Source organism: Bos mutus, chromosome 22 (genome assembly GCF_027580195.1).
Source record: "Bos mutus isolate GX-2022 chromosome 22, NWIPB_WYAK_1.1, whole genome shotgun sequence".
In the NCBI taxonomy this organism is placed as follows: domain Eukaryota; kingdom Metazoa; phylum Chordata; class Mammalia; order Artiodactyla; family Bovidae; genus Bos; species Bos mutus.
The window spans coordinates 56,805,692-57,053,743 of NC_091638.1; the positions used below are offsets into that span (position 1 = coordinate 56,805,692).

General features: G+C 43.3%; 1 protein-coding gene, 1 long non-coding RNA gene and 1 other non-coding gene across 7 annotated transcripts; 2 read left to right on the forward strand and 1 right to left on the reverse strand.

Annotated features, from left to right (window-relative positions):
• Window positions 1-44,594: 44,594 nt before the first annotated feature.
• PPARG (peroxisome proliferator activated receptor gamma) lies at window positions 44,595-168,343 on the reverse strand. Of its 5 annotated transcripts, none has more exons than XM_070359416.1 (8): window positions 168,151-168,343; window positions 145,891-145,981; window positions 90,618-90,845; window positions 88,677-88,846; window positions 80,190-80,328; window positions 74,509-74,708; window positions 62,610-63,060; window positions 44,595-45,066 (listed from the first exon to the last, which is right to left on the reverse strand). In XM_070359416.1, exons 3-8 carry the CDS (start codon window positions 90,835-90,837, stop codon window positions 44,819-44,821), a joined length of 1,428 nt encoding a protein of 475 aa, XP_070215517.1. In that variant the 5' UTR covers window positions 90,838-90,845; window positions 145,891-145,981; window positions 168,151-168,343; the 3' UTR covers window positions 44,595-44,818. The 5 variants fall into 5 exon arrangements, with proteins under 5 accessions (XP_070215517.1, XP_070215516.1, XP_005902908.1 ...); XM_070359415.1 differs by having other exon boundaries at window positions 145,887-145,981; window positions 168,151-168,341; XM_005902846.2 differs by lacking the exon at window positions 168,151-168,343 and adding an exon at window positions 167,160-167,283.
• TRNAC-ACA (transfer RNA cysteine (anticodon ACA)) lies at window positions 46,730-46,802 on the forward strand. The gene has a single exon. It is a non-coding gene; the product is annotated as a tRNA-Cys (tRNA).
• A 795-nt stretch (window positions 168,344-169,138) lies between the features above and the next one.
• LOC138984667 (uncharacterized) lies at window positions 169,139-179,501 on the forward strand. The gene is made up of 3 exons (XR_011461917.1): window positions 169,139-169,489; window positions 177,678-177,845; window positions 178,226-179,501. It is a non-coding gene; the product is annotated as an uncharacterized lncRNA (long non-coding RNA).
• Window positions 179,502-248,052: the final 68,551 nt, after the last annotated feature.

Genomic DNA, 248,052 nt, shown 5'->3' on the forward strand with positions numbered 1-248,052 from the left:
GCCACTTAGCATCTGACCTTGACTCTCATCACAGTCCTGTGAGATAGGTGTTCTCACTGGTATTTCACAGGTGAGGCTCCCTCCCTGCCCAGGTTTTCAGAGCTAGGAATTAGGGGAGGCCAGGCGACGCTCCATCGGTCTTGCATTCATTTTTGTCCATCATGTTTGATACGGGAGGGCAGTGCTTTGACAGAAGCACAGCTTGAAACACGTGTATGTGTGTTTGTGCGCACGCTCAGGGAAGTCTTGACTCTTTTTCAAGTCCGTGGACTGAAGCCCGCCAGGCTCCTCTGTCCATGGGATTTTCAAGGCAAGAATCCTAGAGTGGGTTGCCATTTTCTTCTCCAAGCATCTTCCCAACACAGGGATCAAACTCATGTCACTTATGACTCCTGCACTGGCAGGCGGGTTCTGTACCACTGTGCCACCTGGGACATGGAAATACAGAAATGCCCCAGAGGGAGTGTTGCGGGGTCGGGGCGGTAGCGGGGGAGGTCAGGGAAGACTCAGATGGGCTGAATAATCCGGGAGGCTTCCAGGAAGAGGTGGCCTTTGAGCTGATCCTGGAGAAGGGTGAGCCTGGAGGAGGAGGAGGGAGACAGCAGACAGTCAGGGGCACAGGGCAGGCCCACGTGCCAGGAGGTGTGGGCCTGGACTTTCTGGAGCAGGAAAGGAGCTGGGCCTGGCAGGGCAGGAGGTCGAAGCCGCCGATAAGGGCTGATAGGCAGGGCGGGACCCGATCTCGCAGGCGCTTGAATTCCAGGCTGGGCGTTTGGACTTTACCCCGCAGACAATGGGGAGCCACCGGCGTTTCTGAGCGGGGCAGGGCGGCCCCAGCTGTCGCCCCATTGTTTTTCTCAGACGGGTTGAAAGCCCTGCAGTATTTCCGCGCAGGCCACTAGATGGCGGTATTTTAGCAAATTTCAACTACCCAGCCTCCAGTTTTCGGCGAGGAAAACCAACACAAGCAGCCACCCAGCAAAAGGTTCTACGCGTCTACCCGCAGCATCGGCAACAAAAAACACCGGGCTGGAAAGGAAAATCAATCCGGGGACCGCAGTCTGGCTTCCCCCGGCCGGCGGGAAGAAACCTCAGATCATTTCTCTGCCATGAAGGAGAAAGGGTTCAAGATGTGCAGGAACGGGCGTTCCATTTTAACAAGCGCCCTGCAGACATTCTCCAACAATTTAGCCTCAGGGCAGCCCTTGGGAGGAGGTGCTGCCATCCCATTTTACAGCTGAGGCCACTGAGACGCTGAAAAAAACATTTGTTCAGTTATTTACGGAGCTGACACCAGGCTAGGCAGGGAGATAGAGCTGACAGCGGGTTTAAGGGGTGTGGGCCGGGAGAGGCCCCAAGGCTACGCTTTGCTGGGTCCAGGGCCCCCAGGGCAAGGTGCCAGTGTTACCTTTAGATCCTACTTTGGCTGCTAGAAAAACCCACAGCGTAGATGGTGGGAGCTGCTGGACTCCTACCATTTGCCTGATTCCAGCTGCTTTTGAGAGACCATCTCATATGATTCTCACAGCCACTCTGAATTAGCGGTTATCACACAATGGTTTTACAGGTAAGAAAACAGACTCAGAGAGGTGAAATGACTTGCCCAAGGTCACACTGGGGTTCATCACAGGAAGAGGAAGTTGATCCCACATAAGCTTACTCCTCCCTGTGATTAATGAAACAGATTTCGACATCTGGGTAAATTTCCTAGAAAAACCTGGGCAGAGATGGGACACATACAAAGATTTTTTCTTTTTTTAATCGAAGCATGATGGCTTGTGATTAAACAAGGAAACGACCTAAATGTCCATCCCTAGAAGAAGGGACGTACAGAACATGGGACAGAGGATTTATAAAGTGGAAAAGTAGTCTCAGCCATAATTCTTCTGTGCTCATTAGCATGGATAGATTTCACAAACATGTTTGCTGACAAAGGCAAGATGCAGAATGATATGAATCCTATGATACCTTTCCATTAAGTTAAAACACAGTCCCAACAGTATCAAGGCCTCAGTGTATGCACAGATATGTCAAACTATTTTAAAACAACAGGAAGGTTATGCACCAAATTCATTAGTTATCTGTAGGCCTCAGGTAGTACATAAGGGGTTTTTAGCTTTAGATTTTATTTCTTAAAGAAAAATTAAACTACAGAAGCAAACACAGGGGTAGAAATATATGCGATTGTTAATTTGGTACATTGACTTCTCTATTTTAATTTTTGCACAGAAAAGATGCTTCAGGTAACTGGATAAATACAAAGACAGGGAATGACAAAACCTAAATAATTTTCCTGCTTAGGATCAGCGGTTTGAAGATGACGGTTGCCCGTACTCTGGGAGGGCGGGAGAGGACCCTGGGGCAAGGTGATCAGAGGAAGGGGTGGGCAAATTCGGCCAGAAATGCACCGGCCTGGCTCTGGTGTTACGGGGGTCCAGGTCACCAGCAATCGCAGAGTAACAGCTCATCCTGGCAACGCCCAAGTGGTCCCAGCATCCTGTGCCTGCCACACCTGCCAGGGAGCAGCGGGCAGCCAGTGAGGCTGTGGGGACTCCAGGAGGGGGGCAGAGGGGACCAGGAGAGGGTGCAGAGGCCCCTGGAAGACGCGGCTCCTGTGTGGCTGGACATGGCTCCACCCTCTGGCTTCACTCCCTCCGTCCCTTTCCTTTGGTCATTTTCTCTGGACTCCTGATCACATGGACCACTTAATGTGTGGCCTGGAGGGGTCACACCCCCTCCCAACAGCAGGTGCTGCAAGCAGAAACTGAAGGCAGTTTTCGCTCTGCCTGCCTCCCAGGGCTGCAGTGCCCAATGTGGCAGGTCTTTAGTGCTCTGCAAACTATCGATCACTACACAAAGTCTTCTCACTTTTCCTCGTTCTCTACATTTGTCCTATTGCACAAAATGAAAAAAGATCCGTGTCAGTTCAGTTCAGTTGCTCAATCGTATCCGACTCTTTGCGACCCCATGGACTGCAGGGCGCCAGGCTTCCCTGTCCATCCCCAACTCCTGGAGCTTGCTCCAACTCATGTCCATCAAGTCGGTGATGCCATCCAACCATCTCATCTTCTGTGGTCCCCTTCTCCTCCCGCCTTCAGTCTTTCCCAGCATCAGGTCTTTTACAATGGGTCACTTTTTCCCATCAGGTGGCCAAAGTAGTGGAGCTTCAGCTTCAGCATCAGTCCTTCCAATGAATATTCAGGACTGATTTTCTTCAGGATGGACTGGTTTGATTTCCGTTTCATTTTCCCTGCATTGGCTCATTTTCCCACTCACTCATTCCTCCCAACAGCTCCGTTAGTGCACACCTTTATTCTTCCCATTTTGAAGATAAGGAGACTGAGTGGGAGAAGTTATGTAACTGACCCAAGGTAATCCAGCTAAGAAGTGGCAGAGGTAGGAATCAGACCCAGCTCTGCCTGACTTTGGGCTTCCCAGATGGCACTGGTGGTAAAGAACCCCCCCTGCCAGTGCAGGAGAGGTAAGACGCTGCTTTGATCCCTGGGTCAGAAAGATCCCCTGGAGGAGGGCATGGCAACGCACCCCAGTATTCCTGCCTGGAGAATCCCATGGACAGAGGAGTCTGGGGGGCTGTGGTCCATAGGGCCACAGAGAGTTGGACACGACTGAAGTGACTTAGCAAGCATCAGATCAGATCAGATCAGATCAGTCGCTCAGTCATGTCTGACTCTTTGCGACCCCATGAATCACAGCACGCCAGGCCTCCCTGTCCATCACCAACTCCCGGAGTTCACTCAGACTCATGTCCATCGAGTCAGCGATGCCATCCAGCCATCTCATCCTCTGTCGTGCATACACACTGCCTAACTGCAGGGCCGCTATGCTGTATTGATAAGATATGCTTGATGGTCTCATATCCTAAAAAGGAGAATCTGGGGTTTTGTTCTGCTTTTTTTCTCTTCCTTATAGAAATTTTCTTTGTTCCAAGTTGCTCTTGTGTGTGACCGCCTCCCCCTCCCCCCAACCTGGCCCCCTCTCTGAGCTCAGGGTGTCATTTCCTGGGTGGTTGACGAATTCATTGGTCTGCTCATAGGAGAGGCAGGAGGAGAAGCCCAAGGTGGCCCAAACCTGGCTTTCCTCTTTTCTGGGCACGTCCGCCTCCGATGTCAAAAGGCCTGGATTCCAGGCAAACCAGAAATAATGCCCCAGTCATCAGATTTGAAACCAAAATTCAGCAAAGACATGTATTTGCTGCCAGAAAGCAAATAGCTTTTTCTTTTCTTTCTCGTTTTTTTTCACCCAAACAAAACATCCTCTTATGAAATATGTCCAATTTGCAATATTTACTTTCCCTTTATTTAATAACAGGAAAGGGTTTGCTGGACTTCTGTTGATTTTTGCATTTCTTATTAAAATTCTTAAGGGGGTTTTGGGGGAACTTAATCAGCAGAAAAAGGAGAAGGAAAAAAAAATCGCATCTGCATTCCACAGGCCTTATTAATGGAGGAAACTTGCTGTTTGTTTAAGAGCATTTTCTGATGGGAGAAGGCAAATGGTCACGTGTTCCAGAGCCTCTGACTCCTATTCTTGACCATGCCTCCTCCTCAGCTGCCTCTACAGCTCTGAACGCCTTGTCTGAAGCTCTCTGCCCGAGAAGATGGGGCTGCTCCGAAGCTTTCAGCCTGAGAAGATGACCCCTGCCAGGCCGGGAGGGAAGCTAATGTTCACTGAAGATCCGAGTGCAGTTCTCTGAGCCCACAATCTCACTTCACCTCAAGTCAGCCCGCCTGGCAACCCTGGCTAGGCAGACAAGAAAACAGAGGCTTAGAAGAGTGAGGCCCCGTGTCCAAGCTCCCTTTCCTGGCGGCTTACATTCCTTGGGATGAAACGGAAGGGAGTCCCAGGAGTCATGGAGTCTTGCCTCCAAGGGCACATCTCTGGGCTAGCTAGACAGTGTCTCATCTTGAAGGATCAGAGAGGTTACGGGCCTTACTCAAGGCCCCAGGGCACGAGGCTTGTGGAGCTGGGGTTTGAGCTGTGCTCTGCCTGACTCTCACATCCACCTTTATTTCGCTTCACCACACCTACTCTCTGGGGCCAAGAGCAGTGTCGTGTTTCTTGTAACGAAATACCTCACTCTCCTGAGGTTCAAATTCTGCCCCCCGCAAGAGGTCTTGGTCCTGCCTCTTCCTCGGTTCTAGAATCTGACTGCAAGTAACTATAAGGGCTTTGTTTTGATATGTTCATTCTACCAGACATATTTATGCAACATGATTTTTATTATATACATTATATAATCATTGTAACATGTTTATTTCTAGAATAGTGCCTCATGTGGGGTCTTTTTTCTTTTTTCAATAATTTTTTTTTATTTTCGGCTGTGCTGGGTCTTTGTTGCTGTTTGGGTCCCTTTTCCAGCTGCGGTGAGTGGGGGCCACCCTCTAGCTGCGGTAGGCGGGCTTCTCTTGTGAAGCATGGGCTCCAGGGCGAGGGCGGGCTTCAGTAGTTGCGGCACGCGGGCTCGTGAGTTGCAGTTCCTGGTCTGGAGAGCACACTCTCGACAGTGGTAGCCCATGGGCCTAGTGGCTCCATGGCGTGTGGGATCTTCCCAGATCAGGGATCAAACCCTTGTCTCCTGCATGGACAGGCGGACTCTCTACCACTGAGCCACCAGGGAAGCCCACCAGGCTGTCTTAATAAAAGGCCTTGCGGACAGCTGGGTCTCCACGCTCCCCTTCTCTAGAGAAGCGAACTGAGGAGGAATTTGCCCCAGGTCCTGGAGGCCAGAGCCAGGTTCCAGTCTCCTTGGCCTCTCAGCTTGGTGCAAGCAACAGCTACCTTCCCGTTCATCTAGCCCCCACTCCGTGTGGCCCCGAGGGGGAGGTTAGGGCATTCAGATAAGCCACACATCGTATGTAATGTCAAAGTTCTCAGGGTTCCAGCTGTGGAGCAGGTGCTTGGAAAAGTTACTCTTGTAAACGTGGCAAATGCTACAATGAAGGGTTTCGGGGAGGGGGGCAGGGCTCAGCAAAGACTTCACGGAGGAGTGGATGCTTGAGCTGGGACTCAAAAGAATGAGGACGGACTGGCCAAGTCGGGAAGGCACTGCAGGCTGCAGGCCCCACCTAAGCAAAGGCCCAGAGGTCTGAACACACAGGGGATATTTAGGAGCGATCCAGTGGTCTGCTGGGGAAGAGAGGCAGGCCTAGAAGGGAGACTGGGGACCAGGCTGTGAAAGGCCTGGAGCGCTATCCAGGGGATGCAGGAAATGCTGAAGGAGGGGAATGACTCAGTCAGATTTGGGTTCTGAAGATCCCCCTAGATGCCAGAGGGCAGAAGAGGATACAGAGGGTCTGAGAGGCCCCGGGAAGGAGGCAGCTCCATGTTCCAGGCCAGAGATCCCTAGGCCTCCCCACCTAAGTCCTCCTCCTCCTCCCACCCTTGAATGAAATCCTCCTGTCCCTGCTGTTCCAGGAGCCCCCTCCACCCCCGAACCACAGGCCTGCCTGGAGCCCCTCTCACTGGTTCCTGGAGTTCTGACTTCTCAGGCGGCTGTTCTGCACTGTCAAGGTCCTCTCTGCCCATGGACCTTAACCTGGTCAGAGCCCTCCAGGAGAGTCCGAGGAAAGCCTTGAAAAAATTGCACAAGGATGGAACTGTTCTAAACACGGAACCTGTGTGTGGAGTCTCACACACAGCTCAGCTTCAGAGCCCCTGAAGCTGCTTTCACTTACGGGAGGGGGCAACTCCAAGACAACACCCTAAAAATGATCAGCTCCACTCTGCGAATCCCCAAGGCATGCAGAGGCAGTCCAAGGAGGCAGAGGAATTAGGAGTGAAGACCGACCGCCTTGAGAGTTCAAGCATGGACCCAGGAGGGCTGTCAGGCCAGCGGGAGCTGGAGATGAATGTAGCAATGTTTCTAAAGAGAGACCGTGTCCATCTGAAGGGCTGGGCAGCTGGAGAAGTAGAGGACAGAAAAAGGAGGATGCTGTCCTGGCCAAGGATCATTCGGGGGCATCCCGGCGGTAGGTCCAGCTTGCTCTGACACCCTGAAGCCCTGGAATCGCATAACCGGCCCCTCCCTTCCCTCATTCTGTGCTCACCAAGCCTTGTTCTGATTAGAATTTGGCCTCCCCGTGCAGGGTGCCCACAGGGAGCTGGGGTGTTGGCTGGGGGACACGTGTATCCGGTCCCTTTGGCAGTTGTGTTTCTCGTTGCAAATTAGTAAATTGGGAACAGACAATTCACAGAAGAAGCAATACAAATGACTAAGAAGCACATGAAAAAAAAAAATTTCATCCTCACCAGCATTCAAAGAAATGCAAATTCAAACCAAAACCAAGATTGTTTTCTAGCTATTAAAGTAGAAAGGATTTCTTTAAGTTAATACATACTGCTGGGAAAGGGGTGATATAGGAGGCACCCGACGTGCTGCTGATGGGTGCGCCATGCTACCTACTGGGCTGGCCGAGTCATGCCTTTACATCCTGCAGCAGAGAACCGTGCAATCCTGGTGTGGAAGGAGTGGCTGGGGGGCCCTCTGTGTGAATCTGTTCACCAAATGTTTAGGGAGCACCTAGTATGTGGTGGGCTTCCCTGGGGGCTCAGACGGGAAAGAATCCGCCTGCAATGCGGGAGACCCAGGTTCGATCCCCGGGTCGGGAAGATCCCCTGGAGGAGGAAATGGCCACCCACTCCAGTATTGTTGCCTGGAGAATCCAGACAGAGGAGCCTGGTGGGCCACAGTCCATGGGGTTGCAAAGGGTCGGACATGACTGAGCGACTGACGCTGGTCTGCGCCAGGCTGGTGAGACACCAGAGAGGGAGGGGCCACACAGAGATCTCACCCCCAATGCCAGAGGGCCCCAGACCAAGAGGGAGGCTGGAGACCAGTTCCTGGTGGGCTGGAGGGGAAGGAGACGGAGGGGAAGGCATGGGAAGATGGAGCAGCTAGCCTCCAGCTCGCCCCGCCCCACAATTTCAGTTCTCCCCTGGTTCCAGGCCCGCCTCAGGCTCCTCTAGGTGGATCCCTGGGCGTTTCCTAGAGTCGAAGTCTGCCCACTTGTCCACTCCCCAAAGCTGATCCAACTGCGTCGGGCTGGGCTCAGGCGGGACCCCAGGCATTTCAGATGTGTGGCCAGGGGCTGCGAACCACTGAGAAAATGGAAAGAAACTCATGCAAGTCACAGTGAAGCCCTCCGGCGTTGGGGCCCCCGGACCTGGGTCTCGGGCGGGTCACGCGCTGCCTGGGTCACCTGAGGCAGGACGTGTGCCCTCCCGGGGCTGTGGTTCGCTTCTCTGTCAGATAGAGAGCAGGTATTTGGGTTGGGGTCCCACGAGAGTGCCCGCCAGGTCGGGTGATCTTCATGGTCACGGTGCCAGGTCGGCCAGATACCATGACTCGCTGCCCTCTGGGGGGGACCAGGGACACGGGGCTCCCAAGGCTTCTGAAAACCACCCCGGAGAAAGACGTGAGACTGAAACAGCTCTGACCAGCCACGTGGACTTTCTCTGTGAACTTGGAGACCACCTGCCCGGTTTCCCTCGTGCTGTGTTGTTGTGTTAGTCGCTCAGTCATGTCCGACTCTGTGACCCCGTGGATGGCAGCCCGCCAGGCTCCCCTGTCCATGGGATTCTCCAGGCAAGAATACTGGAGTCGGTAGCCATTCCCTTCTCCAGGGGATCTTCCCAACTCAGGGATCGCACCTGGGTCTCCTGCAGGCAGACTGAAGGTGGATTCTTTACTGTCTGAGCCACCAGGGAAGCCCATGGTTTCATTTAAGGGGCTGGAATCCTCGTTCCAGCTGACTGTGCAGTTTGGGAGATAACCGCATGGCTCCAGCCCCAGAGTCCTGATTCGGGAAGGGACGGAGCTGGTTTTCCACGCCGGGATCACGGGCCCCACTTCCATGAGGACAACCAAGGGTACCAGCTCTCAGCGCCCGCCTCTCGCGAGCTGTGTGACCTGGGGTGAGCAGAGCCACCTCTCTGAGCCTCAGGGTCTCCTCTCTACTGTGGAGATAACGGGTCCCTGCCCCAGCTGGCTTTGAGGGAGAATGAGTGGCGTTGAGGGCTTCCCGGGGGTGCTGGGGAAAAGAACCCGCCTGCCAATGCAGGAGACATTAGAGACACATGCGTTCGACCCCTGGGTTGGGAAGATCCCTTGGAGAAGGGAACGGCAACCCACTCCAGTATTCTTGCCTGGGAAAGCCCATGAACAGAGGAGCCTGGCCGGCTACAATCCATGGGGTCGCAAAGAGCTGGACACGACTCTGAAGTGACCGAGCACACACACACATGAATGGGGTTGATGCTAGTGCAGCTCTGAGCCTGGGATCCGGGCCTCCTGACGGCCCGTGTAGATGCTGGCCACAGGGGAGTGACGCCAGGGCACTGGAGGCCACGTGCTGCCTGCTTGGCTCACTGGGTGGGGACGGTGTTTCCAAGGGGGTGGGTCTCACCTGGGCAGCGGCTGGGGCCTTCCACTGACTGCCTTCCTGGGGGGTGAACTTTGACAGAGGGGGTGAGGGAGTGCGAGGTGACTACGGACACCCCAGGGGACAGCAGCCAGCAGTGGTGAGCCTTGGCCAGAGGCCCAGGGCCAGGGCCAGGGCGGCGGGGGGAGGGGGCGGAGCCGGGCAAGTGAACTTCAGGCCGTTACGGGCAGGGTGACTCATCTGTGCCAACCGGCTGGTGAGACATAGAGAAACTCGGGGACAGGAAGATCAGTGGGATAACACTTTCAAAAAGTTCTTTGAAAAGGGTGAGTCGACCTAAGAGCAAGAGCTCTGGGCTTCAGACAGAGTGGGATGCCCAGCCTGCTTCTGGAACCCTCCTGTGATCTTGGGCTTAGCCTCGTGGGGCCTCCGTTTGCTCATCTGAAAGGAGGGGGCAGTGGGCAGGATAACGGGCCGGGTACACAGGGGTCTGGCCCAGGACCACCCCCGGCAGCCGTGGGGCCCTCAGCCAGGAGGGATGTCGGCCTTTGCCGAGTCTCTCTATACAGTTCGTCCCCATCCTTCGGCCTTGCCCGATTCCCCCGCGTGTACAGGCCCTCCCCTCTGCTCCATACTCTCACGACCTTTCATCTCAGCCTTTCCCACAGCCCTTATCAGCCTAGGCCTGGCGTGCACGGCTGTTTAGTGAGCGTGCCTTATCGCCCCCGGGGGGCATGGGTCTTACTCATGTCTGTACCCACCGGGCCCAGCACACAGCCTCCAGCCTCTCCAGAGAGGCTTCGCCGGACGCTTGAGGACTGGTCAGGAGGCAGAAATGGCAGCTGAGTGGTAGCCGTCTGTGTTCTGACACCCGAAAAGAGTATGCCCTTTGCAGTAATGAAAACGGGAGGAAGGAATTTGTAAATGTGTTTTCAAAAATTCTACAGACTTCTTTTGACGGGTACGCTTGAATGCATCTTCACAGTGAATATGGTTTCCTGCGTCTGGTTTTTAGGCTGTGATATGCAGAAAATGAATGAGAACTTGCTGCAGGATCCACGGGATGAAAGGTCCCCCTGGAAGGTCTGAAAGCTGGCCTGCATGGAGAAAGCGCCCGCCATCAGCAGAGGCCAAAACAGACAGAAAGAAAAAGCACCCCACTCTTGAAGTCTGGAGAATTCTGGGGCCTGTACCTGCGTGACCTTGTGTGATGTGACCCCCCCTAAGCTGGCAGGGGGTGGGTGGCCCTTGAGGTCCGCAGAGCTGCCCTTGTGAGGACAGCAATGTGCAGAGCCTCGGGCAGGTAGTGGGCATTTTGAGATGCCCACTACGCTTCCCTTCACTGCTTCGCAAGGATACACCAACTTATCTTTTGCACTCGTTCCAAGAGGTTCAAAGTGACTTGTATGTAGTAAAATGACCTGAATCTAACTCTAAGAGCAAGCCCAGCCCAACCCCTCTTAAATGGATAGACCTCGATTTTGAGTCTCCACTAAATAAGAAGCGGGGTGGGAGACGCTGCTGGGGTGAGGGGCATGGGGATCAGCCAAGAACTGAGCTGGGCAGGATCTTGGGGAGCTAAACACCTGGTCGCTGGGGTTTTCTTCAATGAGAAGGTTCCAGAACTACTTTGAACAGAGCTGGACCATTACTGCGTGCTCAGTCACTCAGTCGAGCCCGACTCTTTGCGACTCCATGGACTGTAGCCCGCCAGGCTCCTCTGTCCGTGGGATTTCCCAGGCAAGAATGCTGGAGTGGGTTGCCATTTGATGTCTCCAAAAACAACCAGCTAGGAAATAAAATCACTCATCTGCCAAATATTCATTGAGCTGAGAAGACTCTCTTCCTTCTTTCCTTCCCTCCTCTCCTGCCTCCCTCCCTCCCTCCCTGCCTCCCTCTCTGCCTGTCCTCCTCTCCTCCCTCCCATCTTCTCTATCAGTGGGTAATTTTCTGCCTAGTAATTTTCTAAACCTAACTCTCCAGGTCAGAAACGCCTGTGGTGTTTCTGTTCTTTCTTCTCGCCTGTCACAGGGTAGGAACCCCGCTGCTCTGAGCTCCTGATTTGCAGCCAGTATAACCGGCCTGAGGGTCACGGGGCGAACAGCCCGGCTCGGTCTGGCTGGCCCTTGGGCAGGCCCTGTGTCCTCCACACCCTCTGCTTTCTCCTGGTTGCAGGTGCACTAGGAGCAGGTGATACCCTGGCCCTTCCGGCTCAGCCACTGCGACCCCCGTGAGGCCACCTGTTGGGTCTGAGAGTCCAGCCGACTGGGGTCCCCTCCCCATTCTACACTTATGGCTGACGGCCTTGGGCAAGGTACACAACAGCCAGTGGGTACCCAGGGATCCTCGTGGGATGTCCTCTTTATAGAGTCATGGTGGGAGTGAAGTGTCAAGCCTACAGATTAAAGTTTACGCCAGTGCTGGCATGGTGAGGCTCACTCTCGTGCCAAAGAGGGTGCACATCAGAGCCGTCTCACATTGACCTTGGGGCTTGGCCGGAGGTCTGCGCTCTGCCGATTCTTAAACTTGGCGACCATAACTTGCTAGCCTGGGGGCATCATACGATCAGACACCCATGGAAGGATGGGGTGCAGCAGGCTTCAGAGGCGCTCAGGCTGGGTCAGGGCTATGTCCCTGAAACCCTAAGCACCCCACCCAGGGGTTCCGCAGGCTGGGTGCAAGGGGTAGACACATCAAGCTGCACAGGTTGAGTTAAAGTCAACCCTGAATGCCTGGAGAGCACTCAGTGCTCACGCCCAGCCTACAGGCGGAGAGATCACACACGGGCTGGAAACACTGCCAGTCCCACCAGATTCCGCGGCCCAGCCAGGTCTGCAGCCCGAGGCTCCGCACTGGGCACCTGCATGAGTGGGGCCGGAGTCACGGTCCTCAGCAGTGTGCGCCCGTGTTACTGAGACGGACTTCACATCCCCCGCAAGCCACTCTTTCAAAGTGCATGACTGGGGGACTTCTCTGGCTCTCCAGTGGCTAAGATTCTGCCCTCCAATACAGAAGGCATGGGTTCAGTCCCTGGTCGAGGAACTACAGTTCCATGTGCCACAGGGGCAGGGCGGGGTGGGATGTGCGGCCAAAATTTTCTTTGCTATACAATAGGTCTTTGTTGGTTATCCATTTTAAATATAGCAGCGTGCTCGTGACCTTCCCCAAGTCCCTAACTATCCCTTCCCCCTGGCAGCTATTAACTGTTTTTTTAAAAAATCAAAGACTACAGTTGTTTGTTGAACACATTCCCAGAGTGGTGCAACCAATGATGATCACAATGAATTGTAGAACGATTTCAGCATCCTCCAAAGAAACTTCTTACCCCATTAGTTGAATCATTCCTCGTTCTCTCCTCCCTCCTGGCAACCACGAATTTACTTCCTGTCTTTATTGATTCCCCCATTTTGGACTTTTCATCTGAATGGAATCCCACAAAATATGTGGTCTTTGTCACTCCCTTCTTTGACTTGGCACAACGTGTTCAAAGTTCACCCACGAACAGAACATCTATCAGGACTTCATATATTTTTTTCTGGCCAAATAATACTCCCTTGTATGGACAGCCCACATTTTGTCGATCCGTTCATCTGCTGATGACCCTTTGGGTCGTTTTCACCTCTTGGCGAACTGTGAATAACACTGCTCTGAACATTCATGTACCAGCCTTTGTGTACAGATATGTTTTCCTATCACTTTTGAAAGTACCCAGGGGTGGATGGCTGGGTCATATGTGCTGTGCTTAGTCGCTCAGTCACGTCCAACTCTTTGTGACCCCATGGACTGTAGCCCACCAGGTACCTCTGTCCGTGGAGATTATCCAGGCCAAGAATACTGGAGTAGGGTTGCCATGCCCTCCTCCAGGGGATCTTCCCAAACTAGGGATTGAACTCAGGTCTCCTGCGTTGCAGGTGGATTCTTCATCGTCTGAGCCACCAGGGAAGCCCAATAATACTGGAGCTGGTAGCCCATCCCTTCTCCAGGGAATCTTTCTGACCCAGGAATGGAACTGGGGTCTCCGGGATTCCAGGTGGATTCTTTACCAGCTGAGCTACCAGGGAAGCCTGAGTAGCTCTACTGTCTGAGCTACCAGGGTCATATGGTAAACTGTATATTTAACTTTGGCTCAGACGGTAAAGAATCAGCCTGCAATACTGGAGACCCGGGTTTGATCCCTGGGTTGGGAAGATCCCCTGGAGAAGGGAATGGCTACCCACTCCAGTATTCTTGCCTGGAGAATTGCATGGACAGAGGAGCCTGGTGGGCTACAGTCCACGGAGAGGCAGAGTCGGACACAGCTGAGTGACTGACACATACTGTACACACACACAAACAAAGCATTTCCTACCCCGTGTTCCCACTGGAAGCACAGGGATGATCCAACTACCTGCTCCACATTCCCACCCACCCTCGCCACGGCTGGGCTTCTGCTTCAGTCATTCTGACAGAGGACAAGGGGCAGCGGTCGTTTTACCTTGCATTTCCCCCTCCTCCCTCTGAATCACATGGTCAGCTGCCCGGCCCCGGGTGAGACTCGGGATGAGGAAGAAGCAGAGCAGCCCGGAGGGGTCTGGACTCGGTGTCGGGGCCTGGGTGACAGCCTCAGCTTCAGCTTCAAAGGCTGTCTCCACTGATCCCTCGGGGGGGAAGCAGGGCCGAGTAGGTGCTGGGGGTGGGAAATCAGGCAAAGGGAAGAGTGTTTGGGTGGCGGGGTGGGTGGGGGAGCCGGACAGAACCAAGCGGACAGCTGACTCAGCTCTCGGTTTCCAGGTTGGCTGTCTTTGTTTTTTCAGCACGTTGGAATCTCCTGGCCACTAGTCTTTTATTTCCTTTTAATTAGCCTTCCCCACTGACAGCGACGGGTCAAGATTTCTAGGAAGTGCTCTAGACGACGCTGCCTGACAGACATCCATCTCAAGGAGTTCACTCTTTAGGGCTGAAATACATCCTCTATCTCATCCTCGGAGCTGACCTGGGGACCGGCAAAACAGCTGGGCTTTGGGGCTCTGATTTCTCATTGACACTTGACCTCCAACACACAAGAAACGGAATATTTACAAAACATCCCCGTGACCTACAAAACGTCTCCCTGGGAAGAATTAAATAGTTACACATTAAAACCTCTTAAAAATGCAGGTACACATTAGCCGCCTTTAGTGCAGACCCGCCTGGCGTCTGTTTGGTAGAAAAACAAGCTTCTAAAGCTTGAAGGCAAAGTTGTCTCCCTTGAAGGGACACTTGGTTTGTACATGCGGACATCTTCAGACATGTCTTACAGAGCAATGATCCACACTGTCACCATTTTGGAGAAGGAAATTTCCTTCTGCAGATCCAATCAGATTGAGGAAATTTTAAAAGTCTGGAGCAAAAAACCCTCAGAAATCAATTCCTAACAAATTCCTAAGTTTGTTATTTCCACACACGAGACATCTATAAAGAAGTAAATGATAAGACAGCATGATAGCTGTTATGACAGAGAGAAGGACAGGAAGCACAGAAGAGAAAGCAACTGTTCGCAGCAGGTTCAGCGCTGTCGGACAGAAAAGGGGACACTGAGGCTGGGCTTTGAAGGATGAATAGGAGTTTGTTGGAAGCTAAAAAAAGGAAAAATCTACGAGTTAGAAAAGCATACACAAGGCACCGAGACGTGACACCATGCCCAGGGCTCAGCCGAGACTGCAACAACCCAAACACTCCAGGTGCCGCTTCCTTGGTATTTGAACCCCTCATGACCCAGTGTCCCAGTTGACAACTCTTGCTCCCCCGACAGCTGTGTCACACCCTGGGAGGCAGGCAGGTCAGGGCCGCTTAGACCCTTGCTTTTCCAGAGGAGGAAAACAAGATACAGAGAGGGGGCAGGGGCCTGCCCACGCTCCCAGGATTAAGAAAGGGCGGAGGCAGGACTCGGATGAAGGTCTTCAGATTCCCCAGTCACTTTTCCAAGGTGCTTCTCACAAAGGGTCAGGAAAACAAATGCTGTGCCATGTATGAAACCCACCTTTTCTTACTTGAGGTCTCAAGGCAGACCCACTTTGCAGATGAGGAGACTGAGGCTCCAAACAAGTAGACGACATACAGCCAGAGGCCTTGGTCCGCCTGGGGCCTTGTACATGCACCAAACTGCCTTCCCAAATGTGAGAACATGCTGGACCAACACCTCTTTCTACCCTGGCAACAGTCAAGCCTGCTGTGCTGGGCAAAGGCTGATGAAGACACAGGCCTCTGGAGACGGTAATATTTTCTGCATTGACATGGAAAATCACTTGCAAAATCCCATGCTATTGAGAAGGGTTTTTGCAATACAGCTCCTTGTGACAAGGCAGAGAGGCTGTGATGCTTTGGGACTTGCGCTTCTTTAGAAAAATCATTTTTTTTTTCTCTCTTTCTCTTTTTGACAAATAACTCAGATCCCGGGCCAGAGTCGGAGCGGCCAGGGGAAGCTGCTCTTCCCCCTGGCGGCACCCACTTCCTCCTGGGGCCCAGGAGAGAGCGGCCTGCCTGCTATCTCCCCGGCGGCCGTTCTCTGAGCCAGCCCCAGGTACCCGGGGTTTGTTTTATAGATGGATCTGTCGTGAGTCAATATGATACTGTTTCCTGTGAGAACTTTATTTCCCTGCATTGTTTGCAGAGTCTGCGTGTGTGTGTCTGAGCACGTACTCCCGATGGCCGCAGAAGTCTGCGCGGCTGTGCCCCTTGTGTGGCGGGATACCTCTGGGGGAGGGGGCCAGGGGCCCAGACACGGTTGTCCCTGCTGCCTCTGGTGCCAGGGAGACATGGGCTGACTGGCAGGCTCGGGTCTTGCCTCCTGCCTGTGCCCAGCTGGCTGGCCCCTTGCTGAAAGCCACTTCAATTGGGCATCTCCAGCTGGGGGTCGGGGGCGGCCTCACTGTGGGCCTAGCCTGGACTGGCTGCACCTGCCCTGGGCTCTCTGGGACTGTCTGTGATGCTCCTGAGCAGTTTCACTAGGGCTGGAGATGACCCTCCTCAAGCTTTCAACTCCCTGATCTGCAGATGGGGAAACCCAGAGAAGTCACAGGACCTGTCTGAGCTGCAGCGACCACTGGGGAGGCACATGGGACCGCAGGGAGCTCTCTGGTCCTGGGTTCAAATCCTGCCTCTGGGACTTGTCCCTCCCAGCAGCTCAGACTGCCAGATGGGATTAATACTCGCCCTGCAGACCGGTGGCGACCATTAAATCAGAAAACAGACACACAGCAGGCGCCACAGAAGGCGTCTGGAAGGTGTTCGTCCTTCCCCCGTTTTATCTGAAATACAAGCCGGAACTGGAACTGCAGCAAGTGCGACCCAGCAAACGGCTCAGGTGGAGGCCTGAGGACCACAGAGGCGTCTGCATACCTGGCCCGGAACCGTCCTCCTTGGACCATTTCATCAAACCCCGTGGACTCCCTGGGTTTCCAGAACAGAGAGGAAATGGCCTGAGTGCTGAGAGATGGCTATCAAGATCAGTCAGAAGCTGGGCCAAGAGTTTTAAAGAACGACCTATAAGTTACCTTGGTTCTCCTTAACTCCCTAGCCCACCGACCACTCCCTTCTCTGCCCATTGCCCCCCTACCCGGTGCTCAAAGACGGCCCGGCATTCACGGCACTGAGCACCCCTTGCCCTGGCGATCTCCCTGTTAATTCTTTCAACTTGCATCTCCATCTTTTGCAATCAGAGAAGCTTTCCAGGGGACGTCGGTTGTTTGGATCTGCCCATCACGCATCCCGCTCTCTTCTAGAAGCAGAGCCCAGCCTGGGGACTTCCTTGCTGGTCCAGTGGCTAAGACTCTACTCCCAATGCAGGAGACCTGGGTTTGATCCCTGGTCAGGGAACTGGATCCCACATGCCCTAACCAAAGATTCTACATGCGGCCCCAACAAAAAAACAACCCTGTGTACCCAGTGCAGCCAAAAAAAAAAAACCCAGTTTGGGTTTTCAGCCCCTCCTCCCCTCCCTAAAGGCAGTCTGTCAACAGAAGTGCCCAAGCAACACGTCTGACCCCATCTAGCCAATCACACGCCCTTCTCCTGGGGTCTGAATCTTGACGTGGAGGAGTATGAGGACCAAGAATGGTCAGCAGCCTTGTCCCATTTGGGCTGCCTAAAGACGCAAGCCGGGTCAGCTGTGTAGACCCAGGAGTTGCTTCTGACCCATCCTTCCCATGGCACGAGCTCTGGGTCTTCCTCGTGCTTCCTCAGTAAATTTCCTATGCCCTAATGTTACAATTCTAGGGACTTCCCGGCTGTCCAGCGGCTAAGACCCCATGATCCTGATGCAGGGGACCTGGGTTCGATCACTGGTCAGGAAACTAGGTCCCAAGTGGCACAACTAAGAGTTTGCAGGCTGCAATGAAAGATCCTGCAGGCTGCAACGAAGACTCGGTGCAGCCAAAAGTAATTTTTTTTTTAATAAAAATACATTAAAAAATAAAGTTACATCCTAAGTAATACACAGTGCGTGCATATACGTGGATGTCTTACCTCCTCAGCTTGTCCCACGAGCAGGAACTGAGCCATTGATTCATTCACTTTTTAAATGTATTCAACCATTACCAGGTATCTACTCCGTGCGTCAATGTTGGGATTGGTTCAGACATGAAAACACAGTGCCCACCTCCAGCACCCCAAGTCGGGTGAACACTGTGAGAACGTGCCCGGCGTCCCTCCCATCACGGGCGCCCACTCCTCTCTGGAGGCCCGGGAGAGCCTGCTGTGGTCCACGTGCTGTGCGGGGCTGGACTGGATCACATCCTTGTCCTCCCAGAGAACCCAGAGCCCGCTGCACAGAGTGAACTAAGATGACCTCAGAATCCCCCAAGGTCAGAATCTGAAGGCCATCCAAAGTCCAAACGGCCCAAGGGTTTTCAAACAATCCGGTGGGGTCCTGGGGGTTGAATGTCACTGTTTCATGAAACAATATAATTCTTTACAGCTTGATTGAGGGATAATTTACCTGCCATAAAATTCACCCATTGCAAGTGTCCAAGTTAAGGCTTTTCAGAAAATACACCACCACAATCCACTTGGAGAATGTTTCCCTCATCCTACCAAGTGTCCTGCCTGCAGACCACACCTGCTTGAAGCATTCTATTTTTTTTTTTTAAAGCTAAAGTAACATTTGAGAACCAGTGATCTGTTGGCGCAGTAGTAAAGAAACCGCTAGCCAATGTGGAAGATTCAGGTTCAATCCCTGGGTCAGGAAGATCCCCTGGAGGAGGGTTTGGTAAGCCACCCCAGTATTCTTGCTGGGAGAATCCCATGGACAGAGGAGCCTAGCGGGCTACAGTCCACAGGGTCTAAAGAGTCGGACACGGCTGAGCGCACTTACACGCACACGTGTGATCTGTTCTAACCCACAGATTCTCCAGGCAGGGAAAGTGAGGCTGAGAGAGGAGGCAGGGCCTGCTGGGGACCCAGGCACTGCTGAGATTCAACCCGGAACAGCCCGATCTCAGAACCCAGGTTCTTGGCCCTTGTGGGGAGCAGGACGCAGCAGCAGGGAAGAGGGCCGGAACCACGCAGGGCGAGCTTGCATCCTGGCCCCATCGTTTACCAACTGTGTGAGCGCGGCCAGGACACTTCGCCCAGGGGAAGCCAGTGTGTTCCTCCGTGGGTGAAGGGGGAGAATGGTACCCACCGCGAGGGTCGGGGTGCGCACCTAGTGCTTAAGGCCTCCTCCCTGGCACCGCAGGCAGGGTGCGGGGTGAATGCTCAGGGGAAGTTGGCTAATCACCATCGTTTCACCATATCTCGTCGCCCGATTTGCCCTCAGAAATTTGGAAGTGAAAAAGACACTGCTTAAACAAAACCAGGACCAGATGGAAATGCGGTACAGAGGCCGCTTTCTAAGAACGTGGTGCAACTCGGCACCCTGGGGCATCGTCGCCCCGTTTGCAGATGGAGCAACTGCCGGGGTGGGGGTGGGGGTTGCTCAAGCTGCCTGGACCCGGTGGCAGTGGCGGGGCATTGGTGGTAGCCGGGAGCAGCTGCCCCTACCTCGCCTTCCTCTCCAGGCTCGGCATTGCCCAACAGACCCGGGACAGACGCATTTCGTCAGTGACCAGGGAGCCTGGCTCCTGGCCCCACCCCTGCCCAGATGAACTAGATGTGTGATACCGAGGGACCTCAAGGAGGACAGGGCCCTGCCCCCCGCCCTGCCCCCTGCCCTGCCCGAGTCAGCACTGCTCAGCTGTCACCCAGGAAGGAAAAGGCTTACCAGCAGCCCCCATGCTCTGTGTGTATTATCTTCATCAGCCCAAGAAGGAAGCTGTTAATACCAAGCCCGGTAACAGTGGAGGAAATTTGAAATTTCAGAAAAGGAGGGGGGTGTCTGTTCAGGTACTGAGCTCCAAAAAACAAAACAAAACGAAATACGAGGTCCTGTGAGAGGTGGGTGGGATTAGGTCCAGGTAATGCTGCTCTGGTGAAGCAGAGTCATCGGGTTTTTTTTTTTTTTTTTTTGTAGTATGCACACACTGTAAAGAGGTCTGCCTTTGAAGCTAAGCAGATGCGACGTTGGGGCAAGTTGCTTAGCCTGAGACTTCATTTTGGGAAAAGCACTGTCCGGGTTGCGAGGTTACCATGGTGATTACATCTTCCCAGGTGGCACAGTGGTAAAGAACCCTCCTGCCAATGCGGGAGATACAAAAGGATGTGGGTTGGATCCCTAGGTCACAAAGATCCCCTGGAGAAGGGCATGGCAACCCACCCCAGTATTCTTGCTGGGAGAATCCCATGGACAGAGGAGCCTAGCGGGCTACAGTCCATGGAGTCGCAGAGTCAGACATGACTGAGCGACTGTGTGCACAGACACACACAGAGATTAGAGTTCCTGTTTGTAAAACGTAGTGCAGGGTACGGAGGATTCTCAGCTAAGACACACCTCCAACCCCAGGAAGGTGCAGTCTCTGTGATGGGTGGATAAAATCCTGTGGGAATCTAAGTTCCAACTGGATGAGGATTAGAATAAAAGTACTGGGGGAGAACTAAGGAGAGGCCCAGGGAGGGTTTGGGTTGCTGAACGGACCAGGAACAGCTGGAGAAGGCTTTGTGGCCCTGTGTGGTTGGGGTGGGAGGTGAGGCTGGAGAAGCCAGCTGAAGTCAGACTGTGAGGACCTTCTATGGTGGCTAAGACTTGTAATCTTATTCTGTACGTCACAGGGAGACGCTGAAGGTGTGTGAGCAAGGGAGAAACGCTACTAGAGGGTCCTTGATCTGCTGGCAGCTACGCTGGAGTCGCCTGGGAAACGGGTTTCCTCCAGGCTTCTTCCCTGATCTCCATGACTGAGCCAACTGAGAACCTGAGATGTGCTGGGTACCTGTTGGATTTAGAAATGACGCAATCAAGCATAGGGCTTTAACAAGGTGATGCCTCAGTTATCAGACCGCAGATGATACTTTGGGGAGCCCGGATTATGGCTGAAACCCGACACTCATGAGAGGTACAGCCCCCAGCAAAGAAAGAAGCAGGACAGTCAGGGAACAGCAAAGTCCGCCTGTTGCCCAATTAGTGACGGAACAACAAAAAGTTCTACAGTAGCTGCTCTGTTGTGTTCATCGTGATGACGCCAAAAGTGAGGTGAAAGTGAAAGTCGCTCAGTCATGTCTGACTCTTTGTGATCCCATGGACTGTACAGTCCATGGAATGCTCCAGGCCAGAATACTGGAGTGGGGAGACTTTCCCTTCTCCAGGGGATCTTCCCAACCCAGGGATCGAACCCAGGTCTCCCGCATTGCAGGTGGATTCTTTACCAGCTGAGCCACCAGGGAAGCCTAAGAATACTAGAGTGGGTAGCCTATCCCTTCTCTAGTGGATCTTTCTGACCCAGGACTTGAACCAGGGTCTCCTGCATTACAGGCGATTCTTTACCAGCTGAGCTTTCAGGGAAACCCTGATGGCACTGGCAGTGAGAGTCACCAGCAGTCTGGTGCTATGTTTGCGAGGGCAGGGACCGCTCATTTTAACATTACCGTGAGTCAATACGGGGGCTTCCCAGGTATCACTAGTGGTGAAGAACCTGCCAGTCAATGCAGAAGACACAAGAGACGCAGGTTTGAACCCTGGGTCGGGAAGATCCCCTGGAGAAGAAAGTAGCAACCCACTCCAGTATTCTTGTCTGGGAAATCTCATGAACAGAGGAGTCTGGTGGGCTACAGTCCATGGGGTCGCAGAGTTGGACATGACTGAGCAGCTAACAAACCAGGTCAACTGGGTGAAGCCCCAGGAGGGCTAGGGCACTCAGAAGGCCACGCTGTGGCCACTGGGGCTGGCCACTGTCCACCCGGCGTCCATCTCTATCTCCCCCAGATGCTCCACGACCTTCCCTCTCTGTACTGCCTGCTCTTGGGCCACCCTGCCCAGCTGTCGTCACCACTAACTGGGACGCTGGCTGCCAGCTGGCCACCATGGGCTTGCCCGCACTCTGGGGGCTGTTCAAGCTTCTCTGGGTCTCCCCCACCTCTCCACAGCAGCCCGCAGACACCAGGAGTGCCCGTCAGCTCAGGCTGACACTTGGTCAGGCCCATGGACGCACCCTAGAAGGGGCCTCTATGCTGCACCAAAGGAGATTAGGTCTGCGGACAGATGTCATCCGTCCAACTTCGTACCTCTTGGTCAAGAGTGGCTCCTGCTTAGCCCGTTGGCGTTTCCTCCTGGGTTCCACCAAGGGCCCGTGGTGCTTGAAGGCCAGCCAAACCCAGCGTGCACAGCAGCGGCCTGAATCACCCTGTCCAGGGGCCCTAAGATCTGGGATCCTGCAGCCTTAGGAGCTCAAGAGAGGGTGAGGCCACCCAGGGCTGGAGTGGCCGGGAAATGGGAGGAGAAGGAGAAGAGCTTGAATAGGAGAGAAAACATGAAGAAGGAAGGGAATGGAAAGAGGTTACAAAAGAGCGGTTATGTGTCTGTTTACTGTGGGTATGCGGGACGTGTCGGCCTATTAACTCCTGACTTGTTCTTGCTCCTGTAAGAGACACAGGAAGAAAGAGAGGTCTCATCTCTGTCCCTCCCACGTCAGCTTCTCCCAGAGAAGAATTTACTGGCCTTTTCTCTCCTAAAGCCTGAGGTCCCAGAGGTGATGCTGCTGCACGGCTCCAGATGAAGGGAGGGGGGATGGAAGTGGGAAGGAAGGGGCCGTAGCCACGGAGACTGGGGACCTGGGTGGTGGCCTGGAGGTGGCTGAGCCGCTGATGCGCCTACGGTATGGAGGCCGTGAAGGAGGGGTAGGTGCTGGAGCTGTGACCGTGACCGGGGACGCTTTGCACCCTGTCTTTGCTTTGGGGATGGAGCTGCCTGCCTCTGGCAGACCAGTGAGTCCTGCAGACGATCAGAGGCCCTGCTTCAGCTTCCCCCGACCTCCTACCCTGAAAACATCCTCATCTGATTTAGAAAGAAAACAAGCTTGGCTCTTCTGCTCAAGTGCTGTGCCGCAGCCGTGCCTGTATCACCTACAGCAGAGAGACGTCATCCGAGAGGAAACCCCCACCAGATGTCGGCAGTGCTGGCTGTTTGTCCCTGTCCTGTGTCATCTGCAGTGTGCACCTCATCTCTCACCAACAGGGATTATTTTTCTCCCAACGTTTTTTTTAAGATGATGCAGCAGTTTCCGAACAGCATTTTGGTTAAAAAAAAAAAGTCAAGGTACAGGCGTCATTTGGGCTTCTCGGGTGGCTCAGTGGTAAAGAATCCGCCGGCCAACGCAGGAGACTTGTAGGAGACACAGGTTCGATCTCTGGGTGGGGAAGATCCCCTAGAATAGGAAATGGCAACCCGCTCCAATATTCTTGGCTGGAAAATCCCATACACAGAGGAGCCTGGAGGGCTGCAGTCCGTGGGGTCACAAAGGGTGGGACACGACTCAGCAACTAAACAGCAACACACTCGTCCCTTAGACTGGGAGTCCGGGAGTTGTGAATGGCTCTCCGTGTCCTGTTATCATTGATTCTTAACTTCTCAGTCTTCATTGTGAAATGAATATTTGAAATAAATAGAAAATTTCATTCTCTGCTAAGTACATTTTCTTTTTCTAAAATAAAATGAATTGCATGGTACAGACAAATAAATGAAAGATATTCCCCCCAAAGCCCAGAAGCAGGACACAGGGGTGGGGATACTCTGAGCCCAGGTCTGGGGCTGAGGTGGACGGTCCCCATGGGAAGCTGTGTGAAGCAAGGAGGCTGGGCTGGGCAGGGAGGGACGGGATTCCAGAGGCTGTGTGTCCAGCTGCCTTCATCCGTCCCGGCAGGAGCGTTTGCATCAAACTAGAGGGAGGCCCTTATCTGCCCCTGCAAAGTCCACAGCCCTGAGGCCTAAGCAGACCCCCTCCTGAACGGCATGCCTCATGGCCTGAGCCTGGGTGCTGATCATTCATCAGCAGGCATTTCTCGGGTCCCCGGGATGCAGAGATTAATGTGATAGGTTTGCTGGGAAGAGCTGGACTGGTTCCACCTCTTGCATGGTGTGCGGCCTTTGGCAAGTTAGTTCACCTCTCTGGGCTCCGATGCGTTTCTCTGTAAGAATGACAAGAATGCCACAGGCCAGCAGGGTGGAATGGGATCACAGCCTACGGAAGCCCGGCTGGAGACTGGTGCATAACAGATGATCAGCAGGGGCCAGGCTCCTAGGTCCTCCTGGGCTACCTGCAGCTTCAGAGCCGGAGGGGAGAGACACTTGGACGAAAGGATCTCTGCACAACAGCAGCAATAATGACGACACTGATAGCACTGATTTGCTGTTGAGCCATTCAGTCGTGTCCAACTCTTTGCGACCCCAGAGACTGCAGCACGCCAGGCTTCCATGTCCTTCACCGTCTCCTGGAGTTTGCTCAAACTCACGTCCATTGAGTCGGGGATGCCATCCAACCATCTCATCCTCTGTCGCCCCCTTCTCCTTCTGCCCACAATCTTTCCCAGCATCGGAGTCTTTTCCAAAGAGTCAGCTCTTTGCATCAGGTGGCCAGAGTACTGGTGCTTCAGCTTCAGCATCAGTCCTTCCAATGACAGAATTTATTACCCATTTAGTGTGTGTCAATCCCTGTGCTAAGAGCATGAACAGCATTTCATTCTCATAAGTACCCTGAGAAGACAGGGTTGCCATTCTTGTTTTCAGAAAAGGATGCTGACGATCAAAGACGTGGAGTCGCTTGTCCAGGGCTGCACAGCTCAAGAGGTGGACCGGACTCCAGGTCTGCCTGGCTCTTTGCCAAGGAACTGTATTTGTCTCCAACCTGATAAATGCCAACACAGAGGTCTGTCCAGGGCCTCAGAGATGAGAGTGAGATGCAGAGCTGAGAATGTGGTGCAGAGGGCCGGTGGAATCAAGGGGGGGCTTCTCAGAGGCGGTGACATTTACAGGGGGCCTCACGCTATGGGTTGGAGTGCGCCAGACTCCGTGCTCCGCAGAAGCGAAAGTTAGTTAGATGGTGACTGTCCCGCTAAGCGGTTTCCAGGCTCTTGTGGAACTCAAGATGCGGGGCATGGAGTTCCCAATCTCTCATCGGCCTTTGAGAACAGCCCTCAGGACAGATTCTTAGCTGGTTCTGGGCTGGAAGAAACTGAGACTCACCCAAGCCAAGAGGCTTGCCTGGAGCCACAAAACTTACAAGTGGCAGGACTTGAATGCCTGTCAGACACCTAACGCCCCATGTTTAACCCTGGGCAAAACTGCAGATCTGGAAACTGCTGCATGAAGGGTCCTGTTGTAAGCACAAAGAGAGGGTCTCCCCTCTGACCACCCATCCTCAACTCAGAGAGCCTGTCCTTAGAAATGAGGGGGCAGCCTGGGGTGGGCGCCTGAGAGTCATGTAGCCCTGAGCTCCAATTCTGACTCAGGCCCTAAAGAATTGTGACTGTGTCATTTCCCTCCTCAGCCTCACTTTCCTCATCTGTAAGAGAGATAAAGATGCCTCCCCCAACCCAGGAATGCTGTGAAAATGTGCAATAATGTGTATTCGGTGCCTCGGCCGGTAGCTGCCACCCCACTGGATCCCCAGCAACAGCTTGTTGTGTTCGTATCTAAGGAACCCAGCCCTGTTTATCGGCAAACCCTTGACCCAATCCCTTGCACAACTTTGGTGCTGATCATCTGAGCCTTTGCACCAGAGCTCAGGTCCCCTGAGTCCTCAATGGCCTTATTCGGAGATGCTGAGCCCCGCGCGTGTGGCAATAACCGTCTCACGTGGCGGCCGCCCTTCTTGCACCGGGGACCGTGGAGGCAGCCAAGAGCCCCGCGGTGTCACCACCTCGTGCTCCATCCCAGAGTGGCCGGCTCCACCGGGGATTGCTAAACACGGCCGCGTGTCCTGGCACCGTCCAGGGAGCTCGCGCCAGGGCTGGAGGGGCTGGAGATAACCCTGGTCCGCAGAGCCCACTGTTGGTGGGGGCACGGATGCCCGACTGTTCCGTCTGTCTACCTTTTACCCTGCAAGGCCTTCAGGGCCAGAGAAACCACAGGTCAAGCTTAGGCCCCACCGCTACTCAGCTCTGACTCCAGACCGTTCATTTCTCTTCTGTGAAACGGGGTTTATCATTCCTGCAGTTCAGGGTTTCTGTAAAGACTAAACGGCACAATGGGGGTGAAGGTTCCAGCACAAGGCCTGGCTCAAAGTGGGTGCCTAGTGTGTTAGTTTCCCAAGGGCCTTAGATCACCCCCTTTCCTCTCTGGACATGATCACATAGTAGATGTGAGACCTGACGGTCTCTCAGGGCCTGTCCAGCTCTCAGCCTCAAGGCTTGTCCCAAACTGGAGCAACTATCCTGGGTGGTGTCAGCCTTTGGTCAGCAAACGGGACAGGACCCGCTCAATGTCACCCAGCCATCTGGCTAGAGGCCCAGGGCCTCCTGTGCCCAGGTTCCAAGGAACGTGTCCTTGAGGTGAGAACAGGGGCTCAGCCAGTTCTCTGCCTGCCACGAAGGTGTCTGGACGACCTCTGGGGCCATGGTGAGCTCTGTGAGTCTATTCATCTATGGTTCTCTTGAGCACTAGCTTGTACTGGCCTCTCCTGATTCAGTCTCTAGCTTCCATTTCCAAGAATAATACAAGCCCTTGGGGGTAGGGGCTGTGTCAAGCCCCGCCAGAGGCTGGGACACAGTTGGCACTTGTCAGACACAAATTGACCAGCTGTACCTGCCAGGCTCCATGCAAACACTGGGGTGGTAGCCAGCCTCCAAGGTGACCCCCCAGTGATTCAAGGTTCCTTGTATCCATACACCGTGCAGTCCTCTCCCACTGAGAAGAGGACTGGCCTGTGTGACCAGCAGGATCTCGTGGAAATGACAGAACATGACTTCCAAGGCTAGGTGATAAAAGGCACTGTGGGTTCTGGCTTGCTCTTTGGGATCCCGCACCCTGAGGGAAGCGAGCTGCCATGTTGCAAAGGGGACCCAGGCAGGGAGGTCTACACGGTGAGGAGCCCAGGCCTCCTCCCAGTTGCCATGTGAGCATCATGGAAGCAGACCCCACAGCCACAATCAGACCTCCCGAGGATGCAGCCCCAGCCGACACCTGGATGCAACCTCTGAGAAACTCCCAGGTCAAAACCTCCCAGCTGAGCCGCCCCGAAATCTGACCCATGATACTGCGTAAGGTGATAAAACGATTATCACTGTTTCAGGCCACCAGATGTTTGAGGGTAACCTGTTATGCAGCAGTAAATAACTGATACACCCAAGGTCCAAAACGATACCTCAGCACCATCAGCCACTCACTTCCTCTTCTGATGGCCTCCTGGCTCACTCACAGCCCCTGGTGCCTGAAACGTAAGTGCTCTGCTCTCCTCGGAAGCCTTCCCAGTTGTGGTTTCCCGACCGTCTCCTTCAGGAGCGCCTGGGATGTGCACCCACCGTGCGGGTTTGGGGCCTCCACAGGACTCGTCGGGCAGAGGCACAGGCTCCTGGTGCCCATGTCGCATCCCAGGCCCACTTGTGAGCAGCCGCAGCCGTGAGGGCGGTCTCGTGCAGGCTCACGCTCGCCTTCAGCTGTCGGGGTCCCACGCCCGCTATGTGCAGCACCCCTTTTCCCATTCTGCCCCAGGATCTCCCCCCCGGTTGTGGGAGCCTTTGAGGCTCACACGCAGACGTGCTCAGGACAACTCCCAGCATTGGTGCTCTCAACCGGGGGGTGGTGGGGACTGTCCTTCCAGGGAACTTACCTACTGAGAGGCCAGCAACGTTGCCCCCACCTGTATACTGACTTCTCCTGCTCTCCCCTCGGGTTCTCCCCATGCTGTCACCGCGGCTTCCTGCAACCACCTCCCCCAAATATCACCTGCACCCTTGGGTGAACCCCATGCTAAGACACGCTGAATCAGAGTCTGGAAATGTCCTGGGAAACTTCACTTATGCACACTCCCTGGGTGGTTTTCAAGCACTTTTAACATGGAGAACGCTGCCTGCAGTGGAGTTTCCCAGTGTGAGGACCAAGGGCCGTGCTTCCAAGAGCTGCTGGGCTGTCAGTGTACTGGATAGATGCCTCCCACCCACCTCCCAGATCCACGCCCTGTCTTTCTCCCTGCCGCCGGAGGCTGACCAGCATGGTTTGCATGAATAGACATCCTCGCCGAGTGGTTTCTGGCCAGCCCCAGTCAACGGGATACACACCTGAGACAGAGGGAGAGAGAGAGTGGGGCTGGGGCTTACTCCCCTGGCTCCTAGGCTGCCAGGGCCCCGTGCGCGGGCCACCTCCCTGGACCACTCTCCTCCCAGGCTCTCTTCTCCCCACAGCTGACTCTCCCTCCAGGTTCTGGTGACTGCTGTCTGACCCTGGGTCTCACCCTGGATCTCTACACTGCCCATTGGGAGTCTCTCTGCTCACCCCTTTGGAAATAAGCCCTTTATTAAGCTGTCTTCTAACCACCCAACCTGAGCATGCCTGCTGTTCCCTGGTGGGATGCTAACACAATTCTGTGTGCTCCGTGTCTTGTGGTGGACGGAAGATACCACGTTTTCCTCACATGACTGCAGCTATTGTTCCTCCAGAACCCACTTCCTTTTCCTTTAGCAACATCCTCCGGTGTTTGATTGGAGCTGTTCTCATCTTCCCCAAGTGCTGGAGGGGGCCCCAGCGCCTGCTTCGGGGCTGGGCAGGAGACACACTGGCTTTCTGCATCCTCGCGGATGCAGGGATTCGGCAGGTGGGTCATCATACGACTGTGGTGGACCAATCAGGTTGAGGTTCTAGCGGTTGGCAGGTGCTACCTGAAAAGATGGACTGTTTCTGGTCTGGGGGCTGCCTGACTGCACTAGGCTTCTTTGTGGTCAGAGCTTCAGCTGGGGCTGAGGTGAAGTGTGGGAAATCAGCTCCCTCTTTTCTCTGTCAAATTAAAAATGTGCCCTTGGGCAAATCACTTAACAATTCTACGTTTCGCTTGTGAAGTGTGAAAGTGTTAGTCATTCAGTCGTGTCCGACTCTTTGTGACCCCATGGAGCCCACCAGGCTCTATGGAATTGTCCAGGCAAAATACTGGAGTGGGTTGCCATTCCCTTGTCCAGGGGACCTTCCCCACCCAGGGACAGAACCCATGTCCCCTGCATTGCAGGCAGATTCTTTACCTTCTGAGCCATCAGGGAAGCCCACCTGTTCTTTAAAGGGGCACAGGAGGCCTTCCCTAGGTCCAGTGATTAAGACTTGGTGCTTTCATCACAAAGGGTGGGGTTTTATCCCTGGTCAAGGAACTAAGATCCCCAAGCCGCATGAAGTGGCCAAAACAAACAACAAAAAAAACCCAGTAGGCATAGGGATTTTACAAGAGCCTCATTAAATTCTTGCAAGACTAAACCAGAGAACCCATGAAAAGAACTGGGAACAGAGGATTTATCAAAGAAGCTCTTTAACCTCTACCTAGAGGCCTCTTCTTTCCTAATCCAGATGTAGGTCTGTGGAGCTGAGCCAGGGAGAGGGTTCAGTGACCATCCCCTGCTGGGCTCAGAACCACACCTCCCCCGACTGCAGTCTGTTACTCAATCAGGCTCCTGACTCCGCTTCACAGTCTTCTCTGCGGCTCAGGGAACTGACTCTCGGCGGCTCCAATCCACGGGCTCACCTGACCGGCCCAGGAATGTCTGAATCACCCCTCCCCTACACCCACACGAATTATCACCCAAATCTGACTTTCCCATATTTCCAGTAGACGGGGATCTCTGAAAAGAGTGGGAGCCAGTCTGCAATGGGGGGTGGGGGAGGCGCTTTCTGGGCTGGCTTGGGCTGGTTGCAGACGGGAGCCTGATGCCACCCCACTTGGTTCCTCCTGTTCTCTGCTGTCCTCCAAAGCCTCGTGTCCCTCTGCACACGGCCATCTGGTCACAGCGAGCTGTGGACCAGCAATGAGGCAGGACAGGGAGGAGGGAGGGGTCTGAAATCCACCCCCATGGGAACCTCACTTCCTGAGGCTTCAACACTGCCCTGTTCAGGGTCTCTTTCAAAAATGCAAACGTTGGCAAAACTAGAGGCCTTTTAGGGCTTTCCTGGTGGCTCAGACAGTACAGGATCTGCCTGCAATGCTGGAGATCCGGGATTCAGTCCCTGGGTCAGGAAGATCCCCTAGAGAAGGGAATGGCAACCCACTTTGGTATTCTTGCCTGGGAAATCCCATGGCCCACAGTCCATGGGATTGCAAAGGGTTGGACATGACTCAGCGACTAACACACTCACATGCACTGGGATCTGAATTCGGTTTCATTTCCCCCTGCTCTATCTCATGAGCTGAGTCCCAGCCCCAGTGGACTCCTTAGTGTTTCTGGAGCCAGCCCATGCTGGAGCCTTCACCCATACCATTCCTGACCTGGAGCTCCCTTTCATGCTTTCTTCTCCTGGACTCTTAAGACCCAGCTTAATGTCTGCCTCTCCCACACCCAGACTGAGTTAGGGGCTCTCCTCCGTGTTCCCACAGCAGCCTGGACCACACCCCATCACTTCCCGCATCACTCTGCCTGGTAACCATCGCCTTACTAGTCTGCGTCCCTCACTAGACAGTGTGTTTCTTGGAGGCCGGGTCCAAGACTGGATCTCCTCAGTGTCCCTAGCACCCAGAGTCTGGTATTCAGTAGGCGCTCAGCGTGTTCTCACTGACTGTCTGGAAAGATGCATGAGTGTCCCCACTCTGGCCACTGTTACTGCTACCTGGGTGTCTTAGTCTGGGCTCCTCCAAAAACAGGGAGACCCTGGGCAGGGCTCAGAGTGGACAGGGGTTATCAGGAGGTGAAGAGAACACCTCAGGTAGGGAGGAGGTAGGATATAAATAGAAGGCAGCCCCCCAAATCTGTGTTTTCAAGCTGTTTGCCATGGTGGGGGATGGGATCTTAATCCCACTGGGACACTCTGGGAGCCAGTATAGACTGTCCTACTGGAGGGGTGAGGGAGCTGGGTGTTTGCCCCTGACTCCCATCACCCAGTCAATCCTAAAGGAAATCAACCTTGAATATTCATTGCAAGGACGCATGCTGAAGCTGAAGCTCCAGTACTTTGGCCACTTGATGCGAATAACTGACTCATTGGAAAAGGCCCTGATGCTGGGAAAGACTGAGAGCAAGAGAAGGGGACGATGGAGGAGGAGATGGTTGGATGGCATCACCAACTCAACGGACATGAGTCTGAGCAAGCTCTGGGAGATGGTGAAGAACAGCGAAGGCCTGGAGTACTATAGCTCATGGGACTGCAAAGAGTTGGACAGGACTGAGACGCTGAACAACAACCCATCGCCCTTGGCTTCGGGCTGCTCCCAGGGGTGTGAAGAGCCCAGCAAATCGCATTAGGTGAAGCTGGTGGCTGGGTGCGGGCAAGAGGTGAGGATGCGGGAGGAGAGGATGAAGGACGGACGCGATGGGGCTCCGGGGCTTCTCTGCTGCAACAGCCCTCCAGATGGTACCCTGGGCCCCCTTCCCATCCCGACTACGAACTCCCCAAGGGCAGCGACTGGTCATTCATCTCTGCCACCAGCATACAGGGCGGAGCTCAGAGCAGATGCTCTCTGAGCCCTGAGTGAACGAATGAGTGGGTGAGTGAATGATGGACGGATGGCTGGAGTGGTCATCAGGTTAGTGACTTCCTCCCTCTCCATCAGGAGAAATTTGGGGTCTGGAGATCCCCAGAGCCGAGAGAGAAGGTAGATGTGTGTGTGTGTGTGTGTGTGTGTGTGTGTGTGTGTGTCAGGGGGGTGCCGGGCAGAACGGCTGGCCGGCCAGCTGGCTGTGAAGAAAGGCCTGGTTCATGTACTTCTTGGGCTGGGGAGGTTCCAGGGCCTGGCCGCTGTGGGGGTGGCTTCCGCCCCGGCCCGTGGGGTTGCGTGACTCCCGGAATGCTGGGCCCAGGGCGTGGAGGCGAGCAAACGCCGTCAGGCGTATCAGTGATCTCCTGGTGCAGATATGGAAGTTTGAGGAGGCCCAGCCGGCTCTGCCCGACTATAAAGAGACGTGATTGAGGCGGGTCACAGGGAGGTGGCGGTGATTAAGGGGGGCTGAGTCCCGTGGACTTCCTGCCCAGCAGGTAGGGGTGACCCGGGGAGCGAGATGGGACATTAGTCACAATGCAAACCTCCTCTGCGCTCATAAACCTGGGCAGAGGCGGGGCTCCCATGGCTCCAGGCACCAAAGCCGATTCCCTGGGGTGGAGCCCTAGCTCCTGGGCTTTATCTTCCTCACCTGAGACCCAAGCGTCTGGCTGGAGTCTCGAGAGCCTGGGGCCCAACTCAGGGAGGCACTTGGGGACACGGCTCTAAAAAGAGTAGCAGTAACTCGGTGGCCCCCACGATTTCTAGTTTATAGGGTTTGTAAAGCACTTCCTCCTCCCATTACCTCGTTTGATCCTCCAAACAGCTTTGTGCCATCTTATAATGGAGGGCAATCACCTCCATTTTATTGATGTGAAAACTAAGGCCCCTCAAGGTTTCAGGCCTGGAAAAACTGGGTTGGGAAGAATACCCAGGAAGTCAAATCAGGGGCTGAATTTCAATCACGGAAAGTCTAGTTTGGGGCTCCAGCTGAGGTCCGGGGACATAGGCTAGAGGGCGCATCCCCTGGGCTGGGAACGCCAGGCAGAGAAATCTTAGAGCAAAAGGACTCTGGGCCTGGGCCCCGCCATCTGTGTGGGCCACTGCTTCCTGATGATGAAACTCTCTCCAGAAGGAGACCCAGGCGCTCAGGGGAGGTTTCTGTTGAGTCGTGGAAAGAACTGAGCCCCACAAAGGAGTCAGAGACGAGCACCTATTAGCTGGTGTGTCTGTGCAGACGCCCCGTGGGACGCCCGTAGGGTCCATGTGTGCTTGCAGCCTCTACCCCTGCTCCTGGAGGGGAGAAGGAAATGCAAAGAATACTGTTCATCCTCGACTGTCACTGTTAGGAGAAATGGGATGGCCTGTGGCTTTGTCCGCTAGAAACTCTGAAGAACCGGCCTTTGGATGAAACCCTATCTCTCCAACAGCCCACAGCACATAGAAAATGAAAGTGTGAGTCACTCAGTTGTGTCCGACTCTTTGCAATCCCATGGATTGTAGCCCGCCAGGCTCCTCTGTCCATGGGATTCTCCAGGCAAGGATACTGGAGTAGGTTGCCGCTTCCGTCTCCAGGGGATCCTTCCCAACCCAGGGATTGAACCCAGTCTCCCTCAGATTCTTTACCGACTAAGCCACCAGGAAAGCCCACATAGAAGGTACTCAATATTACCGAACCAACAGATAAGAGAAAACAGAAAAAGTCAAACTTCCTATTGACCTTGAAGGGAAAACAGGGCTTAGGGAGTCAGACAGACTTGGACTATTGGTTGGCCTCCTTTCCTGCCGCTGTCCTGAGACTGCCGTCACTCTCCTCCATCGCACCTATGTGGCTCTCCCAGCCCGCCTCCCCATACTCAGCAGACGCCCACCCGTCCATCTGACGGCTAATGAGCCCTCCCTGTCCGATGATGGCCAAGTTCCCACCTGCAGTGTTTCAAGAACAGGACTTGTGTTCCTTACCTAAAACAAGCCCTCATCTCAACAAAGAACATCCCTTCCCTGAACTGTGTGCCCCAAGTCAAACCTTGCAAACCACCCCCTATTGTCGCTCTAGGAAGTTGAGCCTGGACTGCTTCCCAGATTTGAAATCCTGTCCTCCTGGCTGATCCCCGCCTCCGTTTCAGGCCACCATCCCCTCTTGTCACATGAGTGTCACAGCCTCTGGAGGTCTCCTCACCTTCCCATCATGTCCCCTCTCCTCGCTGGCTGACAGAGGGGTCGCTGGCGTGACTATATCATCAGCCAGCTCTCTGCTTGAGATCTCCATGGCTCTGTGCTGCCCCCGGGGTGGAGTCTGAACCCCTTCATCTGTAAGTAGAGGCCCCGCTGTAACTAGATTCCAGCCATTTCTCCTTCCCTACTTCTGTTCCAGCCACACCAAAACACTCACCCTTCCCAACATGCCATGTGTCTTTGCCCTGGACAACCCTCCCCTGCTTGCCAGGACGACCCTCATAAATCCTCTCAAGTCTATCTCAAAAGGCACCTCCTCCGTGAAGCCTTCCGTACGCCCACCCTGTGCAGAGTTTGACCTCTCTCACAATTCCATGGCAGCAGAAACCACAGAGCTCAGATCACCCAGGAGTTTTAAGACAACCTCTTCTGACGTCGGGTCAGAAGTGCAACTTTTGGTCGAGAGAGTGGCTGTCCCAACCAGCCATGGCGGCAGGGCCCCCCAGCCTAGGGTTTGTTATCGGAAGAGACGGCAAGTCCACGTGCTGTCAATGCAAATGCTGCTGCGTGTCATCACACGCTTTCCCCAGTAGCCTTATGAGGTAGGTGAGAGTTTGCCCAGTTATAAAAGAGGAACCCAAGACCTGGGAAGGTTATACGACTTGCCCAAGGTCACAGAGCCAAGAGCAGGCAGGGCTGGGGCACCGACACCCAGCTGCCTGCCTCCCAGCCCTTCTGTTTCTGGCCGTGTGCCGGGTGGGACCCACACAGCTCGATTCTATGCCCGTCTCCTCCTTGAGGACACGAGCCTCCTCTGGCTTTTCTGAGTGTCCCCAGAGCTGGGGACAGAGAACCCAGGGGACATGTGCCAACGCTGAGCTCAAATCTCTTCCCTCTCTGCCCTCTCGGGCGGACTACTGGTGACTTGCCCCCCTTTTGAGACTCTCTCCTGGGCTTCATTTGGCCAGATTTCCCTTGTGTCAGCCATGCAGGGAGCAAGGCCGTGGGACTCTGAGTATGATTATTAGCTGTGTGACATTGGGCAAAGAACCTCTTTCCCTAAAGGCCTTCTCTGTGGTACACAGCCTCATTTTAAGGGCACCTGAAGCCAGAGAAAAAGTGTACCACCAGTCCCTCGAGGGTACTTTTTTCCCTTGAACTTCTGGGGTAGGTAGAAATAAATTAAGTAACTTTTAAGTTATTTTAAACTATTTACTGAGGTGGATGAACCCAGAGCCTTTTATACAGAGTGACATAAGTTAGAAAAACAAATATTGTGTAAGTGAAAGTCGCTCAGTCGTGTCCGACTCTTTGCGACCCCATGGACTATACAGTCCATGGAATTCTCCAGGCCAGAATACTGGAGTGGGTAGCCTTTCCCTTCTCCAGGGGATCTTCCCGACCCAGGAATCGAACCCAAGTCGATCACTGCAGGTGGATTCTTTACCAACTGAGCTATCAGGGAAGCCCCATAAATACTGCATATTAACATATATATATATGGAATCTAGAAAAATGGAACCGGTGAGCTCATTTGCAGGGCAGGAATCGAGATGCAGATGTAGAGAACGACTTTTGGACAAAGCAGCGGAAGGAGAGGGTGGGATTGAGGGAGAAGCACTGAAACATACACATTACCATATGTAAAACAGACAGCTAATGGGAGTCGCTGTATAATACACAGAGGTCAGCTGGGTGCTCTGTGACAACCTAGAGGCATGAGGTGGGGTGGGGGTGGGAGGGAAGTTCAAGAGGGAGAGGACACATGTGTACTTACAGCTGATTCACCTTGTTGTATGGGAGAAACCAACACAACATTGTAAAGCAATAATCCTCCAGTTAAAAACAAATTACATATATATTTTATGGCGGCTCAGTCGGTAAAGAATCCACTTGCAATGCAGGTTCGATCCCTGGGTTGGGAAGATCCCCTGGAGGAGGGCATGGCAGCCCACTCCATTATTCTTGCCCGGAGAATCCCCATGGACAGAGGAACCTGGCAGGCTGCAGTCCACCAGGTCGCAAAGAGTCGGTCACGACTGAGCAACTAAGCACAGCTCATGACATAAATATATGTGGTGGAGCAAACTATAAAGCTTACATTAAGGATAAAACACGCACGGGCTGCTTGAGGCTACCCTCCTCAGCCACCAGGGGATGTGATGGAAACCGGTGAGAAGCATCCCATGAGATGAGACTGGTCCCCCTGGCGAGGAGACGCTGAATGCCTCCGCCCTCCGGTCTTCTTGCCCTGGTCCCCTCGGTCTGCTCCCACAGCTGGCTGAATACAGTGGAAAGAACCAGCGCGGAGCTGAACACACCAGAATCTGAGTCCTCAAGTGGACAGTTAAGTGTTCTGTGACTTCAGATCTAAGAGTCTCTGCTTCCTTTTCAAGTATCGTGGGTTTATCAACATCTCCTACCCGTGCTGGATTCCGCCTGCCCTGCAGAGTCACCCCCACCCTTCTCCACCCTGCCTGTGGTGCAGAGGCTGAATCGAGGGATCCCCAGTCCTACCTACTGGCTCTTTTGTTCTCTGACTTCCGGCAGGATGTGGCCCATGGGAGACTGAGGTGAGAGGACGGGAGGAGAATGGGATGGAGGGGGTTATCCGCCCACAGCTGCTCTCGCCAGCTGGGGGACACAGGGATGGGATCACTCAGTTCCCTGGATCTCCCCTCCTGCAGGGAGCCCCCCTCCTGCAGGGAGCCCCCCTCCTGCAGGGAGCCCCCCTCCTACGGCTGCCTCTCCTGGGCTCTAGTAACGACCCCTGTCCCCCCACCTCGGGGTGTCTGCCCTGGCTAGCCCTGGGGTGTCTCACCAGCCTTCACTGGTTTCCCTCACTCCCCCAACTTTGTAAACAGTCCCAAACTATAATAAATTGTCCCCAACCGTGCCTTTAGGGACTTCCCTATAGCTCAAATGGTAAAGAATCTGCCTGCGATGCAAGAGACCGGGGTTCGATCCCCGGGTCAGGAAGATCCTCTGGCGAAGGGAAGGGCACCCCACTCCGGCATGCTTGCCTGGAGAATCCCATGGGCAGAGGAGGCTGGCGGGCTATATAGCCCATGGGGTCCCAAAGAGTCGGACAGGACTGAGCGACTAACACGCACACACACAATGGTGCCTTTTGAGTGAAGCCTGTTTCTCTGCTGTGGGGCCCCGACTCAACAACTACCGCGCTGGGTTTCTGGAAGGGGTGAATGTCTGCAGAGCGGTTTATAAGGAAAGGCTGTATGCGCGTTGGAGAGCAGTAATGAGCATCATTAGGGGACTCGGAGGGGAGGGCAGAGGCAGGCCTGGCGGCTGCTCCCTCACCAACTGCGGATGTGCCCGGAGCCCTGGGAGGCCTGGCCGGGAAGCCAGGGCTTTCTCGGGGCCCGGTTCCCGCAGCAGCGGCGGCGATCGCAGCGGGGCTCCCGGGGGCTCCTGGCCGAAGCTCAGCTGGCACGCGAGGCGGCCAGGGAGCCCCAGCGTGCGCGGGGCCGCCAGCCGCTGACTCAGCACAACGGCCCCCTCCCCGCAGCGCCGGGTGGGAACCGGCGCCTCCGCGGCCCCAGCCCTCGGCCCTCTTCGGCGCCCCCTCCGCTGGAGCGGCCCCCGCCCAAAGGAGCGCTGGCTGCCGCCCGGGCCGCAGGGAACGCAGGCTCTGATGGTCGGCCGGCCGGGCCGCCGCCCCGCCCTCCGCTCTCAGGTCCTGCGGCTGCAGAGGCCGAAACGGGGACAGAAGGAGCCTCTGACTGTGCAGATGGGGAAACTGAGGTTCAGCGTAAGTGCAGACGGAACCTCTGACTGTGGAGACGGGGAAACTGAAGCTCAGGGAAAGCGCCTTCCCAAGGGCCTGGGCGGATCACTGTCAGCACCCTAACAGGCTGCAGGCAGGATTCCCGCTCTGGTTGAGAAGAAACCATCTGGTCACCAGCGGGCCCCAGTGGGGATGAGGATGCAGTAAGCTGTGTGAGGCTGGAGGTACTTGTCTTTAGAAGATTCTAATTGCTTAGGAGTTAATACTTCTAACTTCAAGAGCCCACACTTGCATCAGTTCAGTTCAATTCAGTCACTCAGTCGTGTCCGACTCTTTGTGACCCCATGGACTGCAGGGCTCACAAAGGCCCTCCCTGGCCTCCAGTCCAGCACCAACTCCCAGAGCTCACTCAAACTCACGTCCCTTGAGTCGGTGATGCCACCCAACCATCTCATCCTCTGTCGTCCCCTTCTCCTCTGGCCTTCAATTTTTCCCAGCATCAGGATGGTACCTTTCAAAATAAATCTTAACTTTCAAAACTAAAAAAAAAAAAAAAGCGGGAGGGGATTTCTCTGGTGGTCCAGTGATTAAGACTCCACACTCCCAATGCCTGGGGCACGGGTTTGATACCGGATCAGAGAACTAAGTTCCCCATGCTGTGGGTAAGGTCAAAATTTAAGACAAGGTGGGGAGGAACTTCCCTGGTGGCCCTGTGGTTAAGAATGTGCTGGCCAATGCAGGGGACAAGGGTTCAATCCCTGGTCCAGGAAGATCCCACATGCCTTGAAGCAGCTAAGCCCGTGTGCCTCAGCTACTGAAGCCTGTGCGCCGTAGAGCACATGCCCCACAGCAAGAGAAGCCGCTGCAATGAGAGGCCAGGGCGCCACAACCGAGAGCAGCCTGCACTCACCACTGGAGAAAGCCCGAGCACAGCAATAAAGACCCATCGCGGCCAAAAATAAATAAAAATTAAAAAAAAAAGAAGATTCAAATCGCTTAGGAACTCTAGGTGTGCCCCCCATATATGACCACCTCTAATCCTCACAACAACCCACAGGGATTGGGATCTCCACAAGTTAGATGTTGATGCTGAGGCCCAGAGACAAGAAGCAACCTATCTGAGGTTGCACAGCTTGTAAATGGCAGAGCCAACATTCAAACGTTAGTCTTTGATGCTGTTAAGCTTGTGCTCTGTCAACCAGGTGATACTCCCTTCGGTTTTTCCAAAGCCAGCTTTGTTATTCAGTTGCTAGGTCGTGTCTGACTGTTTGTGACCCCATGGACTGCAGCACTCCAGGCTTCCCTGTCCTTCACTAGCCCCTGGAGTTTGCTCAAATTCATGTCTGTTGAGTTGGTGATGCTATCTAACCATTTCATCATCTGTCTCTCCCTTCTCCTTTTGCCTTCAATCTTTCCCAGCATCAGGGTCTTTCCCAATGAGTCGGCTCTCTGCATCAGGTGGCCAAAGTATTGAAGCTTCAGCATCAGTTCTTCCAATAAATATTTAGAGTTGATTTCTTTTAGGAACAATTGGTTTGATCTCCCTGCTGTCCAAGGGACTCTTTAAGAGTCTTCTCCAACACCACAATTCAGAAGTATCAATTCTTTAGCACTCAGTCTTCTTTACAGTCCAACTCTCACATCTGTACATGACAACTGGAAAAACCACAGTTTTGACTATCTGGACCTCTGTCAGCAGAATGATATTTCAGTTTTTTAATATGCTGTCTAGGTTTGTCACAGCTTTTCTTCCAAGGAGCAAGTGACTTTTAATTTTGTGACTGTAGTCACCGTATGCAGTGATTTTGGAGCGCAAGAAAGTGCTGTCCTATAAATGAAGCCTAGATGGGGTGGGCCTCAGAAGGCTGAAGGGCTAGCCTCAGCTCTGCGGCTCCCTATCTTTTCTGTAGCCTTGGGCTAATTCCTTCACCTCGCTTTCTTATCTGTGAATAATGGTGACCAGGCCTGCCCCGCTTCCTTCCTGTGATACTCTGTAAGGCATGTACCTAGGTACTATCATTCCCATTTTACAGATGGGGCAACTGAGACCCACTCATTCCTTTATATTCATGATGAATGAATTAGATGTAATTTTCTGAGGGGCTTCTAGAGGCCAGGTACTATATCCCCAGAGGGGAAAGTGACTTGCCCAAGGCTACACACCTAGAATGTGGCAGATCTGAGCCTCAAACTGACAGTGGAGACTCTAGATGGTCTTCCTGGCCTCCAGGGTTGTGGACAAGTAGCCAGAGGATCACCGACTCAACGGACATGAGTCTGAGCTCCGGGAGCTGGTGATGGACAGTGAAGCCTGGCGTGCTGCAGTCCTTGGGGTTGCAGAGAGTCGGACACGACTGAGCGACTGAACTGAACTCAGCCAGAGGATCACAGTTTTCCAGCTCCAGCAGAAAGTCACTCAGCTCCTCCTTAAGCCCAGTCCATGGCACTACACAGATCCCAGGAAGGACCCTCTTCCTGGGAACTTTTGGCCTGGAACATATTTACAAAACCCCAGAGGGGATGGAAATATCCTGGCCCACTCCCTACAGACCTAAATTAGCAATTTTCTTATAGTTTATAACCCCTCTGGAAATGCAAACTATGTAATATTAGTCTAAAATTAGGAGCATAAGTCACAAGAGAAAAGTCCCACTACTTCTGGAGAAAATGTTTTCCTAAGCCTCATCCTGGCATTTGTTCTAAATCCAAACACGGTGGTTGTGTTTCAGATAATTATTTTCCCCTAGTACTTACGGATTGGAGGCGGGATGCTTCAGAGAGAACCCATTCTTACGGTACTGTCAAATGCAGAAATCCAATCTCTTCACCTGGCTTTAGGACATCCAGGTAGGGCCTGGATACTTGAACAGGAAGAGCCTGTCCTGTGGACCCAGGATGCCTTCTGTGAATAATGAAGGGCACTTTAATAATAACAAGGGCAATAGTGTTACTGGTAGCTGACGCAGATTAACTGGTTAAGATGTGCCAAGAAACCAAGTGAAGTGTCTTACGACCACGTTTAAGCCTCATGATAACCCTGTAAGATGGGTATTATGATCCCATTTTACATATGAGGTAATTAAGGCCTAAACAGGTTAAGAGATTGACCAAAAGCCATGTGGTTATAGAGCCAGTAAGCAGTGGAGTTAGAGTTTTAATCCCAGTCAGCCTAACACTAGAGTCCACACAAGGGGGTGTTCCCTGGTAGCCTGGTGGTTAGGGTTTGGTACCTTTGCTGCAGAGGCCTGGATTCAATCTCTGCTCAAGAACCACCCTGCATGCTGCGAGGCGCTGCCAAAACACAAAACATCAAGAAAAAAAAAAATGAGAATATCGTCTCCCCTAAAAGCTGCGCTTTCCATGTGCCAGACACAGTCCTAAGTGACCTACACGATACTTACACGGTACTTAAACGATAATCTCTCGATCGGCACAACAAGCCCTCACAGGACTCGGTTGCTTCCCTGTCCTTTGCTCACCAGTGCAGATACTCACACTAGCTTCTAGTCCGTCTGAGCTTCTCTGGTTAAACTATGGAGTTCAAATTCTTTGAGTAAATTAATCCTAGCCTCCTAAGACCCTGGTCATGTTTCTTAATTTCTTTGACCCTCAGGGTTTTCATCTGTCAACTGAGTTGGTTGATCCCTTCATCTCTAATTTTCCAGAATTCCAGGACAAACGCAGAGCCCATGTGGATATGGGCATAGGACGTGTAGGTGGGGTAGAAACGACCCTCATCAAGGTGCAGGAACTTTGTGGTGAGGCGGGTGTGAGGCTGGGCTCCTGGGAACAGTGATGGGGAGGGTGGCAAGGTCCTTCAGCCGAATGGTTGTAACCGGACCCCAGGGAATTCGGTGAGTCAGGACCTCCAGGTATGTGTAACCCCAGGGGCAGAGCTGGGTCTATGAGGTGGAAAATCCCTGGGGGGGTCTGGAAGGGAGACAGCTTCCTGCCCCTTTAGGTGGCTGTTCAGGGCTGGACCGCCACTGGAGGCGTGGAGACTGACTTCCAGAGAGATTTTTTTTTCCCCATATGCAAATTTGGTCACGTCCCTCTACTGCCCGACCACATTCCCTGGATCCCTACTGCCGACAGATGCAGTCCTCAGCACGGTACATGAGGCTGTCCCAGCCTGACACCGACTCGGCCACTCTCATCTCATGCCCGACGCTAGCGCGGGGGTCCCTGACGTCTCGTTTTCTGAACACATTCTGTACGATCGCACTTCCGTGCTCCTCGGAGGGTCCCTGTGGACCCCCTCTCCCACCTCTAGACAGTTCATCGCTTGGGCTGAGTTGCAGTAATGCATCTGACCTCATTGCCATACTGTGGTCCCCTCCAGGGTGGGGCCCCATCACAGGCATCTCCACGAGGACGGGGGCGGGTGGTACCCATCATGTACAAGCACGGAGTGAAGGCCAGGGATGTATAGAGACTAAGAGTGAGAATCATGAGAATGGAGGCAACCAGGGGCTGGGGGCCAAGGACCAGGATGGGGTGGGGGAAGAGGGGGGCTGGCCCACCTAGTGAAGACAGGCATCTCGGGCCCTTTGTCTTGTAAGCCCCACTGTTCCAGCAAGTCTGTAGGAAGAGGAAGGAGAAAGCAACGGCATGATCCTCCTGAAAAGGAACTCTGGTTCCTTCTCTCAGGACTCAGAGCTGAAGTTTGCTTTCTTGAGGCGGCTCCACCCCCACCCCAGGTCCCCAAGTGGTGGATAAGATACTGTCTGTGGTTCTACAGGGCTGAGCCCAGAAGCGGTCTCTCCTCAAGGCTCAGGGATCCTACATTTCTAGGGGCTCACTTCTGTAACCTGACTCTTTCTGAAGGAATAGGTACCCGGGGGTGGGGAGGAGGGGGAGCGATTCCCAACCCCTGTCACCCTGCCCTGCTTGCATATCCAGCAAGCTTGGGCCTGCCCACAAGAAGGATTCGCCTGGTAGCCTTGAGGGAGCCACGGAAAACACACTGGAATTCAGGAGCAACTCAGTAAACCTCCGCAGCAGTCTGCTCCCCCAGCCCTGGTGTGCTCAGCGGAGCTGATGCAGCTGACCATCCCATTTCTGCACCGCACTCCCCCACCCCGGTCCCATGCTTCCCAAGACCCCAGTCCTCTTGCTCCTCACCCACTCCTTAAAAAAAAGAAGCCCTTGGATCACTCCCGTTTCTGGTCGTGTCTAGAGAAGCAGGGTGTGTGCAGCCACGGTTTCTGCCCTGGGTGCCCTATTGCTCCTGCGCTCCATGGCACAGATGGCGGGGGCTGGGGAGAGGGGGGAGACGAGAGGATTGGAGAGGAGCCAGGTGCTGGGGCAGGGCCCTCGTGGGAGCCTCGAACGCTTTTTCTTTCTTGTTCTTTTGGCTTTTGACCACAGTTAACTTTTCTTCCTATTTTTGTTAACACAAATCCCTAAGTGTGTTTGTGTCCGGAGAAAGTGCTATGAATAACTGCTGATACATTTGTTGATGATGAACTTGTGAATCATCCTGGGGGGAAAAAGGAGTCCAGAGAGCGGAGCGGGAGCTCTGGAGCCTGCCTATGACGTGTCGTAAAATATTTAGCGAATGATGGTCCAAACCACAGGGAAAAAGTCAGAGAGATGGGAATTTGAAAGCTGCCAGGATTTAAAAGCTGTTTAATGCTAACCATCAGTGCCAGAGAGCTGAGAGCGGCTCCCTTCCTCCCTGCACTGGCCCGAGGGCGCGGAGAGGGCTTCGGACCAGCACGGGCGGCTGAAAGGCTCTTTGTTCGAGCCCTCCTGTAAACAAGGGGTCTCCCCACAGGTGGAACCTCACCTTGTCTACTGCCCACACGCTCGCTTTTTCTCCACAAGGAACAGTAGGGGAGCCACTGGCTGCTTGGCATCAAAGAAGGAAAAAGAACCCCTCATGATGGATCGAATTTGTCACTTTGCCATGTTCTGATGTCATTTACATAATGAGCTTGGTCCAGGGTCCCTGGATGACCTGGTCATGTCTTTGGTTCTAAAGGTCTGAGCTCTGAAGCTGTCTCTCCTAAAGGGTTAGGGACCTTGCATGTTTAGGACTGGGGTCAGGACTCACCTCCCTAACCTGACTCTTGGGAGATCTGTTTATTTGGGGGTAAAGGATGAAAAGATTTGAACTGAAAGCTTCAAGTGTAAAGTCATGTTCTCTTTAGTATCAACACCAGGAGGAAGCCTAAACTAAGGGAGAAGCGTTAGGGGAATAATTCAGGTCGGCAGAAACAATTATCTTGCAGAAGAGAGACCTCAGCATAGACTGCTGATGAAGCGTGCTTCAAAGTCATCATGTTGTTCATGGCCAAGCAACGCTAATGAACTTGGTGGCTGCAATCAACTAATCTGTTCCCTGTGCCAAGAAGGTCTCTGCTTTTAGGGAACATGCCATCTGTTTTGCTGGGGAGGCATGTTTTACCTAAACAAGATAATTAGCCTGTGAGGTCACAAAAGTCAGAGCTCCCTGGGCAAGGTGATCCCAAGGAAGCCAGCAGGAAAATGCAGCAAAATTGCTCTACATACATCGGGAGCAGAACGTGGCCCTTTTTCCCTCATTCGTGTTTTTGTTTGGCTTGGTTTCCTCTTGTTGCTGTTATTCCTATAATTTGCTTTCCTAGAACGTCTCTTCTTCCACTCTCTACCTATCACCGAGTCGGACACATCTTTGAGGCCCGCTTGAATGAGTTTATAGTCACTCGTGACTTTTCCAATCTTCGTTACTTTGAACTCCTATAGTCCTTGGCATCCAAACCATTCATTTGGCGCACACTGTGTAGTTTAATCTGCTTTTAAGAAGGATTCATCTCTTCTCAATTCAGTGGTAAGTTCTTTTGGCAGGTACCACGTCTTATAACACTTCTGTGTTACCACAGCGTCTAGCTGTTAATACTTGCCACTGGGGTATTTGCATATGCCTTGGTATCCTGTTAGAGGGCTGCTGCTGGTGAGTGAGAATCTTGGTTGAGATTAAGGAAGAAGACTGAATTCCTGGTAGGCCTAAGGATATGCCTCACATGAGTATATCCAGGTTAAGAAACACATCCTCTGAACGGTTTTTGGTCCTGGAGTTCCTTTCTTAGTTGTAATTTTTAAAGCAGACAGAAGGTTCAGAAAAGTTGTAAATTGAGTAAAAAATGATTTGACTTAGAATGAAAATTAATCAGCAATTCCATCCACATTGTTTCACGTATTTAAGAAAGAAAGGAAAATGAAAAATAAAGATGGAAAAGGACGGAAGGAAGGGAAGGGAAATGAAAGGGAAAAAAATCCTGGAGAATGGGGTGGGGAACACAACAGACTCAGTCTTCAAATATGACCAGTAATTTCACGATGTGGTAATTTTTAATATTAAAAGTAAATTGTAAATGTATCTTTATAAACAATACGCATAAAATAGATCTATTATTCTAAAACCTTTTCTTTTTTCAAATGCTTTTTCACAGTAATTTTTTTAGGTGTCAGATTTTTCCCTCAAAATAATAGTGCAATTGGGAGAAGGAAGATGCTGTCAGTGAACTCGGACTTCTCTGCTAATACAAGTCCTTGTAGATTTCCTGTAGGAGTGGGTGGAGACTCATGTCCGTCTCTGTTTTCTTTATTACTTGCAACAGCTGCACGTGTTCTGTCACAATCTGTCTGAGGTCTGTCATTTTCTGGAGCAGCTTGGCAAAGAGCTGGGAGGACTCGGGGTGGTTCAGCTTGAGCTGCAGCTCCAAGGCTTGCAGCAGGTTGTCTTGTATGTCCTCAATGGGCTTCACATTCAGCAAACCTGGGCGGTCTGGGAGAGCAGAAATGGAAGACAGAACAGGAGGTTGAGTTACAAAATTCTCTGGTCCCACATCTGAGGCATATTCAGCCAATGACTCACATTTTATTGGTTTTCCTTTGGTTCTAAAATAGCGTGTTGGAGAGAAGGTAAGCAGATAGCAGGCAAGAATTGCATACAAGGAGAATGGAATGCAAGCCAAGACTATCAGAGCTCTTTTCCAGGGCCATTCTCTGCCTGGCCAAGACTAAAGCTGTGTGACCAGTTGACAGAACGCAGTGGCAAAGCAATCATCTCCCCAGACTGGGGACTTTTCTGCTGGCATGTTTCTACTCATTCAGAAATCTCATTTTCAATTTCTGTTTCTTCCTGATGCGTCTATGTTTTATCGCCTCTACTTACTTTCTTATCACAAGTTTAAACACACTTTGAAAACAAACTTTTGTCTTCTTTTTGCTTAATATAGCACATGCATTTTCAAAGAGACAGTATTTTCAAATACTGTTACACTTTGGAAGGACAGACCAAATTTTAACATAGGCTTCTTCTGACTAGAGAGGTTGCAGGTAATTTTCACTTTCTTCTTTATATTTTCCTTACTTGAACTTTTAAATGGTGAGTTTAAATTACTTTTAAGTTCTTAATGTTTTTGCTTCATGTAGATCTTTTTAGATTTATCCTTGAATACGTTCTAGTATTCTTTGCTTTCTTGAATTCTATACTTCTTTTTCATCACATTTTCTAATGTATCCCTGCTGATGTTTAGAAAAAAATGATTGATTTTGTTATACTGAATCTATTCCAATTTCACTCTTGTGGATTCAAATAGTTTTTATCATGGATTTTTAGAAAACTTTGGACAATTACATCTGCAAATAATCGTAGTTTAAATTTATCTCTTCTTTTCCAGTGTTTGCTCTCATTTCTTTTTCTTGTCATACTGCACTGGATAATACCTCTAAAATGGTATTAAATAATACTAGTGTCGGGAGGCATTCTTATTTTATTCCTAACATTGAGGGAAATGCTTCTAATGGCTTATCACAAGCATGATGTTTACTAGATTATGGCAGGTAGGTTTTTCTCCTGGCTCCCCCAGAGTTTTAAAGTGTTTTAATCAGGAATTTTGTTGCGTTTCATCAAATGTTTGTAAGTTTTTCTATCTACAGTGATGAGCACATGGTTTTCTGTTAACCTAGTGTAGTGAATTACATTCATAGATTTTTTTATACTCTTACATTCATTTGCTAATATTTTACTTTAGGGCTTTGAAATTTGAGAGGTTGGTCCAGAGCCTTCTTTTCTGTGAGCCATCCCTTGTCTATTGGTAATAAATATTAACTAGCCTTACAGACGGAGTTGAGACATTTTCCTTCTATTTCTATGTGTGATTATCTATTCCTTGATGGTTTCTTGGAATTCATTTGCAGAACCATCTGAGGCTGGTGGTAAATCTGTGACTATCTTTAACTTTCCTCCTATAGCTTTTACTTTATCCAGGCTTTCTACTACTTATAAAGGAAAATTTTAGTAATTTACATCAGAATAAAGTTGTACATAATGTTCTCTTAGAATCTGAATCTCTATTATTTATATCTCCTCTAATTGAATGCTTTTTGTGTATCCTCTCATTTAAAATTTTTATTTGCCAAAGGCTTATCTATTTTATGGGGCTTCCCTGGTGGCTCAGAGGGTAAAGCGTCTGCCTACAATGCAGGAGACCCAGGTTCAATCCCTGGGTCAGGAAGATCCTCTGGAGAAGGGAATGGCAACCTATTCCGGTACTCTTGCCTGGAAAATCCCATGGACTGAGAAGCCTGGTAGGCTACAGTCCGTAGGGTCACAAAGAGTTGGACACGACTGAAAAGCTCCACATGTTCCACATCTATTTTATGCTTTTTAAAAAAGCACAACTTTTGGTTTTACTGATCAACTCTGTTTTTGAAAACTGTGTTTTGTTTTCAATTTAGCTAGTTCATTCTTTTAACTTTCTTTAGGTTTATTTTTTTCCTTCTTTTTCTCATTTCTTGGGTTGAATGGTTAATTCATTTAGTTTCAGTATTTCTTGTTTTCTGATAGATGAGTTTAAAGCTCTAAAATTTCCTCTCAGTGAAAACCTATGGGGTAAAACAGTTTCACCCTGCAGGCTTTGGTAAATCATCCTCTCACAGTTCTTTTCTAAATAGTCTGCTTTACTATTTTGATTTCACTTTTAATCTAAGAGTTATTTAGAGACGGGCTTCCCTGGTGGTTCAGCTGGTGAAGAATATGCCTGCAATGTGGAAGACCTGGCTTCAATCCCTGGGTTGGGAAGATCCCCTGAAAGAGGGAATGGCTACCCACTCCAGGATTCTGGCCTGGAGAATTCCACCGACTGTATAGTCCATGGGCTTGCAAAGAGCTGGACATGACTGAGCGACCTTCACTTGACTTAGAGACATGTTTTTAGATTTACAAGTGGAAAGGCTGAGTGTTTCTGTTTCTTCTAATTTCTGAGTTTGTTGCACTGTGGTGAGAATATAAGATTCTTTCACTGAGACTCAGCAGACGGGTGCGGAGACTACGTATGGCATTTAAGATACTTACTTGATATTTTATATTGATTCAAATTTTAGCTCTTGAAGGCCACCACCTTCTTTTTTCTTTTTAACTCTTCTCCCCTTCCCTGTAAACTAAAGCACTGTATGAGAGTTTTTACCTCCCTTTTAATGTCCCTCATCATCTTGCCTCCATTTATCATTGTTCCTTTGCTTCAGCCACAGTAAGCTCTTTCTAAACCGAGTCCTTCAAGTATCCTATGTTCTGTCATAACTCTGTGCTTAGGCAGTTCTGTTCCTCCTGCTGGGAGCAGTCTCACATTCCCTCTAATCATCCGACTGACTTAAGCTTACTCTTCAAAACCCTGCCTGTGTCCTTATGTCCTGAAGCCTTTCTGGAGATCATCCCTTCCTCTCCCTTGTTCTTCCAATCCCCTTTCTCTGGACTGTGTAGTGCGTACAAAAACCTCAACTGCTACTATACTAGGAGATTACACTTACTGAGTGGCTATCATTTCCCAAAAATTGTACAAAGGGCTTTGTATACAACACATCGTTTAATCTCCACGTAACTCCATGAGGTCAATGCTTTAAGGAGGGGAAAATGAAGATTTAATTAGAGAAAGGAGAGAAATCCTGCCCAAGAACTGCCACTTGATAGTAAACAGCAGAGCTGAAATTTGAATCTGATTCCAAACACTATACTCTTAACTTTTAGTATGTCCAGCTCCAAGTAAATATAATATGCCTAGCCGCTGTTAACGGAGAAGGCAATGGCACCCCACTCCAGTACTCTTGCCTGGAAAATTCCATGGACGGAGGACCTGGTGGGCTGTAGTCCATGGGGTCGCTGAGAGTCGGACACGACTGAGCGACTTCACTTTCACTTCACTATGCTGTATTATAGGTACAGATTTTTTTGTTTATCTCCCCTACTTGGCCATGAGTGATCAGAGGGCGGAGACTATGTCTTGATCATCTCTGAGGCTCCAGTGGAAACACAGGAAGCACTCAGTTGACTGAGTTAATGAGTGAGAAGGCTGTTCTGGCTAAGAGTCCTGGATTGAAAACTACAATTCTTCTGGTTGGTGAACAAGCCTAAAGGAAGGATCAATACACAATGAAGAAGTCTCTCGGACACAGGGTTTTCCTGTATCAAATAAACTCGAGTAACCTTTATCCATTGAGGTGAGACAAAATGGTCTCGGGTGGGATTTTCAGAACTTTAAACATGCTTTTAAGTTTTTTTTTTTTTTTCCTTTTCTTTTTAAAATTACAGACAGAAAGTTACCTGTAGTTTTTTTTTTTTTTTCCCCTTAACTTCTCTAACATATCCCATTGACTGGAGTAAATTTTTTTTTTTTTTTAATTTTAGCACTTAATTTTGGAGTCATCAGCAAGAATCTCTGATTCTGAGAATGAAACAGATGATTCAGTCCTGGCCTAGAGACTCACGCCCCTGGAGGAGTCATCCTTTCTCACAGTTGCTATGCAATAACGAAACCCCCTGACACTTCAAGGAAGAGCAGATCCTGGATGGGTGCCTTTGGTTCAATGGCTGCCAATCCTCCCCCCGGAACAGATGTGCCAGATTTTGAAGGCCTGGACAGCACACGCTTGTGCATCGCAAGCAGCAGCACTCTGTGTGGAAGTGTCAGGGTGGCTCCTCTGTGGGCTGGGACCCCATACTCTTAATGCAGAACCCTCTGCTCATGGGCACCTTGACTGCTTAGCCCCTCTCCCCTTCCTCCAGAGCAGCATCCGTGGGGTCAAAACTTCTGCAGAGGAGATGATGTTAATCTACCAGGTTTCATTTATCACGACAGTTCAAACAAGCTAAAGCCACGAATGCAGCTGACGGGGCTTGCTGGAAACACTTGGCCGCCGTGCAGCGCAGTGGAACTGTGGCCTCTATGAGGGGAGAAGGATCTGGTTTGGATTTTCAAGCCTCTCCCTGGCAAGTTTTTTTTTTTTTTTTTTATGATGTGACAGATGAAGTTTGGCTGAAATTTTGTGGCCACTGATTTATGTTTTCTCTAGTGGCGAGTTAGATCATTTACTGATGTGTCCCACTGTCGCCCTCACTGGGCCTCAGTCAAGGCAAAGACAGAGAGCAGGAGAGTGGGGAAAGTGGATGTGCTCTGCTTCTAGCAACTCTCACTAACCGACTCTGTGACCCTGGGCAGGCTGATGAAGTTCACTGCGCCTCGATTTTCTCCTCTGTAAACGAAAAGGAATGGACTAGAGAGGGGATCTCTAAGACCCTAGTTCAAGAGTTCTAAGCTTTCTTCTTATTTGTAATTCCCTTTACAAGATTCACATAACAAAATTGGGGGAATTTTCTACTCAAAATCCAAGTAGAAAAGCACATTAACAGGCTCACACATTAAACTTAGAGCACTTGGCTAATTTGGAAAGCTAGAAAAGCTTCCTTTGGTCTTCAGCACTCCCTAGGGTTAAGAGCAAAAGGGATGTGGCAGGCTTGCCCTCACCCCCCAGCTGGCTCCAAGGTCTTCTCTGCTCCCCTTGCTGTCTTGTTGCTTCCAGCTTCCTTCCACTCATACCTGAACCCCTACTGAGCTAAGCTGGGCAACACAAGAGTGCCACAGGAACCTGTCTACAGACCCAGCTGTCCTGGATCCCTTGCTCTTCCCTCTCCCTTCCCCTCAGCTCAGGGCCTGCTAAAGTATCATTCTGAGAAACCTTCTGAGGTCCTCTCCCTTCACCTTGCTGAAGGTTAGAGTTGGGGTCTGGAAGAGGATCAAGGCCAAGGGACCCCACTTCACTAGCCCTAGATTGCCTAGAAAGCCCTTTTGGCAAAGTGCGTGCTGACTCAGACTCCAGGACCCAACCTTCAAGGAAGCTGGAGTCAATTATTGGTTCCTTACTCCCCAAGCTGCGAAGAATTGGGAAAGAAAGCTTTCCGGTCCCCATCACACAGTGCTGGAATTGATTACAGAACACTGTTGATTGCGGGCAAATCTACAAAGCTTCCATCTTATCCAGATCTGGTTCTGTTAAGAGCTTATCGGAAGCAGATTCAAATTCTCTGCCCACCTGGGCCAGGCATCTCCCTACCCCACATTTTCTCAGGAGATGTCTTAGTTAGGGGACCAGATGGCCATGGCGGTGTCTCCTGAAGAAGGTCCGGAAAAACCAAAGTGGATGGCTTTGTTTCTTTTCTAATTGCTGCTGTTATGACACTCCCAGTTCTTTCCTATTGGCTTTCTGACGGAGACAAATTGGAAAAGGACTGTATCCAGTACATTTAGGAAAAAGAAGTCTTGATAGCTGGGGAGTAAATTGATCCAAAGGCGATGAAAGCACTGAGCTCGGGTGAAAGTGAAGGGAGGTGGGGCTCCTTAGGGAGCTCACACTAGGCATTTCACTTCCTCTTCCTCTCCAATTGCCTTTATTCTACTGCTTCCTAAGTACACAGGTGTGTTAAAAAAGAGCAGTGGATGCTATACTTAAAATGGATAGCCAACAAGCACCTACTGTACATATAGCACACAGAGCTCTGCTCAGTGTCATGTGGCAGCCAGGGTGGGAGGGGAGCTTGGGGGAGAACGGATACGTGTACATGTGTGCCTGAGTCTCTTTGCTGCACACCTGAAACTATCACAACATTGTTAATAGGCGATAACCCAATACAAAATAAAAAGTGTTTTTTTTTTTTAAACAGCAGTGGATTTGGAAACTGAAGACCTGATCCCGTCTGTCCTCCACTTGGCTCCACGTGACTGTGGACAAGTCATCTTATCTTTCTGGGTTTGCCGTAATCTTTAAGACAACAGTGGTGTTTCTTTCCTTAAGGTCACGGTGAGAAGGAGTCAGGTACAGGAGCTTTATAACACAGTGCTGGTCTCTGTGTTTGTTCAGGTAGAGGCAGTTCCCACAGGGATAGTGTCTGGAGTGTAAGCAGGGGTGGGGTGGCATCTGTGCAGCCGGGAAACGGGGTGGTTTCTGAGCTGTTACTGGTAGAGCAGAAATTCGGGAGCATGAGATAAGGGTTCTTGATACAGACACATGTTGGGAGTTTGGGGCAAGTTCTCGTTCTTGTAGTTGAATGCGTGTAAGCAAGACTGTTTCAGAACAATTATGAGACAAAGAAGCCCCGGTGCCCACATTCACTTCTTCCTTAGAGATGGACTTGGGGTTCTGTGGTCCTTCTGTGGTCCTTTCCTGACCTAACCATCAGAATCATGGGGACCGCTAGGCAAACCCCTGCATTCATCCAGGTCTGTCTCTGGCAAACTCTGGCATGACCTGTAGCAACTGCCTCCTACCATCCTACCTTTAAGAGGAAAAAAAAAAAAACCTAAGAGAATTTTCACATGTGTTCTTTTCATATTTAAATTTGAACTGGGGCTTGACTGAGTGCAGTGATTCTTGACTTTGCCTCTACACTGCAATTATCTGGGGAAATTAAAAACACGCAAATGAATGCCTGGCTCCCCTCTTTAGAGACTCTGACTGACTTGGCCTGGGGTGTGACTGTTGTTCCTAAAAACTTCCAGGTGACGGGAAGCCAAGAGCAAACACCACTGATTTCAGAAGCATCTGGAATCTCAACCTCAAAGCTTACTTGCTGGGTAACCCTGGGCAAGTTCCTGAACCTCTCTGTACCTCGGTTTCCTCATTTGGAAGGTGGGAGACCTGACAGTAATCTAGTGCACAGTGTGGACAAGAGGATAAAATGCGTCCTGAGATGACAAGTGCCTGGCGCAGCATCTGACACGTGCAAAGTCAGCCATTTCCAGCTGTTTTGTGTAATGGTACCGTCCAACACGCCTCTTTTCTTCTTACCTTTCTGCCCCTCTCATTTCTCTGCTGCCCCTGGGTCTTCTCTGTGCCTCTCCTATTCTTTCTCCCTTAACTGCTCCCTTCCTCGCCCTGCCTTCTAGATGCTTTTCTTTTTCCGCTCCTGGGACCGCACCTTGCAGGGGATGCAGTGGCAGGAATCCTAGCAAGACCAGCCTACAATGATCAGAAGTGTGAGCAGCGGATGATGTGGGGAGAAACGTGGTCAATCACTGCTATGGGGAAAGGAAATGACGGAGCAGACACGGGCCATCTGGGGCAAGTGTGTCAGCCATGGAGGCCCATGTTGCTGGTTGACTCTTTCCCTCTGAAGGGGCTCATGGTCTAACACATCCTTGTTAGACAGCAGTTCAAGAATGCTTTCTCTGTTTCCACCGAGGACGTAGCAATGACACATGTGACTTGGCTAGGATGGAGGGTGGGAAGACCACCCCCACGAAACCACGCCCAGGTCCTACCTTCTTTCACCTGCCCTTTAAGTAGCAATTGCACACCAAGTCCCCTCATCTCAAAACGCTTGACTGCTGCCTCCAAAAGCCACCTCCTTGACTACAGCCCAGAACACAAAGGCATCTGGTAACAAGGTGGGCGGAGCTTCCCCCTCTGTTGTGTTCACAGCTCTTTCATCTCTTGAGGGCACCTGCAGTAAAGGGAGTGTGGGTCCTGTTTTATTTCCAGCTCTTTCAGAATGGAAATGGGACTGGAGACTTCAATCCTGCCCTTGGGAAGTCCTGTCTTTTTCTAACTCCTTTCACAGGGTGTTTGGGTCCCTTTGTTCTGGACATTCAAGGTCAATCAAGTGAAACTCAGCCTTGGGGTTTGCTCCCCTTCTCTGAGTCTGGACCAGGGAAGCTACTGACTCCCTTCAAGCCCAGGGATGCAGGTCAATTTCTGCCCCTTCTGTGTCCCACCCCAGCTCCAACCAAGAAGCAGGGGCAGAGGAACCAGGCTGGAGTACAAAGATGGAGAATGGTTTCTTCTTCTCCATCAAGCCTGACACATTCACGCTCCAAATCGAGTGACTCTTCCTTGCTTCCTCAACCTCTAGAAGTGCTAAGAGCAAACCAAAGGGAGTCAACAAAATAGAAGGTGGCCAAGAATTAGCTCTCTGCACCTCTCCCCTCCTCCCCCACATTGTCCTTGCCAACATCTTTGAAAAGAACCTGTGATCTCAAAACAGGTGTGACCTCCAACTGCTAAGTATGATCTCTCACCATATAATGTCCCCCCAGACTTCACAGCATTCCACAACCTCCCCCCCACACCCCCTGTTGCCACACACACATACTCCTGCTTGGTCCGTACCTCCTTCAGGGGCCAGCAGGGCCCAGAGTTCTCCCCTCACCCATTCTCCCCAGTATCTTTCTCCCTTGGGGTTTTGTTCTCAATCCACAGCTAATCCCCTTAAAATGATAGCTGATAAGAGATTAGCTGATATCTCCCTAGGAGTATTTATATGGTACTAAGGGATTTTAAGAAGGACTATTAGTAAAATTTCAAGCGATCTGACTGGCAGGATCACATGGAGCTACTTTATATTATATCGCATAAGGGAAGAGGGAAAAGGAGCATTTATGTGTGCCAACCATGTCCCAGGCATCATGCCAGAGGCTTCACATAATGTTATTTATTTAGGGAACTGATAAGGAATTTGAGGCTCCGGTAGGTAAATGTGTGCAATCACACATTTAGTAAGTGGTAGAGTGAGGGGGTTTGGGGAGCCCACAGCCTCCCGCCGCCCCTCCCGCCTCTCCTGGTCCACGGATGGAGGGGTGGCGGGTGGGACCCCAGGCAGCCTCTCTCCCCTCGCCACCTGTGCTGGCCTCTGGAGCCGGTACCGGCTTCACTCTTCCTCACTTGAAGAGGATCTGTCTGAGTGTCGTGGCTAGCTTGTGCCAGCCTGGAAGGCTGCCTGGGGTCACCCAGAGTTTAACCACACATTGTGAGAACCCCAAATGATAAAGTGCTCCCCAAAGTGGCCCACTGACTGGCTGGCTCAGCCTCTTCCAAGATGTCGGTGCGGGGACAGGAATGACTCAGCAGTTTGGCTTTCAAGCCCATGTCTGTCTCTGAGGTCAAGTGCCATGACGAATGATCCCAGCCTATGGGGCCTGGGGTTGGGAGGGGATTTTATTTCTGAAGCAGTCACAGATAAAGATGCTTCAGGGTTCTACTACAAATGACAAAGGCCTCTGTGTGTGAGTGTGTGTGTGTGTGAGAGTGTGTGAGTGTGTGTGTGTGAGTGTGTGTGTGAGTGTGTGTGGTTTAAGTGCCTCAGATGATTCTAGTATGTTCTTCTCCCTGCCCACCCCAACCCCGAGGTCTCTGGTTTTCAGAATTTGGGTGCCAGTTGAGAACTTGTATAAATATACCTCCCTCTGTCGAAACCAAGCCCTCTATGGGACATTTCTAGATAACCCACACTGAGTCATCATTCAAAGCCATCTCGGCCACCTGACAGGGTCTGCCTGCTGGTCACGGCAGCACAATGGGGAGACCAGAATACCAGGAGAAGGGAGCAGTGTCACACGCTATGTGGACGCAGGGCAGGTGCCCAGTCGATATTTTCCAATTAATAAATGAAAGCAATTACTCTCTGACACAACCGTGGCCCAGATGGGGAATATGAATCATGTAATCAACACTCGTCCACTGTCCAGCTCAAGGTTCAGTCACATGAGAAATCAGATGTCTGTGTTTCTTCTCAACATTACAGAGAACAGTTAGAAAAAAACAACTTTTACCCTTAGGTACCAGCCTGTCTCGTATGGATAAAGCAGATGAATATTTAACTGTCACAGCAGAATGGAAGAAATCTGCCCTACTGTTCTTCACAGTATTCATAATATCTCAGTTTTAAAATATTTTTGGTTTTGTCTCCTCCCAGTTAACTAGTAAGGACGATGCCAGCAGACAAAGAAGGCATGGGGACCATTGGATTGTGGAGAATTAGGGTCCCCCCCCACCCCCCGAGCTGGGATTTCCTCACTCAGGCACCTGCCCTCTTGTCTTAGATTTTAGAAGAGAGGGGGGCTGTCCATTCTAACTTGCAGAAACAACAGTTCTGCTGTTAAAATGAAAGGATTAGACACGAGCTGTCAATATCCACAAGGTTCTGGAGGGCTGTTAGGGGTATGGAGGAGAGCCGACACTCACAAGCCCAGAGGACCTCCCACCCTGGACCCGTGGGTCTGTGGTCCTCCGGAGAGGGGTGCTCGCTATACAAGGAATGGGAAGAGTAGACATCTGGATGGTCAGGAAGACATTAAGTTACTGACGAGTATTTTAACAGTTTTACATTTCTCTCACAAACTTCCTTGCAACCACTCCTCTCTATCAGAGCCTGCTGTAAGATGCTATCTGACCACACTGGGACGTATTTACTTGGGTACTTCAAGTTTATGGTCAGTTTTTGCAGGGAGCTCTGCGAACGGGGGTGCTGTGCTACCTGAATAAACGGAAGAAGCAGCACCGGTCTCGGGGTAAACACGGGGTCCACTCCTTCCCAGAGCAGTCCTCAAACCTGGGACATAATTTTGTGAGGCAGTTGGGAACAAACGGTGTCTGGACAAGGGCTCTGGATAGTAGGAAGTGATGTTTGGAACTGTACCTGGAAATTCTTGATTGAAATACTTGAAGGTAACAGGGAAATGGTAATTTCTGCCAAAGAACTCCAAGACCAAGGTAAGTACCTGGGTTGGTCCCACATCTCAGCACACAAGGCAGTGCAGCTGGGCATCTGCTGGAAGGTCAGGGTGGGCCTGACCTTGGCCTCACGGATGAGGAGCTCTGTGACCACGGGGCAAATTGCTTAATCTAAAGCAATTCTAAACTTCTGTTTTCTCCGTCTGTAAGATGGGGATAAGTGAGAGATTTTTCTAGAATTGCGGGGAAAATTAAAGATTCAGGATGTAGGTAAAGTGCTTACCATCTATTCTGGCTCACAGTGAACTGGTCAATAGATGGCAGCTCTTTTTATTAGTAATATTTGATCACTGTTCACTCAATAAGCATTTATTAAGTACTTATTCTGGGCCGGGTTCTGTGCTCTGATTCTAATTCCAACAAACGAAAACGTAGATATCATATCTATGGGATGTCTCTGGCGGTCCAGCGGTTAAGACTCTGCTCTTTCAATGTAGGGGAGCGTGGTTTTGATCCCTGGTTGGGGAACTAAGATCCTGCATGCCCTGAGGTGCAGCCATAAATAAATAATTATTTTTAAAGTATCTATCTATACACATGTAAGTCATGACCAAGGCTAGAAACAGAGCTCTAGTGTACTGACCTGAGTGGCTAGGTGTCACAGAATATCAATTCTTCCTTCACCTACAGATGTATAGCTATGCAGAATTCTCCCTAGTAGCCTGTGCTCTCTGCCCACTCTGTAGGAGAAAAGCACATATTCACTCCAAGAGCAGCTGTCCAAAACTGCTTCATGGAGAAAGAACATGACTGGAATGGCTGGAAACAGGAGGAGCCGCTATACAGGAGGTTTGCATAGCCGAGCCAGACTCAAGAGGGTAAATGGGGAGGCCGGGTGACTTGCCATCTGTGGCTCCTGCACCAATATTTACAGTTTCTCTGTCATTAGGATGGTGATGACAATCTGCCTCGAGAAATATATTGTAAAATCCAGTGAATTTCCTCCCCCATATCGTGGAAGTTTGGGAAGAACTGTGATGGATTCCAAACTGTTTTGAATTAACAGAAAGAGCTTTTGCTTGTTGCCGAGTTCCAGCTGGAACCCTCCTATGCTTTTTCTCCACCAAACAGCAAACGCCCGAGGGGGGCAAAGTGTCCAGTGGAGTGTCCTGGGGCTTGTCAGCTTTACTGAGCTTTCCACTTGGCCTTGGCTGCTGGTAGGTTTTGGGGAGTTTGCTGGTGTGGCTGGCATGATGCTGTGGCGCCAGCTGCAAACATGCCCTTGCTGGAGGCAGTTTTATTACTCTTGACGCCACCCATCCAGGCAGTGAGACGAGAGGGAGCAAGGGCCTCTTGCTCCTTCTCTTCCCTTAATATGACTCCCGAGGAAACCTTGCTTCTGGACTCTGTGCGCAGGGCTCCAGAACAGTGATGGGAACACAGGTTGGGACCACTGACCCCATGAGGGAGTTGACCACATCTGCCAGTCAAGTGGCAGAAGGAACTCGGAGAGGTGACAGTTAGGATACCTGGGTTTCCCTTCTAGTTTCACTGCTCACGAGTTGTCAGTTCTTAGACACAACCCTTTCATCTCTGACTCTCTCTTCTCTCTCTACGGAATAAGAATAAAGATACAGGAGAACTGTCGGGACCTAGTGAGAGAAAGTAAGGGACAAAGTGCTGTCCTTTGGCTCGGGGAATGTGGTTCTTTTTAGTCTCATTCTTCTTGCTTGAAGCTCGAAGAAGGAGGGAGAGAGGAGGAAATTCTGAGAAGAACTAGGTCATCTCTCTCAGCGAGCTTGGTCTGAGAGGTTCATACATAGTACAGATGCTGAACACCGGGCCAATCTAAGTACCAAATCTAACGGCATCAGCAGCTTCTAGGGTTGAAGCCGAGTGACCGTGATCTTTACTACTGCAACTCCAGTTTCCCCAGCGAATACTTAGTTGGGTCAAAATCAGGTACTTTCATCCAAAAACCCCCTTTGGGTCCTCTGGGGAATCCCCCACCTTTTACCTCCCCAATTCCTCACCACCCTACTCTTACATAATGCCCATCTCCCCTTCAGTCTAGGGTCATAACCTTGACCGGGACGAAGCTCTTCTGTGAGTGACTCTTAAGGCCAGCCTAGAAGGAGGTCACCAGGTTCCCTGCCCATAACACTCCTCTCTCAAGTCCCTGAAGCTATCTGCAGACTTCAGAACAAACCATAGAGGAGAAAATAACCCCTCTTGTTAAGAACAGGTAGGATCAGAAATTTGTCAAAGCTTCTTTGCTTACATGAACATTTTCCCTTGGAAAACCCACGATGGGAACTGAGAAATTATATGTTGTACAAGAAATTACATGCTGTACTCAAACAACCCACTGTCTGGGACGGTGGTTCCACCATCTACAGATGACCAGGAAGCTCATCTCATTGGGATCCAGTCTTTGGATCCAGAAAGACCAGAGCAGCTCTTTCTCCGGCCTCTACCCACCAGCTTCTCTGACTAAAAGAGGGAATCAAGTTCCTGGGTGCTGAGCAAACATTCTTACCTAGTGCCCAGAGGCTGGCTTCATCGACAAAGTCAAACTTGGCTCAGGGAAGAGAAGGATTTCCCTTTTGCGATATGGGAACTTGCCAGTGGGCCAATGGTATGTTTTTCTTTTTTTTAAAGGAAGTCTCAAATGATTTACAGGGTTTTCTTCTCATTATAACTACATATATATGATTTTAAGATTCTATGACTGGCAGCTACTTTCAGATTTCTTTTCATTAGTGTGAGGATCCAATGAACTCTGGAAACTGGCTACTGTGAAGACAATCTGGGGAACGCTCAAAGGAACTCGTTTATACAGCACTGACATTTAAATGATACCATTTTTAATTGTCTTAACTGAAAGCCAAAGTCTGCAGTATCTATTAAAACAAGTTATTCTCAGAGCTATTTTTGACCAATTCATACACATTTTAAAGGCCTAACTGAATAAATGATTTTAAAAATAATCTAGTTTGTGTGTCATGCGGAGTATATGGCATTTTTCTAGATGAAATTATACTGTCCTCTCACGTGCCCATAAAACAACATTGCTCAGGTTCAAAAAGCCCTGAATTACCATGATTATTTCTTGCCTAAACCTTTCCTGGATAGAAACCAAGCATGTTGGAATGGCTTATTTCAAGTGCCTCCCTTAATATCTGTGGTAGGAATGAATATAAACCGGCACAAACTTTATGGAAAAACAATCTGGCAACAATGAAACAAAAGATTTAAAAATGTTCATGGCCATCTACTCAGCAATTCTACTTCTTGTAATTTATAGAGTGAGAAAATAATCTGAAATGTTAACAGAAATTTACACGTAAGAAGAATCATTGCAGTAGAATTTAGAACATGTTTTCCATAATTTTCTATAACATAAATCAGCCATAATTTGCTCTTATAATATAAAGCAACCTATACATAAGTAGCGGAGAAGGCAATGGCACCCCACTCCAGTACTCTTGCCTGGAGAATCCCAGGGACGGGGGAGCCTGGTGGGCTGCCGTCTATGGGGTCGCACAGAGTCGGACACAACTGAAGTGACTTAGCATAGCATACATAAGTAGGGAGATAATTTAGCATGTAATGTTCTTTTATGAAATGAAATATGTTACAGTCACTAAAAATGATAGCATACATTAGAGAAATGCAAATCAAAACCACAATGAGGTACTACCTCAGAGTAGTCAGAATGGCCATCACCAAAAATCTACAAGTAACAAATACTGAAGAGGGTGCAGAGAACAGGGAGCCCTCCTGCACTGTTGGTGAGATTGTAAGTTGGTGCAGCCGCTATGGAAAATAGTATGGGTTCCTCAAAAAACTAAAAATAGAGTTGCCACATGATTCAGCAATCCCACTCCTGGGCACATATCCAGATAAAACTCTAATTCAAAAAGATACGTGCACCCCTATGCTCACAGCACCACTATTCACAACAGCCAAGGCTTGGAAGCGACCTAACCGTCCAATCGGCAGATGGGCGGATAGAGAAGCTGCGGTTCATACTTACCATGGCATTATTAGTCACAAAAAAGAGGGAAACAACGCCATTTGCGGCAACACCACTACAGCTAGAGATCACATACTAAGTGAAGAGAATCAGGAGGACGAATACCGTATGATGTCACTTACGCGTGAAATCTAAAATACGACACAAATGAAACTGTCTGTGAAACAGAGAGAGACTCACAGATATAGATAATAGACTTGGGGTTGCCAAGAAAGGCAGGAGATGGGGGAGGGATGGAGCGGGAGGCTGGAGTTGGCAGACCTAAGGAATGGACAGACAGCAGGTCCTACTCTGTAGCACAGGGCACCGTGCTCAGTATCCTGTGGCAAATCATGATGCAGAAGAGTAAAAAAGGAATAAATACACACACACACACGCAGCTGAATCATTTCGCTATACAGCAGAAATGAACACGATGTTGTAAGTCAGCTATACTTCAAATAAAACAAATTTTAAACGGCAGCATACATATATGCCAGCACAGGCACAGAAACGTTTTGGTAGGAGAAACAGACCTTTGTTAATCCTATTTTATTTTGAGGATATGGAGCTTTACTTTTCACTTACACCTTTCTTTGAATCAAAAAATGACCATATATTACTCTTATTTTTAAAATTAAGAAAAATATTAAGAGTGTTAATGACATGAGAAATGATTAGGTGAAAAAAGTAATAGAAAGATGGTACGTGCTCAGTTGTTACCATGTCCGACTCTCTGTGACCTGATGGATTGTAGCCACTAGGCTCCTCTGTCCGTGGGGTTCTCCAGGCAAGAATACTGGAGTGGGTTGCCATTTCCTACCCCAGCGGCTCTTTCCCACCCAGGGGCTGAACCTGCGCCTCCTGCACTGCAGGCAGATTCTTTACCATTGAGCTACTGGGGAAGCCCACAAACATGGTATATATAGTATAATTAGGAAAAATCTTAGAAATAGATCACATGTCAATAATTATATTTCTGTATTTCAATAAAGATAAAATGGGCCTTAAAATATTAGCTAAACAATACCAACTTGTTTTCTAACCTGGTTGTTCAAAATTGAATCTTCTTCTCCCAATGGACCTCACATAAACTGGAATCTCATTCTTCGTTGAATGAATCACAGAGATTCAAGGGTCAACTGAAGAAGTAAGTATCAAAACACGTCGGATAGCATAGTTCTGCTATTATTAAGCATAACACGACAAAGGGCTTGTGGTGTCAGAGTTAATCTGCACTGTGCTGTTATCTGTTTGCACCCTGGTCATGAAAAGTGGGCTGCCGGTGTAGACCGTGGTGCCACCTAGATGACCTCGGTTCATCATCCTGACTCCATCTTTGCTGTCTGGGAGATTCTGGCCAAGTTACTGAACCTTTCAGGGCTTTGGTTTCCTCATTTAATACTCTCATTGGGGCTGTGAGAATTAAATGAATGTGTGTGAAGTGGTTAGAAAACTTCCTGCACACAGTAAGTACTCGCTACTTACTCTTCTCATTACTGATACACCGCGCATCTGATTTCAGAAGCACTCTGCTCTCGAGTAACTGGACCACAAAAGACTACAGAGTGGGCCTTGCTCTTTGCAACATGCTGTCTAATCCACACAACTTACATCTAAAGGACCACTGTCCCCCCACACATCAGTTTCCATGCACAGGGAGTATTCTGCACCCACAAACAACTTCGCCCAAATTCCATCTCAGCAATGAAAACTGGTTATCTAAAGACAATTTTTATATAGAGAGATGACACTAAAACTTTCTTCTACTCAAGTTGGAAACCCATGAGGTGCCAATGAAAGTAGCATGTAGTGTAAAACCTGGCTTTCGGAGTTGGTTAATTAGATCATGCCCTTGCAAGGCCAAAAGTACAATGAATGCCTAAATAACTCAATTTACTTCTCTGCTGGGTGTTCTCTGGTTCGGACTGCATTCTTGATCACAGCCAACCACCTCACCAAGGTACTGTCAGGGGAGTCGTCAGAGGACTCCACACGGGAGAGGAGGCAGAGTCAGTAGACGTGTGCTCTTTGATCCCTGAACCTGCGAAAGCAGTTCAAAGTCACACCTCGCTGATGGTGGGGCTGGGCCATAATCTAACCACACACACAGTGGTGCTTTCTCCATGCAAGTGAGCATCGTCTTAAATTACTTAAATGAGAATAGACTGGCCTTCTGGAAAGGAACAGAAAAAGACAAGGAAAAAGGAAATAAAGAGAGAAAAACAAAGAAGAGGGCATTTGTCTTCCACGTTTGGATTTGAGCAGAAAAAAAATTTTTTTCAGAATAAAGGAAAAGCACCTGAGTTACCCACAGCCGTCAGAGAGGAAGTCAATTGATATTCTTTCTCAGTATGTCTCATGGGTAGCGACACTCCCAGGGCATTATCCCACTGGCACTCTCTGTGGGAAAGTGCGGTAAGTGCAGAGAGAAAAGGCGCAAAGCCTCACGCGAAGGCAAGTCGACATTCATTCAGCCATCCCAGCCCCACCCCACCCTCCTTCACGGAAAACCGCCAGCAGCAGCTTACCTCCACTGAGAATAATGACAGCTATAAATATTGCTAAGTCGCTGTCATCTAATTCCAGTGCGTTGAACTTCACAGCAAACTCGAACTTGGGCTCCATAAAGTCACCAAAGGGCTTTCGCAGGCTCTTTAGAAACTCCCTTGTCATGAATCCTTGGCCCTCGGATATGAGGACCCCATCCTTATTCATCAAGGAGGCCAGCATCGTGTAAATGATCTCGTGCACGCCGTATTTTAGGAGAGTTACTTGGTCGTTCAAGTCAAGGTTCACAAAGCCGGGGATATTCTTGGCGTACTCTGTGATCTCCTGCACGGCTTCCACGGAGCGAAACTGACACCCCTGGAAGATGCGGATGGCCACCTCTTTGCTGGGCTCCTGCAGGGGACTGATGTGCTTGAACTTGATTTTATCTTCTCCCATCATTAAGGAGTTCATGTCATAGATAACAAACGGCTGCAAAGAAAAATGGGAGAAAGTGGCTGAGTTGGAAATTTCTCATTCACGGTCAACACCATCCCAGCGTCTTCACAGACACTTGCTTTGCTAACGAACATCTTTCAAGTTGAAAACATTGAACAATGAGAAAATACTCATGTCTTGATTAATCCTCCAGGTTGTCTTCTGGAACCAAACATATTTCACCAACATTGGTGATGTGATACCACGACCGGTGACTCATTAGTAGCTCCAATTCCTGTTGTTTGGAAGGTCTTTGTTGTTGATTTAAAAAATGATGCAAAAATCTACTGTTTTATTCTAGCTTTCAATGGCATACATGTTTAACCTTCTTTCAATAAAAAAATTATTTCAGCAACTCAGGGTTGAATAGACCCACTTGGACATAAAGTAATCTAGCTGTTTTAGATAAAATCCTCTCAGAGCTTAAATGAAACATAATATATATGTAAACTATACTTAACTATAGAAAAATCAGTCTGATAGCAGACTACAAACACTGAGTCAAGAAAATGTCTGTTTCTTTCTTTCCTCTTTTTTTTTTTTTTTAATGCTCTGGAAGCAATCTGTTTCAGAAGGAGCAGCTGCATAAGGCCTATGGGAAAACACTACAAAAGTGGCAAATTAAAAAAAAGTTGGAACTTATTTTTAAAAATATCTGCCCTTAAGGGTCAAGAATCAATAAAACTCATTTATCAGTTATTCAGGTTTGCAATAGGCTGCTAGCAAAAGCCTGTTGGGTTTGTCCACGAAATAATCTTTCTCTTTCATTTCCTTGTATAGATTTAACCAGAGGTTTGTGGTCCTTGTGAAATTCTCAAGGCTACCCTGAATAAGTGACCACAATTATATATATACACACACATGTATATACCTACTGAACTCTGTGAGGAGCTACCCCTCAATTCTAGTCATGTGTTTTACTCAGAAGCAAGGAATAAGAGTTGAGGGTATCTGGCTTCCAGCTTTGGTTCTGTGGTTAACTCTGTGACTTTAGAAAAGTCATTTATCTTTCCTAGCCCTCGAATTTCTCATCTGAAGTGGATTGCATAGATTTCCAACTCTTCTCGTGAGGATATGCTAGTTGCATTTCTTGGAAGTAGCGTCTGTGATGTGTGTGTGTGTGTGTGTGTGTGTGTGTATCTGTGTGAGTGTGCATGTACACATACATGTCCACTGAATATGAAGTCTCTGATGTACTAAAAATAAAGCTTCTTTTGAAAAGCTTTATTGAGAGACATTGAGAATTCTCTCCTCTTTGGTAAGAGGAAGCAGACACAATGAGAGCCAGCAGTAGCCAGCTTCAAGACCCACTGGTTCAGACAGTTTAAACTATTAATCTCAACAGTAGTCTAAGATTGTTATCAAACTTTTTTGGGGGAGGGGCAAGCCACATGTCTTGCAGGATTTTAGTTCCCCAACCAGGGACCGAACCTGGGCCCAAGCAGTGAAAGCACTAACCAATGGCTCACCAGGGAATTCCCTTCACCAAACTATTAAGTCTATTCTGCACTGAAGGAAATAACACTAATCTAAGTAGATTCCCAAACTTGCCTCTTATTTCAACAACATTCGCTGGAGTTATTCCAGAAATTGCTACTTTTTTTAAACCAAAAAAATTCACTTCAATTGTACTGTTTAGCAAATACAAAACCGCAAAGTAGGACAGATGAGAGGAACCCAAGAGTAAGCTCGCCTGGTGACTCAAGTCTTCAAGTAAGCCAAGAACGAATAGTTCATACTGCTTTGAGGCATTCTGCTTTTTTCTCTACTTCAGACCTATATTATTAACAGGAGGAAAAAAAAAAAAAAAAAGGACAGAGTAGATGGACAGTCTCTTCAGTTAACATGTGTTGAGTTTTTCCAGAATGCCAGATTCTGATGCTGACGAACACTAGCTTTTACAGAACCTAGGAGAAGGTGGTTTCTGATCTCAAAGAGTTTTGGGGCCCATTTTCATTTACGCTACCAAGGGGCTGGCTTTCTTTACTGCTATGAGAAATCTGAGGGCACCTGAAGAGCCCACCTGCACCTGTACAAACACAAATGACAAGGATATAAAGTCATCAGCTCTTCACGTGTGGGAGGACAGTGCCTCATCTGCCCAGCTTCTGGATGACCTCAGGCCCTCAGCTTCTTGGCACAGAAGGGATGCATAACATTCTCCCACCTCCATGTAAGCAATTTCTCTGGAACTATGCCCTGATAAATCATCCTGTGACTCTTCCCCCTCGACTTCCCCTGTCCCCTCATATAAAGCCCCAGGTTCCTGTTTTTGAAACTCTGTGATAGTTGCACAGAAGGCACAAAATCCTGCTACTTTTCTCTCCAAATTTAACAACAATGTGACTTGGTAACCCCTTGGCAATCGACGTTGGTCAGGATTTCCTGGCAGTAAACACTCAAGGACAGAGAAAGGAATCAGCAGCTCCCACCGTCATGCCAAACCATTCCAGCTTTTTTCTTTTTTTAAAAAAGATCCCTTCAGCATTTTCAAAATGTTGAGTTGGCAGAGGATTCTGGGTACAGACATGCAAATGAATCCCAGGTGGGTTTCTTTGTTTTTCCTCATCATAGATGATGTTGCCTTTTTTTTTTTGCACTTTTTAAGTCTGCATAGATCCTTTCAGCTCCCGTGTGGATCTATCAAGCTGCAGGAGTGATCCAGATGTGATCTGCCCAGAGATCTGCCTTTCTTTGCCACCCATTCACCAATTATTAGACTGCAAACAGTTAACGCGAACATTTTTAAAAAATCAATGAATTAATTTATTTGGCTGCACTGGGTCTTAGTTGCGGCATGCAGGATCTCGTTCCCTGACCAGGGATTGAACCCAGGCCCCCTGCATGGGGAGTGCACAGTCTTAGCCACTGGACCCCCAGGGAAGTCCCAACCCACACACTTTACATTGGGATTCCTCATACAGAAACAGCAGAAGATGGTGGCCCGCCAGGTTTACAGATGGCTGAACTATGAAAACCACGAGGGGAATTCGGCCTGTGGAGTTTATCTTGAATCAATGACTTAATATTATATTTCTGGTAAAACGTTCCACACAAAACGTCCTTCATTGCACGTTTCTGTCTTTTCTACAAAGCCTTATATGCTCTACTAGCTTGCACGGTATCGTCGCATGATCTGCCATTGTCAGAGGAACCATATCCTCTTCAGATTTGGTTTTAATGGTTTTACACTTCTAACTTGGGGCTAACAATGTATTTATCTTCAGACACTGTATCAAACGGCTAGATAAGCATCTCTTCTTAACAGGAAAGAATGCTTAACTACATCTAGGACATTATCAGGGTGAGATCCAGGCTTTGTGGGGCCTGAAATGTACATGACTGTTGAGTACATTTACAACAACTGTTGGGTTCAGTAATACAGATTATAAGAACAAATAGCTCAGGCCCTTCCCTGAGCACTGGAAGGGGCTCTATACAAGGGAAGAGGCCCCGAGGCTTCATTAGCTTCATGGTGAATCAGCCTCTGGCTGTTAGAAATGCTTGCACTTCTACAGACCACAAAAAGGTCATGATGCAATGAAGAAAATTTCACTTGAACACAATGTTTCTCCAGGGGAACATGATTTCAGTAAGAGGAAGCTAGTTTTCTTTGGAGAGACACAGCAAGTGTAATCTATGTTGATATATTTTGATTTCCATAAATGGCTCCACATATCAAAACTGGGATGGAGTTAAGGGCACTGTTTTTATAGATAATTAAAATTAGTTCTAGAACTATTGCATACCTCCTATGTATAACACAAAGATCACAGGAAAAGCTGGCTTATTAATGAAGACAAAGTAGAGTAATAAAAGTTTACTTTTTTGAATGGACAGATAGAATAATACTGTTTCTTAGCAGTCGAACATCAGCATTTTAATGTATGAGTTATTTCAGTGACTATAGATGAATGCTTTAAATTTACAGCTCCTTTTGAATAATAAAATGAGAACCTAAGAAAGACAAATGAAAAAATCAACTGAGAAAGCAGGGATTATTCTGGTGATGGGTTTCCCAGGTGGCTCAGTGCTAAGGAATCCACCTGCCAATGCAGAAGACGCAGGTTCGATCCCTGGATCGGGAAGACCCCCTGGAGAAGAAAATGGCAACCCACTTCAGTATTCTTGCCTGGGAAATGCCAAGGACAGAGGAGCCTGGCTGGCTACAGTCTATGCGGTGGCAAAGAGTTGGACACGACTTAGCGACTAAACAACAATAGCAACAATTCTGATGATATCTCCAAGTTGGGAAACTGAAATTAGAGAAGTAGACAACTCTACACTCTCACGATCACTTGGTAACCACGTCAGAGTTAAAACTGGCCTGGAAAAATGGTGATCTTAGTTTAGACCCTGGTGGTCTTAGGTTTCTTGACAGATAACAGCAAAGCCTCAAGGAAGAAAAGTGAATTCTTAGGGCCTTGTCTTCTTCTTCTTCTCCTTCCTTTTTATACTTCTGACCTTCATCCTCTGAGGCACACATGGTTTTCCTCAATTATTAGCTCCAGTGGGTGAATGTTAATCCAGATTGCATTGGTTCGGTTTCCTCAATTTCTTCCTGGTTTCTCCTCTGTCATTCCTATTTCCCTCTTGTGGAGAACCACTGGCTGTAGAGAACTAACAGGTAGGTCTTCAGGAATAATCTGCAGCATCATTCTTTGACTAGGAATGAATAAACTGAAGCTAAGAGACTTTCTAAAGTCAAACAGCTATTTATAGCAAAGCCTAAACCAGATCCCCTCACTCATGACTAATTCTTTTCTCTTTCCGCTACTTTCTACATGACTTCTCCACTTTTGCTTTTTTAACATAAAATGACAGTTCTGGGAGGAACTGGGGCTTCTAAACTCATCTATGCTGGGGTCTTGGCACAGGGCCTTTGAACTCTTACTTCCTAGAGATGCCATTTAAGTGCTAAAGACTGAGGGCAAGAGGAGGGGGTGACAGAGGCTGAGATGATTGGATGACATCACTGACTCAATGGACGTGAGTCTAAGCAAACTCTGGGAGATGGTGAAGGACAGGGAAGCCTGGCGGGCTATAGTCCATGGGGACTTAGCAACTGAACAACAACTTGGGATCGAAGTTAAGTTTCAAAGTCTTGCCAGTGTATCTCATTTTCCTGCCATCATTTAAAGATTTAACACAAAAACTTAATAGGAGGAATTGTTCACAGTTTAATGACCCAGCACATACACTCATCTCTTAAAGAAACATCTATGGCTGACCAAAATGTCACTCAGCTGGCAAACAAGCATACTGACCAACTAGGTCTAATTACTAAAGATGAAAAAAAAAAAAAAATGCTTTTCTTGGAGATCCAATCAGTCCATTCTGAAGGAGATCAGCCCTGGGATTTCTTCGGAAGGAATGATGCTAAAACTGAAACTCCAGTCTTTGGCCACCTCATGTGAAGAGTTGACTCATTGGAAAAGACTGTGATGCTGGGAGGGATTGGGGGCAGGCGGAGAAGGTGACGACAGAGGATGAGATGGCTGGGTGGTATCACTGACTCGATGGATGTGAGTCTCAGTGAACTCCGGGAGTTGGCGATGGACAGGGAGGCCTGGTATGCTGCGATTCATGGGGTCACAAAGAGTCGGACACGACTGAGCGACTGATCTGATCTGATCTGATATAGAACATTATCTTCTAAATTTATCATCTAAAAGAAGGCCATTTGTTCAGATCTGTTATATCTTCAGTGATTCCTGACAGTACTGGAAATAAACTTATTTTTTAAATGTGACTCTATAGATTAATGATTCCAGGAGCCAAATTCCTTCAATAGTGATCAAAACAAAACAGAACTACCATTCTGCTCCTTATTTATACTGCAGTTCCCCAGGCTCTTTTCCTCTGAGGGCCTGTCTGTCTGGTGTCTTCCTTCTCAGCGGAGCAAATTCTAGCTCACTCAGGGAAAGGGGGAGAGAGACCACACTTTGTTTAGCTGGTAAGCATAGGATTTAAAAGGACAGATATCTTTCCAATAGTTTGAGTTACTATATTTGACGGCCCTTGTAAATTTTAGGATGCAAACATTTAAATGGATACAGAACTGTTTTCACAAAAGTTTATATTTCCATACTGGTTTTACTATTCCTTAGTCTCCTATTTCACACACTGTTTAGAAGAACCATTTTTATGATGGCACCAGTTTGCTCCTGCAATTATAAAAACAGTGACTCCACATATATGCATTATAAGCAGTGCGATGCTTCGGGACCCAAAGTCCAATACAGTATAAATAACAAGCTTTATTCCTTATTTGCAGACAGAGTGCAGCCAGGAGGGCCTCACCATCCCTCAGATATGGAGTGAAAAGCTGGCAGACACACCAAGGGTTTTTCTATTTATTGTTTTATGACAAACCATGGCACTGGAAATGGTTTTTTGAAAACCACTCTCTGTTTATTTTCATCAACAAACATGGGATCATGTGGCAACCATACACCCAGTGTGATCATCACAGCAGGGTAACAGTCAAACACTGGGAACTTCCAAAGTCCATTCAGTTCTCAGGTTGCCTTCAGGAGACACAGCACCCTGGTTCTAGCATATTCGTGGTTTTAAGAGTTCTGTAGACCCCCTCTCAAAGAAGGGGTCTGGGCGGGAACAAGCCATTGACAGGAAACAGACCATGGGGAGAGTCAGTTCCATTTCTATCTGAGGGTGGCTCAAAGGTCCAGTGCTCCTAAAGTTTCTTCTCTGATGTCCCACATCCTGTGATTCCAATTCCCCATCTTCCCCTAAACCCAGAGCCTCAAGTACCCAAATATTATTCTTTGAGGAAGGACAATGAAAGTAGGACCATTATATTCTAAAGGTATGACGTCTAAGTTTAAAAGATAGGAGGGGAGCCCCTCGTGGCCCACTGGTTAAGAATCCATCTTGCAAAGCTGGCGACATGGGTTCGAGCCCTGTCAAGGGACTAAGATCCCACATGCCACGGGATAACTAAGCCCACATGCCACAGAATGTGCGCTGCAAGGAAAGATCTCTTGTGTTGCAACGAAGACCCAATGCAGCCAAATGAATAAATATTTATTTAAAAAGGAGCATTTAATTGATCTGCTCATTTACTTGTTCTGCACAGTGCCAATGGCACCAGGGAATAAGAGACAGAGGAGAGCTGAGTGGGGAAGGGAGAAGCTCTGGTTTACCTGGAGGCAAATGCTGGAATTGGGCCTGAAAGACTAGCAGGCGCTTCACCAATGAGACAGAACAGGCAATGGTTAAATGGAGCAGGAAGATAAATTTAAAGAAAGACCTCTTCAGTAAAGCCATTTCCTTTCCCAAAGGTTCTGGGTAACTGGTTATCCACTATGCTGAGCAGCCTTCCCCCGGCTTGGCAGAACCCACCCTAATGACAACAGTTCCAGTGGGGTGTGCAGTGAGGCCCAAATCGCTTTCCTGCACCAGCCGTGGCCCCTTTTCCAGGTCCCCCCATCCTCTCAAGAGTCCGCACTTCTGCAAAACTTTTCCTATCAATGCAAATCTTCACTTTCAAAAGTCCTGGCCAAGAAGAGATAACATAACAGCCCTGAGATAGATGCTATCAAATGAATAACATGACCATGTAAGATAAAGAACAAATCTCTAGTCTCATTGGAAATCACATTCTGATTTTATTTTTTCCCTTTCCCATATTCCTCTCTGCACTATTTCTTTCCACTAGTGCTTAATTTGATTTTGCAAGATAAGGAGAAAAGAGAGAGCCAAACAATTCAATTTCAGTTTTGTGTAATCAGAGGGTGGATTATTCTAATTTGGCCCAGTCTCTCTTTCCTTCCCAGACCCTAACAAGAGGCAATTCTGCCTCCATCCAGATTTTTAATGATGTCCAGGTTGGTGAGCAAATCTTGGGCTAAAGGCCTTCTGATTAAAGTCCAGAATTTCAAAGGCCATAGGCAGCAGCTTTTAATTCAATTAAGCAAACACGTTTTGAGTAACCATTATAGACAAAGCACAGTCTTAGTTACTATAGGGGGAAGCCGATAATTAAGCATTTTATGGCACTTTCCCTTAAAACAGCTTAATACCTATTTACCCCATAAAAGTTTGGGGCTTCACTGCCCCCCGCCCCCCGCGCCCCTCCCCCCCACCCGCCATGAAATCCCCTGGAGAAGGGAATGGAAACCCACTCCAGTATTCTTCCCTGGAGAATCCTATGGACAGAGGAGCCTGGCAGGCTACAGTCCACGGGGTCATAAAGAGTCAGACACAACTGAGATACTAATATTAACATCCCATAAAGAGCCTTGGTTCCCTGGTGGCTCAAATGGTAAAGAATCTGCCTGCAATGCAGGAAACTCAGTTCAATCCCTGGGTCGGGAAGATGCCCTGGAGAAGGGAATGGCAACCCACTCCAGTATTCTTGCCTGGAGAATTGCATGGACAGAGGAGCCTGGCGGGCTACAGTCCACGGGGTCATAAAGAGTCAGACACAACTGAGATACTAATATTAACATCCCATAAAGAGCCTTGGTTCCCTGGTGGCTCAAATGGTAAAGAATCTGCCTGCAATGCAGGAAACTCAGTTCAATCCCTGGGTCAGGAAGATGCCCTGGAGAAGGGAATGGCAACCCACTCCAGTATTCTTGCCTGGAGAATTGCATGGACAGAGGAGCCTGGCGGGCTACAGTCCATGGAGTCGTAGAGTCAGACAGGACTGAGCAACTAACACACAAAGAGCCTACAATTACCTTCATTTTTAGAGCCAAAGACTCAATTGCGGTGAGCTTTGAAAGTGATTTATGGTGAACTGGGCTCTGGACCTCTCACAGTTAACACACAGTATGCTGGCCACTGGAAGTGTAAATTTAAAATCTTGACTACTGGAGAAAAAAAAATTTTTTTTTTTTTTTAATGCTTTCCTCTTATCTTTCAGGTACTATTAAATTAATAGGACTTCCAGGGTGGATTGCAGGTCTGGATGGGGAGATAAAGAGAAGGTGAGAAAGTAGTTTCTGGAAACTGAACGGCCCGAGGCAAACTGTGGAGTAAACAGTGTGCTCTGGGCTCTCCCTGGTCACCAAGCCTCTCCCAGCTCAGGGTCTCCTGCTGGGCTCCTTGTCACACATGGGCCTCTCAGAGAACTGGCACAAGCTGCCTTCCACTGTTAACTCTACTTAGCCAGGCTGCTCTGATTTTCTTGTTTCTCTAACCTTTAAATGAACACAGTTTACCTTCCATAGTAAAATCAGCTAGGCCGGGGCCATTCGTTTCTGTTTGGCTGTGCCCTCATTTTTTCATTTAAAGAATACGTAGACTCCACTTTTTGTTGTTTACTCACTAAGTCGTGTCTGACACTTTTGACACCCTCATGGACTGTAGTCCACCAGGCTCCTCTGTTCACGGGATTCTCCGGGCAAAGAATATTAGAGTGGTCTCTGCTGTTTCCTCCTCCAGGGGATTTTCCCGACGCATGGATTGAATCCAGGTCTCCTGCGTTGGCAGGTGGATTCTTAATCACGGAGCCACCAGGGAAGCCCTAGACTCAGCTTTATCATGACGTACAACCTGTTGCCTGCCCTATGGAAGACAGTAGGTCCTCGCTAGAATTCGAGAAGAACGAAACAATACAAGGAAGATTTCCTGACTGTGAAGGTATTGGGGCAGCAGAACAAGGTGGGAAACTCCTGCTGTTCTAAACATTCATAAAAATAAACCATCACTGAGAATGTTTTCCCAAGGTGAAAATTCTTGGGAATTTCACACACAGTGTCTCTGTCAACGGGGCCATTGCTGGCCAATGGGCAGGACTGGCTTCTGGGAGGAGGACAAAAGAGGATAATACAAAAGAGGATAATAACAGCAGCTGCAAGGTAGTGTGGGTCTTGAACATACTGAATGTGCAAGACTTTTAAAAACCTGTAAGCAGCTGGATAGAGGTATAATACTGTTAGGGCACCAGTGATCTCTCTGGCAGTCAAGAAACCCACTGCCCTTGTTGATAGTTGGCTTTTTACGCAGCCAACTGCGTAACAAGTTTTTCTTTTCTATTAGCTGATTTTACTCTTACGGTATAGCTAAAAGAAAAAAAAAATAACGTCTTGAGATAGTCATCAAAATACAGTAACGGGTGATAAAACTTTCCGCCAAATAAAATTAAGTGGGGAAAGAGTTAAGCATTTCTGTTCATTTGTTCAGTAATTGCACACCTCTCCTGCAGGTGTTCATCTGAAAATAAATGACAGCATGAAAAGGCTTTCAAGGGTTGGGACAGTGTCTTCAGAATGTCCTGTGGTTCTTACTACTCTAGGAACCTACTTCATTGTACTCAAAACCAGACCCTGCCTGTGAAAACTGCAGTCCAGAGATGGGATCCAGGTCACAGTTGAAGGTGATGGCAGAACTGGGGACAGAGTTCAGGCACAGTTATAGTTTGTTTCAACATAATTCCCATGTGCTTTCTCAGCTTGTTATCAGGGAAGAATTCTACTTCTTGGAAAACGGACTCAACCACCATTAGCACCCACTCTGGGTTTCCTGAACAGGTCATCAATGTGCCTGCTGATGTTTGAGAATCCCCCGTAGTAGCCCAGGCTGCTCAGAGCCTCTGAGAAGATAAAACTCATACACACAACACGAGGACAGGGCTCCCAGCTCCCTGGGAATAATAATCAAGACAGCCCTACAAGGAAAGAAAGGTGGTGTGATATCCGAAATATATTTTTATGCCCCACAGAGAACTTCTGAGAGGTACTTGAGTAGTTCTGCACGATACAATCATGGGATCGACCACCTTTTCCAAACCTAGGTCAGGCCCTTCCCAGAGAAAAACAGGGCTGCTTGAAGGCCTACAAATGTGGCCAGTGACTTTGATGCCAAGAAAAGAAAAGATATGGATCCTGAAAGAGCGTGGTGGCATGAGGGAAGCCTGAGTTCATTTGTTCAAGTTAAGATGAACTCCTGCAGAGTTGGACAGTGCTTAGCAACGAACCCACCACCAAGATGACCTGTACCTTTCTAGTCTCAAAAACTTTATTAGGAGAGCTTGAAGGAGTTTTTCCCTATTTAAAATAATGTTTACTTACTGTATCTGAAAACACTCTCTCTCCTCTATTTTAGACTCAGCCTGTGGTAGGTACCAGCCAACCACAGAATGGTACTCTGTGTGTGTGTGTGTGTGTGTGTGTGTGTGCAACACACATGCATGGGTGCTTAGTTGCTCAGTCGTGTCCGACTCTTGGCAACCCTATAGACTGTAGCCCGCCAGGCTACTCTCTTCATGGGATTTCCCAGGCAAGAATATTGGAGTGGGTTGCCATCCGCTTCTCCAGGGGATCTTCCCAACCCAGGGATTGAACTGAGTTCTCCTGCATGGCAGGCAGATTCTTTACCACATCTGTGCATCACATGGTAAGTCATTTACTCAAAGGGAAAACAACAACAAAACCCGGCCACCCCAAATGAAGACAGTAGAAGAGAACTAACTGATTTGTCTGTCGTCTTTCCCGTCAAGATCGCCCTCGCCTTTGCTTTGGTCAGCGGGAAGGACTTTATGTACGAGTCATACAAATGCTTTGCCAGGGCCCGGAGGTCAGCAGACTCTGGGTTCAGTTGGTCGATATCGCTGGAGATCTCCGCTAACAGCTTCTCCTTCTCGGCCTGTGGCATGCGCCCAAACCTGATGGCTACAGAAGAGAAAGGGCAGGATGAATGAGTGCATTCCTGTATAGACATACATATATTCCTGTGTGTATATATATACACACACACACACATCACAACTTCTTTACCCTTTCATCCGTCAGTGGATACTTCGGCAGTTTCCATGTCTTAGCTATTATAAATCATGCTGCAATGAACATGGTGGGGGTGGCAAGTGAATTAGGTTGCCTTATTAAAGATTAAAGATCTTATTAAAAATATTTTTGTCCTTTAACATCTAAGGGGTGAATTCGCAGTCATATCAGGCTTTTGACAATGAGTAAGGCTTCGTCTCATGGTCAGTTTTTCCACTTTTAACATGTTTATTTTGCAACAGCTGTAGCCTGTAAACAAGACTTGTATGAAAAATAATACTATTGCTTTTCATATGACTGTTGCCAATAAGTTATGTTTTTCCACCTCTCTTTCTTGAGGGAAAAAAATATGCGCATTTGGAGGTTTTGCAGGACTTGGCAATCATTTTATTTTCTAGCTCCTCTACAGTAAAACAAGGGGAAGTCTTATCACCATGATTAAGTAATTTTTAAGTTGGGGGTAACGTTTTTCAAACTATTTGGAGAGGACATTTAAACATTGTCCAGGTTTCTCTCCAAAGTCAAGATGAGCAAGATACTACAGCCTCATCTTCTGACTCTGAAGTCTTATGTGACATCATTCAATTCATTTACTGAACACCCGTTTGATGGAAGATACTGGCTCAACAAACTGGACTAGGGGACACAAGGATGAAAAGGATGTGTACAGTAGATCCAAAACATAAAAGAGAGCCTACATATGCATGGGTTATTCTCTCCCTCTCCTGTACTGCTTTCTACAAGCTCCTTCCTTTCCATCTAAGCAGGGTTTAAGGTTCTGACCCCAGAACAATCCACCCCATGCTCTTTCCTCCACCACTGAACTTACTGAAAGAGCTATTGTCCCTCACTGTCTTACTCTTTACCTCCCAACCCACTGCCACTGCTTCTTGGCCTTTTGGCTAGGATCAAGTGTAGTAAGGGGGCTTCCCTGGTGGCTCAGTGGTGAAGAACTCGCCTGCCAATGCAGGAGAAGCAAGAGATGCAGGTTCAATCCCTAGGTCGGGAAGATCCCCTGGAGGAGGAAATGGCAACCCACTCCAGTATTCCTGCTTAGAGAATCTCATGGATGGAGAAGTCTGGCAGGCTACAGTTCACTGGGTCACAAAGAGTAGGACACGACTGAGTGACTGATCGAACAGCACCACTGCAATCTAGCTTTTCCTCATTTAAATTCACCAAAACTTTGCTCTCACAAAGGCCCCTACAGCTCCTCTAACGGTCACATCTAGGGGCCTGTTCTAAGTGCTCGTTCTGCTTGAGCTCCCCGGCTTCCTCCCAGCCCTTCACATTGCTGACCTTCTGCACCCTCTAATTTCAAAAGTTTCTCACACTGGTCTCTGCCTTTCTGGCTCCCCATATCTTTCTGTCTGCTATTTTCCAGAACTGCGTGACAGCCCCTCTTCCTTCACTTACATTCTGTTGTTCCTAGTTCAAGTTTTCTCTCTAATGCAGAAAATGTGCTAAAGACTCCTGCCCTTTCTTCCCTGAGATTTGTATCCTTATTTCTCACTTCTTCCTGTGTCCCTTTGCCTGTGGACGCTGGATATTCTATAGGCACCTCAAGTCAGTGGCTCAGTCGTGTTTCTCTGTGACCCCACGGACTGTAACTCACCAGGCTCCTCTGTCCACAGGGTTTCCCAGGCAAGAGTACTGGAGCGGGGTGCCATTCCCTTCTCCAGGGGAATCTTCCCAACTCCAGGATCAAACCTGGGTCTCCTGTAGGCAGATTCTTAACCATCTGAGCCATGATTTAATGAAACAGAAAATCAAACTTTTTATTTCCCCTTCAAATTGTCTCCTCTTCCTGTTTTCCTTTCTTGATTAACTCACTCTGTCACCCAAACTAAGCACCTCGAATAATCTCTGACAACCTCTCTCCCCTTGGACATGTGCATTCATTGGTCATGGCTGTGATGTTTCTTTCAATGCCGCCGCCTCTCGCCATGCCCAATCTCTGAGTTCACAGTATTGCACTGGCCTCCTGATGGATTTCCCTGACTTTTCCCTCTCTAACTTCTCCTTTTTTACTGTTTTCAATAGTTTGGTTTTTGGCAATACAGGTCTGTTTGCTCCCTTGCTTTCTGAGAATGTGGTGCTTACAGGAGAGGTTAAGAAGCTCACAGAAGAGAAAGAATGGGGAATCAGAAACCGGATGGCAGAGAAGGTGTTTGAGTTGGGCCTTCAACACTAGGTAGGATTTTGACAGGGAAGGAAGGGCACAGGAAGCAGAGCCCCAGAGGTGTTCTATCACCGGGTAATTTGCAGCAACAGCCAAGAATACAGCTTGTCTGAAATGTAAGTGGAAAAAGCAGCAGTGGGAGAGGGAGGTGGAGGCTGGACTGTGGGCAGTAATGAACGCCTTGAAGGTGTGGGTACCACAGCCTCTGCCTTAGGACTTTTCACTCTGTTATATCTTCTGAAAGTTATTTGAATTTGGGGAGATTTCCCCCATACCACAAAGAAGACTGCAGAAACAAAAAGTAACATGTTGCAGTTTAAAGTCATTTGCCATTCGGGTTTTTCTTTTTTGCAACATACACTGGTGCTTCTGTTTGCCAGAAAGAAGAGAACTACCTTAAGATGGGAAGAGCCACAGAAACTTGTGAAACCATTTTTCTAGAATTGAACAAGCTGCTAAGAAGGTATTTTGGGAGAAGGCAATGGCACCCCATTCCAGTACTCTTGCCTGGAAACTCCCATGGATGGAGGAGCCTGGTAGGCTGCAATCCATGGGGTCACTAAGAGTCGGATACGACTGAGCTACTTCACTTTCACTTTTCGCTTTCATGCATTGGAGAAGGAAATGGCAACCCACTCCAGTGTTCTTGCCTGGAGAATCCCAGGGATGGGGGAGCCTGGTGGGCTGCTGTCTATGGGGTCACACAGAGTCGGACACGACTGAAGTGACTTAGCAGCAAGAAGGTATTTTGAAAGTTGTCGGCTTTTTTTTTTTTTTAATAAAAGAAAAAAGGCATCATTTATATACTACAACATCCTAATCAGTAAAGCGAGTGAAAGTGTAAGTGTTAGTTGCTCAGTTGTGTCTGACTCTGCAAACCCCATGGACTGTAGCTCACCAGGCAGAGCCAGTAGCCATTCCCTTCTCCAGGGGATCTTCCCGACTCAGGGACTGACCCGGGTCTCCCGCATTGCAGGCAGATTCTTTACCGTCTAAGCCAAAGATGCTTAATTCTGTAAAGCTAAGGTTTCACTAACTTTTAATATTTGTGAAAAATAAAACTTCTGTCTAAAGTGGATGGAATAGGGAAAACCTAGCTGTTTTCTGTGCAGCCCTTTTCCATTAAAAAAAAAAACAAAAAAACCCTGAAAAGGGATTTTCTTAGTCATGTTTGCAATCCTGTAAATGCTAAAGTATGATCTTTGATACCATGATATTTAATTTCTTTCCTTTTTCACCTTTGTAAGAATTAACTGAACACTCTCTACAAAGCTGCTCCTCTCTCTAAATAGAGTAAGCTAATGGTCACAAGAAGGCAAAAGATGACCTAATTATCATGCTTATGATAGCTTTGACTTTTCTGGAAAGAGAAAATTATACCATCAATACTATAAAAGTTGCATTTTAAATTATTTGCCTATAAACAACAAGCAATAGGGGATATATTTTACATGAATGTGTGCAAGCAACAGAAAATATATTGTACCTCAATATGAAAAGTGACAATTTTTAAAGGACAAAAAGTAAATATAATTGAAAGCAAAACTGGCATCTTTTCCTAAGTGGTATTTATAACAATGACCTCAAAGTCAAAGATTCCTTCATAAAGATAAAATAAATTTACTGCAACATGATCACATCACCTAAAATGTAATCCTTCAACTGAAAACGTACCCTTGCTTTACGAAGTCTGAAATAAAAAGGAAATTGGTAGAATTAAACCAGCAAATTATCCTGCAATTAATGACTGAAGTTGTATAGACAGCAGATGTAATCTGCTAGGAAAGTTGGACCAAACTTCTATCCTGTCTAATATAGTTGGTAGAACTATTCAAAATACATTCTTGCCTTTAGAGGAAATTACCCCGTATTAACGATACAAATATAATTTTGTAAACCACTTTTAAAGGGTAGAAGACCTATTCAATTAGTGATTCCCAAATATCTTGATTGTTGCTGTTTAAAAAAAAATCTGCATGATGGAACAAAAATTTAATTTTCACAGATGCTGTTGAGTCCTCATAGATGACAGCTGACTTCAAATATTATATCTTCTTACCAGATAAGTTTTGAGAGAGGAAAAGGTAAAAGAAAGAAAAATAGGGCATACGATGACATTAGACTTCAGACTTAATTTGATTACTTTGGCATTTTATCAATATATCTCTAAGCCCATAATAACTTTTGAAAGAATTGATGAATACTTGACAAATATAATACTACCTAGTTACATCAAAAACTTGTTTTGTGAGCCAGTCAACCAATGAAAGCCAAATGGCGATTAAGAGCTATTTCTTCAAACAGGGCTATGTCCCATGATTGTACTGAGTTAGTTCTACAGTTCATGAAAACATGGGTCTTTAACAGTCCTGCCCTTAAGCTGACACTCCTAATTATAAGCTTCACTTAAGATACAGGTTCAAAAAAGTAGAATGTTTTACTCTCCTATTGAAGTTCTGTGAAACTTTTAAAAATACTTGCTTAATCCACAAATTGTATGCTGTACAAAGTCAAGGATAGGGTTCTGCTCATTTCTGCATAGCAAAGAGAAAAAAAGGTATATCTATGTCTGATATACCACTAAAGTTCCATATCCATAAATCAGAATTTTCTTACATTTAAAGTAGAAACTAATGTTTATAAAATAGATATCTAGTAATAATCTGCTGTATAGCACAGGGAACTTTGCTCAATACTCTGAATGGCCTATGTGAGAAAAGAATCTTAAAAAAAAAAAAAGTGGATAAATGCATATGTGTGACTGAGTCACCTTGCTGTACACCTGAAACTAACCCAGCTTTGTAAGTCAACTATACGACTATAAAATAAAAAAAAGTAGAAACTACTTACACATATAATTCTATTTTTAATACTATTAAAGCAACACAAAAAATTAATCACAACTCTCACATTACATGTGTTTCAGAACACTACAGTAACTTTCATTACCACCCAGACTTCCCAGTCTTTTCTCCCATCGTGGCAAATGCCCAACTACAAGACAGAAGGATTCACACTTAAAGCCGAACAACTCTGACCTAATTGAGAAATGCTTTATTGGCATGCAGTCTTCTGAAATCTGGCGATCTGTGGGAAAACTGAACACGTTTTCAGCCACGGCCCTCGGGTCTACGGGTCTAGCAGCCGTGATGAGAAGCGTCGAGTGCGGGCACAAAGTGCTCACTTACCATTATGAGACATCCCCACAGCAAGGCACTTCTGAAACCGACAGTACTGACATTTATTTCTACTTTTCTTGTGGATCCGACAGTTAAGATCACACCTATCGTAAATAAGTTTCAATCTGATTGTCCTCCGGAAGAAACCCTACAAAGGAATATGGGCGAGGGAGAAAAGAAGCAAGTGTTAAGTGTTTGTGACAATGGCTGAAAGCCACACTGGCCTGAGTATTAGATACTGTAGGCTCTTGACACGTTCCGTCAGTGGTGACTTTAGACAAATCACTTAAGCTCTCTCGGTCTTCTCTGCTATAAACTAAAGAAACAGAGGATCTCCAGTGTCCCTTTTTTAGCTCTTAGTGACCACAACCCACTGATGTCATTCAGTGCATCTTGGCCCCACATCTGGATTTCAGCAAGCTCTAAGAAGTGCTCTGGATTTAATGTAATGCAAATAAAACACCATGTAATCAGTTCAGTCTCTCTGTAAATCATTCCAGCAGCATGCCCTAACCTTATAATTGTGCTAAGCAGTTTGGCAAACTTAGAGTCATTTCATTCTAAAACATGAGCAAGGCCAATAAAAATCCACATGTGGGTAATTTTTTTTGGAATTCTCTATGTTGCATAATTTCCTACAAAATTGGTTTCATTTATTTATGCATTTGAAAGAGTGTTCCATAACCACTGTAGCCTACAAACAGAGATAACAGAAAATAACAGGAGAAGTAATATATATGTTCTCAGAAACTTGAGCACTATCTCAAAATAGCAAACATGTCAATTTGAGGCTGAATTCTGCTATGTTTATTTTTGAAGACCTGAAAAAATTCTAATGAGAAATGTTTTCTAACTCCATTTTGTTGTTGTTGAGAATATTCCTACTCATTTCTATTGCATTCATTCTCATGCAACCCACTTTTTAATTCTTTCAAATTTATCTGGCCCTGTTTGAATACAAAAAGCACTGAATTAGGATTGATTCTACCACTGACATGCATTTTGACTTTCTCCAGATTTCTACCTTGAACTCTAGACAAGTATGTTCAGCTGTTTACTTGACAACTTCACTTGGAAATCTAACATTATCTCTAACCCAGCACGACCACCACTGAAGTCCTGGTCATACCCTACAAGCTTACCTCACTGCAACTTTCTCCATCTTAGCTGTCACAACTCCAGCCCTGAAGGCACTCTCATCTTCCTTCTCTCATGTGGAAAGCTCATGCTCCAAATATACAATTGCCTGTTTCCCTCACTGCTTTCAAGCTGTGTTAACGTTTCAACGTCTTAATGAGGTTTATCTACCTTATTCAATACTGTGGCCTGTCCCTGTCCCCACCCCTCATCGGCAATTCTTGCTCTGCTTTATTCTGCTCTTACCTGCCATCTCCCCGCTCCATTAGCAGTTATGACTTCCTAATGTGCCACATAATTTAGTTATTTATGTTTATTTTCTGCCCCTCTCTCACTGCTCAACTATAATTCTGAGCTCCCTGGGGACAGGGCTAACCCTTAACCCAGACACTAACAATAGTGCCCCATTAAACTATTTTGTTGAATAAATATGTGTCATTTAACTTCCTTCCTGGGCCATCTCTGATATTTTGAGATTCTAAACTATGACTGAGATATTAAAAGGTCATTGGCACACTTTTTTCCTTTCAGGTTTTGAAGCTATCTTATTAAATGTAATAATTACAAACATGTAGGAAATGCATGTAACTGTAAAACATAATGGGCTTCCCTGCTGGCTCAGCTGGTAAAGAATCTACCTGCAATGCGGGAGACTTGGGTTCTACCCCTGGGTAGGGAAGATCCCCTGAAGAAGGGAATGGCTACCCACTCCAGTATTGTGGCCTGGAGAATCCCACGGACAGAGGAGCCTGGCGGGTGACAGTCCATGGGGTCACAAAGAGTCGGACATGACTGAGTGACTTTCACTATAAAACATAGTAAGATAATTATCACACATGAGCCCATTATGCAACTCAAGATTTAAAATCATAACCAGCCATGTGCATGCACTTATGTGTTCTTCCCTTATCCAACTGTTGCTCCTGTGGCTGCTTGACAATATAACCATAACCCTAATTTTGAGCTTATCATTTCCCTGACCTTTTAAAAAAACACAGCTTTACCATACAGCCTATAAACTAAATAATACATTGTAGGTATGCTTGATTGAGGGCTTTATTAAGTAGTATCATACTACATATAGATTTTGCAAAGAGATTTTCCTCTCTATGGCTTACTATCCTTGAAGAATATTATTTTAGTCTTTTTATTTTTTTAACATGTAAACCTTTTCATTTTGCTCTCATTCTTGAAAGAGTCACAGGGTACTCAGTTTTTCCTCTTAACAGTCTGGATTCCATTGGCTCTATGCTTTCATTGTTTCTGTTGAGATGTCTGCTGTCAACTGACTTTGGTTGCACTTAATTCTTTGTTTTTTGTACTCTGCAGTTTTACCGTAGTGTGTCTAGCCATGGATTTCTTTATCTTCTTGGACGTTTTCTGCATCATGGTTTCACTTGTTCATTGGTTCTTGTATTCCAATTAGATGTTAAGACTTTCTTTTCAAGCCTTCCATATTTCTGAATTTCTCTTTTATATTTTTTATCTTCTTGCCATTAATGTTGATCACAAAGGTAAACATCAGAAGAGCCAAATAAGATGAAAAAAAAAATGCAATGGCAAAAGTAAGGAAAAGCAAACATTTCTCACCAAAGTTCATCAGTGAGAAGAGTTCTGTATATTACTCTTCATTAGTAAAGAAGACATATTTTTAATATTCAAAGATCCTATGAATCCTTCAAGAAGTAAAAGAGGCTTCAAATTCTAGCAGATTCTAGGTGGCATATGTTCTTTAAAACATTGTTGGTTTCTTTCTTAATAACTTCTTTGCACATATCTTTCAGTTTGGTAATCCTTTCTTTTGCTGTGTCCAGTATGCTATTTAACCCTTGCATAGAATTTTTATTTCAATGATCATATTTTTCACTTTTAGAAGTTTCACTTATTTTCAAGGCTGTTGGTCATTCTTGATAGTCTATTATTGTTCATTCATTGCTGTGATTCTGCCCTCTATCTTTAAACAACTCACACACAGCTGCACGTTCTGGACCAGGCAGTTCCAATATCTGCATTCTTGGGTAGGGGTGGAGAAGCCTGTTTACCTCTGATGCATGTCATCAAGCTAGCTGCCTGTTTATGTGCTTGCTGATATTTCACTTTGAAGTCATTTCTTGACCTTAAACTGTGAGAATCCTACAGGGTAAAAATTGGGAATTCCTTCCTCCAAAGAGAATTTGAAGATCCTTCTTTTGGAAGTCAGGAGTGCCACTGACTTATGACTATTTCAGACTCTCTTGGGAATTCTGGCTTAACTCAGAAGCTGGGCATCTATCATGAGGAAACTCTGCCCCTCCAAGTGTGCCTGAAGCTGCAGTTCAAGACCTAGGATTGTTTGCTTGTTTTGCTACTAATGTTTTGGAGAGTTTCCCCTACCTCTTGTGAGATCAGCACTATCTCAAAGGATATGTCCTGTGTAGGGTATGGTGGAAAGGTAAACCTCTTTAATTCTCAGAGGGTTCTAAGATGCTTTAAATATTTAAAAGGCATTTCCCCCCTGACTGATTCACAGAAGGCTAAAGTACAGAACTGTTGCCACTGTTAAATACTGTTGAGAAATCTTGCTTTGATTTTTGCCATTGGGTCATATATATTTCATGATATCTTTGGCTGCTTCTCTGAGCTTCACTTTTAAAACCCAATACTAGTAGTTGAAAATGCTGCTCGGCTATCTGACAGGTCCCAGAGTACTCACCTTTTTTGGCATGGTTGGAGATGAAGACTTTTTAATAAAATAACTATGTTTTTTAAGTTTAACGTTTATAATGTGATTTGTTTTTTGTTTTGACCCCTATGATGTCTTTCAAAGAGTATCACATTTTTTGTAATGATTCCAATGTTAAAGGATCATCATTCTGTATATCATATATGCACTGACCATACACATAAAATCTTGAACTAAATGTATACAAACCCCAGTACAAGCTTGGAACTGCTTTTACTTAAAAAAAATTTTTTAAGACTAAGTTCATGATAACTAACCATTTTCTTGTCATCTGACTTTTTCAAGAAACCTAGAGAGGAAGATACAAGGCTCTCATTTAGTGTTTTTTGTAAAACTTATTTCTTTACTTGATGAATGAAGCAGGCTTCCCCCAAATTTTCTTCATTGCCAAGAAAGAAACACTCATTTTTATTATGTCAGTGTCCAAAAATGAAGTGCCATTTCAACAGTTCAGAGTTCTGATCACCATGAAGTCTATGAACTGGTGTGATGGAGATGCATCAGTCACCATAAATTGCTTTGTGTATATTTTTATTATAAAATCTTCACACTTGCTTGTGAGAACATAAAGCCTGCTTATTTCTTCCTTAAAACATTTTCTCCAGCCTCTCCTTCATTGCTTTATTAGTAATAAAACCTCAGGTACAATGAGACCTGAGTGGTATTTAAATTTTACAATGAGATTAAATGCCCTGTGTCAGATCTGAAGTCAGCTTTAACATGATATGGCCCACAGAGGCTGAATCAATGAGCTGTCACTGGTGCATGGGAATATACTAAAAACTCTTCCTGAGGTAGGAATACAAAAATACATAGAAATATAAAAATAGATTATACAGTATTGTATGGTAGTGTTTCCTTGTATCTTTACTAAGTCTATGGTTCTAGAATTATCTTTCACTACAGACACAAAAATATTATGAAACCTATTAGGGAAAAAAATAAATGTCCAATTTATAAGCAATCAGTGTCAGCTTTGCAAGTTCTAAAGTGTATGAATCTTTCATTAGTTACAGATTATATATTACCTACGTCAGTAATATTAGTAACTGAAGAATCTATCACTGTTTTCCTGTAATCCAAACATTTTTTTCTGTCTGAACTTTGGCAAGGGTCAAATAAACCTGTTCCACTGGCATGTAGATATGTTTAAGAAGATCTACCGACAGCCATCTTGAGCAATATAGCTATTTTTTTTTTCTATTGTAAATTAGTTTGTAGGTTTGTGGTCAACTGTATTTTAATTATGGGTGTATCCCACATTCTACTGAAATGACAAATGTTAAATTGCCAAAACACCTTCTTTTAACGCAGTCTAACATGTGTGTTAATTTCACTTTCACTGAGTACTGTTGGTGAGCTAAGGCTGTATCTTTTTAAAATTTATTTATGGCTGTGCTGGGTCTTCACTGTGGCACACCGCCTTCCTCTGGCTGCAGCAAGCAGGGGTTCCTCTCTAGTTATGCTGTGTGGGCTTCTCACTGCAGTGGCCTCTCTTGCTGTGGAGCACAGGCTCTAGGGTATGTGGGCTCAGCAGCTGTGGTGCATAGGCTTACTTGCCCTGGGGCATGTGGGATCTTAGTTCCCAGACCAGGGACTGAACCCATGTCTCCTGCATTGGCAGGTGGATTCTTAATCGCTGGACCACCAAGGAAGTCCCATTAAGGTGGTACCTTTGATTACTGATGGGCACTGGTCTAACTGGTCTAATGATGGCATTCAGAGTGTGGCAGCAATTCTGTTTAACTCCAAAGCACTGAAGAATGAGTAAGCACGTCTTCAGCCTTAACAATAGTTCTGGTCTCAGTCCCCCTTTACTCACCCCAAAACGTTGAGGTTTCTAAACAGTTTTAATTTATGTGAGCTATACCTATTGATGTTGATTAGATTAGAAATAAAACCTGAGACATTATTAGGTACAAGAACATTCAGGTCACATTCCATCAGGCATTAGAACTATGCGACCATTCGGTGTCATGTAGCTTCTAGAACACTCCACTTCCATTTCTGAGAGAATGAGAGTGAACAAGGCAAACAACAAATTAATATTATTATGAAAACAGTATCAACCTCATGGGTATCTGGAAAAGGTCGTAGGGACCCCATCCCCAAACCACACTTTGAGAACTGCTGACATACTTGGAGAAGCCAAATTATATTATTCCTCTAACATTTTTCTTATTCTTATCTTTAAAATGGGCAGATGCCTATTCCCCCTTCTAAGGTTGGCATAACCTTCTTTGTATTTTCGTCTTCTTGTTGCTGCTGTTCAGTCACTAAGTCGTGTTCAACACTTTGCAGCCCCACTGACTGCAGTGTGGCAGGCTCCCCTGTCCTTCACTATCTCTCAGTTTGCTCAGATTCATGCCCACTAAGTCGGTGATGCTGTCCAACCATCTCATCCTCTGCTTCCCCTTCTCCTTTTCTCTTCAATCTTTCCCAGCATCAGGGTCCTTTCCCATGAGTTGTCTCTTCCCATCAGGTGGCCAAAGTAGTGGAGGGAGCTTCAGCTTCAGTATCAGTCCTTCTAATGAATATTCAGGGTTGATTTCCTTTCATAGGAAGTCTGTAATCTTTATTTTGGATGGTTTACAAGTTACTGGAGGTTACTATACAATACTGTGAATTTTCTTCTACTTCTTTTGCTTGTCTGTCTCTGGTAGGTGAAGGACTCTTCTGGATTCATCAGGTTTTAAGTGTTAATTCTCCGTCTCTGCCTTAGAACATTTCTGTTTGTAACCAGAGGGCACCTGAGTGTTCTCCTCCCTCTTTTCTCTTCTTTTTGCTTCTTTTCTTCTTTGTTTGCTTTGATCTTCTAAGTTTTTATGCCCTTAGAACTTAGCTTTAACACTATATGCAACTGCTGACAATATCTGTCTTTTCAATTTTTGGTTGATTGGTTAGTCCTTAAATCACCATTCAATTTTTAGCTGTTCTCAGAAATGTTAACTCTCCACAAATATCTGATGAATAGAATCACAATGAAACTATTTGCTTAAAATTTCTTGTTTTCTAACTGCTTTACCAGCCCATAAAAAACAATATTATGCTGTGGAAACTTAACCAACCATACTTTATTTATCAACATAAATTACCAAGATAATCAAAACTAGATGATTTCTTCAAGTACTTCTAAGAATTTAGCCACAATTTCCTCAAAATTACATAAATCTAACTGAGTAAAATGACAGGTTCTTACTATTCCTTGAGAACATAATGATTTCCTATAAGGTTACAGATATTTTAGTTTGGTTTCAATCATTGAATGAATGAGTTTTCATGTTTTAAATGAAAGCATCTCTTGCCAGGAGTCATTTTGGAATTTTAGACTCAGAGATGAATCAGAAGCCCTTTGGCGAGCTACTCTAGCTGAATTATTTTATACATGAGTGACTGAGGCTGAAATCCTCATGTGATTGGTTAGAGACCATGGACAAGTGGCCACGTAACCACTAACTTGTCTCTTTCACTTTATTAGGTTGCCTTTAGAAAAATAAACTTTTGGACTGGAGAGGCTTTAGTGATCATCTAAATCAATACCATCATGTTATAGATGTGGAAACTTAGGCAGGATATGGTTAAAAATATAATATAGACAAAGGCATCTTACACAATATCTGGTGTATAGCAAAATTCAGTAAATATTAACTTCCTTTTTTGGCTCATGGTCCAGTGAGGAACACAGATCTTCCAACCTACTTAACTGCTGTCACATATCTTCACTCTGAACAGAAAGCCCTACTGATGATTGAACCTGATCTTATACAAGCAGCATTACTGTATAAGGTAAATATCTATCCACAATTTATTCTGAGCCCTAGAGTACATAATACTATTCGATTACTATTTTATTCATGGAGCCTATTAGAATTAATTCTTTTAAAAGACTACATTTTAAAACATGAGTAGATTAACATTTTCTCAATAGTTGGGCAGAATATTACTAAAAGAACTTTCCAAAATAGCCTTTTTCACAAAGAAAGGAGGTGAAGAGAAAGGGTATCTCTTTTCCAAAACAGCTGTATCTCTTTGCCTAACCATAACACATGGCTCACACTGATGCTGAATAAGGAAACATACAGCATCGGTTTAGGAGTCAGAAGGTGTATCGATGTGCCACTTACAATGGATGACCGTGGGGGAAATCTCAGTGACACAAGATTTCTACACCTGCAAAGTGGCCATAAATAAGCTCAACCTTATAGGAGTGTGGTAAGGCTCAAATGAAGGTTATCCATCTATCTACATATACAGAATATTACACAGTATAGTGGAAAGAAAAAGCATTAGAAGATTCAGGAGATCTGCGTTCTGTTTGGGGTCAGCCCGTGACTGTCATGCCATGTTACCTTGAGCAAGCAATTTCTTTTTTTGTAATCTGCAAAATGCGAAGGTGGAATTAGATCAGTGCAGCACAGGACCAATTCGGAAAAAATGAAGTGAGGCACAGTAGCCTTGCTTTTTAACGATTTTCTTAGGTTTTCAAGTATTATATCATCTAAAGGATGGGTTTTACCAAAGATATTTAAAAGTTTGACAGCTTTGTCTCAATTCTTTGCCATCTGTTTGCAACACGAAATGAAAACCTAGGTACCTTTTCAGCAAATTATTTCAAAAATGATCTTTTTTTTTTTTACCTTGCATCCTTCACAAGCATGAACTCCATAGTGGAACCCTGACGCTTTATCCCCACAGACCCGGCATTCAATGGCCATGAGGGAGTTGGAAGGCTCTTCATGAGGCTTACTGTACAGCTGAGTCTTTTCAGAATAATAAGGTGGGGATACAGGCTCCACTTTGATTGCACCTGTGTACAGAAAAACAGGAGCAGACAATCATCACAGGAAAAACAATGCTAAACAGGCAGCAGGGCATATCGTTATAGTACACCTTATTACCATATTTTATTATTTAGGTTAGATGCACTATGGAACATGAAAAGGACACAGGAAAAAGTGGGCTTTGTAATCCCATGCAAGTCACAACCTCTGGGCCTAACCTGTGAAAACAAATTGGGAAGGGAAGTAAGTTTATGGTTCTATGACCCTCTAGTACCTCATGATACTAAAGTTCCCACAGGAAATATATAATATCTGAAATCATGAAGGTTATTTTTCTATGGGCTGTATTTGGCATTCATGACAATATTAAATTATACATTTAAACTTAAATATTGCATTTTAGAAGTGTTTTTAAACCACTCTTGCAAAGGAAACACAAAAGGAACTGAGAAGGAAATGGTATGCCCAGCTTGAGGGTACATGAAAAGTAAGAGAACAGGTTCTCATCAATATTGAGTCAGAAAAGATGGTTTGTAAAATGATCTTTGATAGAGAGAGACACTTTGGAAAGCAAGCACTATCTTCCCGCTGGTCAGGATCAAGCCTACTAAATTTCCATATTAGGCTTCAACTGAAATCACACATGTAAATATAACCAAGTATATAATTTACCTTAAAAAAAAAAAAAACTAGAAATACAGGAAGTTCTTACTTCTTGTCAAGTAATGGCTGCCAATTACACAGTGGTTGCTCTGGAAAACCAGCATATCAACAAAGAGATAAAAATCAAGGAAATAGCATCACAGAAATTTATCTTATCTTGAAAAGTGCAGTTTTAGTTTTTCTTGATGTGAACTGCATTAATGGCATGGAGATTTATCAATAGTCTACAATGTCAACATTCAAATTTGTGCTGAAAAATAGGTTTCAGTGTAAGCTGCTCAAACTGCAGAATTAGGAAAGTTGCATTAAAGTAATAGTGATTTAGCGATAAGTTAAAGGAGGTAATAAACTGTTACTTATCTACTTAAAAGTAGAAACAATGAATCAAAATTTGGGGGGGTGGGGGGATGGACATTTAGCCTGATATACAGCTAGCACTGTACTCATGCTGGAGACTGTCCCTGAAAAGGGAAGAAGAAAACAAAGAGAGGACGGGAGGGAGGAAAAAGGAAAGATGATCCAGGGTGTTCACACACGACCTGCCGTGTTGGTCAGTTACATGTGTGTGTCAGCTCAGTCACACAGTCATGTACTCTTTTCAACCCCTGGACTGAGCCCACCAGGCTCCTCTGTCCATGGGATTCTCCATGGCAAGAATTCTGGAGTGGGTTGCCATTTCCTCCTCCAGGGGATCTTCCCGACCCAGGTATCAAACCCACGTCTCCTGCACTGCAGCCAGATTCTTTACCACTGAGCCACCTGGGAAGTGGAAGTATCAGTCACTCAGTTGTGTCTGACACTTTTTCCCAAGAACTTTAGCCTGCCAGGCTCCTCTGTCTATGGAATTTTCCAGATAAGAACAAGGGAGTAAGTAGGTAGCCATTCCTTTCTCCAGGGGAATCAAGGATAGAATCCAGGTCTTCTACATTGCAGGCAGATTCTTTACCATCTGAGCCACCTGGGAAGCCCTTGGTCAATTATAAACACTTAGTATTTCATGGACAAGTGGATGAATAAATGAATGGTAAATGTCTTCACTACAGCCATTAGTCCTGGGAGCATTTACCCTACTGTGGACGAGAGCTTAGTCCAATTCTAGTCTCAACAGTCTGAAAAGTGAAATAAACCTCATACTTTGGTACTCTTGGAGCTTCAGGTCATACTTATAATCTGCAACCATCGGGTCAGCTCTTGGGAACGGAATGTCCTCATAGTGCGGAGTGGAAATGCTGGAGAAGTCAACGGTGGTGAAGGGCTTGATGTCAAAGGCATGGGAGTGGTCATCCATCATAGAAAGGTCCACGGAGCTGATCCCAAAGTTGGTGGGCCAAAACGGCATCTCTGTGTCAACCATGGTAATTTCTGAAACAAAGAAAAGACCAGCTGTGACGTTAGCCCTGAGGACTGGGCAGTCTCATGAAGACACACAGAAAGGGAACAGAAAGAGTCTCCGGTCAAGATGTCACCTAGGTGATCACGAGGAGAGAAGCAAACACAACCACCTTCCTAGCGCCATCCAGGTTGCTGAACTAACTGAGGGAAGTCACCCGTTACCTGGACGTCATGGTCGAGGATCCTCTAGCAGTGTCAGCCTGTACAGCGGACCCACGCCAACGTCCTACAGACAGCCCTGTTCTCCTTACAGTGGGATGACTCTCCTAAGGGTATCTGGGAATGGGCTTCTTGCTTTTTCCCAGCGAGGAGAGAGCTAAAGAATGCAGCTGTCACAGGCTGACTCTTGCAAGAGGTTAAAGATTCTAGCTGTGGTCTTCGTAAGAAAAACAAAGTGCCTGGAAAACACAAATAAGGAGGGGAGCGCTGTGGATGTGCTTCAGTGGCTCCACGAGGGCTCCTCAGGCAGTGTGTGGGTCCACACGCCTGGATATCTATCTGCATGAATAAGGATGCAAACAATCTGACGTTATCTGTGTTACGGTACAAACCCTACGCTGCTGACAGTTCGGACCTCACACTGGGTCTCAATGACATCCAGAAAGCAGTGTGCGCTCTTGGTGACAGGGGCCTCCATCAAACTGTATCTTTTGTTCCGAACGTCACCTAAATCTACCTAACCCAGGACACGTCATTTACTTTGCCTATCTCCTCAATCTGCTTATTTTATTTTTCTCCAGCCATTTTTTCTGAGAATAAATCACTTTCCTATGAAAAGACACCTCTCTTGTCTCACCTGCAATATCCACAATTGTGGGTTTATCAACTGGTTTCTCAGTATGCTGACTGCAAAGTGCTTCTGAACACCAAAGTAAAGGTTGACCAAGCTAAAGGTAGTGCATATGCTGCCATATCAATACTGGGAAATAAAAACAGGGATGCAAAACATGTCTGGGTTGCAAGAAAAGTTGTTTGCTCATCATTTTACTGGTTTAATTTTGTTTCACTTTTAACATATGACCTCAGTGACCGCCTGCCAACCAACGTCGGGCTTCTCAACACAGGAATCATATCCCTAAGGGTCATTGATTTTACTGAAAAGCTTTGCGGAAAATTTTAATGATAAAATAGCTATTTATGTGTAAATAAATAGAATGAAAAATTCATCTGATTTTAAAGATATGACTCTGAAACTCCTAAACAACTTTATACTTGTAGTACATTTCACAGCTACAAGAACACTAATTTTTTTTAAACAGACTGTATTTTTTTAAGCTTTTTTAATATGGACCATTTTCTAAGTCTCTATTGAATGTGTTACAATACTGCTTCTGTTTCATGTCTTGGTTTTCTGGCCACAAGGCATGTGGGATCTTAGCTCTCGGACCAGGGGATTGAACTCGCGCCCCCTGCATTGGAAGGTGAAGTCTTCACCCCTGGACTGCCAGGGAAGTCCCCAAGAGAATAGACTTTATTTTAGAAAGCAGCTTTAGGTTTACTTAAATATTGAGCAGAAAGTTCTCCTATACCCCTTCCCCTTTCTCCTTCCCCGCCAAACCCTGAAACACACAGTTTCCCCTATTAGTAATTGGCATTTCCCCTGTTATTAATCCTTGCGTTAGTGTGGTATTGCTTGTTACAAAACTGATGAACCGACAGTGATACATCACTAACTAAAACCCACAGCTTACAGTCGGGTTCTCTCTTCTGTGTTGACCATTCTATGGCTCTGACGAATGTATGACGTCCCGGATCCACCACCACAGGGTCCTACATTTCCTTGCCCTAAACGCCCCTTGTGCTCCACCGATACATCCCTTCCTCCTCCAAGATCGCTAACTTTGTTGTCCTCATCTCCTAAGGGCAATCTGCTGCAAAAGCAGGGGAAGCACCGATCGACGTGCAATAAATTTAAAAGTCTTCATCTGTCATGCAAGCGCCCCGACAGTCTGACTTCTTCGGTGTCATTTTCCACTTGGGCTCCCTGACCTCACCCCCGTCCTCAGCAGTCACATGCTTGGGCGCCTCACACTGTGTGCCCAGGCAGACACTCTGCACTCTTCAGTCCACTCATCTCTGTTCACGCCGTTTCTGGGACTCCTTGGACTCCTCCCATTCCTCACGGTCACACATCACGACGCCCGTCTGTCTTTCCCACAGGAGAGGGGAAAATCCCACACTGATCCGCACGCTACTTGCTCCATGAAACCTTCCATGAATTCTCCAACTTAAAAAAATATCCTCCCTTCTCCGTGTTCCCACAGCACTGAGTACACCTCTTTCATTCCGGTATAATTATTTAAACAAATATCTCCACTGTTAGATTTCCAGTTTTTGGAGCAAAGGACAGTGTCTTATTATTCCGTTTTCCCTTTAGACCTTGTTTACTAAATGCTTGCCAACTCAATGATCATATTTTATAGGGAAGGCCAGAACAAGTATTCATTTCTCTGTGGAAAATGGAAAAAATAAAGATACTTTCTCAGCGGTTTAGTTTTGCTAAGACTGAAGCTCCCCAGGAAAAAATGTAGCCTTCAGTATCATAAATAAAATACAGTTTAAGCTGTACCCCCTCCTCTCAACAATGCATACTCAGTTTTTCTCTTTTGATAATTGCAGCAGAAAGATTAGGGTCCTATAAACTTTTTTTTTTCCTACACAGAAAGGACAAAGAAAGAAAGAAAACTGTTAGCTTCTTCATCTCTATGAAAACAAAGTGTCTGACACATACTTCCTTCCCTCTCCCTGTCCTCTCATCCTGGGACACCTTGACCTAAACAACAGTACTCCACCGGCCACAGTTACTGGGAGGCACAGTGGTTCCCTAGATGTTTTATTTTATTTTGACTTAAGAGATGGGTCCAGGGAGCCTGCTTCTAATTTTGTCTCTAGAAAACATAAGCTACTGTTTCTGCAAGCTGTAAGGCGAGTAGGTGTTTTTCGTTACCTAGTGCAATTACCCACGGAAGAACACATGCGCAAACCACGTGCATGAACGGCAGCCCTTCTCAGGGGTAAGGAACAGTGTCTGCACTTTCCAGCCGGGTGACAGGAGTGCACTGCGTTCGGCACATCCCTTAATGTCACAACCGTAGGTGTTTCAAGCAGACGGCAGTCCTGGGGCAGATGTTGTGGGGCAGGACAGACCATCAACCCTGGCTGTTTATCTCAGACCATCAACCCTGGCTTTAAACTCTGCGATAGTTCATGAGCAGATTTTTTCACAATGTGTCAAAGTACAGTGTATTTCACGCAAAGACACATGTGATGCAAAGTAAAGCAACTTCTCTTACCAGAGAGGCATCACTGTTTGGGAGTACAGAAGTGGGTCAGAAAAGATTTTAAATGACAAGTCGAGCACTAGAACTACACAGTCTGTCAGGTTTTACGCTGTCTGCTATGAAAAGTAAAGAAAAACTTCTAGAATATCCAGGGAAATGCTGCATCTCCCTAATAATTGTTGTTCAGTTGCTAAGTCATATCTGACTCTTTGCAAAGCCATGGACCATGCACGCCACACCCCCTGTCCCTCACTATCTCCTGGAGTTTGCCCAAGTTCATGTCCATTGAATTGGCGGTGCTATCCAACTATCTCTCTTGCCTTAATAATTACATTAGCTGAAGCCTGGCATGCTGTAGTCCATGGGGTTGCAATGAGTCGGACACAACTGAGTGACTGAACTGAGTATTAATAGAACCCTAAATTTTTGCTGAATGTTTTGCCAAATATCATCTTATTTAATGCTCACAACGTCCTATGAAGTAGATATACTTGTAAATCTCTTTAAAGAAGAGGAAACCAAGGCACAGATATGGAAATAACTTGCCCAAGACCACCCAGTTACTAACAAGCAGAACTGGATTATGAATGAACACAGATGGTCTAATACTCCACAGCCTGTACCAGTTATTAAGGAGCAGAGCTGGGTTATCAACCCAGACGGTCTAAAACTCCAGAGCCTAGCCTGCACATGTGACTTCCTAACTTAGTACTGGTTAGGAAAACAAATCTCTTCTTGGATCTTCTAGTTCTATATCGAATAACAATTAATTTCAATGAACCCTCATTGAACACCTATGATGTGCCAGGTTCAAAGGGGTGTCCTGTAAAGGGTGAATAAGTCTCCAATAGAGGTTTCACTGGAACAACTGGTTAAGCTGAGCAACAAGAGTGGGTGCAGGAGAGAGCCTTTCCTAGATGGTCTAAAACTTAGGAGCCTTGTTGGAAGTGACCTCAGAGAGACATTTGGTCACTGGTGTGTGTGTGTTTTTTTTTTTTTTCCAATCTCATTTTTTTCAGTTCAGGGTCATGGTACTCTTTTTTTTTTTTTTTTTTAACTTTACAAATTGTATTAGTTTTGCCAAATATCAAAGTGAATCCGCCACAGGTATACATGTGTTCCCCATCCTGAACCTTCCTCCCTCCTCCCTCCCCATACCATCCCTCTGGGTCGTCCCAGTGCACTAGCCCCAAGCATCCAGTATCGTGCATCGAACCTGGACTGGCAACTCGTTTCATACATGATATTATACATGTTTCAATGCCATTCTCCCAAATCTTCCCACCCTCTCCCTCTGCAACAGAGTCCATGTAATTCACCCAGCCACCCTCCTTATTGATCTATTCAAATCACTTTGCAGTGACCTGTGAATTTCCTAAATCCTCTCCTGTTACAATAGCTGATATCCAGAGACAAGAATCATCTTGAAAACATTAGAGCAGAAAGGGCCTTTTGGAGATCATCTAAGCTCCTCATCTGACAGATGAAGAAAAGCAGGCCAAGTGATTTGCTCACGAGTCTAGAGCTAGAGGCTGAGCCCGTGAGAATTCAGGTTTTCCGTCTTCTTCTCTAGCATCCTCCGCACTGCATTAGGGAGTTGTTACTGTGTGTAAACACATTGAAAAGGGGACTTTTTAATCTACACCAATATCTACAGATCTGAACATTTTAGTCTTGACTCCTACACAGGAATGACATCAAACTCATGAAGGAAAAAAGTCTCATGCAAGAAGCCATGTGCTGGATGACAAATTAGAATTAAAAAAAAACTGGGAGTAGAATTTGTTTCTAAGAAAAACAATAAACTCTGAATTCATCAAAAGGTTTAGGGAAAAATCTGATAATGTGAGCATCATACCAGTCTAAGTTTTCATATCATAAATGTATGCATTTTATATGTTTGTTTGTTGAAGGGGCTGCTGTTCTGGACATTAACATCTGCAGATGGAGAGCCGGTAGTAAGTCAGAGGCCCTGGGTTTGAATACTGCCCTCCTGCTTGTCATTTTGTGATTTCTTTATACCTAATTATCCCTAGTCTGTAAACAATCATACTGCCAATCTCACGGAGTTGCTATTGAAGATTCAGTTAAATAATACATGTGAAGCATCCAGCATGGGGCCACTGAGTTCTCTATAAATATAATTATGGGTGGCAGAGGTAATTTTTGTCACCAGAGTACTAGAATCATGTAAAAGGTGGGCTAAAAGCTCCCCAACGCTACCACTAGGGGACAGGAAGAGGAAGAAACAGCAGCGAAGTCCTATTGTTCAAACAGGAATACGCCTAAAACAGATGTCCTGTTTTAAAGGCCTCTGCAAAAGGAGAGTCCACAGCCTCTCCTGGTTACTCATTCCAATGCTTAATTGCTCTTCTGCAGCCAGGAAAGTCTACATCTTATCTGGCATGTCCCCAACTGTGTTACACATATGTTAATGATGTTCCTTTCAGAATAATTAAAAACAAAAAAAATCTGGTGGGCAAATAAACTTAGGGAATGCTACATGAAGCCAGTTTAAATGGGTTTGCCGCAGGACTTCTTAGAATTATATGCTAATAATTCATGAGAATATACAAAAGCAGGTGGGGGGAGGGGGCATGGCCTACAATGTTCACAGAGTTTACTGTTTGATGGAATAGGGTTTGTGAAACGGTCTAAGCTATGTTGTTGGAGTTTGTAATTTTGGAATTTCATTTTCTAAATGGATTGTTATCACCCTCTGTATATTTGTACTTTACCACATGTACTTGAAAAACATTAAGTTACTCCTCAGGTTTTTTGTGACTTTAGAGTGACTAAGGGCAAGGATTTATGCTGGTTGAAACAATAGCAAACACAAGAGAGAACTTAAACCACACAGAAAGGAATCACAGTAAAGACGAATGCTCCTTTTACAGAGACTCTCCTAAAAGATTCCAGATGGGAAAAAAAAGTCCCATATAAAGGGCCAGGAATCAGAATGCCACTGGCCTGTTCAAGAGCAACACTGGAAGCTAGAAAATAAAAAAAGCAGTGTTTTCAAATTTCAAAGAAAAAAAAAAAAAGATTTCCAATTTAGAATTTTATACTCAGCCAAACCGTCACTCAAGTGTAAGAGGAGAAAAAAGACATTTTCAGAAATACAAGGCCTCAAAAAGACTCACCTCTTTCCTAGAGTTCCACACCAGAACAAAAAGGAAACCAAAGATCCAGGAAGCAAGGGATGGAAACCAGTGGAGAGGTGGAAGGAAGGCCCAGGACGCCAGAGCCCGAACAGAACCTGTTCCTAGACACAGAGAAAGGAACAGGGGGACAGAGGAGGACAGAGGGATCCCCTGAGCAACCCAATGCCTGATACATCCAAATGCCCACTTTGAGGGAGAGTTTGAGGATGAATTAGTGACAGCTGTGTAGAAAAAGAACAACATGTGAGCAAAGATAATAATAATAATAAACTCCAGAAAAACAAACAGCTATTCAGGGTCAGAGGCAGAACTGCAGCATACTTTCTGGCTCAACCGTAAGCAACACTTTCAAAGGTGAGCACAGATATCTGATTTCACCTAAAATTATGAATCAACACACTGTGAAGTTGGGAGGAAGGAGAAGTGTGTGTTTTGGGAAAGGGACCGTGGTGGCAAAGGGCTAAATAAATTCTTATCTATCACAGTAAGTCAGTGGGTAATGATGGATACAATTTTAAAATAGCAGTATAACTTAAGACACAGTAGTAAAAGCCAGGAGAAATGTTTTTAAAAGTTAAAAATCATTGCCTCTGAGGAGTAGGGACTGGGTATGGACTAAAGATTGCGATTCTTCATTAAAAGCTTTGTACGATCTGACTTCCAAAACTGTGTGCAAATTTTACTTTGATAAAGGTAAAAATTAAGCAACATTTTCCCATGATTTCACCTAAGAAGGAGGAAATACATTCCCTGCCTGTTTCTCAGTCCTCTTAAAAGGATTTATCATATACTACTCTGGAAAAGTAGAGAAAAATTTAATGTGGTTTCAAGTAAAATAAAGGAAAATCAGAAACTATTTTTAATACTTGACCAACAGATGACAGTCCACAGACGACTGTGACTCAAGCATTTAAAAGATAGATTCCATCATTTCATTTCTTTTCCTTCACTGGTATCAAGGAAGAAAGAGTCTGGGTCCCACTAGCAGAAGCATAGCTTCCTGTTGTGGTTTGTTGCTGTTCAGTCACTAAGTTGTGTCTGACTCTCGTGACCCCATGGACTGTTGCCCACCAGGTTCTTCTGCCCATGGGATTCCCCAGGCAAAAGCACTGCAGTGGGTTGGCATTTCCTCCTCCAGGGATCTTCCTGATCCAAGGGTTGAACTCATGTCTCCTGCACTGACAGGCGGGTTCTTTACCACTGAGCCACCAGGGAAGACCCACAGTTTAACAGTAGCTAATAATTTTTAGGCACTCATTCCATGACAGGCACTGAACCATTACATATGTAATTTATAATTTGTTAATATATGTATAACTTATAAATGTAATATAACTTACTATTTTTAATACAACTTACTAATGTTTAAAAGGATTAAAAAATGGATTCCTCAGAGTGTCATTTGTTTCTTTAAGAAAAGATAGTTTCATTGTGTTGTCAACTTAGACAATACTACAAACCAAATTCAATGCTTCTGTGGTTGACGTCTTGGTGATACTCCCATTGATAGCCTTGGCTTTCAAGAGGTTGAAAGCATTCTAATATGCATCTTTACATGCACATGTCTTTATAATAAGCTAGGAGGTCTCACAGCAAATTTCCAAATTCAGACCAACAAAGGGCTTTAGAAAATGTTCATTTATACTTTTACAAACTTCATTTTCTCTTGCATGGGCCACGTCTGGTTTAGATAGCTTGTTTAATCCAGTCCTGAGATATCAGGTGACAAGAAAGATGACAGAATCATGCCCTCATCTGGACTGGTCATTTCTCTTGCCACCTTAGCTGGAGATTCAAGCCCTCTTTCTCATCATGGTCAAACTAGTTCAAGGTTGGTTCTTCTGATAAAAGCAGAAGAGAAAACAGGTCATCTGTTGGTCAAGTATTAGAAAAACATGTTTCCAAAGGGAGACTCACTAAAATCTAGTCAGGACTGAATCTGTTGAACTATAGTTACTCTGGCTGAGTTGAAAATCTGGTCTTGCCGAGCACACACCAGCAGCCAGAGAAGAATGGTGCTTAGGCCAGAAACAGGGAACTGGAATGCTCTCCGCTGCTCAGCTCCCTCTGTGCAGCTTGATTTGAGTTTTGCAGTGGTGGGGGGAATGCAAATGGGAGACAGGAGGCTGAGTGGGAAGGGAAAAAAAAATGAAAAGAATGCTCTAGAAGTGTGTAACTACTTAGAAAGGAGGCAGCCACCAAAGACCCCCAAAGGACTGCTTCTCCTGACTCTGTCCACCTGTCAACCATCGCAAAGGACCTCCTGCAACCAGGGAGAGAGAGAGGGGGTAGGTGTTTTTAAAGAACACTTTACTGCCGAAGCATCTCTAAAGGCCTGAGATTATCCTAGAGGGGAAAGCTGGCCTTACTCAGAGTTGTTTAGTCTGGCAAAGTGAGTGATACACTACGCTTCTGTTTACCCTTTTGTTTTCAATTTGCTGTGCCAAACACTCTTAATGAGAAGACAATGGTCTTAAGCTAAACAAACTCTTGAGGACAAAAGTGTCAAAACAGATGTAGCCAGATCACCAGTGGCTATGGAGTGAAACACAGGTTTTCATTAGCTATACTATATATACATACATAGAGATTTTATATATATATATCTAATCTTAAAACATATTGCCACATCATATTAAAATATTCGATGTAAGCATTTTCATTTTAACTCTTCCTCCTGACCCATTATAGCATGATGAAAAAATGTTCTACAATTCAACACTCATTCATGAGTTTAAAAAACTTCTTCACTAGGAAGGGCAGGAAACTTCATTAATCTGATAAAGAATAGCTATTTTAAAAAAAGACAAAACCCCTAAAGTAGCCATCATACTTGATAGTGAAATACTTAAGCTTTCCTTCTAAGATCAGGAATGAGATAAGGATACTAGTTTATCATTATTTCTATTAAACACTGGAGATCCTATCCAATCCAACAACAACAACAACAAAGACACCGAATTAGAAGAGTACAAATAAAACTAACATTACTCACAGATGACATGACTGTATAAACACACACACACACACACACACAAAAACCCATTACAGTTAACAGGAGAATTTAGCAAAGTTGCTGACTATAAGGTTGATATTCAAAAGCCAGCTGTATTTCTATAAAGCCAACAACAAACAGAAAATGACATTTTAAAATGATTTTTTACAATAGCATCAAAACCATCAAGTACCTATGGAAAAAATCTATCAGAGTAAGATCTCTACATTGGAAACTGAAAAATACTACTGAAAAAAGATCTAAATCTTTGAATGAAGGGGTACAGCATGTTCATGCACTGGAAGGCTCAGTGTTATAAAACTGTCAATTCTCCCCACATTTATCTATAGATTCGGAACAATTCCAATCAAAATCTTAACTTTTTTTTTTTTGGTGTGGAAAACGACACGCTGAGCCTAAAAAATTACATGAAGATTTAAGGGGCTAAGACTAGATGAGGCAATCTTGAAGAGAAGAAAATGCTGGTGGACTTACACCACCAGATACCAGAACCAATGGCAGTGTTACAGTCCCCAAGACCAGATACTGGTTGGTGCAAAGGCAGAAAAACAGACCAGTGTGATAGAAGAGCAAGCCTAGAATCCATTCCACATGTAAACGGTCACCTAGTTTATGAAAAATGCCAGTGAAGCGTAGTGGGGAAAGACAGTCTTTTCAATAGAGTAGGTCACACATTGGACATCCACATAGAGAAGAAAAAGGTTCAACCCCTACCTTACATCATACACAAAAAATCAATTTCATGTGAACTGTAGGTCTTAATCTACACGTTCTTAAAGCAGTGTGAACAGGGCAGGTAAAAACTCAAAGGGTGCACATTTCATCCTGGGAGTGAGTATTAGAAGATACGTTTTTGCTCTAGATATCTTTGGCCTATTTTGTTATATAGAGACCCTGTGTTCTTTAATAATGCAGGAAATCTATCTCTAAAACCTAATGCCTACATCAAGAGTCCTCTGTTTGGAAGGTTAATGTGCTTCAATTAGTTGAGTTGTCTTTTGAGACATTCTTTTTAAGTGAAATATATCAGTAGGTTAAATTCAAGCTACCTATTTTATGCTAATAATTTAATGTCTTCTTTCTATCAATGACCTATTTTATAACCTTGCTCCTTATACAAGTCATCGTATATTTCACTATGGTGTTTCTCTTCCCAAAACTTTTCCTTGGTTTACTTTTCTTTGGCAATTTTTCTTTCTCAGCATCTTCATCTCAGTTCATGCTCAATCAGTAATACAAAGCCAGTTCAGTTCAGTCGCTCAGTCGTGTCCGACTCTTTGCAACCCCATGAACCGCAGCACGCCAGGCCTCCCTGTCCATCACCAACTTCTGGAGTCCACCCAAACGCATGTCCATTGAGTTGGTGATGCCATCCAACCGTCTCATCCTCTGTCGTCCCCTTCTCCTCCTGCCCTCAATCTTTCCCAGCATCAGGGTCTTTTCAAATGAGTCAGCTCTTCGAAATCAAGATACCCAATGGCCTAAAACTATGTGCAAGGTATTCTTCAGGTCTCACAAGAAATACAATATAATGTAGTTCTTGACCTTGAGATGTTACCAAGGTGAAAGACGTTTGATAAAAGAAGACAGTAGACAGACAGTAAGTGCTTTAGAAACAGAGGAGAAAGAGACCCACACGTTCTGAAATAATCAGGGCTCTCTTCACTGTAGAGATGTGTTTGAACTGTAAAGGCCAGTGGAATGACTAGGATTGGATTGTTCCTGATAAAGATAATCCAAGGAAAACATACTCATCTCCAACATCTAGCATGGCCCTTCTAATACCTGAATTTATTTAAGCAATAATAACAAAATGAATATAACATCAAAGAGGATTAGATTTCATACAGAACCAACACTTGCAAATTGGGCTGGTTTCTCCTGGGTCAATTGTTTTACCTTGTAATTGGCTAGAGGTGTGGCTGTATCAGTAGTAAAGAGATTCCTTGTAAGTGGTAGAGATTTCTACGGAAACTTGGCCAGAATTAGGTCAAAGTTACACACACATTTGGATCTTATTAGCAACATAGTTCGGAGAAGGCAATGGCAACCCACTCCAGTACTCTTGCCTGGAAAATCCCATGGACAGAGGAGCCTGGTGGGCTGCCATCTATGGGGTCGCACAGAGTCAGACACGACTGAAGCAACTTAGCAGTAGCAGCAGCAGCAACATAGTTTAATCAACTAAGCAAAGTTGCCCAGTCTGCATAATAGGTTTTTTTAAAACTAAAAGGCCGAGTTTTAGGTAAAGGGTAAGACAACAGTAAGGTAATATCCAATTATATTACATTAAAAATATTTAATTGCTAATGCAAAGCAAAAGAGTAAGAAGAATGAATAAGTTTCTCTGAAAGAAGTAAGGGGGCCATTGTGTTCACATGACTGGAACGTGTGAAGGATATCAGAACTTCTGTTACCAGGTTCTGCCATTGGCTCTCTGCCAAAACTAGAAATTGAACCTTGGTTTTTCTTCTAGAACTATGATTAGTAATGGGTATCTATCAGATAATACCTAGATATTCTGAAAAAATGTTAAGGAAAAGATTGGAGGAGACTTAAGAAGTCAGTCTGATTTAAGTAACTGAAAATAGAAAATTTTTGGTAGTATGGATAATGTAAACCTGTATTATCCCAGAGTGGTAACTTCTGTTTTAAAGGTGACAAGACAGAATTAACATCTGCTGGACCCTGATGACACAGCAGGCAGTGCTCTAAGGGCTTCATATGTGGGATATCAGTTACTAAACCAAGTAAGGTACTTTTCTGCTAGCAAACAGGGCTCCTGGAAGTATCAGGAGATAGACAGACTTGCCAAAGAAGCCAGGCACTTGGATAATTTAAAAACCTGTCACATTCAAATTAATATTCAAATGATAGTCAAACCAATGGAGGGCCATGGTGCACATAACTCTTAGTAATAGGTCATCCATAGTATCTTTGTACTTGGTTTTTAGCACATATATCACATGGTTTGCTTTTAATAGCATTAATTTTAGAATGTTATTCAGTGCACACTAAACTTTCATTTTTACACACTTAACAGATTTCAGTGTCTGACCTCAGAAAAGTACCGTGGAAGAGCAGCGTGTTCTTCATAAGTCAACAAGAACTTATTAGACACCTATTACGTGTTAGATACTGGTGGAATAAAAGGAAAAATAAACTTGGATCTTATCCTCAGTGACTATGTAACTTGGCTTAGGGAATCTTTAAAACAGAAAATAATATCAGGCAGTCTCAAGTTAAGGGTTAAACACTGTGATACAGACCAAAAAATGCTAGAGGGTTTTATTCTTTCACTGAACAAGTGTCTGAGCCCTGCTATTCACCGAGCACGTTCCAGGTAGCTGGGGTGTGTCAGTGGATGAACAAACTAGACAAAGATCGCTGACTTCATGGGGTTAATGTGCTAGTGGGGTAAAGCAGACAATAAACAATAAATACGGGGAGTAAGTTAATTATACGGGAGGCTAGAGGATGAAGAATGCTTTAGACACGAGAAAATGTAGAGCAGGGAGAGGGGAAGACCCGTGGGGAGGACAGATAATCAACAGAGGGTCAAAGCAATCCTCACATGAAGGTAAAAGCTGAGCAGAGATTAGGAGGAGCTAAGAGTTAGCCAAGGTGTCAAAGGAAGAGAATTCCAGGAAGATGCAAGAGCTGGAGTGAAAGCACTAAGGCAGGAGCAGTGTGGAACGTGGGAGAATAGCAAAGAGGCGGATGTGGCTGCAGAGGAGGGTGAAGGGCAGACGGGTAAGAGGGGTGTTGACATGGTGAGGTAGGGGTGCGGGGCTTACGTTTAAGAGAAGGGAGAGTCATGCACGGTGTTGAGCACAAGGACAGACCTGACTTGCACTTTAACGTGATCCCTGTGGGTTGAGACTAGGTGGCTGGGGGCTAAGGCAGACGCGGGTAAACCTCTCAGGAGACTGAGATGGTCCTCAGGGGCAGTGGAGGGGAGAGAAGAAACACAGTCCTTTTATGGGAAAGGGAGAGCAATTAATGGTAACGTATCCAGAGAGTGTTTCATAGAGGAGACGTCACCTGAACCTGACCTTGAAGGACAGAGAGGACATGGGAGTCTTGGAGGCAAGGGTGAGTGCGGCTTGCTCTTGGGACAATGGCATTGGTCCAGTTAGAGCAAGGCAGGCCAGTCTCTCGGATTGGGGGGAAATAAGATACACAAGGTGGAAACAGGTTACAAAGAGCTCTCAAAGCCAGTGTTCCTGGTGTCTCGTATTTATTATATTGTAGATGCTCAACATGTATTAGAAGATGGGTAATAAAGACAGGCTTTTAGGACCACTTATCTGGCAGATTGGATTGGCTGGCTGACAGTTTCTCATTTAGAAGGTCAGCTATAAGGCCGTACAGAAATCCTGGCATGAGGTAATGAGGGATAATTCTCCTGTAGGTAACTGACAGTTGCTGTTTTGAATCTACTTTATAATGTAAACCATTCGCCACTTGTGGGAACCTCAATCTTGTGTTGGCAATCCCTTTCTCAACTAAAAATTGCGTGGGCCTAAAAACCTGTGTGCTCAGGCAGCCACGTGGTCTTGATTCCCATGTTATAAGAGCTGAATAGCAGTTGCTATCAAATACATGTACAATGCCCGCGTCTCTAAATTAGTTACAGGTACAAAACTGTCTATAAAAAACAAGTAATAAGTTATCTGGTAAAGGTTTATAGAAACTTAGTCCTATTCAAGTGAATCTGATTCATTTTCTATCACATATTTTCACAAATAACTCAATACTAGTAGGTGGACCGGAGAAGGCAATCGCACCCCACTCTAGTACTCTTGCCTGGAAAATCCCATGGATGGAGGAGCCTGGTGGGCTGCAGTCCATGGGGTCGCTAAGAGTCAGACACGACTGAGCGACTTCACTTTCACTTTTCACTTCCATGCATTGGAGAAGGAAATGGCAACCCACTCCAGTGTTCTTGCCTGGAGAATCCTAGGGACGGGGGAGCCTGCTGGGCTGCCATCTATGGGGTTGCACAGAGTCGGACACCACTGAAGCGACTTAGCAGCAGCAGCAGCAGTAGGTGGACACAAGGTGTTTTCTGGACAGCTTTCTAAGGCCTAATATAAGGGTGTTCAAAGGAAGCTAAGGCAACAGAAACTTTGTGTCTGTTCTGTTGATCTAATATAACTAAGAAATTTGCTTTGGTCAGATTTCCTCTGACACAAAGAATACATACCTTACAAAGAGCTATGATGATTTCAGAATCTCCTCCAGCTTATCTTATTCAAGTTATAAGTGACAATGCTGATAAAGGTAATAATCCACGACAACCTCTATCAGAGGCATAACAATTCTTTTTCATTTAACGACCCATGTTTTACACTGCATTTATATGGATTTATATTGCAGTTTATATGGATAGTTGCTGGCAGGCTTCCCTGGTGGCTCAATGGTAAAGAATCTATCTGCAACGCAGGAGGCACAGGAAACTCAGGTTCAATCCCTGGGTCGGGAAGATCCCCTGGAGGAGGAAATGGCAACCCACTCCAGTATTTTTGCCTGGAAAATCCTGTGAACAGAAGAGCCTGGTGGGCTACAGTCCATGAAGTCACAGAGCTGGACACAACTGAACGACTAAGCACACGCATGAGCTTTGAAGACAAGTCGTGTTCCTTAGGCTTTGTTGGGGAAAATAAAAATTTTTAAAGTGCTATGTTTTCTTGTAAGCACTTAATATAAATGACATATATTTGGAGTGTTTCCTATAATTCATAATTGGGGGGAATGCACAAGGGAAATGACAGTTTTCGGAAACATAATAAGGAGATTCCTAGAGTCTAGAAATCTGCCAAATCTACTACATCCTAGTGATAAGAAAACAAATTTGAACAGTTAAATCAGAAATAGATGATAAAACTAGAGGCATACTATTAAGGAAAGGGCTTCGCTGGTGGCTCAGACAGTAAAGAATCTGCCTGCAATGCAGGAGACCTGGGTTCGATCCCTGGCTCAGGAAGATCCCCTAGAGAAGGGAATGGCAACCCACTTCAGTATTCTTGCCTGGAAAATCCCATGGACAGAGAAGCCTGGTGGGCTACAATCCATGGTGTTGCAATGAGTCGGACACGACTGACTGACTTTCACTCACTCATACTAAGGAAAACATTATTATGGACAACAGTAAAATTCTAGAAAAACTCCCTGAACTGTTATTACTTGTGAGATCATGAAATCTGGAGCTGTCAATGACCTAAATCTTCATCATATAGAGAACATTATAATCCAAGACAATTTTTCAGTGTCTCTGAGAAGAAAACATGCGATCATTGCTCTCATTTAGGCACAAAAAATGATTGAACTTGTGGAAATTCAATCTCTTTATAGACAAATGTTAATGAAATCGGGAGGTAACTGGCCCATTTAAAAAAAAAAATCAGACATGAGGATGCTTTTTCTAAGTCTGATCATTTCCTTATCAAAACCTTCAAGAGAGGTTATACAGAGGCCTCATCTCACTTAAAACTGCCACTCATTTTGATGCATAAGGAATCCTGCAGGTTTTCTTCCTCCATATTCCTTAAAATGCTTCAAATTTAGGATACTGTGTATCTTCTGTTCTATCCACAAGTGAGTAACACCACAAGCCCAGGACAATGAACTTCACAGAGGGCGTCTGGTGTGCTTTCGCAACAACTGTATCGTTCAGTCCTCACAATAGTCCTGTATTTTCTGTTAACATGTGTGCGGAGGGCAGAGGGGATGGATGACACGCTTAAATTCACACAGAAAGCATACTGCCAGGACATGTTCAGGAGTTCCATTTCCTGACACCACATGGGTCCCTTAGAACTTGTGGAAAGGTAAAAGCCTTGGCTTGGCTCAGTTATCTAATGCTCCAAGTACACAGCTGCCTGGAGCCACACGGCCACAGTTTAAGTCTCCCTCAATAGAAACGGCAGCAATCCATCACTCACCCCTCTCTCAGGAGAGACTCTGGTTTCAAAGAATCATCTATTGCAGCATTTGTCGTGTCTCTAAGGCACACTCCCATTGCTCAATCAGTTCCAAAGGACAAGCGTGTCATCATCTTTCAGTGCTCTGGTGCAACAACTTAAAATTAGAGAATTCACCCAGGACTAAGTCTGGCGCTGAAAGCGGGAGGCATGTTCAGCTTCAGCTTATGGACGCTTCCCTTCAACCTTGCCAGTTTCTCTAGTGGAAACGGGGTTTCACGGCCAGCATGGGGTTACTTGGGGTTCCTTGAAAAGCTCACGATGAAAACAGAAAGGGGAATAAGATACATGGAATCACGGTGATAATGAATCCCAGGAAAACATGCAGAAGTCCCCTTTGGGCATAGAGGTTACAAAGAGTGGACTTTTTAAAAAGTCTCATGAAGGGGACCAGTGTGGCTAGATAACTGGACCATTCACACTCAGTGAGCCGCTTTGCCTTCAACAGCAGCACCCAGATCTTTGCAACACCCTTATTTCCCTTTGCCTGTGATGAGCAAGAGAAGCCAGATAAATTCCTGTACCGAGGCCAGGTACCTAATCTCTACAGGGTTTCATCTCTGCTGGCCTCGATTAGCTAATGATGACCACGTTCCCAATTTATTTTCAGGTTTGTTTGTTTGTTTTGGCAACAGTGAAGTACTTAAGTGGCCCTCTACAAAATACAATAGAAGTGAACTATCACGGGTCTTTGGCCTTTAGAAACCTATTTTTGACAGAAAAAACATTTATGACTAAAGAGTAATCAGAGATCATTTAACATGAGAGTTAAATAATTGGCACAATATATAATTTCTTAACTGCTCGTAATTCTATTCTGTACCATCTTAATTAAGAAGAAAAGTACTGGGTCATTCTTTTGAAAGGGATTTGAGACACAAAAAAATTACACCCAGGGTAAATTCAAGGTATAAAAATAAAGAGGTTAGTGCAGAATGAAAACTAATGCAAAACCCATAACTATCCCTTACCATAAACATATTTGCTTCAGTTAACCTTAAATATTTGTTGCACTGCATTCTGGACATATTCTTTTCAAACAAACAAAACTGTCAAATTTTGACACAAGAATTATTTTACAGTATGGGTTGGACATTCTGCCCTGATGCAGGTTAAATTAATAATGGGAGAAACATACCAATACTTTTTATGGCTTGTAGAAAAACAGAATAACAGGATTTTATGTAATATAGTAAGATTAAACTCCTGTTTAAGAGACTCAGATGACAGAAATATACATTGAATCCAAATGTCACAATAAAATGAAATGTCACTTCAGGAAATTTTTTTCTTAACTTTTAAAAAGCTCAATGTTTAAAAAATTCTGTGATTAATATGCTCAAACTTCAGACTTTCAGAAAAATTAAAACATCAAAATGTACAGCCATCCATTTCAACACTTAATCAACTGAATTTTAACACTTTGGCATTTACATTGTAAAATGTGAATCAGACTAGGTAACACAATGAATTTTTACGTAGCATCTACAAGAAGAGAAAAAAAAAGAAATAAATATGATATAGCACAAAACAGAAGCAGCTGTGCTAATACGCTCCAGTAGAAGGAGCTATAGAAATAAAAAACCTACATTTCGCAAAGGCCAAGAAAGAAATGCTGAAAATGAGGTATCTAACTGAATCTCTCACATCTGAGTAACAGTGATAATCATTTACCTAGCATGCAATAGTAAAATGAGATGCTTAGAACAGGCCTTCTCCAAGGTCTCCACACTGTTCTACAAAGCACTGGGCACTCTGCTTCGCACCCTAGGAAATATAAAGAATAAGACTTGGCTCTGTACCCTGGATGCTTACAATTCTCTGAGAGAGATAAAATGCCCACACAAGTATCTAGATTTCAAAGTAGAGCAAAAACATGTTGAGAGTACTTTAAAATGAATAAACGCTGCTGTGAGAGATACATAACACACAAGGCTAAAAGGAGGAAAGACATTCCAAGACGACCTTAGGTATTTGGGGAAAACATACGTCAACACAGAAAATGTTAGGTAGCCCAAAAAGTTCCTTCAGGTTCTTCGTAAGATTGTGCAGAAAAACCCGAACAAGTCTTTTGGCCAACCCTATGAAAACAAGTAGAATTTCTTTGGATATAAATACACCTTGAATACTTAAATTCAGGACACAGGAGTCAAGCACAGAAATAAAATCTGGATTTAGTTGTTTGTTATTTTTAAAAAAAAGCTCTGAGTATGCTTTAAGTGAACGCAAGAGCAGCAAGTTAAGCATCAAAATACTGACCTACACACATCAGAGTAGCAGAACACACATCACTTGGAAGACAAGCCACAAGATCAAGTCCACCCTTCCGCGATGCCCAGGGGATACCGACAGCCAAATCTGGAGGTGACTTTACCTTGTGAGGTCCTTGCAGACACTGTGACAGCGAAGGGCTCACTCTCTGGGTCAATAAGAGCATCTCCCAGGGTTTCACCCATCACAGCACGGAACAGGGATTTGCCACAACTCCCACCGATATTTGGTCTATTTCTTGCAAAAGGCCAGTTCCGTTCAAAGAAAAAGATGCATGGCAGTAAAACTTGGGAACGCACCAATGAGTCAAGACGTCCGTTTCCAAATGTTTGGAGGAGGTGGGAATAAACTCACAGAGGACCAGGCCTGGATGGACTGGCTGGCATCCTCCTGTTAGAGACCAGCTGTGACAAACTGTTGCGTCATAAGGCTGTTCACTGCTTTGGCAAGACCTGGTACATTACAAGGAAAACATTGCCACACCGTCTCGCCGGTGGCCCTCGTATCTTGTGAGGGGCGGGGGCAGGACAGTACTTAGAACTCTGAGGGCAGACGTGGTTCAATATTCAGTTGATTCCAAAATGGAAAACTTTACATCTCTGGGTTATGAAATACTAGCTAAACTTACTTGGATAATTTTTTTTTTCTGTCTGCCCACCCTTGGTTGAATCTCTAGTCATATCATCTGATATCTGAAGAAAATGTCTGAATTCAAGTATGTGTTTATAAAATTTGCGATCAGCTACTGAAATTCTCTGTCCTTAGGTATTTACTCTCTTACTTTGTGTAGTCTGTAAAAAAATGACACAGCGATCCAGATTCTCTAAAACTGAAGCATTAACAGACTTGGAGACAGGGCCTGAGACAGCTCAGATTCTATATATCAGGGTCTGCTGCTCAGAAACTTAATTATTAAGTTTATCCATCCATAGCATATACATCAGCTGATGTGTGAACGTTCGTTAACATTGGAAGGATAGATTCCAGATCATCATGAAAAAAGTAGAATTCTCCCTGAGAGGAATAATGCATTACCAGAAAGGAAAAAAAAAAAAAAAAGACTGACACGGATAGGTTGGAGAGGAATTGTGGTCAGTTTTGTAATCAGGAAAAAGCTGGCTTCTTGCTCAAGGCCTTTGACCTTTTTGGCAAAGGGAAACGCTAGCTGTGCCAAATTTCAATGTGGGAGCAGGCCTCCTCCTATCACACAAGTGGCCTCATGGAATTGCAGTGACTTGTGGATTTAAAAAGATGCCCCCACATGGGGCAGTATATCAGGTGGTAATAAATCTCTGAATACGCTGATCCCAATATTCCCCGAGCAGAATACATATATATCTGGTCCATCTACATTGAGTAACTCATCATCCTACAAGAGATTAGCAAAAGTTCTCTTGTCAGTTGTGGAGCAATAGCTTGGTGGGAAGAAGACTTAACTGGGTCTCCACGGCACAGAATACAGTGGAGAGTTGGGAAATTCCATCGTGTATAAACTTCTAAAAATCAAAAACACCTTTATTAAGGTGACTGAGCTAAAAGAACTTTCTTGACAGTCGAAATAACTGAGGGAATTACAGCTGTGTAGAACTAGTTTTTTCTCTTTGTTGCTGTTGTTGTTCAGTCGCTAAGTCGTGTTTGACTCTTTGTGACCCCAGGGACTGCAGCACGCCAGGCTTCCCCATCCTTTACTATCTCCTGGAGCCTGCTCAAACTCATGTCCATTGAGTTGATGATGCCATCCAATCATCTCATCCTCTGTCACCCCCTTCTCCTCCTGTCCTCAATCGCTTCCAGCATCAGGGTCTTTTCTCAATAAACGAGTTTCTTCTTCTCAGTGGGAAACTTTGCACAATGACACAACATTTAAAGGTGTGATTAATCCAAGATTCTTGGTTGAAGTTATGATAGATAAAAATAAGTCAAGAACACTTTCCTTTTTGTTGATAAAACTGAACAAAAATTTAAGCCCCATTTGGCCTACAGATAGGGCTTCCCAGGTGGTGTGAGGGGTAAAGAACTCACCTGCCAATGCAGGAGACGTAAGAGACGTGGGTTCAATCCCTGGTTTGGGAAGATCCACTGGAGGAGGGCATGGCAACCTACTGCAGTATTCTTGCCAGGAGAATCCCTTGGACAAAGGAGCTGGCAGGTTTCAGCCCACAGAATTGCAAAGAGTCAGACACAACTGAAGCAACTTAGCACCCACACAGTGCCTACACATACTCCATGTTCCAAAATGTGCCTGAGTCTGAAAGGCATATTTTGGCTTTATTCCTGTTGTGCGTGGGTGTGTTGGTCACTCAGTTGTGTCCAACTCTGCGACACCATGGACTGTAGCCCTCTGGGCTCTTTTTTTTTTCATGGGATACTTTAGGCAAGAATCCTAGAGTGGGTTGCCATTTCCTTCTCCAGATCTTCCCAACCCAGGTATCAAACCTGGGTCTCCTGCATTGCAGGCAGACTCTTGACCGTCTGAGCTGCCAGGGAAGCTCCTTATTCCTGTTAAGTGGCAGTATCTCACTCAGTTCCCTATCATCACCTCATTCTTGCCTTCTGATTGCACAGTCTCTGCAATTTTTAAAAACTGAACTTAGAACAAGTTTACTAAAGTGTGCTTAAGATTATGATGGATTATAAGAAGGATAAAGTTGGCAGAATGATACCATTTTCGAGTGAGAGAAGCCCTTTGCGGGTCTAAGGATCTATTAATAAGATGAGGAAATGGGGATCCCAAATGAGAAGTAAATTCTCCAGGTTAAACAGCTAGGGAGGGATGGAGCTGGAACTGGAATTTAATTCTCAGGCCAGTTTACCACCACTGGCCTTCACTGACTTCTACTCTTAGAAGTGACTGAATCACCGCTTTTAATAAATCAGGCACAACAGGGTTAGAGCACTGGGTGAGTTAAGGGGGAGACGCGTTAACTCTTTAAAGGAACATCAATAAGTAACTGTTCTTCACTTTTCCGTATCTATGGATATGCAGGGAATGTGGGGACTTTCTCAATACGCTTCTTCCTGTCATTCCCGCACTTCCTCAGTGACCATGTAGCTCATTCATGCCCCACAGTTCTACCTGAGGATCATCTGAGTTTTGTTTCTGAGGTCAATAGTATCACCTGGTTCTCTAGCCATCTCTTTTACTCTCTGGGCAATACACACACGCATTCTTTCCAAGAGTCCTCAAAGGGACTGAGTTCTGGATTCTTCACCTACTGTTACTTCTATACTCTTTTTTTCCTTCTCAAACACCATTCAACTTGGCCTACCTGCTGCGTCGCTAGATGCTGTAAGCCTCGAATACTTCTGAAGACAGGCTTCAGCCATTCAAACATAAAATTATTTTTAACAGCGAATTACTCCACAGCCCCTGAATCTAATACCATCAACTCTTACAGCACTGACCACAATCTGCCAACCCTTCTCCCCTAGACTATATTACAAGAAAGCAAAAAACTTGTCCTGTTCACTGTCTTTCATTCATTTATTTATTCAATGAATGTTTACTGGCAATATATCACCACTATATTGGCAGGCATGGAGCTAGGTGCTGGCTTGGTGAACAAGATGGATGTGCTCTCACCTTGTAGAATTTAAAAATAATCAATAGACAAAAATGACGTGTGTTGTTTTTCTTTTTTTAATGATGGTTTTAATATTAGTGGCGGGTGCAACAAATGTTGCTTAAACTCTTGACAACATACCAAGCAATGCAGAAATCACCCCAAGTTACTAACAAAATACTTATAGAATACAGACTGTTTAATCGTATTTGTTATGTTAGTGATTTTTTCCTATCACACTGCAGCACTGGATCATGTAAGATACAACTTACAAATTAAATGGACAAAAGCAAATGGAGCCAGAGTCCCTCCGCTGTTCACCTGAAGCTACCACAGCATTGTTCATTGGCTATACCCCAATACAAAATGGTTTTGGTGTTAGAAAAATAAATAAATAAAAATTAAAAAGATAAACGGAGCCAATCTCATTTGTATCTAATTACACAGTTGACAGCTATCCACTCGTGTATCTCTCAGATGTTCATGAGATACTAACTGCCAGGTGTTATTCTAAGGGATAAGAGATAACAATATTCATAAGTCAAGGTTCCCATCCTCGACGAGTTCACATTTAATTATATTTATCAAAATTATCCAAATATCCCTAAAAGGGTGATCTTTTAGCTTCCTTAACCTTGAAGGTCAATTGGCATGTGATGGTACCAGAAATAATGTATTTGCTTAAGTTAAGTCGTTAGCATCAGTGGACACAGTATATGATCACTGACAAATTTGTTAGTGTTTTGACATGCGTGTGAATTTACTTACTGTCAAGGTCTTGAGATTTCCCAGTGTCTTACTCTTTATACTATCAAAATATGAAGGATATTATAATAAGATGCATAAAAAAGCATGCCAGTAAATGGGGCCGTAATGTAGATCTTGGAGCTTTAGACCACGTCTAGGTGTTTTCTACACCAACTGGTTATCAGCACTTTGTTTCTGAAGGGTACTTTTATAAAGAATTCTATTGCCTTCCATCCTGTGGAGCACGCCCTTTGAAAGATTGTTATTATTTGGTCGTTTAGTCATGTCTGACTCTTTGCGACCCCATGGACTATAACCCGCCAGGCTCCTCTGTCCATGGGCTTCTCCGGGCAAGAATACTGGAGTGGGTTGCCATTCTCTTCACCAGGGGATCTTCCTGACCCAGGGATTGAACCCACATCTCTTGCGTCTCCTGCACTGGCAGGCAGGTTCTTTACTGAGCCACCTGGGAAGTCAGCTATGAAAGACAGCCCTTGGTTATTTTCCAGAGTGAGGAGAAGTGGGAGAAGGCCACCTTCCTAATGCACTCGCACAAAAGCTAACCCAGCTTCCAACACTGGGGGATGTCGGGCTCTGTGCCGTGTAGAGGCGAGAAGACGAGGCGATCGTCTCCCTGTGGACGGTGAAGACGCAGGGGTGTGGATGTGACTGTGGGTGCAGGACACATCATCAGCAGGAGGAAGCATGGGGGAAACCAGGAATGGTGCTATCATAAGGAAGATGGAAAGCGTAATCCTATCCTAGTTATGACATCTGAAAGAAATGGAAGACTGGAATTTGAGAAGGCTACTCTTCAGTATTTAGTCTTCAGTATCGTTTACATCTCTTGACCAAAAGAATCTGAATATTACTCAGTCAAAATACTCCCCAAATTTTAGTACATTTAGGAGAAGCAACTAGAGTAATGGGCTTCCTAGGTGGTTCAGCAGTAAAGAACCCATCTGCCAATGCAGGAGACGAGGGTTCGATCCCTAGATCAGGAAGATCCCCAGAAGGAAATGGAAACCCACTTCAGTACTCTTGCCTGGGAAATCCCATGGACAGAGGAGCCTGGTGGGCTATAGTCCACGGGGTCGCAGAGGGTTGGACACGACTTAGCAACTGAACAACAGCAACAAGTAGAGTAATAATGTTAATGATTCCATAACAAAAAAGTAAGAGAATGTCTAAAAATGTATAATTAACAGTATTGTATCTGTATGAAGTTTTTCAAAAAGCACTAGATTGACAAAGATTTACATCAAATGTTCCCACAGAAGAGAGTATTTTTCCTGTCACATTACTCTTGGAAACTAAAACCTTTCTCTTTTTTCAATCCTAGTAACATTAGTTGATAACATCATGTAAGTTTCACACGTACAATGTTATAGCTCAGCTTCTGTAACATACTGCAGCATGTGTGTGTCTGTGTGTTAGTCAAAAGGTCGTGTCCGACTCTTTGCAACACCATGGACTGTAGCCTGCCAGGCTCCTCTGTCCATGGGATTCTCCAGGCAAGAATACTGGAGTCCGGGTAGCCATTCCCTTCTCAGGGGATCTTCCCAACCCAGGGATTGAACCTGGGTCTCCTGCATTGGCAGGCGGATTCTTTACTGTTCCAGGTTGGGTGGCTACAGGTTAAATTTGGATTTCATTCCCTAGATTGAATTTGAATTTGAAAGCTGCTTAAGTGCGTTATTTTTCTTTTCTGTAAAGCAAGCTGCGTTAGTACAAGTTAGCACAGTGCGTAAAGAATTCTTTCTCCTGCTGGCTCTCCATCTCTACCTGCGCTCAGTTGTGTCTGACCCTTTGTGACCCCGTGGACTGTAGCCCTCTAGGCTCCTCTGTCCATGGGTTTCCCAGGCAAGAATACTGGAGTGGGTTGCCATTTCCTTCTGCTATAGCCCCACTGAAAAAGTTGCTTTGTTTCATGCTACAAGAGCTATGACCACCTGCATTAGCTCCTAAAAGGTCAGGAGCTCCTTGAGGGAACAATACCTAATAATTGTGAGCATCCCTCGGGTCCTGCCTAGCTGTGTGCCTAGCTGGCATCAACACATGTTATTGATCGTTTGGTGATGAGAGCCATGAGGAGACAGCTGCCTGACACATCTGTCTCCCAGGGATCATTCACGGAGGAGAGGGACCTTGGGAAGTGACAACACCTTCAGCTTTCTTCTTCTGACAAGATTGACATCTCCCCGTGGTCCCCCAAGGAAGCCACACAGCTGCCAACAACCAGAAAGACTTCTGAAGCTCACTTCACCTGCCCAGAACTGCTGCCTTTTCCTGGTGCAACTAAAGTCAGCTCAGAACCCCACCTTCCAGTGTCGGGGGTGCATCGATTCAGTTTCTCCACAGTCTCTGGGAACACAGCATGGGAAAAACGATGTTTCAATGGGACACAGGCCTTTAAGCAGAACATACAACCCTGTATCCTAACAGGTAGATCCCACGGCCACCATCCCAGCAAGTCCAGGATTCCCATGGAAAGAGAGAAAGGAAGGCCACCACTGAACATATCTGGGTTCTTTCTTTTTCTTTTTTTCTTGAAAGAAAGGAGGGCAAGATCCATTCTTCTTTAAGCTAAAACTATAACTTGGTTCAGAATTTCAAAAAGTATTGGCCACAAAGGTCATTCGGATTTTCACATACATGAAAAACTCGAAATAGTTTTTTTGGCCAACTCAACAACATGTTTTCTATGTTAGCATTGTTGTTGTTCAGTCGCTAAGTCAAGTCCGATTCCTTGTGACCCCATGGACTGCAGCACGCCAGGCTCCTCTGTTCTCCACTATCTCCCAGAATTTGCTCACGTTCAGGTCCATTGAGTCGGTCATGCTATTTAACCATCTCATCCTCTGCCACCCTCTTCTCCTTTTGCCTTCAAACTTTGCCGTTAGCAGGGTCTCTTCCAGTTAGTTGGCTCTTTGTGGATCACAGCCTTGTCATAGTGAAGGGGCCTGTGTAACTCAGTGAAGCTAGGAGCCATGCCATGCAGGGCCACCCAGGACAGACACGTCACACTGAAGAGTTCTGACAAAACGTGGTCAACTGGAGAAGGACACGGCAACCCACTCCAGTGTTCTCACTTGGAGAACCCCACGGACAGAATATGTTTTCTATACAGGATTATTACTCTAAGCTAATAAACCATTTTGATGAATGAACATGAATCTGAGCAAAGTCCAGGAGACAGTGAAGGACAGGGAAGCCTGGTGCACTGCAGTCCATGGGGTCGCAAAGAGTCAGACACAACTTAGCGACGAAACAACAACAACAACCATTCTGAACAAAAAAAATTAACTTGATGAAAAGATGTTAGCTTATAGCCAATAGCTCCAGAAGATGTGTATTTGGTATTTTAAAAGGTTTTCTTGACCCTGAAGTGATGTGATCCATGGGGTCACAGATAGAAACTGGAGCCAGAAAGCATAGGTTTTCAGTTGTTATATGGCTTCAGACTTGTATTAACTCTTTGGGTTCACGTTTCTCATCTCTGGAATGAGAAGAATTTTCTGCAAAACCCTTTAAGTCCTTTTGGCTTCCAATGTGGAGATACTTAACAGTATGCCTGCAATTTGTTTATTTAAAGGGTAATGGAAACTCTGTATATTGCATTCTTATTCATGTTCTAATCCTGAGTTACTACTTCCTTCTTATACCTGGTGGCTAATTAGGTACACCACCAAAGGCACTTTCATCTGGAAACTTCCTTCTTCCCGCGTCCCCCCATCCCCTTCAAAAGTTAACTTGCCTGTTATACCTGAAAAAAAACAAAAACAAAAACAAAACAAAACTCTAACCTGTCTAACCACTTTCTAGGGATCAACTAAACACTTTTCCAGTCATTATACCGTTGAACCAAAGACATACCACCTAAACTATGTTAACTTGTGTTTGCAGTGTAATATTTGAAATTCTCCAGCAATTTGGTTTCTAACCATAATAAAATACCTACAGGTGATATCATCAACTGACCCATATTTAAGTTGTGGGAAATCCCAAACTTCTAAAACATGTATCTTCTTCACTGTTCAGATTTTATCAATTAATTTTTCAAGATCAGCTATCTGGAGATTCCTAAGGTAACGTATCCCATCACTGGTGAGCCATATGAAACCCCGCAATCCTAATGCAAGTTCAGGGCCACAGAGCTTTAGGCAAGTTTAGTTTATGTAAAATAAGCCATTTACCAGTTTTGTGACTGCCCCAAAGGAAATACAATGAGATTACAGACTCCTATAACTTGATACCACAGAGATTAACACATTCAAACTCTTAATTTTTCATAAGGAAAATGAGTTACAGAGAAATCAAATGATTTGCCCAAGGTATGACTCCAATAATCAGAAGCAGACTTTGAGCTAGAAATCAGGTTTCTTCATTCCCAGTGTGTGCTCTGTCTCATTAAAATGATGCAATAAAACGTTCAAGTAAATTGTTCCAATCAATTATTCTTAATGCCAACAATTACGTTAGAAGTGTATTAGCACAAAAGCTTCAGTACCATGCGAGTCACTTAATGTGGGTGACTCACCTGTGGGAACGCCACAGCGGACCACAGAGTTTAGGGTCGGGGCTTTTTAAAAACGAAGTACTCAATAACAGCTTGGTAATTAAAAATTGGTGATATCTGATCAATCAGTTCAGGAACCCATTCTGCTGACAAATGTCCTTTTGCCTCATGCTCAGATTCTTCATGAGTCATCCTAACAGCCTGGGGTTCTTCTGGTACAAACAGTTGTACTTTCTATTGACACAGTTCCTCTAATGAAAAGAATAAAATTACTATGTGAAAATTTCCACTGTGAGGTACTCATACTTTTAAGTTTTAAAAAGCACTTTAGAGCTGCACTGTGCTTTTATCTATTTTGAAATTCACAATGATGCTATGAGGTCCTTCAAAGCAAAAGAAGAAAGTAAAAAGCAGCTCTTGAAAAGAGCTTGCATGTGGAACCTGACAATGGATTTTGGCTACAAAATTAATCTTTATTTTTCTATCAGCTCTCTAACTGCTACCATAAATAAAAATGGGTCTTCTATTGCTAAGCGAACCTTTAAAATTCATACTTGTTTTGAAGATCTAACTACTTAACAATTTCATACTCTTGTTATATACACTGGGTCTTTGTGAAACAGAGAAAGTGAAAGTGGAGTCACTCAGTCGTGTCCGACTCTTTGCGACCCCATGGACTGTAGCCTACCATGCTCCTCTGTCCATGGGATTTTCCAGGCAAGAGTACTAGAGTGGGTTGTCATTTCCTTCTCCAGAGGATCTTCCCAACCCAGGGATCGAACCCCAGTCTCCCACAGTGTAGGCAGATGCTTTACCATCTGAGCCACCTGGGAAGTCATACTCACTTTGCGAAACATACTTACATTCAAAAAACGTAAACTTAAGAGCAACCGAGGTGTCAGTTGGTGACTGTTCTCATTATTTTATTAATCAAGTTGTCATGTGTAAGGTTTAAATCGCTGATGATAAGATTTCAAAATATTATAATTTTGAAAGTGCACTCTGTTCCGGGCACTGATTTATTTAAGGCATCTTTAATTCTCACAACCACTCTTTTAGATGAGAAAACAGAGACTTGGAGAGATAAAGTGACATGCCCCAAGTAAAAACGCTTGTAAAGTGACAGAGCTTGAATTCAAACATGGGTCTGTTTGACTCTTTACACCATGTTGACTAAAGACAAATAGATACAACTTACAGGCAAAACCCACTACCAGATGTTTTTGAAAGACACTAAATTGTTTTCCAGTCTTTTCACTTTTCTTCCTCCATGGAAACATTTTTATTTTCCTTAAAGGACAGAAAACACTGTTGCTTTACTATATGAAAGTGTTTTTTTTTAATTAACATTTTATATTTACAGAACCAATCCATTTTCATTGTTGAAAATTTCAAAATACAGATTGGTAAAAATAAAATCATCATATTTCTGCTACTTAGAGATCACTAATGTTGAACTCTTAGTGCTTCTCTAACTGCATCTTTTTCTGGGCATATGTATAATCCTAAGCACATACATAAATGTACTTACCTGTATCTATACACATAGTATTTGTGTTTTTTAGTAAAAATGAGATATGGTACTTAAGTGGTGGCAAGCCTGCTTTTCATTTACTTATAAGTTGTTTTATTCATTATTTTTTATTTTTAACTTCATACTTGCATTGGGGTAGAGCCAATTAACAATGTTGTGATGGTTTCAGGTGGACAGTGGAGGGACTCGGCCATGCATAGACATGTATCCATTCTCCTCCAAATCCCCTTTGCTTCCAGGTAACCTGCTTTTTAACGTTCATAATGCCCATCTTTCCATTTTACTAAATTTTCATTTCAAATAATACCCAGTTCAAATTTAAATTTTCCCAGTTGACCCCAAATGTTCTTTATAACTGGTTTATGCCTAGCCTGAATCTAACCCAGGATGTAGCTATCCATTTGGTTGTACGTTCCTTAAGTCTTCTAAAACCTAGGGTAGTCACCTTCCCCCACTGCTGACTTTCCTTAATTTTAAGGCCACTGACTAATTGAAAAGATTAGCCCAATTCACCCCATGGTATGTCCACCCTCTGGATTTGTCTGGCTGTTTTCTTCTGGGATTGTTTATCTTGCTTCTCTATCCCCGTGTTTCCCACAAATTGGGTGTTATATCTAAGGGTGTGTGGATTCAGGTGAAACATTTTTTTTAATGTAACATAGGTAACAGTCTATGTTTCCTAGCTCATCACATCAGAGAGATGGTATACGACTGACCATCAGTGATGCTAAGCTCAATGACTAATTTAGAATGACGATAACACTGTAGGGTTCCTTTTTTTCCTTGCAACTAGAAAGTAATATGTGTGCTGCTAACTATGGAATTATAGGGATATTCAGTTTCACCAACCATTCCCCCAAAAGCCACAACACACTGAATAATCCTTGAGTGAATCAGCACTTTGAGTTTATGATGTGTGATTCTATCCCTCTTTCTACATTTATTAGCTGGCATTTTTATATGAGGTAGAGCTTTCCATTGAGAACCAAGGCAATGTGGATACCCCTGAGGTATAGTTTTCTATTACAAAGGAAGAGTAAATATTTAATTTTTTCTCTTACTTAAAAAAGTAGATATCTTCAGTATCGAAATCTCTTGCTTAGGCATTCTGTTCTGAATGTTCACTGAATGCTCTTCTGTTCTTGAATGCTTTTCACTGAATTCCTATACCATAAAATACTGACATATTTAAGTTCCTATTTTTTTTTTGCTTCTCTGTTATCTTTGGTTCTAGGACAGTGACAACCAAGACACCCATCCACTGGGTCTTTAGAGCTCTAGTCCTTTTTCCTTTTATTAAACATACAAACCACTTGTCAACTCCTAATAATATAACGAAGGCTTCAGTTTCACCTAACGATTTCCACTACTAATGATTTTCAGTTTTCAGCAAGTGGTTATTCCTAAATTATAGGGAATACATACAATACAAACTGAACTGGTTCCTCCAAAGTTATGTTGTATGTCAGCATAGCTTTGGGAAGAGAGTTTAAGATTCCTGACAGGTTTGTGGGCTTATTAAACCACATTCCAACCACTGAGTTTGTTTTTTGCACTCCAGGGGTGCTTTTCTTCAGATACACTGAGCACTAGAAAGTAAGATGCTATGTTTTTTCATTTACAAACATGAGCTGCATTTTAATAAACTCTTTACTTTGAACATTTAGAAACATCTTATTGAACACAAAGGGAAGGAGAGGAAAACTAAAATATGAAGAGAGACAAAAACAAACAAACAATGCTTTCAATTCTAAAATAAGTATGCCCTCCCTCCATAAAAATAAAATCAAGTATTAAGTCAGTCTTCCTTTTAATTATGTTTTTATTTATCTATTGCATACACTCAGATGAAGAGCTCAAAATGCCTAAAGTCATTCTGGGCAAGTTGACAAGTATCCTACACACTGAAATGAGAAGTGGGAAAAAGGCCAGATTGCCTAATTGTTACTTGGGAATCCGAGGAGGTGGACAAGCCAAACTCTTTACAGGGATCCAAAGAGTACAGCTTCTTCCTTAGGCAGCAGAAGAAAACAATGGGCCAGAGTCTCATTCTGTGTAATTTTATAGGATGATTCCATTGTTTCTTTCATGTAGTGCCTGAAGGGAAAGTGTATTGCTATCTATGGGAGAGCTTCCATCAGAGAGTTATTATCAAGGATGAGAACGTAGCCCCTGGGAGATTAATGAATGATACACATTCAGTCTCCTACGGAGCTCTCAGATAAATGCTTTGGGAACTGCGCACCCAAAAGACCTCTGCTCTGAGGTCAGGAAGTTTTAGTGACCAAGCGTTAATGAGGCAAGCAGTATGGCAAGCTGATTAAAGGAGCTTTGAAAAGAGCGTTTGGGAGAGGGGATAAATAGGGGATTGGGAAAGGGTATGGTATACACAGATAATGGAAGTGTGAGATTGGCACTTACGCAGGAAGTCTTAAAGAACGTTTAACTTAACCCTTTGCCACTTATGGTTGGGGAAACCAAGGTACTAACAGGTTAAGCGACTTGCCCACTGCTGTGCCCTAGATAACACGGAGTTCGTGACAAAATCAAAGCTAGAATCCATGACATCTTTTAAAAAATGATCCAAATAAACTTATTTACAAAACAGAAAATGGACTCACAGACTTTTAATTAGACGACAAACTTATGGCTGGGGGGAGGGGAAGGATGGGAGAAAGAGACAGTTAGGGATTGGGGATTGACATGTACACACTGCTCTACTTAAAATGGATAACCAGCGTGGCCCGGCTGTATCACACAGGGAACTGTGCTCGATGTTATGTGACAGCCTGGATAGGAAGGGGGTTTGGGGGAGAATGGGTACGTGTCATGCGCACAGCTGAGTCCCTTCGCTTTCCACCTGAAACTACCACCACACTGTTCACCAGCTATGAAGTGACGTGACGTTACGTTGCGCAGTCGTGTCCGACTCTCTGCGACCCCGTGGACTGCAGCCCACCAGGCTCCTCCATCCATGGGACTCTCCAGGAAGAGTACTGGAGCGGGGTGCCATTGCCTTCTCCAGGGGATCTTCCCGACCCAGGGATTGAACCTGAGTCTCCCACATTGTAGACAGATGCTCTATACCCCAGTACAAAATAAAAAGTTTAAAGCTACAAAGAATAAAATAAAATGGATAACCAAAATGGATAACCAACAAGGTCCTACTGTATAGCACAGGGAACTCTGTCCAATGTTATATGACAGCCTGGATAGGCAGGGGGTTTTGGAGGAGAATGGATACATGTGTATGTATGGCTAACTCCCTTTGCCGTACACCTGAAACAATCACAACTTTATTAACTGGCTGTACTCCAATATAAAATAAAAAGGTAAAAAAAATTTCTTAGCTTTTTAGTCCCAGTTTAGATGCCACCTCTCCATGAGGCATTTTTGGACCATTCTGGTCTCTTTAGAATTCTTTCCTCTCCCATAAACAAAGGCAAAAAATCCCTCATATAGTAGTTATTGATGTTCTCTCATACGTTAGTTTATTTTATTTTGGTCTAATCTGGGAACAAAGTAGATGCTGAAAGAACAAGCGAATGAAAAGAAAAAGTTAAGAGGCAGAAGAGTGTAACTGAAAGGAAGCAGAAGACCAGGGTTCACCCTTGAGTTCTGCTACTAACTCCATTCATGAACAAGCCACAGTGGCTCTGGTCTTAATTCCCCATTTATAAAGTGGAGACAGGGAAAGGAGAGTAGATGAGAAGACATCTAACATTTAGCTCTTCCAATCAATGTGCTTTAAGGATTAAGATCTCATCTGTTATAAACTCCTGTCCCTAATCAGAATCATGCCTAACCTATTATTAACAGGTTGATAGTCTTATGACTCTCATCTGCCCACACACCCACCCACCCACTCAACACCCTACTGTTCACTATTTCCTAACACACACCTGAAGTTCTATTCAAAAGGACGTTATCTACTCATTCAGATGTACCTGTGGTATACAGTAGGTGCTCAATACATGTTGAATGGATTCATTAACATGTGAATCAATATGTATACTCCTATTTTCTATCATCTTCCAGGGCTTGTTTCTGGCTTCCTGATCTTATTTCTGCTATAACACTTAATGATATGTTTTTTTTCTTGATGGGAGCAAAGTAAATGCTGTTTGAATGTCAGTTCATTAGTTCTTAACCTTAATAACAAATTGTACACAGAGTCAATACCACATAATTTGTTGCCTGTTGCTAAGTCCTGTCTGACTCTGCAACCCCATGGACTGTACTATGCCAGGCTTCCCTGTCCTTCACCATCTCCCAGAGCTTGCTCAAACTCATGTCCATCGAGTCAGTGATGTCATCCAACCATCTCGTCCTCTGTCGTACCCTTCTCCTGCCTTCAACCTTTCCCAGCATCAGGGTCCTCAAGACCCTGTTTTCCCGACAGCCAGTCCCTCCCATCGGGAAGTTTGCACAAGCCTCTTATCCTGATCCATCAGAGGGCAGATAGAAGAAGCAAGAACTACAATCCCACAGTCTACAGAATGAAAGCCACAATCACAGAAAGCTAACCAAAATGATCACGTGGGTCACAGCCTTGTGTAACTCACTGAAGCTATGAGCCATGCTGGGCAGAGCCACCCGAGATGGAAGGGTCATGGTGGAGAGTTCTGACCAAACGTGGTCCACTGGAGAAGGGAATGGCAAACCACTCTAGTATTCTTGCCTCAAGAACCACACAATTTACCCCTGAGTTGTTTCACATGTTTGTTTTATTCCTCCAGGTATATTGCTAAGTCCTTTGAAAACAAGAGAAGGTATGTTTTACTTCATTTATTCTTCTTAATATAGCATTAGAGGTTCAAGACTTGATTGACTATTAATTCTAAACAGACAGTACACTATATTTTCAAAGGCCTTCAGGAAAGTTCCCTACCCCCAAAGGACTCAGCCCCCTTGTTACACTTTCGGAAGAGGTTCTAAGAAAGATGGTTATCACTCTTTGAATACAACCCCTCTACAAACCTAAAGACCATTCTACAAAAACACCACTTCTCTTTCCTTACTTTTTTTTCCCACTTGAAGAATCAGTTTCTCATAATTAGTTCTTTAGACCTGATTCTGTTTTGGAGGACTTAAAAGTTCTAGTATAAGAAATTTCTCAAGCTGTACACAGAAAGAGTCTTGGACTGTGAAGGAACCCAGGGTTCTAGTCAAGGCTCTACTGCTTGCAAGTGTCTTTGGGAAGATTACTGAGCATTTCTGGGCTCCAGTTTCCCTAGTTTCTCCAGTTTTCCCCTAATGTAAAAAAGGAAATAATATTTGCCTTGTCTTACAGGGATATTATTACAATTAAACATGTTTCTATATACATAAAAAAAAATCTTTACATGTTTTAAAGCTCTACACAAACGTAAGATATGATTTTCCCATTGTTACCAGAACACTAAAAGCATTTTCCATAAAGATATAATTTAAGACCTTCATTGAATAAAAGTTAAAAATATATATGTTTAAGAAAGCTGAAAAGAACTATGCTATAGTCTTAACATTAGTTATTTCATGGTGACAGGATTATGAGTGCTTAAGTTTTTGCTTTATATTTTTCTGCATCTTTTTTTTTTAATAGTAGCTACTACTCCTAGAATTTAAAAAGGCTGCTTTAAGTCAAATAATTACACTGTGCAACAACTGAGTATTAAAAAAAATAGCTATCAAATACTGAGGACTCTTTAAAAGAGAATATCAAAAGCAAGCCTTTTATAATTGATACAATTAAATTTCTAAGCAGATCACTAAGGTTAATGGCAGAGATATTTAGCTAAACTTTTCGAAGAAGATGAAAGTTATCAGGAACAATGTGTTTCCATTTTTCTAAAGAACTATTATCTTCCTTTTTTTTTTTTCTCTGAAGTGCTTCTATTAGATACCAGCATCACTGCTCCCCAGGGTATCAAGAGGTGAGACTCTCAACTTGGAAAACCTCAGACAGGAAACCTAATGTCAGTGTTACATAAAAGATACCACAAGCTCCTGACCTGGTTCTGGCCCTCTGCCTCTCCATGCTCCCTGAGAGCAATCAGCATTAATCTGGGGGACCCTGTGACATTCGGAATGTGTTACCAATCAATTTCTAGCTCAGTTTTCATCTTCTTTAGTGAGAATTCTGATCAGCAGCCTTTCGGTTCTAGCACTACCTCAACCTGAAGTTCCTTTAATTGGTTCTCATCATTCAGTAAGATTCAATCATTCAGTCAGTTCATCATTCAGGCTTCAGTAAGATGACCATACACTTTATTGCCCAAAGTCTGGAACTTTGAAGACTGCAACAGAGCAACAGGCATAAACAGATTGTCACAGGCCACTAGAACATATAATCACTTTAAGCACAGTAAGGATATTTAAAGAAAGAAGTTCTGCGATGTCTCTGGTCCTGACAAATAGAAGCCAGATCGATGCTGCCATAGTGTCTTTCATACTGTCTTCCACTCCCAATGGTTGTTAGCTCTTAAATATAAGAATTATATTCACGCTGTTATTGGACATCTATAATTAAATGTGAAAGTAAATCTTCTTTCTCTTTTCTTCTTTTTCATTTTAAAGGTTCACACAGGGCAGCTGTTTTGCAAAGGAGGGTGGGAATTGCAAAGGTTTTGCCCCAGGCTGTCTTGCATTAAGAATTGTTGCATTTGGCCACTTTTCAAGGAACCAGATGTGAAGTAAGTAATGCCCATTTGGATTACAAATCTCATTTTAATATCTTTCAACATAAATAACAATAGCAACAGTCAATATATTTATTTCAAGGCTTCCAAGAGGTGGACAGACATTACCCACATAGGAACCACGCTCTAGAAAAGCTAGAGGAAGCAATGATCCTATTAAAACCAGTTTTTACATGCTCAAAAAAGTTAATTTCAATGAAGACAACAAAATAAAGTTTGGTTTGATGGTTACAATTAACCAAAGCATCAAAAGTGGTAAAGACTAACTCAATTCATTAAATTCTGTACACTTGGAAAGTCTTAATCACGACTTAGATATTGAAATGACTGTATTTTGGGGTTATTACTAAGTTTGCCAAGGTTTCATAAACATAACTGAAGGCAACACAGGCTTGGAGAGTACCAGTTCTAACATATTCTTTAGAGAATAAACAAAGTTTTAATATAGATTAAAAAAAAATCTCAATATCAAGTTCCTAACAACACCTTTATATCAATCTGAAACTGCAAGTGAATGGATTAAGCTAGCCTGAAAGAAAATTAACAATAATTTCTATTACTCCCAATTTTGCAGTATGAGGGGCCCATTAATTTGACGGACTTTGAGGACAGTTCATTTACATCCACAGTCATAAATAAGACTAAGATTTGGGAATATTCAAAATAAAGCAAAAAAAAAAAATTCAGAACTACACTTAGAGCAAACAAAGATGTTAAGCTGTATAGAGCTATAAGAGGACCAGAGAGATAAAAAGAGATCAAATGAATAGCTGAAGTAAACGATGGGACATGAAGGATCCATTGGAGGAATTCAGAATATGGTGATTTTCATCACAAGGGATAACAAATTTGTAAGGCTTGTGTGCCTCTTAAAGTGCACAAAGCATTTTTCCATATATTACTTATTTAATCGCGACAGGTAGCAATTATTACCATTTTATAGAAAACTGAGGAAGCTACGTGACACGGCCAAGATCAGCCGACCAAGAAGTAAGACCTCAATTTAAAAAATTTAACCCAAATCAATACACACCTGTTGAACGAACCCCGTCAGAAAACCTTGCCATTTATAAGACACTGTGGGAAATACAGAGAAGTGTCAGTCTGCCCTTAAGGAATTTATATCTTGGAGAAACAAGCTGCAAACAGGTGAAAAGTTAAGTAATGGTTCATGATGTAAATAAGAGCTCCAGCCAATGACGGAGGAGGTGTTACAAGGTAGCACCTGGTGAATCGCCAAATACGTGGAAAATGACTCAGCTTCACAGGGACTCAGGAGAGCGTATCAAGATGGGATGGGTTCACGGAAGGAATGGGATTCCAGCTGCGGCCTATACATGAGCAAGATGCAGATAAGACCAGAGTACGGTCTGCTGAAAAAGAGGGACCAGGTCTCTACGGCCTACAAAGCTATGGGAGTATCTATTCACAGCTGTGTCACAGAACCTCAGTTATGTATGAATAAAGACTACTGTTGTCTGACCCACTGATGAAGGGTTAACAATGCATGAATGGACACCTGGAGAGGAAGCAAGAAGCATTCCAGACAAGGGGAAAGAGCAAGAATATGTCCGGAGGACAGTGAATCCTAATGTTATTGTGCTTTATAGGAGTCTTCTTGTTATTGTCACTATTCAGTCCCTAAGTCGTGTCCAACCCTTTGTGACCCCCTGAACTGCAGCCTGCCAGGCTCCTCTGTCCATGGGATTTCCCAGCCAAGAGTACTGGAGTGGGTTGCTGTTTCCTTCTCCAGGGGATCTTCCCGACCCAGGGATCAAACCCTCAACTTCTGCGCTGGCAGGCAGATTCTTTACCATTGAGCCACCTGGGAAGCCCTTACAGGAATCGAGGAAAGGACATATCCAAGGCAACATAGTTAAGAGGATGAGGCAGGAGCTAGACTACAGGTCTCCTGAAATCCTGGTAGGAGTAGAGATGTAAATAGAAAGAACACTCACTTTAAAATGAAATTTCAAGTAGAATTCTGGCATCACCACCTACCAGGGTGTAACTTTGGGCAAAGTACTTAACCTTTTAGTCTCAGTGGCCTCATTATAAAACAATTGTGGTTTTACGATTTCTTTGTTTTACAAAGAAATACAGTACTAAGTCTTGCATGTAAGTCTTCTACACACAAATGAGTTCAGTTCTGAGGGCATGTTCAGAAGTCCAATTTGTTTTTAAATCCAACAAAGATGACCTAGGTACCCGACTAATACAACCAGCTATATAGTACTGCACTATAGTAGGTTTATCACACTTTTCACACAAACAATACACAGAAACAAACACAGAAAATAAAGGCGACATTTTTAACCTTATAGTACAGCACCTTAAGAGTAGGGTACTGCAGTGCAACAGCTGGCCTCCAGGGGCTGGCGTCGAGTGAACAGACAAGAAGAGCTACTGACTGGAGGAGGGAGAGGAGGTGGGAGATGGTAGAGCGGAAGTGTCGTCAGCAACAGGAGACGGAGGGCAACGTCACTCATGCCTGACGGTGACGGAACACACGTTTGCATCTTTGAAGGTTTGCAGTTTGAAGGGTCGTATGCATGGGATTTACTGTAATGTGTGCAAGACACTGAGAACCGCTTGGCACAGAGTAAGCATAGATGTTAGTTTCCTTCTCCCTAGACCACACTTTGAAGGGTATTTCACTTCATTTTAAAAGATTCACTTTGGTATTATTACCATTGGAAAGATCACCTGTGCAGTTGCCTCATGACTTATTTGCTCAAACCTGATATAGCTGCAACTTTTCACATTGCTCTTTATTGCCTGCATATGTATATCTGTAATGTCACTAGAATAATTCTCAAAGAGCTGCCTTATACACGGGGTCAGTGATCAAAGAGTACACATTTTGATGAAATTAACAACACTGAGAAATGTACGGACATCCTTGGTTCTACTAGGTTAGAATTATATAAAAATCCACATATAAATAAAAATAAATGCAATATAACTTTCATCAGCTTTCAAAAGCTCTTGATGTACTGAAAGCTGTTCCCACACCTTTAGAAAAAAATGGACAAACACTAAGGGAAAAAAGGCAGTTAAAAAGTGATTTGTTTTTTAAAAGTGGCTTCTAGAGCATTTCCTGAGATAATCTTCAACATTTTCTATATCTTTAGTAAAATGTTATCTGCTATTCAAAATGAAACTAAGACATGAAGAGTTCCTGAATCATTAGAATTACCTAAACTCAATTTAAATTTTATTTCACCCCACAATAATTACCAAGACAGAAACTTGGCTTACTGTGTTTTAGAAGGATTTTACGTAACAGAAATGACGAGGGCTTTCTGGTTGATTCCAGAGAGACTCAATTAACTGAGAACACTGTACATACCAGTTCATCAACGTTTCACAAGACTACCTTCTGGAAAAAGAAATGGAAAAATGTTTGACTTGACACATCAGCGGCGTCCAACTATCTCAGCATGTCAGGTAGGTAGATATTTTGCAGAACTAACCATTCGGCTTTTCCATCACAGAGCAGACCTCTAGAGCCTGGTCCTTCTTCCGTGGTTTCTCTTCTTTCTGGCTCCTGAGATACCAGTGATCCTACCAAGAACGTTGGTTCTTCCTCAAGGCTCTTCACTCTTCCAACTCTATATACTCTCCCCTCAGCAATCTCATCACAGAAGACTTCAAAGGTCGAGGATATACTGAGATTATTAAATCTCCATCTCCATCCTCATCATCTCTTTTGTGCCTCAGACCTCTATATAAACATCTATTTGATATGTCCATTGCAATAGGCTCCTCAAAATTCAACAGGTCCAAGACTACATCTATCATCTTTTTCCTAGAACTGGTCTCATTCAGTGAGCCTGACTTAGTAAATGGCTCCTACTAATCTACCAGCTGATCATACCCCCCCCCCAAAAAAAGTCATAACTGACTATTCTTACACTCACATGCAATCAATCACCACCTCCTTTTGATTCCATCTGTTAAATTCATTCGGTCACTTCTCTCAACCTTCTCTGCTATCAACCCCGATCCAAATTACTCGCCTCTCTTACACATCTTTCTGATCATTTCCCACCTGCTTTCCCTAAGTCAGCTCTAATTGCCTCTCCAGACAGTTCGGCAACTTTAGCCAGAATGACTTCTTTAAGTTCAAATCAGATTCTGTCACTCCATTATTTAAAATCTATATTGGCTTCTGATTGCCTGGCATCTGAACTGCTTTGAGTAATCCCTGTTTATCTTTGAAGCCTCTCCCCAGTCCTTTTCTCCATTTACAGCTTGCTTTTCCCCATGCAGAGCCTTCGCATGTTATTTCCTCTGTGGTACTTCTCCTTTCTCCTACAGCTAACTCCTTTCTTAAGCTGACTCCTACACTCTCTCTTCCATTATCAGCATAAAAATCACTTCCCCAAACCCTCAGATCAGGTGAAATCCCCGTTATCACTCCAAACAACTCACCACTCTTCGTCCCTTGCAGCACTCTGTCTTAGTTATCACTTGCTCACTGTCTGCCTTTCCCACAACATTTAAATCCAATGGATTCACGATCCCTGCAGCATCCACAAGAAACGCGGACTAAAGACTTGAGATTCAGTGTTGGTTGGTTTTATTAACTTGCTGTGTTATTCCGGGAAGTCTTAACTTCTCTAGGCCTCCTTTGTAAAAGGAGAGGAAGGGGACTTGATCAGAGTTTCTTGAGCATCACAGATGTGAGTCCCTTTTAAGGGAAGAAAAAAATTGGACAGATCTGCGAAGGCTGTGTCTTCAGACTATCCCCAGGTTGAGGAAACTAATGTAAGAAACCATGAAAATGTCCTTGAATTGTGAAACTGGGGCTTTATAAAGACCTTTATTGTTGATGACAACACAGTATTTTTAAATTCTGAAATTCTCAGAGCCCAAGAATATATCTGTGGACCCCCAAGACTCTTTGGATCCAAATTTCAGAAAGAGATGGTCTCTTCTAGGTCTACAGTGAGCTCTTTCTAAGAAAGTAGACGTTTGTTTTCCTGAGTACTTCTCAGTGAGTCAGTCCTGTAGGGCCGTGAGCTCATGAAGCTGCCATTTGGGAGAGAATACGAGGAATTTCAGAGCATCAAAGCACTCTGAAAAACTCTTTCATTTCAAGGGAGACTCTCAGGTACTAATTCTGGCAACAGGGTGAGAAGCCTTCAACCTCGACTCTGTGGTAATGAAAGGCAGATATAAAGCATGTCTCTGGGCTCAGTGAAATAATCTTTTTGATTATACAGAAAAGTGTGTAAGAAAATGAACTAAGAAGTGAGAGAAGAACAATAAAAGGCAAGAAAGCAAACAGCCCAACTAAAAGGGGGCATAGGACTAGAACAGATATTTCTCCAAGGACGGACTGATGGCCCAGTAAGCACATGGCAGCCAGTGCCAGTCTGTACAAAAAAGATCCTGGGATTTGAACGTCTCTTTTATGACATGAGTATTTGTTTCAAAGGCCCTTCCCAAATGTACCTCAGCTGTAGTGTGAGCAGTAACCTCTCACCACCTCTGCAGACTGTGGGTCTGAGACCTTTCTCAGCAGAGCCACAAAAAGCATGATGCCAGCTGCCATCTCACACGCACTGCTGCGGCCCTTGCTCTCTTTTGATTTGGGGTCCTTACTCTTTAAAAAAAAAAAAAAAGCTTGCCAAGTAACTAGAAAGAGAAACATCCTTAGTTTTTCTCAAGGTACTTGGATTTAAACCTCCTAGTGCAGAAAGGTGACATCTATTCATAATAAATGTCCTGGTTCTTTGGGCTTCCCTTCCCTGACTTCTTACTGAATGCCCAGACACCAGGTTCTCGAATTGTCTAAATTATAAACAAAATGCTTGTTTCCTGGCTGAGACCTCATCCGCCAAGATTCTGCTCCGTCTACTGATTTATAGCTGCTTCTAACTCTCTAAGTGCAGAATACTGTAACAGAAGTGGTGACGCTGCCTGTGTTCAGGCAAACAGAACAGCTAAAATAAAATGAATAGCAGTCCAAAGAGGAAGAAGCAAACTGGGTTAAAACACCCCATTTCCTTCTCTTTTACCATGCGACCCTTTTCACTCCTGTTGTATTTCAAATGACAAGATAACCTCTTTCAACACAACGTGCACAGCACATTGGCCACTTTTAAAATAATACGGTGAGGGTGTATATTTTGAAAAAAAAACAAACAAACTTAAAATTGAACAAACTTTTAAGGGGGAAATGAAGATCAATCACCCTCTTCCTTCAAGTTCATGTTTTCACAGGATGGCTGATTCTATATGTTATGCTGCTTACTATCTTGACTCAAAACCCAGGATAACTAAAGCTTTCACTGACCACTCAGTTTTGGGATCTTTGGTTGTCTTGCCCAATATTTCCATTTCTATCCAAGAATCAAACAGCCATTTGTTAAAGTTGGCATTTTTGTGTGTCCCATGGTAAACAGTCTGAATTTCTATCTCAGGAAAAGGGAAGACCAGGGACAATCTGTAGACTTGAAGCACAGTAATGAGAGACAGAGGCATCTTCAAGTCACCAGATCGCTAAAGTCAGAGTCTGCTAACAGTGAAAAATGTCAGCTCCGGCTCTAATTCCTGTCAGAGAGATGACAGCAATCAGTAAGTCCCAAAGTAGCACCAAGTAACATCGGTGCCATCTGGAAAGTGGTATAAAGTATATAAAAGCATGCATTTGAAAAAAACATTCCTACAGTCAATCTTCACACTGAAGTACTTTAGCCGGAGATGTTTCTGTTGCTTTTGTGACAGCTGCAACTCTTCCAACGTATGGAGCACTGAAGTTACAAACTGGCTTGCTGGTTGAGTGGTCTGGAAAAAGTAATATTCTATCTCAGTGGACTGCTGTAAATTTAAATCCATTTCCTCTATTTCTCAGCTCATTTTGGCAGAATGCTTCTAACTAAAAGTGTAATAAACTATATTGTCATACTTCAGGGTTTTTACAACTCCATCTACCATATTTGGGAATAAGGGTGGGGGGAGCAAGAACTCATAAGGAAGTGAAGGGTATTCGGTGACATTTTGTAACCTTTAGCTAGCTGGGGACAACTGAAATCATGTGTTTAAGATGGGAAGCATTACTAATTTGGGATGACTTCTTGTGGCTTTTTTTTTTTTTCTTACACCACCATCACTGAATTTGTTCAGAAATAGATTTCTGCTTTTCTCAAAATCAGTTTTCCTCTGTAATACAAAACGCGATTCCTTTTTATAAAGGCAACGTTCTTGGTACATTGGGGTTGCAAAAGGTCAGACACGACTTAGCAACCAAATAGCCAACAGCCAAACTGACAAAAAAGTGTGACACTAGAATACTAATTAATTTGTAAGTTCTTACAAAAGATAATTTTGTAAAAATCCTAAGGTTTCAGTGAACTGTCCAACTCACCAAGGACAGATTCCTCTTAACAAAAAACCAACACAGCGATCAAATAAAAGAGCAATTAAAATGGTACAGAAAGAAAGCAGCATATTGAAAAGTGACCACCTTGGCATAATTAATACACTTCTGAATAGTCACTGAGGAGACTGAGAAGGGAGAGCACAGGAGACAAAAAGCACCCTCTCTAATGGAAACACTGTGTTTTGTAATTCAACTCTCATTCATTTAATAAGCAGAATCATTATTCTGTATCAAGCACTAGGCTTGATGGTGAGGACATATCAGAGGATAGGATAGAGACCTTGCCTTCAAGAATTAGTAACAAGAGTTAGTTACACTTAGTAACACACTGACATTTTACTAACTGTTAATAAGGGAGAAAAGAGATACAACCAGAAATTTTGACTGGAGGACTTAAAACTTTAAAAATTTCCTTTGTGTCTCTAATTTTAATTATTCCTACAAGTTTCTTTGATGTATAAAGCTATGTGATTGCCCTCTCTCTGAACAGATCAAGGCTATCCCATTCCACAGTGCTTAGAAAATGAAGTAGCGGAAGGGTCCTTAGAGACTCATTTGTCTACCCTACACCAAACTGTCAGCACACAGGAAAACTGAGGCCGGAAGAGGGAAAATGATTGATTACGGTCACGTAGCCACCATATCTATATTTATGAGCTCTTCCCCAAGTAAGTTATAACTTGGAGGTGTCATTACAACTAGCGTTGTTTTTTTTTAAATCTGTTTTAGAAAACAAACTTACAGTTACCAAAGGAGAAAGGCAGAGGAGGGGAGGGATAAGTTAGGAGTCTGGGATTAACAGAGACATGCTACTATAAACAAAATAGATAACCAACAAGGACCGTACTGTACAGCACAGGGAATTGCTCGATATTTTACAATAACCTTTAAAGAAAAGGGTTTCCCTGGTGGCTCAGCTGGTAAAGAGTCCGCCTGCAGTGCAGGAGACCTGGGTTCGATCCCTGGGTTGGGAAGATCCCCTGGAGAAGGGAAAGGCTACCCATTCCAGGATTCTGGCCTGAAGAATCCGTGGACTGTATAGTCCATGGGGTCACAAAGAGTCGGACACGACTGGCGACTTTCACTTCACTTAAGGGAGAAGAATCTGAAAAAGAATATACATACATATATATATATATATATATATCTGAATCATTTTGCTGTATACCTAAAACCAATGGCACACTGACTGTAAATTAACTATATTTCAATTAAAAATAAATGACTACTTCCCTGATGGTCCAGTGGCTAAGACTCTGAGCTTCCAAAGCGGGAAGCAAGGGTTCAGTCCCTGGTAGGGGAACTATGATCCCACATGCTGTGGCGTGGCCAAAAAATTAAATACATAAATAGGAAAAAAGTAATTTAAAAAAATTCTATGCTTATCTGACATGTTTCTCATTTACTCCCTGCCCCCTGGTCTCCACTGGAAAACCAACCTCTAAACTCAGTGGAAGCAATCCTTTCTTGCAGGTTCCGGCCCTTTTTAACGACTTTTCTCAGGCCTCAGCCCTACACTATCTCCTCCCCCACTGATTTGCGCTCCTCACTACATTCCTTGATTTAGCTTTTTGGGAGAGCTGTCCTATTTGTTGCCCCACTCAGCGGGGGTCTAAAATCTCCCCCTTCATCGATATATTACCACCTGTTACCTTCTAAGCTCCCTACACAGTCATCCCGCCCACTCTGAGTGCTTGTGCGCTCACTCGCTCATTCCTGTCTTGAGTCTTTGTGACCCATGGACTGTAGCCTGCCAGGCTCCTCCGTCCATGGGATTCTCCAGGCAAGAATACTGGAGTGGGTTGCCATGCCCTCCCCCAGGGCATCTTCCTGACCCAGGGGATGGAACCTGAGTCTCCTGAGGCTCCTGCATTGCAGGCAGATTCTTTACTGCTGAGCCACCAGGGAAGCCCTCCTCCCACTACACTTCAGCTATAAAATTAAACAATGATCTCCTCCTTGCAGCTGTTAATGGCATTACTCCTTTTCTCATTCTTCTTGACAGTTCGCTGTCATTTTACAATATTTCAGTTGAAAAAAAAAATGTGTGAGCTTGGAAGTCAAAAGAATCTCAGTTGAAATTACACTCCTTTTGGCACTGATAGTATGCCCTCAGGCACATTATTTCACCTGTTTAACTTCACTTTATTCATCTGGGAAATGGGGGTAATTATAATTCCTACCGGTTACACAGTTGTTGTGAGGATGAAACAAGATTATATACGTCAAGTTAGTAACGTAACGCCAGGTGCGTAAGAGGTCCTAAGGCTTGTATTCTTTTCCTCGTCTTAAAATTTGCCTTATTTGGCAGTGATGTGATGATCTTATCTACTCTTGCCGTTTGTTCAGCTTCCCCCTTTAGGCCTGACCTGTGCGCTGTTCTTCACTCTATGTTCCATGCTGTGCTGCCCTATGCTATGTGAAGCATGCTTTACTCTGTGTTCACGACATCCAAGACAACGTGTCTCATTCCAGCCTCCGAAACAAGGCTCAGTCTCGAATCCTCACCTCTCTAGGGCTTTCCTACTGAGATACTCCACCTTCACTTCAAATTCAACAAGCCTAAAATCAACCTCATCTTTTTTCCCCCAAACACAGTTCCTCTCCCACAGTTTTTCCATCTCTCTATACATCACCCCAAAGGTCATTCTTGACCCTTTTCTTTCATTCTCTTTGCTTTTTATTCAGTCACCCAATCTTACATTATCAAAATATCTCTTTCACTTGTCCTTTCCAAATGGAGTGACTGTTGCACCACGTCCCCCTCCCGAATCTTCAAGTTGCCCAGTGTCTCCTAGACAAAGCCCAAGTTCCTTGCTCTGGCCTTCATATCCTGCCAAGCTCAGCCCTTCCCCTCCTACGTGACCCTCCCACTGACTCTAGAGTGCAGTCAGTGTGTCCCTGAAATCCTGAAATCCCCGCCCCACGATGCCCCTCGTGTCTAATATCTCCAGCTCCTTCCTTCTCAAGTGTCCGTATCCACCTTTTCAGGGTGCAGCTCACCTGACTACTCCAGCTCTGTGGATGTGTTTGCTTCTACAAACTTTCACCCATGTTTCCCCCCAAACACACGTCACTCAGCTCTGTGATTTAATTCTTTCATGTGGTCTGTGTTGGCACTGCCCTTGAAATGAGACTGTGAGTAATGAATGGTGTCATTCCCCTTGGTCTAGAACAGGGCTGGATACAGAAAAGTAGCTCGGAAATGCTTGTCAAATAAACAACACATATAATTAGGAACAACAACAAAACCTCCGTACAAATAACTGCCATAGATCTTTACCTGACTGAGCAGCTCTGTTTCAAATACTGCTGCTGCTGCTAAGTCGCTTCAGTCGTGTCCGACTCTGTGCGATCCCATAGACGGCAGCCCACCAGGCTTCCCCGTCCCTGGGATTCTCCAGGCAAGAACACTGGAGTGGGTGTTTCAAGTACTAGAGAAGACTGAAAGGTCATAACAAGTCTGTGAACTAAATATTCCTCATCTCTGAATTATACGGGTCAGAAAGTAGCTGGCTGATACCACACTTTGTATCACCCTTCCAGCTCTTGTTGGTAGACGTAAAAGTAATAGTTAGGCAAGAATGCTAATAGTACTATCCTTAATTAGCAGTAATAAAAGTATAGCTGAATCATTTAATTTTAATTCCATTAGAATTGTAGCACTTGCATAATCCTTGCTAGGAACTGTATTAAGTACTAGGGACACCCAGAAGACAGTCTTTATCCCCAAGAAGCTCCCTTGGTGAAACTAACTAAAAAATCAGCAATCATCTGATACTTGGTACATTCTAGGCATGAACCAATGCTATGAGAGCAACACTAATAGAGCCATCTGGTGTGGCCACGCCCTAACATGGAAGCCACGAGACTGAGGCTGTAGGTTGAGGTTGGCCATGAAGCCTGTAACGCTCCCAGGAATCGGGGTGAAATGCAGACACATGTTTGAGAAGAAAATCTATCTACTTGAAAGATGAAATGGGAATGGTGGATTGAGTCAGAGAGACAATATGCAGTAACTCAGGTGAGGAATAAGGAAAACCTGAACTAAGAAAACATCAATGGAAATTAAAAAGTTGGAAAAACAAATTTATAGTAGCAGCCATCAGTAGTTCACACATAAAGATTTTTTTCCCCTTGCCATGTCGGGGAGCAGAAGTGCACAGAGAACTTATTCTCCTAAGACTCTTACTTGCTGTTGCTATTACTGTTACTGCAAAGTCTGATGGATGAAAGGATGAGAACAGCGACCTCCACATACTGGAGCTGGGAACATTGTAACTTCCACTCATCACTTAGGGTGTAAGTCAAGTCACTTCATCGCATTCCAGCCACCACGCATCCCAGTCGGTTCTTCTTAAAAGGATGTGAACTTGCAGGAAGTGAGTCTACTTTGTGGGACCACTCCCCAGCAGGCACTTTTCCCGAGGAATGTGCAGTAGGGTCTAGGTCTATTACATTTCACCCTTTTCATATAGGTGCACAAAACCAATGTTAATTAACGAATTAACACAATGAAGGAGCCTAACACCATTCCTGAACAGAGCTATTACAAAGATATTGAGTAGTTGTAGACATTCTTTGAACATACGTTCTATCACATGGATGAGCACTAAATTTCCTCATGTGGAAAAGATGAAAACCAAAGACAGTGACGACAGTAACATCTTAAAGATATATGATCTGTAAAAAATTTTTCTAAGCCCTGTATTTATTTGATCTTACTTGATCCTCATAATCAATATCTTAACAGATAAGGAAACCGAGGCTCAGAGATTTTAACAGATCGCCAACTAATAGAAAAGAAGAGACTACAGCCTAGGTGACCCTGATGTTCAAGTCAACCTTCAGATGTTCCTGGAAGCAGGAGTTCTGTTTAGAATTACATACTTAGGGTTTTTCCAAAGTATGACTGGGGGTCAGGGCTGGTAAAAAGTGGAGTATTAAACATCTCTATAGTTATAGGAAAAATCCCTTTCTCTGTATATAATTATTATACTACTTCCTGAATAATATGCCTTATATTTTCAGTGAAAGCAACCAAAAGCATTTTGTGGTTTATGATTCATGCTAGATTTCTCTGGATGCTCAAAATGGATTGCTAAAAAAAAAAAAAAAATTAGGTCTTGTCAATTGTACTGATATATCAGTGGTTATTTCTGTACACAAAAGTGTTCTCAATTTTATGACGCTATCTGGAAGAAGTTCAACAACACATTGTTAATACTCTATTGCTACAAAATAATTTTAAAGCTCCATGGGAATTTAGATTTGCACAAGTTATTAGGATGTGACCTTTCCCTTAGATTTCTTATTTTAGGATCAACTTAACATGGTATTTCCCCAGTGGGAACTGTTGTACTTCCTTCGCAGATAAGAAAAATAGCAATCACAAATTATAGTGAGTAAACTTAGGGAAACATATATTTCTGTGATGCAGATGAAACTGAAGTCATAAAAGGTGGCCACACGACTTATTCCTTGGGTTTGAAAGGAAAGCCAACTGGCTTGCTAACAAAAGAACACAAGTCATACCATTTTGGTATTTCCCTGAAATTTATGCCTAATTGTTTCTTGTCCCAGCTACCAAGTCTTATGACTTTTAAAGATTATTAAAGATGCTTACGTCACTAAATTTCCTATGTCCTGTCTACTGAGAGTATAAAAGGTTAAAAATATCAAACTTTTAATAATTTAAATGATTTCAGATCACAAGATCTGGACTGAAGGACAAGGAGTTCGTAAGTGTAAAGAAAGAAAAGTCAAAACAACAACTAGAATAATACAGAGAGATCACAGATGCTTCACTTCATGGTCCATGGAATAGCGATGGCTCCAGTGGTGAAGCTCTTCCCATGTTAAGCTGATCCTATATGGCAGAATTTATGCACGGTATTGGGAGTAGCCAACGAATCAAGCAAGCTACAGCCAGGACAGCACAGCTCATTACTGGCATTTCTAAAATGGCAAACAAAATCCTGGAAGGAGAGATTAGGAAGACGTGTACATTTTTCCTAACTGGTCTAACTAGGTGCCAAAAATCAGTAATTTTACACACTGTTAGTTCATGAAAACACTAAAATTATGAGATTATAAAAAGATCAAAAACTTTTTTTCTCTTACAAGAATGAAAGCACAGTTATAAATGAAAATCAAGTCATCGCCAAAAGTAATTTTTTGTATTCTCTCCTATCAGACCTTTGTACGGTAAGTTTTATTAAAATTACTACTTGAGGTCAAAATTGCTTTATTGAAATTATTACTCACGAGTCTCAAATAGTCAAACCCCTCACCTTACCATGAATTCTTCAGTTTAATAAACTGTGAACATTACAGAAGTTTTTCTTTCAGGCTTAATTTTTTGCAGTTAATCCTCTACATTTCATAGCAGTGACTCACATTTTTTAGGTAAAGATAGTACTCATTGTGATCAATTTATATGTTTTTCCAGAAGATGTTACAGAGTTTAGACACAGTTAGGTTTTAAAATACTGTTTTTGAATGAAAAGATAACTTAGAAATCATTTATCATAATTTCCTAATTTCACAGACATCGAGGGTCAGGGATAGTGTATTTTCTTTCTCAAATTCTATATAAACATACAAAAATGTGTGTATATTTATTAAGAACAGGAAAGCAACTTGTAGAAATTAGTTTCAATAACGATGTTGATTATAGATAACCTTTTTCTTTAAATGATCTTTATTGTTGTTCTTATGTAGCTTATTTGATAGTAAAATGTATAGTACACTGGATTGTAGTTAAAAAGCTGTAACCTCTATTTCACATCATTAACTGTTACACTTAACCCCCAAATGAGAGTTTAGAATAAACAGGGAAGACTGCTACTGCTACTGCTAAGTCGCTTCAGTCGTGTCCGACTCTGTGCAACCCCATAGACGGCAGCCCACCGGGCTCCCCGTCCCTGGGATTCTCCAGGCAAGAACACTGGAGTGGGTTGCCATTTCCTTCTCCAATGCATGAAAGTGAAAGACAATCACCAATAATCTTTTTCTATTCATTGTAATACATTTTAAACATATAATTTTGTATCTTAAAATTTTCTCTTATCATTATATCTTTATCCTAAAATTACTATTCCCTTCAAATATTCATTGGAAAAGACCCTGATGCTGGGAGGGATTGGGGGCAGGAGGAGAAGGGGACGACAGAGGATGAGATGGCTGGATGGCATCACTGACTCGGACGTGAGTCTCAGTGAACTCCGGGAGTTGGTGATGGACAGGGAGGCCTGGCGTGCTGTGATTCATGGGGTCGCAAAGAGTTGGACACGACCGAGCCACTGATCTGATCTGATCTGATCAAATATTCAAACTACCAATTTAAAATATTTGATTGAAATAAATCCTTTAAAAAGCATTTGTATCTGTCTGTCTGGAAGTGCTACTTAGTTAAACCTGCATTTTCAAAAGCCATCATTCCTTTATAACAACCAGCAACATGCAGACTTAAAGGCCATGGGGACCTCCAGCACAGGCTTTACATCTGATTTAAATCTGGCATAGCTCCAGGAAATAATCTGCAACTTCATTGCAACCAAGTTGGTTTTTCCTAACCCAGAACAAAACCAACACCTCCTGACACAACCCTGAAACTACCCCAAAGCCCATATTATTCTAATATCTAAACAACCAGTGAAACTCTTCACTCTCCAACCTCATTCTGCTGTCATACACACACACACACACACGCACACACACGCACACACACCCAGAGCTAAACAATAATAGATTCAAATGAACAGAAATCATTTAAACACATGCTCTGGAAATATGCTTTTGTTCAGTTTGTTGCTAATATATTCTCAGAGCAATGTGAAATGTCATAAAAACGAATAATGCAGGAGTAAATACAGTTGCTCAAAGCCTTAAACATAGAACTCCTCTTAAAGCAATTAATCTGAAGAAAATGACTTTTTTGAAAAGTGAAGTATGTGCATGAAGATATTCACTGTATGTAACTGAGTAAGAATCAACAGTAACTGTGTAACAATTAGAAAATTAGAAGCCACCTAAAAACTGGCTTACTAAATTCTGTGATATCACTAAGATGAACTACCGTGTTGTCATTATGACATCTGAAAGCCAGGTAAAAAGGGAGAAAGATACGTAATCTAACAGGGAAAGAAGCAGAAATACGACATAAACCATAACTGTTAGTGATTTAAAAACATACATAGGTCAGCTAGAACTGCAACAAACTAAGCAGAAGTTAGAATAGTAGTTTCTTAGTTTAGTATAGTGTGATTACCGGTGGTCTTTTTCTTGTAAAAGATATTTCACAGCTTTTCAGTAACAAAAACATCTTGAAAGAATTTAATGTGACATGAGACAAACCCAATGGCCCAAATTCAAGAGCCAGAGTCATTTTATCTGTCCTAGTTCCTAATCTTATTGCTATTCGTACCACCTCCCCACCTGGAAGGTTTCAGAACCCTATCTCTGTTCCAGTCCTGCAGCTCTGAGTGCATACCTAGCAGCATAGCTGAGCAGAAAGTGTATTTACAGAGGGCAGGCCTGAACCCTGCATGTGAGCACATACAGAAAACGATAAAGATCGTGGGGTCCTATTAGTAATTTACAGGACTGCGATTTGCTCTGGCCGGTACACCTCTAATTGAATTCCTCAGCCATAAAATCACTGGGACCAAACGAGTTCAGATATCTTTTATCTAAACCCTTTTTTCTCCCTTACCATCAGTTAACATAATTCTTATGGGGCTTTTCTTCTTTTTATAGATTCATTTGTCTTAGTTATAAATTAACCCAAAAGCAACTCTCCTGACTACCCAGCGCTCCTGTTTCCTGTGTGCCGGGCTCCTTTCTACTTGCACCACTTAGGATACGGGGCCATTTAAACTTCTGGTTGGTAAGTGATGTCCAGGAAACCATCTCTAGATTTTTAAAAAAGATTCCTCAGAAGGAGAAACACCCCCAGTCAGAGATTCTGCTCAAAGCTGGGCACTCTAGAAAGAAGGGGAATGGAACTGCTAAAGACTTCTACTTATTTTTTCACTTTTTAAAGTGCTGGTAAAACATACACTTACATAAAAAATGTACCATTTTAACCATTTAAAAATGTACAGTTCTGTGGCATTAAGTGCATTCACACTGCTCTGCATCCATCACTACCATCCAAAACTTTTTCATCTTCCCAGACTGAAACTGAGTTCCCTTTAAACACTAAACTCCCATTCCCATTCCTCCCAGCTCCTGGTCACCAGCCTACTTGCCATCTCTATGAATCTGACTATTCTAGATGACACTTCGGTTTCTTCTTGTTTCTCTTAAAGTTTCTGAACTAGTGCAGTTTACCAAATTGGTTGAACACACAAGAGAGCTGATGACAAAAAAACCTTCAGGCAAGAACTAATACTTAGTATTTTTGTTTTTCAAGCCTAAATGCTCATTTTCAGAAGCCAGAGTACATGTCTGCCCCTTACTTGGTCTTTCAGGAGTTCAGTCTTTTGATTTTAAAGTGGCTTTGGGTTTTTGTTTTTTTTGTTTTGTTTTGTTTTCAAACTGATTTTCAAAGCAAACAATGCAGCTATCGACTTCCTTTAAGAATCAAAGTTCCCTTATTATTCCTTGTATTCACAGAACTCCCAGAAATTTTACCTGAAAACAGCATGAGCTTCTCTTCTCTTCACCATTCAAATATAAGGCTCCTAATTCTACAGGCTTGTTCACATGCTGTCTTGCATCAAGAAGAACGGTGGACCAAGAGATCATTAATGAGATGTAGACTTAGTCTGAACACTGAAGTCACACCCTGACCATCGCCAGCTAAAATTTTCGCTAAGAGGTGGTTTCTGAGGACGCAGCGCCTTGTGGGTGTTCTCCCCCACTCACAGGTGTTCTAGGGGCTGGAAGCAACTGGTTGGAGAACTACCTGAGGAGGAAGCCTGTGGAACTGAAGAACTATGTGGGGAGGAAGGCTGTGGAGCCTAAGGAAGCGCTGTGCACACACAGGATTAAGAAAGAGCTCAAGGTGTAATCCTTGATGAGAAGAGTGTTCTAAAGTTGGCCAACAAACAGAAACTCCCTCTGAAAACCAGTGAGAATCTAATAAGAATGGTTACTGAGGGACTCCAATGTAACTTCGAAAGAACGTCTTATCTTGAAATAATTTCAGGTTGACAGAAAGGTTGCAAAGATACAGTTCCCATGTCACTTGTGCTGGGCTTCCTACTGTGAACATTTTACAACGGCAGCCCAACAAGGAAAACTAATAAACGAACTGGCACGAGAATGTAAACAGGTTTATTCGGATTTCACCAGTTTTTCCATTCAGGCCCTTTCTCAGTTCCAGGGCCCAGTCCAGGATCCCACATTGTGCTCTGTAGCTGCTTCTCCTTATTTCCTCAGTTTCTCACTCTTTTTTCTTCTTCTTTTTTTTAAGAGGTATACTTGACATACAGTGAAGTGCACACACTGAACGATCAGTACCTCAATCCTTCCTTGTCTTTCATGCCCTGGACACTGTTGAAGAACGCTGGTGAGGTACTTCGTGGGATGTCTATTTAGATTTGCCCAACATTTTCTCAGATTCAACTACTGTTATGAATTTTGGGGAAGAATTCTGAGGACCTGATGGGCCCTTTTCAATATGTCTTATTACTGTGGATATAAACCTGTTGACCTGGATTACTTGGTTAAAGTGGGCTCTGCCAGGATTCTCCCCCATAAAGTAACTACTTTTCTTTTTGTAATTAATAAATATTTGGAGGGAGACACTTTGAGGTTCTGTGTCCATATTCTGCTCCTCCTGACACTCATCTTCTGAGTACTGGTCAGTGGCCCTGCCGGGAGCAGTCACTGCTGCTGGGGTTCTCTGAAGGCAATTTTCCATCTCCCTCATCCCTTTCACGTTTACTAATTTAAATTCTTCTGTACAGAAAAGTACTTCTCCTTCCATTTACTTATTCATTCAGTCATTCATTTATTTTGTTTTGTGCCTTACTCATTCAGTCGTGTCTGACTCTTTGCAACCCCACAGACTGTAGCCCGCCAGGCTTCTCTGTCCATGGGATTCTCCTGGCAAGAATACTGGAGTGGGTTGCCATTTCCTCCTCCAGGGGAATCTTCCCAATCCAGGGATCAAACTTGTGTGTCCTGCATTAGCAGGTGGATTCTTCACCATCTCAGCCACCAGAGAAGCCCTTTATATCAGTATAGAATCGTGTGTGTGTGGATATGTATATACATAGACACACATACATACATGATTGTATATAGATGGGGGTTGTAATCCAAAGCTGTAGTTTTTAAAAATTTTATTGTTCAAATTATTCCAGCCTTGGTCACAGGGAGTTGGAATTATTTGAATAATAAAATAAATAACTGTAGCACTGGATTTTATTTTTTTTATTTATTATTTTTTTTAAAACCTTCCTGTAGCCATTTGAAGCACTGGATTTTAATACCCCATATAGAATATATATACCTGGGCACTGGATAAATTAAGCTACTTTCTCCTCTGTAACCTGGCATCATGGCTGCAAGACTTACAGGGAATCAGGCAAGATATTTTTATTTTTCTCTCAATTTAACTACTAACACAGGAATCTAATATAATGTACTTGAGACTTATTTTCTAAGGATCTGAGTTATTTTCTCAACTTCTAGGTCACTTTCCTATCTTTGTTTTGTCTTAGACAAGTAAGTTACTGTGGCCTCTGTTCACTGACTGGTAGATTATACAGTAGAAAGTATTCTCATAGTCAAAATAAAAGCTCTCTAAGAAATTTTGCAATAAAATACTATGAAGCATTCACAGTTTTTTTTTTAAAGATTCTTTTAAAAACAAATTTAGTACAATAAATTCTGAGTTTACCTACTGTTCAGGAATGACACTTGTTTATGGAAACGTCCCTCTTGTATGTCTCTGGCTTAGAGTTGTACGTTGTGGCTTCTTTCAAACCTGAACAACTGAAAAGAAAGAAGATTTTTAATATACACACATATTCAAAATTCTTAGACAAACTCATCTGTCAAAATGGATAAGCAGAAGTACATGTATTTCCTCTGTTGGATTTCATCTTGAATGTTTGCTTTCCCTGAGCTTAAAACACTTTGTGTTCTCTAGAAGCAAACAACAGACTGACTCATAAATCATGGAGAATCTTCCTGAAAAGACAAGTCTGTCACTGATCATGAGTCAAGGTCCTTTGTCTCACCCATCTTTTATGCAGAATTAATAATCGCACCTATGTTGCCATGCAGACTTAAGAAAAACTAGATCTTAAAAGGATTACTAACCTCAAAAGATAGGTGATTGATAAAAGTTATACACAGCAAAGATGACATTTATGAAAATACAAGCTTGTTCTAGAGGGCACATGCCTGCTAACCTAAAGTAAAAGTGTCACAACCATTTAGAGACAAGAGATGTCACACATTTCATGTGGAGCCTTTAAAAAAAATTTTTTTTAGACTTTTTATTTTATTTGTGAGTTTAGCCAATTAGTAATGTTGTGACAGTTTCAGGTGGACACCAAAGGGATTCAGCCTTATACATACATGTATCCATTCTCCCCCAAACTCCCTTCCCAGTCAGTCAGATTTATAAAGGAAGACGCAGAGAGAAGATTATTGAGTAATCATGCCAAAGGTCTAAGAATGTGTATCCTTGGCTCTTACAAAGGACTCAGGGATCCGAGAATAGCCATGTGTCCATAAAGACAAAACAGCACCCAGTGCCAAAGCCTTATCATCAGGGCCTTCAAAGTCCCAACAGCCAGACCCAACATTCTGCCCAGTCTAACCTCCTCCAAATTCTCATTTCTCTTTTCTTTTTTTTAAATTCTGCACCCTTCCATCTGGAATTTGCAGAAACTAATCTATTACTAATTTGTGAATGGCACAAACGTGTTGTCATTGCTGTTTAGTTGCTCAGTCATGTCTCTTTGCGGCCCCATAGACTGCAGAACGCCAGTCCTCCCTGGCCCTCACCATCTCCCAAGTCTGCCCAAGTTCATGTTCGTTGCATTGGTGATGCCTTCCAGTCATCTCATCCTCAGATGCCCTCTTCTCCTTCTGCCCTCAATCTTTCCCAGGGGAGGGAATAGCAAACCACCCCAGTATACTTGCTGTGAGAACCTCATGAACTGTATAAAAGGCATAAACATAGTGGATCGTGAATATAAAATGTTTTCCCATTTTGCTATTTCTGCATTAAAAGAATATAAACTGCAGCCAGTGTAGTTTGTTTGATTATTTGTTTGTTTCCCCAGCATTGGTTAGTACTTCTGTTTGGAAATTGAAAACCTCCTAATGTGAACTCAGTATCAACGGTTAAGGTAACTATTTTGTGTTCAGCATGGGGCACAGACAGAGCTAACTTGCCTGTTTTAGACCAGCATGCTTTTTGCTTTCTGACTGTTGATCTGTATTGTAACAATGTAGTCTGCATGTGAAACACTCTCTCATCTGTTAGTAAAAAATGAAAGGAGTCCCCACATCAAAACTGTTCATAACATATAATACACATAATACGTGAGAAACAGCTTATCTACAATGGATTACCACTTAGAAAAATTTGAATAAAATCTCTATCTGAAAAAGTAAAGAATGTTTACTCCAGGCTAAGATTAAATCATATTAGCTTTTCTTGACACTCAACCTGAAATAAATATGAATTCATTAAAAAAAAATTAATAGGAAGAAAGTTAAGCTCTCTGGAAACTGCTACATATTCCTACCTTGTGGCCCTAAGAGTTGGACCAGACAGAAAACTGGGCCAGTTTCTGTGACTTTCAGAAAGTCTAACTTTTTCTCAAGCCCCTTCCCTTTGGTAAACTCAGTAATCCACTCTCTTGTATCCATTTAGAAGTGCACTGTGCCATAGAAGGTATAGTTTCCAGACATAAAATGTAATAATCGGGCAGAAACAAGATCTGTTCTGGGAGCCGTATATACCAAGGGGTATAGTCCTTTCATGTTCCCCGTCTGATCAGTTAAATGCAGACGGTGTAGAGTCATTCATTCATAAATCTCTCTCCTTATCGATGTAAGCCAGAGAACGAGGCTGCAAACAGAGCAGACGAGCCCCTCCCACTTCAACAGAACCCACACTAGACAGGGTCTGTTCACGTCTACGCATCCACCTTTCTGTTATCTGAGACAGGCTTTCTATCAGAATCTAAGTAGACGATAATTCAACTTACTCTACTCTGTCTGAAATGGTAAAAGTTGACTTAAGAAACAGGAAAATAATTAAAAAGGGAAACAACTGAAAACTTATCAAAGAATTACTTCCCCAAGAAGCTCTGGGCCTTGATAACTTTATAGATAATTTTTTTCAAGTGTTCAAGGCAGAAATGTTTTTTGCTACAAACATTGTTTCTGAGTAGAAAGAAAAAGAGTGACCAAATTAATTTTCAACACCTAACAAGAACAAAAATACCAACTTCACTTATTAATATTGACGCTAATGTACAAATAAAATGCTAATGAACAAATGCCAATAGAACAGTAAAAGAATAAAATACCATAATAAAGTTGTATTTATCTCAGAAAGACAAAGAAGATTTAATATTGGAAAACCTATTAGAATAATGTGTTCCAGTACTGGGTCAAACTTTAAAAGAAACCACATGACTATCTCAAAAACCACCAGAAAAATACCCAGTAAAATTCAACATTCATTCTTGAAAATATTTTCTTAGAGATCTAAGAAACTTTAAAAACAAGAATATTAATCTCAAAGTTACAGCCAACATCATCTTATTTGTGAAAGATTACAGCAGCATCTCCCCAAATATGCATTCTATGGATAACTAGATTCCTCAAGATTTTCCAGTGGAAAAGCTTCCACCAGAAATGAATCTGCACATATTGTTCCTATTTGGAGATTAATAAAGTACATTAACATCGCATATGTTCTGTAAGCTCCACGATCAGGAAAAAACCCAACAGTATCAACAATAACAATCTGCTTAGCTATTTAGCTCACTAGTTTTCAAATGTATTTGAACATTTTTCTCACTTTCCATTATTTCACTCAACCCACTTCAGTGTGGCTTTGGCACCCACCTTTCTACTGAAACTCAAGCAAAAGTGACAAGGGGGCTCCTTCTTAATAAATCCATTAGGCTTTTCTTGGTTTTCATTCTATTTGCACAATGGTGTGCTGTTAAGTGAAAGTCGCTAAGTCATGTCTGACTCTTTGCAACCCCATGGACTATATAGCCTGCCAGGCTCCTCTGTCCATGGCATTCTCCAGGCCAGAATACTGGAGCAGTTGCCGTTCCCTTCTCCAGGGGATCCTCTCAACCCAGGGATTGAACCTGGGTCTCCTGCACTGCAGGCAGATTCTTTACTGAGTCACCAGACATTCAAGGAGGCTCAACTCAAAACCACAGGAGACCCTTCTCACCTCCCTTTCCTTTGACTTTTTCATGTCCTATGCTTTCCAAAGCATCTCCTTCAGCAAAAGTCCTCCTAACTCAACATGTCCTCCGCCCCCAGCCCAGTAATGTCACAATCTCTCCTTCCTCTCTGTCCCAGCTCTTTAGAACTGTGGCAACTTAAATCTCCTCCAACTTTTCACGTCCAGCCCCTTTCTACTCATTCTCCAATACCTGACAAAAATGCAGGAACTGACCTAGTAAAATCAACTATTCTAAGGGACAGGGGAAAGAAAAGAAAAAGAAAGAAAGTGAAGTTGCTCAGTCGTGTCCGACTCTCTGGGGCCCCATGGACTGCAGCCCACCAGGCTCCTCTGTCAATGGGATTTCCCAGGCAAGAATACTGGAGTGGGTTGCCATTTCCTTCTCCAAGGTGCTCTCAAATGAAAAGTCTCTTTGGTGCACTGAGGGAAGGCGAAAGTGTATGAATGCTTCCAAATGACTAATTTCTATCCCATTGAGTTAAATACCTGGTCTACCACTGACCTCCCTGCCCCCAAATTGGTGACTGATTCCATGAAAATCCAGAGTCAAGATGAGCCAATCATACCCTTCCCTAGATTTTTATAACATTCCCATTCAAAACTGGCTATTAAATTGATGTCTATAGCCTGAGGTGACAAAATAAAGTGACTTTATTTGAATGAAGAGGAATTTAAGAGAAAGGGAAAAATGGAAATAAAGAATCTCCTAAGAACGGTCGGTTTTCAGTGACAGTGGAGTTACTGAATATAAAGATTTGGTGATCTACTTTACTTTGTCACAAGTAATTATAAGTACTTTCAAGTTGCTTCCTGCTAACACATAAACCAATTGGCAGGGAACCAGAACAACTGAAAAGCTTGGACCTAATCCTTGGGTACATCTGAATACGGTTCCACTTCTGTGGATGGAATTGTTAGGTATGGAACGGTGCTGGGTCGTGTGGGGTGTAGTTATCTCATTCTCCGGCAAGTTAAATACTGGGAAATTAGACTCTTGTTAGTGTGTGCAAGTCAAGGTGTCTGGGTTCAGGCTGCCTGAGTTCAGATCTTAGTTGTATCACCTGGCAGGTTATTTTTACCTCCTTGTGTTTGTTTCGTCTGCAAAATACAGATAATAGTGTATACCTTTAACAGGTTGCTGGACGACTAAAATGAGACAATGCATGTAATATGCCTAAAATAGAGCCTGATAAAGAATCAGGGCTCAGTAAGTATTAACTATTACTATCAATTGCTGGGTTATTTTTCTGATGCCTGAGATAGTTAAGGAAGAGTCCTTTAGAAGGATGAGTAAATGACAGTTTAGCTGAGGATATAAACTGTGGACTGAAGTGGAGACTGAACTGGAAGGAAGCAGTATCTAAACATGAAATCCTATGGTTACATTTATAAACCCATCTTTAAGTTATCCCAGTGAACAAAACGATTACTCCAAAAAGTCATGATACCTATTCAGGATTAGGAAGGAGAATGAAACTGTAGATTTGAAATGAAAAGCAATAGGGACTTCCTGGTGGTCCACTGGCTAAGACTCTGTGTTCTCAATGCAGGGGGCCTGAGTTTGATCCCTGGTCAGGGAACTAGGTCCCTGATGCTGCAACAAGAGCTTTCACGCCCCAACAAACATCAGAGATCCTGCAAGCCACAACTAAGACCGCCACAGTCAAACAAATAAAGAAAACTAAATATTAAGAAAAAAAAAGACTTCCAAACTTAAAAGCAACAATTATTTGTTGAGCATCTGACATTTGTTAGCAGTGTTCTAGGCACTGGGGATAAACAATGAACAAAACAGAGAAATATTCCAGCTCTTGTGTAACAGTGTAAATCAAGATGTAATAAAAAAATTAGATGGTGCTAAAGGATCCCATGATATATCTGATACATGTACCATGTGGAAAAATGAGGAACTCAACTTGTTCAAGACAATTAGCTATTTCAGTAAGCTACAGTGGTTTACTAGGAATTATGACTTAAGATCTGTTGATCCCCTTCTCCAAATCTGAGGATTAGTGATTCACTCATTTTTTAAAAAATCAATCAAAATCCATTTCTAAGTGATAATCAATTTTATTTCAAATATGAAGGAGCAATATAAGCATGCTGCTTATGTTACATTCAGAGTAAAAAATCCTGAATGTACTCATGGTGACTATAGTTGTTAACACTGTATTATATAATCAAAATTTGCTAAGAGCATAGAACTTACATGCTTTCTCCAAAAAAGAAAAAAAATGAATAAATAAAGGAGAGAGAGGTATTTGTGAGGTGATGGATGTTAATTAACAAATGGAGGGAAACCTTTCACAATACATAAGTATTTCAAATCACCAGAATGTACATTTTAAATTTATGTCAATTTATGTCAGTTATGTCAATTATACCACAATAAAGGAAAAAAAAAATACCTATGTCCTTATTTGATTAGTAGATTAAAAATACATTGCTTTTCCATACTGTATTTAAGAGACTGGACCAAAAACAGAGATACTAGAAACTGGGAAACGAGAAAAGGAAGAGGGCCATCAGATGAGAGAGCAGAAAAAGAAGGAGAAAAAGGGACAGAATATGGAAAACACCAGAATGTTAAAAAAAGGGGGGGGGGTGGGGAGTAAGAACAGAGTTAGAGTAAGAATGGTGCAGTGGTAAAGAACCCACCTGCCAACGCAGGAGGCGTGGGTTTGAGCCCTGAGTCAGGAAGAGCCCCTGGAGGAGGAATGCCGACCCACTGCAGTATTCTTACCTGGGAAATCTCCTGGACAGAGGAGCCTGTCGGCCTACTGTCCACGGGGTCACAAAAACGGTCGGACACAACTGAGCAACTAAGCAATAACAAAAAAAAAAGAGCAGGCATTGAGGGGCAGGGGGAGGCAGGAGAGGCCCAGAAAGCAGAGCCAGAGGAAATGGCTTTTCCCATTTCAGCTCAGCTGCTCTCTGTGGACACAGACTTAGAAAGGACCAGCACTGGTATCTTAAATATTGTGTGGAAATTAAGAAGCCTCCACAATTACTGAGCCAAAAAGTGTTCACACTGGTAATTACAAAAGGACGTTGTTGCCTTCAGGCAGGAGATGGCAGGAGACGTGGGTTCGATCCCTGGGTTGGGAAGATTCCCAGGAGGAGGAAATGGCAATCCACTCCAGTATTCTTGCTTGGGAAATCCCATGGACAGAGGAGCCTGGCGGGCTAAAGTCCGTGGGGCCTCAAACAGTCAGACAGGACTGAGCTCTGAGCATGCATGCATCACTCCTACAGAAGTCTAATTCTCCGGATCCTCCCAAGTACAATCAATCTATGATTATTTGAGCTGCTCAAATGTTGACAGTAAGAGTTTGAGACTTGTCATAACTAAGTGAAATAAGCTGAATAATAAAAGTTATTTCAGCTTTCACCCACACCAAAATGGAATCCCAAAGGCATTCCCCACATGGGTAGCCGTGCCTGGTCTTGTCTGGCCTTTGCGTTACATCACAGGAGTGGGGACTAACGATTTATGTAACTTACTTCTGCAGAAATCTGCGTTGCCCGTACAAGTGTCACATGGAAGAGGAACTCCACGAATAGTAAAATTGGAAATAAATGACAGCTGAGAAGGCATTCGAGAACAGTACTTTCTTTAAAAAGAACTGTGGAACTCACTGCGCAGGTATGTTTAAAAATCAAATTTGCAGGCAAATTTAGGGAAATATAATTACAAGCGATGATGAGAATGGCAGTAGACACTGCTGTTCCGATATGGTCAAATAAGAAAGAGAAACGTAATCTGCAAAAATGCTGCACTCACTAGCTGTATACCTGAAACTTACACCATACTGTCAATCCACTACTCTTCAACTTAAAGAAAGAGAAGAACTCTGTTCTTCTAAGTTACTGTTACAGAACAGGGAATCACCTTAACATTGCAAGGGACTTTATAAGGTTCATGATTCATTTCTCCTATCAAATAAGGCCTCTTAACAGACAGCCATTCAGATTCTGCCTAAGTATCTCTACTGACAAAAGCACACACTTGGCACTCACACGACAGCCTTCCCCACCTCTGGACAACTGCAGTTGTGGGATTTTTTCCTTTACACTGAACTTACGTATGCCCCCCTTTAATTTTTAGCAATCCTTTGACAATCTATGACCTAGGAGCTCCACAGGGAAAGGAGCAACCTGCCTTGCCCACTGTTCATCGAGAGCCAGCGTGACGCATGGCACAGGGTAAAGTGCCATAAAAATGAGCCATAAAACTGCTGACACGGCTGACTGCCCGGCAAGACCCAGTCCCTAAGTCCAGTCCATCTGTCCTTTAGGGCAGTGGAGTTCTAAGTCGGGATGAAGGCATTTTTCTTTTTCATCTGTTGTGGATACTTTTACAAAATGCAAAAAAGCATGTGCCTGAATGTCATGACAATATAGACCTTTTTCCCCCCATTCATGATGTTTTTCATTTATTTTTTAAATTTGACATGTAGTTGATTCACAATGTTGTGTTAGTTTCCGGGGTACAACAAAGTGATTAATTATATATACACATATATTCTTTTTCAGATTCTTTTCCACCATAGGTCACTACAAGATACTGACTACGGTTCCCTGTGCTATATGGTAGGTTCTTGTTGATGATTTATTTTATATATAGTAGTGCCTCCATGCTCAGTCGCTCAGTCAAGTCCGACCCTTTCTGACCCCATGGACTGTAGCCCACCGGGCTCCTCTGTTCATGGGATTTTTACAGGCAAGAATCCTGGAGTGAGTTGCCAGTTCCTACTGCAAAATACACAGTAAATGTATCTACTAGTCTCAAAGTCCTAATTTATCTCCCCCTTCCCTTTTGGTAAGTGTAAGCTTGTTTTCTACTATAAACGTCTGTAAATGCTTATCCTCATATCTGAGCTTACCTTTTACCAAGTCGGAAACCAACAATGAGCAGAGCAGCATCAGAGCAGGGGCCGTCTCCAGAAGCTGCTTCACAACGGCCCTCTCCTTTTGTCTCTTTCTGTTCTGACAGGCCCTCCTCTGTCCAGATTTTGCGATAGCCTCCTAGCTGCTTGCCCTGCACACTACTGCCAAATAAACCTTCTGATTAAATCATCTCACTCTTCCCCCCAAGACCTGGAATCCCAACCTTCCTTACAAGATAAAGCCCACACTCCTTTGCCTACACCCCAGAACCTTTCTCATCCTATCTGAAATCTACACCCAAACCCATTTCTCACTCCTCGCACAGACACACGACCCACTTCCGCCAGGATGATCTCTGCAGAATGACCTCCCAAGCCTGTGCTTATTCACTAGTCCAGGCTTCGTTTTCTTGCCCTGGAAATTCTTTCCCCTTCCTCTTATGCCATCTCAAGCCCTGAACTTTTTTGCTTCTGCGTAAAATTCACATACATAAAATTAACTACTCTAAAGTGTGCAGTTCAATAATATTTAGGACATTCTTAAAGTCGTGTAACTGTCACCTCTATCAAGTTCTAAAACAGCTTAATCTCCTCAAAAGGAAATCTTGCACCATCAAGCAGTCACTCCCCTGGCCCCCGCTGCCTCCAAGCCCTGGCAACAAATAATTTGCTATCTATCTCTATGAATCTGCCTAGTCTGAGTATTTCATATTAATGAAATTGTATTTTGATTCCTTTTTCTTTTCTGGTATATTTAAAAGTCATTTTCCATTTTTCCAAAATTAATTTTTATTGGAGTACAGTTGCTTTACAATGTTGTGCTCATTTCTACTTCACAGCAGAGTGAATCAGCCACATGTCTACATATAAGCCCTCTTTTGGATTTTTCTTAAGGTTATCCTGTCAAGTCCTCAATTTTTCACATATAATCCAATACCCATCTGCTCTACAGGCTTTTCATGGGTTTGCCCTCCACTCCACGCTGGTCTTGCCATCTCTGAATCAGGCTTTTCACAGGTTTGCCCTCCACTCCACGCTGGTCTTGCCATCTCTGAATCAGGCTTTTCACGGGTTTGCCCTCCACTCCACGCTGGTCTTGCCATCTCTGAATTTTTGCAGCACCTGTTTTCTGCTTTCTCTAGTCCTTCCCCACACACCGATTCGAACTTTTGGTTAACTGCGTCAGTGTTGCCCCTTTTCAATTCACGTAGCTTATAAACTCTTAGTTCTAGGAGCTTTGCTGTCTCCCTTTGTGCCTAGAGCCCACTGAACCTGTACGTAACTCACTGTGTCCGGCTGTGCGTGAATGAGGCACAAGTGAAGGACGCTCAAGTCTGGATCATCAGTGAGACCCGGCTCCAGGCCCAGGTCAGCTCTTATCCTTCCTTCTGTCGTGGCCTCCTGCCTGCCCTGTGCTTCTCCCTCAGTGTCACAGGTATAGGTATGGGACACCTCTTTGCCCTGGTAGGAGATGAACAGGTGTGGCTGCAGGAGAATGATGGCAGGTTGCCCAGGGGTGGAGAGGGTGTAAGTTCCTTGCACTGATCTCTTGCTAAGAGACTCCTACCTTCATTCTTCAGGCACACATGAAGCCCTAAGGAGAAAAGTGGGCGTGCAGAGATATCACAGGGCCACACTAAAAAAAAAAAAAAAAGTTCGCCTGTTTGCTTTGCTTTTATATGTAAATCAGTTCCTTTGCCTGGTATTTTGATTTGAAGTAGCTCATAAACGTGTATCTACCTTGTAAAAGGAGATTAACTGTTAAACAATTATGGTGATAATACTTGTGATTCACATATGAAATAGCTGAGCATATAATTATTTTATACATTATAAACAAATGAATAGGCCGAGACTATGTAGTGTTTTATCTAACAATTGACAGAACGTTTGAAAGGGAACTGGTTTTATTTTCTGCATGAGTAATAAATCTAAGTAACATTCTGGATCATACATCTGTAGGAACTTTTCTCCCTACTGTAGTATTAAACTGAATTTGCTACAGTTGCCACTGGAAGTCTCCAAACAAGAAAGTAAAACGGCGCCCTGGCCCTCAGGCCATTTAAAACCTGTTCTTCTGACCAGGACAAGAAAAAGATCCAACATAGAATGCTAAAGTCTATAATTAACATTTTTTTTTTCTTTTATATCCCATTTTGCTCACTTTAGCAGAGCAAAATGGAAATTTCTTCTGGCATTAATTTCATATCACTCTGTGTAACCAAAAATGTTAAAATAGAAATAAACATTTTTAGAGAGTAATTTAGGGAATTCCCTAAACATCAGTAAAGAATCCGCCTGCAATGCAGGAGACCTGGGTTGGATCTCTGGGTTGGGAAGATCCCTTACAGAAGGGAATGGCGACCCACTCCAATATTCTTGCTGAGAAAATCACATGGACAGAGGAGCCAGGCGGGCTACAATCCATGAGGTCACAGAGAGCCAGACATGACTGAGTGACTTTCACTTCACACTAAAGATGTGGAGAAGAGTAGCACCGAGAAACCCACAATGAAACAGCACAAAGCAGTCCTCAAAATCAAGCCAAGTTTGAAAGCATTTATAAAGTGACGACGTGCTCAGTCCCCTGTGCTGTGCGCTGTGGATCAGGGAAGGTGAGCAGGGCACATACACGTGAGAAGAATAAAAAGATCCTCACCACTCATTTCTACTCTCTAGGAATTCATAATTTTGCTTGGTACAGAACTTGCACATAAAACTTTTAAGACCTGACTGCAAACAATCAGCAAACACAATGAGTAATATAGAATCTGGAACGTGTTAAATTGCATTTCAGAGTAAATCTCTTCCAATTATGTTTCAGCTAAAAGTAAAGTTAGTCTGCATTTTCTGAGTGTAATAGCTAGTGGCCAGGGTGAATTATTTCACAAGTACGTTGTGTGACAAAGGAAATCCATCTGACACTTAAAACTTAACGTGTGGGGCAAAAACAAAATATCTGTGTGTATGTGCTGTGCTTTGTCAGGACCAGAGATGGTTCTAGCAGGTATGCACACATGGTCAAGTGCACATGAATCATGTGAATGGCCTAAAGACACATCACACCACTGGGCTGTGTTCCGTCACTTAATCATTTTCTTAACTTTAACTGAGTTCGGTTATTTGCCTGCCTGGTGCTAGGTTCTGATTCCCTTCCCCAATCTGAAAAGCGCCTGGGCCACCACCTACAAAGCCATGTCACCAGGTGGGCAGACTTTGCTTCCTGTATAAGGAAACCTAGTGCTGGAAAGCGAGAGGTCATCTGACAAATGTCCACGGATTTGTGAATAAATTATGGTGGAATTTGTAAAGTTTGAAGGCTTTGGTTACATCTGCATTGAGATGCACTCTAATATTCCATGTCTATATAAGAAAATATTAATTCTACTTAACTTCATATAACTTCCTTCAAAATCTATTTTCCTTACCATTTTTCCCCCCCAAAGTTTCATGTTGTTTAGGATTTATCTCTAACTGGTCAGTAAGACATTTTCTGAGAATTTAAAAACAGAACTGAAATGGTAATCAGACAACTGGGTCTTGAGTACAGAAGTTGAAACAGCAGTAATACTTACATTGACCAAAGGACAGTCATTTGAAGTAAGATCTGGGTCTCCTTTTACTCAAACATTATATTCTAAATATTTAAAAATTCTAAATATGCTTTTAAAAGGTAAGTTGCTAACTTTATTTCCCAGGAGAAAAAAGTATTGTTGTTGTTTTTTAAATTTTAATGGGATAGTCTCAGTGAAATTTGTTTCACGTTTTTGTTAGGTGTAATTCATTTTTCTGATAAACAAGGTTATGAACTAAATTCACTTGGATAGCTAACCACTTAACTATATCCATTTTGAAATTACTATGAAATACATACTCCTTCTGCAAAGTGAATCAGCATTCTATTATTTGTATTTTCAAGAAAAGTTAACAGCTTATTAACAAAAGACACATCCTTACATCCTTTGCTAGTAAACTCTGTTGGTAAGAGAGAAATGAAATAATACAATAATTATATTATTCATAATGTCTGATACATACTACGTATGTACAACCTAAAATAATATAAGAGATTTAGGAAAAATATTCAAGGACACAGGTGTTCCCCTCCTTCACATCTAACTCATAGACAGCCACCCAGTTCCAGGCTGGCCTGGCAACGCTGCCTGGTCACAAGGCAGGGGTTAGACTATTGCCTGCTCTTAGTCATCATGTCTCCCACTAACACCCTCGTTAAATCTAGATAACAATACTCATGAATGTCAGGAGGGATATCCTTGTCTGTTTTGTTCACTGCTTTAAACTCCTTCTCTAAAACAGCTGTTGGCACAAAGTAGGAGCTCAATAGATTTTTGTTGGATAAATAAATCTTCACTAAAAAGGAGCTTCTCCTCTGTAGATTTGTTCTTGGGAGTGGGAGGGTCATCTCCAGGTTTGTGTTACCCACTGAGGTTTGGCTTGGGCTGTATTAAGGATTAAATCATCAGAAATAGTGGCGGGGGAGGGGAAAGAAGAGAGAAATAGCTAATATCCCTGATATAAAGTTTCTAAAATAACGTTTAAAACTTTGTTTTCATTTAGATAAAGGCTATTCTAAAGGCATCAGTCTGATATAAAATTCTCAAAGGAAGTTCCAGAGAAAGTGACAAGAAAAATATAACCTGTAATCTGGGTCGAAGGCAAAACTATTTAATTTTCCCTTTGGGATTTTCTAGAGCAATGCAACAGAGAAAAGGAAGAAGTATTCAATTCAAAGGACATTGCTGTGTGTGTGTATCTGGATGGTATACACATACACATATATATTGCTGTGTGTGTCTGTCTTTTTCTGTGCTCACTCTGAGGTCTGACAAGATTTTGGGAAACCTCTACTCATCACAAATTATATCAAGGTCTCATAATAACCATTTGTAGTAGAAGTTTACCCTCTTGTGCTTCTGCATCAGCTATTTATGGTTACAAGTTCAGAATTCTATCAGAGTTAGAAGACAAACTATCCCGAGGTTATTTAATTTTAGGGGAAAAAAAACCCGTAATAGATATACATAGGTTTTAGAAAAAGACTTAAAAGGGGATAGCTGGAAAGTAAAATAACTCTGGAAACTATTGTTTAAAATAGCTGTTGTTTGGTGGATGCTAAAGATCAGATAGAGCACAGGCCCAAAGAAATCAACAAAAGCAAACTGTATGTATGACTGAGAAAAACTAAGAGGCTGATACAAAGATGGAGTATTTTTTCCCCCCAGAGAGTAGTCCAGCAGAGGACAGAGAAGCCCAGTATGTGAGAGAAGACTAAGTGTGAAATAAAACTGGGTATAACAGAAAAGAATTCATGTCCTCTCTCACATTATCTTGAATGGCTTAAAAGCAATAAAACAGCTAGAGGGTTCTCAATGTTTAATTTACTCTTTGCTTGATCTTTACTGATCAGGGGCACAGACATACTAAAAAATAAAAGCAATAAATGTAGGCTTTTAAGTAGAGAAGTAATTTTATACTAATGGCTAAACTTTGGAAAAGAGAGAAAAACATAAAAACAAACAAAAAGCCTTCTGTATCTATTTTAAAATATAAAATACGTTTTTTTCGTAACTTTTTTATTGTCCCTTCATATGCACGTTTATATAAGGTTTCAATCAATGGTGCACATACATTCTTTATGTTACTTTTTAAAAAATATTTTTCAAGTTTGCTCTAGTTTTCCAATTTGTCACTGACAATTACATAACATTCCACCTACTAATTACATCATAATTTACTTAAGCATTCCGCTGCTGTTGAATAGTTATTTCCAAATATTGGTTCCTATAGCAATGCTTGTATGAAAGTCTTCGTGTGTGTGGCTTGTCCTATATCCTCCACCTCTTTGGAAAAAATCTCCAAAGTAGGGGTACAGCAGCAGATTGTGCAATATTTTGCCCAACTGCCTTTTTAGCAGGCGGAACTAAGTGATAATGACAACAGCTATACATAAAATAACCAGTTTCTTTAATTCCTGAATCATAAAATTTTAGGATTAAAAAAAAAATCTATCATCAACAATCATTAGGACTGGTACATTTTCCAAGATTATGAAACTGGAATTGAAGTTTACAAATCCTTTTCTTGTAAGTCTGTTTAATGTGGGTCCTCCAGGGCCAGACCATCCTCAGATACTGTATAAAATCCAGTCTCTGAACTTACAGACTGGGGATTCTTGGCAACCATGCTTAAAGGTAAGGGGAAATCAGCGATTCTCCGACGAAGCAGATAGCCGGCTAGCCTCTACAGACTCGAGCTTATCCAAAACAAGACTGAGTCTCTCTAATAAAATGTCAAACCAACAGAGCCAACTGACAGGACGGTCTCAAGAGCTTCTATCACTACCTACAGAGTTAATACATCAAGAGACTTAACTATAGGCAAGAGGGAGAACAATCCGGACTGCCTGCGCTGCACACTGGGCTCCAGGCTCTCAGATGGGACACGGGGCTCAGCAGCAGTGAGAGGTTCTCACACACTACACGAGAGAATCCCCTGCAGGGCTTGTTGAAAGACAGATTATCAGGCCTTATCCCTAGAGTTTCTGATTCAGTAGGTCTGGGGTGGGGCCTGAGAATTTACATTTCCACCAAGTTCCCAGACACTGCTGCTGCTCCAAGGACCACTCTTTATTATAGACTATTTCTTGATTCTTTTAAAAACATGTATTAAGTACCTAGAGAGTACTGTTCTATGTGCTGGAGACAGAAAGATGAGTAAAACCAGTCAGTCCTGCTTCAAGAAATTAATAATCTATGTTTTTGTAGACATTGTACTGCTCTCGTGCTGAAAGTCAACAAACTGGGACCTTGTTGAAAACCAAGTTTAAAAGTATATTGCTTTTAAATAAAACTAGGGTATTTCTAATTAGTTCCAAATGCTTTAGGAAAACATGTAGTAATCCTACATTGGCAAAGGCCTGGGTGTTTTCTTCACTCTTCTGAATTTTCTGAACATATGCAAATAATTTGCTACAGTATCTTCTTCATTTATTTTATATATATATATATATATATATATATATACACCATTCATGTTTGTTCTCTTTCATAACTTCATCCACCACATAAAAAAGAGAAAGATTTTATATAAGTACTTGTCCATACACAATCAAAACCTTGTTTACAAAATCCAGGTAATTACCAACTGACAGAAAAAAACAACAGTAAGTACGGTAGGACTTAGGGATTCTCTGATTTAGATTTAGACTTCAGCAACACTGTGGAAAAGTGAATGACACAACCATGCAATATGCTTACTTATACCCATGACGGTGGCCTGTACTTAACTGTTAAACACTGCCTATCAGCTGATTCACAGAATTAATGAACTTGCTTTTCAGGTGGCTACTAAGCTTCTATTTCCATCAGATACACATTGATTTCCTGTAAGTATTTTTGGCAAAAAACATAAAAGGAAAAATAAAGTATGTATAAAATGTTATGACCTGAGGATCTGCCAAAGTCTTAAGCATTATTTATACATCCTTGGCATATTTTTTTATGATGTGATTGAGAGATTCCTCTCATTTCAATCTGTTAGAAAGCTACTTTATAAGTTTGGAAGAACTAACTCAAGAAGGGACTAGATAATTCGTCTAATGTCACAGAGAGAGGAAGACATGGTCAGAAGTAATAGTCATATATCTAATTATACTAGCCAACTACCAACTCCTACAGCCTTAAATTTGATAAGTTTCTTAAACTGACGTTTAGGAATGACGATTTGTTTTTTCTGAAGGAAAAAATGGTTCAAGGAAGAATTACAACACATGTTGATTTTGGTTTTTAGGCCAGGCCGTGCAGCTTGTGGGATTTTAGTTCCCCATCCAGGGACTGAACCCAGCCTCTGGCAATGAGAACGCAGAGTCCTAACCACTGAACCGCCAGGGAATTCCCCTGTGTTGATTTTTAAGAGAAAAAAATATGCCTGTGTGGGAGAATATATCCTTTTGTGTCACTACTATCTCAAGTAACTATTTTCAAATTTGGTTTCATAAAGGCTGGTTTATGGAGAACTGGGGACAGGACTCGCTTTAATTTTATTCTGCCTTCTCCTGATCCCCTCTTTACATTTCAAGAGTGTTTATTATTCCTTAAAAGCTTTGCCTGCAGGTAGCAAGCAAACCAGGAAACTAAACTCTCAAATTTTTGCTGATGATGTCTTAAGGAATATTGGCATTTTGAAGGCAGACTTCAAACTTTCAAAGGACACAGACAGCGGAGGCGAAATGATGGTCAGTGGAATGGGGTCAAGGTGAAGGAGTTCTTTCCAGCATCTCACTGCTGAATGAGGCAGTCTTCACCATACAGGAGTAGTTATTCCTTAAACACACAGGATAATAATATCCCCTCTCCATTCACTTGCTAGGGCTCTCTCCTGAAGCAACCCAGAGCTCCTGAGACAGAGACAGTGCCAAGCAGCAACTTTAGAATTCAAAGCTGTCCTAAAAGTTTCTGATGTCACCAAGGCACAGGGTAAATTCTTAGAAACCAACCCCTTCCATTCAGGTCTCTGTACAATTACTGTGCAACCCGCTGAGTGTGGGAAGTGAGTGCACACAGATCTCTTACACTCCCACTCAGGGTATTTCCCTAGTTTTCTCTCTCCCTTCTAGCTACCTTCTCCTTATCTACGGTAATCTGTGCAGACTTCACACCCCGGCTCTATGCTAATCTGAACTCTTCCCAGAAGGTCAGGAAATGTGTCTCAAAGGGTCTTATCCACATATTACAATTCTAGATGAATCCACGAATTGAAATGCTTCTTAAAAAAAAAATCAGTTAAAACCAGCAATGAATTTATTTTCTAAAAAAAAAACAAAAACAAAACCCACTGAAGTGAAATAAAAACTGTTTCTTAAGACACTGAATCAAATTGAACTAAACTTATAGGATCGAGTGTAAATCCTCCCTTATGGTTTTAAATCTCCATTGTAAATGATTGATGGTGCATGAACTGATGACTTCACTTCTTTCCTTTATGTCTGAAAAATCGCAATACAGAAAGGAAACCTATCCCAAAAAAGATTTTCAAGTTGAGAATGGCCTGGTCACTGGAATAGCTGAAGTAAAGTGTAGCCATGGCTCTGAGAAAGTCAGAGAAGACCCATGAAGAGAATGGAAATGAGGGCTGCTCCCCACTCCCCAGCTGCAAAGGGGGAACACCCATCTACAGGCACGACCCAACACTTCTTTGTCATCTGCCTCCTCATACTTTTACTGAGGTCCCCAGTTGGCCTCTGTAGGTGAACTGGGAACAGAGTGGGGTTCGAGCTGGGAGTCAAGGCCCTTACTTTCTTGCATAGGAGACAGTTCACAAAAGAATGGATTTTTAAACAATCCATAAGAAGAATTTAAAATTTATTATCTGGACAATTCACCCTTAATTACAGGCTTTTCCAATGAGTCCCTACTAGTAAACTGGTGGGTTCCTAGGAGGCATGTTCACTTTTCAAGTCGCTAAAAGCCTATGTTTTGGGATACGGCTTCTTAGAAGGAGCCCCACGTTTTATGACAAGCACGGTCCCTATTTATTCTTTAAGCTGCGACACTAAAATGTCTTTTGATCTGAAGGATCATAGGCCTCAGTATAAAACAAACACACAGTAAGCATTCACAGTATATGCCATAAAAATATGTAAAGACTAGAACTTCATCAAATGAAAGCACAGCTTGCACCTTCTAAATGCGTGAAGACGCAAAAATGGACACGAAAGACTACATACTGTGTCTACACAGGACTCACAGAGATATTATCAACAGGACAAAAATAATTCTAGGCTGATTTTTGTCCAAAGTCACCAGAGAATAGGAGATACAGTTTTAAACTGAATAATGATGAAATATCTCATTTCAGAAACATCTGATAAATTGATCACCACATGGCAAGCATTATCTTCTGTTCATTGTTAACAAGAATCTCAAAATTACTAGGGTGAACTATTAATATTTGTAAAAGAATTAGCTCAATTAAATTCAGGGACAAGGTCATATCATTTAAGATACACAGATTTGTTGATAAAGTCTTAAAATCATACAAAAAAAGAGCACGGAACAATAATACCAATACTTTCCCCATTTACACTGATAAGGAAACGGAGAGTTAGAAAGGATAAATTACTTGCCTCAGTATAATAATTAAAATAGTTAAAAATGTAAACATTCACAGTCTGAGTTAAACATTTGTTATTAAAACATACGTGTGCATTAACTGTTGAAGAAAAATACTAATAATAATAAACCTGTTTTTTAAAATAAAAAATAATTTAAGTATACACTATCATCGGTGATAGTTGTCTTCACATCTCCAAAAGTTTCCCCCCAAATACAGTCTATTTTATTTGAGCTGATTTCCTTTCAAAAACCTACAGTATTTTAGGTAAATAAAAATTAGAATGAGTTCAAAAGATATGCAATAAAACTCCCCCAAATCTACATCTTGTTGTGATAAAATACAAATAGTAAATGACAAAGCCGGGGAGGATTAAAAATAGTCTTCAATTTAAAATTTTCATCTAGAACGCTATGACACTAACTAAAGTTTGATACACTGGGGCTATCTATGCTTGCAAGGTGGTTATTTACAGATCTTATTCTATTTTTGTGGAGTCAAATTAGATCAGTTTCAAGGCATTAAGCTTTTTAAATCACTGCCCTTTTTGTTGCTTTTAGGCCTTAAGAGAGAAAGCAACAGCTCAAGAGGTCAAGAGCAGTACAGAGATCTGCTAGGAAAAATAAAAGCAAGTTAGAAATTCAGTTTAATAATTTTGAAGGTGGTGGGGGACACATGTTAGGGTTAGGGTACCCTAACCCTAACCCTAATCCATAGGCCAGTAACTTTTATCGTTTTCTTGATTAGGATTTTAAAAAAATTCTCTACAGCTGATATTTATTTTTAGTGGAACCCAAAACTTCTTTCAGTATACTTGCCACATTTTATGACATTATTATATTTCCAAGTTCAAGTGATAGTGAATTCAGCAGAACATCCACAAATTAGAATGACCAACATTTTCTGCCCTGCTCATTGGTCATATACAAATCCTATGAAAGAAGCAAAAGTAACAGACCAGGATATATAAAACATTTGTAAAGTATTATTTTAATACTGTTTTCATGAAACTCTCCCGACAGTAAAACACCATTTCACAATTTGAAAACTAAACGAAATGTATTATTAAGACTTGTGTGCGTTTCCATGACTGTGCCATTCATACAACTGTCGAATACATAATTATCTTATTTAAACAAATGATTTTTTTTTTACTGATTAAGAGCAATTAGCTATGATCAGTAATGTATGTTCCTAAAGTCATGCTTTTTTCCTGTATAAATTTTCATATACAGGGATAATACAGTTTTAATGTCATAGAGATGTTATAATTAATACTGTGATTGTTTAAAGTCCTATGTTAAGTCTTTAAAATGTCGTTCTGAAAAATATACGAAGAAATGAAGAGTAAGGAAACAGTCCCCTCAAAGAAAATAGCAATATTTATTTAAAATGCCAACTGCAAAAATATGTTCAAGGTATTTTAAGTTTAATAAAGAATATGATGCAGGTGGATATTTTAGTTTTAATTTGAAAATAAATTATATTCTTTTAAATTTAAAAGCATGAAAAAAACAGCGCCTAAAAAACTTAGCCTGGAAATCTCCAAACCTTTATACCTCACTGATGCCACGTTTTTTACAGTAGTTATCATAAAAGCAAGAGATAAACTTTTAAACGTGAAAAAGAATTTTGATTTAAAAATTAAATCACCAGTTTCTACCCCCTTTCCAGTGATTTGCAAGAAATTGAGCGGTGGGTCATTAATTGATCCTAAGATCTTTAAATTTAAGATCTAATTATCAGCAAGTGAAGTATCACATATCATTATAATTTAAATAAAGGATAATGACAAGAAGTACACAGTAAGACTAAAATGGATGATTTTGTAACAATCCTCACTTTTTGGCTAAGGGCATTCATTTAAGCGTTTTGTATATCAGAGAATACTATGGTGCCTATTAACTTCATAGACTGAATCCGATTGAAAATAGGCAACATAAAAACTGTTTTCAAATTTGAAAAAGATCTTTTGAAGTATCACCCCGAAAGCTGACTGGTGGCATCTCTGTTTTCTACAGACCTTTCATAGGAGTGGAAAGAACTTCTTAAAGAAAGAAGCTTCAGTGAACATCTACATTGCTCTCTATTCCAGAAGGGTTTTGTAAAAATCATCTAGACGATCATGAGGTCCTGTTTTCAGTCAGCGATTGATCCCTTAACTATGAACAGGAAGACTGCCACCAAACACCTGGGGTATGTCCAAGGTTTGCCCAGCGCCTTCTAAAGAGTGTTAGTCATTGCTCTCTCAATATCTCTAACTACAATTTGTTTCATGAATGATAAAAACAGTTGACATGAAAATAGTGTACTTCAAAACCAAGTTTCTCCAGCAACAGGTTTCAGACAACTCAGTTAATCATCGTGTCTGGTTTTGTTTTCAGACAATGATCTATACAAATCAATCTTACATGTTAACCTCAATCTTGAAAAGAAAAAAACTTTAGTTTTTCTTCATGACAGACTGCTATGTTCTTTTAAGCTTTCTCTCCTCAAATAATTGACACAATTTCCCCAACCATTACTCTCAGACCCAAGTGAATGAAATTCTCGCGGTAAAACAAGAGCACGACCAAATGATAACAACAGAATAATCATCACCACGAGCCTCACGAGCAGCGTCCTGCAAATTTTGGACACGCATCACCAACAGAGTGATTTCAACAGAGTGCAATTACAGAGTAAGCCGACTCACCTAAGCAAGGGGACTTAAGAATTTAGAGACGCAGGCTTCTGATCACCGGCGGAGGTAAAGGCCCCTTCTTTACCTAACCACTGACCTTATATAAAAGCCGCAGATAGGTTACTCCCAGTTTCAGCCTCCTTACCTTAGGCTCCTCCCCTAACACCGAGGCAGATAGTACCACAGATACACACCCACTTTCCGCCCCCTGCACGCAGGAACTAGAGATTTCGGTGAAGCCAGCCCTGCGTCCACCTTCCCCGGTCAGGGCTCGGCAGGGCGGGAGTCGAGCCCGGCACGTGGAAGAGCCACCGCACCGTCCGGCCACCTTCTCGACCGCAGAGCGGGTGGGAAGGGCCCGCGCTCTCCATACGCTGCCCCCCGGGAGTCAGGGAGCCCCGCGTCCCGGGCCACTCCGCTCGGTTCACGGCCAGCCCGGTGCGTGAGGGCACCGAGGCTGAGGGAGCGCACCACCCCGTCCCCTAGCGCTCCGCCCGCCCCCAAAGTGCGCCCCAGGCTTAACTGTCACCGCGACCCCACAGTGGTCAGTCTGGGCGCCGGAGACGGAGCCAGACCCCCGCGGCCGCGGGACGCGCCCGCACGGGATCCCGCGCAGGGGGGTCTGGGGTACCCCGGGCAGCGGCTCCCAGACCACTCCCTCCCTGGTCCCAGGCGCCCCGCGCCGCGCCGCTGAGGGCTCGCAGACCCGCGCGCTCTCGAACCCTGGACAGGCGCGCGGGGCGCACGGGCTCGCGCTTCTGGTCGGACCGCAGCTCTCCCCCGCGCGCGTCGCCCGCGGCCCGTGCCCTCCGCCGCCCGGACGTCTCCGCAGGGCGCGACCCTCGGCCGGGACGGGACCTGTCAGCCCGGGTGCCGCCGGTCCACGACCCCTGCCACCCCCGGGGCCCCCTCAGCCCGAGACCCCATCGGCCCCACCCCGAACTCTTCTCAGCCCGGGTCCCCGTGCCCGCCCCCGAGCGCAGCGGGGCAGCCCGGCTCTGACCTGCGCCGGTGGCCTGGCGGCCCGCTCCGGTGTCCAGGCGGCCAACCCGAGCGCCCCAGGCGGCGGTGGCTCGGGCGCGGGCTCCCGAGTGCGGTCGGCCCCGCCCGCAGCGGCTGGGGCGGGGGCAGGGGCAGGGGCGCGGGGCAAGGGGAGGGGCGCGGCCGCGGCGCCGCCGCCCGGCGCACAGTAGGGCCCCCCGCGCGCCGCGCCCACCGTCTAGCGGGCGAACCTACTCTGCGCCCGGCCCCGCCTGTTCCTCGCTACCGCCGCTGGGCGGCGGCCCCGAAATGGTCCCGTTTTTCCTGACGAGGGACCGGCTGGAGCCCGGGAGGATGCCCGCGGTCACGTCGGGGAGATCCGACGAGGTGTGGGGCTCCCTAGCCGCCCCCTCTCCCGGCCCGCGGTTCTCGCCTTCGCACGGTGGTCTGCGGGTGTTTTTGTTGTTTCCCCTCAAGTTATTTTCAGTAACATCCTTTTAAGTCAAAATTTTAAAAAGGAAGAAAGAAAGAATGAGAACGTACTAAGAATCACCTGTTTTTTTTTAAATCCCCTACCCAATGACGCTGCACACTTTCAGCTCCCCGCCAAGCCACCCCAACCCCCACCCCCACCCCACTCAACCCTTTCGCATTTCGTATTTCCCGCTGGTATTCATGGTTCACTTAAAGTGACAAAGTTTAATTGTAAAAATTTAAAGTATTCCTTAAACTCATTGACAGAATTTTTGAAATTCTTTTAGCAGTTTCTGACGCCGAGGGAGCCGGACACGTGGTGTGTGTGGGTGAGGGGTGCGAGTGGGGCGGGGCCTGGGACTCAGGTTGGGAGAGTGAGGTGCAGTTCGGGTTCCGGCTGCCTCGTGCATGGACCGGGTGGACTCTGGGCACCTTCGTTTCCTGCCCCTCCCGTGAACCTGTCCAAAGCGGGGCTGAGAGATGGCCAACTAGAAAGCCTCTGGTCTTCTGGACTGAGGCCTTACTTACCTTGTCTGTTTCTGATCCTATTTGCTGAAAAGCACACCGTGTACCGAGTCTGGCAGTCCTTGGGGAGCGAATAGAGCCTGTGATTTCGAGAAGCGTTATCAATGACTTGCCCACGATGCTCTCCACCCCCTTAGCGTCTTAATTTGGCCGCTTCATTTTCCTCTAGGGAAGCTGGTCCTCGTTTGCAGTTACAAGTAAAATATCGTGAGGATGTTTATCATCTTGGAGAACGTTCAGAGTTTAATTCAACAAATCCATGTCCTCTGCCTGGCCCATAAAATAGGAAGTTGAAGAATCATAGCTCTAGAGGGACTTAAAAGAAGACCATCACCGAAAAACCCTACTTCCTTGCCTGCCAGGTAGGTAGACAGCTTGACACTGGCTCAGCATTCTCTGCTCGGGCATCGAAGTGCTGCGTGCGTCCCTCTTCTTGATCACTCCAGACTGCCAGTCTGCTTAAAAAAAAAAAAAAAAAAAGCTGAAATATAATTTGTAGAATCTGACATTTAAATAATCTAATTTAAATGTACAACCCAATGATTTTTAGTTTATTGACAGAGTTTTCCCCCACTTGTATTGTGAAATAATGGACATATATCACTATATAAGTTTAAAGTGTACAGCATGATGGCTTGATTTATGGTATGTTGTGAAATGATTACAATGGGTTTAGGTAACATTCATATAGAGACAATAAAAACAGAAGAAAATGTTTCTCCTTGTGATGAGAACTCTTAGGTTTTAAACTCTTAATAACTTCCTTAGTATCATGCAGCAATGCTAACTATAGTCATCATGTTGTGTATTACATCTCTAGTACTAAATTATTTTTCTTGCAGTCTTACTGAGATATAATTGACATACAGCACTGTATGTCAAGGTATATAGCATAATGATTTGACTTACATGCATCATGAAATGATCATCACATTATAAGTTTAGTGAATATCCATCATCTCTACTAGACTTAAATTATTTTATAACTGAAAATTTGTACCTTTTGACTATCCTTTAATTCCTCCCCTCCCACATCTGGTAGCCACAGATTTATAGGTTTAATTCTTACTTTTAGGTCTGTGATGTAATTTTGAGTGAGATTTTTTGTATGGTGTGAGGTAGGACCAATCTGCTTTTGGTGGAGAAATACTCATAATTAAACAATATTGACTGAATGGAATTCCATCATAGTAAGCTTTCCCCAGCTACAAGGGCTTATTCCAAATACTGAGGCTTGGTCCTAGGGCACTTGTTTTAAGCTCCCTGGTGGCCCTTTGGTAAAGAGTCTGCCTGCAATGCAGGAGAACCGGGTTCCATCCCTGGTTGGGGAAGATCCCCTGGAGAAGGAAATGGCAATCCATTCCAGTATTCTTGCCTGGAGAATCTCATGGACAGAGTATCCTAGTGGGCTGCAGTCCATGGTGTCGCAAGAGTTGGACACAACTTAGTGATTAAACCTACCTACCTACCTAAGCTCATAACTGGTGCAACATGTTTTATAGTTGATCTGAATACTTTCTAAATTTCCTTCCAGATTTTTTTAAGTGATTTTTTTTACTATATATAAAATAGTTTAACAACAAGGACCTACTGTATAGCACAGGGAACTATACTCCATATCTTAAGCCTATAATGGAAAAGAATCTGAAAAAGAAGATATAAATGTATAACCGAGTCACTTTGCTATATACTTGAAATTTTCAACACAACATCGTCAATTAACTATACTTCAATGAAAAATGTAATTTTAAAAAAGTGACCTATACTTAGTGAAGCCTAAAAATGTAAGAAGTTAAGCAATAGAAAGAGAAATAGCATAAGTCTGTTTTTTTAAACTACTGGTCTTGATTTATTAGTGGATTATGAAATCAGTTAGTGTGTCATAGCCAAATACTTTTTATAAGTCAAATAATACAGAACAAAATAGAAACTATCAGCATTCTCTCCTAGATTAAAGTGTTGCTTCATTGTATTATGTGTGTGTGTTTGTGTGTACCAACAGTTGATGTAAAATTTGTTTTCTTACTGTGTTTGGGGCTACATTTTCAAAACTTGGACAGACAATGTATAAACTATAGTTGCAGAATTCTTTCATCCCATAGACATTTACTGAGTGCTTATTTTGCGCCAGGTCCTCTGCTAAATTCTGGGGATAATATGATACATAACACGTGGTCTCTGCCCTGCAGCAGTGCACACATGCAGTTCTATCCACATGTAACTTCTAGAAATGAAAGATTGTGCCTTGGTTCACTCTCCTCAGCTACAAGGGCTTATTCCAAATACTGAGGTTTGGTCCTAGGGCACTTGTTTTATTTTTTATTTTTTTGCAGTTAATGCTTAGTTGTTTATCTCACTTGAGATTTGCAGGCATATTTGCTTTTCTTCTAACTAGGGGAACTTTGTTCCCAGGTTCATAATTACATACTATGTTTATTGTATTGGGAAGGAAGTACAGGTCTAGTCATGGGAGTTGGCCTTAACTGAATCAATTTCCAGTTTATTCCAACTATACTTAAACTACCCCTACCGACGGGCCTCAACTTTTTTGTTTTGTTTTGTTTTGTTTTTCCTCAGTCCTCAGATATTTTTAAATACTGGTATATTATTTTTGAAATCATGACAAAATGTTATTTTCTAGGCATTTAGCAAAACAGTGTTGGCATCAGTAGTGAATGACATTTAACCATGTTGCAGACCAAAGTTAGGAAAATGAATATGCTGCATTTCTGGTTGTCCAGTGTGGGAGGAGGGTCACTTCTTTACAGCAGCTGTGTGCTGTCATGTCCCTGACATTTGTTCCTCCTCTATCTGCAATACCATTTCTCAGTCTCTAGACACCGTAAATTCCCAGCAGATTTATAAGATCTTAATTTAAAATTAAAAAAAAATTATAACCAGTTCAACATGTTGGGCAAGTTAAACACACACACACACCTACTTTGTGAATGACTGTTGTGTTTCTACACATGATTTTTAAATCTAGTTATGAAATTTTACCTGCAAGCTCTCAATTTTACTTGAATTTTATTACGGTCCTTTTCTCTTTCTCTTGCTATTCTGTCTTCTCTTATCTTGCCTCTCGCCAAATGACTTGCTCCTTTTTATAAGGTCTTAAGCACCATAGCCAGGCTTGCAATCCATTTCTTCTGATTTTCAATTGCCTGATCCTTTCACTATAACATCTCTGCTTAATTCACATTCTATTTCTGTTTGGAGTGATTGCCTATAAATAAAAAAGAATTTTGCCAGAATATTTTAATAAATGCTTGATTATATGTAAATTATTAGGTTACAGTATAATACAGCTATTGGTTCAAAATTTTAAAAATGGAAAATATACACAGCTTTGTATTTTATTTTCTCTTAATACCCCAATTTACAGCTTTCTTTTAGATAATTTGAAGAGATTGAAACAGACATCATTTTAAGGCCATTTCTTTGATGACTCCTAGTTTTGAAAATGTTCTCTCTCTCATAATTTGTAATAATAATATTTAATTCCAAGGAAATCCCGTTTGGTAGTTTCACTAGTTTTGAGTTAGACTATGTAAATGTTAAAGTTTTAATTGTTTAAAACATCTTTTAAACATTCAAAAAATACTTTTGCTACCCAGAGAATAATCAAAAAGAGGTTTGCCCTGCTTTCTCAGTTTTTCTTCATTCCTCTCCTATCCCCAGGAATTGATGTATTTTGCCTTTCAGATTGCCCTGTAAATATCAAGAGGTAGGAAGTAGTCAGCTATTCAGAAGAAGAGAATGCCAAGCAGGGTTTTCAGTTCAGGAGAACTGTTCTACCTTCTATCTGTCTTTTCGTTTCAAGAGTTTCGTTTTCACGAAGTAATGGTAGAATGGAAAGAGCCCTTACCTTTATCTCTGCTCACTGTGACCTAGAGCAAGAGACCCACCCTCTCAGGCTTAGTTTTCTCATCTAGAAAATGGAAATATATTCTCATAATCTCATCAGTGACATAATTGAGAAAATATCAAGTCAGGCTCCTAGTAAGAACTCAGTGAATGCGGCTTATCAACTAGGTGAAAGCAATTAGACTGCTTTTTTTTTTTTTTTTCTGATAGTCACTTGCATTAATACACAGTTTGGATGCTAAACGAGGATTTTTTCATATACACATTCATCTTTAGTCATCAGCCTACATGGATACTCTACTATCTTGCATGTAAAAAAATCACTAGCCAAAATAAGTAGATTTTGAAATACCTATGAATCCCAGATATCTGTATAAGAATGGTTTTCTCAGGACATGCATGGAACTTACAGGTCCTAGGCTTTGTCGCATAAAACAAAAAGCAAAACAAAATAAAAAACCCTTTTTATGATGGAAAACATTAGACAAGTATAGAAGTAGGCAGAATAATGTAATGAATCCCCCTTGTACCCATAACCTGGTTTCATTCTATGGCTAATCCTGTTCCATCTTACCCGCCTCCCTCTTCTGTACCATTCTAAAACCCCCAAAGGAACTTCATCATTTAAAAGTTGGTTCAAACAGTTAGCTCTGGTAGATTTTCAATTTATCAGAAAAATTTCTCTGCTAATATTTTCACAACTCTTCATGTCCATCATGGGCGTGTTGCAAAACGGGCTCACAGCTCAGAGGGCTGCCATCTGCTTACTCTGGAGTTTTGGGACCTGAGGACATAAATGCTGTGTCCAGGCTGAGAAATGGGCAAGGAGCTTGGACTTGGGAAAAGACAGTTACGGTATTTCAGTTGCTAACAACAGAACCACCAGAACAAAAAAAAACATAAACAAAATCCCAACACTTGTGTGTCTGTGATGTATCTGTCTTCCCTTACTAAGATGTAAGCACTTTGACAGCAGAAGCCATGGTTTATTGATTTTTTTAAGCCCAGGACCTGTTGCCCTACACGGCTTGAAACCAAATAAGTGGGCCATCAGTGTTTGTTGAATGATTGATTGCTGAGTGTTTAACTTGCAAACCTAAGCCTACTATTAAGCAAATAATTCAAATGTCTCTTTGTCAAGAGATCCTCCATCACTATGGTTCTTTATTCTAACAGTTTTATTTTTCTTTCTACATGTATCACTACCCGAAATTATATTTTTAACATTTATTTATTGTTTGTTTTCCCACTCTGGAACATGAACCCCATGAAAGCAGCAATTTCTTTTTTTAGAGACTATTATTTTAGAGCAGCCTCAAGTTCACAGCAAAATTAAGACAAAGGTACAGAGATTTCCCATACAGCCCCTAAGGCTGTGTTTTTTTTTAATTTGCTATTGTAACCTTGGCTTATGGTATGCCTAACATATGGTAAATCTTTTTATTATTGAAAAAATAGTAACGCCATAAATTCAGTCACCTTTAGAGGCCGTATTTTCATCATTCATGTCTACAAAGTGGAGCGAGGTTTCTGGTTACCGTGAGTTCAGCGACTCTTTCCACGGTGACAGTCCTGCCACATAATTTCCCTTATCCCTTTTTACAGAAGAGGTTTTCAGGCACACAGGGGCCTATTTCTGAAATGCCTTAAGGTATAAAGGTGTGAACTAAGTTAGCAGTAGACTTCTTGCTGCCCTGGCCATCCCCACAACTTTCTCTCCAGTCCTGGCACTGATACCTACAAGGAGCGCTTTTCACGCATCTGAGACAGGAAACATGGACCCACTTTCTGGAGATGACACTTAGGCCTGTCCTACACTTGTGTTTTGCATTTTTACTGCCTTTTAAATGAGTAACTGGTAGATTGATCATGAATCGCCTTTATATGTTTAGGAACTTTTGTACACTAGTGGGGACGGATAGGGAGGGCGTTGGGAGATGTGTATGCTTTACAGTAGGTAATACTTTGTTAAAACTCAGCATTCAGAAAACTAAAATCACGGCATCTGGTCCCATCACTTCATAGCAAATAGATGGGGAAACAGTGGAAACAGTGACATACTTTATTTTGGGGGGCTCCAAAATCACTGCAGATGGTGACTGCAGCCAGAAATTAAAAGACGCTTACTCCTTGGAAGGAAAGTTATGACCAACCTAGACAGCATATTAAAAAGCAGAGACATGACTTTGCCAACAAAGGTCCGTCTAGTCAAGGCTATCGTTTTTCCAGTGGTCATGTGTGGATGTGAGCGTTGGACTGTGAAGAAAGCTGAGCGCTGAAGAATTGATGCTTTTGAACTCTGGTATTGGAGAAGACTCTTGAGAGTCCCTTGGACTGCAAGGAGATCCAACCAGTCCATCCTAAAGGAAATCAGTCCTGAATATTCATTGGAAGGACTGATGCTGAAGCTGAAACTCCAGTACTTTGGCCTGATGCGAAGAACTGACTCATTTGAAAAGACCCTGATGCTGGGAAATATTGAAGGCAGGAGGAGAAGGGGATGACAGAGGATGAGATGATTTGATGGCATCACCGACTCAATGGACGAGTTTGAGTGAATTCCGGGAGTTGGTGATGGACAGAGAGGCCTGGCCTGCTGCGGTCCATGGGGTCACAAAGAGTCGGACATGACCGAGCGACTGAACTGAACTGAACTGAATACTTTGTTTACTGACATTGTATCTGGCAGCCACCCTTCCTACCATGGTGATATGGGTACATGGAATTTTTTCTCCTCCCAAAAGTATTTTTCTGATTTTAATCTCCTGTAATTATCCATTTATTCTCTCAAAGTTTCAGTAGGTCAATTTCTGCATACCTTCACCTAGAATGCAGAATTTTAAAATATTTTTTTTATTCCTGTGGTAGTAAGAAGTTGATTCTTCCCTATACAGGGATTTAAGAAGGTAAATTTAATTGACCTCTTTAACTGTTCTCCTGCCAAGTGGAATTGCAGTGGCCTAGATGAATTGCATCATTTATTAATGACAGAAATAGAATTATTAGCATTTAGGGCAATATTTAGTCTGGTTCTACAGAACATAATTCTCATTATGGTTTTTCAATTACTATATTTAATACTAGACTGACTAGACATTCCCCCTACCTCCAAGTTTTAAATCTATCATGTAGCATCTTAAAAGAGGCAATGTTGTATAAAACCAATAAAATATTTACAAACCTGCAAAAATCAATAACAATTGTAATATAGGGGCAACAGAAGTCAATACAACCAAATAATGGAAGGATACTTAAATCTAAGAGGAAAAACAAAAGAGAAAATAGAAAGAAATCACAGCTCTGGACTTTTATGTAAATTGTGACTTTTTTCTTTTTAATTATTTTTAAAAATTATAGAATATAAGCTTCCTGTAAAAAGTCAAGCCACCTGTATACCAATGTTCATAGTCACAAAAAAGTGGAAACCATCCAGATGTCTATCAGTTGACAAATGGATAAACAGAATCAAGTCCTACAGTGGAATAGTATTCAGCCTTAAAAAGGAACAAAGTGCTGATAATAGAAGTATAAGCCTCAAAAGCATTATGCTAAGTGAACAGTGGCTTAAAGCTCAACATTCAGAAAACTAAGATCATGGCATCTGGTCCCATCACTTCATGGGAATTAGATGGGGAAACAGTGGAAACAGTGTCAGACTTTATTTTTTGGGGGCTCCAAAATCACTGCGGATGGTGATTGCAGCCATGAAATTAAAAGACGCTTACTCCTTGGAAGGAAAGTTTTGACCAACCTAGATAGCATATTCAAAAGCAGAGACATTACTTTGCCAACGAAGGTCTGTCTAGTCAAGGCTATGATTTTTCCAGTGGTCTTGTATGGATGTGAGAGTTGGACTGTGAAGAAAGCTGAGTGCCGAAGAATTGATGCTTTTGAACTGTGGTGTTGGAGAAGACTGTTGAGAGTCCCTTGGACTGCAAGGAGATCCAACCAGTCCATCCTAAAGGAGATCAGTCCTGGGTGTTCATTGGAAGGACTGATGCTGAAGCTGACACTCCAATACTTTGGCCACCTCATGCAAAGAGTTGACTCATTGGAAAAGACCCTGATGCTGGGAGGGATTGGGGGCAGGAAGAGAAGGGGACGACAGAGGATGAGATGGCTGGATGGCATCACTGACTCGATGGACATGAATTTGGGTGAACTCCAGGAGTTGGTGATGGACAGGAAGGCCTGGCGTGCTGCAATTCATGGGATTGCAAAGAGTCGGACACGACTGAGCGACTGAACTGAACTGAAGTGAACAGTCGGTCACAAAAGACTTCATATCATATGATTCCATTTATATGAAATGTCCAGAACAGGCAAGTGCATGGTGCCAGAAAGAAGATTAGCTGTTGCCAGGGGATTTAAGGGGGCACAGAGAAAATCAGGACTGATTATTCATGAGCATGGTTTCTTTGGGGAGCGGTGATGAAATGTTTCAGGTAGTGGTGATGGTTGCACAAGTCTGTTCCATATATGAAAACCTACTGAATTGTCCATTGAAAAGGATGACTTTTATGGTCTGTGGATTATATCTCAACTAAAAGAATGATGGGGAGAAAAAGATGGTTAATTATATCCTTCCCGTACCAAATAAAACACCCAGAATGTTTTTTCTTTTCTCCAGCCACCTAGCCTTGTTTTTTTTTTTTTTTTTGTCCTCTTATTCTCTTATTCCAGGGCTGCAGCAGACTACCATTCAGGTTATAACTCTGCCCATAGGGGCTGGCCAGGTGGACAAAGAAGGGCTGATGTCCCAGCCATGCACTCATTCATGCTGAAAGAGAGGGCTTCCTTCTAATTCATGTAAAGGTGACTTTGCCTGGGCTTTTGGAATCGGGACGGTTGGTAAGTACATGTACTTAGTCTACTATCTTGGATTGAAACGCAAGGGCTTCATAAGTCAGAAAGAGAAAGACAAATACCATACGGTAGCACTTACATGTGGAATCTAAACTGTGACAGAAATGAACCTATGAAACAGAAGTAGACTCAGACATAGAGAGCAGACTGCTGTTGGCCATGGGGCAGGGAGGGCGGGGGAGGGGCGGATTGGGAGTTTGGGGTTAGACGAGGTAACCTATTACATATAAAGTGGGTAAACAACTTCCTACTGCATAGCATGGGGAACTATTGATATATTCAGTACACTATGATAAATCACAATGGGGAAAGAATATTTAAAAAACAATATACACGTATAACTGAATCGCTTTTCTGTGTTACAGCAGAAATGAACCCAACATTATAAATCAACTGTACTTCAACTTTAGAAATTCGATGAAGAAGTCAAGCACTTCATTGTACTCTGATGCTGTAGTGGGATTATTTTCTAGAAGCGAGCACTCTTTGGGCCTCTCTTTACGAGTTGGGCTGAAAATTATCTGATTAAGCTTAAGAAGTACATTTCTATTTTAAATATGTTATACAGTTCCTTTAAATTTGCCTTTTTTGTTTAAAAAGGATTTGGTGTATTGTTCAACTTTACATTATGATCCTCCAATACAGTTTTTGTATTTGATACCATCACTACTAAGAGGATTTCCTGATGCTGATTTGTTCTAACAATGCAACTTTTCTGAAGGCATTCTTATAGAGATTTCAAAAGAGCTCAAATAATAGTATTTTCTACACTAAATTTAATCAGTGAGTCAATGCACATTTATTGAGTTATTATTATGTTCAAAAATAACAGTCTATTCCAAACAGGAAGAACCCCCAAATCATGGTACTTTACATACAAAGTACTTATGTACTTAGCATATAGTAGGTACTCAATAAATATTAGTAGATGAATCGATGAATAAGAGCAATTTTGTTTATTTGTGCTACTTAAACGTATTTGTGATACCTAAACACTGACAAATAACCCTAGAATTTAATAGGTCCTTAATTTTACCATTAGAGAAAGAAGGGAAGCTGATGTAAAAAGTGTGATAAAATTAATGACTACTTCTAAGATAAATCCCACAACTCTGGCAAACTAACCATTGTTTTAGTGTTAAATATTTGTAGCTGCCAATTTTTTTCAGCAGTTTTTTTGTTTACTTTGCCTGTTTGTTTATGACAGAGTATTTACTGTTACCTTTCATGAATATTTGAAGTGTTTCTACATAAAAATCAAGGATCAATGGCTCTCAAATCTGGCTGCATATCAGTGGATGTTTGTGTACTTGTGTGTTTCCAGTCCTCGAAAGGTGGAATCCAGGATTCCTAGACTAATTAGTACCACCTGTTTGAGCCCGTGAATCAAATGTAAGAAGCATCTTAGGTGATTATTTTAAGTCTTATTTTTAACTACACAAGTTATACAGGAACAGAATTTTTTTCATAAAAAAATGGAAATGTTTTGAATAATGCCAGATTCTCATCATCAGTCCCAATTCTGCTTCTTTCCTTCCTTGACACGGGTGTGCTCCTTTCCCACAATAAAAATTTGAGAACCTCTGCCATAATGAAGAGGTCCGAAGCAGTAAACTGAAAAGTTGTGTTAGAACTCAAATACGAGGCCATGTTTTTAATGTTTTCTCTATTGTGGAGTCGCAAAAAGTCCCGCACATGCGCGCGCATGTGTGCACACACACACACACACACACACACACACACACAGTGTTGTGTGAATCACAGAGTCCAAGTCCCAGTTAAGACAGAACTCCCTTTTCAAGTATTTGAGGGCCATCATTTAAGATGATATCTTACCAAAAGAATCTCTTCCTTCTCACGAAAAAAAAAAAATTGTTTAATTTCAGCTACCCTCAGTGAGAAATGTGAGCAATGGAAATAGTAAACATATTCTGTGCATGGGGAAAACAGTTGGTATTCGGTAAACACCAAGTAATTTATTGACTTGGCAAGGATCCCTTGAACTCTAGTGTATAGTTAACTCTTACTTATCGAGGAACAAATTTTACTATTTTGGAAGTTGTAAGGTCATTGAGCCTCCTCTCATAATTTTACTAAATTCTGGACTATGGATCGTGTGCCTGAGATAGCAGAGATGAATTAACCGAGCTGAAGGTGTGGGGGTGGGGAGCTGGTATAGGTTCACTGTCAAGTCCTTATTAAGTACGTCCTCTTTGCCACATCCTCTTTGCCACGCACAGTGTTAGCTGGAAGAGAAACATCCTGCTTTTAGGGAGCTTATTGTCCTGTAGAGGAGGCAGAAACTTAAAGAAAAGTAGAACACAATGGGTAAGTACAATGAAAGAGGGGTTGCATGATTCTGGGGGTACACAGGAAGGCTGGGAAGGGAAGTGCTACCTGAGCTTCATCTTGAAGGATGAGTACAATGCAGCCATATTAATAATAAACATATTTAGGAGGGAGAGTCCAAGACCTTTAAAAAGAAAAACAGAAGAAAAGGATTTGCTCCAACTTGAGCAATTAATAGGCCGAGTTTGAGACACACTAGGTTTTCAGTGTTGGTTGTAGGATGGGATCCAGGTGAAGATGTCCATGGACGATTGGCACCCCGTGCCTGTAACTTTGGAAGGGATTCTCAGGTGGAAATTCAATGGAGTCGTCATATGCTAGCAGTTGAAGCCTTTGATGTGCCTGGGTTGCCAGGGGGAGCAAGAAAAGGAGGCTGAAGAGAACTCTCTGCAGGTGATGAACTTGTAAGGGATAGAAGGAGTCTGAGAAGGAGCCACTGGAGGGGTAGAAAAAAGAAAAATGAGAACGGCCTGGTACAGTGAAGGTCAAAGGAAGAGGGAAGACGATACTGTCAGATGGTACAGAGCCGTCAGTTAAGACGAGCCTGGTGACTTTGGTGAAGGAGGAGACGGAGGCAGAGACCGTGTTGGTCAGGAACATTTACTGAGCATCTACTATGTGCCAGGTGTTGTAAGGTATCCTGCTGTTTAATTTTTACTGCAGCTCTCTGAGGTATTAAGGCATTATCCTCACACTACAGCTGAGTCAGTGAGGCACCGAAAGGCCTTGACCAGAGACGAGACAACTTGCCTGCAACAGATGGACACTAAGCCAGCTGTACCTGACTTTGGGTCCAGCCTCTCAGCCACTGCTGGTGTCCAATGGTGGTGAAAAACTGGAGTTAATGAATGTGGGGCAACTCTCTAGAGACGTTTGTCAGTGAAGGAAAGAGGATAGATGTTCCAAAGGAGAAGCTGGGTCTAAATAAAGTGGTTTTTATTTTTGTTTTTAGGATTAGAGAGGTTTGCCCATGATGATAAGCTGAGGACCAGCGCTAGTGAGAAGGAAAACAGTCGTCTCTAGAATGAAGTGTTGATGTATTTCTAATCAGAACAGATCTGGGGAGAGGCTGTCAGTTTAAACAGTTGAAGCTGTTTGTTACACTTTATGTATGTCAGTATGCTTTATGAAAGAAATCACCTTCAGTGGGTGTCCATCCAGTTTTTTCTCACTCTGGAATCCATTAAAATGTAATTAATATCATTCACGATAAAGTAGACTGAATTTCGTATTTCACTACAATTCACAACTTTACTTACCATATCAAAGTTGGCCCTACCTATCTATGCTCAAGGTCAATACTAACAGTCAGAGATAGGCCCCATTTACACGATCCCTTCCTACGTTCACACGATAAAATCTAGCATTTTCTTTCCTTTCATCAGCTGCTATGCTCTGGTGGAATGCTCAGAGTTCTTTTCTTCGTAACAGAAAAAAAAAAAAAGTGCCCATTTCAGAGCTCCTAGGTGATCCTGCTGGTACTGACTAGTTTCGTTTCTCCCAAATCTTGTTTTCAAAAAAAACTTATGCCGTGTGTGGGTAAACTTTATCTAAACTGAACTTCTAGTAATTACACTAGAAGTGTTAGCTGTTCACTCATGTTTGACTCTCTGCGATCTCATGGACTGTAGCCCACCAGGCTCCTCTCTCTCTGGAATTCTCCAGGCAAGAACACTGGAGTGGTTTGCCATTCTCTCCTCCAGAGAATCTTCCTGACCCAGGGATCAAATCAGCATCTCCTGCATTGCAGGTAGATTCTTTACTGTCTGAGCTAACAGGGAAGTCCAATTATACTAGAAAGGGCAGTAAAATTCAACATGTTTAGTTTACAAAGGACTCATAATGAATTCCCTACTGAGACCCTCCAGAGTTCTTTGTAGCTTTCTCTCCAAAAGATCATAGTTTTGCTGCTCTGCAAATGTGCTAAGTCACTTCAGTCATGTCCGACTCTACAGTCCATGTCCCCATGGACTGTAGCCCACCAGGCTCCTCTGTCCTTCTGAATCATAGAGGATGAACTTATGGTTACCAGGGGGGAAGAGTAGAGGGAGAGGTAGATTGGGAGTTTGGGATTGACATGTACACATTGCTCTATTTAAAAAAGATAACCTTAGAGAAGGGATGGCAACCTACTCCAGTGTTCTTGCTCGGGAAATCCCATGGACAGAGGAGCCTGGAGGGCTACAGTCCATGAGGTCACAAGGAGTCGGACTCGACTGAGCAACTAACATTAACACTTTCACACTCGGGATGGATTTTCTAGCTCCAACTTACTCTTTGGGGAACTGTGCTTTGTGTAAAAATAAAGACTATTGTTTACAAAAAAATAAATAAAATAGATAACCAACAAGGAACCTACTGTACAACATCGGGAACTCTGCTCTAATAACCTAAATGAGAAAAGAACAGATACATGTGTTCATATCACTGAATCGCTCTGCTGTACACTTGAAACTAACATGACATTGTTAATCAACTATACTCCAATATAAAATAAAAATTAAAGAAATCATAGTCTAGGTCATTATTTTATACCTTTAGACATACTAGGACTTTCTGTGCTGAGGCTCCAGTGGCAGGGCTACGGGGGAAAATGCAAAGTAACTGTGCCTGCCTCTCCAGGAGCTTTCAGCTGTCTTAGGAGAGATTTGCTGGCTGCAGAAGTGATAAGAATTCAGAGTCGTAAAAGGCCAGTGAAAATGGTGAAATGATGTTGGGTCACCCTAATTTCTTCCATTTAAAAATAATTACACCGGTAGTGCAGGAATTTATTTTTGTTGAAGGGGATACAGAAATATCTAGAGTAAACTGTAAAAGTTCCCCATTACTTCCTCCCCACTTCCACTTCCCTTCCCAGAATGAGGCGTCCTGTGCATTTTCATAGGTATAGAAGTCCATACGGGCTATAACACACACACTTTTATAGTTGTTTAGCCTAAATTATTTGAAATGCATTGTGCTGTGAATTTTCTCACTCCAGAAGTCCTTCCATGTCAGAACATATGTATCTATTCTATTTAAAGTCACTGTGGAATACATTTTTAAATGTGTCTTACAGGAGAGTGAAATAACATGCCTAAGTTCTAAAAGCTTTGATGGGCAAACAGTAGTGATTATATTCAATTACTTCCATCTTTAATTTCTTGTTTGAGAAAGCTAAACCTCATAGGAATTTCCTCTTAACTTTTCCATCTTTTAAGAACATATTTTGATGCATAAAAGACTATACGTAAGTATTTTGTTCGAAACAAAGTGTTAAAAGTATATACACATATATACAATTGTACGCACTTATTTTTGGCTGCTCTGAGTCTTCGTTGCTGCAAGGGCTTGTCGTCTTTAGTTGTGGCAAGGGGGCTACTCTCTAGCTGGGGTGCCCGGGCTTCTCACTGCAGTGGCTTCTCCTGTTGGAGCACAGGCTCTAGGGCGCGAGGGCTCAGCAGCTGTGGCACCCGGCCTCTAGAGCACAGGCTCAGAAGTGGTGCCGCACAGATCCTGTGGCATGGAGGGTCTGCCTGGATCAGAGATCGAACCCGTGTCTCCTGCATTGGCAGGCGAATTCTTTACCACTGAGCCACCAGGGAAGCCCCAAAGTATTCTTAAAAGGGATACTTAAGCATAAAATACTAGAATATTACCTAACAAGCTACAGTTGAAAACTGTGGATCCCATGATGCAGAAACAGAATGAAATAAAAGAAAAAAATTCTTACATATCTAATAATAATGGGAATTCTAATAGTATCTAAGAGGTTCTTTTCTCATCATTGTTAAACTGATAACTAAAATCTTAAAGGAAAACCAGGATGCTGTGTACACCTTGTTAAAAAAACATTTACATGCGCATGAATAGAAAAATGCCTAGAGAAAAATAAGTATGTTTTAACAGTGGTTATTGCTAGGTGGTATGATGTGTTCAAGGTGATTGTCAGTCTTTATTTTTTTCTGAACTTTCCAATTTAAAAAATAATAAGTATGTGTTTCCTTAATTAGAAAAAATAAAATGAATTAGCAATTAATGAATGACTATTTCTCTGGATTTAAGAAAAAGAACTGTGGCCTCTTTATATTTCCCCACGTTTACTCAAGTTAGCTGTCAAACTTTTAAAATCTAGAAAAACAAAAAATAGCGTTGGACCATTTAGCATAATGTATTAAATTATAACCTCATGTCAGATAAACTAAAAAATAGACTTGTAATGCATAAATAAAACACATCATCTAAAGCAGCTTGTTCTAGTACGATTAGGCCAGCTCACAAAATGTATTTTTATTGACTAATATGTTAGATTTCTTTTGTTAAATTATTACTATATTTAATTTATAGTTTGGCAAAATTCACTTTTTCGAAAGCTTATTCTTGTCATTTCCAAAAAAAGACAGGGGAAAGGAGAGAGGAAGCTGTGTTTACTGGGAAAGTTGCAACATCAGTTCGTAAGTGCTTTTTGCTTTAGATATTTTTTTCAACTACTTCTCTTACATAAGAGTCCTGTAATATCTCCATAGGGAGAAATAACCCTGGGTTGAATGATGTCTTTTTAATTTTTCCTCCAGATAGTGTTTACACATCAACATGTAGCAGTGACTCCATATTCAGAGTTATTAGCCAATTTGGGTGTCCATTTGCCATTAAGGACAATTGGTAATTTTAACAATCAATGAGAGTTTATTTTAGGAGAAAACTTACTGAAATTTGCAGGAAATAACCTTTTTGTTCCCAAACAGCTGCCATTGAACACCATTATATCTACAACAATTAAAATTATCTCTGGTGACTTTCAGCATTTGGCACGGCTCCCCTATTGTTCGGTGAAATATTTTTCAAGTTTGTTAGGACTTTTGCCCACTGTGTGCTTGCGGCCCTTCATTGTCAATATGTATCTTAGACTTCACCTTTGTGACATTATTTTTTTGTATTGTGGGAGAGTGTAATTTCTGAAGCCAGTGGCCTGAGAGATCAAGTAGTTACGTATTGGGAAATGGCAGCATACAGATTTACAAGTTACTTATGAAAATGTCATTGCAATGTATCCCATTATATTTGGCTACCGTCGTCTTCTCTCTGTTTCTGGATCATCTCCCCAGAAATTTCCAGTTTAAAGAATTAGCTAATGTTTAGTTAACAAGCAAGAGGGCAAGGGTGACACGTGCTGCCATTTTAATAACTTGAATTGAAAACTGATGAAAATTCTAAGACCGACTATCAGTGCAGGAAATTGATTGTCAAAAACCAAACCAAAGAAACACCAAACATTCTATCTTGTATGCCAATAGAAGTCATAAACATGTTAGTTCAGCATCTACCCTAAACGTTCTTAGAAAGAAATAGCAAGCTTCAGGCCACCCAGTTTAAACCCTAAGTAAGACTTCATGTTTGTTCATTTAATTTTGAAAGGAAGTAAATATTTGTCTTCGGAAATGATTAGTTAAATATTGAAATATAATAAATAGCTTAAGGAATGCTAAATGCACCATAAGGTAAAATATATCGGACTTTGATTGCTTTTACTTGGTGACCATATTTTGAGGGAAAGAATTTATTTGCCATAATTTATTCAGACCAAAAAGTTATTTGAAAATATGTAACCATTAGTACTCATTGTTTAAACCTAGGATACTGATAACAAAAGAACGTTTCTTATAACCTAATATTACTGAACACATCCAAGCCCATAATCATTCAGACAAAACAAACAAAACAACAAACAGAAAACCCCAAGCAAACAACAAAAATGCCAACTGGAAAAGATTTAAAGGGGCTCACAGGGTAAAACTTATTTAAGCATCTTCAACCTGCAGGTAGTAAAGCGCTGTAAGCTTTGTGTGCTGTGTTTAGGGCTCATCAGTTTGCACACGTGGTCTTTAGGCTAACTCCCTTTGGTGATCTTCCCTCCATTATGTCACAACAGATATGTTTATTTCTGAATCTCTCTCCCGATTTCACATAAGCAAATCCAAGACTTTTTTTGAGGAGAGATCGTAGCTAATAAAACTGTTTTCCCATCTTAGGAAGTTGTAAAGGAAGGGCATGCAATGTATTATTTAAAATTCAGATGCAAAACTTGCATAAAATTTAAAATCAACTGACAATCTGAAGACAAATACCTCAAATTGTCAAAAGGTCTTATCTCTAGGGTATGGAATACTGGTGATTTTTCTTTTCCTGCTATTTCCTGAACTTTTCAGAAATTCATGTGTGACTTTCTTATTTAGTAAGGTATGGGGAAAAAGGGAGAAGAGTGTCCTGTTGATCAAGAAAATGTGAATAAAATATGTAAAGCGCTGAGTTTTCTTGAGTAAGTCAGTTTTTACAAGTTACAAACTTACTTTTGTGAAAATAATCCAGGCCTCCAAGCTCTTCCTCTCATTTGTGGAACATAAAGTATATTTTGGATCAAAACATGGAACATTCCAGACAATGTGAAATCTGGAAAGGAACTGCACCTGTATCCCCACGCAGCGCCAAAAAAATGTAGCTACTGAATAAATAGTCGTCCTAAATTAGGGGAAAGAATTAAAGCCCACTTTTCCACTTACTACTCAGCACAAAAGTGAAAGTTTTACTCTTGGCATGAATGTGATCGAATTTGTGGGATAGCAATTATTAGTGATAAGATTTTTTTTCCCAAGTTTGATTATGCTGAGCAGTTTTCACATGGAAAAATAGATACTGCAGAATATAACTCAGTGCTATAGTTGAAAACTTCATGATTTTGAATCAAACTATAGCTATTTACATAGTTTTAAAAATTACTTGATTAATTATTTTCCTCAATGCTGCAAATGGTACCAAACAGAAAATATCATTTGAGGATTTGTTTACCTAAACAGATGCTTTTGGCGGGGATGAATTTAGTTTCAGCAGAAGTTCTTGTAAGAATAATGTTTCTAGAATGGCAATTCTAAAAAAAAAAGTGATCTTTTCATAGGAAAATGTGAAGCAATGCATGTGGAAAGCTGCGAAGTCTGGAGTCACAGGCAGATTAAGCAAGGATAACATTTGGTGGAAAAAAAAATAAATGATAGTTAAGGATTTTTTTGACAAAAGTAATATATAGAACAAACTATTAATAACACTCTTAGGGATGAACTATTAGTACTGCTTTTTAAAAATAATCAGAAGTTGTAAAAGAATTCCAGCACCAGAGAGGCATGAGATAAAGAGGGAAGTTGAGAAAGAAGGAGTATATGACTGGACATGTGACTTGGTCATATTTTTATTATCTTTGCAGAAAACCTCAGACAAACAAGGAAAGACGGTTGCAGAGAAGACCAGCTAAAATTGAGGTCTCTAGATGAGATCTTTGGTTGGATTTTATATTTTTCTTTTTTTCTTAAAAAAAAAAAAGTGTTTTTCAGGATATATTTCATGTAGAAAAATCCCTCATATGGTCTATAGTTTACAACAAAAATTGAAAAGCAAATGAAGTATGTGAAACTCTTCTCAGACATAGAGGAGAGTTTAAAAATAAATCATCGCCTTTGTGTTTTAAAGTTCAACAGTTGTGTTACAGTGGTTAAAGTCTGACAGGCCTTTTGGCCATAATCTTGGCCACTGCTTGAGGAATCTCAACCGCTAAAACTGTCTCCAGTGTAGTCAAAGGATCTGATTTCTTTCTTCGTTAAACCTTCTCATTAATCTCCCGTTTGTCAGAATCTGACATTTCTCTTGAATTTGCACTCTTCTGTTGGAAGGTTTGATCGTGCAATGCATTGTTTTATTACACACAAAACACGTGTGTGTGTGTGTGTGTGTGCGCCAAGCACTGTGTTAGGGACTTGAGACCCAATGCTGAAGAATTCAGAAAAGTTTCTCATTCTCACTGTAACTGGTATAACTTGTACACCAAGTTCTTTCCCCGCAAAAGCTTGTAAAGGTTCTAATGATCTCTACAGCGGTATCAAAAATAATCTCTCTTTTCTAATTTGGAAAACCAAAACACTAGCCGTAATTTGGCTCCTAGTAATTTTCCACTTGCCAGTCATCCTGTCCTGGAACTCTTCAGTCTCAGACCAAACCCCTCTACTGGTGTATGACTTTTCCCATGTGACCCTTTAAATAAATTCTAAGATTTTTCCCATAATTAATTAATCTCAGAAATCAAAATGAAACATGTCATCAGGGTCTTATTTAAAGCCAAGAAATTTATTGGCTATTGTCCAGCCTTCTTTCTAAATTAAACAACCCCAAAGATGACTCTCACCATCCTTGCTTCTTGATATTAGTCACTTTCTCTTTAGAGAACTCGGGCACATATAAGAAAGAGTTTTGATATGTCTGTGCTTTAACCAAGGTCACACTTATTTCTTATTTCCATGACACATAAGGAAATTTTCCTCTAAAATTTCCGTGTCTGTATTTCCTTAAAAAGATACATGCACCCTATCCTATCCTTGGTAGTAAAATGCTATTACACCAATTTTCATTCTTTGAATGACCCAAACTATAGCAGCTCAGAATCTTTTCTCAAAGTCTGATTCTTTAGGCCTGGTAACAACTTAATGTACAACTAAATCTTTATGATTTATAGATGGATTACTTGAATTATACTTTATCTCTGGTGACTCAGCTCTTTCTCACTCTGGCACTTGAACCAGGTTCAAGGATGCTGAAAGGAAGCTGAACTGAGTCAGGGTCATACATGTAAAGTGAAATCACTGGGGGTGGGGTGTCTGTGTGTGTGTGTGTGTATGAGACAGAGAGACACAGAGAAGGACAGAGACAGATTTAATTCCCAAGTCAAACTCCAGAGTGCCTTTTTTTTTTTTTTAAAGAATCTTTTGCTGTGTGCTTGTGTGTGCTAAGTTGCTTCAGTTGTGTCCGACTCTTTGCGACCCCATGGACTGCAGCCCGCCAGGCTCCTCTGTCCATGGGATTCTCCACCGAAGAATACGGGAGTGTTGCCATGCCCTCCTCCAGGGGGACTCTTTTGCAGAGGTAGACAAAAAAAAAAAAAAATACATAGAGCTAAAGAGATATCATGTGACATCGCTTATACATGGAATCTAAAGTATGACACAAGGGAACTTATCTGTGAAAAAGAAAACTCACAGTCTTGGAGAACAGACTTGTGGTTGCCACGGAGACGGGCTGGGGGAGGGGTGGATTGAGAGTCTATTAGCATATGCAAATTACTACGTACAGGATGCATAAACAACGTCCTGATGCATGGCCCAGGGAACTGTACTCAGTTCCTATGATAAACCATAGTGGAAAAGAAAATGAACAATAATGCATATACATGTATAACTGAATCACTTTTCAGTACAGCAGAAATCAATACATGGTCAATCAACTATACTTCAGTTTTTTTTTTTTTTTTTAAGGAGGAAAAAACAAGAAAGAACTTAAAGTTGGGAACGTTTTCTTCCTTCCTTCTTTCCTTCCTCCCTCCCTCTCTTCCTTCCTTTGCAAAAGTGTCATCTCAGGATTCTTTGGCACCAGGGCAGGTAGGATACCTACTGCCGCAGTGTTCAGTTTAACTGCGTCCAGTCCTTAGGGAGAGGGTGACCGAGCTATTCGGACCACCGTACCCTAAAGGGCCCTGCTGCGCTGCCGGCTGTTCCATGAAGACGGAGGCTCTGCACGGCACTCGCTGTGCCTCCACAAATGCACGTGTCAGTGCCGAGCCTCGCTTCCTCTATTTTCTTCTCCCTCCCCATTTTGTCCTCTCCTCTGCCTTCCATGGTTTTTTTTTCTCTTTCTGTATCTGCCTGCATGTCTCCCTGTGTCTCTACGTCTGCTGTTCTCCCTGTTTCTCTTTCATTCATTCACGTTTTTCTCTTTCTTGTAAAAAAAAACTCTAAACTATTATTTAAAGCATTTTCTTTCCTGAATTTAGATGAGAAAGCTGGTGATTTGATACAATATCTATTTCTCCAAAGATATAGCTGTGGTAACTTCTAATTTTTGTGTCTGTGGGTCAGTGATCTTTAATAGAAAGAAAGCATTCTTAGTACGGTGTACAGCACTACCAGTTAGGAAATGTATGAGATATTCAAAGGGGCTTCTGTTAATTTTTTTCCAAGTTTCTTAGGAAAATTTTAGAAAGAAACTGTCATGAACATTGAAAAGCATAATTATCCTCAGGTAGGGTTGCCTATAAATAAATAAAAGACATTCAGTTAAATATAAATTCATATAAAAGCAAATAATTATTTAGTATAATATTTGAGTATAATATTCCTGTGTAATATTTGAGACATACATATAAGTAGGTTTTATTTATCTGAAATTTCATTGAACTGGGCATTCAGTATTTTATGACTGGTCTTTTACATATACATGCTTTTAATTTGAGGACTAATTGTATTTAGAGTTCCTTGCTGCTTCCGTATTTAGAGATCCCTGGTGCAGTTTCCCACTGAAATTTTACTATGCCTGTGGAAGGCCACTGGATAAAGGTGAGTGACAGTGAAAAAAAAAACTATAATTAAAAATAATTTTCCTATTTCTAGCATGAGGGTTGTGAGAACAACCAGTAGGTTTCTCACTTGTTTCTCCACCGCAAATTCTGAATTTAAAACAATCTCTTGACTTTATATTTCCCCCCTGGATATATATATCTATTATTTCACTTCCTTTCAGTTCCGTCTGAAACATAAGTGGTTTAAAGAGAAACATGTACCTACATATTCCATTCCAGATCACTTCCCTCTGAAATAGGCATGTATTTGCTTAAAAAACATCGTAAAAGGCAGCATTTCTGAGCCTCTTATAAAAGTCAGCCTTATTAATTGCACTAGGTCGATTTTTTTTTTCTTAACCTTTCTCTCATTTTAAAATAAGTATCTGAAAGTGTGAGTGACTTTAGTAATCATAATAACTAGTATTTATTGATCACTTACGATTTGTCGGGCATTATTCAAGCATCGCAAGGCTTCCCGGGTGGTCCTAGTGGTAACGAACTCACCTGCCAAGGCAGGCGACAACAGACACGGTTCGAGCCCTAAGTTTGGAAGGTCCCCTGGAGGAGCGCATGCAATCCTTTCCAGTATTCTTTCCTGGAGAATCCCATGCACAGAGGAGCCTGGTGGGCTACAGTCCATGGGGTCACAAAGAGCTGGACATGACTGAAGCCTAGCACACATGCATGCATTCAAGCATTGTATGTAAAATGGCTGAATTCCCCCAAACCAGTAATGTGGGTACTACGATTATCCTCACTTTCGAGAAGAAACTGAGCCAAGGGGAAGTTAGGTAACACCCAGTTTCCTTTGATATGAACATTATCCATGAGCATGGTGCCTTTGCCACAGGTCATGGGCCAGTGTTACATATGTTATTATCAAAGTTCATGCTTTCTTCACATTCCCTCGGTTTTCACCGGATGGCCTCTCTCTGCCCAGTGTCCCATCCAGGACGCTGTGTTACATTGGTCATCACGCCTCCTTGGCCTTCGCTTGGCTGTCACAGTGCCTCACACTTTCCTTGTTTGCAGTGACTTCGACAGTTTCGAGGAGTGCTGACTGGGTGTTCTGCAGAAGGTCCCTCAGTTGGTATTTGTTTGATGCTTTTCTCCTGTTTAGCCTCGGACTATGGAGTTGGGGGAGCAGACCACAGAGGTTTACCTTTTGCCATTCTCACTGTATCATGTCAACCCCGACACCAGGCTAAGGTAGTGTTTGTTGGATTTCTCCACTGTGAAGTGACTCTTTTCCCCCTCTTTCTAGACTGTCCTCTTTGGAAGGAAGTCACTATTCCCAGCCCATACTTAAGGGGTGGAGAGTTATAACTGAGCTATTATTCTAATAACAGTTTTATGGACACATAATTCATATGCCATATGATTCATCTATTCAAAGTGCACAATTCAGTAGCTCTCAGTATGTTTACAGAGTTGCGAAAACCTCACCACCACGACCAATTTGAAAACATTTCCACCACCCCATAGAGAAACTCATACCCACCAACGGCCATTCCCCTTTTTCTCTCCTTCCCTCCCCAGGGCCATGTCAACCTAATCTACTTTCTGTCCCTATGCATTTGCCTATTCTGGGCATTTCATACGAATGGGATCATGGCGCTTTATGACTCTTCTTTCACTGGGCACGGTTTGGAGCACGTCGGTGTAGTACGTATCAGTGCTGTGTTGCCCATCATTGCTGAGTATTAGTCTATTGTATGGACTCACCACACTTTGTTGACCCATCCGTCAGTTGATGGACATTTGGATTGCTTTCCTTTTTTGGCTACTATGAATAATGTTGATAGGAACATCGTACCCAAGTTTTTATGTAGACATATGTTTTCATTTCTCTTGGCTAAACACCTTGGCAGTGGAGTTGCTGGGTATTACTGAGCTATTTTTACAATAAGAAGAACAAGGCCGACTAGGCAGTACGCTGCCCTTGCTCTCAGTCATCCACAGGGCTAGGAAGACCTAGCCAAGTGCTGTATAAAGCCATACACGAGGCTCCACCTCTAACCTGTTGGCACGTACCCAGATTGCAAGCATGTTGACTGAGATGAACGAAAACAGCTTCATAAAAGCCTGCCTACACATCCCGTTCTATAAACCTATGGCAAATAACATGGTTTATATGCATTGGGGGAGAAAAAAAAAAACAGATCCCACTTAACACTTGTTTCTGTTAAAAAGTTATGATGAGGAAGCTCTGAGTATCCTAGGTCTAGATGTTCCTCAGGGTCCATAGAGTAAGTTGTTTGCCCAAATCCCCTTTTTGAAACTCTTCTAAGGTGGGCACTATTACTATTAGGATTAAGTATTATTTATAAAGAAAATAGAAGCTAAGGAAGGGTCAGCAGCTACAACTTCCAAGTGTAAGGGATGCACATATCATCTGAAGGAAGCATTTGGTAGAAGGCAAGAAGATGTGATTATACAGATATTATACACAGACATTCCTACACTGGGGGAGCAGAGTGACAGAAAAAACAATGAATCTAGAGTCTAGCATACCACTTCCCACCAACCAATCATGGTAGGAACTAGTTTAGTTATTGGCTGGCATGTTTAAAAAGTCAAAGCCTATTTGGTCATTCTCCTGGCCTCGGTGGAAAGAAATTAAACCCAAGCAGTTTGTAATAGATATTATTTAAATTATTCCCTTAAAAAATAAGCTATGAGTGCTTCTATGTAATGCCTTTGACCATACCCATTGTTCCTTTGAAACACGGTCAGCAGAGTTGGGCAGGACAATTTCAGCCTAGTCCTTTAGCAGAGAATAAGAAACAGGGAAATGAGTCTGTTTCTAATGAATGGGAAAACACCAGAAGATAGTGGTCTACACAAGCCCATCACATCTTCTCTTCTTTTTGTTCCTTGTTCTCTCCCCAAAGCCCACACCAAACCTGAGAAACATTACCTGTCGGCTGATGGCTACTGATTTACTTCTGTATCTGCTTGTAGAGTTTTGCTCACCCCTGATAGTAAAGATATTTATTAAGCAATCTGTGAAAGGATGGGTCAGAGCTTGGTCACTGAGTGAGGTATGCCTTACGGAGGGTGGTTTGCAAAAGAAAGCAAGATAGGAAACAGCTTCTTTAAAGGATGCACTGACGAGTGTACACCTAAAATAAGGCCTGTCAATGATGTGGAGGCCCAGAGGAGCACGGGATTTGAATTAAGGGATCTCTGACTGCTGTTCAAATAGGGAAATCTGAGGAATAGCCAAAAGGAAAAAATTACCTCTGGAAGAGGGGTAGGATCTCTTCTCCTGGGGGCATTTCTAAACAGAAGAGATGGACCTCTGGCTAAGCGATGTATATCAGAGCTGGTGTGCAGGGAATGTGTCTCGGGTGTGCAGAGACAGCGATCATTTCAGCCCTGGGGGAGCTGGGCAGCCCTGGGGCCCGCAGAGACCCAAGGCTGGCCAAGCGTTCTCATTCTCAAGGGTCCTCTTGGACTCAGCCCTGAAGTGAAGTGGAGTGAAAGTCCCTCAGTAGTGCCTAGTTCTTTGCAACCCATGCACTGTAGCCCACCAGGCTCCTCTGTCCGTGGAATTCTCCAGGCAAGAACACTAGAGTGGGTTGCCATGCCCTCCTCACCATTTTCCACGTGCCCCACAATATGAGAGAGGTTGGGAGGCTCATGTTTAGACGAAGCTTGCCAGAGGTTGAACTAGATGATTATTCAGTAAGGATCAGTTCAGTTGCTCAGTCATGTCCGACTCTTCGCGTCCCCATGAATCGCAGCACGCCAGGCCTCCCTGTCCATCACCAACTCCCAGAGTTCACTCAGACTCACGTCCATCGAGTTGGTGATGCCATCCAGCCATCTCATCCTCTGTCGTCCCCTTTTCCTCCTGCCCCCAATCCCTCCCAGCATCAGAGTCTTTTCCAATGAGTCAGCTCTTTGCATGGGGTAAGGATTAGGGGTATACTGAATTCTCCATCATGCCTTCTCATGAAAATAAATGATGATAACAATAATTTTGAGTCTTTCTTTTTTTCTGGCCTTGCAGTAGGATCTTAGTTCCCTAACTTAGTTCCCAGACCCTAGCAGTGAAAGTGCCAAGTCCTAACCACTGGACCACCAGGAATTTCCTAACTGCAAATCATTTTTAAATTTAGCTTTAGAATTTGATTTTGTTTTAGACAAAATATGGCCATCTCCCATATCCTTGAGTGTGAGAATTGCAGGGTTTTTAAACCAGCACCACAGGTGGCTGTTGTTGAGTCACTCAGTCATGTCAGACTCTTTTACGGCCCCATGGACTGTAGCCCATCAGGCTCCTCTGTCCATGGGATTTCCCAGGCAAGAATACTGGAGTAGGTTGCCATTTCCTTCTCCAGGGGATCTTCCCCACTCAGGGATAGAACCCATGTCTCCTGCATTGGCAGGTGGGTTCTGCACCACTGAGGCACCAGGGAATCTCTGCAGACATTTAATTTGTTTCTTGGTGTCCTGATTCTGATAGCTGGAGTTCCTCCATACTCCCTTCTCCCTGCGTTCCTGTCTTCGTGTTCTGCCCAGTGCCCCTATATCCTCTCCACCTTAGGCCCTGTCTTGTCCTTACAAGCCATTTCTCCAAAGAAATGAATTCTTTGCTCCTGAAATCAAGCCCAGGGCATACAGGAAAAACAACAACAACAAAAAAAAACCCACACAAAAACACAGCATCTGTAGATAAACGTGGCACATTCAGCGAGATTAGGCAAGAGCTCTCAGCGTGACTGAAATGAAGGGAAAGATTTATGAAGGGCAAACAATAAAATTAGTAGAGGAAGTAGAGAACATACTGTAAAAGCCCTGAGATGTTCTTTTTAAGGATGTATCTGTCCCTGTCCTGTCAGAGACACATTGTGGATATATAGATATTATATATGGCATATACAATATGTATTTTAAAATCTACTTTATTATAAAAGAATGTGTGCTCCCTGAAGAACATTTGGAAAATATAACCAAATTTAAAGAAAAAAATAAATATAGCTTGTCCTCCCTTACCCAGATAGTTTGACTAAGGATATTGTGGTATGTTTCTTTCCCAATTCATTTCATGTGAATAATATGTCATGATTTAACATAAGTAGAATGGTCTGCTTCTTTCATTCAATGTTATGCCTTGTACTCTTCCCAAATTCTTCCAGAATACAATTTTAATGATTATGTAATATTATATCTAAAAGTAGTAAAATTTATTTATGCATTTTCCTAGTACTTGACATTAGGTTGTCTTCAGTTTTTTCTTTCTTATTAGTAATACTGCAATAAATGGTCTTGTACCTAAATACTTATATTCTCTCCTGTCATTTCCTTGGGATGGTGTCCTCGCAACTGAATGTCTAGATGAGAATGCTAAATTCTCACATATTTTTTTCTAAGAATTTTCAAATTACATTTCCATCAAGATTGTATTCATTTTTATTCATATCAGGGTATCTCATTACACTCTTCTCACACTTAGAATAAAATCTTTATCTTTGTGAAATCAATGAGCAAATAAGGTATCTTATTTTAATTTGAATGTATTTGATAAGGGAATACCAGACCACCTGACCTGCCTCTTGAGAAACCTATATGCAGGTCAGGAACCAACAGTTAGAACTGGACATGGAACAACAGACTGGTTCCAAATAGGAAAAGGAGTACGTCAAGGCTGTATATTGTCACCCTGCTTATTTAACTTTTTTTGCAGAGTACATCATGAGAAACACTAAGCTGAAAGAAGCACAAGCTGGAATCAAGATTGCCAGAAGAAATATCAATCACCTCAGATATGCAGATGACACCACCCTTATGGCAGAAAGGGAAGAGGAACTAAAAAGCCTCTTGATGAAAGTGAAAGAGGAGAGTGAAAAAGTTGGCTTAAAGCTCAACATTCAGAAAACGAAGATCATGGCATCCGGTCCCATCACTTCATGGGAATTAGATGGGGAAACAGTGGAAACAGTGTCAGACTTTATTTTTTGTGGCTCCAAAATCACTGCAGATGGTGACTGCAGCCATGAAATTAAAAGACACTTACTCCTTGGAAGGTAAGTCATGACCAACCTAGATAGCATATTAAAAAGCAGAGGTATTACTTTACCAACAAAGGTCCGTCTAGTCAAGGCTATGGTTTTTCCAGTGGTCATGTATGAATGTGAAAGTTGGACTGTGAAGAAAGCTGAGTGCTGAAGAATTGATGCTTTTGAACTGTGGTGTTGGAGAAGACTGTTGAGAGTCCCTTGGACTGCAAGGAGATCCAACCAGTCCATTCTAAAGGAGATCAGTCCTGGGTGTTCATTGGAAGGACTGATACTAAAGCTGAAACTCCAATATTTTGGCCACCTCATGTGAAGAGTTGACTCATTGGAAAAGACCCTGATGCTGGGAGGGATTGGAGGCAGGAGGAGAAGGAGACGACAGAGGATGGGATGGCTGAATGGCATCACCGACTCGATGGACATGAGTTTGGGTGAACTCCGGGAGTTGGTGATGGACAGGGAAGCCTGGCGTGCTGCAATTCATGGGGTCACCAAATAGTCGGACACGACTAAGCAACTGAACTGAACTGAACTGAAGGTGACCGTTTTTAATGGCTATTTGTAATTTTTTCTCTTCAACAGCTTGTTAATGCTAGTTTAAAATTTTCCTATAGACATTTTGGTATTAGACTATTAATATAAATGCCCAGATGACCTTTTAATGTATGGCATATATTGGGTAAATCTAAGTAGAAGATATACTTGATTAAAAAAATCTGACAAAAATCATTCTGTGAAAACCTAATTTATTAATATCTTGGAAGCTATTAAACTTCATTTTCCTTCATACTCTACTTATTTATATTAAAGGTAAACTCATAGTGGATAGAGAACCTTTAAGATACTGCTACTCACTAAACTAAACAAAATTACCTGCTCTAGGCATGCTGTTACTATTACCTCCTTTCCTCAAGACTTAAAAATAGTCAAATGTATTTTGCTCAAAAGATCCTTTCTTCCATCTTCTTCTGGTCTGTAGGCTGCTTGTAGGAATAAATGTGTAAAAATAGCAATGATGATCACAAAAGATTTTTCAAAGAAGGAAACACTCAAATAAAACTTTGAAGACCTGATCTGCCATAGAGAATTTCAATGCAAATAATCTTCTATACTTAACTGAATCACATTCACAACAGGGAAGATATATACACAATATGAACTTGCAAAGACTTTTAGATGGTAATTAAAATGCAAGATCACAAGAGAAGATTCTCCTCCTAAGTTAAGCCAAACATATGAAATGAAGTAAAAGAGTAAAGAATACGCAAGTGATGGAGACTCCATGCAAGGGTCTCGGTCTTATGCTACAAAATTTAAGAAATAGCATCAGATACAACACACCTTTTGTCGAGTTAAAAGGAGAATATGGGGAATAGACCCTCAACTGAGAGAAGTGCAGTGGGGTGATCGGTAGTCAGAGAAAATCCCGGAAAACCTCACTATGGAGATGGGAGATACAGAAGACAAAATGTAGAGAACTTCTGACTCACAGCTCCTCCGTACGACCTTAGATAAATAGTTCGTGAATCTAATTTAAAGGTCCTCATAGGATTTACCAGTGAAAGAGATATTTTTGTTTTGTTCTAAGTAGCCAATAAAGTCTCTGGATAGTGGGTGGGAGGAAGGAACATTAGGGTACACTAGACTCCAAATGGAAAACAGCCAGTGCTTTCATTCTAAATACACGAGTTTGATGACCCTGGAACAGGGAAACATCACTGAAACTCAAGAGAACCTCACTGCCTTAGCTATTTGAATATAAGGACAACCCATCTCCCCGAAACTCAAGCAAATGGCCTCTTTATACAAGACTCATTAGGAAGGGTGGGGGTAAAGCTCCAAGACTTTATCTGTTCCAAGTCCCAACCCTCTCAAGCCCCTTCCTACTCCCACAGGACAGATCATAACCACAATCCATTAACAGGAGTCCTTAAACTCATGTTCTGAGGGTCGGATTCAAATATTACTCAGATAAGCAAGGTTTGGAATTAAGGAGAATTTACAAACATAGCAAAGAATCCCAATTGGAAGAAAACTTACCCTGGAAAGGGAAGAAATGTTTAAATATTGTATTCGTCACACTCTTGAGAAAGTGAAGAAGAAAATGAAACAACAAAATAACACAATAAGGTCCAAAAGGAACTTGTCAAGAAAAGGAACGGAGGACTAAGCAACACAGTTCCAGAACAAAGAGATTTTTTTTTCTTCTGTGTGTTGATTTTATATCCTACAACTTTACTATATTCATTGATTAGTTCTAGTAATTTTCTGGTGGAGTTTGACTTCCATATATTCTTAAGGGTTCATTTCTTTCAATATTATCTCCCGCACTTCTTTTGCACTACTAATGCTTTTAAAAAGAGATGTTTTAAAAATTAAAAGGCAAGGAATGAACATGTGGAAAACCATGTCAAAGATATATTCAGTGACGGAGAGAAACATTTCTTAAATGATTTGTTCAATTTGCATATCAAAGGGATTCAGGGAAAAAATAGAAAATAACACCAAGGAGAATACTGGTGGGGTGCTGAAGACAGAGAAAAGTTCTTTCAGGTCTCCTGCAAAAGGGGTCAAACCACTTACATAAGGAAAAGGAATCAGGCTGCCTTCAGCCTTCTTTACAGGAACATTCATCTGAAAACAGTGAAGCAACATCTAAATGTCTTGAGTGATAAGGGATTTTTCACTGAAAAATTCTATACCCAAGTGTCATCAGGCAACAGATAAGCACAAGAAACATACAGGCAATAGATAGCCTCAGACAGGCAAAGGTTCTGGAGATAAAGCATTTCTAGAAAATATACTTGATGATATAAGTACTCAACCAGGAATTGAAATGAAGTGAAAGTGAAAGTTGCTCAGTCATGTCAGACTCTTTGCAACCCCATGGACTCTTTGCAGTCCCATGGAGAGTCCATGGGATTCTCCAGGCTGCAATACTGGAATGAGTAAACTTTTCCTTCTCTAGGAGACCTTCCCAACCCAGGGATCGAACCCAGGTCTCCTGCATTGCAGGAAGATTCTTTACCAGCTGAATGACAAGAGAAGCCCATTGAAGTGAAAAGCTGCGGTATCTGAGTCACAGAGAAGGCTTATTTTCAACTTTACTAGCCATTGCCAATGCTCTTCATGTGCTTCCCAGGTGGTACTAGTGGTAAAGAATCCATCTACCAAAGCAGGAGACTCAGGAGACACAGGTTCGATCCCTGGGATGGAAAAGGGAATAGCAACCCATTCCAGTATTCTCATCTGTAGAATCCCAGGGACCAAGGAGCCTGGTGGGCTACAGTCCATGGGGTCACAAAGAGTCAGACAGGACTGAGTGACTGAGTTCACACAGTGCTCTTGAAAATGATCCTCTGGAGTTATACTGTATCTATCAAGCATACACAGTATCAAATTTCCCACCTACTTGCCAACACTTAGTATGGTCAGATTTTAAAATTGCTGCCAACCTGATGTGCACTGTTTTATTTTGTATTTTTCTGATGTGAAGCTCTAGAATGCTTTGCAAATGGCTGTACCAATTTTCACTCCCAACAGAAGCATATTAGCATCTATCTTGACCCACATGATATCTTGACCACAAGCCTTGACTAGGCTTGTAGTGTCGGGAACTACAATGGTCACCAGCTGGCCTGACATAGGCTGCAAATTTGATATAAACTCTTTTAACCATGTAAATACTTGTAGACCCTCTCTATAAATACATAAATATTGCCCTCACTTTAAACACAGAGTGGATATGATGGTACATATCATGACCTCCTTTATTTTACATTTCAAATTTACTCAATTTTTAATAGAAGGATAATTGCTTTACAGAATTGTATTGGTTTCTGCCTAACATCAACATGAATCAGCCATAGATGAGCTCCTTTTTAAATTCAACAATACATAACAGAGGGTTCCAGTCCCCCTTCCCTCTACCCCTCACCAGCAACAAATTCTATAAAGAAATTGTGTAGGAAAAATATCCCTTTCTTCCTCTATCACATGATTCAACTAAAACTCTGTAAGTTTTAATGGAGTATAAAGTTGAAAATCCTAAACAATATGTGGACTTTCTTCCTGTGAATCTACTGGACCATACAATGGGTCTTCCTTTTCCTACATTATGTTCCTGTGAAGACAAACTTTACATGAAAATTTGCTGTGGTTACACACACACACACATGAATATTTATAAATAAACTATTGATTCCATCAGATTGCTTAATTTCAAGTTAGTCACAGGATTATAAAGTATAGTCTTCCCAGATGCTTAGGCAATATTTTATTGAGTTAATCCCTCTGAGATAGGTCAAACTGCACTCTAGACAGATTATATTTTGTCACTCTCCAATTTTGTTTTTTTTTAAACTGTATAGAGTCAACCACTGTTTCCCTATTTCATCATTGTAACTTGGGTTTGTCTGCATTTCTCTCAAAAAACATTTTCTTCTGATGAGGATATTCATGAAAACATAGCAAGAGAATCTAGGAAGCAAGCACCTAATATTGTGCCTGGCACGTAATACGTGTTGGACATTAGTCATTGAATATGCAAAAATAACGTAGTTTTCTGATTTAATTTTATATTACATTTATCCCTGTATTCCATATTATATTTGAATTATCATTTTAAATGGTGAAGTGTAGGTCATTTGTATCATATACATATGATAATCTCCATTACTGGGTCTTCTTTTTTTTTATGTTTTGAAATGAAATAGTTTTTTTCTTCAGCAACTACCAAGATGACCCCCAGAGGTTTCCAATAGGACAGTAACAATCCTCCCTGCAGCTTAACTTCATAAAGGAGAAAGTGAAAGTGTTATTCACTCAGTCGTGTCAGACTCTTTGCAATCCCATGGACTATAGCTGCCAGGTTTCCCAGGCAAGAATCCTGGAGTTGGTTGCCATTTCCTTCTCCAGGAGATCTTCCCCCACCAGTGATGGAACCCAAGTCTCCTGCATTGCAGGCAGATTCGTCACCATCTGAGCCATCAGGGAGGCCTCATGAAGGAGGGGGAAATAAAATCTATCATCTTAACATCAGGCTACTAGGTCTTCTTAAAGTTGTCCCATTTCTCCAAATCTGTCCTATGAAAGTTACATGGGTCAATGCCTGTGAAGTACAATTTTACATATTATATAAAGAAATATAATATAGTTTTGTTTGTTTGTGTGTGCCCTTCCCTGAACAGCTGTATCACATTTCTCCCTTACACTAATCTTTTAGGATCATGTCTTTCTCCTTGATCACAGAACAAACTTACATGCACCTTACACATATCCAGAAGCCATTTCCACTTGAATTAGGATTAAGTGTTATTGTCGTTCAGTCGCTGAACTGTGTCTGACTCTTTGCCACCCCGTGGACTGCAGCCTGATAGATTGATAGAGGGTGGGTGGGTGGGTAGACAGAGGGATGGACGGATAGATGGGAGAGAAGGGAATCCTCTTGCTTTTGGAAGAATGCTGAGTGCTGATTGGTAAGTGCAGGAGTTAAATCATCATTCTCAATTGTTAAAGATTGTTTCAAGCAAGAGTCATCAATGACTACGAAACCTAGGGGGAAATTTCAATGATGAAGAAGATGTTAGCATGGCCTGAAAGTGTCTTCCCACCGGTGTCTCACCACAGGGGAGAAAATAACTATCCAGTGGGGAAAAAATTGAATAGCACCTAGACCAGGTGACCAAAATTAACATCGTTAGTGAGAAGCAGATGGACATTGGGCATCTCCAGATGCGAGGACTTGGAAAACACAGTTATCGCTTATGTTGTGCTTCTGACCAGGGACGCATAACTTGAATCTCACTCTGAAGAAACACGGGGAAACCAAAATGTGGAGCATTCTATTTAAAATAAAAGAAAGGGGGCGGGGCTTTGTGCTTTAAAAAACCAAAGTGAAGGGAAAGTGAAAGTGTGTCCAACTCTTCGCGACCCCATGGACTGCGGCCCACCAGGTTCCTCTGCCCATGGGATTTGCCAGGCAAGAGTACTGGAGTGGGGTGCCATCGCCTTCTCCGTGAGGATAGAGACTGTACCTTTTTTCCTGTTTCCCTGGTTCTCAATAACAACATCATTCTGGTGGGGAAAGCAGACCAGTTTTGGCAGCCCTGGTGGGAAAGGTGGATCTTGCATTTACCTGGGTTGGGGCTGGGAGGACCCTCTCTGGAGGGAATGCTAAATGGGTATACATGAGTGAGACAGGAGGCTCTGGGTTCACACACCCAAACAAATCATCATAAATGACAAAGACTGGTTGTGGAAAAGTTCCAGATTAAAGGAGACTAAAGAAACCTGACTCCTGAACACAATGCCTGATCCTAGGCTGGATCCCGTACTGGAGGGGGAAAAAATAATATAAAACACATCTTTAGATCAACTGACAAAATTGAAGGGCAGATAAAAGTATTGTGTCAGTGTTGAATTCACCAAAATTGACAACAGAGCTATAAACATACAAGATAGTATCTTTATTCTTATGAAATATAAGTTGAAGTCTTTAGGGATAAAGGATCATTATGTACAGAACTTAGTTTTAAATGGTTCAGAAAAAATATTTTTATTATATGTGTACACATACACATGTGTATGTGTGTGCAAATGGGGCAAAATGTTACATATAGGAGAAGATGGGGAAAATTAAAATTTAGTCATGTAATCTTGAAGTTATTTACAAAGAGAAAGTTGTTAAAAACTGCCACCCACTCACCTTTCCTTGGCAAGTTACTTGATGATGGAACTCCAACAAAGAAATGGAGTGAAACAATGACAAGGAAGACAACAAATCCAGGAAACTGGGAAACATCATTGGGAAAGGAAGGACAGTTCTCAGGATAATGGTGGAGGCAAGGTTGGCAAGTTCACAGGAGACCAAAAAGAACCACTAATTCTATCTGGAGGGGGAGGATGGAGAGATTCTAGAAAGATATCACCCCATGCCCCAGAATAATACCAATAGATGATCTGACTGTGTTGAAAGGAATTCTACAGTTCTTTACAGAGTTTGGGAAGAAAAAGTGGCAGTAAAAAAAAAAAAGGCAAGAAACAATTATTAACTCTAGGGGAAAATAACTTTGTACAAGAAAAGGAATATTTTGTGAGCAATATTTACATTGAAATAATACATGTAAACACAGAATGTTCATCTTTCCAAATATTGTGAGAAAACTGTACTGAGAAAAATGGAAAAAAAAGAAAAAAAGGAGTGAAGGAAAGGGATGGACATGGGTGGGTGAGGATGTAAGATGCTAAATTCACAGCCTCCATAGTTGCGAGTGAGATAATGCCCAAGCTGACCGATAAAGAAAAAGCAGTATAAGCAAATCATCTCGAAATACAGGGGGAAATATTGGAAGAAACAGAGAAATAGCAGAAGAAAGCGGTGAAAGATTGAGAAGTTCTGAGGAGCAGAATTCAGAGACGGTGGTGTGAGGAAGTGATCTGTAGTTTGGGGAGGGTGTTGTTTGTTTGTGGTAAGCTTTGTAATGATATTTCACTTATATACTTGAATTGTTGAGACAAAAAAAAATTTTTTTTAACTCCAGATTTCTGCTCAGTATGATGATTACAAATTTATTTTGCATTTCCCTTTATGATAGTACTAGGATATAGGTACAGCCAAGAGGAGCTGCCAGGTAAAAAGTTTTGATTGTTATACCGATGATAAAACGTATATTCTCATATTAATTGTTTAAAACTATTAGTGTGGGGTCAAGATCACATTCAAAAAGGTCAGTTTTCATTCCAAAGACAGGCAATGCCAAAGAATGTTCAAACTACTGCACAATTGCATTCGTTTCACACGCTAGCAAAGTAATGCTCAAAATTCACCAAGGGAGGCTTTAACAGTACATGAACCGAGAACTTCCAGATGTTCAAACTGGATTTAGAAAAGGCAGAGGAACCAGAGATCAAATTGCCAAAATCCGCTGGATCATAGAATAAGCAAGAGAATTCCAGAAAAACATGTACTTCTGCTTTATTGACTATGCTAAAACCTTTGGCTGTGTGGATCACAACAGGTCAAGAAGCAACAGAACCAGACATGGAAAAATGGACTGGTTCCAAATTGGGAAAGAAGTACGTCAAGGCTGTATATTGTCACCCTGTTTATTTAACTTATATGCAGAGTACATCATGTGAAATGCCAGACTGGATGAAGCACAAGCTGGAATCAAGATTGCAGGAGAAATATTGATGACCTCAGATAGGCAGATGATGCCAACTTTATGGCAGAAAGCAAAGAGGAACTAAAGAGCCTCTTGATGAAGGTGAGAGAGGAGAGTGAAAAAGCTGCTTTAAAACTCAACATTCAGAAAATGAAGATCATGGCATCTGGTCCCATCACTTCATGGCAAATAGATGGGGAAACAATGGAAGCAGTGACAGACTTTTTATTTTGGGGGAGCTCCAAAATCCCTGCAGATCATGACTGCAGCCATGAAATTAAAAAATGTTTGCTCCTTGGAAGAAAAGCTATGACAAACTTAGACAGTATATTTACAAAACAGAGGCATTACTTTGCTGACAAAGGTCCATCTAGTCAAAGCTATGGTTTTTCCAGTAGTCATGTATGGGTGTGAGAGTTGGACCATGGAGTAGGGTGAGCATTGAAGAATTGATGGTTTTGAACTGTGGTGTTGGAGAAGACTCTTGAGAGTCTTTTGGACTCCAAGGAGATCAAACCAGTCAATCCTAAAGGAAATCAGTCCTGAATATTCATTGGAAGGACTGATGCTGAAGCTGAAGCTCCAATACTTTGGCCAGCTGATGCGAAGAGCTGACTCATTGGAAAAGATGCTGAAGCTAGGAAAGACTGAAGGCAGGAGGAAAAGGGGACCACAGAGGACAAGATGGTTGGATGGCATCACTGACTCAACAGACTTGAGATTAAGCGAACTCTGGGAGATGGTGAGGGACAGGGAAGCCTGCCTGGTGTGCTGCAGTCCACGGGGTTGCGAAGAGTAAGCATAACTGAGCAACATGACAACAACAATTAATGTGGGGTGGAGTGTGTGTATGTGTGTGTTGGTTTCAGGAAAAGAAAAGTTTGGGGTTTTAAATAAATCAAGAATTTGCGGCAAAACTCAAGAAGAACTTTAATCATTTGTTCTGTTTCTGTTGTTGGTTAGTGGCTAAGTTGTGTCTGACACTTTTGTGACACCCTGGACTGTAACCCACCAGCTCCTCTGTCCATGGGGTTCCCTAGGCAAGAATACTGGAGTGGGTTGCCAAGCCCTTCTCCAGGGGAATCTTCCCAACCCAGGGACTGAACCCACATCTTCCGGTCCATTTACCAATGAACCAACTATGCTTGTGCTCAAGAGAGTAATTAGCACCCAAGTGGAGTTTGATACCTAAGAGTAAGAAAAAGAAGTACAGAGAGAGGAGTTCTGATCAAGAGAAAGTTGTTGTCTTTAATTTTGGATAAAGAACAAGATGGAAAGGTGGAAACATAGGAAAGATGTTTATTTGATTTTTACAGAGTAGGCACTAGACCTCATAATGTGGTACAAGCTGGGAAATTATTTCACCTGCAGGACAGGTGTAACAGAACAGGGCACAAGAGGAGTTTCTACATGTTCTATGGGTTTCAAGCTGATATTTCCCTAGGGAAGTGGGGACGCCAAGGAGAAGAGTGTGGGTGGTACAAAATCACTCACTCTGGTTGGTGGAAATTTCACGGCTAGGCAGAAATACACTGAATTTTCTTTGGCAAAAAGACATGTGTAAGAACACCAGTGATTTCTTAATCCAATTTTGCAAGTACAAACAATGACTGTGTGTTATAAAAAGGGCTATTCAGATTTAGATTTCTTCATAGTTCCAATAAGGCAAAGATCAAATTTTTAATGCAAAAAAAGAAAAGACAGGCAAGCAAGCAGGCAAGGAGTGAGAATGTTCTAAAAACTTAAGAGTCATTTAACTGCTTTATAGTTTGTATTAATAGCAAGTGGATGCCAACATGCAAAGCTGAGTTAAAATGCTATGGTTATGAGGTTTTTTTACTCTCTCGTGTCAATCTGAAATAAAGCAAAGCATATGCTTTATCAAAGGCTGATGATGTCAACGTTATTGATTGGAAGTGCTTCTTGGTTATAATGCCAAATAGCCCGTCAAAATGAAAGTTTTCAGGTCTATGATCTGGATGTTTCCAAACATCTAGACACTCAGTACCATCCAGACAAAACAGAACAAGTGACATAACACCAAACACAGACATTTCACAGAAACTTGCAGGTTGTGTCCTGATACTTGGGTGGTATGACTGGATGTGCATTGCTGTTGATCTCAGGCCTGAGGAAATGGGCTGTGCAGAGCTCATGACTTTATTTAAATCTGTCTTAAGTTAGCTTGGCTTTTTGTTGAAATGAGTTATGATTGCAACTCTTTAATAATCATATGCACAAGTTTGACTGTGTGGTTTAGCACATCAAAGAAAAAAAAAAGACAGATTTGTACCCTGGGGTTTCTAAACCTGGGTCAGGACGGGTTGGTTACGTTTATTTTAGTGATCAATTTGGTCTCAAGCGGGCAACCTGGTGGCCGAGTTTTTAAACATAACAGAAACCAGGTGTGACCTAGTTGTCTTTTGACGGGTTGAACTGAAGTCAGAGCAAGAATGAGTATCCTCTCAGACCACAGTATTTCCCCAGGAGATTCAAGAATGAGGAGCACCCAGTCCCTGGAGGAACATTTTCCTAAACTCACCTACTACCCCAAATTTGGAACTTAAGAGAGAGGAGAGAATTTAAACAAATGAGTGATAAAGAAAGAAACAAACAAAGAAATGCTTCCTTTCATCAGTAACTCCTAAAGCTTTTAATATATATGAGTACATACATAGATATGGATCTAGAGCCAACAACAAAAAAGCCTACCTCTCATAGTTCTAACAAAGAGTGAAAAGAAAGTCCCTAACCAAATCCTCCTATGTGATAAAGAAGTAATGGAGATGGAAACAAACGAAAGCGCTGCCTGGTTTTCTGAGTTTCTGAGGTCTTTAGTGAGAGAGAACATTCTTCTTGGCTCTGGATGACAACATTTCACGTGTGACCCTGTGGGAAGCTCACCCTTCTTCCATAACAATACCGGATTCTCTTTCCAGAACTACCTATGGTTTGGAGCCCATCACATAATGAAATTGCAACATGTGAGAGCAGGAAAGGACACCTCAGAGGGAATTCAGTTCAATTCGTTTGCCTTCTCCACCAAGGAGTATCAGTCACTTAGTCATGTCCAACTCTTGTGACCCCATGGACTGTAGCCCGCCAGGCTGCTCTGTCCATGGGATTCTCCAGGCAAGAATACTCAAGTGGGTTGCCACTTCCTTCTCTAAGGGATCTTCCTGACCCAGGGACTGAACCCAGGTCTCCTGCACTGTGGGTGGATTCTTTACTGTCTGAGCCATCAGGGAAGCCCTCTCCAGGAAAGAAGGAAAATGATAAGTCCCTGATCCTAGGTCCTGAAGCGAATAGGAGGCAGAGCCCAGGCGTCACATCCCCCAGCGCTGCACTCTCTGCTGTGGTGCTCCCGTCCTGCGTGAGAGGGGCGTGCATCTCTCTCGTTCCTGCTTAACTCTCATAACTTTTCTATCTCCCAGACATGCTCTTGGCTTGCCTCTGATCTTTTCCTGGTTCTCATAAACTAATCCTGTAGCTTCTAACCTTTAAGTGTTGAATCTTTGCTGAGATAACATCTATAAACAACTTACTGAAAACATCGTGGCAAAACAGTGCAATGAAAAGAATATTAAATTTGGATATAAGGGACTCTCCTGGTGGTCCAGTAGTTAAGAATGTGTAATAGTGCAGGGGACATGGGTTTGATCCCTGGTCAGGGAACTAAGATCCCACATGCCTCAGAGCAACTACACCTGAGCACCACACACCACAACTAGAGAATCCATGCACTACAAGGAAACCGTGCCATGCACAGAAGATCCTGCATGCAGCAGCTAAGACCAAACACAGCCAAATTCATAACCAAATGAATATTTTTTAAAATTGGATGACTACATTGTCATCCCGAGTGTGTCTTTAATTTTCTGTAGCATTGGGCAAGTCGCTCTGCCTTTCTCTTGCAGGGTTTTCTGATCTATAAAATTAAATATTTTTCCTACTTCTATAATTTTGTATGGTTGCTTTGCTTTTTAACAAATTTAACTGTGAAAACAAACAACAACAACAACAACAAAACCCTGTTCTTTTTAATCTTCATAATGCCTTATCCACTGGAACCAACCTATATTCTTCATGTTTTGTCGTGGTCTCAGCTTCCCTTTCCATCCAGAAAAATGGGAATTATCTCGACATAGTTCTCTTTATACTCTGCTTACCACAGCACCATACACACTCAATAGCTTAATAAGTATTTTTCAATGTGATGATGACGACAATTATAAAACATAGTGCAAACGTTGACATTCTAATGCCTGACATTTGAAAATCATTTTGTTTTACCCCTCTTTTCAAAACACTGGTTTCAGCAAAAGAAAATTAATTAAATTGCTCTAGGGTTCCACCCCTGCATGCTAAGTCACTTCGGTCTGTCCGACTCTACGGACTGTAACCTGCCAGGCTCCTCTGTCCAGGGAATTCTCCAGGCAAGAATACTGGAATGGTTTGCCATGCCCTCCTCCAGGGATCTTCCTGATCCAGGGATCAAATTTGCATTGCCGAGGCTCCTCCATTGCAGGCAGATTCTTTACCACTGAGCCACCAGGGAAGCCCAGGGTCTCATCCCAAGCCAAACTTAATAACATTTGAAGGATCCTAGGAGAGGGAAGGACAGGGAAGCCTGGCGTGCTGCAGTCTACAGGGTTGCAAAGAGTTGGACACAACTTACTGACTGAACAATAACAGCAAGGAGAGGCACATTTCTTTCCTGGCCCCTAATAACCAGGTTTTGTTTAATTTGTTCAAAAAATATTGGAATTCAAGTGGGATAAAGAAATATTTGAAACAGAGGCAAACTAAGGTTTTAGCCCTTGGGAAGACTATGGTATTTCTTTCTTTTTAAAAAACGTGTTTAAAAGAAAAATGAACCCCTTTTTGGGAGATGAAAGGAGGTAACTGGTTTACAAATAAGAGTTATTCAGGTTTCTGGATTTTCTTTAGGATTTGCCATAACATGTTCCCTGGAAAAGGAATTCTATGCCATTGGAAAGGGTGCAGACAAGTCTAAAATAAAAGTTGAATAGTCGAAGGTAACTGCCCAATAGTAAATATGAGTCATCATCCCAAATGATAAGCAAAGGAAAAAACTAAATGAGAGCAGAAGAAAGCAGAATTACTGGAAGCTTTATTGGATCACCCACAAATAGCACAACCCCTCTCCACAGAGGGGGCTTCCCTGGTGGTTCAGACGGTAAAGAAGCTGCCTGCAATGCAGAAGACCTGAGTTCAGTCCCTGGGTTAGGAAGATCCCCTGGAGAAGGAAATGGCAACCTGCTCCAGTATTCTTGCCTAGAGAATCCCACGGACAGAAGAGATTGGCGGGCTAGAGTTCATGGGGTCCCAAAGAGTTGGACACGACTTAGTGACTAACACTTTCACTTCACTTCTCCTTATAGAACAGGATTGCCTTTTGAGGCCATTCTAACTACAAGGCACCATGCTAGCTAGATGGTGGTGCGGCTTCACTGGTTTATTGGCGATTACAAACTTTTCTTTCTCCATGGCACTCTGTGTTACAGAAGTGGTTTATTTCTACTTACCTTCCTGCAAAAATGAGTGCTCATTTTGAACTTTCTCCTGCTTGATCCTGGTGCTAGGAACATGGGGGTGGCTTTAAATATGCTAGGGGAGACAGTCTTGCTTTATTTGGCATGACACTTCAAGAGCAATAAAAGGAAAAATGGGAGGAACTCTTAAGCCAAGTGCAATTAAAAATAGTGAACATTATCTGATCTTTCCTTCTTAGAGCTCACGGTGAGTGAGAACAGAAAGGCATTTAGGATGACAGGCAGATATGTGGATGTCTCACTAGAGAATAAAAGATGAGTTATCACTCAAAAAACATATAGGTAGGGACTTCCCTGGTTGTCCAGTGGTTAAGACTCCATGCTTCCACTGCAAGGGGCATGGGGTTTGATCTCTGGTCAGGGAACTAAGATCCTACATGCTGTGCGGTTTGACAAAAATAGAAAAAGTGACATTTATATCACAAATCTTCATATTACTGCATTCACAATGACCAGGGACTCTCCTCGTCAGTCATAAGGCCAGCCATGTATTGACCACAGGGCCTGACCTTCTGGTATTTAGAAGGATATTTGTGACATTCATTGAAATGCTTTTCAGAGAAGAATTTCTTTTCAGGGGTTCACCTCCAGAATCCACATGTACCCCATCATAATAGAAACACAGAGTTCAAAAAAATCCTTTCTGCCAAGTTGGCCTCCAGTGAAATAAGGAGACGATAATTCCATAATACCTGTAACCATTTCTCTACCACCTTAGGAATTTTTTTTTTATCATATATCCCTGCTCGCTAGCTTCTCCAACATAACCAACAGGAAATTTTAAAAGGTGATGCTCAAACAAGAATTTGGATCCTATGCAAAAGCAGCGAGCGGGTTTGTAAGAAGAGTGTGAGGAAGAGGCTGAAATTTTATTTACCAGGAATTTAAGAATTATATTTTAACTGCTTCAAAGTCTCCCAGTGAGGATTCTTCAGAATTGACCATATGAACAAATAGGAATTTTGAGACAGCCAAATCATTAAACACCCTAAAATCATGCCCCCAAAGGCCTGTCTCTCATAGCTAAAGTTCCACCATTAAAGACATGGACGTTTGAATCGTAACCTAAAAGAGAGCAAATATTCCCCGAGAGATCATCACATATAAATGCACTATTATCTCTCCCCGCTTCAAGCATCATAGTCTTGTCATGGTGAAGGGGCTCACATCAGCTCAGTGAAGCTATGAGCCATGCTGTGCAGGGCCACTCAAGATGGATGATCATAGTGAAGAGTTTTGACAAAACGTGGTCCACTGGATAGGCTTCCCTGATAGCTCAGTTGCTCAAGAATCCACCTGCAATGCAGGAGACCCTGGTTCAAATCCTGGGTCAGGAAGATCCATTGGAGACTGGAGGAAGGAATGGCAAACCACTCCAGTAGTCTTGCTGTGAGAATCTCATGAATAGTATGAAAAAGCAAAAAGATATGACAGCAGAAGATGAGCCCCCCGCCCCCAGGTCAGAAGGTGTCCACTATGGTACTGGGGAAGAGCAGAGGGCGATTACGAATAGCTCCAGAAAGAATGAAGTGGCTGAGCCAAAGCAGAAACGACACTCAGCTGTCGATGTGTCTGGTGGTGAAAGTATCTCTCCATACTGCCACAGTGTGACTTTTATGGTCTGGTTCTATTTCTAGCATGATCTCTGCCTAAGAGCAAATTTGGAGAGCATGTACAGGTGATGGTGACCCTAGTGGGGAGTGAGATGTGGGGTGGGGTAGAGATGGAGGGAAGGAGATGGTGCATGGGCTGTGGAGAAAAAGGTATGCAAAACAGGGGCGGCCTGACCCAGGAACCTCTGGTTGACCGCAGTGAGAGCGTCTTGTCTGCCTGGGAGCTGCATGGGCCCCTGAGCAACCAAAGAAAGGAGAGGAGGGAGGGGAAGGGGATCCTGAAATGAATTTTATCCTCACAGTTTGGTTTAGTTCTGACTCTCGGCCACCTTGACAGACAGGATGACAAAGATTTTAAGCTTGGTGACTTAGTCAGCTCTGGGGAGGAGAGGGCTGCAGAATGGAGGCGTGTTTGGGCCTGCCGTGGTGTGTGTGTGTGTGTGTATGTGTGTGTAGGAATTGGGATCAGGAGTTTGCCAGCAGAGCAGGCATTGCTGGTATGAATAGCAGAGTGATCTTGGTTAGCATAGTTAAGCAGAACTAAGAATCAGAAGACAGGCTGGCTTGGGAGGCTAGTGGGTGGGTGGTGAGGAGCTCTGTGGCTGGGAAATGCTGTATTGATCTTTGCGCTTTTTTTTTTTTTTTGCATTGCACCCTCTTTGTCTTTTTCTCTCTTGTCATTTTGTGTTTGTCTCATCTTTCCTTTTTTTTCTTTTAAATGTGGTTTTAAAAAAAAAAAAAACCATACGACTCAGAATTTACCCTCTTAACCACTTCTAAGTGTCCAGTTCACTAGCATTACGTATATTGACAATGACGAGCAACCAACCTCCAGAACATCTTTATCTCGCAGAACTGAAATTGCGACGGTTAAAAAACAAGACCCTACGTCTCCTCCCCTCAGTCCTTGGCAACCATCATGCTACCTTCTGTTTCTGTGAATCTGACGACTCTAGGGACCTCATATGAGTGGAGTCTTACAGATTCCGTTGCTTTGTGACTAGTTTACTTCACTTCATTTAGTGCCCATGTTGCAGCATGTGTCAGAATCACCCCCTTCTTCGGGACGGATAATGTTCCGTCGTGTGTATGGACCACATTTGGTCTCTCCGTTCATTCACCAGTTGATGGGTGCTTCCACCTCTTGGCTATTGCACATGCTTTCCGTTTCCAGCAGTTCCTTTGCCTCTTCCTTAATTGTACACATCAGGAAACTAGAGTATATTTTACATTATTTATTTACTAAATAAATCAACAGGAGAAAGGCAGGAAGCGTAACATATGGAAATCAGCTTAGTGTCCAGTTCACTGTATGACCACGGAGAAGTTAATATTGCTGAGTCCTCTATACATCTGTAAACTGAGGGATTCGGTCTAGATGAATGTCCTCCCAAGGTGCGCAATTTCTTGTTCTCTCTCCTTATTTTTAAAGTGGGAGGGTTAAATTATTATCTTAAATCAAGTAGATAGTTCCTCACTTGTTCTGGATTTTTTTTTCCCTTAGAGTAAACAATATCTTTTTTTTTAGAGTAAACAATATCTTAAGAAAAAAGCCTCCGCTTCTGAACTCCTTTTATGAGTCTGTATATATTTTCCACTTGTACTGCCTTTAACATGTAATGAATTTCCTACAGATAAATGCTAATATTGTCTCTTTTAAACCTTAGCCTCAATCAAGGCTTTTAATACACAAATATCCATTGAGCTCTTATATATGTCCAGAATTCTGTTAGTCACCAAGGAGGCTTAAAAAGAGAGAGAGAGGGAGCAGCATAAGACAATGGTACTGCTCTTAAGAAGCTCAAAACCTAGTGAACGGCATCCCAGGTTTGTTGTTGTTGTTATTCAGTCGCTAAGTCGTGTCTAATTTTTTACAACCCCATAGACTGTAGCACTGGAGAAGGCAATGGCAACCCACTCTGTTACTCTTGCCTGGAAAATCCCATGGATGGAGGAGCCTGGTAGGCTGCAGTCCATGGGGTCGCTAAGAGTCAGACACAACTGAGCGACTTCACTTTCACTTTTCACTTTCATGCATTGGAGAAGGAAACGGCAACCCACTCCAGCGTTCTTGCCTGGAGAATCCCAGGAATGGGAGAGCCTTGTGGGCTGCTATCCATGGGGTCACACAGAGTTGGACATGACTGAAGCGACTTAGCAGCAGCAGCAGCAGACTGAAGCACCAGGCTCCTCTGTCCTCCACTAGCTTCCAGAGTTTGCCCAAATTCATGTCCATTGAGCTGGGTGATGCTATCTAACTTATCTCATCCTCTGCTGCCTCCTTCTCCTTATCCCAGGTTTGGGGAAGTAATTTTTTCACAATTTCCTTTCAACTTATTCTAAGTTATTCTTGGATTTTTATCTTCACCACTGTTTCTAAAATCAATTGACTCTGTGATGTTTCTCTGGTTTTCCTTCCTCATTCAGAACATAAGATATTTTCTGACCTGGTGGATATTAATACAAATCCAGTCTTTCATAAGCTATAGTCATTGCATGCATGGCGTGAGCATTCTGTATTTCACCCATGAAGGCATGTCATGAAGAAGAATTGGAAACAAAATTTTTAAATTATTCATAAGAAATGTTGAGTTTATGGAAAGGAGAAGGATTATGAGCACACCATCAAAGTCAAATAAATATTGACAGATTTTAGTGAAGGACCCTGGAACTAGGGAGAATCCAACAGGGCACGAAAATGGACTTTGGACCAATTGAATAAGCCAAACAACATTTAAGAACTGCGCTACTCTGAAGAATTAGTATGGGCTTATTGAACTCATTAAGTCTCAAGGAGAGGCAGAGGCTTAAGCATAGTGTTGAATAAGAGTTTGATTGATGAAGACAACAGGCTTAAAGGAAAACATGCAAATAAAAGACCCGCCCTTCCACGTGATTTGGCAGCTGCTGTTACACGTGGCTGCTTCCACTCCAAGCGCTGACTCTGGAGTCGAGGCACCCCCATTGAAACTGCTGTTGCTACAGGCTGAATTGGGTGTCATCCCCCAGTTCATCTGTTGAAGTTCTAACCCGCAGCACTTCAGATTGTGCCCATATTTGATGACAGCATCTCTACGGACCTGATTAAGTTAAAATGAGGTCATTAGGATGGGCCCTTATACAGTATCACAGATGTTCTTATAAAGAAGTATAAGTCTGGGGACTTCCCTGGTGGCCCAGTGCTTAAGAATCTGCCATGTAATGAAGGGGACGCAGGTTTGATCTCTGGTCATGGAACTGTAAGATCCCACGTGCATGGAGCAACTAAGCCCATCTGCTGCAACTAGGGAGTCCCTACACTGCAATGAAATACCCCACGTGATGCAAAGAAGATCCCATGTGCTGCAACTAAATTTTTTACTTGCAGACAAGTAGATGATAAATACATAAATATTTTTTAGAAGAAAGGTAAATGTAGACACAGATATTTACAAGAGGGAAGACTCAGGGAGAAGTCAGCCACTTACAAGCCAACAAGAGAGGCCTGGAACAGATGTTTCCATCATGGCCAGCCCTCACGGGGAACCAGCCCTGAGGCCATCTTGGTCTCGGACTTCCAGCCTCTAACCGTGAGACGGTAAATGTCTGTTGTTTAAGCCACCCGTCCTGTGGTGTAGTCACGGCACCCTGATCTGACTAACACGGCCGTGACATGCATCTTTATTTCGTTTATTTAACAAACACCTCTAGAGCTTACTATATGTGCCAGGCACGCTGTGAGCAGCTTTATGAACATTAATTTAATCCTCATAACGGCTCCATGAGGTAGGGACTACTCTGGTCCCCGGTTTGCAGATGGGGGAGCCTCAGCACATGGAAATGTAGCAACTTGCTCGGAGTCTCCTGCTCGGTAAGGAAGGGAGCGAGGACGCGAACCTGGGCAGCCTGACTCAGGTCCTCGTGCTGAAACCCCTCTGATATACTGTCTCTCTGCTTTTGTCTCCTGAGATTTAAGCAGGGGTTCCAACATACAGGTTAAGACCTGTCTCCACAGAGTGTATTTTGTGTGTGTGTGTGTGTGTGTGTGTGTTTAAACGTAACACCATCCCCTCACTCGTTGCCAAGTAGATAGAAATCACATTTCATAATGTTTTTCTAGATTTTTAAGCTCTCACATCAAGGAAAATAATTCAGGATTCCTGAAAAAATATTTGCTGACCCTTCATGAGAGGCAGACCATCAGACTCCCCAGGCTTTGAATGAAGAATTCTTATTTCTTACCGGGGCACATTCCACGGAGGTAGGAGAGGAGCGATGTTGTCTTCTCGGTTGGCCTGCAGATAACTTCTTCCAGCTATGAGGAATGTTGGAGTGTAGCAGGAAGGAGCGGGCCCTGACACTGCAGCCTGGCATGGAGGCAGACCAAGGCTCTGGGCTGTTAGCAGACCACCGCCCAACGTGTGTGCAGGTGCTTGACGTCAACGTGTGAAAAAGTCTTTCTACAGAATCAACCAGAGGAGCCAAACATTACTAATCACGTTTCTCATGTTTAGCAATTAAATTACAAACATTTTCAGAACAATGAGAAACGAGGAAGGGGCGGAAATCAGTGTAGGAGAGAGGGAACCCTTTATCCCTGGCCAGAAAGCACAAGGGTTTTGAAGCTTGGTGTTGTCCCAGTGGCATTTTCCATGAGGAGAGCGTGAGAGCTGGACTGCAGTGCGGCAGGGAGAGTTAATTCCTTTCTAATCATTAAATGGAAGGAAAGTACACATGTCCGACCTGCCGAACATGCACAGGGCCGCACACTTTCCCACACCCTACCCTTGAGAGTTTCAGGTTGAAAGACTTTGTTTGCAGTCCTTCATTGCTCAGAGTCTTGAGTGGAGGAGCCAGAAACACACCTCTTTACTCCTTCCCATTTCAGCTGACTCACCTGTGGCTTTTATGGAGGCGATCATGAGAGGCCAAGGTAGGGCAGCGGAGGTCAAGGTGGTGCCAGCAAAAAGTCTGGACTTTAGTGAATCAACATACTTTGTGATTGAAAAGATAGAGTGAAGGAAGGACTTCTTATACTGCGTGCATTCGGCGCTTTTACTGGAACCCAAGTTATGCAGGGAACACCTTGGCAGAAGGAGGGCAACAGAGCTTTTTCCAATTATGAGTGACAAAACAAGCCAACATACGCTCAGTAAGAAAGGGGCTCTTCCCCACCATCTCCTCTCTCGACCAGTCCAAAGCTCAGCTTCTTTAAAATGATATACGTGCTTTTCTGTCTTGTTCTAAAAGGAAGCACTGATGCTATTTTTTTTGGGTGGGGGTCTCCAGATGAGATTGTTGTATGGCATCACCGACTCAATGGACATGGGTTTGGGTGGACTCCGGGAGTTGGGGATGGACAGGGAGGCCTGGCATGCTGCGGTTCATTGGTTCGCAAAGAGTCAGACACGACTGAGCGACTGAACTGAACTGAACTATCTCTGGTGTTTCCAAACAGGCCCCAGTCCCAGAATTTCCACTACGGAGACATCCTGAGCAAGCTGGTTGGCAAGTCTCTCCTGATGGTCTGGGAGCCAGGTCCGCCCCAGGTGTTCTACTGTTGATGTGCGCTGCGGGGAGCCGGCTTAGAACACCTGAGAACAAAAGGAGAAAAACATTATGAAATGTGATTGCTACCTGGGCTATGTCAGATAGGAAGGAAACAAGTCTTTTGTAAGGAAGCAGGTCTCAGCCTGAATCTCAGGGCCTCAGTAAAGAACGCCAGGAGATTGGTGGTTTGATGGGGATGGTGGTGGTGATGGCGGTGGTGGTCGTGGTGATGGTGCAGGACAGTCAAGGATTTCTAAACGAGAACACCTCATGGACGTGCTGCCCTTAAGGGATCAGCACCCGCCAAACCTGGGGTAGGGACGTGGTTCATTCTGGCGCGGTCCATTCATTTTGGGCAAATATAAGAAGCAAGATCAGATCCGCCCACATCAGGCTTGTGAGAAAACTCCATGAGACGGCCAGGGAACTGGGAGATGTTCTGTAACTGAAACCTTTGTAGTTCTCTCGTATCTTTGGAGATAACTGCTAGAGGACAAAATTATAGATAAGGTCAAGACCGGGTTCGGCTTCTTTACTGGATAGTTTAACTCAAATTGAAGGCTTTGGAGAGTTCTAATTCTTCAGGTCATGCTGAAAGCCAAAAAAAAAAAAAAAAAGTTGCAAGCCACCTCCCACCCAAAACTGAAGTTCTTTATCACTCTTTTAAAGAGACACCATGACAACAACACAGCAGGTAGTTTTTATGCTCCTTCAGGTCCTTCTAACTTGAATAACATTGCTAGTTTATCATTCTCAGCTAAGTCAGGCAATACCTGCTATGCAGGATTTCTCAGCAAAATGATTTACTGCAAGAAACTATCAATTGCCTGTCTCCCTTGGTGACTCTAGAGAGACTGACAAAGACCAGAGATATGAAAGGAAAATATTTGTGAAATAAAATTAGAGTCCTTGCTCCTTCCACTTGGCACCAGTCTTATCTCTCTAGAGTAATTCTAAGACTCTTATTCAAGTTGAAAGCTCAGCCTGCCTTTCCATGATGAATATTTGCATCATTGAATAATTTATTTGTTACTCATTTAGCTAACCAATGTATTTCAGGGGCAGACTAAGTATACAGGGTGTGAACTAATTTGCACGTACTTTTGGGTCAGAATAATAGTTTCATTTTGCCACAAGTGATGCTAAAACTCACACAAAGAAGCATAGTATGTAAGGCGCTTTGTAAAAGGAACTTGCACATTTTCTGATTATTTTAGTACATAGGGTTCATGCTACGCTAAGTCGCTTCAGTTGTGTCCGACTCTGTGCGACACTAGGGACAGCAGCCCACCAGATTCTCTAGGCAAGAATACTGGAGTGGGTTGCCATTTCCTTCTCCAACATAGGGTTCAAGTAGAGCTTACAAAGGGCTTCCCTGATGGCTCAGATGGTAAAGAATATCCCTGAAATGAAGGAGACATGCGTTCAATCCCTGGGTGGGGAAGATCCCCTGGAGAAGGAAATGGCAACTCATCACTGCAATATTCTTGCCTGGGAAATCCCATGGACAGAGGAGCCTGGCAGGCTACAGTCCATGGGGTCACAAAGAGTTGGACACAACTGAGTGACTAACACTTTTCACTTTTCACTTTCTTTCACAGCTTCCAAAAAAGTCTCATCTCTATTTTAATGTAGTTACCTCTTTAATGAACTTATCTCAAGATACAGTCATATTCTGAGGTGTTGAGACTTAGGTTTTCAACATATGAATTTTGAGGGGACATCATACAGCTCATAACACTGAGTTTTGTATTAGTCATATCTGCTATGGTCTGAATGTTTGTGTCCCTCCAAAATTCATATATTGAAACCTAATCCCCAAGGTCACGGTATTAGGAGGTGGGATCTCTGGGAGGTGATTAAGAGGCTGGAAATCTACTAGAAAGTGGATTAGTGCCCTTTAAAAAGTGGCCGAAGAACACATATTTGCCCCGGACCACCACGTGAGAACACGGTGAAGAGGTTTTGTCTATAAGCCAGGATGCAGGCCTTCACCAGACACTGAGTCTTCCAATGCCATGATTTGGACTTCCAACCTCTTAACACTGTGAAATAAATTTCTGTTTTTAATAAACCACCCAGTCTTTGGTATTTTAGCAGCCCATACAAACGGGCCACTTGGGGTCCTTGGTTCTCTGAGTCAACAGGCACAGATTAAAAGGAAAAAAAAAAAAGAGTCTCATAAGGTTATTTTTTAAAAAACAAAAAGCCCTAGTATTGGATGAAAGTGCCTAAATATTTTCTCACCCCAACTAATTTGTGTTGGTTAAATTCTGCTGATGGATTGCATAACTGAATTAGGAAAAAGGAATGCCAGAAACCCGCTTGAGGTTCAAAGGACAATGAAGTTAAAATAACTGTGGTCTCTAAAGTACTGAGTCAAGAGAATGTCCTGGGTTCATGGAAGGAGTTAGAGAGAAAGGAAAAGGAATTCAGTGGTAACTGTGGTGAAGAAGTACGGTTTCTGAATTGACAGATGAGGGATCTAACTGCACATTCTGGTACTTGTCGCCTCACCCTGGGGCCTCCACAGAATGAGGCGCTTGCACTAGATGATCTCTGAGGTCCTTCGGTGTCTATTAGTCTGTAAAACAGGGGACATCCGTTTAGAGGATGCCAGGTTTGATCAGTAACACATTTTTGTTTATATGTGATTTAAGTAAATAAAAATTTGTACTATATTAGCATACTTAGCATTTTCTCAATGGCTTTTCCAGTCTCTGAATTCCACTTGGTTAAACAGGCTATTTAAATAAAATTAGAAACTTCCAGGTAGAATCAATGGGGTAGGATTGTCAATTATACCTCAATTAAAAAAATTAATGGGTAGGGAGATAATTAGAGCAAGCTATCAAAACAATAGAACAAAGATCTTAAAGAAAAGAATGAAGGTATATAATACTTGTCTAAATGTTACCAGCAAGAATATTAGAGCTAGGGAATTTGAAGAAAGCCACAGCAGGAAATGCAAAGAGCCAACTCATTGGGAAAGACCCTGATTCTGGAAAGAGGGCAAGAAGAGAAGGGGGCAACAGAGGATGAGATGGTTGGATGGCATTACCAGTTCAATGGACATGAGTTTGAGCAAGCTCCTGGAGATAGTGAAGGAAAAGGAAGCTTGGTGTGCTGCAGTCCATGGGGTCACGAAAGAGTCAGACATGACTTAGCATCTGAACAGCAAATACCAACAGTGGGAAAATATGTGTCCATAAATAATCTTTTGTTTTGGACCATCAACTTTGGTTTAAAAGAGTTAAGAAAACATAGAGGATGGTCCAAATAAACGTTTCAAACATTGAAGAGATAAAATAACATTAAAAAAATCCTTGACACTTCATAGTCTACCAGTGGAGACTTCTTCAATAAAGGTGGTTCTCTGAATAAATGTTAGCCTATAATCTAATCTATTTGGAAACCTCATTTTTATAACCTCCACTAGTCAACTTCAAAATCTCCACACAAAGAAGAAATTCTATGGAAAACATGGAAATCAAGAACTGGGAGCAAAACCGGGCAAGAGGGAAGACCTGTCCTAAGACACACAGGTACCACTGCTGTGAAGGACACCGGCAGGGCTGAGGTCACACCACCTGTCTTAGTGGAGGTTCCCTGGGACACAGACCTGGAGGTGGAGATCTGCCTGCAGGAGGGTCAGCCAGGATCTTCTCAGCAGCAAGCCCTGGAAGGCAGTGAGGGAAGCAGGACTGCGTATGAGGAGAAGTCGAGCTGTGAAGAAGCTGCAACAAAGCTTCAGCCAATCCCGCCAAAAGTTCTGGAGCTGGGGTGGCCTTTCAAAGCTGCCTCAAGTCAAAATGAGAAGATTGGGTCTTTGTACAAGCCCATGTACTGGATGTAAGTGGCACCTGGGAGAGAGCGTAACCTGGGGTGAAGCAGCTGCCCAGGGCTGAGGGCAATGCCCAGAGAGAAACTCGACTGTAAGCTTTCAGCAGTCAGTGCTGTCAGCTACTGGGGGACGTAGTCCTCAGCTGGGGGAAGGAGGACTTGGGTCCTGCACTAAAGGTCACCAAGTCTATGCACCACAGATAACGAACCTGATTCACAGGAGTCTCTGCACAAGAAACCTGGCAATACGTCATCTACGCCCACATTCGATGAGAACTAACACATGCAGAAGAGAATTAAAAACGTCTTGATAACAGGACATTGTAACTGCTGACAGTGTACCTGTGAGATAGGAGCCAAAGAAAAATGACACGAAGGAGGAAAACAAAAACAACAACAACAACAACTTAAAGGGCAAGGCGTCCAGAATCAGTTAGTGTTGTAGAGAAAACGGATCCTAGTGTCTCACTATGCCTGATGGCATCATCCTATCACACAGCCCATCACTCTGATGATCAGATCATCAAGAAAGCGGTATTCCTTACATTTTGTTTATAAAGCCAAAACAGATTTCAGGAAAATTTCCTTCCAGCATGTAGTTGATGGTTTAAAAGCTTGACTGCTTACTCATGGCTGTTCAGACTCCACCCCCTTCTCTGGAGGATCTGAAGCTCACTAGGCATGGCTTCAACAAGAGCTTTGTTAGGTAGATGTTCCCACCACGTGTCTGTGGCAGTGGCTCTGTATCCTATTTCTTTCCTTCCTTAATCAGGTCCCCTGGGGAGTGCACTTGATAAGCACGAGGCCAGGTACTGATTCTTGCAGGTCGATTGCAGGTTTGGAACATGCTCTTTGCCTCATCAGTCATCTTGTCCTTGCTTACATAGCTTAAGAAAATTTCCTGCCAGCAGGTAGACTTCTGCTCCGGCTCAGCCATTCAGCCAGTCTCTTTCCTGTCTTATAAAGAAGACACAGTAAAAGCAGATTTCGGACCAGCTTTCAGAGGCTGTATGCCTGCGACCTGGGGGGCAGTGAGAAGTTGTTGCATTTCAACGGTTAAGTATGAGGAGAAAGTATTCCTGAAAATTAACCTAACTGGAAAGTCAATGAAAGTATTTTTTTTTTTTTTTATGAAACGCTGAATCATTCTCATGCATGGAGCCAGGAGTTTATGCAATTTCTCTTTTATCACCGGAAGATCTTTAGTAATTGTGGGCACTCCTCTTATTTCAATAGCTTCAGAGAGGGATTGTTGACACCTTAGATTAAGCCAGTGGATACATGCCACCTTTTTCCATTCATAAAGTCAAAGCACCAGGCATGTGCTAAAAACCTGAAAGTCATTAAAGAACTGGACTTCAGTCTTTTTTTAACCTTGATTTTTTAACATTTTTGTAAGATTTTTATATCATGAACACAATCAGCAATCCTTTTTTTTTTTTTTTGTAATTTAATTCTTATGGCAGTAGGAAATGGCAACCCAATCCAATATTCTTGCCTGGAGAATCCCATGGACAGAGGAACCTGGTGGGCTACAGTCCATGGGGTCGCAAAGAGTCAAACACGACTGAGCAACTGAGCACACACATGGTGGCAAGAACTTAACGTGAGATCTACCCATTTAAATTTTTCAGCATACAATGCAGCTCTGTGGACTCTAGGTACAAGGCTGCATAGATCTCTAGAACATACTGTCTTGTTTAGCCCATTGATTAGTAGCTCCCCGTTTCCCCCACCTCGAGCCTCTGCCAACCACCATTCCACTCTGATTCTACACATTTGACTATTTTAGATTTTTCATGAGTGGAACCACGAGGTGTTTGTCTTTCTGCGACTGGCTTACTTCACTTAGCATGATGTCCTCGAGGTCCATCCGTGTTTCCCTCGCTTTGGGGGCTGGATCTTGTCTCATTGTGTGCATGTGGCACATCTTCCTTATCCACTCGTCCGTGGAAGGGCATGTAGGTTGTTTCCGCGTCTTGGTTACTCTGAAGGCTGGTGCAGTAAACATGGATCTCCTAGGGATCTGAGGAGTCTTCTAATCCTCAGCACCTCAAAATGGATCCATTCCGTCTCTCTCCTCCCCTCATCGTCCTTTGTCCTCAGATAAGCCTTCAGGCTTATATGGCATTTCTAGCGAACACACTGACTCACAGTGTGAAAAGTGTAACACATTATACCCTGGCAACCGCTTTGCCAACTAAATCGACAAAATTGGACATAATCTCAAAAGCAGATCTTACACATCCATATCTTATAAAGATTTTATTTTCTTTATGAAATTGTATACAAATGTTAGTATACTTGACCTCAAGAATATGGTTGGATGACTTAATTCCAGTAACCTTGAAGCAAATTGGAGCTTATTATTTGCACCTCAGTAATTGAAGGCACATACAGAATATACTCAAGTTTTCCTAATTTTATGTTAGGAATCACAGAAGACAGCTAGTGTCACTAGACTTAGATTTCTTTTGTTTTGAAGATCAACTAAAGGCCGGTTGTGAAGGGATAATGTCAAGAAATACGCATGGCCTGGGAGAAAGAATGAACCTTACATTAAACTGGCAATATGACTTAAAGTATTCTACTTTAAAGTGAAAACTTAAAGTTTCTCCAAGCTATAGGGTACCTGACTACACAATTGGTGATTTATTTTACTATATTTCACTCATCCCTATTTAACCTTGAGTCGGAACACAGCTATAAGCTATTATTTTTCCATGAGACTGAAATGCAGATTGGAGTTCTGCTTCTAGCTGTGATGGAATAACTAGTACCAGACTTGCTCTCCAGCTAGACAACGAAAAAACTGAACAAAATTTATGAAACAATTGTTTTCCAGACAGCAGACAAGAGAGAGCATAGCACTGCTGTCCTCAGGAGAAGAGAGACAAAAGGGGTAAGCCCTATGTGCACCCCAGTGAGCCACTGCACTTTCTGGAGTTCAGTATAGGGAAGGGGGACAGAAGCAGAACATGTAGGTCTTGCTAAGAGAAGAGACAGGGACTGGGGTTCTGGGAGGCTGAAGATCCTGGAGTTTATGGGCTAGAGTAATAGTGAGGTGGGAGCTACACTGAGAAAAAGCTCCAGAAGTTGTTTGAGCCTGAATAAGAGCATGCATAGAATGAGACCACAAAGCAGGGCTAATAACAATGATGTATAACAATTACCAGGGAAAACATGAGCAGCAGGGAGCACAGTTCACAGAGGTCATACAATGCTAGGAGACATTCAAGTGTGGACCCCCTTAAGCACCTGGATCACTCAGCACGCACCCCCGAAAGACCATACCTTAGAAATAAGGCTAAACTAACTATAAGTTAAGGTTGTCCCATACATACATAGCAAAACTTAAAAAGCAAGCCTTGAAAAGGCCAAATTCATCTCTAGGTATTTTAACTGCCTGCCGAAAGCCCATAATACTCTTTGAAGGAAGATAGCAAAATTCAAACAATCAACACAAAACATCACAATATCCACTATCCAAGAAAAAGTTGTTAGACTTGTGAAGAAACAGGAAATGCGATCCATAGGCATGATTAAAAATTAGTCAGCAAAGACAGTTCTAAAAATGACAGAGATGGTGGAAATATCGACAAGAACTTTGAAAGCTAACACAAATATTGAAGGGTTTGAATAAAAACATGAACACAATGAAGGGTGAAATTAAGATGTGTGAAAGGACTGAATAGGCATTCTAGAGCTGAAAAATACAATATCTGAAATGAAAAATGAGAATAATAGTAATTAAGAACGTGTGATGGAAGATCAGGGAACTTGAAGCCATAGATAATAGAAACTATAAAGGCCAGGTATAGAAGAAAAAAAGATTTGGAAAAAGATAGAGCCTTTGTGACTTGTGTGACAAAATTAAGTGGTCAAACATGAATGTAACAAAAGTCCAAGAAGGAGGAGAGGCAGGAAAAAAAATGGAGAAATGAAGGCCAAATTTCCCTCAAATTGGGCTTGCCTGGTGGCTCAGAGGGTAAAGAATCTGCCGGCAATGCAGGAGACCCAGGTTCGATCCCTGGATCAGGGAGATCCCTTGGAGAAGGGAATGAGAACCCACTCCAGTATTCGTGCCCGGTGAATTCCATGGACAGAGGAGCTTTAAGGGCCACAGTCTGTGCTGTCACAAAGAGTCAGACGCGACTGAGCGACTAACACTTTCTCTTTTCCCTCAAATTAAATACAAAACAAAACCAACCTATGAACCCATGAGTCAAAGACATTCAATGAATTCCAAGCAAAATAAATACAAAGAAAAGTACATCAAGACACTTCATGATCAAATTGCTGAAAACAAGTTATAAAGAGAAAATCTTAAAAGTAGACAGAGGGAAAAACACACATTTTAATTCAGAGGAAACAAAGATAATGACTTTTAACTTCTTTTCAGAAACCACGCAAACTAGATGATTTTTAAATGCTGAAAGAAAATTTTCCAATATTCCAAGTGAAAATAGTCTTAAAAACTAAAGGTGAAATAATGACATTGTCAAGCAAACAGAACCTGGGAGAATTCAGCAGCAGCAGCCTAGCACTGCAAAAAGTTCTAAAGGAAGCACTTCAGGATGAAGGCTAACAACATCAGAGGGAAATCTGGATCTAGACAAAGGAATGGTGAGTCTCAGACATAACAAATGTGTGGGCAAATTTAAAAGATTTTTTCTTTTTTATTTCTTTCAAAAAATAATTTACTGTTTGAAGGGAAAATAACAACAAGGTATTGAGTGTTTATAATATACAGAATTTTAAAAGTATAGGCAGGAGGGAGGAATGGAATATTTTTTAATTTTTTTATTGTGCCTATATATATCTATCTATAATGTGTATGTATATATATATGTGAACATAAATTTGTCTTTTTAACCATTTTAAGTTCAGCGGCATCAATTATACCCACAATGTTGTGCAAACATCACCACTATCTATTTCCAAAATAATTCATCATCTAAAACAGAAACTCCATGCCCATGAAATAAGAATTGCCTGGCATAATACTCCCAGACTTCACATAATACTACAAAGCAACAGTAATCAAAATAGGATGGTATTGGCACGAAAACAGGCATACAGATTAATGGAATACAATACAGAGACCAGAAATAAACCCACATACCTATGGTTAATTAATCTATAACAAAGGCGAATATACAATGAATAAAAGATGGTCTCTTCAGTAAGTGATGCTGGGAAAGTTGGACAGTTGCATGTTAATCAATGAAATTAGACTACCTTCTCTTACACCATATAAAAAAATAGAATCAAAATGGTTTAAAAATCTAAATAAAAGACTTGATACCATAAAACTCCTAGAAGAGAACACAGGCAAAACAGCATTCCTGGACTTAAATCAGATCAATATTTTCTTAAATCAATCTCCCAAGGCAAAAGAAATAAGAGCAAAAATAAACAAATGGGACCAAATAAAACTTTAAAGTTTTAGCATAGCAAAGGAAAACAGCAACAAAACAAAAAGACAACCTATGAGATGGGAGAAAGTATTTGCAAATGATGCAACTGACAAGGGCTTAATTCCAAAATATACAAACAGTGCATAAAACTCAATAAAAAAAATCAAAAAATAGATTTTTTTGACCTAAATAGACATCTCTCCACAGAAGACATACAGATGGCCAACAGGCACATGAAAAGATGCTCTACATTGCTACTTATTAGAGAAATGCAAAGCAAAACTACAATAAGGTACCACCTCACACCAGTCAGAATGGCCATCATTAAAAAGTCTACAAATAATAAATACTGAAGAGGATGTGGAGAAAAGGGAGTCCTCCTACGCTGTTGGTGTGAAGGTAGATTGGTGCAGCCAACTTTTCCATATTGTTTTTTTGGAAAACAATATGGAAGGTCTGTAATAAACTAAAAATAGGCCTACATATGATCTAGCAATCCCATTTCTGACCATATATCAAGCAAATACGAAAACTGTAATTTGAACAGATACATGCACCCCAAGGTTCAAAGCAGCATATAAGACATGCAAACAACCCAAGCATCCATCAACAGATGATCAGCTTAAGGAGATGTGGTATATATTAATCCAATGGAATATTACTTGAACATAAAGAAAGAATGAAACATTAGTACCAACATGGATGGACCTAGGAAATACCACCCCAAGTAAAGTTAGGTCAGAAAGAGAAATACAAATATTATACTACTATACAAATATTATATGCTACCACTTATATGGGGACTCTAAAAAATAATACAAATGAATCTATACACAAAACAGAAACAGATTCACAGACACAGAAAACAAACTTGTGGTTGAAGGAAAGGGAAGGGGAGGGGTGAATTAGGAGTATGGGATTAACAAATACAAACTACTATACATAAAATAGATAAGCAACAAGGATTAACTTATGGTACAGGGGACTATGTTCAATATCTTATAATAAACTATAATGGAAATAATCTGAAATAGGCATCAGTTCAGTTCAGTCATTCAGTCGTGTCCGACACTTTGCGACCCCATGAATCGCAGCACGCCAGGCCTCCCTGTCCATCACTATCTCCTGCAGTTCACTCAAACTCATGTCCATCGAGTCGGTGATGCCATCCAGCCATCTCATCCTCTGTCGTCCCCTTCTCCTCCTGCCCCCAATCCCTCCCAGCATCAGAGTCTTTTCCAATGAGTCAACTCTTCGCATGAGGTGGCCAAAGGACTGGAGTTTCAGCTTTAGCATCATTCCTTCCAAAGAAATCCCAGGGCTGATCTCCTTCAGAATGGACTGGTTGGATCTCCTTGCAGACCAAGGGACTCTCAAGAGTCTTCTCCAACACCACAGTTCAAAAGCATCAATTCTTCGGCTCTCAGCTTTCTTCACAGTCCAACTCTCGCATCCATATGTGACGACAGGAAAAACCATAGCCTTGACTAAATGGACCTTTGTTGGCAAAGTGATGTCTCTGTTTTTCAATATGCTATCTAGGTTGGTCATAACTTTCCTTCCAAGGAGTAAGCGTCTTTTAATTTCATGGCTGTAGTCACCATCTGCAGTCATTTTGGAGCCCAAAATATAAAGTCTGACACTGTTTCCACTGTTTCCCCATCTAATTCCCATGAAGTAATGGGACCGGATGCCATGATCTTCGTTTTCTGAATGTTGAGCTTTAAGCCAACTTTTTCACTCTCCTCTTTCACTTTCATCAAGAGGCTTTTTAGTTCCTCTTCACTTTCTGCCATAAGGGTGGTGTCCTCTGCATATCTGAGGTGATTGATATTTCTCCCGACAATCTTGATTCCAGCTTGTGCTTCTTCCAGCCCAGCGTTTCTCATGATATACTCTGCATACAAGTTAAATAAGCAGGGTGACAATATACAGCCTTGACGTACTCCTTTTCCTATTTGGAACCAGTCTGTTGTTAGATATAACTAAATCACTTTGCTGAAATTAACATAATATTGTAAATCAACTATATTTCAATAAGAGAAATAATTCCCTGTCATTCACCCGTCAGTCCATGGTTTCTTCTATTCTACTTTGGTCTCTGTGAGTTAGCCTACTCCAGTTATTTCAAGTAAGTGGGATCATACACTGTTTGTCCTTTTGTATCTGGCTCTTTTTCACAATGTTTTCAAGTTTCATTCATGCTGAAATGGATGACATAGAGTATCAGAACTCCATTTCTTTCTGTGGCTGAATAATAATCCATTGTTCGTACAGGCAGACCTCAGAGATACTGTCAGTTTGGTTCTAGACCATCAAAAAGGGAATATTGCAGCAAAGTGAGTCACAAAAATTTTTCAGTTTCCCAGTGCATACAAAAGTTATGTTTATACTATGCTATAGTCTGTTAGGTGTATAATAGCATTATGTCTACAAAAAAAAAACATATCTACCTTAATTTTAAAATATTAAAAATTTATTGCTAGAAAATGCTGACCATTATCTGAGGTTTAGTGACTCATAATCATTTTGCTGGTAGAGAGTTTGAAATATTGCGAGTATTGCCACAATATGACACAGACACAAAGTGAGCAAATACTATTGGAAACATGGCTCCAATAGTCTTGCTCCACACAAGGCTACCACAAACCTTCCATTTATAAAACACAACACAACACAACACAACACAACACATAGTATCTACAAAGCACAATAACACAAAGTGCAATAAAATATATGTGTGTGTTTATATATGTTGTTGTTACTTAGTTGCTAAATTATGTACAACTCTGCGACTCCATGGAGTGTAGCCCTCGAGGGCCCTCTGTCCATGGAATTTCCCAGGCAAGAGTACTGGAGTGGGCTGCCATTTTCTTCTCCAGGGGATCTTCCTGACCCAGAGATCAAACCAGCGTCTCCTGCATTGGCAGGTGGATTCTTTACCACTGAACCACCTAGGAAGCCCAATCATAAATAATTTAATTAATTTCAACAAAATATTTCAGATAGAAAAGTCTTCTCAACCAATGGTCCTGGAAGAACTGGAAAGAAACAAGCCTCCACCTTCATCTCACAAAGCTAGCTTGAAATGTGTCATAAACCTTTGTGTAAAATCAAAAATTGTAAAACTCTAGAAAAACATTTAGGAGAAAAATCTTCAAAACTTTAGGATAAGCAAAGATCTCTTCTGTAAGATGCAAAAAAAAAAAAAAAAAAGAACTAACAGTGAAAGAAAAATAAACATAAGTTTGGTTTCATCAAAATTGCAATCTACTCTTAGAAGAATACCACTAAGAAAATGAAAAAAAAAAAGTCACAGAATGGAAGAAAAAACATTTAACTGACAAGAGACTTATATGCAGAAAATATAAAGAAACTATACATATTATGAAGACAAAGAAACTTATTTTTAAGTGGGCAAAAGATTTGAATAGATACTTCACCAAAAAAGGATATACAAGAGATACTTAATAGAGGCACTAGGGAAGTGCAACTTAACACCACAGTAAGGCACTCCAGCACTCTTGCCTGGAAAATCCCATGGAGGAGGAGCCTGGTAGGCCACAGTCCATGGGGTTGCAAAGAGCTGGACATGGCTGAGCGACTTTCACTTTCACTTTCTTTGGGCCCCATGGACTACAGCCCATGGAATTCTCCAGGCCAGGATACTGGAGTGGGTAGCCTTTCCCTTCTCCAAGGGATCTTCCCAAGCCAGGGACTGAACCCAGGTCTCACGCATTGCAGGTGGATTCTTTACCAGCTGAGCCACAAGGGAAGCCCATACACTCTGAAAGTGAAAGTGAAGTTGCTCAGTCCTGTCCGACTCTCTGTGACCCTATGGACTGTAGCCTGCCAGGCTCCTCCTCCATCCACGGGATTTTCCAGGCAAGGATACTGTAGCCCACCAGGCTCCTCTGTCCATGGGATTTTCCAGGCAAGAATACTGGAGTGGGTTGTCATTTTTTTTCTCCAGGGGATCTTCCTGACCCAGGGACTGAACTCAGGTCTCCCACATTGCAGTCAGACTCTTAACCCTCTGAGCCACCAGGAAATCCCACTATATATTCTAAAATGGCTAAAACGAAAAAGACATACTGTCAAGTTTTAGCAAGAATAGAACACCTAAGGACTGCTACACATTGCTGGAGGGAGTGTAATATAGTTCTACCACTTTGGAAAGCTATTTGTCAGTCTTCTATAAAGTCAATGTATTCTTACCATCTGACCCAGAAATTTCATTCCTAGATACTCCTCAAGAAAAGTAAAAACAGGAACCGCACAAAGACTTGCAAATGGATGCTTATGGCACTTTCATTTATAATACTCCCAAACTAAAGAGCTCAAATGTCCATCAACAGATGAGTGGATAAGCCATTCAGAACTATGACTCAGAAAGGAGAAAACTACTGGTATATGCAACATGAATGATTTCAAAAACATTATAAAAACCAAAGGAAATCAGATACAAAAGAGTATTCACTATGTGATTCCATTTAGTGGAATTCTAGAGCAGATAAAACAAATCTTTAGTGATAGAAATCAGATCAGGGGTCGCCTATAGCCTGGGGGTGGGTGGATGCTGGTAACAAAGCAGGAATTGACTGTAAAGGACATGAGGGAGCTTTTGGGGTGATAGAAATGTTCTCTACCCTGACTAGGGGAGAGTTACATGAGAGTATACATTTGCCAAATCTCATCAAACTGTGTATCCTTTAAAAATGAGTAGATTTTATTGTGTGTAACTATACTTCAATAAAATTTATTTCTAAATGTTTTCTAAAGATTATAGTAGATTATAGTAACATTCAGTTAATAGTTATATTTAAACAATACAAAGTTTTACTAAACACCAAGGAAATACGAAGTTGAATTAGACATGGTCTTGCCTGGAAAATCCCATGTGCAAAGGAGCCTGGTGGGCTGCAGTCCATGGGGTCGCTAAGAGTCGGGCACGACTGAGCGACTTCACTTTCACTTTTCACTTTCATGCATTGGAGGAGGAAATGGCAACCCACTCCAGCGTTCTTGCCTGGAGAATCCCAGGGACAGAGGAGCCTGGTGGGCTGCTGTCTATGGGGTCGCACAGAGTCAGACACGACTGAAGTGACTTAGCAGCAGCTGCAGCAGCCCTGGGATGTCTTTTAAGATAGATAGGTATATAGATTATTATCGTAGAAAGCAAACTGTGATAACATCCTTTAATGATTTCATAGTACTATTATATAGGGGCAAAACTTAGTTCTAGCTTCCAAAAGCTTACAGAAATAATGCGGATTCAGCTGGTGGGGGCATGAAAGGGGGCGGAATATTCACCATGAAACTACATACAACCATGTAAACAAAGCATCAAACATGTTAGCTCAGATGCTATCAATTGGAAATTTGTGAAGTATATCTTTGAAATTCTTACTGAATAGGAAGTTATATAATTTAGGACTTTAGAGGTAAAAATAATAAATAATGAGCCACTGGGTATTATGTATTTTTTTTTTTTTTCATCACATTCTTTTATGGAGATGTTGGCATGATGGAATAAGTATGGGCTTTGGAGTAAAACATAATAATAATAAACACTGCTAGCATTTATGAGGGTTTACCAGGTGCCTGGCAGTGTACTAAGCTCTTTGTGTGTTTTATTGAATCTTCATAATAAATTAATCTGTGAAGTAGGTATTATTATTATTACTCATGTATATATAGATAAGGACGCTGAGGATTGTGAAGCTTAAGTAACTTTGCCCCAGTATACACAGCTTACAATTGACAAAATCAGGAAATGAACCCAAGTATACTGATCCTGGCGGAGAAGGCAATGGCACCCCACTCCAGTACTCTTGCCTGGAGAATCCCAGGGACGGGGGAGCCTAGTGGGCTGCCGTCTATGGGGTCACACAGAGTCGAACACGACTGAAGTGACTTAGCAGAAGCAGCAGCATACTGATTCTGGAGCCCAAACTCCCAACCATTTCACTGCCTTAAATTCCAATTCGGTACTTATTAGTTACAAGTCCTCTGGCAAGTAGCATAAGTAAGGTCTTTGAGGGCGAGAATATTTTATGAAGGTCTGTTGTAAAAAGTAAACGAGATGAGTCAAGTTAAACCACTTGGCACAGTATTTGGAAGGAATACAAAAAAATTAGTTTTTCTTTCCTATTTACTTTAGACTTAATTTATAACATGGATAATATAGGACTTTGTGAGGGTCAAATGATGAAATTACATAAAAGTCCTTTGCAAAAAATACAGAGAGAATATAAATTCTGTTATTGTAAAGGAATATAGATGTGAGTAGAAACTTAGCTGTGACTTTTTAAAATTCAGCATGTAAAATTCAAACTCCCAAGACTTCCCTAAGAGAGTAGTTTTCAAACCTGGCTACCAGCAGAATCTTTAGAGGAGTGATTGTAAAAACCAGATTCCTTGATCACATCCTTATCTACAAAGACCTACTGAATTTAAAATCTGTTTATCTAGAATCTAGATCCCAGGTGACTCAGATGATAAAGAATCTGCCTGCAATGCGGGACACCTGGGTTCAATCCCTGGGTTGGGAAGATCCCCTGGAGAAGGAAATGGCAACCCACTCCAGTATTCTTGCCTGGAGAAATCCATGGACAGAGGAGCTTGGCGGGTTATAGTCCATAGGGTCACAAAGAGTCAGACGTGAGTGAAGCAACTCAGCATGCACACACACAACCAACCAAATAAGAAAAGACACAGCAAATATATTTAATGAAGAAATATTGAAAGCCTTTCTCTTAAAATCAGGAACAACACAAGAATATCTGCTATCACATGTCAGCCAACATACTGGAAATCCTAGCTACATAATAAGGCCAGAAAGAAAAAAAAGATGTAAGGATTGGAATAAAAGAAATGAAACTGTCATCATCCACAAATGACATGACTGCACATCCAGAATCCAAAATAATCTACAGACAAAACACTAAATTGCTAGATACTAGATCAGCGTACAATACAAAAATATCCATTGTATTTCCATACACCAGAAATAAAATAGACAACAAAATTTTAAATGATTATTTTAACATGTATTTATAAATACATATTTATAACATGAAAAAAATCAAATATCCAGGAAGAAAAACTAGCAAAATATGTGGAAGAGCCGACACAGAAGAGTCCAAAACTTTACTTAGAGGAATTAGAGAAGACCTAAATAATAGAGGGATATACCACGTTCATGGGTCGGTGGGTTCAGTGTTATTAACATGTCAGTTCTTCAGTAGTTGATACAATTCTAATTAAAAAGAAGGCTTTTTGTGGAAATCGACAAGGTGAAGAATAGTAAGAATAGTTCTGATGAAGACAAATGCTGGAGGGTAAAGCTACTTGATGACAAGGTTCACTATAAAGCTCCAATAATTCAGACAATGTGGTATTTACAAAAGGATATACTGAAATGGCAACCCACTCCAATACTCTTGCCTGGAGAATCCCATGGACAGAGGAGCCTGGTGGGCTACAGTCCACGGGGTCACAAAGAGTCAGACGCGACTGAGTGACTTAACTTTCACTTTCACTTTCATACTGATAAAATATAATAGAGATTTTAGAAACAGACCTCCAGAGATTTATGATAAAATACATAGGAATAAACCTACCTAAGGAGGTAAAAAAAGGAATGCACCTATGTTCATAACAGCACCATTTAGAATAGTCAAGACATGGAGACAACTTCAGTGTTCACTGACAGATGAATGGATAAAGATACATACATACCCATCACATACACTGTATGTACAATGGAATACTGCTGCTGCTGCTGCTGCTAAGTCGCTTCAGTCGTGTCTGACTCTGTGTGACCCCATAGACGGCAGCCCACCAGGCTCGCCCGTCCCTGGGATTCTCCAGGCAAGAACACTGGAGTGGGTTGCCATTTCCTTCTCCAATGCATGAAAGTGAGAAGTGAAAGTGAAGTTGCTCAGTCGTGTCTGACTCTTAGTGACCCCATGGATTGCAGCCCACTAGGCTCCTCCATCCATGGGATTCACCAGGCAAGAGTACTGGAGTGGGGTGCCATTGCCTTCTCCGACAATGGAATATTACTCAGCCATAAACAAAATGAAATAATGCAGTTTGCAGCAACATGGATTGAACTAGAGATTATTATACATGAGCAAAGTAACTCAGAAAGAGAAAGACATTGAATACCATATGATATCACTTACATGTGGAATCTAAAATATTATACAAATCAGCACATCTTTGAAACAAAAACAGACTCATAGACATACAGAACAGACTTGTACTTGCCGAAGGGGAGCAGGTGGGTAGAGGAGGGAAGGGTTAGGAGATTGGGATTCAGTTCAGTTCAGTTCAGTTCAGTTGCTCAGTCATGTCCGACTCTTTTCGACCCCATGAATCACAGCACGCCAGGCCTCCCTGTCCATCACCAACTCCTGGAGTTCACCCAAACTCATGTCCATCAAGTTGGTGATGCCATCCAGCCATCTCATCCTCTGTCGTCCCCTTCTCCTCCTGCCCCCAATCTCTCCCAGCATCAGAGTCTTTTCCAATGAGTCAACTCTTCACATGAGGTGGCCAAAGTGTTGGAGTTTCAGCTTTAGCATCATTCCTTCCAAAGAACACCCAGGATTGATCTCCTTTAGAATGGACTGGTTGGATCTCCTTGCAGTCCAAGGGACTCTCAAGAGTCTTCAACACCACAGTTCAAAAGCATCAATTCTTTGGCGCTCAGCTGTCTTCACAGTCCAACTTTTACATCCATACATGACCACTGGAAAAACCTTGACTAGCCTTGACTAGACAGACCTTTGTTGGCAAAGTAATGTCTCTGCTTTTGAATATGCTATCTAGGTTGGTCATAACTTTCCTTCCAAGGAGTAAGCGTCTTTTAATTTCATGGCTGCAGTCACCATCTGCAGTGATTTTGGAGCCCCAAAAAATAAAGTCTGACACTGTTTCCACTGTTTCCCCATCTATTTGCCATGAAGTGATGGGACCGGATGCCATGATCTTCGTTTTCTGAATGTTGAGCTTTAAGCCAACTTTTTCACTCTCCTCTTTCACTTTCATCAAGAGGCTGTTTAGTTCCTCTTCACTTTCTGCCATAAGGGTGGTGTCCTCTGCATATCTGAGGTGATTGATATTTCTCCCGACAATCTTGATTCCAGCTTGTGCTTCTTCCAGCCCAGCGTTTCTCATGATGTACTCTACATAGAAGTTAAATAAGCAGGGTGACAATATACAGCCTTGACGTACTCCTTTTCCTATTTGGAACCAGTCTGTTGTTCCATGTCCAGTTCTAATTGTTGCTTGCTGACCGCAGAGGCAAATATTATATATATGATGGATAAACACCAAGGTCCTACTGTATAGCACAGGGAACTATATTCAATATCTTGTGAAAAATTATAATGGAAAAGAATATGAAAAATAATACATATATTATAGTACATACAGAACTGAGTCACTACTGTACTGAGGAAATTAATACAACATTGTAAGTCAACCATAAAATAATTAAAAATTATTATTTTTAATACAAAAAAAAGAGAAGGGATGCAATTTAAAACAGGGTGGTCAGGGAAGGCCTGCCTGGCTTAGAGGGACAATGTATGCTACACAGTGGGACGTCTTCTATCATAGAGATGTCACTTCTCCCACAAATATTTGGCAAATTCAAGGCCTTCTCAATCACAACATCAAAAGACTTTTTAATGGAACCTGACATTTGGCCCTAAGTTTCATATTGAGCAGGAAAAAAATGCAAGAAAAAAAACAGTCAAGATGACTTTGAAAAGGAAAAAAAGACTGGGATTTTCCTAACACCATCAAAACGTATTGTAAAGTTAATGTAATTAAAATGATGTGGCACTGGACTACAAATTTAAAAACAGACTAATGGAATAAAACAAAGAGTAAACAGAAACATGCCGTGTTAAAAGTGTGTGTGTTGGGGTGGTGGGGCAGCGGGGAGACACCATCTCCTGCTTCTTAACTAAGCTCTCTAAATATTTGTAGTTTTCCATCAAGTCTCTTGGATTTTTCCCCAAAGAGATAATTTTATGCTTCTTTTCCAATTGTTACTCCTTTGGTTGGTTTCTCTTTTCTAACAGCACTGACTAACACACCAATACCAGGTTAAACAATAATGGTGACTGTATTCACTCTTGTCTTAAACCCAATTTTATTGGGTGTGCCCTTGATGTTTGTCATTAAATAAGAGTCAGACACGACTGAGCGACTAAGTACACACACCACGTTAGGCTCCCTGGTGGCTCAGATGGTAACGAGCACTTCGGCAACACAGGAAGCCTGGGTTTGATCCTTGGGCTGGGAAGATCCCCTGGAGAAGGGAATGGCTACCCAGTCCCGTATTTTTACCTGGAGAATCCCATGGACAGAGGAACCTGGAAGGAGATACAGTCCATGGGGTCGCAGAGAGTCGGATGTGACTAAGCATATGTTAAATAAGATGGTCGCCTGAAGACTGGGCTATCTCTAGTCTATCTCCCTCTCTGTCTATATCTGTTTGTACTTTGCCAGTCTCGTACATTGCTCCATGCCGGGTTGGTGATAGGTGAGTTTGGGCTAGATACCCTCTGAAATCCTTTCCAATTTCAAGATTTAATTATTCTACATATACATCGAAATTAGATTTTAAAATTCTGGTTTTTAAGTGGATGTTTCTCTCTGAAAGATTTTTATGGCTCTCAAGAAGAAAGCAAATGTCCTGGTTCTGTGCCCCATATTTAGACTGAATGCCAGCAAGTAGAAAGATTTTTTTTTTTTTGGATGTGGACCAACTGTAAAGTCTTTATTGAATTTGTTACAACATTGCTTGTACTTTATGTTTTGGTTGTTTGGCTGTGAGGCATGTGAAATCTTAGCTCCCTGATCAGGGATTGAACCCTCATCTCCTGCATTGGAAGTGAAGTCTGAACCACAGGTACACCAGGGAAGTCTCCAGAAAAATTCTTGATGGAGGTGAGTTTAGAATAAAGTGGAAGCAGCAAAAGTGCAGGGAATGGAATACAGTTCTGTTACCACCCAGAGCCCCCTGCTTTCAGGGCCACCACCCAGTGTCACTTCATCCCACTCAAGGGACTTCACCTTTTGATCTGTTGGGGACAGAAACTGCACATACGGTTAATCTCCAGCTATGGGAATTATGCAACAGGGACCCAACTGACTCCCATTCACACACAGACAACCCGAAACCACCCTATGCCAGCACCCTATTGCTACCTTACCATAACCAATCATTTGTGTTTGGAAGAACACCGCCACTGTCAGCATAATTCAGAAGCAGAGAGATTGATTGCTAGGTTTTGTGTTGTGTTTCAGAGTTCTGTCTCACGGCCTGAGCTCTATGTTCTGAGGGTTCACCAAGTGTTTTGTTAGAACATTGCTTTGTTTTGTGCTCAGTATATAAAGTCTCCCAGCCAGCGCCTTGCTGGCATTTTACTCATGCTGGGATACCTCTACCAAAATCCAACTTTGATTCTTTGTTTCTTCCCAGTTTGGTTTCTAGCAGCCACACCCTTTCTCACAGTAGAGTGTGGAATCCTATGCTCACTTGAATATTGTATTTAAATACAGTATATTTTAAAAGAAATTACTTCCTTTCATATAGAGTTCTGCCTTTCTCTCCACCCTTCCCTCTCATGAGCCTGGGCTTTGAGGGTTTGTTTGTTAGGTGTTTGGAAGACGGTAACACCTGACTCAGGTGGAATGGGAACTCTGGCTTAGCCCTCCAGTGGTATATCAGGAAGCTCTGGACAACCACCAGTAGGAAGTCCAGCTTCCCGTTTGTGCTTATCCACGATCACTCGTCACATATAGTACTTCTTCTCCTCAGTTCATTCGGACGTGGAACCTGATATGAGGAACCCCTCTTCCGACAGTGCCACCTCTAATGTGGCACAATAAACCAATGTTTATTGGTTGTTTAAGAAGCTCCCTTTCATGGAGGCAAAGAGACACATGTTTTGTGATCCTAGGAGACTTCATCTATTAAAGCCTTGGACTTCAAAACAGAAGATAGAGGCCTGAGACGGCCACAGTGGCGAAACGGCAATATGAAACACGTTTTTAATACTCTCTGCGCTTGGTTTTTGCAACCTTTCATGAGACTGATCCTGTCACTTAGGGTAAATGTTTTAATTAAAATGCTATTTCAAACAGCCAGCAGCCCCGAGGCTTAAAGCAATTGTGAGGAATAAAGATGCTGCCAAAGAGCCCAACCCCATTTTCCAAGGAACGCTCTGTAGGACTCCTGCCTGCCTCCCCTGGGCTGCAGAAAGCTGGATTTGACCCAGAGGTTGACACTGCATCTCTACCCTGTTACTCTAAGTGCTTTGACCCACATGCATACTGACTGTTGCTTGAAGGATCCTGTCCTGGGTATCCCAGGGAGATCTTGATATCAGCAGCTTCTACTTCTGTATTTTGATGATGGCTATAATATACCCTTAGCTCAGATTCCACTAAACAGGAAGTCTAAACTCTTATATGTGAAGACAGGCTGGGTGAACAATCATCAGAGATGTTGTAAACTGAGTAGCAGGGTTGACCTAGACCAGTGATAAACTGTTTTTTATTAGACTGGGTGTCCCACGGGAGGAATTCAGAGATCACTCTGGGGTAATAATAATTGGGAATAACAACCAATAAATAATAATTGGGAAACAGTAATACAAAACATAGTCCTCTCTGTTCATGATAACCATTCACTCAGCAAGATTTTAGGATTATCTACAGAGGAAAAGGGGGCAACAGAGGATGAGACAGTTGGATGGCATCACTGGCATCACTGACTCAATGGACATGAGTTTGAGCAAACTCTGGGAGATAGTGAAAGAACAGAAGCCTGGCATGCTGCAGTCCATGGGGTCACAAAGAGTTGGACACAACTTAGTGGCTAAACAACAACATGTGGTCTACTTACAAATGCAAAATAAAATTTTTAAAAAGAAACAAGAAAGAAAAGACAAGAAACCAAGTCCCTTTCAGATATAATGATGTTCTTTGAAATGGCAGTTTTAGGAAAAAGGATCTTATTGGGTGTGTCCTCAATTAATTTATGAACTTAGCTTAGGGCCAACTAGCTTCAGAAGTCCAAAGATGAGACACCAATCCTTGATAAATCTCTGCCCTACATCCTTGTCTTGAGACAAGCAATGGACCTATTTCTTTACCTTAGAACAGTAAAATAGATCCCAGTAGAACAAATGTGGAAGAGAAACTGAAATCTTTAAACCATTCAACGTGAGGGAATCTTCTAGAAATTTCCTAAGGAAAAATCATGTTTCACTCACATGTACTCAGTCTACTCAGAAGTTACAACTCTAAAAATAGATACCAAGTCCAGCTCAGGAGGCCACTCTGAAATCCTTACATTGGTAATTCTTTTAGCCCACCATACATGGGGCTTCCTGAGAGTCTAGAGTCCCTCTGCCTGAATTCACGTGCTTCCTGCAGTCTGACCTGAGTGCTGGGAGGCCAGTGTTTCCACATTGTAGCTTTACTGAGTGGGCTCAGGCTGACGCCTCCATGGCCCTGAGAGTCTTCTTGTCCACGAAAGCTTCACCTTCAACTACCTGCAGCACCTGATCTCTTCTGGAGGAATTTGTGAGGTGTCTCTTATCATGCATGAAAGCCTTTGGAAATTACCAACAGTGAGGGTCTGAACGGTAAGTAATGACTTCTCTCAGAATCCTTTTTCTAACCCACCACTTAGCTGAATCCCCATGTACTTAATTAGTTAACCATTTACAACTATCTATCCAACATCTATCTTCCCCCTTAAGCTGTAAGCTCCATGATGGCAAAGCCTTTATCTGTTTTATTCATTTCTATGTTCCCAGGACCTTGCAGAATACCAGGCATACAGTAGATGATCGGTATATGTTTGTTGATTGACTGACTGATGTTAGACTAATTGCTTCATATCTTAGGGCTTTAAGTTTTTTATCTATAAAATGAGGGGATAAGTTAAATCATCTCAAAATCCATACCAGGTGGAACTAATTTGTATCACGATTTGTGAAGGGCACTGATGTTTCCTACCTACTGTGGAATGCATTAAAAATGTGAGATGCATGGTTGTATGCATAGAAGGATGGATAGGAATGGGACAAAGTAAGTAATACAAAGTTAATTGTAGATAAGGTAGTGAATATAAGGATATTCAGTTACTACACAGTTACTTCAACTTTCTGTGTAGTTCAAGATTTTCAAACTAAAATGTTGGGGGGAAAAATGTGGTGTTCAGAACAGCCTAAAGCAAGTTTTTTGGTAGAAAAAAAAAAAAAGGCAAGTAATTCAATATAAAAGTCATCAAAATTAGAAATAGAACAAAGAGACAAAATAGATGTATACATTTTAATAGAATTGTGTGAACTTGCAAAAATTTTATGTAAGTAGTAGAGGCAATACATGTGTGGTAAGAGTTTAGAGGAGAGAGCAACCTTGAGGGACACCAAGTTGGGCCACAAGTGCTTCAAGGAGTAGCTGATATTCCAGCTGGGCTTTGAAGGATATACACAATTTGGATGGGTAATGAGTTTAAGGACAGGAATTTTGTGTATATTTTGGGTCACATCTTGCAGCATATGGGACCTTAGTTCGTAGGCCAGGGATCAAACCCTCACCCCCTGCAGTGGAAGTATGAAATCTTAGCCATTGGACTGCCAGGGAAGTCCCAGGAACAGAATTTTTAAGGGGCTGAGGACAGCTGAAAATGATAAAGTGAGCATATGTGTGGAGCAAGAAAACAAGCAAGAACAGGGAATCAGCTACAACTAAACAGGGAAAGGTAAGGTTGAAAAGTAATGCTGATGATAAATAATATGATTAGGATCTTCCTTATATATCAGTATTTGAGGTACCTGCACAGAGCACTCTCCAGGTATTTATCTCACTTAATCCTCTCAACAAACATGAGGTGTTACAACTAAAATAGTTTCTAGTAAGGAAACTAAGGTTTAGAGAAGTATATAGTCATTTGCCCAAGGTCACACAGCAAGCAAGCAGCGGAACCAGGTTTGACCCCAAAGTCTGACCCCAAAGTCCAAACCCCTGACCACTAGACATACTGCCTCCCTGGAAAAAGTGAGGCTAGACTCTAGGGGCCCTTATACCCCAAAGTAAGGAATTTAGGCTCTCCTCCCTAAGCCTGGAGATCCACTGAAAGATTTTTTGGTGATCAGAGACTTTTATAAAGAAAATTGGCATAAATAGGCAAGAGATGGAAGCTAGGAAACCCAATTAGGGAGCTGTCACAATAAGGTGTGAATAAAATAGCTGTGGGGACAGAATAAAGGAATAGTCTTTAAGCAGAAATAGTCTACTGACTTTTCCTAATATTGAAATATATTGAGAAAAATCACTGTTTTGGTATTAAATATTCAAATTAAAAGTATCATTAGATCCCAAGCATTGCATTGTATAAGCCTAGTGAGGCTCCAAGGACAAATAAATACACATTTATTTATTTATTGTCATTCCAGTCCACTTGCCAAACCGCTCAGGCCTCAGGGAGAGTTTGAGGGTCTTCAGCATGTTGGCAGGTCAGGCTTGTGTGAACTCCCATAGGGCTCCTTTGGGTCCAGTCTTGCAATTCTCTGTCACTAGTGATGAGCTCCAGAGTGGATTCAAGAGGTCCAAACCAACCTTCCCATCAGTAATCTGATAGAGCTAATCTCCCTTCCCCTAGAACTGGATCTAGAGCAGTTAGGGTTTGTTAGGCTGTCACTGATCATCATCCCTGATCCACTGGGATGGCTGTGGCTTTCTGCTGGGAGCTGCCCTGAGGAGTCAGCTGGAGGGTGGGGATTCTTATCAAAAGAGATGTGTTCGGATATGGAGGTGGACGAAAATTCCCAGAGAGGTGGTGTTCCCTGGGGGACATTCATTTACATGTGGGGCGGCGTCCCTGAAACAGTTGTCTGGTGTTCCCTCCGCCCCTCTCTCTCCAGTTATTTCCCCGATAAAGTGACACGCTGGGGCGTACAGACCATGAAACAGGAGAAAAGACTCCTGAAAATATAGACCAGTGGACAAGCATAAATGTGCTTCCGTGTGTGTGTGTGCGCGTGAGACTACACCACTACCAAGATGGAAAGCAAGTTCTCAGACAGTGAGAGGGTGTTGAAGAAGAGAAGGGTCTACCAGAGAGAATGAAGAATTGCATGATTTCCCCACATGTTTACAAACAACAGGCTTTGAAGTCCAGGGAGATGTGTAGGAGGAAGAGCAATATTAGAGCCGGATACCAAAGCTCAGACACTCGGAAGTCACTTATAATGAGGAATAGGCTCAGGGGGCTGTTGTGAAAAATTGAACAAGTTGAGAGATGAATCGGTGCTTTATAAACTGTAAAGTGCCTTTAAAGTCCAAGGTGCTAAATAAACTGCAAAATATTACACAGATGTAAGGGAGAATGATCACAGTTATTTGAGGAGGAAAACATTATTCTGAGTGTAGTCTGTGACCTGAGAATTAGACAGTAAGAAGACTATTTTAAACAAACAACAGAATTTGCCTGTTGAAATGTATCTTCTTTCAGAATCTTATCGATCTTATACTCTTGATGGGTCTTGACATTTATTTCAAAGAGAAACTACTCAAAACCTACAGGACTCCTTCTCTGGGATTCATCTCCTTTGAAACCAGTTTACAAGCCACACAAAAAAATGATCTCACTAATTTATAGTCACCTTGTGTTTTGAACCTTACATGTTATCTAGCTTAATCATGAGAGTTGAGTACAAAAGAACTTTAAGTGTTTTTTTTAAATAAAAATTCTTAATCATTTTGGAGGTGTGTTGAGGACCTGCCAAAGTGCCCAATGCACAGAACAGTTGGCGTGGGAATTTCTAGGTTCCGAGGCAAAGAACTCTGGATCTTCCAAGAGTTACAGAAGTTCCAGTTTGAGGGCTCCAGTGATTGTTGTTGTCATTCAGTTGCTAGCTAAATCGTGTCCAACTCTTTGAGACCCCGTGGACTGCAGCACGCCAGGCTCCCCTGTCCTTCACTGTCTCCTGGAGTTTGCTCAGACTCGTGTCCATTGAGTTGGCGATGTTCTCTGAGGGTTACAGATCTGAGGGCAATTACTTTCTGAGCATAAGCAGCAGGTTTGTTGGAACAAATGTTCAGCCTCCCCAAAGGAGCTGGTTGAGGGAAACCACACCGCTGCAGGGAGGATCATATGGTATGAGTGTTTAAAAATTAGTCCACTAGAGTCAGAGGGGGTCTGTGCAGTCATTTCTGTAGCTGCAGTGGTTTCTGGCCTGTGTGTGTGTTTGTGTTCGTTGCTAGTGGGATGTTTAGGTGGCAGCTTTTGCGTCCCCAGGTGTCTACCCTCAACTCAATTTCACCAACTCAACATGGAAGAGCCATAGCCCTAGGAAAAGGCATCGGATGGGCTGACAGTGCTCTTTATGTCCAACTGGTTACAGGAGAGGAAGAAAGGCATGACTGCTGTTTGTGTAGCTGTTCTCAAAGGAGTCCTGGCCAAGGGGGTGGGGGGGTTGGAGCTGATGCTGCTCTTCTCTGTGTGAGATGGAGGGGATATCTTATGATTCTCTCACATGCTGACCAGTGTTAGAAACAGACTTTAGGTGAACTCCCTCATTTAACTCTTAACCTCTTCAGAAAGATAGTATTATTCTCATAGATCAGGAAACCAAGGCACGGAAAAGCTGCCACAAAGTCAATTAGCTAACAACTAGCCAAGCAAGGATTTAAGTGAAAGTGAAGTCACTCAGTCATGTCTGACTCTTTGCGACCCCATGGACTGTAGCCTACCAGGCTTCTCTTCTCTGTCCATGGGATTCTCCAGGCAAGAATACTGGAGTGGGTTACCATTTCCTTCTCCAGGGGATCTTCCTGACCCAGGGATCGAACCCGAGTCTCCTGCATTGGAGGCAGACTCTTTAACCTCTGAGCTACCGGGGACCAAGATTTAAACTCAGATGTAAATTGAGAACTCCTTCCACTGCCCAACACTGACCCTTCCATTTCTTCCCAGCCCCTGGGAAACGCTCCTGGCAGCTGCACCCTCGCTAGAAGCCCCTGGAAGTGAAAGAGACTCACTTATCTCACCAAGGACAGTGTCCCGAGCGGCCAGCCCATCGGACATCTGGGACTCAGCCTCACTTGCTTCTATTACTAACTTCCTTCCTGACCTCAGCAAGCTCCATAAGTTGTCTGTGTTTTCTCACCTGTAAAATGAAGAGGATAGAACTAGATGAAACTTGCCACTGAAAACCTCAGTGCCTGAATTCTGCGCGCTCCCCCTATTCCCAGCGGCCGGCAGGCCTCCCAACCCTGTGGGTTGCTCACGGCTCCCTCTGGGTGCCACCTTCTCTGACCGCCTGGCTAGAAGGAAGCTCCACTCCAACCGCATGTATGGCTGTTGTCCATGTTACACTCCCTTGGCTCATCTTTCCCACTTCCCTTCCATATTTTATCTGAATTCCTCAAACCTTTTTGTTATCTCCTATATAGTTCTCCAGTGTAAGAATAAACCAATTTATGTTTTAATTCCTCCACAGCAGACAGTTGGTTGTTTCCATTTTTCACTAACAGTGCTGACACTAATATTCTTTAGGTTGCCTCCTTGACTACATGTGCAAGAGATTTTCTAGAATGAGTGTCCAGAAATGGAATTGCTGAGCCAGGGGGTTTATGTATTAGGTCTTGCCAAATGGTTCCCCAAAGTGCTGGTGCCAACATACATTCCCACTTGCAACATGCTTGTTCCTCACATCCTCACCAATCCTCTCAAGCTTAACAGTCTTCCAAACTAACATTCTGGCTGCATTAGCCTCATGGCACTTAGTGTTCCCCACTTTATATTTGTTTATATGCTACCTCCCCTCCTGGGCTATAACTTTTGTGAGGGCAGAAGCCTTGCTTAACTCAAAGAATGCATTGAGCTTAGTAAGGACGCAATAAAGTGTTGTGAACAAATAAACGATGAGAACTGAATTTGTCTTGACCCAAGGAGGTGGAGATTCCATGAGGGGAGGGATGAAGCACCTACCGCTGTTCATCTGGGGTGAAGATGTGGGTAGGGAATCCCCATCAGCTGCGGCGGAGGTGGCACAGTGGTCAGAGCTGGCTGATAAACCAAAGGTTTCAACATCTATGGAGGACTGTCTCCGACCTTTGGAGATGCAAGCTCTAGATAACTTTTTATCATGGTATTCATCAAATATTTACTGATTGCTGAAAGTAGCAAATTTCCCAGTCTCTGGGTTTGTCTTTTTATAAATCAAGACTGCTGTTTCTGAATGGAACTCCCCCACCTCTGGCCCTACCCCATTACCAAGGGCTGGATAGGATCCCTGTGTCCTTTGGACTAGGAAGCTGTGTGACCTCTGGTAAATGCCTCCCCTTTCTGACACCCCAGCAGTTCCAGGCTGACTCATCTTCTAAATAAGCCACTTGCGGCTTTTGCTCTGACATCACATGTGGAAGAATGAGTAATTTTTTAAGAACCAGAGTTATATTTGATCAGAATAAGGTGCATTGTGTATGTTACTCATGGTTCTAGGACAAGGGGTCAACACTGGTAACAAGTACCCTAACCTTCTCCCACCCCTCCTTTCCCTGGGGCCAAGGGACACAGAGAAGGCAAAGGAAGGAGGTAGGTATGGATGTGAAGAATTTTTGTGTATATTTATAATTTTGTTCTCACATTCTGTACAGTTCAATAAAACCGTACCTTGCTGCTTCTGCTAGATTAAATAAAAATAATGTCACAAAGTAAGCAAGGCCATGGGGCTCTGCTCCTTGGGTTCAAAGCCCAGCTCCACCACAGACCAGCTGGATGACTTTGGGCAAGTTATTGACTCTTGATTTGCTTCCATTTCCTCATCTGTAAAACAATAGCGTCTATCACATTGCAAGGAACAAATGAATTGATATATGTTGAGTGCTTAGGATTGTGCCCAGAACTTAGCAGCCACTGTGGATATATTAGTAAATATTTCCTTGAATCCGTCACAGTGTTTAGGCTCAAAAGAAATGCTCAATAAATGCTTTTTAATGAAACAAATTCATTCTATTAAAACACATTTGGAACAGGGGATGGGGATAGAAGTGACAGCAAGTGGGAGATTCTTGGTTGGAAGTGGAAGCAACCATGAAGATCAATTCCCTTGAGTTCAGGTATTACCCTCCCACCCTCCTTTTGTTTTGTTGGCTGTTTGTGCCCGGGTTATGTGCATTGTGGTGGGAGAAGGGTTGTCCCCCAGATGTCACTCAGTGGAGGTTCTACTTGCTGTTTTTTAAGTGTAAAAAGTTGGCAGAAGGACAACTTGGACAGAGTTGGACAGAGTCAGGGATAAGACTCTGAACCTTCCTCTGCAGGAGGTGCAGGTTCAATCCCTGGTCAAGGAACTAAGATCCCACATGTAGTGTGGCACGGCCAAAAAAAAAAATTTTTTTTTAATTAAATACACAAATGTGCATGTTAGTCAATCAGCTGTGACCCCATGGACTATAGCCCATCAGGCTCCTCTGTCCCCATGGGATTTCCCAGGCAAGAATACTGAAGTAGCCATTTCCATCTCCAGGGGATCTTCCCCACGCAGGGATCGAACCCGGGTCTCCTGCGTTGCGGGCAGATTCTTTACTGTCTGAGTCGCCAGGGAAGGAAGCCCCAGGAAACAAACAGATTTAAAAAAAGAAAGAAGAAGAGGCAGTTTTAGATCCTCAAACCCTGGGAGCCTCGGCTTAGTTCGGAGGGAGACCCAGGCACCAGAGGACTTCATTCTTAGACCTCTGAGCACCTACTGTTTGTGAGGAGTTAGCAAGACCGCACATCAGGATGGGTATTATCTGGTTGAGTGGTTGGTGGGGTGGGCATCGTGTACAGGACATTATTTAGGTAAGATGTTAGTATCAGGGCAGACTCAGTGTGCATCCTCACGGCGCTTGTGGTCGGGGGAACACACTCCTGAGCACCCAAGAGTCATGAGGAAGCCAGACTGAAATCCCTCCAGCGCAGACTTCTTCAGGATGCTGGGGGCTTGGGGACCCCACTCACCAGAGCAGGTCTGTCCTGCCTCATTGGCACCTCCATGTGGGTTGGAGCTGAGGAAATGGATGGACCTGACAAGTGGCTCGGACTGGCCGCTACGGAAGGAAGGGTGCCATGCTTATTATTAAGGGAAAGGCTCTACATCCCGTACAACTGGTGGAATGGCTGAGTTACTGAAGGAGGTCCAGCCATCCTGGAGGAAAAGGTTTGCCCAGGCGAT

Excerpts from the sequence above, each read along its gene's own strand:
- PPARG (XM_005902845.3), bottom strand. The coding sequence starts at position 109,778 with ATGGGTGAAACCCTGGGAGATGCTCTTATTGACCCAGAGAGTGAGCCC. Across the intron at positions 74,709-80,189 it reads TGTGGGGATGTCTCATAATG|CCATCAGGTTTGGGCGCATG; the intron begins GTAAGTGAGCAC and ends TCTCTTCTGTAG. Across the intron at positions 63,061-74,508 it reads GAAAGACGACAGACAAATCA|CCGTTTGTTATCTATGACAT; the intron begins GTTAGTTCTCTT and ends TTTTCTTTGCAG.